A 288,358-nucleotide genomic window follows, 5' to 3' on the forward strand; every position below is an offset into this window, starting at 1 on the left:
CAACGCAGTCCTGCGCGACACCTATAAGAGGGAAATGGATGCCGCAAGAACCCCAGCCAATAGAGGTCCTGGAGATGAAGCATGAACAAATGATCTTCACAACCACCTGAAGAACGTTAACATTGATACGGCCACAAACATATTTGGCCCCAATCGCAAGAAAAGCCGCAACGGCTGGTTTGACGATGAATGTAAGCTAGCAACAGAGAGAATTGTATTCTCAAAGAACGCTGGCACGCGCAGATACTTATCACGAACTGCGGCGAGCGGAGAAGCGACTTCATAGACGGAAAAAGGAAGCCTGGGAGAACCAACAAGTCTGTGAACTAGAAAAGTACAGGGAGCAACCGCACCAGGCGCGCAAGTTTTACCAACAAGTCAGCAGGATGAAACCTTATTCACCTCGATGCTCATCCTGCCCAGACAAAGAGGGAAATCTGATTTCGGACTGAATGGGCACATTGGAGCGATGGGTTGAGTACTTTGATGCGCTACTGGACAACCAGAACATCGGCGGGTTGGAAGTCCCGCGAACTGAAGATGACGGACAAATACTGCCACCACCAAGTATAGGAGAAACAGTCCGTGCAATTCATCGGTTAAAAAATCATAAGTCGCCAGGAGCCGATGGGGGGAGGGGGGGCCGCGAATCAATGCCTGATGACTGGCAAAAAGGCATTATATGTCCCATACATAAAAAGGGAGATATCACACAGTGTAGCAATTATAGAGGTATCACATTGCTGCTCTAGAAAATATTTGCAAAAAGCTTCCTGTATAATGTTTACATAAGAGAACCACAAAATTTTTCACACCTAGGACGCGGTTTACAGGGTTTGAATATTTTAGGGCTCATGTCAATAAAAAAAAAACAGAAAGTACGGAGTCTCAATTCCAGATTTCTCAACCGGTATTTTCAACCTGGAAGAATTTTATTCCACACTTTAAGAAGTGCCCAAATTTCAGTTTAGATTTTTTGTTTGGGGTATGAAGGATCTAAATCCACATCCACTTGATGTTGGACCACAGCATATGGAGAACAACTTGGGCATAGTACCCAAACTTGAATTAGGCTTGGAGCACTGGCAGTTTTAAGTTGAATATAATTTGCACTCTTGTCATTTTTACGATTATATAAAAAGGAGCGATTTCCGTTTGTTACCACTCACGCTGCTCCCAGGGCGGAGATGAGGCAGTGTCTGATAAATTACCTCTACCGCGGGCAAAACCTTTAATCATTCTTTCTGCTTATACACATTTGATAACCCAACTGATGTTTATTGCAATTGATTATAATCTAGGGACACTGCAAAACAAAACTTACAAATAGAAACAATCTATTGCTATTATATAATTACACCTTTATTGGGCTTTTACGAGAAATTCACTGTTAGAAGAGTCAAATATTTATTTCTGGAAGTTGTAATCAAAAATTCATTTACATACATGAACAAGTTACATTAGCCAAGCAAATTTGCAAATAATTTACCATTCTGAAACGCATAGCATTAATATGTAGGTAGTCTCATATACGAAGTTTGCGACACGCTTTCCACCTTCTGCTTAGGAACTTCTATCTCAAATCGTTATCGCATTAAGCTAAAACTAAGTATTTTGTTAGGGAACCCTCACTACAGTGTTTGATGGTAGTTTTACTTGAACAAATTCTCGTACTCACCGAAGGGCTTAGTATAAGGTTCATTAGCAAGAATAATATTTCAGAAATCTTGTGCTGGTGCGTATAAAAGGAAGTAAGGGTAAAATGCAAATAATAGCTCCAGCCCCCCTACAAGCAATTTATTTACTGCTCATGAGTCCGAAGTCCTTCGTGATGACGGAATGATTACTGCTTCCTCAAGTATAAACCCAAATACTGAGGAAATGCTACATCCAAACTTTAGTTTCGCCTCGGTAGTAGCATGACCGGCCAAGAAGTGTTGGTGCCTCCCAAATATTGTATATCATTGGAACATGATGTGATGAGTGAATTATAATAGATTAAACTTATTAATATTCACTCATGCCGAGCGTAGCATTATGAAAAAGAGCAGCAACCTAGCGCAAAGTGATATATCGGTATTCATGGAAGTACCTCAAGACCCAGCAGAGAGAGAAACTTTGAGTGGATGACAATTCGGCGTGTACATGGGTAAAAATTCAAGTGCTCACTATTTTTTAAAGTTCAATATTATTAGCAGGTGCGAAGAAGTTTAGCAAAAACAGATATAAATAAGTCAGGAAACCGTAAGCTGAACGTTGCAGGTAAGAAAGGTTTTGTGTATTTTCCATGTAAGAACATTTGAGTGGACATTTTTCCCATAATATTTATGTATTGCACAGAAGCAACAACTCTGACCTATTCGAATTTTGTTAGAAATAGTGCGATTTTCGCCTATGTTGGCAGTGTCACGCTTTCTATTACAGTCTATATTACTGCTAGAAGATTTTATGAGCTTAGAACCGAGCGATTATCGGATTTAACCTGAAGTTCGAACCCCCAGGACATAGTTGCGAAGTAAGAAATGTCTTCATATAAAGTGATTTTTTTCACATTTGCGAGAATTCTAACTCGAAAAGTAATCATTACAAAATTTGGAGCTATGAACTTTCACAAAATTATGAAGAATTTGAATCAACATTTGATGATATCATATTTTTTTCTGCATAGTTAGTAAAAATTTAAACATTTTCTTGACACCTGCAAAACTTTCAATTTTGATTATTTTGACCTGCATTGAGGTCCATATTCTTAAAAAATAAGTAGCTAATGTAAAATTGAAACCCCGTTTTGTTTCTGAGAAATTTGAATTGGCTAGACGTTCCGTAGGGAAGTCTAGTTACAACCTTCACAGTAAGCACATCCCCGTGAATTTTTCAAACTTTTGGGAGGCGTCAGGGAAACTCTCAAAGCTGTCATGCTATTTTATCGTATTTGGCACCACACCATAGACCTTCCGAAGAGCCCTTAAAATATTAAGTGCAGCCGGCTCTCACTGTTTTTTAGAGAGACCAAAATTATTCCTTTTAAGTCAATGAGCAATTTATTGCTTCAAAGGTACATTTCGGTATCAGCTTACCACCTTCATCGGTGGGTTATGAAAAAAACGCCAATACCTTGTTGTAGTTATACCTATTCCTAATACTTAATCTTAAAAGGTAGGTAATTATAGTATCCTAATATATTAGTTTCCGGATAGCTGAGTAGTTAGAGCACAAGGCTGTCGTACGGAAAGTCGCGGTTCAAATCTCGCTGGCGGCAGTGGGATTTGTATCATGATTTGACGTCGGACACCAGTCGACTCAGCTGTGAATGAGTACCTGAGTCAAATCAGGGTAATAATCTCGGTCGAGCGCAATGCTGATCACATTGCCTCCTAGTGTACCGTTACGGTCTTGAATGAAGTGCTCTAACACACTTCAAGGCCCTGATCCAACATGGATTGTTGCGCCAACGATTATTATTATTATTATTAATATCTTTATCTGGGGATTACTTTGAAAAGTGGGAAATGTGCATTGCCTAAGCATCCTTCCTTCTCTTTCTATGAAGAAGAAACTTAGCCTGGGTGACCTCTCTTAGTATTTGGGACTCGTCCATTACATGTACTTCTTCAAACATATCTCTCCCCAGGGATGATTTTTTATGCTGCCTAATGAGCCTTTTAGCTAATTCTGCCTCCTAGCACCAGTAGCAAATTTTGTACTTCTAGGATAAATATGGAAATATACTAGTATTAACTTTATTTGTGCAGATATCGGGTCGGGATATATTTTGAGGCCAAGATTTTGTAGAGATGCATCACTGTGATTTTCAGATTTTTCGATTGCATAGGTTCTGAGAACGAGACCTGTTTACTTTTCGGGGCACACATTTTGAGCCCTCACTCCTCTATGTTTGACCCAATATTTGAAACAAGATCTTTTCCGAAAAGTACCTTTCATTTAATACCTCACACGACTATATTCACATGTGTGGGAGCCTCGTTCAAACTCAACACACAATAGCGCCACTGGCTTATGCAAAGACCACACCTTCTTACCAAATTTACTGACAAACGATTTAGCCGTTTTCGAGTAAATCGGGTATGACAGACGGACAGACATTGAATCGATTTAATAAGGTTTTGTGTTTACAGAAAACGTTAAAACGTGCAATAGATGAAAAAGAATTTACATCCCCCTTTCATGTAAGGGGTACCCCAATGCAAACTCCCTATAACTTTGTGTCACTCGCTGTATGCGTAAGATTTCATAGTTCCAAATCCCAAATTTTCTCAAAATTTCTTAACAATAGCTGCAGCCATTTCGGAGTAAATTTCGCTTGGCAGACGAACAGATAGACATTAAGCCTTAAAAATCCTTCTTAAGTGCAATATACGTTACGTAATAACCATCTGAATAAGTTGTTCCATATCCATGACGAAGAAACCAGGAACATTCGCACCCGTACTTAAAGGTAAAAGTTAAACCACTTAGTGACCACGTTCTCATCCAAACAATTCTTTCGATGAAAGGAGATTCTCTTGAATGCAAGAATCCATCAAAAAACCTACTATCTAAGATCTTCCTGCCTGGAGTGTTACCCTATAGACAGCGTTTCAAAACCTATTAACAAAGAATGATGAGAATGCAAATGAAATGTTGAAATCCACATACCCAGCCAAGCCATTTATTCCATCATCCTTCTTCTTTAGACTTTGGGCCGTTTGGTAGTGGGTGCAGCTTGTCTAAATCAAATTCACCATTTTTCTTGGCCATAGGCTTCATTCGGATAGAGTTGAGTTTTGACTGCCTTAGTCAAAATTATATTTCCCGGAAACTGTTCAGACCAGATTTGGTTAGTAAGTTCTCATCAACACGAATCACACGACGGCATTATCAAAGAAGCTTCCCTCGCCATTATTCCACGGTGAGTACAATCACATTTCGATCGCGAGTGTGCTCGTTTCGGGCGTGAACATAACGTGTTACGCCGCTAATCCAACGCAACATTTTTGCCTCTATTACTGCGAGAGGGCGTTCATTGCCTCTGGTGAGTGGCCAGCACTCGAAGCTGTAAAGAGTAGTAAGGTAAATGACACTGCGACAGACTTTAAATTTGGGATGTTGCTGACTGCTAGTTTTAGAACGCCAATTCATCGATGTTGCACTGATGGATGAGGCACTTTTATGACGCATTTCGCTGCTGGCTGGTAGCGTGCATCCAAGGTACTTACATCGCTTAGTTCTCGACTGGTAGCTACCACTAGGTATCGTTATATATGTTAATATGTATATTCCCTCCGTATTATTCCCTTATATTAATAAGGGATTGCTTATAAAATTATTGTTAACATTTATAAACTAATGGACTCATTTAGTTCCGCTCAGTTCCGCTTATGGAACATATTCATATTTTATGCGAAAATTGAGCATTGAATTCCACCCGTCAAAGAAATGCTTCACTGCACCTACACTGCCGATGGTGGTGCCGAACATGAAGTCGGTGAACGCATCGTAGGGCTAAATTCGCATTTACTCTTTTGTCTCTCTTTCTCTCCACACCAATGTCAATATTGTTCTCCACGAATGTCCTCCGGTGCTGCTATATGACATGTAAAGTGACCATCACTACCACCGAAAACCACTCGAGCTAGATATCCATGGATGTATCGATTAGAAGACGGCATTTCTAGCCACTACACTAGTATGGTCGCCGGTGGAATGGCTCTAAAGCTATAAGACTCAGAACGGGGGAAGGGTAGGGCAACCTTCCCCAGCAGTCCTTGAAACACCTGAAATACATTTCGGCGAACTGGTAACACTGGCGCGTAGGGATGATTGACGCATTATGCCCCATTAGGACGTCTACAAGTGTGCCGCTTCCGCAACTATGATTGCCTCGGATTGTGGCTGTACAAATTCCCCGTGTAGACTACCATTCCCGACTCCATGCTCTGAGTATACCTTACCTGCAATAACGCTAAATCTTCGTTGATAAGTAATCCCTTTTCAAACTCTACAATATCCTGGTGATCAGCTCTACCTCCTCGAATATTATCTTTCTCATTGCTTCCCGTACCACACGATGTTCCCATCACGAAGCTAATTTCACTCCCCGACCCCGAAATTACACCGAATCTAAAACAACCAGCCACGGACACTCTCGCTACCTCATGCGTACATATATATATTTCTGAATTTAACATCCGGCTTTTCGGCGCGCATATATACATTTGCGTATCTGAATATTGCTGTTTTACTTCATATTCAAACAGGTTCATATACATCCATGCAAATATATCTAAATTAAACACGATCACGTACGTCGAGTGCACATGTAAACATATGTATTTAAATTGAATATTACTGCACAATATAAATAGTATATCCAATGCATTACTGCTCACGTATTCTTCTTCTAACAATATATTAGACTGATTTACGAATATCTAAAATCTATATGGTTTCCATAAACCTCTATTTGGAGCAGAAAGCGTCAACCATCTTTCTGTTGCCTTTTGGCAATGTGCTGCATTCCCTCCATGACTCTTTGAGAAGCTTATACCAGTTTTCTCAGCTGTGTATCTGAATCACATAAAATTAATAATCACGGGCAAGGGCAAAACTGTTCACATCGCCTCCTATAGGGTACCGTAATCCTGTACGGTCCCCCATAGTCCCATGGTCTTGCATGCTCTATCAAACTTCAAAGCCTAGATCCAATTGAATTGTCACGCCAACGATTATTATTAGTATAGGTGACACACGGAATAAAGCAGGTCATTAGTCGGGCGGAGTAATTTCCACTTATCTGCACTGCAGGATCCCGCAGACACAAGACAGGGTGAATGCATTATTATTGTCACTTGGTAGTAGTAGGTTAGGCAGGTATCGATTATGCCAAGGCTTTTGACAGCGTCTCCCACACCTGGATAATCGATATCCTGCTGTCTGAATTCCTGCGACGTGTGAAGCTGTTACTGAAATCGCATCTCGCGGGAGAAGAATAAGATAAGCGCACTGAATGTATTCCCTATCTCTTCATGCATTCGGAATATTGCCGTGGACGAAAACCAATCTAGAGAACGGCCAGCGCCGTATGCAAACTACTATGTCCAAATTGATGATGATGAACTTGCCTCGTGACATCGGAGGTAGGGGCGAGGCTCATGTGGCGGCACTCACCGACTCGCTACACGCTTATTTGTACAGAAAGGAGCAGGTGAATCTCTTGCATGAGGCTTTTTATAATTGTGGGGTGACTCCACTTAGCTTGAAGGATTAATTTTTTAATGATCCTTTTCAGTGGGGTGAAGTCAGACCAAGAGTGATGAATGGGAATCGAAAGCAATACACGGTAAACACATAAATTTATCGATCTGCATTTGTCGAACGGATAGCTATGTTCTGGGGAGCTCTTTGCTGAGACAGAAGGATGTGTGCTATTAGTAATTCATCAAGCGTAAGCTGACCGGTTTAGCGATATCAGTCGCAGACAGTACTCGATAATTCTGCTTACAGCAGGTTTTGGAAACGGCAGGATGTAACTAATGGCCACGTATCACACAGCAAGCCTGACGTGCTTATTAGTTCACGAGGCTGGTCGCTTCGCGTAAATAATTGATGTGTCTATCCCCTTCAAAAGCATTATTGAACGGAAATACGCGGAAAAGAAGGCGAACTATGACTCTATTAGCCACTGGCTCAGGAAATCAAACACATTTGACTCTCGAGAGGGTGGTTGTAGTTCCCGCAATATCCTCAGCTACAGGTATTCTACCCAAATCCATTATGACTTCCCTTGATCCTCTGGGACTCTCACACAGTCTGGTTCAACCCATGGAGAAGTACACCATCCTGCATACGTTGTCGATGTTGTGGGAAGTTCTTGACGGCCATCACCACCGGAGCCCCTTTATCTTTTAAGTAGGTAGGATCATCCGAGCCTAAATGCTTGGCACTTAGTGCTAATATTAGGGCAAATCCGGCATCTGCCGAGATTGTGACAACTCGGAAATTTTGATTCTCCTAAAAGACTAGCATATTGCATCTTGCATTTTGTAACGGATATTTTACAGGGCCTGTAAAGATGTTAGACACACTATACGCTACAATGATATTGGCGGTTGCTAAATGCTGGGTTTGTTTAGATTTGTTTATTCAGTTTTGATACGTTTCAAAATCCTTCTCTAAACAATGACTATTCAAACGAGAAAAGTTTATCAAACCACCTCAATAATGCAGGGTAATCGGGCTTAGAAAGCGATATAATTCCATTTAATCGTCATATACTTTTATCGAGCCCAATACACCACCCATACACATTATCACTTTGCTCCCCTTCTAATTATTGTGTTTCAACAAGCCTCAGTTCCTAGAGAGTAGGTCATTATCTGGTTACCCAAACAAAATTAAAACGCTTTTAAGCATGTTAGTTTAATTTTGGTGCCCACATCCTGACCTACTTCAAGCGATAATTTAACTGAAAAGCAAACACTCATTCGCAGCCGTTAAAATCGATAAGTATTCATTTGGTCGATTAACCGAATACCACGGTTCCCATCGCACAACATGCCATTATCAAACATCAACATCACTTAATTATATGAGGCACCAAAAATAAATAGACAGAGCAGCATGTGGAACATGCAATTTTCAGATAATTTAGGGGATTCTGGAAAATTTTATGTAAATGTGCGATTAAAGGAACGTTTACTCAGTTATTATGAAACGCAGCCTCCGCACAGGAAGTGAAGGCGGAGATGTCACTAAAAATACATAATAGGGAATTTATCGGAGTACTAAGTGAAATTTTATTTGGCATAGTATTAGCTAGATGGTCCGGGATAACCGTTGATCAATGCAAATAATTAAAAAAATTAATGAAAAAGACATTCGAGAATAAATAAACCCTCATCCAGCCTGTTCTCATTATCTTAGTGAAACCTGGCCACAATCAACGAAACTAAGATATGGAGCACGAATCGGAGTATACTGACATATGGAAGAACGCATTCATAAAGTTTTGCAAATATTGTCGAAGAAAAAAATTATTGAAAAATTTTTATGACTTTTCAAAGTTTGTCTGCACACTTTTCCAGTCATTTTCCCATGCATAATACATGCCTTGCCGGGAACCTCCAAATGGTCGTCCTCACTGCTTCATCGCCTCCAATTTTTTTTTCACCTGCGATAAAAGAAAGGTGGACCTAGCTTTACATATGTTTATCATCTGGTCTGCCGAGATATCAATCGGGATCATTCCCGACATGATGAACGCCACATCATTGGGGCGATTTTTCTGTAGACCACACTTAGTTTATGTGGTTTGCTTAAAACATGCGGCGATATTCCAAAAACTGAGACTGCATACAGCAAGATGCAACTCACCACTCTGGCTATGAGCAGCCTGCAAGTATGCCGTGGCCCCCCCTACGTCCGGCATCATTCTTACTAGAACCACACTCGTGGTGGATGCTTTTTCGCAAGTATGCTCTACATGCTGCTTAAAATTAAGCGTTACATTTATTATCACTCCCAATATTTGATGGCAGGTTTGTAAATGATGATACGATTCTGCGCTGGTTGCTTCCCTTAAGTACAACCCAGCATTTTCGAGATGCTTTGCGACCCTCCTCCTCCTATTGTAAATTACCCGCTAAATACTTTTTCCGCAGTATCTAGAAGACATAGGAAGATTGTAGGCAATAGTACCAGCTTCCACAGCTTCTATAATCCAACAAATATTCGCTCGGACATGCACAATTCGAACAACTCAGCGAACATATCCGATCCACACTTCACGCAAACTTGAGATACTTATTCAGTCTGCCGTCCTAACCTGGCCCTTTACTGTCGCCTATTTTACCGCAGATCTCCAGCAGCAGCTCTCTAGTGACAGTCGGAATCGTCGTCACATTCAGGCGTCATTGAAAAGTGTCAACACCACCTGGTCTGTGATGATGGACGACCTCTGGATCGTCCCGTTACGATTTTATAGGTGTTACCCCACGGGGGGGATTCAGGGAAAAGCTCCTTAAAACATCCCCTCTGGCTCCGGTGGATGGCAAGCTTGAGGTCCTTGCCGGCTTCCTTATCGGCATGCTCCTTTTACCCTCTGAGCGATACCACCTACCGGCTGAGCCGCTTGTCTGGCTTGGTGACAAATCGACCAAAGGCTGCAGATTACCAATAATTGCGTCTTCCCGTGGGTAATGAGCATCTTCTAGACATGGATGCATCCATGTTTTAGCGATCCATAGTGTCGCATAAAGAGCTCTATTTGTGGAGGTGCCTGCCTTGCTAGGCTGATATAGCCATACCTCCATGAATGTGTGTTCATCCATTGCCATTGCATGCCATCCTGACATTCCTTTCGATTTTGACTTTTGGCGTGCGGTCCTCCTGCTCTGTGGCTCCGTCCCTAGTTCTGCAATTGCCGAAGGATCACTGTACGTGAAGTCCTCCATAACTTGCCAGGGCATATTACGTGCCAGCGTAGGGCTGACAAAAGTCAGATCCTCAATTGAACCAGATCCCCCTTTCCAATAGATGTGTACATCACCTTTGTTGTCCTCAACTATATCTAACTGGGCGAATGCCCGAGAACAGTAAACTGCATTTGTGTCTGGTAAAATATTGCAGCATAACCACATTTTGTGTATATATAAGATTAGCCTATGCCCATAATGTCACTTATCATCCATGCGCTGCGTTTAACGGGACATCGAGGACGATAGCATTGGCAGTATTGACCCCATAGGAATCGGCAGTAATTGCCTAATAAAAATCGGCAGAAGTGCATTTCAAAATATATAAGTGTATTACACACAAAATACGCCGTATTACCACTACGGGGCTGGTATAGGTACCAGAGCGAGACGTGGATGGGTTGCCACGATGGAGCATAAAACCTGGGAAACGCCTACTGAACCAACAGCTCTACCACCAAACCCTATCTCCACCACCACGTGGTGATCGCTGGGAGTTCTTTCTTCATGAATAAGTGCAGACGGATAAGGATGAAGGCGAGTCTCATCATCATCATCAACAGCACAACAGCCGGTATCCGGTCTAGGCCTGCTTTAACCCGTAACCTATTGAGCCGAATTTTATCCACAACCGGACGGTCATGGTATCGCTCATAGATTTCGTCATTATGTAGGCTACGGAATCGTCCATCCTCATGTACGGGACCACAAATTCTTCGAAGGATTCTTCTCTCGAACACGGCCAAGAGTTCGCAATTCTTCTTGCTAAGAACCCAAGTTTCCGAGGAATACATGAGGACTGGCAAGATCATTGTCTTGTACAGTAAGAGCTTTGAGCCTACGGTGAGACGTTTCGAGCAGAACAGTTTTTGTAAGGCGAGTCTTCCGCACTTAAAAACAGGACAAAATATACCGACTGGTCCTGCAGGTTGGGGGTTGGGTAGGACTGACAACCCTACACGGAAAACCAACGTTACGAAGCCACGGAAGAAGCCTCAGACTGGATGGATTTTACAACTACGCACCCGGCAACGACAACGGATTAACGATTTGCGCATTTTCCCATGGAACGTGTGCTCCCTGTACAGACCGAATGCTGCTCAGCAGCTAGCCGATACCTTGTTCCAATATAAGTCTGATGTAACAGAGTTGCAAGAGATGCGATGGACAGGGACCGGTTTCCTGGAGAAAAGCCGCTACACTATATATTCTAGCGGGCATCCAGTAAACCATGTGTTCGGAATAGGTATCTTAGTCAGCCAAAAAGTGAAACCTGAAGAACATTATCATAAATACGGCCACAAACATACTTGGCCCCAGCCGCAAAAAGAGTCGGAAGGGCTAGTTGGATAATGAATGTAAGCTAGCTACGGAACGGAAGAATGCCGCATACCGAGTAATGTTGTATTCTCAAAGAATGCGGGCACGCGCAGAGACTTATCACGAACTCCGCCGAGCGGAGAAGCGACTTTACAGACGGAAAATGGAAGCCTGGGAGAACCAACATGTCTCTGAACTAGAAAAGTACAGGGAGCAACCGTACCAGGCGCGAAAGTTTCACCAACATGTCAGCAGGATAAAGCCTTATATTCCTCGATGCTCATCCTGCCGAGACCAAGAGGAAAATCTGATTTCGGAATAAGCATATTGGAACGATGGATTGAGTATTTTGATGAACTGCTCAACAACCAAAATATCGGCGACTTGGAGGTCCCGCCAACTGAAGACGAAGGACAAATACCGCCACCACCAAGTATAGAAGAAAGAGTTCGTGCAATTCATGGGCTTAAAAATCAACCAATTACACCAAGTGGATCATCAACTAATGCTCAAAGTATGGGACAGAGAATCAATGCCTGACGACTGGCAACGAGGCATTATCTGCCTCATACATAAAAAGGGGGCTATCACGCAGTGCAGCATTTATAGAGGCATCACGTTAGTGAGTACCATCAATAAGGTATTCTCCGCTATCTAGCCCTGACTGACTATGCTGACCCTGACCAATGTGCGAGGCCAGATAAAAGCAGCAGGATCACTTTCAAGACCATTCAACATCAACAACGGTCTACGACAAGGGGATGCGCTATCATGCGTCCTCTTTAACCTGACCCTCGAGAAAATGATCCGTGATGCTGAGGTAAATGCAAGAGGTACGATCCTCTTCAAGTCCACCCAACTACTGGCCTATGCTGACGATATCGACATCATAGGAAGAACCACCCGAGACGTACAAACTGCCTTCATCCAGATCGAGCAGGCGGCGCGAGATCTTGGGCTGCACATCAATGAAAGCAAGACGAGGTACACGGTGGTAACATCTGCGCAAAATCCAAATGAACGAACAACATCGAATCGCGCTGGTCAAACGAAAGCAATGAAGATAGGAGATTACAACTTTGAGAACGTTGAAAATTTCTCGATCCTGGGGGATCCATGCAAAAGGGGGTGTAATTTTTTTCACCAAATATAGTTGTGTGGGTTATCAAATGAAAGGTCTCAATTAGAACTTTGCGAAGCAGAATTTTTGGTATTACGGACTACGTACAAATGGACTAGTTGCGCACTCAAATATATTTACAAAAGAAGTACACAAAACCTTTCATACTCGGTTTTCGGATTCGGACTTATTTATCGCCCCCTTTTTCTCGTTTTTCCTTCCCCGCGAAACCACCGTAGAGCATTACTTAGCGGAGGAGACTGCCCTTTATGCGTCCAAGCCTTCCACTATTCCCGGCCTCCTTGCTCGTTCTTGCAACGATTCAGATTGGATCATTCGCCTTCTGCCCTGCTAACGATACGCTGGCATTTGCCACTTTCTCACAGGCATAGTCCATGTGTCACTTGAAAATCATCTTCGCGTCAATCATCACGGGTAGATCAACCACAATGGTGTACTGCTTAGCTCCCTCATCCTTATCATACCAAAGGGTCCTTTCCGAGAGGTAATTTCGAGAAGCTTAGTCAAGTAACTAAAGACACCAGTTTTTTATACACTCCCCGCTAGGTGAATTGAATGGATTTTTGACATACAATGTTATCACAGTACAGCATTTGTTGGAGGAGATCACGTCTACCGCGGCGACTGTTGAATGAGCTTGACGAAAACCAAGGTGTCACTCCGATAAGCCATACTTATATTTTATGATGGAGAGTAATCTATTATAGACACCCCTTTCTAACATCTTTCATGCCATATCTATAAGGCAAATCGGGCGGTATGAGAATGAATGTGGTAGCAAAATAAAACTTTGCTTCTTCCATCGAATGGGGAAAACTCCCTTTACCACGCATCCACGCATCGCAAACACACTAATAAACCAGTCGAGTCCAGTCTCAACAGCAAATTTAAAGACTCTCTTAGGAATAGCACTCAAACCAGCAGCTTTATTATCGCCGATTTTTTGCAAACCTCGCCAAGTTCCTCCTCAGTTACTGGTATTGGCAATGAATAGGTCACACTTTAAGGAGGGGCGACAATTGCATTGCTGGCACACCATGGAGGGGAACCCACTCTACCAAAATGACCAACAAATGAATCGCACCAACAACACTTGCCGCAGAATAGTAGAGGAGAAGTGCGGGTGTCTCGGAAACTCCTATCCACCAAGGGATAAATGACAACCATATATATTTGGTTGAAAACAATTATCTCTGGATCCTTCTGTATCGACGCCGTTAACACGCTTCTGATCACTGTGTAGCATTGTACAGAGTTTAGATAACCGCTCCACCTGTTCTTCGTCGACTTCGAGCGTAAATAGGGGGTGCATACGAAATATTCTACGGAGGAGAGATTAATCGCTATTAGAAGGCGACGTACATATAATGGTGCAATGTGTCACGCGCTGCCTATAAAAACAAGTGAAGAAACCGGAAGCTTGTCGCTTCAGGTATAAAAGGTTTTGCGTTTCTCTATGCGAGGAGCATAACGCAGTTCTCCATTGAATGACAACATTGACTCGAGATATTATATTTAAATTGATCAGTACTGTCACCTTCAGTAACCAGGCCCACAACTGATCGAATTATAATAGATATCTCGGATCAATGCTATCAGCCAATGGAGAACTGCGTAATGAAATTACTTCACGCATTAATGCGACCTATATGAAGTGGCATTCTACAACTGGGATTCTTTGTGATCGACGTAACAACGAACGTCTCAAATCTAAAATTTACTGCAATGTCGTCCGTCCTGTCGCTCTCCATGCTTCTGAGTGCTGGCCGACTATAAAAGACAATGAACGGCGTCTTGCGGTAATCGAGGCGAAGATGTCGCAATGAACTAGTGGCGTGGCGTTTTGATCACATCCGAAATGAGGATATCTGCGATCGATATGGGGTTGCACCGATCGTGGAAAAACTGCGAGTGAGGGGTTTTCGGTTGTATGGTTACATGAAACCGATCGCGACAAACCGACCCCACTTGTGAACGGGACAAAGGCTGAAGAATAAGAAGAAAGTGTGAGGAGCTCCGTGTCAAATAGTTAAAAATTCCATTGGCCTCTAGTTTAATATTATTAATATTATTAGCAAATGCGAAGAATTTTACCTATAACAGGTACAAAGAAAAAGGGCTGGGAAGAAGTAGATTCTTCATGAATGGAATTTTTATATTTCATTCGAGTGTTAATGATTCTTGTTAACTATGACCTCAGCCTCTTATTTGTGTGGCCTAGGATGCGGTAAATTCGCACGAAATGGATAAGTTTGAACTACTGTAACTTTGATACAAATAGTCGGATTTTAGTGAAACTTAGCATGTGTATGCACGACACCGTCCTCTATAGCGATGCATAGAGGCCTAGGATGAACTTAAGGGGGGTTTTTCAGTCAATTTCTAAAAGTCGGTAATATACTATTAGTTAGTTTATTTATCGGGGGCATCTTTCGAGGCTTAGATTTCACATAAGTGTTTTACACAAAACCTAAAAAAAGGCTAGGTAGAAGTAGATTCTTCATAAATGCGACTTTAATATTTCACGCGAATGTCAATTTTTTGTCGTGAATTATGGCGTCAGCATCTTATTTGCATAGCTTTAGAAGCAGTAAATTCGCGCGAAATTACTAAGTTTGCTCTAACTTTGGCGTTAATGGCCAAATTTCCATGAAATTTGGAATGTGTATGCAAAATGTAGTCCTCTATGCTGGTGCGAATTTTGATAGGATGAATTTAAGGGGGGTTTTCCAGTAAATTTCTAAAAGTTGGTAATATATTATTAGTAAGTTTATTTGAACAGATGTGGGAATGGAACATATTTTGAGGCCTAGATTTCATCTAAGCGCACCACCCTGATTTTTTTCGGATTTTTGGGTTGGGTAGTTTCCGAAAATAAGTCATGTCTCACTGTAAGTGTGTATGTTTTGACTCCTTGCTCCCGCAATTTGCAATTCACGTCAAAACTAATGTCAGTCAGTCAGTCAGTACTAATAGAGACCTTTCATTGATATCCTACACGACTATATCCAGCGAAATAATTTTCTAAATCCCCCCCATTGCATGTGTGGGCAGCCCCCCTTCAAACTCCACCAACATTTATGTCACTCGCTGTATGCCTGGGATTTCATAGTTACCATCTATCCACCAAATGTCGTGCGTATGACAGACAGACAGACAGACAATGGATCGATTTTAATAAAGTTTTTTTTTACACAAAACCTTAAAAACAATCAAGTCAAACCCATCCTTCCGTCGAACCTGTATGTCTTAGAGTTTCGAAATAAATGAAGAAGTATTTGGAATGTTTAACTATGTACGAATGGGTAAATGTGCATCAAAAGTTCCTGCCCTAACAAAAACCAAAAAGGGGCCAGCTTCTGGTTTCCCGATTTGTTCAATTATTTCGCCAAATTCCTCATTACTGATTTGCTAGCAAATGTGCTTTTTGTGAATATTATAAATATAACACGGGTCAAATCAACAACAACTTTCACATAACTAAAGATTAACAGATTTTCCGGAAAACGCGACCCTTCCTTATACAATATTGAGCACCTAAGAATAGTGCAGAAAAAATTCACTGGTATCCCCTTGAAAGTGGTAGCATATTCAACTAATGCAGGAGCTTAATCTTATCAATCCTTTCAACCTACTCGTTCTGCAAAATATATATGTTTAGATGAAGCATCGTAGATCATTGTTAATGATAAAAGCCCGGACTGAAAGTCGGCATTTAGATAACTTTCCAGCGGAGCTCCATACAACTCGTCACAAACAGATTCAGAAAATGAAGCATCAGAGGCTCTACGGAAACACAAAGGTATTAATTTGTGCAGTAATTCAGAAATCGAACTTCGATTACACATGTTCATGTACGTGTTTCCCAAACAAAAGATCCACTTAGAGATGTAAAGAGGAATTGACAGCAGGAGGAAGAGACAATACACCCCCGGAATTGTTCTCAAACGTAACCAGAGCCAAATTGATTGAAATTCCTTAATTTCCTCTGATATTCATTAGCACATAACGAAAATTCAAATGTTGGATATTGAACTAACAATATTTAAACATATGTATGTGTACGTACATGTGTTCGGTTAAAATCTTATGCATACATACACATATTATTTTATTTGTATTAAGGTTCATTCATTCTTTAGACAAAAGATAAATAATCCACCTGCATTAATGAATGAATCCATTAAATTCTGGTAAGTAGAAAACATTGCATTTTACACCGAAACATTAAAAACTGTGCGTATTTTTCCAAAATTTTTCATGCTTTTGAACTCTGCTTGCATCTTCCCGATTACGATCTTAAATTTCAACAATTCTCCGATAATTAATAGGGTTTAAATGTAATATATGTTTCAGAACCGACTTATCCCCTTCATCAGTACAAAGCTACTTCTTACTCCTCAATTTTAAGTTTGGTCATAAATATCCAACATGGGATAGATAGGATGGCACGAAAAAATTTTTTTTCTTTTTTGAATATTTATTTTTTTTTTCCGAGTTATCACAATCTCGGCAGATGCCGGATTTTACCTAATACTAGCACTAAGTGCCAAGCACTTAAGCTCGGACGATCCTACCTACTTAAAAACTAAAGGGGCACTGGTGGTAGTGGCCGGCGGTAGGTCAGTGGGAGAATCCGTCGAGTACTCCCCGCAACATCGAGCACGTATGCAGAATGGTGTACTTCTGCATGGTTTGAACCAGACTGTGCGAAAGTCCCAGGACGTCAAGGGAAGCCGTCAGGGATTTAGATACAATACCTGTAGCTGACAATATTATGGGAACTACAACCACCCGCTCGAGACGCCAAATTTCTTTGATTTCACGAGCCAATGGCTCATAGTTCACCTTCTTCTCCACGTATTTCCGTTCAATGTTGCTATTATGGGGAATATCAACATCAATAATATACGCGGAGCGACCCGTCTTGTCAACTAACAGTACGTCAGGCTTGTTGTGTGCGGTTTGGCGATCAGTCAGAACTTGCCGGTCCCAATACATGCTGTAAGTAGAACTATCAAGTACTGCTTGCGGCTCATACCGGTAAAGTGGACATGTTCCCGTGATCAGCCCATGCTTATATGCAAGGTTTTGATGGATAACCTTACATACAGCATTATGCCTGGTGATGTATTGCACCGGTGCCATAACAGCACAGCCAGAAATGAGATGGTCCAACGTCTCTAACGCCGAACCACACATTCTGCACTGGTCGTTCTCCACCCATTCTTTCATGATGAGCTTTTTATAAGCTCAGGTGGCGACCACGCCATCCTGAATGGCACACATGAACCCCTCCGTCTCAGCAAAGAGCTCCCCAGCACACAGCCATCTGTTCGACAGATGCAAATCGACAAATGGCTGCCAAAGACAATTCACATGTTTACCGTGCATTGCCTTCGACTTCCATTCATCGATCCGCTCTTGGTCCGACTTCACCCCACTCAGAGGATTGAAAGATCGATCCTTCAAGTTAAGTGGAGTCAGTCCACAGTCTGCCTTACAGACAGCCGCATGCAAGGGACTCGCCTGCTCTTTGCTGTAAAAATAAGCGCGCAGCGAGTCGACTTGTCGATGATGTTGTGCCGCCACGTCAACCACGCCCCTACCTCCGATGTCACGAGGCAGGTTCATCCGCTCCACGGCAGACTTGGGGTGATGCATTCGGAATTTGGACATAGTTGTCCGTATCCGCCGCTGGACGTTTTCCAGGTCGGTCTTCGTCCACAGCAATTGAATATTTATTATTTTTTTATTTATTATTAACCAGTAAATTACAAATTATTTATTATTAACCAGTAAATTACACCGCTGAAAATTTTTTGCTAAAATTAAACTATACAGTGGGTCAAACGCATAATTGGACAAAGAGTGATTCAAATTTTAAATTCTTTTGTACTAATTTATTAATTTTTCTTTGAAAAAGATGTATATATATCTTTTAGATGATGAATAGACCTTATAGGAGAAGTATATAACATAATATATTTATATTAAACATCCTTATAAAAAACGTAACAAAAAACCATAAGCAAAAATTTAAGTCAACCAGATAATCTGACAAATGCTTCAAGGGGGTTATCCAGTGTGTCGAATTCGCGAAATCGAATTTTTTTTGGCATGAATTATATCTAGATATAGTGTAGAATATATGGGCAAAGCGATTTTTTGATATTCGGAGCCGTACGGAAATTATAGTGTCAAACACGTCGATCGCCGTAATAAAGCGCGTATTTATCGTTCCGAATGACGTTCGAATCACTTTGCTAAAACGACACAAATTGAAGCCAAGGCTGTACACGTGTTTCTTCATGAAACCTAAGGTTTATGGATTAGGTATAGAAGATTAAGGGTCAGTTAAGGTTTTAGGGCTCGCATTCTACTTTTTAAACGCGTTTTCTCGAAGCTGCATTTTGAAAATCGGCTGCCACCATAGCCCAAAATCTATCCAACAAAATTCTTTGAAATTTTCACGACTTATTCAGAACATATTTCTACGGTCCGCAAACTAGGATAATTTTTTATTCATTGAAGAAGCCGTGAAAAAATACCAAAATTCACAAAAAAAAAGTTTAACACGCCACCAAAAATTTACCTTTTAATATTTTTTAATAATCGTAGTTTGCGGACTGTAGTTAAGTCTGTACATTAAAATGATGTTTACTTTTTTTCTTTAAGATGATCACAGCGCCCTCTAGCGTGGCAGCAGAAAAAACCTTTTTTTCGGAGATGGGTGTATAAATTACCCTGTATTTCAATAACCAGCTATGTGATCGGAATGGAAAAATTACTATGCACACTCAAGATATAAATCTATGGTGAAAAATCCGTATTTGCATCTTTATCCAGTTCTTCACAAACAATTTCTAAAGAAAGCCAAAAAAACTACCGGGAAGTTATAGATGAACAACATTTCAGGAACATCATCATCATCAACGGCGCAACAACCAGTATCCCGTCTAGTCCTGCCTTAGTAAAGAATTCCGGACAACCCAGTTTTGTGCCGAGGTCCACCAATTCGATAATCCTTCATCTCAGGCAGGGTCTGCCTCATCCTCTTTTTTCTACCGTAGATATTGCCCTTGTAAGCTTTCCGGGCTGGATCGTCCTCATCCATACGGAATAAGTGACCCGGATTCTATCCACAACCAGACGGTCGTGGTATCGCTCATAGATTTCGTTGTTATGTCCATCCTCATGTAAGAGGTCAAAAATTCTTCAGAGGATTCTTCTCTCGAACGCGGCTAAGAGTTCGCAATTTTTTTTGCTAAAAACCAATGTCTCCGAAGAATACATAAGGACTGGCAAGATCATAGTCTTGTACAGTAAAAGCGTTGACCCTACGCTGAGACGTTTCGAGCGAAACAGTTTTTGTAAGCTGAAATAGGCTCTGTCGGCTGCCAGCAATCGTGCGCGGATTTCATCATCGTAGCTATTATCGGTTGTGATTTTCGACCCTAGATAGGAGAAATTATCAACGTCTCAAAGTTGTAGTCTTTATTCTATCTCTATTTTTCCCGTTTGACCAGTTCCACCATATTTTTTGTCTTGCCTTCATTGATGTGCGGCGCCTACTCGATCTGGATGAAGGCAGTTTGTACGTCTCGGGTCGTTCCCATGATGTCAATATCGTCAGCATAGGCCAATAGTTAGGTGGACTTGAAGAGGATGGTGTCCCTCACATTTACATCGGCATCGCGAATCACTTTCCACAGGACCAGATTGAAGAGGACGGATGATAGGACATCCCCTTTTCGAATACCGTTGTTGATGTTGAATGGTTTTGAGAGTGCTCAGCCTAGTCAGTCTTATCAATTTCGTCGGGATACCGAATTCTCTCATGGCCGTATACAGTTTTATCCTGACTATGCTGTCATAGACGACCTTAAAGTCGATAAAAAGTCAATGAAGCGCCCAGCTTCCTGTTTCCTTACTTGTTTATAATAATGTTGAATGAAAATTTATTATAATATATACATCTTTTGAAAGGTAAAGAGCTACATATAAATTTTGAGAAAAAAACTTATAATGTAATACTAATGAATGTTTTGAACATGGAGCACTCTTTGTCCGATTATGCCTTTGACCCACTGTATATATTTTTCTTATTTTTATATTTTTTTGTTTAATTTAAATTAAGTTAGAGAGCAATTTGTTTAGGGAGTTGTGTGCAATATTAGTTTATTTATTTAAAAACAAGTCGGAAACCGGAATCTCGGCGATTCAGGTATAAAAGGCTTTGTTTGTTTCCAATGTGAACATATTTGAGTGCGGAACTACCCCATACCATACCCCCCATACCATACCTAGCATGTCATACTACTCACTTTAGTGTGATATTGTATTATATTTTGGGTTGCAGCAAGTAACACAGAAGGAAAAAACAACTTTGTGCTGCTGTAACTTTATCAATGATAATACGATTTTGATCACACTTGGGGATATCATGCTTCATACTGTTGTCTACATTACTACAGAATTTTAAACTAAGTTCGCTGAAGCAGATTAATGTTTAATGGTTTGGCAGAGCCCCTTTCTTGAATCCCATAAGTCCATTCAGGGTTAAGCACCGATTTGTAAAAATTTTTGAACTTAAGTTTAAGTTGTTGATTTTACGCCTCTATGTGCCGTTTCCAGGTGAGTCTCCCATCGAGGTGTCATCCTAGGTATTTAACATCATCCCATTGGAATATAGCGATGTTATTGATCTTCACTTGAAGACAATTTCCTTTTCGCAAAGTGAAAGTTACTTGCACAGACACAGCTTGTTAACTTTCATCCTCCACATTTGAAACCAGTTTCCTACTTCCCTTACATGCCGTTCCAGTTGCAAAGAAGCTTATTTACGTTTAAGGTTTATTTTCTGATAGTGACTTACATTTAGACACGATATATCTTTAATTTATGATTAGCTAAAAAATTATCTTAACTTGTTTCAAATGGGTAACTATTACATTCGTTTTGCACATCCGACCTTCTCTGGAATTTACTTTATTTTTGTGTGTTTGTTATATCGATCTTAAATTTTTTTATTACTGAAACTTATTTACTTAGAAAAAACTGTGCCCCCACTAAAGGCGCGAGAACTTACTTACATTACCTTAATCGAACTTACCCTAATACTTATAAACTATTTTCTACAATTAACACATAACATTTCCTGTGCTTATCCTCTATGTATGTACTTCCACTTGCCAAGGAGTGTCAAAGAGGGAGAGAATTTGGGATTTAAGGGTGGAATTCACTATTTGGCAGGGCCGAAGAAATATGGTCAATCGGGTTGTTTTACCCTGCTGATGCTAATGTTAGGATTTAAGTGGTTTTCCGTTCTTTACAAACCTTTCGATGGGATTAAGAACAAATTCACTAAGTACTTTGCTCGCCTATATACTTCGGCGTTTCGACCGCACTTTTTGGTCTTCCAATTGTAAAACCAAATATCCGGCGTTCGAAGACCATACACTTTTCCATGGCTTCCGATGAGCATGTGATCCACGTTGGGGCTCCGTAACACATAATTGGTTAGATCAGGGTTTTATATAGAGTCAGTTTGGTTTTGGTGCTTGGACCTACCGTCTACCTTCTTCTCAATGCACCGCATGCCTTCCTAATAGCGAGCTTAAGGTTAAGATTGAAATTTAGGAATTCATTAAGTACTTAATCCATTTTAACCTGCTCATTGTGGTATTCTTGACTTTGAACTTTAAGCGTCGAGCATTTTTGTGGATGGATCTTGAACCAGGGTACCTAGATTTTCTCCAAAAGATGCAGACTTGCCTTTGTTTCGTTTATTTTTATTTCCGATAGCAAGTCTCTGATCTCTCTGATCTCTCTCTGATAGAGAACCGATTTTCAATTAATTTATAAATGAGTTCGTTAATCCACAGGAGGAGGAGGAGTCAAAAGCCTTTTCTAGGCCAAGAGCACAGGCTACTGTAAGTTTGTTATTGACGTCTAGTCGGATACCCGCGGAATCGTGGAGGTACCTTAGAGTGTGCTGAGTAGAGTGATTGAATCGGAATCCAAACTGATGGTTAGGAATTATGTTATTGAGATCACATGCTGGACTACCTCGATTAGCCATGTTCTTCCAAATAGTTTGCCCAAGTTAGATAGTAAGGAAATGGGCCTATAATTCTCGGTTTACAAGAGACACCCCTTTTCCTAGTGTTTTCTGTTCACTTCCTATGGGAGTATAGAGCATCCACACAGTCAGATTGTTCTTCAGTTTCAATATCATCACACTTAACGCTCTGCAAATGATAAGCTCACAGCTTCGAACCAAACACAAAACGAACACAGACACCCATGACGATTGGGATTTGAAACGAGAGCAGCGAGATTGGGAGGTTGACGCTCCAGGTGTAATAGAGTCCGAGACTTGTCAAGCTTTGTGACAGCTGTGCCTTGACACGAGGCACTTCGATTGTTTCCGCTTTTTAGCAACCTCCCTTCTGCTACCATCTCTTTATATGCTGGACCACAGTTAGATACTAGACAGCTACCTCACTCCCCCTTGCTCCTCAAGGGGGGAAATCAGTGCGAGTACACACGATTTCAAATTGTTTTGCCCTTGAGCATGAGCGAGATATACCGAAAACCTGATCAGCTGTGTTTGACATACCCCCTGCCCTCGCGTTTTTAAGGGTTACTTTCATTTCCTATTTCTTCAAAGCCCGCAAAAGTTGGGGTAGATGATGGGGGGGGGCTATCTTTCGAATTGGACTGGAAAGGGAATGCCCGTGGAGTACTTTCTTCCTTAGTAATTCTTCTTAATTCTCTTTCCTGCGAACTGCTACAAAATTGGTTGGGTACTCATTCGGTGTTTCATCTCCGTCTAGGACTAATTCCCGAAACATGTCTTCTGTTGTTGCTTTTTCAGTTTTTTACAGTAGCTCAATTTTTTTCTTGTAATTTTGAATAGGAGAAGAAAAAAGAATACTGGCATGTAGTGTAAATTGAACTCGATACTATCTGCCCATCAGATGGCAACGCTCCCACGAAACTAAAGAAGATTTTTCTTTATTGCTTTCAAGTGGTGTATATCACTCACCAGTCTACTTCCAGAAAGGAATAGTTTTTTTATATTGTTAATTTCCTTTTGCAAGTAATGCACTACTATAGGTTATGTTGTTAACAAAAATATTAACTTTTATTTCAAAATAGCAATCTTTACTATTACCGAAACGTCAACAACGCCTCAGATAAGGACTGAACTCATGACTTGGCTATCGCTTATGATTGGTTTCTGAAATATACTTCCGCTCTTCGACAACTTGTCGTCCCCAGAATGTTCGCTTTCTGCAACTTGAGCGAGAATTCCAACGATATACACTATTCTGGGATGAAAAAAGTAATGAGATAGTACTCCTCTCCCTCCCGCGTACTTTTGTACTCTCGAAAAACGAGTAGTAGCAGGCACTTCCTTGACTTAGGAGTTGGTTTTGGACAAAATCTTCACCGCAGAACTCCGGTGCAAGTTAAAGAGCATCACAGTTACACAGTGCAATGCACCAATGGAGACTTCCCATATAATGAAGAAGAATGTTTTCGACGAGCAATTACACGCAGATGAGGTTTCCTAAAGGTGACATTGTGATCGTAATGGATGATCTGAATGCCAAATTGGGCTCTGGCAACACCTTGCTTGGACATATGATGGGGGAAACAAGCTCTGTTGGGTTTCAACTGACCTAGAATACACAAACAATCAGATCGACCAGTTGGGAGGAACTCTTGACGACGGCTCTCAAGCGCATCACATTCGGTGAAGTTCCGCCTCCTGTCGATGAAAAGGCTTGCCACCGTAACATACGAACACGGACTATTCCTCTAAGCAAAAGAGAAATCATCTCGGCCTTCAGTGCACTTAAATGGGATAAAATCACTGGGCTTGGCAGTCTTCCCGCAGAGTTATTTGTTGCTGCACTGCATTTCTTGCAGGTCTCCTACTTTCACTCATACGGAAATATAGGCAATCCCAGACCTTTCCCAGAGATTGGAAGACGAGGATAATGGTTAATATTCTAAAACAGAGAACCCGTTCTGAGTTAGACACTTGGAGGGATATTTGCGTATTCCCGGCCACCACAAAGATAATGCAATAGCTAAAATAAACCTAGAACACAAAGAACATCTTCAAAGCTTGATCGACAGAGAACAGTCTGGTTTCCGCTTCCATCCTCCTACATTCACCACATCAACACCCTACAGATAATTTCGGGACGATGTACAAAGTTTAGATATTCGATTAATCGACTCTTCATCGACTTCAAAAAAACTTAGGACCACGTGTATGCGGAGGGTATCTGGGTGCTCTATGCAAGAGGGGAGGAATTTGAGGTCTGTCAGGGTCACTTCTTGTCACCGACATTTTCGGTGAGGTTTTCCATGCTACCTTGTCCAGCTGTCGTGGAGAATTTGAATGAACCATGACATAGATCCTCAAACACCTCAACTTTGCTGATGACATTTGTTTGGTCCTTCATCGGACAATGTGCCTTGGCCAAATAGATCTGGATTTGGAAAAGAGGTAAGCAGAGTTGGACTGCAGGTAAATACCAACAAAATCAAGGTTTTCAATCTGACGAGTCATCGAAGAGTGCGATATTATCTTATTATCTGCATTAATGGACAAAGTATCGAAGGCGACCTAGAAACTGTGATCTTCTATTGTGGAACCCACTGTCTCAAGTTGACCGGCAAATGGGTCGCCCCAAGAGCACTTGGCACAGAACAATGGGAGTAGAGTGCGAGAACTCCTAGAGGGAGTTGAAGCGTATTTCTGTTGATCGTGTACGTGGCGCGCAGGTGTCGTTGAGGCACTACACCCCTCCAAGGGGTGACAGCAACCATACGTGCCCAAAAAAATGTTTCGAGAATGGGATCATTCTTCCAACTCAATTCACAAACACTTGTTTGCTCATATTACTGAAAATTTATTTCATATTTAGATAGTACAATTTACCAAGTACTGAAATCAAACTCTTCATAACTGAACTACTGAATTTTGAGTTAACATACCAATATGCATATGAAAACTGCACATATTAAATAAGTCTTGAGTAAATATGAATACACATTACAATCCCTAAAAATCATCCACTTCCCATATGAAATTAAATTGAAATTCAACTCAGCAGCACATTCTCACTTGAATAATAATCCGTCTATGTATGTCCTGATTCTGCTTCATACGCAAATCAACTTTTTGGGAAGAAAGTTTTAGCTAAGTCAACTTCAGGCCTGCTATGCCGCCTCTATTTGACGGAAGTTTCCTGGATGGTTTTTGAAACATGACGAAAACATAGAATCATATCGAGTCATTGCCGAGCAAGGTAATTAACTGAAAACATTTGCCTCCCGCTTAATCACGATACTTTGGAGTAACGTTATCGTTACTAATGTCGTGGAGTACATTCCGCTAATGACGAGAACAACGTAAAACCTTGTCGTCGATGAAGGACGTACACTCATAAGTATGCTCCTTGAATTTGCTCTTACTCGTACGACTATAGTCCTTGCTACACATCCTATATATAAATCATTCGCCCACACTCAATGTGACACTTGGGGAAAATATTCTTGAAAATATCTTGTTAGTCATTAATTATGCGGTGCCTTGGAGAATGAATAGGTGGTAAATTTTGCAAGAAAGATGCAGATTTCCTATCAATTTCTTTAGTGTGTAGCCGCGTTCTTGTATTATAGAATTAATTCTTGTAGAATTAATAACTTTTGGAGGGAGGCTTAATTGATCTAGATTCATTCAAGCTTAAATCGGTGCAAAGTCTGTCTGTCTGTCAGTCTGTCCATCTGTCCGTCTGTCCGCCTGTCCGTCTGTTTGTCTATCTGTCACAGGCACTTTTCTCAGAAACGGCTATACCGATTGACACGAAATTTGTTGAGAAGGTGAGACCTGTGGACCCCCAGACATGCAGTAATTCATATCCTTCTACGTTGAGACTTAAGGGGGTCCCCATACATTTAAAAGGGGGGTGTACATTTTTTTTTCCCCAAATATAGTCATGTGGGATATCAAATGAAAGGTCTCAATTAGTACTTTTCGATTTGTTAAAAAGGCGGGGAGTGGGAGGGGCGGAAATTGATGATTTCTTTAACGGACCCATTCTCAGAAACTACCCAACTGAAAAATTTGAAAAAAATCATGAAGCTGCCTCTATATGGTGCCCAGGCCTCAAAATACTCTCCATATCGATATCTATTCAAATTATTATTAATAGCACATTACCATACTTTTGGGAAAATTGAGTAAAACCCCCCCTTAAGTTTATCTCAGAGTTATTAAAGTAAAGTAGCAGTATCAAAATCATACTATTACTAACGAAGTTACAGTAGCTCAAAGTTGTCTTTACCGTGTAAATTTACAACCCGAAGTACTAAATCTGACATGCTAAATGCATATTCTTAACGGACTACGTACAAATGGGATAGTTCTACACCCAAATATACTCAGACAAGAAGCAAACAAAACCTTTCAAACCTGAAGCGCCCGGCTTCCGGTAACAATAATGTTTACCTAAACAGTAAAGCCGTTGAAAAGGAACCGATTAATACCTTTTTATCTCATTTTGATCTATTAACCTTAACAATTCTTATTCATCGACTTAGATTCGCTCGAGATTTTTTGAAATCTTACTTTCCATCAGTTAAAAAACCTTTTTCAAAATAAACATTGAAATTGTTGTTTTCCTATTCATTATCCGTTTCTTAATAGTAATACATAACAAAATCCCCCTTGGTGTCAGTATTATAGGGTCACCTTTGGCATTTTCTTTCCGACAAACATCTCTCCTAAAGGGATAATACCGCCTTGTGATTTTTTGTCCCGCTGTTTGATTCGTTAAAATGCTTCCTTAACTGTTCAAAAATTATATCCAAGTGCTATTGTGAAAAAAATTTCTAAATGGCCGAAAAAATGGAATTTATGATTAAAGTCTTTGTGTCGATTTGTAGGTAATTTAGGAGCAAATTTCGCCATCTAATTACAGAGTTTATTTGATGGTTAATAGTGTGCTATGGATTATTGGTGTAGATTAAGATTTTGGGGCAGACGTTTTGGGTCCTCACTGTTCTTTGTTTCACCCACTATCAAAAGAAAGTCCACTTTCGAAAAGTACCAGCCCTTTCATTTGATATCCCACATGACTATATTCGGTGAAAAAAAATGTACAATCCCCTTTTGCATGTATGGGGAGCCCTCAACCCCTTTAAACTAAGTGCAAACTGATGCCACTCGTTGTATGTAAAGGGGTTCACAGATCACACGTTTTCACCAATTTCATAACAATAGATTCAGCGTTTCCGAGAAAATCGGCTATGACAGACATTGAATCGATTCTAATAAAGTTTTGTTATACATATTTGTTTGTGATCGATGGACTCCGAAACCGTTCAACGGATCGCCATGAAAATTGGTATATGTATGTATTTTTAAACGAGGCTTTTACGTTCGGCCTCAGACACCATCTTGTCGTGGTGTGGGAGCCTGTAGTAGTTTACTACTACACTAAGGGTGTCCAAAATATGAATATGGAAACGAACGATTTAAACTCTCCAAGTGGTAAGAAGTCACAGGCTTCAAATCCACCCGCGACCATGAGAAAATATGTCGTGGCCGAGGCGCGGATTTTGGAGGCCCATCCACGGTACTACAGCCTAAATCTATCTAAAGTTTATGAATGCCAGGAAGGACAAATCTACAAACGTGGAGGGTTTCACCTTGTCATTCAAACTGGAGTCTGGATATGCTCAGGGGAAGTCACTAATGGTGCTCGACTTCTTCCAAGGAACACTGAAATTCAGTCATATCAGGAAACTGTAGAACATTTTGAGAGCGTAGAACAATGGTGGTCTTCGACTCACACAATATAGAGCAAATTGCAGCATCTTCGGTACGCTCTCCCACAATGGAGCTGCGCGCAGAAGATAGTGCATACATTGGCGGAAGCCCCGTATATGGGTTCGCACTGGTGAAGGGACTACAGAGTGAATCCTACCTGCTAGTAACTTCTCCTACACCTTCCAAGGAACAGGCAGAAGAAAGGGAAGCCAGAGACGTGAACGGAACTGACTTGATGCAGTTCAAGTGATCGAATCTATGGAAACCGGACACCACAAACCAGTCGAGGTGCTAAGTGGAAAACAGATAAAAGCTCTGCGGGATGAGTTGCAATTTTTCATGGATGAGGACATGGGAACTGATATACCTGAAAAGCTCAAGGCTGGCTATTTGTAATTAGGGTTTCGGAGTGAAAAGTCAGGAAGGAACATGCTGATTCTTTTGTTTTAAGGTAGTCTGGAGACTCCTAAGCTTTCGATGACTTTCATATGCCTGGAACTGTGCACCATTTCCTAGTTCCGGCAAAGATAAACTCAACTCGTCTGAAAAAAAGATGAGTCAGTATATGTAGTCTGAATGGCCGTATAACACCTATACGCCGCCTAGAACAGATGAGAAATCTCATATCTTATTAATAGCATCCACTATTAGCTTAACGCCACATTCATACCCCGTATAGGTTGCGAAATGAGAATTCATTCCAAATATTCCCTGCGGTCGGAGACCTTGCACGTTGGCGACAAAAATGCATTGAATTTGGTGGACTAGTAACTTGCAAATGTTGATTCTTCTTCTTCTTATCGAAACGTTATCCCTGTCTCGGATAAAAGTGGACTTACCAGGCCATCATATAAGAACATGAATGATTTTTTTGATTGTGTGTGCACTTTTATATAACAGTATCAAGGGCCCGCAGAATGCTCTTCCTAGCACTAACGATAACTATGGTGGGTTTGTTAATTTTTGTACTTCATTTACTTCGACATTGGCAAGAGGGGCGCTGACTTTAGTTTCAAAAGGGACTATTACCTGCTGGTTACTTCTCTTCACTTGCGTGTTGCGTGTACGATGGTGAGCAGTATAAAAGCTGGGATACTTATTTATATAATATCTAATATGAGATGCTAAAATAACCCTACAACGCGCCAGAGCACATCTCGAAAGTTTGCAGACTGCATTCTTCTGTTTCCATCACATCAAAACCTTCCGCATCATTTTAGACCAGTGCGCGAGGTAGAGATCTCAGTCTCACTTGCTCCCACATACCCACACATATACTCGTATATGCATCTTTTTTTGTTCGTGTGAGATTCGCACTAGCTAAAACCACCTCGGTCTCTCCAGCGCGAGCGGAACAACATTTGGGTATTACTTTGCTTTCCTCCTTCAACCAATCCTTCTGTATTTTTAAGATTACGGAGGAAACCGTTAGCCAGTTCTTTTTCCGGCTTAGCAGTCTCATGCTCCTGCCTAGCGCGTGGTTCAGATTCCAGGCATTTAAGACAATTCGACAAATTATCCAACCTAAAACGATGCAGATGCTGCCTGTAGCAACCACCATGCACCGTGAGACACTGGAGATTGTTGTAGTTGGTCCGCCCGTGTTTTCATTAAAGCCATCCTCTAACGTTAGGAATGAGCCCCTGCGTCCAGCAACCCTTCGTAGACTAATCCCATCTGCGTTGCCAGAGATCATACAACGTAACCTTGCCATATGTCTGCCATAGTACAGGACACTCATTTGTTTCGCTAGAATGTCGACTGAGATTATACCACCATTACTGTCTCGTCCGACGAGTTCTAAGGGCACTGCAAACCATCAGCTGGTAAATCAAATTCACCTGCTTCCTCCCCTGAGAGGGTCTAAGTGCATGAGCCCACAGGGGACACGTTAAGCAAAAGGATCGCACCACACTGGCTAAAAGCAATCTAAAACAGTGTATTTGCCTGTCGACATTCGGCAATATTTTTGCAAGTACCACAGTAGCGCTCGCTGCGTTGTGGGATGCATACTCCAGGTGTTCCCCAAAGCTGAGTCTGGTATCAATCATCACCCCTCAGGTATTTGAAATCGGTTTGGAGATCGTATGCCTACCGACCTCCACTTTCACAGTATTCTTCTTTCTAATAATAATCGTTGGCGCAACAATCCATGTTGGATCAGGGCCTTGAAGTGTGTTAGAGCACTTCATTCAAGACCGTAACGGTACACTAGGAGGCAATGTGGTCAGCATTGCGCTCGCCCGAGATTATTACCCTGATTTGACTCAGGTACTCATTCACAGCTGAGTCGACTGGTGTCCGACGTCAAATCACGATACAAACTCCACTGCCACCAGTGAGATTTGAACCGCGACCTTCCGTACGACAGCCTCGCGCTCTAACCACTCAGCTATTCGGACACGGTTCGTTATTAAAACCGCTTGTGTTTTCTTATCCGCTAAAGGCAGACTGGCTCCTTCCAACCAAGACGCTCTTATTCTCTCCGTCGCGTAGATCTCCACATCCTCCGGGTGTTTTACTATAAGGTCAACCGCGATCGACGATCAGTTTCGTCTGGGACGAAAAGAACAAGCACCCCACTAGAGACGACATTCCACAGCAGGGGGGCCAGCACCAAGCGCTAAGGTAGCCCTGCTGTGACGATGTATTCTTCAGGTTTGACTAAAAATGATGACTTTCGACCGAAGTTAAAAGCTCACTTAGGGAAAATATCCCAGTACGGGTCTAAAAATATAGGGTCTATATATAATGCAAGAATCTCGATGGAGTAACATGCTTCAAGTGCCTCATGTTTGGTAATATCGCGAGGGCATACACCAGCGGCAGTAATCGATCTGATCAATTTAGAAGGTGTGGGGGGTGCCATATTGCCAAAGAGGCAATGGGAACCCCAAATGGCTCACTAATTAGAACGCTAGGCTCTCGTAGCAGAAGGTTCCGATTCACATCTCACTAGTGGCAGAGAGATTTGCACCGTGACTGAATGTCGAATACCAGTCGACTCAACTTGTGAAAGAGCACCCGAGTCACACTTGAAAGCCCTGATTCAATTGGATTGCCGCACCAACGATTATTATTATACAGGAGGAACGGGATTTAGGTCGCTGAGGATTGACTCGAGCAGAACACCTACGAATCTGAATTAGAAAGTCTACTGCGCTCCACCAAGTCTGACAATGTCTGAATTCGAGGAAATGCTTGACAATCTTGTTCTTGACGCAAGGGGACGTAGTCGAAAGGTGGTTACCGGTGATTTCAATGCTTGGACCCTTGAGTGGGGAGACAGAGAAGCAAATACAAGGGGGTGCAGCGTGTTAGATGCTTTTTGTGCAGTTGAATATATTTGTGGCCAACAAAGATTATGTAAACACGGTTCGGAAAAGGGGGTATGCTGCAATCGCAGGTCTAACCAAATAAGATATGAGACTGTTCTGCATAGGCTTTAGTTGAGCAGACTTTCACAGAGTGGTTAGTTCAAACTAATAAAGCAGTCGCCTCTACACAAAGAGCTGTTCATGTGGCCTAATTCACGCGTTGATTCCTAAGAGATGCTCATATCCCAGATAGAAAACCAAACTAGTGGAAAAAAAGCGCACTGGCCCGCCTTCGATCAGCCTGTCGCCAATCCAGAAGAGCATCTCAGAGAGCGATAGGTAGAATCGATCAGGGACAAAAAGAACACGCCTATAGGGAAGACCGCAAAACCCTCAAGCTTGCCGTCCAACGGAGCAAAAGGGGATGCTTTAAGATCCTTTTTTTTTGAAAGCGGACGTAAACTCTTGGGGGAACGCCTGTAGAGCCGTGATGGGGCGGTCCAAAGGCCGTTCATCTCCGCAGATAACGTGCCCTACCCTCTTATTAAAAACCATCTAGGGATTATCCCCCCAGAAAGAAGAGGGCACTGAGAGTTTCAAGCGACTTCTGAATGTGACAGCGAATCCGCCAGTCGCCAGAGACGAGCTGCTGGAGATCTTCGGTAGAATAGGAGACAGCGAAGCTGCGGGTCTGGATGCCATGCCGAAAGGACCTTTGGCTTACCGTGAAATCCACACCAGATTTGTTCGCTAATTTGTTCGAAGCGTGCATGTTCGAGGGGATATATCCCGCGATATTGATGCGGCAAAATTTAGTACTACTGCCTAACGCTTGTAAATCTCCAGGTGAGCTAGCCCCCTACAGACTTATGTCCTTTGGATACTGCGGGGAAGATGCTAGAGCGAGTTATCTACAATAGATTACTTCTGGTTGTTGAGAGCCAAGAAGGCAGTATGGATTCCGTAAAGTCAGATTAACTATTGATGCCATGCCATACTTGGACGAAAATACAGTTCACGAAAAGGGAGTGCCAACAAATATTGTGTGATGGTATCCCTTGCCGTGAGAAAGGCATTAAATTTGGCCAATTAAAAGTTAATACGATAATCTCCGGCGAAGATTAGTATTCCCGCCTATCTCTATCTATAAGAATGGAGGCTCTGGTATGACACCGATGACGAAGCCCAGGAATACGTTGTCCCCGCAAGCTTCCCACAGAGCTCTTCACTGGGCCCACTGCTGTGGAACGTCATGTACAACGATTTTCTTAATCTTTTTGTTCCATAGGAAACCACGGTGGTGGATTACGCCGACGATATGGCGCTGGTTGTAGTTGCAAAGCATTTCGAAGATGTTGAGTTATACTCATGCGAAGCGATCATCACCAAGCGACGTGAAAGGAATTATGCCCTTATTCAAATTGGGAATCATATTATCACTTCCAAGCCGACCATTATATGCTCGGGGGTGATGATAGACGCGAAGCTAAGTTATAAGCAACACCTGCAGTTGGCTTGCGACAAAGCATCCACTGCAAATATGATCCTGGCAAGAACGTGAGAGGGCCACGGTATGCCTCTAGATTTCTTATAGCTGGGGTGGTGAGCTCGTTCTGGCTCGATGTGGTTTTAGTTTGGGGAAAGGCATTGCAGGTCTTATTTAACGGTAACAAACTGAGTGCAATCTACAGAAGAACAGCCCTAAGGGTGTGCTCTGCCTTCAAGACTGTCTCAGATACGATTATGCCAAATGATATCCTGGCAGATGAAATGATAATATATAACGTCAGATCCATCTCCTCTTTATTGCAGACGAAGAACGTCGAAAGAGAGAAATCTGTAAATAGATGGCAAGAGCGAGAACGGTCAGAAAAGGTCGATAAACTTATCCTTGCCACCCAGGCTTGTTTAGAGTGACGGTACGGTGAGATCAATTATAATCTTACACAGTATCTGTACAAACTTCGGCGTAGTCCCAGAAGACCCAATGCACGTATTTCTCCACTGTCCAAGCTTCGCGGAGGAAATTAGAAAGTTAAAGGAAACTATAGAAGCGCTACTGTCGGCAAATCTGGTGCGGATCATGCTACCTCGTAAGGAGGGTTGGGATGCGATCAACTCCAGGATCAGATTCATCCAGAGTAAACTGCGAAAGGCAGAGGAGACGAGAAAAGGGCAGTTACGTAGGCCGAGAATAGAAGAAAGCAGACTAAGCTAGAATGACCTAATCCTGCCGCGTGATGTAGTGATTCCACGTGGCAGAGCCGGTGGTTTCAATGGGTAAAATGCCACACATTGGCGTGTCCAGATCAGTGTCTTTTGAAGATTTCCAAGTCCTTAACAAAAAAAAAGGAAAAACAGACAGACATTGATTCGACTTTAGTAAGGTTTTGTTTTACACAAAACCTTAAAAATGATGGTATAGATTCAGAACCCGCTCGTCTATTTCAATGCAGCATGGTGAAGACCATAGATAAAGGCGGGTTTTAATAGTTTCCGTCTATATCAACTGCGAGTCACGAACAATTTAACTCGAAGTACTCATCCTGAAGTGATTCGCCAGAAATCAAAATGAGGTAGATCGCTTCAATCGATAATCTGGGAGGCTCGCCAAATTCACTGAAGTCATAACCCGCAAACTAATCCATCAATGACTATTTGCTGGTATTGGCGGAAAACAGGAAAGTTGTTTCGGTAGAACTCAACCAGACCAGACATTCCTGGGATTTTGTAGTTGAACTTAAAGTATTTTCTTCCCAATTGCGAACTGAGTTATGGCCATTTTCCTCGCTCACTCTAACTGGATTGCATTCAAGGTGAACTTGAAGAACCTCGCAACCAGCGGTAGTTTATGGAAGAAAGCAATATGCAAAACTAATACTTTAGATACCATTAGACGACATTACTCCAATCCTCCAATGAATTGAAATCCAACTCAGTCCAACGTCACAATCAGATAGATTTGGCGACGAAATCTGAAGGGAATTTCCATAAATTTGAAAATAGAGCTAACTGCGAATGGATGCTTCTCCGGACCACTTACTGAAAAGGAGGCTCCAATCAAATTTGTTTATATATATATATATATAGGCTAGCAAGAACAGAGAACTCTCACCAAAAACCTCAACAATTGAAATGTTTAGTTGTAATATTCGGGCCAAATTTGGTTTACACACTGACGAAGATAACCAACAACCTTCCTACAAGCGAAGAAAAACAATAAGACAAATGCAAAAAACCCGAATTTCAAAAACAAGAAATGCAATTTAATCGCTACTACTGTCATCACTATCATCAAAGATATTTGACGGTTTTGATTTATTATAACGTTCTTTCGTTTTGCGTAATGATTCCGATTTTATGCGATCTTTTTTCGTCAATGGCACTGAAATGGTGGGCACTTCGCATCCAAGGCCAGTCTTGCCTTCATTGTTTACTAGTTTGATCTGATAAAAAAAGGGGGCATCCTTTTAGTTGAGAAGAAAGCATTTTGTCTGGTAACTCTTACCGGTTCCAGCAGCCCTTGACCTTTTCCGAGAGATTCGCCTTTATTCCATCCTAGCTTGGATAGCATTTTAAAGCCTTTGTTATTACTCGATATTGCTCTGAAACGATTTGAAGTATGCATTTAAAACATGCTAATTAGAAATATACTTCAAATTGCTTACATTTCTGTTGACGCAGTGTCCGTCTTTTCATATTCATTTGTACTTCCAACTTTATCTCGCCGCACTGCCGCTCGGTCCGAATATTGTGCATCAGTGGCTTTATTGCTTTCGGCGGCTTTCACATATTCTGAAGTTTTATGAAATTACATTTTCCACTTTACATTAGAGAAATTTGAAATCAATCATACTTTCATTTTCTAATCCATAACGTTTTTGCAGGACTTTCAGCTGAGCTTTGTGAGAGAGGGCGACAACTTTGTCCGTACTTTGTTGATCGATGATAAGGCCCGGTTCGCAGTGCCCACAAGTACTATTCCCACTGTGGATATGGCACAGAAGTTTTGTTTGTGAGAGCTGCAAAACACTGCCGTGAACAACACTCAGAGGCTCACTTTCCTGCTTCGCATTCGACATACGTTTGCCGTTCAAAATCGTGCCGTTACGTGATCCTAAATCGATGCACTTGTACACAGACTCCGTTTCATCATATGTGAATTTCAAATGGAACTAAAAATTAGTCAGAATGTCAAATGATCATTTTTATTTATTTTAAAAGTAGTCAACAAAATGTGATCAATACATTTATTGCAGAAATAAGTTAAGAATAAGTCAAAGTTAAGAAATGGGATCACATAAGATTAATTATTGTGTATAGACGATTGAACAAATATCTAAGTACCAAACAAGTCCCAATACCGGAAGCTCGTGCTTCGGGTATAAAGGTTTTGTGTTCATCTTATCTAAGAAATTTCAACGCATATTTTTCTACCCGTATACAGCTACAAAATTACGAGACATACGTACATATTACAGCCGTAGATGTTACGCTTACCCTAAACAAACAAACTGCCTATTTTCGAATACTGTACACATATAGGCACGTATATAAATTGATCGTACCCATATTTCCGATTTACTTCTTATATCTATCTGAATTAGGCTCTACCCGCAAAGTTCATTAGCACGCATATACTATATACCTACATACACACATGTCTCGTTGGAATAATTGATATTCATATACAAATGATTAAAGAACTAAACAAAATAATTCTTTTCCACCCAATTCATACGAACCTACTTCGTTGTGGTATTGACAAATTGATATGTGATGATGACGTCATGCAGGTTGTAGAGTGCACGAAATTCACAAAAAATTGTAAAGTTTTACCCCCTATAACTTTGTTAATAATAGTTGGATTTTCTTCAAACTTGACCAAATTGTGCATTATGTTCTTCATTATACGTATGCCAAATTTTGTACTTCTGGGATGAACATAAGGGGGGTGCCGGGTAAATCTCTAAAATGTGGAAATATACTATTATTAACTTTATTTGTGCAGATATCGGAACCGGATATATTTTGAGGCCCAGATTTTGTAGAGATGCACTACTGAGATTTTTTGCAGATTTTTCGGTTGGATAGGTTCTGAGAACGAGACCTGTTACACTTTTTGGTGGTCATATTTTGAGCCCTCACTCCCCTATGTTTCACCCGATATCAAATATTGAACCAGTTTCGAAAAGTACTAATTGAGACCTTTCATTTGATACCCCACATGGCTACATTTTATGAAAAAAAATTTTGCACCCTCCTTTCAGCCCCCTTAAACTTAACATAAAATGGCGTCAGTTGCTGCATGTAAAGGGAACGGTAGATCACATACTCCTACCAATTTTCGTGACAATCGGTTCAGCCGTTTCCGAATAAATCGGCTGTGACAGACAGACAGACAGACAGACAGACGGACAGACGGACAGACAGACATCGAATCGATTCTAATAAGGTTTTGTTTCACACAAAACCTTAAAAAGGATAAAGGTGTTTATCGTTGGTAACAAAGCAAGGCACGAACATACTTGCGAGAAATAATACAACTTTTTTCCAATTCAATGACCACAAATATCCTTTCTACTCCTGATAACAACAACTGAGCTCATCTGACTTTCACCTTTCTACACTGAAAACTCTCAAGCTGTGGATGCAGCCTACAATGGAGTTGTCACCATTCCTTAATCCGTGATTTACCCGCTGCCACTTCTTTCTCGTCAACAGGTGCGTGAATATCTGCCCCGTATTCCGACGAAGTTCTTTGTTCGAAATTATGTTCGACCAGACCCCGATGCCACGACGCAGATAAGTGTTGAGGAAGTCTCTGAACTTTCAAGTAGCAACCACTTTACATGTACGACTCCCAAAATATCAGTTTGTTGCACATGAAATGGCCGATTTGGTACTAAAATTTGAAACGACTGTAAAGCTTACAAAAGCTTATTTAATTAATCAAAATAGGTGCCAGTCGATTCAAAAAACTTCTTCCAGCGAGATACAAGAGCATGTATGCCAGTTTCGTAGAAGTCCAATTTTCAGGGGTTGATGAACTCGTTGAAGGCAATTTTGATGACCTCTTCATTCCTCAACTGTTATTCCGCCAAGAAATGATCCAAATGCTTAAAAAAGTGGTAGTCGGTTGGCGAAAGGTCCGGTGAATATGGTGGATGAGGTAGAGTATCATACTGCAATTCGTTCAACTTTTAAACCGTTGTTCTGGATCCATGAGGTAGTGCATTGTGGTGAAGGAGTATAACATCATCTCTGTTGACTAATCTCGGCCGTTGAATATCCAATTTTTGATGCATTTCCTCGTCTTTGGCACAGTTTTTTCTGTGTATTTATCGTTTCTCCAGGTGCCAAGAAAGAATAGTGGATAACTCCAGCTGTAGACCATCAAACAGTCACCATTACCTTCTTCGGATGGAGGTTCGGTTTCGGCATATACTTCGGTAATTCATCAGCATCTAGTCATTGTGCTGATCGGCGACGATTGTCACATAATATGCACTTTTCCTCACATGTCACTATTCTGTGCAAAAAGGGATGGCTTCTGTTGCGGGAGAGTAAAGAATTGCAAATTTCCATTTGAAGCGCCATGTTTTGCTCCGTAAGGGCTTGCGGAACCGATTTGTCGAGCTTTTTCGCCTTTCTAAGTTGTTGCAATTGCCGGGAACCTGTCGAATAGTGTACGCCCAGTTTGTCTGCAACGTCTCTCACAAACTGACGTCTAACGGATTCGACTAGCAAACGTAGCTCGTCGTTGTCAATCGATGGTCCTGGATGTCCACGTGGCTCACTTTGAAGGTTTACGTCGCCTAACCCGCATTTTTCGAACCACCGCCGTGCGATTCGTTCGCTTACCGTATCAGCTCCAAATGCGTTGTTAATGTTCCTGGTCACCTCCGCAGCTTTATGACCGAATTTGAACTCATACAGAAAAAGTATACGTTCTTGGCTCTTTTCCATCCTTTTTCATTTTTATTCACTGTTATCACAACGATGGCCAAAACTGATATGGCTCCTTGATTAAATGTGGGAGTATTTATACTTCATTATCCGATACCAACAGCGCCAACTGGTGGTGGTTTGATACAGCAAAATCGCAGCTAACTTCACTTGATTGCCAAATCGGCCATTTTATATGCAACAACCTAATACTTCAAGAGTACCTGTTTAAAATTTTAAATCGGTGTTTACTTTCGTTTTCATTTTACAGCGCTTAGAAGCGAGCGCGGTTTTCCTCTCTCTGCACCATTGCAAATTTTAATCGTTGATTTTTAGCAAAACATATTTTTTGAACATTTAGGCGCGCTTTTTCCCATAAAAAAAATGGTCGGTGTGACCTACAAGCACCTGCTCGCCAAATTCTCTTCATCACCGAAGAGCTAGCAACCATCTTGCCTGTATTTAAGCGCGTTTTCCAACTTCCGGTACATTTGTTAGCCATATCGTTCCCCCGGGGATACTGGTTGAACTTGTTGAGTAATAAGTTCCAACTTAAACCGTTTTACCTGGTCGGCGGTGATCTGGAGCGGAGGGCCGAAGTTTGAGGAACAGTAGTCAAAAACTGCTCTGGTGAATAGGGCCCTTGTGTGCCACAACCGGGGACCGACGCGTGTTGCGGTCGATGATGACGAGTAAGGCAGTTTTCATGCCCTTGTACAGCGGCGGTTTGATTAGGTCAATGTGGATGTGATCGAAGAGGCTATGCGGTGTTTTGAAGTTTCCCAGCTTGGACAGTTGAGCTGGTCGTCGAAAACTACATCTCGTAGGCCAACTTGACATTTACCTGGAGTTTTTGTAGATGATGCTTGTAGTTGTTGTCCTGTCATGTCTGCATATACATTCTGAGGCGATCGGTACTTGATAAAATGCTCATTGGCGGTCAAGTTCCTTAACCATAGCAAAGAGGAAGTTCGCCATTTTTTAACAGCATCACGTCATCCGACCATTGGCTAGTAGTCTTCATATGGTTTCCAAGGACCGCAGTGATAGGAAGCCACTGGGGCTATAGTCAGCTCATAGCATGCACTCACCCCGACCCGTTCCCAATGATTGAAAACTTACTCCAAGACGGTACCAGCTCTCAATTATCGACATCCAGTGAGCATTTTATCAAGTACCTGCCGCCTCAGAAGATATAAGCAGGACTACTCAGGAAACTGCTAATCGTCGGCATCTAACAGGACAACAACTACAAGCATCATCTACAACAACTCCAGATAAATGTCAAGTTAGGCTACGAGATGTAGTTTTCGACCACCAACTCTAAAAACGCAAGCTGGAAGTGTCCGAAGCTCTTTCGCAAGGATTCGTTCAACATCATCATTGGCGCGGCACATAACAAACAGCGTCACGACGGAACCTGGATTCATGGTGAGAGACGTGTAAAATGCCGCAGATCGCAATGATTTCAGAACTGTATGCCGCATCACGAAAGACCTTACATGTGGTCGCAAGTCGTTCGATAACTCTGTGAAAGACGCTAACAGTCGACTTCTCATCAACGATGATGAACAACTAAAGGGATGGAAGGAAAACCTCACTATGGTTCTTAACCGTATTACACCTTCTTGTGAATGAAATGGGTAGCCATCATAACATCCGGATACGGATTGCTCATCCAAGCAGAAGAGAAATCATTTCGACCATCAATGCACTCAAACGGACTCGAGCTCCTGGACTTGACGGTCTCCCCGCAGAGTCATTTATCGCTCCACCTGCAGTTACTGGAGATCTGCTGCTTCCACCCGTACAGAAATCTTGTGAATCCGAAAACTTTCCCAGAGAGTGGAAAAAGGGGATGATCGATTCTAAAAAAGAAGACACGTTTTGAGTGTGATAATTGGAGGACAATCTGCGTGCTCCCTGGCGTCGCAAAAATAACAGTTAAAATAATCCTGGAATGCATCAAAGAACATCTCCAAAGCTTGATCTACAGGGAGTAGGCTGGTTTCCGCTCCGGATCCTCCTGCCCCCTGAGCACATCACGGATCATCTTGGAACAGTGCGCATAATTTAGACCTTCGCTGCAGCTGCTCTTCATCGATTTCGAAAAAGCGTTCGATGGGGTGTACAGGGAATGTATCTAGAGTGCTCTACGTAGGAGGGGCATTCCGGAGAAACTAATAGCTATTATCAGAGCGACATGTGATTGTGCAAGTTTTCTCTGTCGCCGAGTCATAGACCTTGGCCAAACGACTCTAGATTTGGAAAGAGAGGCAAGTGGAGTTGGACTGAAGATAAACACCTACAAAACCAAGCTTCTCAATTGTATGGATCATTGCACTCTTTCTGTATGCAATTTGTATATCTAAGAAGCGTAGTTTCTGCCGACGGTGGCACCGAACTAGATGTTGCTCGGTGCATAGATTCGCTTTCGCTGCCCTGTCTAAAATCTGGAAATGCATTATCTCAACATTAAGATCAAGTTGAGATTGTTCTCTACCAGTGTTCTTTCTGTGCTGTTATATGGGAGTAGCACATGGAATGTGTACTCTACTATTACTCAACAGCTCCAAACTTTCATGAAGATCTATCTCCGTCGTATCATCGGAGTACGCTGGCCTAACACTATCTCAAACTCTAATAGGAAGACGGAAATGGCAGTGGATAGGTCACACATTAAGGAGAGGTGACAATTGTATTGGAAGAGACTGACGAATGGGGCACTTGGAACAGTAAAAGACGAGTACGAGCACCTCGACAAGGAGACAGCTAAAATGCATTTCAAATAATCGCGAGCGATGGCGCGTGAGTGTGGTTGACGCGCTATATCTCACCAAAGGGTGAAGGGCAAACATATATATACGTTTTTACAACATTTTGATTTGTCAACCATTATTGGTTAAAATAAAAATAAATTGATTATTAGCCATCGGCGACCCCAATTGAATCAGAAAAGCTGTCCAGAGTATTTCGCGTTCGCTCCGCCGTCGATGTTAGACATTTCAAAATGAGTCCAAGATTATAAACTACCGCGAAGATGTTTTAAACTTCCGGATACTTTGTGAAAGAAGCCACGAATCGAGTTTGTTGGCTAGTGGCAAGGAGGCGAGTTTAAAAGGCGATATTTAGCATTTTCTTCCAGGTTTCTCAATGTTACACACTGTACGCGAAAAATGGTTAAGTTATTCACTAGAGAGGAACAAAAACCTCGAGTTGTGAAATACGGAATATGAAGAAAGGCAACACAGTGGAAAACAAGCTTGAGAAATACATAATCTCCATGCAAATTTGCATGTGCGGTAGCCGCTGTCTGCGATGGTGCCAATGTGAGCAGCAGCAACCATCAGTGACGTCGACATTTTCGTGGGCCAACCAGCATTCCATGGGAAAATCGTTCCGATCAAGGATATCTAGTTAAACAATTGATTTATTTAATTAATTAATGCCCCAGGAGACGGCATTCTGCTTCCAGTCTTCGTTCCACTTTAGTGTTAGTTAGCGCTGCGGGTTGCGTCGCTTCGGCAACCACGAAATAGAATGTCCACAGACAAAGCCCCTTAATAAATGCCGTAGAAGTATGGGTACCACCGTTTTGCCAAAGGAACCCGGTAGCATGTCTCCGCCAGCTTGAGACTTAATTAACGTTGGTCGGAGTCACCATGAACACCACGCGGAACATGCCTACTTCTTCCCCCACATGCAAAATATTTCTGGTTGTCTATGAACAATGACATTAATTCTTGGGCTAGATAGCGTCTGGTCCGTAAACACTGTGAAGGGCCTGCCTTCAAAGGAAGCATTTATTTGCAAGGTGCGCGGCAAATAACTCACGATCGCAAGTGCTGTAGTTCCGCTAAGCGGTTCTCTGCTGGTTGGAAAGGAAGCTCAAAGACTCCCATGTTTGATTCACCTTTTGGTGAAAAACAGTACATACGACGATGTCTAGGGCTAGGGGTGCATATGACTGAGGAAAGTATAGCTTCCACCAGTTGTTGCTTAGTCATCTCAAACACCTGGACAGCCTCTGAGCACCACGCAATCAAATGGAAGTCCTTAGTCTTCGACCCCGACTAGTAACCATTAAAGCTTGAGTGATGATGGGCGGCCTTGGGCAAAGAGTGACGGATAAAATTTAACAGTCTAAGCACCTTCTCGGACCCTTAACCGTTTTTGGAAGCGGGCAGCTCGAAATCGCTTGCACTTTAACTGAGTCCGATTGGATGGCTTCTGAGGAATCTCACCTGTAAGAAGAATATAAGAATTTCCATTTTTCAACATTGAATACTAGCCCGAACTCAAGGAGATGTTGACAAATTGCTTGTGCTCTAAATGCTCAGACTCAGAAGAGGACGCGGACCATAGCACAGGTTTGCGTCGTGTTGCACAGTCCAAAAGTGATTCGAGTGAACTCGAAGATTCCGCGAAGGCTGCATATTGCTGTTTTCGGAATGTCTTCGACCCAGCTGTAAAGTACCTGAGTCAAATTAGGATAATAATCACGCGCAAACGCAATGTTGACCATATTGCCTCCTACGGGGGACTGTAATTCTGCACTGTACCGCTACGGTCTTGCACCAACGATTATTATTATTAATCGGCACAAGGTCTTCATTCGCCATTGATTTTAGGGACCCTGTGAAGTAGCGAAGACCAACTAGGTGAAGGTTTCCAAATACCCTGCCTAAGAAATTCTTTGAACTCTTCTGCGATGGTAATAAATATACAGAAGAAAAGATAAGGGAGCTTGTAGTGTTGATGTGGAGCTGAACATCATGCCTAACTGGCTCAGAGAGACCAACCTCGGTAGTGATGTTGCTGTATTTGCGCGAATACGTGGGTCGGCAACGTCTTCGATGGAAGGAGGAATGGAATTCTTTCTGATGAAATAAGGGAGATTGTGGGGTGAATGAGCCTGTTGTACACTAGCAATCCAATGACACAGGAAGACTGCGCTTATGACAGCGCGATGGTTGAGGGGGTAGAGCGTCAGCCTTTCAATCTCGCTGCTCCAGGTTCGAATCCCAATTGTCATGGGTGTCTGTATTCGTCTTGTGTTTGCCTCGCTGCCATGTACTTATCATTTGTACACCGTTAAGTGCAACGAAAATGAAACAGTCTAACGGTGTGGTGCCCACTAAGGAATGAACAGGAAACACTAAGAAAACTTTCGCCGATGTCCTGGACCCATATATATTTGCCTGTGTCCATAAAGGCGGATCGACGAGAAATCTGAAGTCGCGAGTTTTAAGGCTTGTGTATTGGTTGATTATTCCGACATCCGGCGGGAATCGAAGCTCCACCGCCTCTATCTATTTTTTGGGAGAAAAGTGCAGGGGCTGGTACATTTCTTAGCCTTTTCAGCAAACCTTCGATGGTATCAGCATGCCCGGCACTTGCTAAGAATCCTAATTACCTACTACAAGATCTTCCAGAGGCGGATCTAAACTGTAATCTAGTTCTACTTGCCGAACACAAAGCACAAACAGTCTCCACTAAATTAGAAACGACGGCTGCGCAGTCGCCAACCACAAATCGCACATGCACCTCATGAATTTCATCGGCGCTGGTGACGAAAATGACCGCAGACCCCGAATCCGCACATACCAGGATGCCCTATGTGCTCCCCGCAATTCCATAGACCCCGAAAGACTATAGCAGTTTGGTGCGACTTAACGATCACCAAACATTAGCTCTGTCGGTACGTGCTTCATATCAGTCGTTTCACTCACTGGCAACTGCTCCTTCAATGCAATCCAGAAAAAGTACAGCAGAATATTATTATTAGTAAATACAATTTGGAAAATTTCGACAACTTTACACACCAGGGATGAAATGGATGAAATAAGGGCAAGAATCCAACTGGTGAATAAAACTTACTTGTGGGTTCTCCCCAATCTGAAGTCAAAATACACACACAGGAAAACGAAGCTGCGCATCTACAATAATCATCAGACTTATGGTATATTACGGCAGCGAGGCGTAGATATTAACTTAGGTCATAATAAAGATACTGCCCGCCGGAAATTTAGTTCCGCAACAACGAGATGTATGAAATCTCTGGTGAGGTGGAAATCTCAACTATGATAACGCTTCGAAAACCCCATTGGGGTAGTTATCTCCGCGTAAGGATGATGGGAAAATTCCCAAAGGTTACACAAGAAAAAGATATAAAGACGCAGTCGACTCTGATGATGGAAATTTGTTACGTCTAAGAAATAGGAAGGCGCAGTCACTAGACCGTGAAAGTTAAACAAAATGTTTAAGGAAGCGAAGACTGGAAATGGACTGTAAAGGTGCGAAGGAGGACCCGACCCAACCGTCAATTAAATTCAGCTTTTTTTTGCCTTAAGGCATTGCACTCGTGCTTCTTTTTTATTAAGGCAAAAGGGCAAGGCATATCATGGGCAATTATTTGTCGAGCACTATCGTGAGCCGAATCAGAGTCGACACTATTGGTTTGCGGGAAAATCGAGAAACAAAACATCAACACCAAAAACAACATCATTTGATATTCTACAGGAAAATATCTTACAAAGAGAAAAATGATCTCTTCATTTGTATGAGAGCTCACCTCGAAAATTAGGTAAAAATAAAAACTGAAGTTTCATAATTGTTATAATTGCAAAATATAAGTAATTCAGGTACCATACCCTACATACCTTCGATATGTTGACATCAGGTACAATGACATCATGATTTCCTTCCCGGCCCAGGCTCCCGCCTTTGAATGTGATTAGAAATAACGTCCCTACTTTGAGCTTTGGCAGGTTAGTCTCTTGAACGATAATCCTCAAGCACGGCGGATACTTCTTTGCTATATCTGAAAGATGATTGATTGATTGAGATTTGTGGTTTCTTCAAAATAAATAGGTAATTCAGAACAAGCATTTTCTTTCATAAACGACGGCCTTCCCCTCCCCCTTGAACCAAACACTCCTTAACTGGTCAGATCATACACGCTTGCGTACCTTCATACTTGCTTTGCGTTTGGTAGCTAGGCAGATCGCTTATCACAGCCTCATCGTCATATTCGCTCCCCGATTCGGAACTAGACGTGATTTCCCCATCTTCAATATCTTTTTCAGAGATTTTTGCATTGTCCGAAAGCCTGTCTTCAGTTTTGTCTGATACTTTTGCTTTCTTCTTGCGCCTCTTTCTCTTCGTGCCACCGTTTTCAATTGACTCAGTGGTTTCGTGTGTGATACGCGCCTGAAAGATGAAAGGATGCGTGTTTTCATTGCGAGCAGGAAACGTGAACTTACCTATCGCGTTTGCACGCATTTGACTAATGTTTAAAGTAGAAAATTGTTCAAACAAATTATTTAGGTAATGGCTAGCAGAAACCTGAAACGAAAAGAGCAAATGGAGCGAATGAGAAAGAAGGACGAACGTTTCGAGAAGGTAGCTGCCTTCAAACTAAAAACAGACAAGTACCTGGTCATTGTTCGCCGGTTGCGCTTGGACTTGGGAATGAAACTCAAATTCGTTCTTTTCTTGGTTATAGCGGTAGTAGCACCCGGTTGAACCGTCGTAGTATAAACCGTATTCCTACAAGGGATCAAGCGTGAAAATCTGGACGAGTAACTTCCAACCGTTATCGGGACTCACCGCATTATAATAATATCCAGTTTTTTGGTCGTAATACAGCCCTGAGGTAGGTTCATAAATAAAATCTGTTTCATTCTGCGCGGACTCTGCAGCTTCTTTGATTTCCTCGAGAAAGGTTTTTGCTAGAAGAAGATGGGACACGGTCATAAGCCAAATTGGCTACGAAACATGAATTGATATCAATGCATTGGAAGTGTTATAGAAGCGCAAGCAACATTTTGGGAGAACAGTTACTTCCAGCTGTTTGGGTGTGCTCACATTATCCGAACCATTGCAGGAAGTACAACGCTGGCTAGTTGTCCCGCACCTAAGTCATCCAAACCTCACCTTTTGCTTCCTTTGCTGCCCCTTCCTCCTCGGTTTTACCCTCTTTGTCTTCGTCTTCTGGTGGTTTTATAGTACCCTAGTTTCATAATAATAACATGAAAAGTACGTTAATCACGAATATAATTCATGAATTACCAGAAATTTCAATTTAGTTTTATAACGACGCAATCGTCTGTCCTGCCTTCGAACGATCTTGTGGAGTTTGCGAATGTATTTGAAAACTTCCACTCTCGTGCAAGATCGCAGGTAATTTATGCCTAATAAAATGTCACTGGTTTTTCCTTTCATTTTATTAATATTTGCTGTGCAGATTAGAAAAACTAACTTGCAGCCTCTAACACATGAATTTTTTCCAGTTTTGACATATCTATTCACAACAAACAGATGATATTGCCGGAGCAGAGGCAGTGGGAGAGACATTCACTTCACCACGAATAGTGATGCCAATTGTGGGTTTTTTCATTGATTTTCGGGAAATTTAGATTTTAGGTGAACATTTTTTAAAAGCAAAATTTGAATCATAATTTGTGGTTGTTGTTGTCGATTTTGTTTGTTCTGGTTGGTCCCGGCCAACTAAGGAAGCAATGCTGTGTCGCACCGATTCGGCTTACATTCCCTACAGGAACAGAATGGTAGGCTATTTCCTATGATGCCAACGTTTCCGATAAGTTTGTGAAGTACTTCGTAGAAATGTCTATCTTAGAAAAAGAAGGCCAGCGAAGAATGGAGATTATTCGAATCTATAAAATACAAAAAAAAGCCACGAGGTTTTGGGACTCTGATGTGTGGTTTTATTAGTAAACAAAAATGAGATAGCACGCAAGAGCTAGTGTAAACAGAAAAACAAACAACGAAAACCGAGGTGTTAGGTTAGATATAGAAGATGAAGGGAGGAGAAAAAATGTGAGCAGGATTAAGAAGACCGAAGCTAGAGCCTAGCCTCTTTTATAAAACTGGGCAGGTCTATCCAAAGCGATCTATTATCCGCCATGAGGAGATCAAGTAGCGAGTTGTAACACTTGGTCCTATGCCGAGAGAACTTTTTGCATTGAAAGATAATGTGATTATTCATCTCGTCCGCACCGCAGCTATCACAGACTGATGAGGTAGGCACGCCGATCTTGGCCAGAAGGGCTTTACAAGAGGGAAAGTTTGAGACGATTCTACTCAGGGTCTTGACGTCACCCGTGCTGAGTGGTACGTCCTGGGTTTGATGGGAATGTTAGGGCAAACACGAGAGAAAGACTTACCTTTATCTAAGGAAGTGAGTTTGAAAGCCTCGTTCCATTTAGAACGAATGGTGTTACATGCTAGTTGCCAGATATCAGAAAATGCGTAAGAAGGAGGAGTCAAGGTGCCGGCCGTCCTCGTTAGTTTGGCTCATCATCCGCCATTTCGTTGTAAAAATTTCCGCTATGTCCAGGATCGTAGAGCCAAGAGTTTCCCATGTTTGAGCTTCGAATTCACCACATTTGGCAAGATCCGCTCTGGAGGGGAAGTCGTCATCCCCATGGGGTTTAATATGGAGAAGCGCTTGAACGGGACGGGGGTTACGTCTACAAATGAGTTTTCTAGGATAGAGTAAAATTTGTTGAAAACAGCCGTTAATGCGTTTGAGGTGATGTAATTGTCCCTGAAGAGTGCATAAAAGGAGGGGTTGAACATTCTAGCATTGAGATCCTCTTTGACTGCTAGTAAAGATCTCGAGGGAGGGAAAAGGTTCGCCGGCTAGAGCAAAGATGAATTGCATTGGAGAAGAACCCCTGAGGTCAAGAGAACACCTCAAGGAAGGCACCGTAATAGAATCGATTTTCTTCTCAAGGTATTTGGGAGTGAATACTGAAGAGAAGGCAGTCAAGGATTGGTCCAACAATCCCTCTAAACAGCTTGAGAGCTTCTCTAGGGTGAAGGCCCCAGCTGGCCCCGGTGGCAAAATTTATGACCCTGATCGCTTTCATGGCTTTATCCGAGATCTATTTTGTGTTTTCTTTGCCTGTGAGAGAGACAGAGATGATTCTTCCCAGGATGCTGAGCCTGAAAACATCAAGCTGAGAACGACCAAAAGCAATCGCGCATCATTTCTTCAGATTGACGGGAAGTTACACTGATTTATGAGGACATCTGTCTGTAGAAGAAGAAGAACATTTTCTGCATCATCCCGGGAACCCCCTAAGGCTATAATTAGGAATTCACAATCATATTGGAAAATGTCTACTCGGTTGGAACATTCCTTCTCAAGAGAGATCGTATAAACCTTGAGGATTACTGCTGGCTAGGGACACACCCTTGGGGAATGCCACTGTTTATCAGGATATATTGGCCCTGCATGGTTAATTTCCTATTGGACATGCTGTTCCATATCCATAGGACGATGTCAGAAGGAAGATGTATATCAGCCATGAGGAACGACAGGTCCACCCTCAAGAACATGTTTTTTGTGTTTGTCGAGAACCTCTTGGGACTCTCGTCTCCTCGCCAACTTCGGCAACTGAGCTTTATCAGCAAGTTGACTTCCAACAGCCAACTAGTGTCTGAAAAAACAATGTCGCTGTCGTTTATCACGAATCTGGGAGGTTATAGTCCCCGCCACAGTTCGTAATCGCCAAGGCACAGAAGAACGATGTAGAGCTTCCGAACCTGAGGACAAACTCCAAATGTAAGTTCAAGGAGTCTCCTATCTCCGGCTGAAATTCTTACTTATTCTGCGAGACCTCGGACAAGGGGCCCAGGCCATTTATTCCGGCTGATTCTCGCAAGGAAGTATTCCATGCAGTATACGATCTTGTGTGTCCGAATAGCTCAGTGGTTAGAGCACTGGGTTGTCATACGGAAGGCCGCGGTTCAAATCTCGCTGGTGGCAGTGGGATTTGTATCGTGACTTGACGTCGGATACCAATCGACTCAGCTGTGAATGAGTACCTGAGTCAAATCAGGGTAATAATCTCGGGCGAGCGCAATGCTGACCACATTGCCTCCTACAGTTCACTGTAGTGTACCGTTACGGTCTTGAATGAAGTGCTCTAACACACTTCAAAGCCCTGATCCAATATGGATTGTTGCGCTGACGATTATTATTATATACGATCTTGTGCACCCAAGCATCAGAACCACGAACCGATTAGTCACCGGAAAATATTTCTGGCAAATGAACAAGGACGTAAACTCTTGGGCCACATATTACATCGCGTGCCAGAAGTGTAAGATCAACAAGCACACAAAAAAGGAAGTAAGTGTATTCCTTCGTCGACCAAGCACTTTCACATCACCCACCTCGACATCATATGAGGGTCCCTTTAAGGTGCTGGAGTGGCTGGGTCTCCTTGTTGATACTGAAAGCTTGGCTTGTTGATACTCGAATGCACTCGAATCGACGATATGGTGGCGTTAACGACACCAGAAGAACATCACCAGCATTTACCGATCATTTATGAGCGACTTCGCAAGTTTGGTCTGTACACATCGCCAAATCCGTTTTTGGAGCTTTCGCGGTGACTTATCTAGGATATCAGAACGACGAGCACGGATCGAGGCCGCTGCCGGAAAAGGTGACACCAATTCATGACCCGATCGATAGAAAGGACGACATGGCGGTAAATTTTAGATTTGAGACGTTCGTTGATACATCAATCGCAAAGAATACCAATTGTGGAACACCATTTCATTCAGGATGCGTTAATGCGTGAAGTAATTCCATAACGCAGTTCTCCATTGGCTGATAGCGTTGATCTCAGATATTTAAATCGCTCAGTTCTGAACAGGTCACTGCCGTTGACAGTGATTGTGCCTATTTCATGGGGATCGATCGTCAAAAACTTGTTTTATTCAGATTCAATCTACCACCGTGTTGCATGGGGCGATCATTCCATTTTTGGACAAATTACTCCAGATCATTTCTGCTATTAAATGCTAGGAAAACATCATCTGCATAAAGCAGTGTATAGGGCGCAGAACGACGTTGGATGTCCCTTGTGAAGGTGTCCATAACAAGAATAAAGAGGAGTGGGGAGAGGGCGATTCCCTGATGATCACCAGTGAGAAATTGAACCCAGCGCACGAGTTCCTCTGGTAACAAGTGTTGTCGTACCATACCAGATGAATTCATGTAGCACACGTATTATTCAGTAGTTCTGTAGTTCTTGACAAATTCGGCTTGATTCACGATTATTTCAAAGATTTCGCGAATACAGTTGTTAAGAATGCGTTTAAAAATATTCATAGTATGGGAAAGTAATCGGATCGGACGTTAATTTGAACATTTTGCTGGACTACCTTTCTTTTTCCCTATTGGAGTAATGGTACTTTCTTGTCAGTCAGATGGTGTTCTTCCTTCCTGAATAACCCAATTAAAGAATTCACTGGATCACATTGTTGGGTCCCAGCCCTTCGCTTTCCAGAGCTCAGATGCGATATCGTCAGGTCCTGTTGCTTTCCCCGATTTCATTTGTTTTATTGCCTCCTCGACTTCAGTTGCGCTGACTGGTGGAACTGCTCCAAATGTCGGCAATGATTGTGGAAGTGGAGGATGAGCAAATTCTTCAGTTGAAATCTGCTCGAAGTATTCTCGCCATCTATCTGTTGCGGCTCGACGGTCAGTAAGCAAAGTCCTGTTCTTGTCATTAATGTAACAGAAGTGTTCGATATCCTGTGTGCGTTCATCACGGCTTTTAGCAAGTCGATACAGATCTCTCTCGCCATCCCGAGTGTCCAGTTTATAGTAAAGATTTTTGAAATGGTTCGCTCGGGTGACAGCGATCGATTTCCTTGATTTCCGTTTGGCATTCTTAAAAATTTGCCAATTGGCCAGCGTTTTATCGTCGAGAAATTAGTGGTAGAGACGCTTCTTTTCAGGGACCTTCATTTGAACATCATCACTCCAAAAACAACTATCTCGGTTGATGTACCGCTTACCTGGCTTGCTGACCCCAAGGGTTGCAGAGATCGTTTTGTGGATCGTGTCTTTAATGTGGTTCTACCATTCTTCAACATTCGTAATGTTCTCTTCTTTCTTCTCACGAAATCGCCACCATTTAATGCGCGGCGGGCCAGTTTGTTCCTCACGTTGTTTTACCAGTGGTTTGATTCGCAGGACGGCAATCAACGGTCGATGTTGCCGTGCGATGGTCTTATAGGGAACGGCTTTGCAGTCAATGACGGTAGTAAAATGTCGGCGTCTTATGAGAATTTAGTCGATTTGCCCTTTACTGTTCCGACTATAAAATGTAGGCAGATGAGACGATCATTTGACGAACCGTGCATTCATAAGTGCAAGGTTATGGATCGCCTCCCTTATTGCGCGCTCCAAACCCCTTTTCCCCATGGCACATGTTACCATCTGCCTTTTCACTCACATGACCTTTAAGGTCGCCGGCAACGATGATATGGTCATCAGCAGGCATGTTGCAGGTCTTTGCATAGAGAAGTTGCCAAAAGGCATCTTTCGCAGCATCAGGTCCAACCTGTCTGTGCGTACGCAGTGAAGAAGTGAATAGTGCGATCAACTGACATAATGGTGAGCTTCATCAGCCGGTCATTAAATCGTTCGACTTCATTAATGGCATCACGGAAACTCTCTCAGATCTCAATGCGAACACCGTATTGAGTGTCTGGGCTATCAAAATAGAGAAGTTTACAGCCATTTTTACCACGTTCGCGTTCAATGTCATAGTTTTGGCACTAGACCATCGGGTTTCTTGTAGAGCGCAGATATCAATGCCGCCCGTGAAAGGTTCTTACGAGCTCCTCGGTTTTTCCAGTTAGGGTGAATATATTTAGCCTGTTAGAGCATATTTGTTTGTTCGGGCTAACTTACCTCTTGACGCCGTCCATGCATCAAGAACGCTTGCGCATTTCTCGACAGGACCGGGGCTCATCATACCGCATCGACTGAGGTGGACGCCCTAGCATTTTTCCGAGCCTTGCTAATCGATCCAATTAGTTGTTTCTAATGACCTTGCATGCATTTTCTGTCACCAAGTAAGGGAGGATCAGGTAGGCTCTGGTATAATAGAATAACTCCGACTATGCTTTATTTATCTCTTTCCTCGATCTCAGCATCTTATTTATGTTTGACTGAGTACGAAGTACGTTGCCTTAAACACTCTTCCTTTGCCACACTAGGCTATGTAAATTGCATGGTGAAGCTTCCAAAGTCGCTTATAATTGTCAAAATCTTTCATCCTTTTGAAGGAACCCTGAATGAAACCCCCGAAAATTAATGCACGTGCTCCCTCTACTAGCTTTCGTGTCTTCACCATCATAGCTCTCTAAAGACTCACCACGTCTGGTCTTCCTTATTATACAACTAAATTCAACTTTCTTTAGATTTCTTAATATTGTTACTTCATTCTTACCCATCACCCTCTGATTAATCGTTGGGTTGCATGGCAATCTGAGTGAATTCTAGGCAGATTACTGTTTCACCAGTAATTAGGCTTTCTGCTGGGGAATGCGTCTCATCTCAAGAGTGAATTATATTTTGTTCTGAGGAAGCTCCATTTTGTCATTCTTGGCCTCCCAAACTTCTTACTACTCTCCCTACGAAGCTGCCTGGTGGTCGTTTAGGCGATAATCCTCTTTGAAGTGCTTTGTACAACAGTGCAGAAGCTAAAAATTAACTAAACTTCTATGAGTTTTTGCAGGTCATCAACAATCTCGTTCGTCGAAAAATAGGCCGCCGATGTATATTCTCGAACTCTGTCAAAGTAAATCCTGGTGGAGCATAATAGCATACCTCGCCTGACATAATACCGTATTATTTAGCTTCCAAACATTCATATTGATAATCCCACTAGTCTAATCTATGGATTTTACTTCGAAAGTGTTAAGGAAATGCAAATCCTCAAAGACACTTTAATATTATCATTTAGTTCCAATTAGCACCCACTTTTTTTAAACCCTGCTTTCCATAATATAAATTTGAGGTCCTCTCGCACTCGTTGACAATATGCCATTTCTAATCAACCCTTCGGTATCGAACGGCCTGATTGATACGGTTCTGCTTGTTTTACGGGCCTCATTATGTCATTAAAATCTCTATCTTATTCCCTTCCCTTCCCTTCCCTTCCCATCTTTTCCAGGCTCGCAAGAAAACTTCGGCTCCGGGGGAGTCACCCTTTTTCTGAGACTTGCCTTATTGATATTTTTTTAAGGTTTTGTGTAAAGCAAAACCTTATTCAAATCGATTCACTGTCTGTTTGTCTGTCTGTCACGCGCACTTTTCTCCAAAACGGCTAAACCAATTAGAACGAAATTTGATGAATAGATGGAAACTATGAAATCCCACGCATACAGCGAGTGACATACATGGGAAGAGGGGATTTAAAAAAAAAATTTTACCGGATATAGTCGCGTAGGATATCAAATAAAAGGTCTAGATTAGTACTTTCCAAAACTGACATTAGTTTTGGCGTGAATTACAAATTGCGTGAGTAAGATGTCAAAATGTACGCATTTAAGGTGAGACAGGTCTCATTTTCGAAGACTACCTAACACAAAAATCCGAAAAAATTCAGGATGGTGCGCTTAGATGAAATCTAGACCTCAAAATATGTCGCATTCCGATATCTGCTCAAATAAACTTACTAATAATCTATTACCAACTTTTAGAAATTGAATAAAAAAACCCCTTTAAGTTCGTCCTCGGAGTACTAAATTTCGTGTCGACATAAAGGACTGTCTCGTGCATTCACATGCCACATCTCATGGAAATCCAACTATTAGCGTCAAAATTATAACAGTTCAAACTTATCAATTCCCTGCGAATTTAACGCATCCTAAGCCATACAAATAAGATGCTGACGTCATAATTAACGAGAATAATTGACATTCGAATGAAATACTAAAATTCCATACTTCTCCCTAGTCCTATTTGTACCTGTTGTAGGTTAAATTCTTTGTATTTGCAAATAATGTTAAACTCAGAGTCTGAAGCTTATGCACATCCGCACATCTTCTTATTTTTCTTCCGCCTTTGTCCCGTTCACAAGCGGGGTCTTGATAGGTTTCGCCATTTTATTTTATCAAATGCCTGATCTGAATACAATTTCGAGGCTTTTAAATGCCAATCCAGCGTATCAAGCTACGGTTGTTTCGACCGGCCTTTTGATCGCTTACCATTGACTTCGATGTTCAGAGCAATTTCGATAAGTGAATTCTCGTTAGCGCGAATTACGTGACCATACCATCGAAGACGGCTTCCTCGGAGTTTCTCCACGATCGGTGCAACCCCATATTGATCGCGGATATCCTCATTTCGGATGTAATCAAAACGTGTCACACCACCAGTGCAATGCAAACATCTTCGTCCCCATTAGCGCAAGACGGCTTTCATTGACTTTTATAGTCAGCCAACACTCAGAACCATAGAGAGCGACACCAGTTGTAGAGTGCCATTTCATCCAGGTTGCGTTAATGCGTGAAGCAATTTCATACCGCAGTTCTCCATTGGCTGATAGCGTTGACCCGAGATATCTAATTCACTCAGTTCTGGGCAGGTTACTGCAGCTGACCGCATTGAGCAATTTAAATATCTCGAGTCAATGCTATCAGCCATTCGGAAACTGCGGTATGTTCCTCACAAAGGGAAACACAAATCCTTTTATACCTGAAGCGTCAAAACTTCCGGTTTCCCGACTTGTTTGGAAGTTACCAGCGAATTAATTACCATAATTTCAAAGCTATATGAAAACACGGTAAACACGTTTTTTTATTTTAATTAATGGAAGTGTAGGTTGCTTCTGCTTTTGCACCAGCATCTATTGGATAATGGCTGCATACAGAAGGCAGTGTCTGATCAGCTGCCTCTGCCCTGGTCAACTGTCAGTCGTTTTTTTTCCTCCTTTTTCATTCTTTACAATATTAATGATGGGACCTTACCGAAATGCGGCCAACAAAAACTCCATATTGACAATGTTAAAAAGTTTATATACTTCTCTGCACAAAGCATTGGTGTTCGAATCGTCTAATGTCAGATGGAAGGTCGCGTTTCAAATCTCACTGGTGACAAAGGATTTAGTATCGTAACTGGGAACTTTGAATACCAGTCGACTTTGCTATGAGCTATGAGTTAAATCAAGGTAACTTCGGGGGAATCGTAATGCAAACCACATTGCCTCTTACAGTGTGCTGTGCTACGGTCTTAAATGAAATGCTCTAACACACTTCACCGTCTAGATTCAGTTGAGTGTCGTATCTACTATTATTATTAATTGTCGTTCCCATTATAATCTTACTTTATATTTTTTTGCCTTTTGGACTCATTTCAGTGTTCCCAAAAATCTTCATCATCATCATCATCAACGGCGCAACAACCGGTATCCGGTCTAGGCCTGCCTTAATAAGGAACTCCAGACATCCCGGTTTTGCGCCGAGGTCCACCAATCCGATATCCCGAAAAGCAGTCTGGCGTCCTGACCTACGCCATCGCTCCATTTTAGGTAGGGTCTGCCTCGTCTTCTTTTTCTACCATAGATATTGCTCTTATAGACTTTCCGGGTGGGATCATCCTCATCCATACTGATTAAGTGACCCGCCCACCGTAACCTATTGAGCCGGATTTTATCCACAACCGGACGGACGGAGATAGGAGAAATCGTCAACGGTCTCAAAGTTGTATTCTCCTATCCTTATTCTTCCCGTTTGACCAGTGCGGTTTGATGTTGTTGATTGGTTCGTCTTCGGTGCTGACGTTGCCACCATATATTTTGTCTTGCCTTCATTGATGTGCAGCCCAAGATCTCGCCCCAATGGCCGCCTGCTCGATCTGAATGAAGGCAATTTGTACGTCTCGGTGGTTCTTCCCATGATGCCGATATGGTCAGCATAGGCCAGTAGTTGGGTGGACTTAAAGAGGATCGTACCTCTTGCATTTACCTCAGCATCACGGATCACTTTCTCGAGGGCCAGCTTAAAGAGGACGCATGATAGGGTATCCCCTTGTCATAGACGGTTGTTGATGTCGAATGGTCTTGAGAGTGATCCTGCTGCTTTTATCTGGCCTCGCACATCGGTCAGGGTCAGCCTAGTCAGTCTCATTAGTTTCTTCGGGATACCGAATTCCCTCATGGCCGTGTATAGTTTTACCCTGGCCACGCTATCATAGGCGGCTTTAAAGTCGATGAGTAGATGGTGCAACTGTTGTCCATATTCCAACAGTTTTTCCATCGCTTGCCGCAGAGAGAAAATCTAATCTGTTGTTCATTTGCCTGGAGAGAAGCTTCTTTGGTATGGGCCAATGATGTTCTGGGCGAATGGGGCTATCCGACCTAGCAAGATAGCGAAGAATATCTTATAGATGGTACTCAGCAACGTGATACTTCTATAATTGCTGCACTGTGTGATATCTCCCTTTTTATGTATGAGACAGATAATGCTTCGTTGCCAATCATCAGGCATTGATTCGCTGTCCCATACCTTGAGCACAAATCCATCAAATGACTTATTTAAATGGTTTTCTAAAAACTAGAGGGCAATGGAATTTTTAACTATGTGACACGGAGCTGTCATGCGTTCGTCGCTCCGCACATCTTCTTGTTTTTCTTCAGCCGTTGTCCCGTTCACAAGCGGGGTCGGCTCGTCTTGATCGGTTTCGCCATTTTATTTTATCAAATGCCTGATCTGAATGCAATTTCGAGGCTTTTAAATCCCCATCCAGCGCATCACGGTTGTTTCGACCGGCCTTTTGATCGCTTACCATTGACTTCGATATTCAGAACAATCTCGATAAGTGAATTCTCGTTAACGCGAATCATGTGACCATACCATTGAAGACGACTTCCTCGGAGTTTCTCCACGATCGATGCAACCCCATATTGATCGCGGATATCCTCATTTTGGATGTATTCAAAACATGTCTCGCCATCAGTGCAATGCATTGTCTCCATCACCGCAAGATGGTGTTCATTGACTTGTATAGTCAGCCAACACTCAAAACCATAGAGAGCGACATCAGTTGTGGAATGCCATTTCATCCAGGTTGCGTTAATGCGTGAAGCAATTTCATACCGCAGTTCTCCATTGGCTGATAGCGTTGACCCGAAATACTTAATTCGCTCAGTTCTGGGCAGCTATATGAAAACACGGTAAACATGTTTTTTTTATTTTAATTTTGCTTTTTCACCAGCATCTACCGGTTAATGTCTGCATACAGAAGGCAGTGTCTGATCAGCCGCCTCTGGCCTGGTCAACTGTCAGTCGTTTTTTTTCCTCCTTTTTCATTCTATGCCAATTTTAATGATGGGATTGCACCGAAATGCGGCCAACAAAAACTCCATATTGACAATGTAAAAAAGTTTATATACTTCTCTGCACAAAGCATTGGTGTCCGAATCGTTTAATGGTTAGAGCGCTAGACTGTCAGATGGAAGGTCGCGGTTCAAATCTCACTGGCAACAAAGGAGTTAGTATCGTAACTGGGAACTTTGAATACCAGTCGACTTAGCTGTGAATGACTTCCTGAGTTAAATCAAGGTAACTCCGGGGGAAACGTAATGCAAACCACATTGCTTCTTAGAGTGTGCTGTGCTACGGTCTTAAATGAAATACACTAACACTCTTCACCGTCTAGATTCAGTTGAATGTCGTGTCTACTATTATTATTAATTGTCGTTCCCATTATAATTCCACTTTATCATTTTTTGCTTTTGGACTCATTTCAGTGTTCCCAAAAAACTTCCCCACCTAATATCTTCGCCCTCCTTCTGTAGCTACGGTATGCAGTCTTTCCTCATTTCCAAACATTTACTTTCAACTTGCAAATCGACATTTAGTAGATGGCAACCTTATTTCCTAGGGAACAGGTTGACTTGATTCGACTAATAGCAGAACATGCAGTGAGCGTTGCTCACTGTCTAGTTGTTAAACAAGAGTTGAATGTACTCTGCATTTTACGAAGAGTAATAAAAGAAGTGAAATTTCAATTATAATTATCGCTTGTATTTCGCGAGATTAATAATAAATAGATCTCAATCTAAAAATTGGTTTCTATTAATTTACTTTCAATTAAAGTAAACCTGAATCCAAAATCAACAGATTTAATTACTTCCCGTCCGAATAAATTTCCCACTTTTCGTTGCAGTGTAGAGCTCTTCCCCAATTATTAAATTCACCATACCCTGAAACGTCATTTATATAGAATCCGCCAAACCAACGGACAGCTGCCACAGGTAGTTTGTTTACATCATTTTCACAATTGGAAAAAGTGTGCGCGCAAACGGACGTTTTGTGTGTGATAAGTGAACTTAAGTGTCAGCGAATATGCAGAAATTACTATTGTTCTGCGCGTTTTTAATGTTGGGTGGCGGAACAGCCACCAAGCTGAATTATCCGCGTGTTCTGCTGCCGATTTTCGATAAGATTTCAATAAATTTCACATTGGAAGTGATCGAGCAAGGCTGCTTCAAATGGTAACCTAACCTAATTGGACGAAGTTTATTGCCGGCTTTCTGCCATTCCTCCCTTAATTACTTGTTGTTGCGAAATGTTAGTGACTGAAAATCAACCTTTTCTTCTAGGGATACGTCGCGACATGACTTGATTCAAATTACTCCCGTCTACGACACGTTCGACGGCGAATGCTCATCGAAGGCCGTAGTGACTGTGCTCACGCGGGAAAAGCGACGAAATACGGCAATCGTACTCGCGGAGGAGCTAAGGACTGGCGATACTTTGCGCTGTGATGTCATTTTAGATGTAATTGACAAGCTTGGAGTTCTGACGACCACCAGAGAGTTGTTCCTTGAGGAGGCGCCTGAGACATTTGAGCTCTGGGCCCAGGATTCGCAAGGAAATGCGTTCACGACGTTGGAAGGCGTCGAATTCACTTGGGCGATATCGTCCGTGAATGGTTACAATTCGGATCAGAGTTGGCAACAGGTTCTGCGTTTCCTGACTTTCACGGAGAGCAATTACCATGAGGTTCCCAAGTCGTTGGAGAAGTTCGAAGCGCAAGGGATCAAAGGATATATGGTGTTGCTGGAAGGCTCAAATACTGGTACTGCGAGGGTAAGTTGATAGAATTTAGTAAAGTGGGGAAATCTAAGTGATCTCGGTCGTAAATATGGACTCATCGGTTCCCAATTGTATTTTGAAGTTATGCTATTCGTTCCATGCAGCAGCAGTTCCTATTTTTGTTTGTTCTCAAACTACATATTTGGGGAAATAAACGGGTTCCAGCGTTGGCAAATTTGTCGCTTGTGCTTTCTGCGATTTTATTTCTGGGATCCGCTAATGGTAAAAATTTATGGTTGCCATCATCTTCTAAATTGGACACAGCACGTCAATCACGTATACACGTCGGTGATTCCAGAACTTTCCGAGAAGCCTACACTTGTCCTCTTCTCCTATTCGTCATGTGTTTCTAGGGGGACTCACTTCTCGCTATGACATGGTGAAGGCAGGTGTTAATAAAAGCTTGGGGTTTTCGAGAAACAGTAGTGGTCACTTTTATTGCGCTGCTACCATGTCACAGCACAGAAAGGACATTCGTGCGGAACAATCTTAAAGTGATGTTACCGTTGAGGTCTGCATTTTTAGATTTAAGATAAAACAGCGAAGTTGGATTTAACGCTGAAATGCCGCGAGTAACGTCAAGTTCGGTGCCACGTCAGCAGGAACAACGCTACCATCATAGACAAATTCATTGTCATTGGTGCTCTACCGATTAATTGCGGCTGAGAATCTTGGTTTAATGTTTTCAGCCAACTTTGCTTGTTTACTTTTCGATGCAGCATGTACATTTTTGTGCCATCTTATGTTACTGTGATATCAGCTTTTAGTTTCTCTCAAATGCGCCTGCTGGGTAGATCATTACAAATACACTCCCTATAGAAACTCAACATCCGGGGTAGTCTGTTCAGTGAGCGAAGTTACAACTTTTGCGGGATAGGAGCAGGAAGGTTTGTGCTAAGAAAATTTCACGTACTTTTATCATCACCAACGACGCAAAAACCGGTATCCGGTCTAGACTCGCCTTAATAAGGAACTTCAGACATCCTGGTTTTGCGTCGTGGTCCACCAATTCGATATCCCTAAAAGCTGTCTGCCTCGACTTCTTTTTCTACCATAGATATTGTCCTTATAGACTTTCCGGGCTGGTGACCCGCCCACCGCAACTTGTTTAGCCGGATTTTATGCACAACCAGACGGTCGTGGTATCGCTCATAGATTTCGCCGTTATGTAGGCTACGGGATCGCCCATCCTCATGTAGGGGGCCAAACATTTTTCGGAGGATTCTTCTCTTGAACGCGGGCCAGAGTTCGCAATTTTTCTTGCTAAGAACCCAAGTTTCCGAGGAATGCATGATGACTGGCAAGATCATAGTCTTGTACAGTAAGAGCTTTGAGCCTATGGTGCGACGTTTCGAGCGAAAGAGTTTTTGTAAGCTGAAATAGGCTCTGTTGGCAGCTAACAATTATGCGCAAATTTTATCGTCACAGCTGTTATCGGTTGTGATTTTCGACCTCAAATAGGAGAAATTTTTAACGACCTCAAAGTTGTAGTCTCCTATGTTCTTCCCATAATATTAATTTCGTCAGCGTAGGCCAGTAATTCGGTAGACTTGAAGAGGATGGTGCTTCTCGCATTCATATCTGCATCACGAATCACTTTCACCAGGGCCAGGCTAAAGAGGGCGCATGATAGGACATCTCCTTTCTTTAGTCCGTTGTTGATGTCGAATGGTCTCGAAAGTGATGCTTCTGCTTTTATGTGGCCTCGCACATAGGTCGGGCCAGCCTAGTCAGTCTTATCAATGTCGCCGGGATACCGAATTCTCTCATCGATTCCTGGTGACTTTTTATTTTTAAGTCGATGAATTGCACGGATTGTTTCTCCTATACTTGTTGGTGTGGCAGTAATTAGCCCACGCTTATTTGTGGTTCGCTTTCCGCGCAAATCGTGTAGAACCATTTCGTGTGACACTGCTAATTGAATAGCCCGCAACCTGTTATCATTTGTATTTTGATGTAAGCTATGGGAGCCAACGTATCGCCTGAATACGGGCTTGGTCCCTGTTTGGGTCTTAAAATCTCCAAGTATGATTTTGATTTACCTGGGACAGACTTCGTTCTACTGCCTCGTATTCAGATACGCGGTTAGTAATCCACTGTAAGTAGTTCGCTGTAATTGTGTTGGGCGGGATGAATGGCTTCTGGAGACTATACAACTTCCCGCGATTCTTTGATTTTTGGACCTTACAGGAAGCCGTTAAGCAAAGGCTGGTGTTAAGTGGCTTTGGGCAGGAATCGACGGTAGAAGTTTACTATATCCAATAACCTTCCTAAAGTCTTTGACTGTCTTTGGTAGCGGTACGCTCGCGATCAGGGGTGATAGAACGGGGTAGAAATTTCACCTGCTGCTGGAGAAATCCGCACATTTCAACCTTAAGAATTGAATTGAATGCACACGGGATGTGCCAAATACTTGAACTCGGTTGAAGATGGGACCAGAATATCATCTAGGTAGACAAAATAGAAGTCCGAATTTCATAGGATATAGTGGATGCACCCCTGGAAGTTTGCGCCGCATTGCACAGGGCAAAAATCACCCATGTAAACTCGAAGAGCCCGAAAGGTAATCAAATTGGTGTGTTTGGAATGTCTTCGGGGGCTACATGGATTTGCTGGTAGGCTTTGTCGAGATCGAAGGTCGAGAAAACATGACAGTTTGCTAAATAATGCGCCAAGTCTTGGATGAGGGGAATGAAGTACCGGTCCGGAATTGTCTGAGCATTGAGACGCCTATAATCTCCAGAAGGTTGCCATTTGCCGCTGGGTTTTAGGACCAGATGTAGTGGAGATAACTAACTGTTGTTGAAAGGTCTGAATATACACTTGCTAAAGTACCTGTTCAAACTGTTTCCGGCCAAGAGCGAGCTTCTGGAGTGGTGAAGTACGCACCTTGGGGAAGATGGGAGAGACAGTAGTGTTGATGTGGTGCTGAACATCACACTTAACTGACTCAGAGAGACTTCGCTCGGTAGTGATGTTGCGATATTTTTGAATAACTGCACGAATACGTGGTTCGGCAACGTCTTCAAAACGCAGTTGCGGCCAACACCTTTAGATAACCGTCGTTGGCACACACTAGCATGGACTGCGGGCCCTCCGACAGTCGCTGAAGCTACAAAGAGTTCAGAAGCTCAGATCCTACCTTGTCCCTCCCCAGTTGCTTCATTTTCCGTAGTGGCCGACCGAGGGTTCGGTGGCTAAGCTTCAACTCCGTCACAAGTGATTCAACTTAACTGTTCCACTGTTTCACGCTTACTGACATGCGCCTGATGAGCTGATCTTTCAGTCGGCCGTAAGAGTACTCACTCAGCACGTCGCCGACGAGCGCGACTGACTGACGTCTAGGCCGAACAAAGCGTCATTAAATTTAGTGGCGTCCGTCGTAACCACCGCGAGCGCAAACTACGCCTCCGATTGGAAGCACCACGCTTCCGGGTTTCGCCGTCAAAACGGTGGCACCTTAACCGAAACGGCGGTTACGTTGACAGAAGTTCCCGCGACAACTTTATTTTCACCAGACATATTTTATACAAAATGATTTGAGTGGAGCGCCGCAGTGGAACAAAACCAACAATAAGGTTAACTTAATCGTAAGGAGAAAACGAATTCAAAAGGAACACATACATTATTTACAAAAACAAAATGAGGATTATATAAAAGAGAACACTTCAACGTCTGAACTAACAACTTAACAAAAATAGTTAGAATAACACACCATCATCTGTTGAATGTTGGCTTGGTCACGAATGTCGATGTCCTTCTCTAGCTGTTCTTTGAGTAGCTTTTTCTTTATCGGTTGCTCATTCTTTGCTCTTAGTGGCCCTTGTGTATGACGATAACTTGCTTGATTAAAAACTTCTCCCGGAGTTCTTGAAGTACCGGCTTCGCTAACGATCCTCTTCACTAGACATCTTTTTCCTGCGATTCAATGCGCTTCATATTTTTTTCTACATCAATTTAACTTAGAGATTAGATTTTTATCTGCTATTTGTAGTCTAGCCTAAAATTGATAGACAAGGGGTAGTAGCTTCCTTCAAACTACAATTTTTAGTTTTAAATGTAAATATATATTTCGGGAACGACTTATCCCCTTCATCCCTTTCCTTTGATGTAATTTCTGTTATTTCCGATTCAGTTGCAATCTCTATTAAAAAACTTTTCGTGCTGCCGTTGGGGTCACCAATGTTTTATTTTACTTTAATAATTTAGTAATAATGGCTTATAACTCATTTTTACTTAAATAACAGTTCACTTGATAATTAAGTAAAAATTCATATATTAATTTATTAATTAAGTAATGATTATATAAGACTCTCAGTGTGGATTGATTTTATTTTCTTTCCGACAATGAAAAAGCAATTTCCGATGTCGTGGCCAACTAGGTCCGTAATCGTTGAAACAGTAGCTCTCCTTTAATCGTTTCTGTAAGTTCAATCTGTTCTGGGCTTTGGGATGATCGGGACCACCCAGTAAGAATTTGGCAGCGATAAATTACTAACAGTGTTATCACATCACATGATCATGATAACAGACTAGCAACTCAGGCCTGTAGCGAAAAGATGTCGATGCATAATAGGGTCCTGTTACTTGAAGCAGCACACGACGGCATGACGGCTTGACGGCTCGAATGCGAGTTTGAATATGACGTCAATTGTGCAGTTAGGCATCTTAATAATTTTTTTAATGACTTTGGGTGAGCACAAAAAGGCTTCGTTGGGACGGTTACAGGATGCGAGCTCGTCTTCGCTAAGCTCGAAATAACTTTCGTAGTCATAGTCAATGGTCATTGTGGGCACCTCGATGAGAGGTATCAAATACCATCTTTTCCCGGTTGGAGAACTGCCGTGACGTGAAACAATCGATATCATACGCCGATATGCAATCCAACAATACAGAGGAAGCCGACGATCATCTAATCGAATAATCTATGGAACAATATGCTTTCCAGTAGAATCTACAGAATTTCAAACGAAGGACCTGTTTTGTTACGGACGTTATCCACGACTTAGGCAAGTGTGTCCTTAATTACCAATCTCAGAAGATCTCCGCTATCATAGATGACTAGAATTCCATTGCACTTCGTATCCAGCTCGTCATAATAATCCATTGCTGTTAAGTATGAGGACACCACCTGGGCATTTATACTCACCAAATTGATTCGTCGAAACTAGCTACTTATTTCGTTGATTGTTCTGAACATGGAATTTAGTTTTCCGGAAAATTCTTCCATTCGATCGGATTCCGCTGAATAGACCAAGTGTTCAGTATGATATTCTGCTGCCCCACAGTTGGTCGCACCACCTATGATTTTCCCAACTACTCCACATAGAGTCTGACTTTTGGTGCCCATAGTTTGTAGTCAGTCGTCATCAGGTTGAACAGTGCACACGTGCAGGAAACAGGGGGTTGCTCCTTGGCTTTTTTGGGTGCTTCGCTGTACCACAATTGACGGTCCATAGATTTTTCCGGAGTTCAAGATTGGCTGCTGCCAAATTGTTGTGAAAGTCCCGTTTCACGTGGCTGAAACTGCCGAAATTCTTCTTGAAATCGATGATCATGTTCCAACATGATATGAAGGGAGTTGATATGCAGGAGGATTCAGAGCCTGCTCTCTTTCGATTAAAATTTCCAGGTGTTCTTGCGTTCCAGGATGCTTAGATATTATCATTACGACGACACGGAGTGCTTGAGTGAATGGACGCCAGCATTCTTGGCTGCTTGAGTGTATAGGCGGTCGGAATGATTTCACTTTTCTTTTGAGGAACATTCCGTATCTTTATTTTTTTGCTGGCTAATTTATCCACCAAAGGTGGGACTTCAGCAGATGCTATACGTCTATACGTTTTAGAGCCATGGTGAAATGTTCTCTCCACCCCCTAAGTGCCTTATCATTCTAGATGATAATGTTTGTCACAGGATTATCAAAATATTTGCGACTATCTATAATTTATTTCGTGGTGTATTGTTTGTGTCCTGTTATCTCTTTTATGGTGCATCGGGCACAGTCACCAAGATCGAGAGGCTAGCGCTCTACCCCCTCAACCGTGATGTGGTATGCGGCGGTGAAATTAAATAATGTCATTCGCTGTAACTTTTGCCTCCCTGACCAGCGCATTAAGGAACTCCTTTTTTCATATCGTATGGCTCGCTGTACTTCCCGAAATTTACATCGGTACCGAAGCTCAAGTGTATCGTGCCCGCCCTCATTCGCAACGACAATAATTTTTTCCAATTACCTACGGTACTCAATCCAGTTTTAAGTTTTTGGCAGTCAGCCAGATCTTATGGCGTCATTTCGGGACGTAGCCAACGAACTGCGCTAGAGTAAAAGAGCACTTTTGATGGCAGCCCAAAGTTTATCAATATTCAGTCATCAACATTCCCTGGGAAGCTTATTTTAGGCCGTAATTAAAGTCTCTTCTATTTCGTCAATCCAGAAATCAATTCCTAAATCCCTTAATGATCGCGAAGGTTGATCTGATTAGATGTCCGTTGCTGGTTGCTGACATTTCAGCTGACCTTACGCTAGATTCTATACTTGATGATGCAGCAAGCCGCGAACTTCTTATCTGCGTTAACACAAAGTGTTATCAGAGCCCACGTCGCCATCTAGGTCACCCATCACGAATGCAATGTCATCTATAGAAAGTCTCTCTGGGACCCCATTGAGTTGTTCATAGAAAGTCTCTTCCTTGTCTGCATCGGAAGACTCCGTTGGTGCATAACATTACATTTTTGAGATGTTTCTCATTTTGAACCGGGATCTCACAGTTAATACTCTGTCGGATACGGGTTTCCAGGATGTGGTAACCATTAATCCGTCAACGGATTCACATTTACATTCGGTAGGCTTGCCAAAGTGCAATAGCACAATGTCATATGAAACAGAGTAGTGCTTCGCAAAGTCGCATTAGCTTACTATGTCTCGTCTGTATTTGCGAGCCCGGATGCCGTCGTTGAGAAGCGGTCGTACATTTTCAAAATCCAATCATAAACCGCTAACGAAAGCAAGACGTCGTCGCTGAAAGATGAGGCCAATTTTGAGGCATGGCAGCCGAGGCGTTAAAAAATTCGAGATTTGATGGCTGTTAGCAAATTTGTATCCCTTTTCACCATCATCATCAACGGCGTAACAACCGGTATCCGGTATGTAGACTTTTCGGGTGGGATCATCCTCATACATACGGATTAAGTGACCTCTCCCACCGTAACCTATTAAGCCGAATTTTATCTCCAACCTGACGGTCATGGTATCGCTCATAGATTCCGTCGTTATGAAGGCTACGGAATCATCTATTCTCATGCAGTATCCCGTTTAGTCGCCTTTTATGACAGGCAGGGATTACTTTGAGTCAATTCTGAGTTTATCTACTGACTGTTTGGCCATCAAGTAATTGCTGCAATTCATGGTCGTACGCTCTAGCTCTCCCCCAAAACAGTCTCTTTGTTTTCATTTTTACTTCATTGGGAAGCCCTGTATCAGTTATTCTTGGACCTTCATCAAATGTGCGCTGATGCGTGAAGCGATTTCATAACGGATAGGTCCGAGAAATTTAATTCGCTCACTTCTCGGTGGGTCGCTGCCATTGTTAGTAATAATGCTTCTTTCATTGGATTCAGTCTGAGACCGTGTTGCATGACACGATCATTCCACTCTTGGAGAAGTTGTTTGAGATGCATATTTCGTTGGACGTTGGATGTTCCGTGTGACAGTGTTCATGACAAGAGTAGACAGGAGTGGCGAGATGGCGTTTTCATGGTGGATGCCAGAGATACGGGGCTGTTTTTCGTGCATATCGTCATTCCTAAGCCAAGTATCTAAGTTGATGAACCGCTTACCAGGAAGGGTGACCCCGAATTTTGCATAGGCCGCTTTGTGGATTGTATTTTTAGCTCTAGTTCATAATCGGGTGAGATCATTTCTTGAGGTGCAATGGTCTCATAGGGAACGGTTTTGCTGATGCAACGTTTGGGATGGATATGCTTCTTTCGAAGGGCTTCTGCAAGTTCCTTCGTCTTACCAGTGAGGGTGTCAATATTATCGACATAACGCTATTTAGATGTACAAATTGTTCGATGTCTTCAATATTGTGCTCATCATTGCAGATTGGAAGAATAGCATGACCAGCGAAGCTGGGAGCCTTGGTTTGGTTCATGCTTACCTTCAGTTGAGTTGCTTGTCTCCTTCTCCATAGGGAGTCGAAGTATGTAAGGAGAGATGCTAAATTGAACCTCTTCAAATCCTCCGAAAAAGGCAAAACGAAGAACGTCACCAAAAAATAAGAGAATGTATCAGTGACAAAATGCGACTGCGACGGACTTCAAATGCCTCTGAGACTTTACTCGATGCAGCCTGGTATTTTGCGCGGTGGTATGTCGCTTTGATAATAGTTATGTATTATGAAATGCCCATCATGCGTAGAGCATTCCAGATGCATTCTGGGACGAACCAAAAATTTCCGACACCGAAAGCTCAAAAACAAAACACGGTTCTTTTCGAATAAAAACGAATGCAATTACTTGAAGCAATTGCAATGGTCTTTCAGGTTGAACTATATGCTATTCTAAGAGCGGCGACCTTGGTGATTCAAAAGCGATTGTATGAGCATCACCCACATCTGCAGTCCTAAAGGCGTTGAGCAGTCCTTTGATGACCCTAAAAATCAACAAATGGAATGACAATAGCATTTACTAATTTTAATTTTTCAGAGTAGGAATCCTAAAAGATGATATGTATCATCCGTCCTGTAATCAGCGAGTGGAACCTTCGTCTAGATAGGGTAGATCAAACATCAGCTATTTTGTGCTGATATACTCCAGTTGCAGTGGGTAGTATCACATCTATAATAGAAAACCTGCGATACGTAAAGGAATCTGGGGTATTTCATTAGATGGGGGCGGGACTACGGTCTGAGTGCTCGGAGGCAGGGTAAGCGAAGGTAACTATCAGAGAGTCCTTTTCGAAGCCAATGCCAGCACAGCTTTTCCTACATATATTCCGACAACTCCTGAATTACTGTTAGTTTAAACTAGACTGACCTTGTGACAGGCCCTTTGTTCAGTGATTTCCAGCATACTGTACACATTCCATTCCATTCAGTGCTGTTCTATACTGCTCTGCGCCAAGTGCTTTAAGGGCTACTCTCGATTCTACTGCAAGGCGTAGCCAGCAATGCAATTATCGCCCCTCCTTAATGCGTGACCTATCCACTGCCACCTCCGTCCTACGATCACATCGCGTAGGGGTATCCTGCGCACCGAACAAGTTGTATACTAGTAACAGTATCAGGCCAGCGTACTCCGAAGATACGACGCAGACTGGAGCATTCGAGTGGCAGTGGTGGTCACTCCATGTGCTACTCTCATATAGTAACACAGACAAAACACTAGTACAGAACAGTCTCAACTTGATTTTGGAGTTGAAATAACTGCATTTCCAGACTTTGGACGAGGAAACGAAACAGATCTAGCACTGTTAATTTGTCGGGCAACATCCAGTTCGGTGCCACCGTGTGCAGAAACCACGGATCCTAGATATACAAATTGATCGACGCTCTCGATGCTTTGTTCATTAATTTAGATAGCTTCAAGATGATTTGTAGGGTGTTGATGTGGTCAATGGAGGAGGATGGAGAGCGGAAACCAAACTGCTGTCGATCAAACTTTCGAAGTAGCCAATCCGAAAAAACCGCAGGTGCAACGATAAATAACTCTGCGAGCCCAGCGCCTTTACTCTGTTTGATGGCATTGATGTTAAGTGAGTAACTGCATTTGTGTGCAGGCCATTTTTTAGGAAGTGCTAGCCTTATACAAAGACGCGACAGCGATATCGAGTTTGATATCCTTCGATACATAAAATCCGCTAATTCCATTTCCGCTACTTCGGAAATGCGGTGACTTTAACAACATCAACATTGTCGATATACTGTTAGGTGGATGTAGATCGCGGAAGGTGGAAGGTTTTGTCTAGGACCAGTGATCAGTGGACTATCTCGCTATATGAGTTATCCGTTCGCGCCTTAATCAGGAAGTGCAAATAAGAATAAGCCACGTAGTAAAAAAGGATGGCATTTTTTCGCTGGCGGCGTAGTTAAGTGGAATGCGATGACAGTCTCTAAGCGTAGAGCCACAAGTGCAGAATAATTTAGGATTAGTGACCTTTGACGGGGAAATATTTCCAGAAACGGTCAATGACGGCACGTTGGTATGTCTCATTTATAGGTTTGCAACGGTCGTCTATGATTTTTACTTAATGTACCTATAAAAATATCTGCTGTTCGTTCTTCTTCCCTTCCACTCTTCCCTTTCACTTTTTCGCTGCTTTTATTATTCTCTTAGGATGGTGTTTGATCATAATTAAGCATTAACGTTCTTTTCAAGGTGACAGTTCGTATGCCTTATCCAGAATACTCTCATGTCCCCACAATTGAAGTCAACATAATGGTTTTAGCCAACATCATTCTGGACCCAACAGATGCGCATATCCTTATGGGTGACACTATAAACTTTAGGATATTACAGGTAAGTCAATATTTTCTTTTAGTTGTCCATTTATCCCTGAGAATTTTATATTTTTAGTTAAAACAAGGAAAACTTCATGAAATAACCCTCAATAGTCAGTACTATCTAGAGATTGAGGACGAGCGCATTGCCGAAATCACAGGAAACAAGGCTACCGGCTTACGTCTGGGTCGTAGTGTGGTGAGATTGCGTGACAGAAATGTACCTTCGGATGGTGGGTTTAATCAGGATGGAGAGTCCCTCAAATCCTCTGCCCCGAGAGCGACCATAACTGTTTCAACTGCTAGTAAAATCACAATTAATCTATTACCGCATTATAACTGGGTTACTATCGAAGGGGAGAAACATGAAATTGCTATCGACTTGTACACGCAGTAAGTTTCACCGTTACGATATCCGCTGGAAAATGGAGACTTTATTTTGAATTTGTTTGCAGTGACGATCAGAAAATTTATCTTGGACCGCGATACAATGTTGAGTCCACGTTCCAAGAATCTTTGTTTTACGTTCTTCAGAAAAGTCAAAATGGAAGTCGAATCTATGGTGAGGCAGTACGCCATGGCTCTACGCCGGTGTTAGGAAGCTTTGAGAAAGTAATTTATCCTCCGCAATTATACTGTATTATTATTAACGCTTTTGTTTAAACAGTTAACTGCAAAGGCAGAACTCCAAATCTATAAAGAACTGACTCTTACTCCTAGACGAGTTGTTTTACCGTTCGATCCTAGCAACTCAAGGCGTCAACGAATTCGATTTATAGCTACAGGAGGCGATGAGTCCTACGTTTGGTCATCGCAAAACTCAAAACTTATTTCAATATCACAAAGTGGTATTGCTGAGACACGTATTGATCCCAACACGGAAATTCCCACCGAGTATTTATTGGATGAAGATAAAAATATCGTTACAAAACATACAACGGTTCGGGTGGCATTAGCTCGTAACACAAAAATCGTACGAACTGCAGAAGTATTTTTCCTTCCGCCGGTGAAACTCAGTATCAAAAAATATAACTTTGAGACAGCTCTTCGAGATTATGTGAAAATACATTTGTCCTTGTACTCGTTTGTGAATTCTTCATATGTCCCGTTCACGAACTGCGATAATTTGCAATTTGATTTGGAATTTTCGAGCCAAATATTCCAGTTGGATACAAAGAAAGAACCGATCGAAGGGGAACTAGCGAAAGATGCTTGTACGATATTATATCTGAAAGGTACGAGCTTGGGTACAACTCAATTGAAAATTTCATATAAGTTCATGGACAAGGTATTGAGAGATGAAGCGACTCTGGTCGTGTTTGAAAAGCTCACAATCTTGGATCCTGTACTCAACGAAGTGATTCTTCCCATCGGATCATCGCGAAATGTAATTTACAATAATGGTCCCCAGAAATTATTCAATATTGAGGCGGAGCTACAGAATCGAGTTGATTTTGATAAACAAATCGTGGATATAACAAAAATCGAAAGTGATACATCAAAATCGCTTCTTGCATATAACATTCTGTGCCGAAAAGTTGGAGAAACAGTCTTGGACTTAGAGATGTTCAATTCCATTCCAAAACAGAGCTTTGAACCATTCTATTCGAAGTACGTAACAAAAATCTACTGCGTCAAACCAAGATTTATTAATCTTTATACAACGGAGATTCTGCGACAAAGCTGTCCGATTGAGATGAAAAATTCGTTGATGCACGTTAAGAATCGGGCTGAAAATCTGGATATTGAAATTGAAGTTTTAGATTCGAAAAATCGCAAGCTTATGAACATTTCTTCTTTGGTTATTGAGTGGGAATTCGCCCAAGGCAATGAGGCTTATCATACGAATGCCATACATTATCGACAAACGGAGGAGGAGTTTATTGAAGGTATCCGTGTTCCAGCTAGAGACTTTTTGGTCACAGCGATTGGGGATGTGACAGCCAGTTTTAAAGTGAAAGCATCGGTCACGAAGTATGATTTGCCTTTATTGAAGAGCTTTAGCATCACGCCGGAAAAGCCGTTCTTTGGAATCGAGAAGGTAAGCAGATAGTTGACGTTTTCGATCAGAAGTCTGATCGAGGAAGCCAGAACCTAATAATTGATTCAGTTCTTGTGTATGAACACTCAATATTTCATATCCTTTTGAGGGCAGAATGCTTCATTATCGACTCAAAAACTCGATAAATAGTTTTGTCTCGTTGTCGCATAATGTTTTTTTTAATTTAATTCCAGCTCAAGGATGGTAGCATTGTTCAGCCTGTTATTGAAAATGAAATCAAGTTTATGGCTGTCAATAGCACTTTATTGGATCGTGATTCAATTTCGATATTTTTGGGAAGAAACAAGCCAGAAAGGGTCTCAATTGCACAAGGTAAATGGTGAACTACTGCTTTCTATATTCATCAGTTCCGTCTATTATTTTTTTTAAAAATTCACGTTACATTTTTTTAATTAGTGTTCCTTAGTAGAGTATAGGCCGTCCACACAGATTGAGTTTCAGTTTAATTGACTGAATCTCAATTTATTCAGAAAAACTTATTTCTCAATATGTAATATAGGTATTGGTGGTATTTCTACTTGTACGGCATCCATGAAATTATTAAATCGTGCCCAAGTTGCTATCAATTTTCAGCAGCAAAGGTAAACAATTTATTCTCAAGGTCTGGGACAAGTGAACAATATCTGATGATTAAGAAGGTGGTATTATCTTCCCCATACTTATAAAAAGGGATATCACGCAGTGCAGGCGAATTGTTCTGTACGCACATATTGCCCAAACCAAATCAGCCACGTATCCGATTTTCTCTCGGCGAAAATCGATGGATAAACTGTAGGAATGTGGTTATTAGCTGCACCAATGTCGTCATCTATTTCAAGGCTGCCAATAATAGCAAAGCCAAGGTAAACTTGTACACGGCAGTGGAAGATCATTGTGCATTTCGCCAGGCCAGATAAAAGTATCCACCCTTTTTAATCTGCTTTTGAAAAAAAAGATCAGCGATGCTGATATAAGACACTATCCACTTCAAGTCCACTCAACTGCTAGTCTATATTGACGATATTGATAATGGGAAGAAGAGTCTGAGCTGTACAAACTGCCTTCATCCAGATTTTGGAACCGTTAAACATTTCTCCTATCTATAGACGAAAGGCACAACCGATAACAAATAGCTATTATGACGAGATCCGAGCATGGTTGTCATAAACTAACAGAGTCTATTTCTATTGGGTGATGATGATCGAGCTGATGGTAGAAAAAGGAAACCCGGCCGGCCCGGTTTGAGATGATCTGATGTCGTAGGTCGGGCCCCAGACCAGGAAGTCATGAGTTCCTTAGTAAGAACTAGATCGGATTTTTTTTGTGGTGGAAGATTGATCTTCTTGAACTGTTTGGGAAATCTCATTATATTCATGCATCCCAAATGAGTAAGCAATAACCGCTTTAGTCAAGATTGTAAAGGGTGAGGTTTTTGGAGGCGAAGAACTTTAAATTGAAATAAAACAATGAAAAATGCAGTGGCAAGACATTGACATCTTGGTTGAATGAAGATTGGTCCAATCTCAGGAGACTGACCAGGGAGGTCTTAATATCTGTTACAAGTTCAAATATTGGTAAGGACTGCCCTAGTGAGTCTGCAAGAGTCAATAAGATTTTGGTCAAAGAACATAGGAGAGAACATAGGAGGTGAAACGCTGGATTGCTAGTCCCCATGTACATCCCAACAGCGAGGGGTACTGTGAATCAGAACTTTGCTTGGAGTCCCAGTCGTGTGGAATTATCAAAACGGTGAATGCTGAGGATAAAATCATCTGGGTCATAAACAGTTTCACCGCCTATAAATCTCCGGACGTAGACTGCACAATGCTCCAGAAACAACAAGAGAGGATTATGCCGTGGTTTGTATAGATTTACCCAAGCTGTATTTCTTTCGGATACGTACGCAAGGAAGCATTGAACTGAAGGTTAAAAAGGCCTCTGTGCGTAGTCTTCTACGCCTGCAAGAGAACCTTTTAAGGAAATGAGGTTTTCGGACGAGGATATTTCTCTGAATGTACACTGTCGTGGTTCCTCCCATCATAACGTATGGTTTTATTGTGTAGTGGCAGGCGTTGAGCAAGAAATACAATAGAATTAAACTTAATAGGATTCAGAGAACCGCATGTGGACGTCTGCGAATAGCTCGTGCATGATCCGAGCCCTAAGCGTAATATCATTCTGACTTACAGTGTTGTATCCAGTGGCAACATTCACCAGGATAGTTGAACAAAGCAGGAACGCGCTAAATAGTCTGGGCGGCAAGCTTGAAGTGACTTTCTCTGGGTTCTCGGTCATAGGAGCATAGAGGGAGATGAGAACGACGGACTCAATAGTCTCTGCTCTTGATAGTTCCTCGGGTGGCACAGTTGCCGTGCCGCCGTTCGAATTTATTCGCATTGCTTAACAACCGCTGACTTCAGATGGTAAAGCATCACCACCTGCGCCTAAAGTAATCTTAGCCAAAGTACGCCGCACAACCCAATCGCGAGCTTTTGGACCAATCGTGTGAGAATGGTACATGATTGCGGCGATTTGCACAGGCGCTTCCTTTGCGATTACTCAGCTCTAACTAGAGCCATGCTACGGACACTAGGTAAACAATTTTTTGGTGACCTCAAAAAATCTCTAGTTGCGTGCAGGGTTGTATATTTCGCCGCCACGACTGGCGCGTACATGGCGTAATCTGGAGGTCTAGTTTTCACACACTTTTTTGCAGTAAATCAGGCTGAATTACGGCGATAACGTGTCATGTCGTGCTGTAAGTATTCAATTGTTTATCTATGTAGGCGTGCCATTTTACATATCCTCAGAGAAAATAATCTAATGGAGGTAAATCATACAAAACGAAGTCTTCACGGTTGCTGAGTGAACCTTCCCTTACCATTTGAGTTATCGAAATGGGATCGTCGCTGCTTCGGTTTACTCTTGGCTGCAGATTGTCACCTATTGGTTTTGGAAGAATCCTAGCGATGCGGTTTGCCCGAGCGCAGTATTGTCGTTAACATCTGGGTAAAATCACGCCCATTGTAAGTAGCACCGGCATAGATTTCCACATTCTTTTACCGTGACAAGACTAGTTGTGGACAGTCCTTGGCACGCTAATCATGTTTTGACTTAGGGTTTAGTTACCGCTTAGTTTCAGGCTTCAAGATAGAAGATATAATCTTAGATTATTGGAAAGACGATACACTTTGAACAGCAATAAAGTAGAGTAGGATTGTTGAAGTGTACAGAATATTTACCAAATTCCACGTTATTGAACCTAATGAAAATAAAAGCAGCCCAATTATTTGGTGGGAAACGGTTCTCCCATGAAAATATCTCCATCATGCATGCATTAGCAAGAAATTATTTTTGGTTGCAATCTATTACTTTGCGTTTGTGTTTAAGGCTGAACGTTTTGAATAAAAATATGCCCTGTATGATCTGAAATGAAACATCTTAAAGTTGAATGTTGAATATATGAAAAAGAATGAGTTGCTGGTCGCATATATTATAGTAAGCTTGCGACACGGTCGCGAATAACCATTAATTAATACAGGTGAAACGGAGAAAATATCAGTGCGTGCTGCGTTCCTACATAGTGATGGAGAGTGCCACAACAACTGCGGTAAATGGGTAAAGAGCAATTTTGGTCTCCATGGGGAAAGCTATCAAAAAATGCGAAAAAATACTGAATTTTGATCATTTTGTCTGCCAGCATCCAAGGATCACTCTCCCTAGACACCCGTCAACATATGCTTGCTCGCCAGCTCTTGGCCCGCTCACCTAAATAAGAAAAATACCGTTAAATTTGCCACATTTGGCAATTTTACACGTATATGCGTGAGAATCCGAATCTCATCGTAGATCAAATAACTGACGTTAGGTACAATCAGTTTAGAAATCACAAAAAACTATCCTCGAAAATCCCCACCTAAATCTAATGTAAAACAGAAGAATTTTTAATGGTGTATAATTATAATATTTCTTCGGTTTTGTGCTTCGTTTTTAAGGTTCTGTTTGCAAGACGATGGATGGATTCCCGCCATGCTAGTTGCCGTCGAAGAGTAGACTCACCGATTGCATACATTTTGTCGTAGAGACGCCGACCTTCATCCGCCAAGATGTCTATGGGGATTGTCCCTGCCAGTACATATGCTGCTTCCCCTGATGTCGTTCGATGAGCACTGCATACTCGGAGTGCACTTAGTCGATACGCCGTTCCTAGTTTTCCGCAGTTTGATTTGCTTTCCAGAACGGTTGCCCAAACTGGAGCTGCGTAGAGTAGCACGGAACTAACTACCATTGAAATAAGCCGACGTCGACTTTGTCTTGGTCCACCAATGTTCGGTAGTATCCTCGAGATCGTTACAGCAATGGAAGATGCTTTAGTTGCAGGGCACTCCATGTGTTTTTTAAAGTGGAGTCTTTTGTCGATCATTACTCCCAAATATTTAAGCGACTCTTGGGAGTAAATTGTTTTTTCACCAACTTTAATTTTCACGATCCTGTCTTTCCTTCTTTTGCTGATTAGCACTAGTTCCGTTTTATGTTCAGCAAGTGATAGACCGGACTTTTTCAACCTGGAATTGATCTCCCATATCGCTTCATTTGCATAGATTTCGATCTCGTCTAAGCGTTTTGCCACTATTGTTACCCCGATATCATCCGCAAAGCCAATAGTTGCCACGCTGTTAGGAAGGGTAGTGTCAGCACTCCATTGTACATAATTAACCACAGTAAGGGACCTAAGACAGACTCCTGTGGTACGCCGCACGTCATTGGGAATAATTTCTCTCCATCGTCCGAGTCGCAATATAATCTTTTTCCAAGAAGAAATGCAACAACGATGCGTACAATGTACTTTGGAGTCTGTAGTTTGGTTAGAGCTTCTACGATTTTCGTCCACTTTGCAGTGTTGAACACATTTTTTACATCGAGTGTCACCACTGCGTAGCATTTGTCATCTTGTATTGCAGCGCGAGCCAGGCCAGTCACCATGTTGATTGCATCGATGGTTGATCTCCCCTTACGAAACCCGAATTGCTTGTCGGATAGGCCTCCTTCCTTTTCCGCAACAGCGAGCAGCCTGTTGTATAATACTCGTTCAAATAGTTTACCAATGATATTGACTAAACATATCGGTCGATATGTGGAGGGGTCTCCCAATGGTTTACCTGTCTTCGGAATAAGTATTAACTTTTGCAGCTTTCGTTGCTCGGGGAATTTTCCTTCTCTAAGGCATGCCGTAAAAAATTTGGCAAACATACCTGGTGCTGACCTGGCTGCCACTTTCAGTTCGATATTCGGGATTCCATCTGACCCTGGCGTCTTATTTTCAGCGAATTTCCTTGCTGCATCAAAAATTTCCTCTTCTACCACTTTAGGAGTTTCGTCGGGGTTTACATGAACTTTAGCAGATTTGTGTAGTTCACATCCTTTGGGAAGAGAGTGTCCACTATGTTTTGTAGTAATTTTGGACAGGTAATCGGTGGGGAGCGCTTGCCTTTCAGTGATGACATTACAGATCTGTAGGCGCCACCCCATGGATCAGAATCAACTTCGGTACACATCCGCTTGAAATGTTCGGATTTGCTCTTCGTGATAGCTACTTGCAATTTTTTCCTCGCGTTCTTGTATTGCATGTGCAGCTCAACGAATTCAGGTTGATTTCTTCTGCGCTGGGAGCATCTCCTAGCTCTGAGGCAGTTTTTCCGACATTCCTCAATTTCTGAATTCCACCAGAAATTGGGATTTCGACTTCGGAAAGTGCTACGCGCTAGAGGCATCGCATGCCCGCTGCAATTTTTCCGCGACCTGTCTGTCTGTCTGACTGTCTGTCACAGGCACTTTTCTCAGAAACGGCTATACCGATTGACACGAAATTTGGTGAGAAGGTGGGACCTGTGTACCCCCAGACATGCAGTGAGTGATATCCTTCTACGTTAGATTTAGGTGGGGTCCCCATACATGTAAAAGGGGGGTGTACAATTTTTTGTGATTTGTTATAAAGGGGGGAGTGGGAGGGGTGGAAAGTGATGATTTCTTTAACGGACCCATTCTCAGAAACTACCCGACCGAAAAATCTGAAAAAAAATCATGAAGCTGCCTCTATATGGTGCCCAGGCCTCAAAATACTCTCCATATCGGTATCTGTTCAAATTAAGTTAATAATAGTATATTACCATATTTTTGAGAAAATTGAGTAAAACCCCCTTAAGTTTACCTCAGAGTTATAAAAGTTGGTAGTAGTATAAAATATAATATGAAGCATATTATCCCCAAATCCAAATCATGCTATTAGTAACAAAGTTGCAGGAGTTCAAAGTTGACTTCACCGTGTAAATTTACTGCAACTGAATATCATTGTCACACTAAAGTGGGTAGTCGGACATGCTAAATGCATATACATAACGGGCTACGTACAAATGGGATAGTTCTTCACCCAAATATACTCACAGAAGAAGAAAACAAAATCTTTCATACCTGAAGCGCCCAGCTTCCGGTTTCCCGACTTGTTTATTTCTCATATACCGGTATTTCGTGGACCAGTTGTCCTCTTCCTCAGTGAGTTACCACAAGCAGTTCAGACAAAAACTCACTGACGAAGAGGACGACTGGTCTTCGAAATACCGGTATATGAGGAATAAAAAGCTCACTAGTCGGCATATAATAATGAGTGTATTCTTATACCCCAACTCAGAGGGCAGATTCATATATTGGAACAATTTACCGTTACAAAAGAACTAACCTGCAGAATTTGCACCTAAATCCAACCTAAATTAGAAGAATTATTAATTGCCCATAATTACAAAATCTCAAATTCTGCAATTTATATATTAACGACTAAGACTTTGGCGCCGAAGAAGGAGTACACCTATTCATGGATTGGGAAAACGCTTTTTGAATTTCATAACAAGTGAAGTATCTGGACAAACCTCAACTATGAAATCTGACATATTTTGGGACTCGTCAGCTAGGTCTCTAGTAATAATATGGTGATTTGTTCAAGGATAATTTCCAATTCACAGCTTCTAAATATAGTGTTAATCTGATAACATTTAGCGCGCCTCGTTTGCTGTTACTTGTCGCTTGTTACTCGTACGGGAATCCGAAACCTTTCCCAGAGAGTTGAAGGAGGGGATGATCGTTAAAATTCTAAAGAGCGCACCCGTTTTGAGTGGCACAATTGGAGGGGAATCTGTGTGCGCCTTGCCGTTGCAAAGATAATGGCTAAAATTATTCTACGGATCTTTTTGGAATAGTGCGCAGAGTTTAGATCTTCGTTGCACCTGCTCCTCATCGATTTCGAGAAAAACTTTCAATATCGTGAACAGGGAGTGTATCTGGAGTGCTCTACGCAAGAGGGATGTTCTGGAGAAATTAACTAGCTGTTATCAAAGTGATATATGATGGTGCAAGATGTCACGTGTTGCATCGAGGTAAAATCTCGGAGGAATTTGAGGTTCAGAGTGGAGTCGCGTTGCATACTGTTCCCAATATTATATCTCCTTGTTATCGGTAACGTTCTTCATCCTACCTTGCCTTGGATGAATTCAATGGACTATGACATTTTCCTCAAATAACTTGACTACGCTCATGACATCTGTTTGCGCTCTCACCGGGTCATTGACCTTGGCCAAATGGTTCTGGATTTGGAAAGAGCGGTAAGTAGAGTTGGACTGAAGATAAACACTAATAAAACCAAAGTTCTCAGTCTGCATTAATGGGTAAATCATCGAAAGCGACGATCAGCTTGAAAATATAGGAAGCGTGGTTTCTGCCGACGGTGGCACCGAACTGGATGTTGCCCGATGCATTAGCAGCGTTAAATTCACGTTTTCTGCCCTGTCTAAAATTTGGAAATGCAATTATCTCAACACAAAGATCAAGTTTAGATCGTGTGTGCTAATGGTCTTTCTGTGTTGCTATATGGGAGTTGCACAAGAAGAGTGAACCCAACTGTAACTCAAAAGCTTCAAGCCTTCGTGAATACCTGTCTGCGTCATATCAGCGGAGCACGCTAGCCTGGCACTATCTCAAATGAAGAGCTTAGTTGGTGCAGAGGCCTGCCACTTGTGTGCATTGTGATTGGAAGGTGGAGATGGCAGTGGGTAAATCACACATTAAGGAGAGGCGACAATTGTATTGCGGGCATATGGAGTGGAGTATACTCTCCCAATCCAAGGGTACTTGGTGCAGAACAGTAGATGAGAAGTGCTGGCGTCTCGGGAAGTCGTGGGTGGCTCCAGCGCAATTCAGGTACCCGCACGTTGGCGCACCTATACCCCACCAAGGGATAAAAGGCAACCATATATAGGAATGAGGACAACTGGATTTCAGACGAAGGCGACGGAGGGAAGATCAGGATTTTCTGTCTGCCGTGGAACAATATCTCATATACCTGTAACAAATTTGAAGCTGTCTATGGTCAATCGCAATGAGACAATATTTTAAAGCGAAAAGTCAGGGGGAAGGACAACTAGGCCTGGTGTTATGTCCGATAAACACGTTGGACCTGGATTTAGACGTCAATTAATTTAAATACAAAATAGATCTTACCCCCCAGCCTATAGAGCTAGAAAAATTTATACGATATATATAAAATATATCTGAAGGTAAAACACGATAGAGCGGAGACAAGGCTGGAAGAATTCGGTTTCGAAATAGAAATTCTCAAATCTAATAAATTTAATTTAAAAATTAAGAGAACAGTATAAAGTTTAGAAAACCAATCTCACGAGCCGGCAAGCATCTTCATTAAACTAATATATTAGGCGTAGGTGAAAATATGTCGAGTAATTACCGTGTGGCAACTAAGGAATTCATATTATTCGTAATGCTCGACCGACCCTGTGACTCAAATTGTCATATTGCATCCCATTCCTTGATATACAAGTATTCTGGCTAAATAAAAAATAAAGAAGAATGGAGGAGGCCTACAGGTTGAGTCAATTTTAATGTTTTCATATCCGAATTTCGTATGCTTTCAATCCCTTCTAATCCATTTTCATTCATCGTTACCAAAAAATCTAAAATCTAAAAAGATTTAAAGTAACCTCTTATTACAATTTACCTACTCTCACATTCAGGCAGTGGATTCTATGAAATTAAATTGTCGGAGCCAGGTATTATCAGCGTAGAATTTGACCCGAAATCACGAGAAATTATCATTTTCCCGCATCAAATTGGAAACGTGAGTGTACTTTTATAGAAAAGTTTTTTCCCATTTCCTTCATCCTCACTAAGGATTTTTTTTTATTTCAGGTTCAACTAGAATTGATTGATCGTTGCTTGATGACAGAAGCAGCTCATTTGACCGTCTCTGTTGTTTCGATTGGTTCAATTCAGTGTGTGATGCCTGATCGCGTTGAAAAGGGAAAATCAATTGAAGCAATCATTCGACTCTATGATTCTAATGATAATTTAATGAAAATTGACAATGCCAATTTGCAAATCTATGAATTGTATGAAAATATTTTCAACTCAGCTATTGTTAGTGTTCGACTGGGTGAGCAGAGCAATTTGGACCTAGGTGAAATCAGGTGAGCAAATTCTTTACAAATGGTTTATTTCGTCGGAATTAAACAGTTTACCATTCAGAAGTGAACTCCTTATGATTTTATTTTATTGTCTAGACTTCATTATGATGGTTGTAATTCAACATCTAATTTGCAACTATTCATCTACTTAGTCCTTTGTTGTACCCTCTCACAACTATTCACTTATTCCTATAAATCGGCCAATTAATGGGATTGCTATACAATTGATTTCTTATGTCTGCTGTTTCCATTATTGCTCCAACGTTACAGAAGAACATGCATTTAATGTAGTTGTTTGGATATAATGAGCTTGCAATTATCGGACTTTCTGATTATGTAATGTGAAAGTAATTGAATTCGATAATTGCACCTAAGAGGGATTGTGTATTTGTGAATTGACATATTGTATTTTCTCAGAAGCTGCTATCCTAGGAAATAGCATTGTTCCTTTTTGAAAAATTCTGTTGTATTCCTACCTTCTTGTTGTTTTGCAATCGCTGGTTAGTTCGTTAATTAGGCGTCTTCCATGTGCCTTCTTCGTAGTTTTTAGAATTGGTTTGTCATATGGCATAACATGATATCCTGATATTTCGATGAAAATGACGCACTTACAAGCGTTTTGATTTCGAAGCTAACAATGATGGGAAAGTTGATAGTGTTACGTGAATTAATTCTGTTGTTATGTCTTGCGAATTACAGCTTATCGGAATCGTATATTTTGATTAGGCCATATATATTCGTCAAAGTGGAGTTGCAAAATTATCCCTCAAAAGACAGGACACTGCTTATATAATATTAAGTAGCAAAAGCGATAGCGTTTATCTCATTCCATTGCTTGTGACTGTTGTCGTTTTCGTGATGCTAATTTATTCGCCAACATACGTTGTTCTAGTGTTTCCACATATTTGGAAGCTATAATATTTCTTCATTAAGTTTTCATTTGATATGAACCTCATTCATCATTTCGATATGAAACCTGATAGTTGGGACAAGAATGACGACAAATTCTCGCGTTCCAACCGATTATATGATAAATTAGAAGTCGGCGTTCAACGTGTTAATATTTGTTAATGTCATTTATATAATTATATTCCTTTTTCGGTTTTCCAGGGAGTGTTTTTATAATTCTTTTTGCATTTCGCTTGATTTCCGTATTTAGCAAATCAACCATGAAGTTAAGTTTTAACGGACTGTTGCGACGCAGTTTTTTCCCCTAGTGTTGGCATTAATTTATCGCCATAGGCAGAAACCCTATCCTACAGAACTTTTCTTTCGCTGACTTTTATGTATTCAATCCTTTTGAATTAATGGATTGCAAACATGCATTTGCCGATGTGACGCGGGCCGTAATTCTTGTAAAAATTTCTTGGGATTGCAAACATTTTGTGGATCATATTCTACCATGTTTTTGACTTTATTAGTTGGAAAGATTTGTTACATAAAGGCATCCTTAATTTTTTTGGTCTGAGGATGTAAAGGAAGGGTGGGAAAGATGAGTTGAGGATGTGCTCCGTTGTGGATCTTTTTTATTTTCTAATTTTAGCTCCTCGTGGGTTTCCCACTAGGTGCCCGAGATATCCCTCGTATTTGGTTGGGTGGTATCCCAACGACAAAAAAGTTTCCACTCGATAATTTTGCCAAATTGCTTTGCGAAGTATCTTATTGGTGAAAAAATATATTAAATCATTGCTCAATCAAGTACGTTAACTTTTGTTAGCCTAGTATATATTTAGTTATGTTTGGGAATATTTTCGGTTTAAAATTATAAATTTTCTGTGCGAAATATAAATAAGCCGGGAAATCGGAAGCTTGACGCTTTAGGTATAAAAGGTTTTGTGTTTCTCTATGTGAAGAGCATAACGCAGTTCTCCATTGGTTGATAGCATTGACCCGAGATATTCAAATCGCCCAGTTCTGTCAGCGGCAGTGACTTCCCCAGAACTGAGCAATTTAATTATCTCGAGTCAATATTATCAGCCAATGGAGAATTGCATAATAAAATTGCTTCACCCATTAACGCAACCTGGATGAAGTGGCGTTCTTTGAGATCGACGTATCAACAAACGTCTCAAATCTAAAATTTATCGTCTTGTCGCTCTTTATAGTTCTGAGTGTTAGCCGACTATAAAATACAATGAACAGCGTCTTGTGGCAATGGAGACAAAGATGCTGCGTTTTGATCACATCTGAAATGAGGATATCCGCGATCGATATGGAATTACATCGATCGTGGAAAAACTGCGAGAGAGGCGTCTTCAATGGTATGGTCACGTAATTCGCGCTAACGAGAATTCACTTGCAAAGATTGGTCTGGTCGAAATCGATGGTAAACGACGAAAAGGCCGGCCGAAACATCGGTGAGTTGATATGCTGGTTGGGAATTTAAAAGCTCCGCGATTACATCCAGATCGGGCATTTCATAAAATAAAATGGCGAAACCGATCACGATGAGCTGACCTCGTTTGTAAACGGGTCAAAGGCTGAAGAAAAAGGAGAAGATGTGATGAGCGATGAGTGCATGACAGTTCCTTGTGCACATAGTTGAAAATTCCATTGCCCTCTATTTTTTAGAAAGCTATTTAAATAAATAATTTGATGAAAAGCACTGTATTGATAATAGTCAACCTCACACGCTTCACACTCCGCGCTTAATATTATTAGCAAATGTGAACTTAACCTACAATAGATACAAACAAGTCGGAATACCGGAAGCTCGCGCTTCGGGTATAAAGGTTTTGTGTTCATCTTATGTAAGAAATTTCAACGCACATTTTTCTATCCGTATATAGCTACAAATCCAACATATTCCTTCATATTTTTCCAAACTACGAGACATACGTACATATTACAGCTATAGATATTACGCTCACCCTAAACAAACAAACTGCCTATTTCCGAATACTGTACACATATATGCACGTATATAAATTGATAGTACCCATATTTCCAATTTACTTCTTATATCTGAATAGAATTAGGTACTACCCGCAAAGTTCATTAGCACGCATATACTATGTCTGGTTGGAGTAATTGATATTCATATACAAATGACTAAAAAACTAAAACAAAATAATTCTCTGCGACCCAATTCATAAGAACTCATTTCATTCTGTTATTGACGAATTGATATGTGATGATGACGTCATGCAGGTTGTAGAGTGCACGAAATTCACAAAAAATGGTAAAGTTTTACCCCTTATAACTTTGTTAATAATAGTTGGATTTTCTTCAAACTTGACCAAACTGTGCATTATGTTCTTCATTACACGCATGCCACTGTACTTCTGGGATGAATATAAGGGGGGTGTCGGATAAATTTCTAAAATGTAGAAATATACTATTTTTACCTTTATTTGTGGAGATATCGGAACCGGATATATTTTTAGGCCTAGATTTCGTAGAGATGCACCACTGTGATTTTTTTCAGATTTTTCGGTTGAATAGGTTTTGAGAACGAGACTTGTTACACATTTTGGGGGTCATATTTTGAGCCCTCACTCCCCTATGTTTCACCCAATATCAAATATTGAACCAGTTTCGGAAAGTACTAATTGAGACCTTTCATTTGATACCCCATATGGCTACAGTCTGTGAAAAAAAAATTTGCACCCTCCATTCACATGGAAGAATGCTAACATGCCAGGAAGACTGGGATGCGATCAACTACATGGTTGTAACTATCCATAGCAAACTGCGAAAGGCAGAGGAGACCAGAAAAGCGCGGTTACGTACGCCGCGTAGAGACGAAAGGGGACCAAGCTAGAATCAGCTGACTCCGCCCCGTGATGTAATACCGTACGGTGGTTCCACGGGGCTTGGGGGGAGTCGGGGGTGGTTTTAGTGGGTAAAAATCCCACACGCTGGCGTGTCCAGGCCAGTGTCTTTTGAAGATTTATACCTCCTCAAAAAAAAAAAAAGACAGACGGACAGACAGACACCGTCTCGATTCTAATAAGGTTTTGTTTTACACAAAAACTTAAAAAGCGCTGGGGAGAAGTAGATTCTTCAGGAATGGTATTTAAATTTTTAACTCGAATGTCAATTATTCTCATTAATTATGACGTCAGCATCTTATTTGTATGGCTTAGGGGGCGGTAAATTCGCATAAAATTGATAAGTTTAAACTGCTATAACTTTGACACTAATAGCCGGATTCTCATGAAACTTAGCAAGTGTATGTCGTCTATGCCAGTGCAAAATTTAGTACTCCTAGGATGAACTTAAGGGTTTTTTTCAGTCAATTTCTAAAAATTGGTAATATACTATTAATAAACTTATTTGAGCAGATATCAAAGTGGGACATATTGAGGCTTACATCTCTTGGGTAGTTTCCGAAAATCAGTTCCGTCTCCCTTTAAGTGTGCACATTTTGACTACTTATTCGCACACTTTACAATCCACGTGAAAACGAATACCAATTTCGGAAAATACTAATCGAGACCTTTCATTTAATACCATACATGACTATATTCGGTGAAAAAAATTGTACACCCCCCCTTTACATGTATCGTCACTGTATGCGTGGGATTTCATAGTTCCCATATGTCCACCGAAATTCGTTTGGATCGGTTTAGCCGTTTTGGACAAAAGTGCGTGTTGTTTTACACAAAACCTTAAAAATGGCAGGTTCGTTCCAAAGTGTGCCTCTTGAGAAAATTAATTACACTTTTCAAAAAAAAATACGAGCAAAAAAGAAATATCTCGTATTATGGGAACTAGCCATACCCGCTGTAAATAACTTCGAAAAAAAGTGGAAAAAGCGGCAGCCATGAGTGGAAAAAAAAATAATCTGGGAGGAAGAAAGCTCTATCGCAACGGGATGGGAACAATTGAAGGTGGTTATGTGCGGCGGAGTTAGTAAAATCTCTACCGAAAACGTGCAGCGTTTTTATGACACAAACGGATTTCAATGAAATGGGCCTAAAGTCATGCCAGAAAGCTAATGCTCACGCAAAAAAGTGGTCTAGCTGACTGTTAAGGTGTCAGCAGGACGCCAATTGGACAGTCGATAATTGAAAAACTCATCTTCTCGGATAAAAGCTAGGTTTAAGGAGTCATCCCGTGTGAAGGCCGTTTTTTCGCTTTAGAATGTTTTGGTGAAGAACTGGATAAAGATACAAATACGAATTTTTCACCATATATTTATTAATATCTAGCATAGTTTCTATTGAAATACAGAGCAATTTATACACCCATCTCCAAAAAAAGGTGTCTTTCTGTTGGCACGCTAGAAGGCGCTGCGAGCATCTTAAAGAAAAAAAAAAATAAACGACATTTTAACGTGCAGACTTAACTACAGTCGGCAAACTAGGATTATTAAAAAATATTAAAAGCTAGATTTTTGGTGCCTTGTTAAACTTTTTTTTGTGAATTTTGGTGTTTGAATCGCAATTATCCTAGTTTGCGGACATCATAAATCTGGCATGAGACTTATTACATGTTTTACACTATAATTTCCGAACGACTCCGAATATCAAAAAATCACTTTGCTCATATATTCTACACTATATCTAGATACTATTGATGCCAAAAAAATCGATTCCACGGATCCGATACACGGGTTAAATTGTTTGACTTGGATGGCACATTGTTATTGAGATGGAAAGACGGCGGGCAATACAGAGCTGCAAAGGCTCTCAGCATTATTAAACATTTGCCGTATGTGATCATATCATATCGGCGGGAGTTGGTTCGAAAGTTTTCTTGAGGTCACTCATGATTGCCATAATATGAATTGAGATTATTAATGCAGGTCTGCTACCTACAACAGAGGAGGTTCTAGGGGACTATCATCATGTCATATTTCAAAATGATCCTCCTTGTCATCGAGCCAGGGTTGTAAGCATTTTTCCCGAAGTTTACAAATTCAATTTTTTAATGGAAATGTGTTTATTTCCTATCTTCTAGGTACAAAATACAAAGAAAATTTGGGTATGAAGTCTCTTGCTTGGCCCGGGAATATCTCAGATCCCAATCCAATAAAAATGAATCTCTCATTATTTGCAAAAAAGTTTGAGAAAACAGTCTGCGATTTTAAAAAATCTGGACGAAACAATTTTGAAGATATGGTGTAATGAAATAAGATAAGAAAGCATAACAAAATTAAATGGGCTAATGCCCTGACGTATTGGAGCTGCCACAAGAGCCAAAGAAGGTGCTACGCTCTATTGACTTTTGTTTTATTGTTAATCGAATTTGAATTGTATAATAGCAAAAAAAAATTGTTGAAATACCATATGATTTTGCTATAAAGCTGCTATGGTGAAATTTTTTGCTTATAATTTCATATTTTCTTTCTAAAACTTGATATATTCCAACAACCCAAGTGGAAACTTCTTTTGTCATACATAATATCAGATTCCATGCATTGGTTCAAGGACACGTGAAATTTTTTCAATCACGTGAGGGGGATTGTAGTGTTCAAAACGATTCTCTACTTTCCAGAGCCTGACTCGCATAGAGGCTTGTAAGCGTGTGTCGATGGAGCACTTCAGTTGAGCTGTAATATTTGCGGGTGCCGTTTCTTTAGGTTTTTAGAATAGTTTTGCCCTTTTGGTCGACTTTGGACAACACGGATGATTTGAAATAATTAAGACTTACCTTCTCTATTCGCTAGTAATATTTATTAATCTTGCAAATATCGATATTTCGAGAACCATTTGTTTCCTTCATCAGTGCTATAAGTCAGACTATAAGGCATATCTCATAAAAAAAATTATTTTCGATAGGCATTGTAGGAAGCTAGGAAGGAAATTCCGCCCGGTGGATTCAGTGCCAATGTAACTAATCGGTGTTAAAGTCGAATTCATTGATTTTGAAGGTTTTGTTTGTAAAACAAAACCTTATTAAAATCGGTTCAATATCTGTCTGTCTGTCTGTCCGTCTGTCTGTCTGTCTGTCTGTCACAGGCACTTTTCTCAAACACGGCTATATCGATTGACACGGAATTTGGTGAGAAGGTGGGAACTGTGGACCCCCAGACATGCAGTGAGTAATATCCTCCTACGTTGAGATTTATGGGGGGTCCCCATACATGTAAAAGGGGGGTCTAAAAATTTTCCACCAAATATAGTCATGTGGGGTATCAAATGAAAGGTCTCGATTAGTAATTTTCGAAGCCGGTATTAGTTTTGAGATTTGTTAAAAAGACGGGAAGTGGGAGGGGTGCAAAGTGATGATTTCTTTAACGGAGCCATTCTCAGAAACTACTCAACCGAAAAATCTGAAAAAAAATCGTGAAGCTGCTTCTATACGGTACCCAGGCCTCAAAATACTCTCCATATCGATATCTGTTCAAATTAAGTTAATAATAGTTTATTACCGTATTTTTTGGAAAATTGAGTAAAACCCCCCTTAAGTTTATGTCAGAGTTATAAAAGTTGGTAGTAGTATAAAATATAATATGAAGCATATTATCTCCAAGTTTGATCAAAGTCATACTATTAGTAACAAAATTACAGTAGCTCAAAGTTGCCTTACCGTGTAAATTTACAACCCGAAGTACTAAATCTGACATGCCAAATGCATATACATAATGGGCTATATTCAAATGGGATAGTTCTACACTCAAATATACTCACACAAGAAACAAACAAACCTTTCATACCTGAAGCGCCCAGCTTCCGGTTTCCCGACTTGTTCTTGCTGTGCTTGCTTATATTTTTATTGCACCCGGTTATGTTGATTTTCTATGCTTTCTTTGCGTGAGAACAAACGTTTTGGTCTTTTTCTGTATCGTTTCATACGTGTTTAGATGTGTGCTCTTGAACCTCATCTCTCCTGAACTAATTTTTCGCAATGTACCAATAATATTGGTATTCACGTTTCACTATATATGATAAACAGGTATGACACAAAATACAACAACAACAGAGGTGAAGACCTTGTCTTTTCGCTTGAACTACCTACCTACCTTTTTGCCACATTTTTTAATATCATAATTTTTCCGCTTCCGATAACACTGATTAGGTTTCCAGAATCGATTTTTTGTTATTACATAGGTTGTTAACTTAGTTATCCCAGAATTGTTTGCAAAAATTTCAAATCGAAATCCATGTTCCTTTAAATTTAATGAGCATGGTAACGGGCGATTATATTTGGTACAGGCTCAGGCTCGAGCGCTCAACAGGTAGTCGCGAGAGAGGCGCACTTACAGCCTCAAGAAACCGCTATATGCGACAGCAATTTCCGCAACCACCAGAGATGAACTATGGGAAATCTATAGAATAGGGGATAGCAAAGCTCCAGGCTTGGACGGCATACCGAAACAGGTTTTTAAGCTTAGGATTAAGTTTGGGTCAGGCATGTCCACTGAGATGGGATATTTCTTGAATTATGGAGGAAGCGACCGAAGCTGGCACTCCTGTCTAAGTCTTTTTTTTTTTTTCTGTGCTTACACGGAGGTGGAAAATCTTAGAAAGACACGTCCGCCGCAGCTCCGCCGCCCGAACGGCGGAACTACAGCGGGCACCACAGCCCAGCATCTGGTTTAAGCTCCTTCTCTCCATCGCAAATCGTGGGCAGTGAAACATCACATGCTCTGGATCCTCCGGTATGCCATCGCATCTGGGACAGTTCGGAGAATCATCCAACCCAAAGCGGTGCAGATACTGCCTGTAGCAACCACCGTGTCCCGTGAAGAATTGGGTAATGTGGTAGTTGGTCTCCCCATGTTTTCGCTCAAGCCACACCCTAATGTTGGGAATGAGCCTGTGCGTCCACCGACCTTTCGTAGGCTCGTCCCATCTGCGTTGCCAGAGATCAAGCGACTCTGACCTTGCCGCATTTCTACGCTGTGCATGCCCCTCCATATGTCTTGCATTGTACAGGACACTCATTTCTTTGGCCAAAATGTCAACCGGGATCATGCCTGCCACCACCAATACTGCCTCATCTGATGTGGTTCTAAAAGCACTGCAAACCCTCAAAGCCATCCGCCGGTAAACCGAGTTCACCTGCTTCCGTCTCTGAGAGCTTGCAAGCGCCTCTGCCCACGCAGGCGACGAGTAGAGCAGGATGGAGCGCACCACTCCGGCTAGCACCAACCTCCGGCAATGTTTCGGTCCACCAATATTTGGCAACATTTTTGCAAGTGCCGTGGTGGCACTGGCTGCCTTTTGGCAAGAATACTCTAGGTGTTCCCTAAAACTCAATTTGGTGTCAATTATTACCCCCAGGTATTTGATAGCCGGCTTTGATACGACCGTATGTCCACCGACCTCCACTTTTACAGTGTTATTTTTCCTGCGTTTCGTTATCAAGACCGCTTCCGCTTTCGCGTCCACCAAGGTCAGCCCAGCCTTTTCTAGCCAGGTCTTTACCGCTCTCACTGTTTCCGTTGCGTAAACCTCCACATCTTCTGGGTGTTCTGCTGCAACAACCACAGCTAGATCATCAGCAAAGCCGACAATCGTAGTCCCCTCTGGGACGGGAAGAGCAAGCACCCCATTATACATGATATTCCACAACAGGGGACCAAGTACCGATCTCTGTGGTACCCCGGCTGTGACAATGTACTCTTTGGGGCCCTTATCCGTCCCGTACCAGAGAGTCCTCTCTGAGAGGTAATTTTCCACCAAATTCGCTAAATATCCAGGGACACCTATGTCAGCCAACGCCCCTTTAATTCTATTCCAGTTGGCCGAGTTGAATGCGTTTTTGACATCCAACGCCACCACGGCACAGCGGGCGCCAGAGATCAGTGCACCTTTTGCCAGGTTTACCACCATGCCAATTGCGTCCACCGTAGAGTGGGCGCGTCGGAAACCAAACTGGCGTTCCGACAAACCATTGCTGGCTTCGACGATGGGCAGGAGTCTGTTGTAGATGACTCTCTCCATCATCTTCCCCATTGCATCCAACAGGCAGGTGGCTTGCCAGGCTTCGGAAGCAACACCAACTTTTGCTTTTTCCACTGGTCAGGGAATATTCCTTCTTTTAGGCACGCCTCGAAGAACCTACCACATATTTCCCGCAGCTCCTCCACAGTTACACGTGGTATTATGCCGTCATTTAGCTGGACAAAAATTTGCCTTCCCCTATTTTCGTGGTGAGGGAACAGAGTGGTAACAATCTGTTTCAGGAGGCGCGGACAGGTCACCTGGGGTGATTTCCGCAGCCTTTTCATCACCACTTTGTAAGCCTCGCTCCAAGGGTTTATGTCGGCATGGTCGCACAGCTGTTTGAAGCAGTTCTTTTTGTTCCTCCGAATTGCTTCCTTTAAGCGGCCACGCAATTGCTTGTGTGCCCCCTCTCAACCGTCGCCACCGGGTTTTCCCCTGAGCCTCTGGCAAAGCCTCCTTGCCCGAAAACATGCGGCTCGCAAACTTGCGATTTCATTGTTCCACCAGTAGTTGGGTAGCCTACTGGGGAGCAATCGCCTTCTGGGCATAGTAGCATCGCATGCTTCCGTCACCCATCGAGTGATCTGGGTGGCTTTCTCTCCAGCCGTACCATTCAGGGATATGTCGGATTTGAGCACCGGGGAAAACGTGTCTCCCTCGAAAGCTTTCACTGATCAGCCAAGTAAACCACCCGGCATTCTGCGAAAACTCTTTTTCGAGCTCGATCCGCCCTTGATCTCTATGCAGATTGCCTGGTGGTCGCTGTGAGTATAGTCCTCACTGACATGCCAAGCGATTCTACTGGCTAAAGTGGCACTCACGTATGTCAGGTCCACTATAGACCCCAGGCCTCGTCCCCGGAAAGTGTACGAAGACCCAAGATTCGCCAGTACCACGTTCAGCTCCGCGAATGCTTCGAGGAGAACACGTCCCCTGACATTAGTTATCCGGCTGCTCCATTCAAGAGCCCACGCATTGAAATCGCCTCCTATTATGATCGGCCAACGTCCTCTTGCATCCAAAACAAGAGCAGCAAGCATCCGCTCATACTCGACGAGTGCAGCGCTGGGTGGAGCATAGCAGCTGTAGATGTAGATACCCTTCACCTTTGCTCTGATGAAACCCTCCTCCGGGTGCTTCATTATTTCCTGGAAGGCTTGTTCTCCACAAGTCCACAGCGCTGCTTGGCCCGTTTGGTCTTTGATCCAAACGCTTCCACCTCGGTTTCGATATGGTTCACTTAGTATGGCTACATCCATGTTTTTCTCGCTTTCCTTTGCACAGTAGACAATTTGGGTCAGCTCCGCAGTCCTTAGTGATATAGCCTTCCACTCCGCATCTCCTGCATTGCTTTGACCTGTCATTTGCGTTAGTGCATGCCTTTGCAATGTGATCAAAGCCAAGGCATCTAAAGCACCGTTTTAACGCCACCTGTTCCCTAAGGCGACACATAACCCAGCCTATTCTCACTCTCCCTGCTGCTAACAGTTTGAGTGCGTTCTCCACTGGTAGGCTGAAGATGGCGGTTTGTTGTTCCCCCATAGGCTTTCCTTAGCGTTTTCACCTGTCTAAGTCTGGTAAACCCCCAGGTAAGCCATCTTTAAGATCTTAGAGGTAAGCTATCTCATACGTGAACGGGGATACCCCCAGGTAAGCCATCTTTAAGATCTTAGAGGTAAGCTGCCTCATACGTCAATGGGGATAGTTTCGGAGCGGATAATCTATAATAGGTTGTTTCAAGTTGTTAATAGCGAAGACAGCCTTTCAGATCTGCCGATCTGATTCCGAAAGGCTACATCAACCGTTTATACTATCAAATGAGTTACTGGTTTGGCCGCAATGCCAGCAAATATTGTGTGGTAACCTTGAACATGATAAATGCATTCAATTTGATAAACTGATATTATACATAATACGGAAGCTCCTTTCCTGTTCAATTCTGGCAAGGACAGTCGACTGCGTTCTTACTTGGCCTATGTCCATATCCATCCGCTCAATTTCAAGCACCACCTCTGGGCTTTTTTCCAGAAAACGACTAATATAGACTATTGGAGTCTTCTGTATTTGGTCGTGCGCACCTCAGGGTTTTGCCGGGTGTTCAGTCCTTGATATTTCGTTGGGTGCTGCGGTGGAGAGAAACATTTTCATACTACAATCAAACGCAGTCAGCTCTTCCTCCTCTCCTATTATCGCCCCTACTTCAATGCTTTTGTTTTCCATGGAAATCGTATCAGTGCATCGTTGTGCAAGGGAATGGGTGTGCTGTGGGGTTCAAAAGTCCCCCTGTTCCCTGAAGCGTCCCCTACCCGTAGCTGATCTCGGAACTAACGAACAGATTAGTGCCGCTTGAGGCGACGCGGCCTACTAATACCGATTCAATACACACTACCTGACCAGGATCGACAGGAAGATCAGCTGCAAATTTACTGTTAAATGTACCTAGCGCCCATGCTACTGTAATCTTACTGTTCACGATAGGTCTCAGGATCATGGAGCCCGCGATAGTAGTGCGCATTGAGTTCCGTGTCTTTAACTAATTCTGAAGTGATGGTCAGGGATAATATTGTTACTTTCACAGTGGTGAAGAATTGTGCACATTTTCCCTAGTTGGATAGAAGGGAAACAAGCATGCTGTTGCACAGCTTCAGGTGGCTTGTTATGCTTTGGTATTGCGGACATTTTTGTCATTTATGCACTTATTCAAAATTACGTGAACGCCCTTTAAAAAACTATTATGTATATTTGTTACTACCTATCAACCTCATTAGAACTTGAAGAATTTTCAATAATGTAGAAAAAGAAGAAAATGCAATAAATTGACCAACATTTAAAAAAGTTTTCGTGGTTCAATGGTTTGATAGGTTAGAGATCGAGAAATTATTGATTTTCGTTGATTTTGAGGCATGTTGCCTGTTTGATTTTGTTTTATTCCGGGGTAACGATGGAATTGTTTTAACACGGTGCACTCGCCAAATAAGGCTAGAAAATTGCTGTAAGCCTTTTGACTTTACTTGCTTTATCATAGATAGATTATTTGTTCTTGGTTGGAGCACACTATGAAATCTTCTTTTATTTGAAACTCATAAGCCTATTAAAACCCCTCTTGAGATTGTCTATAACTTTAAAGTCTTTGTTCTGCTTTTTTAATTAGTTGCACCATACGTAAAACAATATTAATATAACCTTTTTGCTGGTAGTTTTAGCCATATTGGTTTGGTCTAGGGATTGAACTCGCCTGACCATATTTTGTATATTGGGGATTCTCGATAGTTAGCCAGGTGATAAATTTCCCAGTAATGGGGCATCGTTGCTATTGAGGTGGGCCTTTCCCTACGAGGATAGCTTTTCTTGCACTTGACGCAAACAACAAAACCTTATTAAAATCGGTTTACCGTATGTCTAGCTGTCTGTCCGTCACACGCATTTTTCTTAGAGACGTTTGTAGCGATTAATACCAAATTTGGTGGAAACTGTGGATGCTTACGCATACATTGAGTTGCATAATTTTACATCGAATTTAAGGGGGATTTCCATACATGCAAAAAGGGAGTGTACATGTGGGGTATCAAATGAAAGATATTGGTTAGTACTTTTTGAAGCCGGTCCTAGTTTTGATATTTGTTGGCAAGGTGGTTAGTGCGGGGGGTCGAAATTGATCATGTCTTTAGCGGATCCATTCTTAGAAACTACAACCGAAAAATCTGGAAAAATGAAGAGGCCACTATATGGTGCCTAGGCTCCGAAATACCCTCAATACCAATCGCTGTTCGAATAAAGCTAATAATCGTATAATACTATAACTTTTGATAATTGGTTGGTTGCAAAACCCCCCTTAAGTTTATTCTGGCACCACAAGCATGATCCTATTAAGTTTTGCACTATTACTGAGTCAAAGTCGTCGCTTCAAACTGAATGCGGATATTCTCACATAATATATGCATATATTACGTGCTAGGTACTAATGGAACAAATTCACACTGAAATGTCAATCTTTCATATCTGAAGCGTCCAGCTTCCGGTTTCCCGACTTATTGTATTGTAGTTCCAGATTTAGCTCGCGTGTTGTTCACCATAGTTGCATGTAAGTAATTTTCAGGATCCGGTGCGGACCCACGCATCGAAAAGGGCACGTGAATTTTATTAAAGTGACACGTGAGGGATCGAAGTGCTGACAGGAAGTCGACGAGTTGAAGCACGTCTAAGAGAACTCTTTTCAAATAAAATGCAATCCCTTAAAGTTAGGAACTCAAATTTCACTAGGGACACTAAAAAACTTCATATTCATGTCGGTCTTCGATCTTAGCAGCTGACTGAAATTAACCATGAGAATAGAGCAGAGCACCTGGTTCTCCTTTGATTTCATCATTATTGGACACTTCACTGTCCAATCTTCCCCTGTGTCCCAGCTGTTGAAAACCATTCTCCCTAAAATCCTTCGTTCACAGATCCATACAAATTTTCCCGTTTTCAAGGTTTGTATAAAATAAAACCTAGTTATTGACACCAAATTTTGGTGGAAAGGTTGGAATTGTGAACGATCACCCATACAGTAAATGGCATCATTTTACATTGAATTTAAGGGGGCCCCCATACATGCATGTACATTTTTTATTAACCAAAGATAGTCATGTAGGGTATCAAATGAAAGATTATTACTTTCCGAATCCGGTCTTAGTTTTGAAAAACAACGACCGAATGTCGCAGTTTCGACATTTGCTGGAAAGTTGGGGAGTGCGGCGTCGAAATTGATCATTTCTTTCAGAGATCCATTCTCAGAAACTACCTAATCGAATAATCTGAAAAAAATCAGAAGGCTGTCACTATATGATGTCTAGGCTCTGAAATACTTTCCATGCCGATATCTGAGCAAATAAAGGTAATAATAGTATATTACTACAATTTTTGGCAAAAAATAGCCGCATAGAATTACACCTGGGCCACCTAGCATAAGAGACATTATAACTAATTAATTGCAATACATTTCAATGATTTGAATATGATTTTATGCATTTTAACCCGCCATTGGCTCAATATAAACGAATGTTATAGAATCGTGAGTTCAAAACTAGTATTATAGTAAACGAGGAAATTTGTATTTCGAATCAATGCTAGAATGCCCGACGAGTTAGTTGCCCTAGAACCGTCTGGTAAATAACCATAGAGTAACACAGGATTCTGGGGATATTCTGAATGGAAGTGAAGCATTGAAAGTGATAAGGATAATGCGTAGGTGTGGTTGACGCATGATGCCCGCAGGGGACAATGGCAGTCATCTATACATTCCGAAAATAAAGTTCTGTTTTTAATCGACATTCGTATAAAAGTATAGCAACGTACATCACTACATACACTTTATATTATTTGAATAAATGTCACAGGTTTTTATTAATTATTTTGCGCCGTGCTGGTCTGAGACTTTGTCTATAATCCGGGCCTGACTGTCCAATTGATAGCCTTACATTGAAAAAGCAAAAGAAGAAAGAAAAAGAATTTAAAATAAATCTGGTTTAAGTTGGCAGAGAGGTGAGGTTGTGGTAGACGAAATTCAAGTACAATAACGTGAATTCATAGAGGTGTAGAGTAAGGCGAATTCCATAAATGGCAGCTCATAATAACAAACCTTGATGGTTCTTTCTTTTTATTTCTTTAAAATCCTGTTTTCGATTTATATTATCAGAAAAGCAGAGTGTGAGTCATGATTCAAGTAGGTCTACTTTTATCTTGGTCTTTTCAAAGTTCTCCCATTGATTTCAGGAAAGTATAGAAAGAAGTTTCCTGGGTATTAAGCTCTTCGAAATTTGGCTCGCTTCTTGTGAGAGTTTTAAACTTATTGGAATTATTCAAATCATACAGGGAAAATTAGGAATATAGCAATGATGTCCCTATACAAAGCTTATATTCCGAAATATAATCCCTTCTTATATATATTCAATTGAAGCTAACAATAAAATTTTCTCATATTCTCAAAATCTGCTAAGAAACTCTTGTATGTTTGTTAGAGGAAATATGGAGAGCACTTTTCTTCGAAACAGTAATGCCAGTTGACATAAATTTTGACGGGAAGTTTGGAATTGTGAACCCCTACACAAGTAGTGAGTAATATTGTTCTACATTAAACTTAGTTTTTTTTGTGTGAAACAATAGCTTATTAAAAGCGATTCAGTATCTGTCTGTCCGTCTGTTAACGAGATTTACTCTGAAATGGCTGGAGCATTCACCATGAAATTTTTCCGAAAGTTCGTTTTACATGTAATGATATCTACATGAATAGCTGTAGATATTAAATATGGACTTCTTAACGAGAAAGTAATCACGTTTTTGGTGAAAAAAATCTTTGAGTTTAGAAAATTGAACTTTGAAATCTTTTTTTTTGTAGAATTTTTACTTTTTATTGTGCAAACATTGAAAAAATTATTGGAAAAATGATTCCTCATCTAAATCGCAATGAGTACAAGTGAGGTAGTCGCGACCATGTATTTTAGATGATATGTCGCAAGTGTTGCAGTAAATTGAATTGTTGCGACTCATTTTTTTTGGCAAAAGTCGTTCACATGCCAGACAAAAGTCTCCAATTTCTTAATCTGTGGAGAGGAATTGTGATTACGTTTTTTCGGTGGCTAAGCGTTATCTTTGACCTGCTTCCGCGGTGATTGTGTCAACTTTTTCTTGGCCTGTTCACTGGCTTTCTTTTGCAGTTCAGAGCGGTTTTATGACAATGTCATAATGTTGTTTTACAACGATTTTCTGCCAGGATTGACTTTTGAACTGGGCCAACAACAACTAATGCTGCCCGAATTGATTGGGATGCGGACGCTGCAGTGAACAAAAAAGATGCAGATGCTGTTGCAGTTGATGTGATAAAGTGGATAAACTGGAGGGAACCAACTCAAATCTTTCACTAGTCGAAAGGAGTGGAATCGGATGATCGCCTTTCACCAATTTAATTGCTGTCCAAATTGCTTCAAAGTTAACCGGAACAGCAATAGTTTTATTTTGATATTTTCGTGGCATAGTTCCTAGAAACATTCGAAACACTTAATATAGACATATTGTTTCATAAAATAATGATAAAATATCGAAGAATGATTGTTACACATCACCCCACAAAAAGTATTGCACATCAGCCCAATGGTACTATTTTGCGCGGATTCGCGTCACGCTAACACCGTGTGGGATAATTACAAACCCTCTTTGGATTTTCAGAAATATTCGATAAATAAATAATGTAAACATACTGTCTGTTAAATTTCGATGTATATACCAGATACCAACAGTGTTGCACGTCGCCTCACTTTATGATGTTTCTACATATATGTTCATATGTATGCTTTGCCGCATGCAGTAAAGTGGAAATACATATATCTGAAACTTTGGAAATACATATAAGAAGGGATATTTGGAATTTGTAGCTATCTGGGAAAGGGGAAAAGTGCATAGGAAGCTCCTCACATAAAATGATCACAAAACCTGAAGGGCTCAGTTTCCGGTATTCCGACTTGTTTAAATTTTTTGTCATCAAATGTAGTCAAGGTGTCAGAAGAATGGTTTCGATTAGTAAAGAGGGAGTGCGCAAGCTAGGAAGTGATCACTTATTCCACGGGGCCATTGTTAGAAACCACTCAAATCACTATTTGCATCCAATTCTCAGCTCAGGGTCGGCAGCCGCATGCAGTATAGATACGGGAGACTCGACTTTTACTTAAAATAGGTATTTAATTCGTTCCATAAATATAAATCTGCGGCCCCAGATAGTATTATTCTTGCTCTAGTAATAGATGGAATGGTTGCCCTGTACTTGCATATTTGGAATATCTGCTTATATTACAATTACCTGGCGTGATGTCAGGGCGTTATTTAGGCATTCTCAAACCAGGGAAATCACCTACACGAAAGGAAAAATTTCGATCGATCAGCCTCACTTCCTTTTTACTAAAAGGACTGGAAAGACTAGTAGATCGTTTCAAGAGGAATATATACATTCCTTGGATTCCACTTCAATGTAAACGACATGTCTTAAAGAGTGAGATGAGTAGTTAGATGGTTTTGTTAGTGTTTATTTTCAGTACGTAGTTCATGACCCAGTGAAAAAGCGAATATTTGTCAATCACAGTCGAGGTGTTTCAGGAAAGATAACATCGTGGATTGAACCTCTACGTCCCACAGCTAAGGCAGCATGAAAATTGTCACCCAAGCGAGAATAAAATCGATACTGACCCTGCCGGGCTTCGATTCGGAATCTGATTTTTTACTTCAATGCAGCATGCAACAATTTGCTCTAGCCTTTTTGGAATACAAAATCTCTATGTTACAAGAGGGGGAGTGGTACACTTCAGAGTCTCACTATCTCACTTCCCTTACACCTTGAAATTTTTCAACCTAATATCCCCGGCATCCCTTTAAGTTAGAAAAAGCCATCAGCATCAGTCTCTGCTCTTGCGTTGTTGATGCTTGAGTAGCAAGGTATTTTCAAATTTTGCAGGCCGGTAGTCCACAAATTTCTATCTCTTTTAGTCGCCTTTTATGAGAGGCAGGGAATGTTTTGAGTGTATTTTTTTATTCAAACTTTTCTTAAAGGACAATAAAAGCATCGCTCTAGGGGCCTGGAGCTCTTTCACTTGCCGAGAAGAGAGGATTCATGTTTTTCTATTCGGCTGAGTGAAACTTTGCAATTTTACCTTTCCAAGCGGATTTAACAGTAGATAATCTAATGCTTTGGTCCTATCATTATGCAAATTTGGCGAGCCAGCCTATCAGCTTTCTCATTACCAAGGAATTTGTATGCAATGTTACCCACATCACGAATGTTTCATTCGATTGGCTGAATTCCAGCAGTAACTCGTGGCAGCGATGTTTATAGTGGTATTACTTAATGCTAATAACTTAACTATCTGGGTAGATATGTTGTTGCTATTCAGTGTTGATAACGCTACTTGTCTCCAGCTGGAATATTGTCCCCATTTTTTTGGGGGTTCGGGCCAGTTCCATAATCGGGTTTTCCGAAAACCTTCGTTTAAGATTATTATATATGTAACCCCAAAAGACCCGTGGCCATTTCTCGGCCAATTTTTTTATGGCTATGACAGAGTACGTTCTCTAAAAGATAAATCTGGAAACCATATAGTCAGCAGACATAAGGATCATCTAATGTTTGCCCAGGGACTTCTAGACGATTGATTGTTTACTATAGTATCAAATCGATATAAATTATAAGTTATTTTTCGTTTCATCTTTAAATTAATGGTCGGTATATTAGGATAGCTGCAAGTGCCATGGACAACGTAGTCGCATGATTCCGGCAATACTTAGGCAATCGAGTTTTCGGAACGGTGCCAGCATCTTTCTGCTGTCAGTAAAGTTTCGGCTCACTAGACGATGCATGTACGCATCAGAATGGGCTTTATTATGATTGTGTACATTTAGCGAATCCGCTGTGGTGAAAATCCCCAGGTCTTACCTATTACAATCCTAGAGCACCAAACCAATTTCTAGAGCTTTTGTTGTCGTCCCTGGATATGGTGCTTCCACTTTAAGGCGACCACCCACGAAGCGAGACGGTACTATCAATTCAACTTGGGTCGCGAAATGGGCTGAGATGCAAATTTCAGATATATTTGTGTGTTTGAGGATTCATTAAAAATGTTTACCAGCGATGAGATGCCTATGAAATTCTCGCTCACTGCCCAAACAGCCTGTGCGGCGACTATCAGAAGAGCGCGCACACGTACCGATTTGCCTTATCTCTTTTTTCCGGTCGGCAGGATGGCTGGATCGAAACGATCACCGTCCTTTGGTTTGGAGTCAGATGCATTCCTAAATACTAGACTCTATCAGTCGAGTTTTTATCCTTGGTAACGTGGGTAAACTGCTTCGACTAATGTTCTTAGCGAGTAAGGCTAGTCCAATCTCCTTAGCGTTCATCGTGAATGCATTACGGAAGCATTGAACTATTTTCAGAGTTGGGATCAAGCGGACACACACTGTGTACGCGAATTAGTCAATAATTATTATATCTAGATCGTTTACATTTGCTTGCATAAAGCTCTATATTTCCTCCAGAGTCTATAGCAAGGTATGCATTACTAGGTGCAAGAGAAAGAATACCCTTTCCTATGGGTTTATTCTATTAAAGAAAGCAATGGAAACCGTTAGCGAGAACATTCGATTCTTCAAATAACAACAACACCCAAGAGCCACGTAAACAAAGTACCTAGATCGCTGCCTTATGCGGAGTTGCAATAGAAAATGGGAAGAATGACCACAATAAAAATCATCAAGTTTTTATATTCGAGACTAGATCAGAACACACTCAAGGCAATCTGTACCTGTATGAATCCCAGCAAACTAACCTACCGGAGAAAGGATGCCATTAACCATATTTGGAAAAACTATAGGGTATACATCTTTGAAAGAATACAAAAACCGCAGCTTAAACAAGAAACTCAAGGCTCTCACAATAACAAATAAAAACCATAAAGCAGCCAAGGAACGTAAATTAGAATTTATAGAGAACTACGTAGTCAACAAATCAAATGAGCAGTTCTCCCAAAACAACTATCGCTACTTAAAAAAACGGCTGAGCTACGCCGTGAAAGAAGAAACCATCGTGGACATCGAAGCGGGCGTTAAATACGCAAAACAGGAAGAAGGAAAGGGTATCCGAGAAGAATTGGGTCAACTGTTGAGCAACCAAAAGATTTACTACAGAATTGACCGAAAAACCAGTTTACTATCTACAAGCGGGCAAAGACAGCATACTATTACCAACGAATCAAAGCACGTCTTAAGGGTCGTGCCCACTGGGAACGATATGACACCACTGATTATTGCCTAGTGTATTTGCAAGGTATACATATTGAAAATACTATTATTAACTTATGTCTGTCGTAGGCAAATGTCTCCGGCTTCCTCAGACAACAGAAGGAAAATGTCTGTGTATGTTTCAGACATCAGACAGACAAATGTCTGTCTTCGCCAGACATCAGACTGACATATGGCTGTGTCTGACTAATGTCTGTCTGATGTCTAAAACAGACATAAACATTTGTTTGACGCAGAAAAAGATTTTGTTTGAAGCAGACATTTGTCTGACATTTGTTCGTCACAAGCATAAATATTTGTCTGACACTTACGCCTCCGCCAGACATAAGTTAAAAATAGTGTTTCTTATATATATACCTTGAGTAGGTAATATTCTGTCGTGTTGTCTCGTTCCCACTGGGTGTAAGCATAACTGTCGTGTCGTCTCGTTTCGTTGAGGGAGCGCCCCTCCGTGGATCGTATATATCATCGATGGCCACTTTCAATTTGTCGATCTCTGCCTGGTGAAAAGCCAGAGAATTAACCAATACTTTCTTCATTTTAACGTTGTACCATTCATTTTTGTCTTTTTCCTGTGCAACATGCAATGAGTGCACTGTATGGTCACTCATCGGGTCTCCTTATTTCTGACACAGGAACAATTTAAATGTTTATCGTTTCCGCTTTGCGGAATCGGTAGAAGCGGTTCTTTTTCCTTAGCGTATTACGTGTGTGAGACGTTTAGAGTAGCTATCTGCTGGTTGGGAATTGTAGATTTTACCTTTCATTCTGAAACTACGTAATTTCCAGTTTCTGTCTTGTTTAATTATGGGAATACTGTTTAATAGGCAACGTGTAATGCCAAGGAACATATTTTCATTTATTATGCCTTACGTAACATCCTTATTCGAAAAGATCTGAAAATTATATCATATATTGATACATATTGAGTTACTTATCTATTCTTTTACACGTGCCTAGTTATTACTAATTTTGGCCGTGAAGTTGCCTTTCTATTCCCTTGGCTACGGAAAAACAATGGATGACTGCAAATCTAGGAAAAAATAATGTACAAATACAAATCCCCCGCAATTATCATGCATTGCGTCTTCTAGATTGTTTACGATGAGCGAAGAACGTACCTTTTCTATTCGTAGCTCCTAATCGTGAGTCGTACGGTGTAGGTTTGGAACTTCTCTATACCCACGAAATTATCCTGAGGAAATAGAGCTGATCGACTTTTATGTTTTTCCATTAGCACCGAACTACTAAGAAGTTCAAAAATGATTTCCTTTCCGTTTTACGGTAATTGCAAACTTGTTCTCATCAGTTATCTTCACTTCAAGGCTATACCGATGAAAATATAAATAAAGGGACCGAAGTTGATAAAATACATTTTCTGATAATTTTGATAGATTCGTTCAAGTTGAAAATTGTGTAGGTTTTGAAAGGTACTGGATACTGATAAAAACTGATGATCCTAAATTCATGGGGTACAATAAATTTGTTTTTAGAAATTGGTGAGCTGAAAAAGTTAATGTTTTTGAAACTCTCTTTGCTGTGTAATAGGCAAAAATAGAAAAAATTGAAAAGATTTGAGAAATTGGAAAATCAGTAAAGGAAACAAAAATGACCTCGCTATTGATCCCTTATTTTAAATTTAAATTTTGGATGATACGCAAATAAAATAGGAACAACCATTGAATGGTGTTTCATCCTCCTTTTCGCTGAGAGAAGCTATTTCGGGATATTTCACTTAAGAACAATCTGACGTACTACATTTTTTATTTTTTGTTGGTTACACCCTGCTTCGACAAGGTTGAATATTTTTTTTGAGGTGAGAGTTTTTCCATATCATTGACGATATTGAGAATTGTCAGGATTGGACTGGGCTTAACATTACTTTAGGCAGGATTTTGATTGCGAAGTTCCGGTCCCGATTGAGAAGCCTTACAAGATACTGTTCTACGCATTAACGTAGCTTACATAGGCTGAGAAGAATAATGCTTTCTGCGAGTTGGCTTTTGGAGAATGTTTTTGTTTTTCATGCTGTTTCGCTGCGTTTGAGAACTGAATTTCTCATAATGTCAATTGGGTTTCAATTGTTCAGGATTCTGCTAAACAAATTAATATCTCAGAGTAGCATGGTTTTACGTTCAAATAGACTAGAGGCCTCCATCAAGGTATACATAACGGTAATGTACTCTGGCTCCTCTAGTCCAATAAGCACTGAACTAACATCGTGTGTAGGTTTCTTGCCCTCACTTTGATCGCTGCCTTGGGCAGTATTGTACTCGAATGAGAAAGCTTTGTTCTTTTTCATACGTATGAAACCTAATGTTTTTTTTCTGTTTCCTACCCTTTTCTGCATTGAGGGTGTAAACACAAAACCTTATTAAAATCGGTTTACTGTCTGTCTGTCCGTCACACGCATTTTAATCGGAGACGGTTATAGCGATTGACATCAAATTTGGTTGAAAGGTGGGAACTGTGAACGCTCACGCATATAGTGAGTTACATCCTTTTATGTCGAATTTAAGGGGGGGGGGGGGTGGGAGTCCCCATACATGCAAAAGGGGAGTGTACATTTTTTTTCATCAAATATACTCATGTGGGGTATCAAATGAAAGGTCTCGGCTAGTACTTCTCGAAGTCGATCTTAGTTTGGACATTTGTTGGAAAGGTGGTTAGGGTTGAAAGTGATCGTTTCATTAACGAACCCATTCTCAGAAAATTTGTGGATAAAATCCGGCTCAATAGGTTACGATGGGCGGGTCATTTAACCCGTGGTCAAAGGGTAGTATAGGTCCCAGGGCGAAACATGGATTGGTACCCACGATGGAGCGCAAAACCTGGGAAATGCCTGCTGAACCAACACCAACAGCTCTACTACCAAACCCTATCTCCACCTCCACGTGGTGACCGCTGGGAGCTCTTTCTTAACGAAAAGCTGCAGACGGAGAAGATTGAAAGCGAGTCTCCCGCGCCTAAAAACGGGACAAATTGTACCAACTGGTCCTCCAGGTTGGGGGTTGGGTAGGGCTGACAACCCTACACGAAAAACAACTCGTTACGAAGCCACAACAGGAGCCTCGGACAGGACGAACTTTAAAACGACGGACCCGGCAACGACAACGGATTAACGATTTGCGCATTTTCTCATGGAACGTGCGCTCCCTGTACAGAGATGAAGCTGATGAGCAGCTAGCCGATACCCTGTACCAATATAGGGCTTATATAACAGCGTTGCAAGAGATGCGATGGACAAGGACCGGTTTCCTGGAGAAGAGCCACTACACCATATATTATAGCGGTCATCCAGTAAACCATGTGCTCGGAGTAGGTTTCTTAGTCAGCCAAAAAATGAAACCTGCTGTTATTGGCTTTGAAAACATAAGCGAACGGCTATGAACTCTGCGCTTGCGAGGCAAGTTTAGAAATATAAGCCTCATAAACGTTCACGCCCCTACAGAGGAGACAGCAGAGTCGGAGAAGGATACCTTCTACGAGGCAGTAGAACGAACCCCCGAAGCCTGTCCTAGATATGATATCAAAATCATACTTGGGGATTTTAACAGCCAAGTAGGGAAGGAGCCCGTATTCAGGCGGTACGTTGGCTCCCATAGCATACACGAAAAAACAAATGATAACGGACTGCGGATTATTCAATTAGTAGGGTCACACGAAATGGTTGTTGGAAGTACCTGGTTTGCGCGGAAAGCGGTCCACAAACATACGTGGGCCTCTCCAGACTCCACTTTCAACCAAATTGACCACGTGTTGATCGATCGCCGCCACCTCTCAGCCTTGATGAATGTCAGCACATATAGGGGGGCCAATATAGACTCGGATCACTATCTCGTTGGCATGGTGCTCCGAGCTCGAATAACAATACCACCTAGAATCCTCTCTGACAATCAGGTGAGAGTGAACACTGAAGCCATACACAACACAACCCTCCGCGACACCTATAAGAGGGAAATGGATGCCGCAATAACTGCAGTCAACAGAGGAACTGGAGATGAAGCATCAACAAATGATCTTCACAATCACCTGAAGAACGTTATCATGGATACGGCCACAAACATACTTGGCCCCAGCCGCAAAAGGAGTCGGAACGGCTTGTTTGACGATGAATGCAAGCTAGCAACGGAACGGAAGAATGCCGCATACCGAGTAATGTTGCATTCAAAGAACGCGGGCACGCGCAGAGACTTATCACGAACTCCGTCGAGCGAAGAAGCGACTTCACAGACGGAAATAGGAAGCCTGGGAGAACCAACAGTGTGAACTAGAAAAAAGGGAGCAACCGCACCAGGCGCGGAAGTTTTACCAACAAGTCAGCAGGATGAAGCCTTATACACCCCGATGCTTATCCTGCCGAGACAAAGAGGGAAATCTGATTTCCGAGAGAATGGGCATATTGGAGGGATGGGTTGAGTACTTTGATGAGCTACTGAACAACCAGAACATGGGCGAGTTGAAGGTCCCGCCAACTGAAGACGACGGACAAATACTGCCACCACCAAGTTTAGGAGAAACAGTCCGTGCAATTCATCGGCTAAAAAATCATAAGTCGCCAGGAGCCGATGGAATTACAGCCGAATTAGTTAAATATGGAGGCGACCAGTTACACCAAGTGATTCATCAACTTGTGCTCAAGGTATGGGACAGCGAATCAATGCCTTACGATTGGCAACGAGACATTATCTGTCTCATACATAAAAAGGGAGATATCACACAGTGCAGAAATTATAGAGGTATCATGTTGCTGAGTACCATCTATAAGATATTCTCCTCTATCTTGCTAGGCCGGATAGCCCAGAACGTCATTGGCCCATACCAAAGAGGCTTCACTCCAGGCAAATCAGCAACAGATCAGATTTTCTCTGTGCGGCAAGCGATGGAAAAACTTTTGGAATATGGACAACAGTTGCACCATCTGTTCATCGAATGATAGCATAGCCAGGGTAAATGAGAGAATTCGGTATCCGGACAAAATTAATAAGACTGACTAGGCTGACCCTGACCAATGTGCGAGGCCAGATAAAATCAGCAGGATCACTCTCAAGACCATTCAACATCAACAACGGTCTACGACAAGGGGATGCGCTATCATGCGTCCTCTTTAACCTGGCCCTCGAGAAAGTGATCCGTGATGCTGAGGTAAATGCAAGAGGTACGATCCTCTTCAAGTCCACCCAACTACTGGCCTATGCTGACGATATCGACATCATGGGAAGATCCATCCGAGACGTACAAACAGCCTTCATCCAGATCGAGCAGGCGCTGATTGGCGCAAGATCTTGGGCTGCACATCAATGAAGGCAATGAAGACAAAATATAGGGTGGCAACGTTAGCACCGAAGACGAATCAACCAATAACATCAAAGCGCACTGGTCAAACACAAACACGAAGAAGAATAAGGATAGGAGAATACAACTTTGAGATCGTTGAAAATTTCTCCTATCTAGGATCGAAAATCACAACCGATAACAGCTACGATGATGAAATCCGCGCACGATTGTTGTCATCCAACAGAGCCTATTTCAGCTTACAAAGACTGTTCCGCTCGAAACGTCTCACCATAGGGTCAAAGCTCTTACTGTACAAGACTATGATCTTGCCAGTCCTCATGTATGCCTCGGAAACTTGCGTTCTTAGCAAGAAAAATTGCGAACTCTTGGCCGCGTTCGAGAGACGAATCCTCCGAAGAATTTTTGGCCCCCTACATGAGGATGGATGATTCCGTAGCCTACACAATGACGAAATCTATGAGCGATACCATGACCATGAGGTTACGGTAGGCGGGTCACTTAATCCGTATGCATGAGGATGATCCCACCCGGAAAGTCTATACGGGCAATATCTATGGTAGAAAAAGAAGACGAGGCAGACCCTGTCTAAGATGGAGTGATGGCGTAGGTCAGGACGCCAGACAGCTTTTAGGGATATCGAATTGGTGGACCTCGGCGCAAAACCGGGATGTTTGGAGTTCCTTATTAAGGCAGGCCTAGACCGGATACCGGTTGTTGCGCCGTTGATGATGATGATGATGCGGATGATCCAGCTTGGAAAGTCTATAAGGGGGGGGGGGGGGGTGGTTTCCGAAATACCCTTCATACCGATACCTGTTTAAATAAAGTTAATAATAATACATTACTATAATTTTTAGCAATTGGCAGGAAAACCCCCCTTAGCCGTGTCTTGGCTAAGGTAACGATGTTCCGCGTCCTAGATTTTGGATCGCATGTCTTAATTTGGTTATCGTCTCATAATACATTTCTGCTGTAATTGTGGATGCGTTACATTAAACCCAACAAAATGACACCCTTTTCATTTCAAAAAATGGTAGCCATTATTTTTTGATTAGGATATTGTTTACATTATATTCGCTTGGGTAAACCAGAATGGCGCCACTGATTTGATTGTTGTTTTGATTCTGCGGTGTTGTTGTGTTGTGGTCCGTGAGCATTTTCGAAATTCACGTTGCATACAATTTTTGATATCTAAGCTGTTCTGTGACAACAGCTTTGATACATTTACTCAACAATGACGTCGGCCTGAATACTGGGTCTGTCGTTCCGCTCTTAATCGTGCAACTTTGTGCGGCCAGTTTTGTCTTATCGAACCTTTATTTTCCATTCCTTCACTCATTATTGCAGCTCCATACATTAGGCACATCCCACTGTGGATTTCACCAGTTGAAGATCCTTTTGCATGCAAAAGTCAGATTACATCGCACACTTCACAACTGGCGGGAGAAACGATTGTCGCGGCAATTGCGATTTTTTTTCACCGCCTGGCTACGCCTACAACACCTAACAAAAACCGCAGTGGCGTCGTAAATAATGAGTAGATGGCGTGTGTGAAACTTGATTCCTAAATAGGGCATAGTGTGATTCATGGAGATATCCTTTGCCTACACTAAATTGCTTTCCACGATTTCTTGTAATTCAATTTTAACAACAAAAATCAAAAAAAGACTGTAGTTCTCCTACTACAATTAATTTTATTATTTCGGGGCCCCTTCCAGCAGTACAACTGCTGCTAACCTCGTTGGGCATACTGCTGTTTTAAGGTTATAACCGTTTTAATACTACATGTTGTTATAAATACGGCGAAATTTATTTTGCAAGAAACCAAAAATTCATTCCGTCTCCATTAACGCGAGACGCCGTTCATTGTCTTTTATAGTCGGCCAACACTCAGAATCATAGAGAACGACTGGACGGACGACATTGCGGTAGATTTTAGATTTGAGACGTTTATTGATACGTCCATCACAAAGAAGACCAGTTGTGGAACGCCACTTCATCCAGGTTGCGTTAATGCGTGAAGCAATTTTATAACGCAGTTCTCCATTGGCTGATATCGTTGACCCGAGGTATTAAAATCGCTCAGTTCTGGGCAGATCACTGCCGCTGACAGTGATTGTGCCCGTTTCATGGGTATCGGTCGTCAAAAATTCAGTTTTGTTTAAATTCAATCTGAGACCGTGTTGCATGAGGCGATCATTCCATTTTTGAACAAGTTACTCGAGATCATTTTTACTATCAGATGCTAGGAAAACATCATCTGCATAAAACAGTGCGTAGGGCGCTGGACTTTGGATATCCCGTGTGACGGTGTCCATAACAAGAACAAAGAGGAGTGGTAAGAGGGCGCTTCCTTGATGGACACCAACAGAGACACGAAGCGGTTTTGATATACTCGCCATACTTCGAACTTTACTTTTCGGATCATGATAGAGCAATTGACCCAGCGCACGAGTTCTTCTGGTACTAAGTGTTGTCGTAAAGCATACCAGATGAGTTCGTGTGGCACACGGTCAAACGCTTTCTCTAGATCCAGAAATGCAATGTGAAGAGGGTTATGCTTCTCACGGTGTTTCTTCATGTGTAACCGCGCAGCGTGCATTGCGTCAGTAGTTCCGCAGTTTTTGACAAACCCGGCTTATTTCAAAGATTTCGCAAATACGATTGCAAAGAATTCGTACAAAAAATCTTCATGGTATGGGAAAATAACCGAATCGGACGGTAAATTGAACATTCTGCTGGACTACCTTTCTTTTTCCACCACATTGTTGGGTCCCAGCTCTTCGCTTTCCAGAGATAAAAGGCGATGTCGTCAGGTCCTGTTGCTTTCCCCGACTTCATTTGTTTTATTGCCCCCTCGACTTAAGTTGCGCTGATTGGTGGAACTGGTCCAAATGTCGGCAATGATTGTGGAAGTGGAGGATGTGCAAATTCTTCAGTTGAAATCTGCTCGAAGTATTCTCGCCATCTATCCGTTGCGGCTCGACCGTTGGTAAGCAAAGTACCGTTCTTGTCATTAACGCAACAGAAGTGTTCGATATCCTGTATGCGTTCATTACGGCTTTTAGCGAGTCCATACAGATCTCTCTCGCCATCCCGAGTGTCCAGTTTATCGTAACGATTTTTGAAATAGTTCGCTCGGGTGACAGCGACCACTTTCTTTGCTTCACGGTTGGCATTCTTATAAATTTGCCAATTAGCAGGCGTTTTATCGTCAAGAAATTTGTGGTAGAGGCGTTTCTTTTCACGGACCTTCATTTCAACATCATCATTCCAAAGCCAAATATCTCGATTGATGTGCCGCTTACCCGGCTTGGTGACCCCGAGGGTTGCAGAGGGGTGTGGATGGTGTCTTTCATTTGGTTCCATGATTCTTCCACATTCATAATGGTCGGCAATCGTATGAGTGAGATCGTTTCTTCTTTCTTCTCACCAAATCGCCACCATTTAATGCGCGGCGGGCCAGTGCGTTCTTCACGCTGTTTTATCGGTGGCTTAATTCGCAGGACAGCAATCAACGGCCGATGTTGAGGTGCGAAGGGAAGGACTTTGTAATCAGTGACAGTGGTAAAATGTTGGCGTTCTATGAGAATATAGTCGAGTTGCGTTTTACTGTTCCCACTATAAAATGTAGGAAGATGGGACAATCGTTTGATGAATCATGTATTCATACAAGGTCATGGGTGTCCGCAAAATCGATTATACGCTCGCCACCCTCATTGCGCGCTCCGAACCCCTTTCCCCCATGCCACCTGTTACCGTCTGCCTTTTCACCCACATGACCATTAATGTCGTGGGCAATGATTATATAATCGTCACCAGGCACGTGACAAGTCTTCTCATCGAGAAGTTGCCAGAAGGCATCTTTCTCGGCATCAGGTCGACCTGTCTGCGGTGCGTACGCGATGAAGAAGTGAATAGTGCGATCAGATGATATAATGGTGAGCTTCATCAGCCGATCATCAAATCGTTCGACTTCTTTAATGGCATCACGGAAACCCTCTGAGATGGCAATGCCAACACCATATTGAGTGTGTGGGTTACCAAAATAGAGAATTTTGTAGCCATTTTTAGCGCGTTCGCGTTCAATGTCGTAGCTTTTGGCACCAGACCATCGGGTAGCTTGCAGAGCGCAGATATCAATGCGTCTTTTCCGAAGGGCTCTTGCGAGTTCCTCGGTCTTTCCAGTTAGGGTACCAACATTTAGCATGCAGACACGTATTTATTTTGTTCGTTGTGTTCGGACTAACTTGTTTACGTCCTGACGCCGTCCATGCGTCAAGAACCCTTGTCCATTTCTCGACTGGACCGGGGCCCGTCCTGCCGCGTCGACTGAGGTGGACGCCTTAGCATTTCTCCGAGGCTTGTGACTCAATCAAGGATTTAGCATAGTACAATAACACCAGCTATACTCTATCACTTTCCCTGTTTTTTTTTATTTTACTGAGGATAGTACAGAGTACGTTGCCTCAAACCCTCCTCCTTTACCTGGGCTTGGGACCAGCATACTATGTTAATAGCATGGCGGAGTTTATGATAGGCATTATATATTGCTAAATTAATTACTCCTAATTACTACATCTTTTTTTAAGATTTATTGTGCAATTTCCTTGATCGAGCTGGGTCTTTCTGTCCTTTTCAATCGTTCTAGGACAGTGAATTTCATTGCATGGCGTAGCCGACAATAGAGTTCCCATTTTTTAAGGTGTTGTGTAAATCAAAACCGTATTAAAATCGGTTTACTGTCTGTCTGTTTGTCTGCTTGCTACACTCAATTTGGTGAAAATTCTAAATCGGCCTTAAAGGGGGGGTCCTCATACATGCTAAAGGGGGTGTACTTTTTTTTCTTCAAATATAGTCATGGGAGGTATCAGATGAAAGGTCTCGGTTAATATAATACTTTCCGAAGCCGGTTTTGACATTTGTTGCAAAGGTGGAGAGTGTGGGGATTGAAAGTGATCATTTCTTTAACGGACCCTTTCTCAGAAACTACCGAAAAATTGGAAAAAAATCAAGAAGCTCCGAAATACTCTACATACCAATATCTGTTCAAATAAAGTAAATAGTAGCATAGTATATAGTAGTAGTATCCTACTATAATTTTTAGTAATTGACTGGAAAATCCTCCTTAACTTCATCTTAGAATCACGAAATGCCGGCTACAACATAGAGCATGATCCTAACAAAGTTATAATAGGTAAAACTATTTTTTTTTTTGTTAATTCAAGACTGAATGTCAATATCACTTGAAAGTGGATATTTTCACATAACATATGCATATATTATGTGCCACGTACTAATGGGACAAAGGCACACTCAAATGTCTTTATAAAAGAAATACACAAAACCATACCTGAAGCGCCCATCTTCTAGTTTTCCGACTTTTTCTCAATGTGAAAACTATCCATTACCGTTTTCTGATCAACACGCGGGGATCTGACCCGTAGACTACTCCGATGGCACGATGGAGACAATTTTTGATGATTGCTGGGACGTTTCGGATTACAGTGGCGATCACTTTTCCTGTACAGTTCCTATAAAGTTCTCCACGCTATTGCATGAGAATTAAGGTGACTTCATTTCCAGCTTTTGGACAAAATTGCGGAAGCGGTATAACACTTAATGCGGCATCGTCAAGGGTGGTAAAGCTATTTGGATATACAAACTTATTGACCATTTTAATGCTTTGTCTATTGATGCAGATGTTCTGTCACAACTGACGACCTTAGTTTGGTTAGTCTTTATTTTCAGTGTGACTCTTTTTTTCCCATCTATAGAGCTTTTTGGCTAAGACCCACGGCTCAGGACAGGAGCCATCATAGTGGAGGTGTTTGAGGAAAGATATTATAGTCCATTGAGGCTCTCCATGTCCTTCTCTTAAATCTCAATATTGTTATCTTCTTTAAAAAAATTGAATATTTTCAAAAACGTTCCTAGTAAAGTAATAACATTTACAATTGCCAAGCAGATTGGAGGACCTTAAAATAATTTCCAGCCTTGATTAAGCCGTGTTGATGCCCAATAAGGAAATTTAAATTCCCTGCCTTAATAAGCGTCTTTATTTATTAATGACTAAAAAAAAATTCATTGCAAGTCCATATGCTTGGCCGCGTAATTTTCAACTTTCGGATGCTTGCATACTCAGTAATTATAAGATACCAGTCTACTATCTCCTCTGTCTCTTCCTGATTTGTAAAAAGCATATCCTAACGAATGGTCTTACTTCACATTCATTGTTCCTTGCAAGTACACAATCATTAGGCGAATTTCAAGACAGTCCAAGACTTTTAATTCAAGTAAAATCTCTTCCCTTTTTATTTCAATTCAATCTTTTCTTTTATATTCAATCATCGTTATCTTCCAGATATTACGTAAATGGCTTAGAATTGGGCGAAACAAAAATTATATTCAATTCGGGGTATGGTGACCGGGCTATGGCAATTGCCAGCGATCCGGTGACTGTACAGGTAAGAGCAAATTTATAATCTAGTAATAGGAAAAACAATAAAATTGAAAAGTGAATAGAAAAGAAAGAAAATTTCAATTGGCCTAATTTGATATAATGTAATGTAAAGTAAATTTTGCCGTATTTATTCATAAAGGAGACAACTTGCACCATAATGAAAAGCGAACTAGAGAGAAAGACTTGAAGGAGCCCAGGTTCTCTGGTATTTTCATAGATTCCTTTTCCTTCGGGGCAATGTTTATCGAAATTATTATTGTATGTTGACAAGACAAGATAAATTTAATTTTCTTTCAGGTCCTTTTATTTTATTGTTTGCTATTTTTCGCTATCTTACTTTATTCTCGTGCTACTATGTTTATTTAGGTCTTTCCACCTTTACGTTTGTACCCAAGAAACTCAACACTCATTGTCAGTTCGAGTTTGCAAATTTATTCACATGGCGGCCCACATCCGGACATCAGCATTGTCTACTCTGTGGAAAATTCAAATATTGTGTGTAGGTATATTTTTGTTTTCACATTAAGAATACATTTTTAAATAGACGGATATATGTAATTGCAATTCTTATCCCCACTATTCTTACGGAAGTAATACTGTAATTTTAATTTAGGAACCGCGACAAATAACATAAGTGAGAACCTTATATGCGGACTTAACTAAAGACGAGGGTTTTTTAATTCATCTAAATTTTTCGAGAATTGTATATGTTCCCTGTCATAATTTTATAGCGACCCATTCATTAGCTTTGTTCGAGGACTTATCTATTGCCAGCTTATCCTTTTTAACAATAGGTTCATTGGTATCTGATTGGTCTGTTGGTCGTTTTAGAGAAATTTGCTATGCTGTTTTGTAGGCAAAAATTGTCGAACGCCAGGGTCTCTGATTTGAAAAATCCCAAGGGTATAATTGGAGTATTGTTGAAAATTTGTTAGCCCCCATTAAACTACAGTGCGTGAAATAATTATACCGGACCGTGATACTTTTTAATATTTGATCGATTAATTCGTAATCGGTGAAAAAATTGATATCACTGAAAAATGAACTCTTCCAGCTTATCGATGAATAACGGTATTTGGAAACATGTGATTGCAGCGTGTCGTGTTGTAGTACGAGTTAATCGTTTGCATGGCGTTTGTGTAGTGCGAAATTAATTATAGCGGACAAAGGGTAAACAAATTTCATTGGTGCAACAATCCAATTGGATCGGCCTTGAAGTGTGTTAGAGCAGAGCATTCAAGAGCGTAACGGTACCCTACAGGATTACAGTACCCTGTAGGAGGCAATGTCGTCAGCATTGAGCTCGCCTGAGATTATTAGCCAAATTTGACTCAGGTACTCATTCACAGCTGAGTCGACTGGAATCCGACGTCAAATCACGATACAAATCCCACCACTACCATGTGACCTTCCCTACGACAGTCTTGTGCTCTAACCACTTAGCTATCCGGACACAAAGGGTAAATATTTGATAAAATAATATTAGGTTGTTGTAAATGAAATGGCCGTTTTGGTATTAAAATTTCAAACGACTGTAAAGCTTACAAAAATTTATATATTTAATCAAAATAGGTGCCAGTCGATTCAAAGCACTTCTCCCAGCGAGATTCAAGAACATCTATGCCAGTTTCGTAGAAGTCCAACTGTCGGGGGTTGATAAATTCGTCGAAGACAATTTTGACAGCCTCTTCATTCCTAAATTGTTTTTTCGCCAAAAAATGATCCAAATGTTTAAAAAAGGTTGTAGTCGATTGGCCAAATGTGCGCTGAATATGGTGGATGAGACAGAGTGTCATACTGCAATTAGTTCAACTTTTGAACCGCTGTTCTGGAAACGTGAGGTCGTCTATTGTCGTGAAGGAGTATCACACCATCTCTGTTGACTAATCTCGGCCGTTAAATTCTGAATTTTTGGTGCATTTCCTCCAGTTGGGCACAGTATTTCTGTGCATTTATCGTTTCTCCAGGTGCCAAAAAAGAATAGTGGATAACTCCAGCTGTTGACCATCAAACAGTCACCATTACTTTCTTCGAATGCAGGCTCGGTTTCGGCATATGCCTCGGTGGTTCATCAGCATCTAGCCATTGTGCTGATCGGCGACGATTGTCGTATAATATCCCCTTTTCATCACATGTCACTATTCTGTGCAAAAAAGGATCGCTTCTGTTGCAGGAGAGTAAAGAACTGCAAATTTCCTTTCGAAGGGCCATGTTTTGCTCCATAAGGGCATGCGGAACCCATTTATCGAGCTTTTTGACCTTTCCAAGTTGCTGCAAGTGCCGGGAAACTGTCGAATAGTGTACGTCTAGTTTCTCTGCAATGTTCCACACAGACTGACGTGTGTCGGATCCGACTAGAAAACGCAGCTCGTCGTTATCAATCGATGAGCCTGGATGTCTACGTGGCTCACTTTGAAGGTTTACGTCACCTGACCGGAATTTTTCGAACCAGAGCCGTGTGGTTAGTTCGCTTACCGTATCAGCTCCAAATGCGCTGTTAATGTTCCTGGTCACCTCAGCTGCTTTATGACCGAATTTGAACTCATACAGAAAAAGTATAAGTTCTTGGCTCTTTTCCATCCTTTTTTTCATTTTTAAGGTTTTGTTTGGGGGAATGAAGCATATCACTGGCCACTAAAAGTAATAACATCATTGACAATAAAATTTCAAATCGCTCGGAAAGTTTACTTCGATTTAGAACTCTATGTCCATCATTTATATATACTCCTTCAAGACAGCCATGAGCTTACACAAATTGTCTCCCCCAAAAACTTGTGTAATCCTTTCTTGCTCAAGTAATCTTTTTTTTGTCATTTGTATTGATGACGAATTTTTACCAATAATTGATTTTTACGGAATTCATTCAAAGTTCATTCTTATTTTACTTCCTTAGCCATGGACTCTGCGGTTATATTGGCAAAGAAATTGGGGACAACAAGAATCACAGGAAGATGTGTTGGCGTAAATCCTATCGATGGAAGACAAATTATATTCTCGGAAGATTCTATAGAGGTTACTGTGATACCATTGGAAAAGGTTCAAGTGCGTACGCCGTTGGTGCGTATAAAAACGGGCGCTGTAATGCCAGCATTTATTTGGGGTGAGTATAAGTGAGAACAGTTTATGGGGAGTATAGGGTGCTTTGCAAATGAATAAATTCGCGTTTTCGTTTGTTTTGATTGGAGTAAGTGGTCTTCATCGCTCAAAGAGAAACTTAGCCAGCAAGCACTCTATTATATTTGAGGTTTTTTTCAAGCAAATCTTTTAGTATTGCTGATTTGTTGTTTTCATTGTGAAAATTATATATTCTCTTTATTTTATCAATAATCCATTTAAAATCCGTCTATTCAATATGCAATTTTTTTGCCTACCGAAGAAGAAAATTAAATATTGTTTTTGTTGATTGTTAATTTGTGTCGAGCCTCATCTCGACGATTATTGATGACTTGTTTTATTTCAATTCGTACTTTGCTATCAATGGTGGCTTTTTCATTTTTTGTAGCTCCTTTTTTGTACCATGTACCCGAAAGCCGATATGAAAACTCTCTTTTGTTGTAGGCGTACCGGATATTTCGCCTGTGATATTGGGAACAATGGAATCGATACGCATTATTTGGTCGACTAATCAACCAGATGTTGTGGATATTTTTGGGATATTCTCTGATGCTGGTATGTACATTTCTGTATATATTTGTGATGGTTTGCAAGCTAAGCCATTCAAGGCCATCATCATCTCTCTTTATATCGTTTGTTTTAATGAAATTGTTGCGGATTATTTTATACGTATAAGCCTATCAGTATACATTTGGTATTTTTATTCATTTTATATTGGTAGGTATTGAATATACGGAACATGATTTAATCTCGGTTCGTGTAAAAGCACTTAATCCGGGCAAGGCGAGAATACAGGCATCTATTATTTTACCCGGCGGTCAACGGTTATCCTCGTCAGTGGAAGTTGTTGGTAATTCATACTTTACATTTCATTTGGGTGCTTGAGTGATGGTTGTTCGTAACAAAGGAAAAAATGGAATGAAACAAAGTTTAAATTTTGCAGTTGAATTTACATTGAAATTTATCAGTTGAATTTTTGAAAATTTTATCAAAGGATATCTTAGAGGCAGAATAGAGTCAGCATTTGTCTTCGTAGTGGTTACCGATAATTCATAATTCTGCAAAGATTATATTATTTCAAGCCGGAGTTAGAAAATTCATTTGCTCCATAGTAGCTTTATGTTTCGCGCTTGAATAAAAAACGCCATCTGGCATTAAAGCTTGATTAGAAATATTGTTAGCATATACTATATCTCAGTGACTTATTGTCATGCAATGTCAAAACTTAACACATTGATCGCGCGCTCATTTCGTTACACTTACAAATTTAGATTGTCTATGTGATTTTAGATAAATACTTCAACATGGATTTGGCTTCTTTTTTGGAATTTATCATCTTCGTGAAACAGTAGTAGTTTGTAACTACGCTACTTTTGGTAATGATGCATGTCAGCGTCGACTATGTCATTGATTATTTTCTTAATTTTCGACCGATTCATGACCATTGATGTCTTCTTGAGTAACTTTTCAGTATTGTGGAATCGCCTTTTCTTGTTATTATGGACTGTTGCAAGCATATTCTTTTCGGTGAAACTTAATTGTTTTTCACATCCCTAATTTGATATTAAAGTTTTGTAGTCGTTATTCCTGTGGAGGGCTAAAAAGTCCCCGTGGATTCTCCTTTCGAACACAGTTTTTCTTACTAGCAAGCTTCCCAGGAATGGATGACGACTGGAAGATCATTTTCTTTTACGGTTAGAGCTTTGACGCTACTGTGAGACGTTTGTTGTGGATGGTTTCAGAGTTTACTGTGCTGAGAGTTCTTAAGCACGAGATGAATTATTGATGCTGTTCTGGAAAGTGATCGCTTTTGTAACTTTAAAGCTCCAAATTTTCATCAATAATATCAAACAAAGCACTTCATTGAAGTATGAGCTACACACTCATGTACTGTTTAGAAGGCGAAAGTGGCCGTGGGTGGATGATGAATTGACAAGGGGCAATAAGTCCACTACTTCGAGATGGTGGATAAATGGATCGCCCCAGAACTATTTGGGGCCCAATAGTGGGGAAGGAATTTAGTTTCTCAGAACTTGCAGAGAATTCGAACAGATTGCCAGGAAGTGAAAACGATGACGGGTAAGTGTGCTTGATGGGTTATAATCCACATAGAAATTTACGGCAACTAAATACGACTTCTATGGTGCAATTGTAATTGATATTATTTCCCGTTTGTTTAAAACAGTTGAAGTCGGGAGAGTATAATGACAGATATTGTACTAGATATCTTCATGAATGTTTGTCTGCGTTTTTTTGATGCCCCGCTTCTGTAAGTTTGTCCTTTGCACAGCATTAAGTGTGATGATAATGAAACTGACACATCTTCCAACGACTCTTGGGTAATTTTCCATTGATTTAAATGTGTAGGCAAGTCTTGACATCTGCCTACAGTCGTGGCTAAGATGCTGAATGTGGGATGATCCACGTGCCAATATCCATGACAAGGACGAAGAATAGTAGTGAAAGGGTCCTTCTTTGATGAACATTGTCGGAGACGTCGACCGGCTTTGATCATCATTTGATTTAACTGGTACCTTCGAATACTGCTCTTTAGATTAGAGAGAGAGTAGAGTAATTTACCACAGTGGACTAGCTCTTTGTATCACGTGGTTAAATGCCCTTTTTAAGGATTTATGTGAAACAAAACCTGATTAGAATCTATTTGATATCTGTCCGTCCGTCTATCTGTCTGCCTGTCACATCCGGTTTATTCGGTAACGGCTAGACAGATTGTCATGAAATTTGCTATAGTAGTCTATGAACTCCTTAACATATAGGCAGTGGCGTCTTTTTGTGTTGAGTTTAAGGGGGGACTCTTCATACATACATGCGAAAGGTGGGTGCAAAAGTTTTTTACATAGAATATGGCCATATGGGATATTAAATGAAATGGTGATGCGGCCGATTTACCAATATATCCAAAGTAATTTTTTGGTAGATTATTGTAATTACATTAGTATTAATATTGAAGTGTATTCTAAGACTACGCTTCGAATATCCATTGATAGAATGAAGAACGAAAAATTACACCTAAGGAAGACAGACTTATTTGTCGGCAGAGTATAGCCAATCCGTTTGTAACAACTAGGGATATTATACTAGAAGGATCTCCGCAACTGAGCAATAATATTACTGGAGGACTATGGGAAATCGTCTGCAAGAAGTTGGATTGCGTGGACGCTCGCCTCGTCATATACCATACATCTCGAAACGAAATCTTCAAAGGCGATTATAATTAGCAAAAGAACACTTACAGAAGCTATTGTTTGTCGGAAAATGAGTATTCTGTAACGATGAATCGAAGATTAACATGTTTAGGTTCCAAGGCAGACGCTGATGTGAAGCGTAGCTGGCAATCGAAAAAGTAAAAAAAATCTGACTGAACTTTTCTTTTCGCACATATTGAAGAAATTTAGAAAGACACTACCCTTAAGAGAAGTCGAGGTTTGGTGGCCAGTTCGTTGAGACGTTGTTCGGCTATTAGAATAAGGGCTATCCAATAAAATACTAATAGGAATCAAGCACGAATTTCCCAACAAACCCTTTTTGGCTACAAAATAAGACAGCGTTTCTAATTATTTTTCCATGAATAATAAATGTTTTTTTTGTGTTGCATGAAGTTTTTCTTGCTAAAAATTATCCTTTGCTTATCAGATTCTTATGAAAATTGGTATTTTTGCAGAATACTGTGTAATAGATTATTCTCCCTTTGAAGAAATCATTTTTGTCCAATAATAACGAAATTACATATAAAAATTCCATGACGCTTATGTCGTTTCTAATTGTATTTCGTCAATCTTGTAGAATTTCTACTCTGAACATTGTCCAGCTAGTGAAATCTGGCCAAACAGATAGCCCACAATTCTTCTTGCTTTTCGACAAGATAAACTTTGCAGTATGTGTGTTAGGTTCTGGCAGCGAAAGTTCCTTATGGGAAGCTCGTTCCCAACAATAAAACACTTAAGAGATGTGAGGAATTTAGATGGAGCTAAAATTGGGAATAAAACATAAGGCAACAGATATTTGTGGTTATTTAAATTTATCAGGCGAGATACAGAAACAGAAGGCTGGTGTTTATCAAGATTTGCTTTCACTGGAGAAGTAGGCAAGTAGTCATCCAAGCATGCATATATGCGGAAAACGGCAAAAACAAATAGTGTCGGTGATAAAATGTTAGCGTTTTATGAGGATATAGTCGATTTGCTTTTTACTGTTACAAATATAAAATACAGGAAGATGAGACACTCGTTTAATAAACCATGTATTGGCAAGTACAAGGTGAAGCCCATAGTGTTTTACGTAGGCACCTGTCGTGAGACTTAATCCTACGGTCCTCTTCAGACACGGATTGATTTTGTGACCACAATCAGAGCCCTGCTGAGACAAGCAACAACGGTACCAGTCTATATCAAGTGCATGGCTTAGCATTCATACTGGTGGATGCAAGAATTACCTAAATCTCTACCGAACTATGGAGTACGGCACCTGTGTTGATACGCAACGAGGCCCGAAGGTCTGTTCTCGCTTGAGCACAACCACAACCACCTTGAAAGTCCCACTAGGGGGGCCAACCGCAAATAACCGAACTGTTCTCACATACTACAGGAGTTCACCCGAAGTATGTGAGTCCAGGGGCTTTCCCGATTCCCATGGTTCCAGTATACCCCTGGTAAGGTTTCGTGACCAATTTGCCACTTCAGATGAGTCTCCGTGCAGACGCGGGTCTGATCGCCCTAATTAGGTCTTTGGAGCATTCGCCTACTGAATCACGGCCGGCAAACCAAAGTAATTACAGCTTTTCCCGGTGCCACCACTATGGAGGTTCTCCTCGACCACTTGGTTTTGGTTTGGTCTATAGGGTTGCCGCCCCATCTTCCTCATCGCCACCTCTGAGCATCCAGGGCAAGTACAAGGTGGTGAGTTTCCGCAAAATCGACTATACACTCGCCACCCGCATTGCATGCTCCAAACCCTTTTTCTCTCATGGCATCTGTTAATTTGCCTTTTCACCTATATGGCAGGAACGTTACAGGTTTTTGTGTTAACTCATTGTCAGGAGCCATCTTTCTCCGCATTCGGTCGATCTGGCTGGGATGCGTATGCGCTGGAGAAATGAACCGTACGCTCAGGGGATACAATACTGAGCTTCATTAGCTCATCAGAGTGTCCAGACGGCTCAAGTGGTTAGAGCGCTGGGCTGTCATACCGGAAAGTTGCGGTTCAAGGCTCACTGGTGGGGTGGATTTGTTATCGTGACTGGACTTCAAGGCCCTGATCCAATTGGATGGTTGTGCGAACGATTATTATTTTTTTTCCAAGTTTTCACAATTTCGGCTCTAAATGCCAAATAATATTTAGCATGTAGACACAGATTTGATTCGCTTCGGTTTAATTTGGTTACAATATGACTCCGTCCACGCGTCAACAACTCTTACTTATTTCTCGGCAGGACTGGGGCCCGTCGCCAAGTCGACTGGGATGAATTTTTTTATTTCTTTTCCGGATCTCAGCATTCTGTTTTACTGAGGATAATATAAAGAAGAATATGGACATCCATGATAACTAGGAATTAAACCCGAGGGAAATTTATCAGTTCAATTATTTCGTTGTGACACAAAAATTGGTTCGGGCACGCTTTCCTGGGGAACTACAGTTCCGATGCTGTGGTAGTCCGAATAATTCTATGATACTTAAGGAGGTCATCCTGTGTGAAGGCCGTTTTTTCTCTTTTTAAGGTTTTGTGTGAAACAAAACCTTATTAGAATGGTGACGGTGTCTGTCTGTCCGTCTGTCCGTCTGTCTGTCTGTCTGTCTGTCTGTCTGTCTGTCTGTCTGTCTGTCTGTCTGTCTGTCACACCCGATTTATTCGGAAACGGCTGGACCGATTGTCACGAAAATTGGTGAGAGTATGTAATCTGGTGATCCCTTTACATGCAGTAAGTGGCGCCATCTTGTGTTAAGCTTAAGAGGGGGCTCCCCATACATGTGAATGGAGGGTGCAAATTTTTTTTTCACAGAATGTAGCCATGTGGGGTATCAAATGAAAGGTCTCAATTAGTACTTTTCGAAACTGGTTCAATATTTGATATTGGGTGAAACATGGAGGAGTGAGCGCTCAAAATATGACCCCCAAAAAGTGTAACAGGTCTCGTTCTCAGAACCTCTCCAACCAAAAAATCTGGAAAAAATCACAGTGGTGCATCTCTACGAAATCTAGGCCTCAAAATATATTCGGTTCCGATATCTGCACAAATAAAGTTAATAATAGTATATTTCCACATTTTAGAAATTTACCCGGCACCCCCCCTTATGTTCATCCCAGAAATACAAAATTTGGCATGAGTGTAATGAAGAATATAATGCACAGTTTGGTCAAGTTTGAAGAAAATCCAACTATTATTAACAAAGTTATTGCGGGTGAAACTTTACAATTTTTTGTGAATTTCGTGCACTCTACAACCCGCATGACGTCATCATCACATATCAATTCGTCAATACCACAACGAAATGAATTCTTATGAATTGGGTCGCAGACAATTATTTTGTTTTAGTTTTTTAGTTATTTGTCAACCAGACATGTGTGTATGTAGGTATATATGATAATATATGCGTGCTAATGAACTTTGCGGGTAGTGCCTAATTCAGATAGATATAAGACGTAAATCGGAATTATGGGTACGATAAATTTAGATACGTGCATATATGTGTACAGCAGGTAATAGGCAGTTTGTTTGTTTAGGGTGAGCGTGATATCTATGGCTCTAATATGTACGTATGTCTCGTAGTTTGGAAAAATATGAAGGATTATGTTGGATTTGTAGCTATATACGGACAGAGAAATGTGCGTCTCTTACATAAGATGAACACAAAACCTTTATACCCGAAGCGCGAGCTTCCGGTATTCCGACTTGTTTTTCTACTGCCATACTAGAGGGCGCTATGATCATCTTAAAGAAAGAATGTAAACGGAATTTTGACGTGCGGCCTTAACCACAGTCCGCATTATTAAATAACATTGAATAAAAACTACCGAATGAATCATAATCGTGGCATGTGACATTTTATCTGTTTAACACTGTAATTTCCAAACGACTCTGATGACCTCCTTAATCTTGAATTCTCGAACAGAAAGTAAGTCGATAGAAATTGTGTTAACACTTACACTATGTTCAGGAAAATCATATTTTTAGCAAAAGCATTTGATATTGTACCCGCTATCGCCAATCTTCATTTAGCGATCCATCAGGAGATTGGAAACATTTCAATTTTTTAATGTCCTTTCACAGTTACTATTCAGATGTTTTCTTGCATTCAGTTTTGCAAGATGATTGACTATTCATAACATTATCAATTATGGGTTGTAGAGCTTCTCTAGGTCTAGTCGCAGATAATTTCTACTGCTCGGAGGGAGTTAGGAGTTTCTCTCATTTCCATCGGAATCAAGAGTTCACAAATCATCGCAGCATGTTTGTTATTTTTTATCTATAGTAACCAACAAAGGAGAAAAAAGCTATTCTACGTGAATCCATATGGCATCCAATTTCCTTGTTTTTGAATCATTTGCATGACTCTTGATTGTCTACCTGGGGCGGCGCTTATCCCCAATGTTGAAATTTCTATCCCTAAAGAGCCGAAACCATTCTCTGCATGATTTATCAGTTGGAATCCTGTCACATAAATTATTCTTCAAAGTCAGTATCTTTTCTTACATTAATTTTAAGGCGGGCTAGAAAGTAATAATTTGTTCCACGAACCCGTTCTCAGAAACTATTCAACCGAAAAATCTGTGAAAAAATCACAAAGCTGGCACTATAGAGTGTCTAGACCTCAAAATACCCTCCATACCGATATCTGCTTAAATAAGCTTAATAATATTTATTATTACTATATTTTTTAGAAATTGTCTGGAAACTCCCTTTACGTTTATCCGAGAATAGGTTATAATAGAACATGTTACTGTTTGGTGGGAATCGTATTATTACTAACAAAGTTATAATAGGTCAAAGTTGTCATCCAGTTTGACCAAATACGCTTAAAGTCGTTGCTTTTTACAAAAATTTAAGAATCATTTTCTTCCTCTTCTGATCGGTGTCGATTTTCCAATTACTTTCTCATTAGTAGAGGCTAACGCGCTAAGAGATGCGTGAGATAAGTTTAGGAGGAGGTCAGTAAACACAATGATTTTGATTTTATTATTTATTTATCTGTAGGTTTAGTTCGTAAAATCAGGATGCGGTAACCACCAGAATGTAGTGAATTCCACCGAATCCAATGCGATTTATCACAGGAGTTCACTTTTGGATTTTTAGTTTATATCAACCAGCATTTTGAACTCGTTATAAATTGTCTTGTAAAACAGTAGAAGAATCGTCATGATTCACTCCGCATCAGCTACTGTTACAGTTTTAATATACAGTGCGTAGATATCCACATGATTACATAACTGGTAAATTACTGTTAAATTAAAACTACTATTTGGAAAATAACTTTTCCTACGAACCACCAGCACACTGGGCAATATACTTTTGTATTTATATGAATCTCAAATTGATTTCATCACTTTTTTTTGCTTCATTCCAACAGTCTTCAAAATGCTCGAGATAGAAGCTCCGAAACATATAAATCAGGACACAATTCTTATTCCGCCCAGATCTACAATTCAACTAAAAGCTAATCTTGATGATGTCGTCTATAAATTAAGTAGTGAATCAAATGGAATTGTACGAGTATCATCTGATGGGAATGTAAAGTCCGGCGACACTCTTGGTCGTGATCTGATAATTGTAAGGATTGAAATTAATTTCCGATAAATTCTGATTGAGTAGAAAAAAATTGTACAGCTAAGAAAAACGATTAATTTTCATTCGGCTTGACTATTTCCTTTCCTGTTAGGCAAAAACTTTCGATCAAACGCTACCAATCGATGTGGAAGTGAAGAATATTCAATACATCCTTGCCACCCTGCTTTATCCATCCGTAAAGTTGCGGCAAATTGAACAAAAAATCCCTAGTGGCATGAATATGATTCTGAAGATTTCGTTACATGATAATTTAGGCAATGAATTTTCGCATAATATTGAAGATGTCAATGGAATCAAATACGAGCTATCTCATAAAGATGTAGTTGACGTGCAGATTGGTAACAATTTAACGGTGTCGGTAAGTACGTTATATTTTCCTAATATGTACATAGAAATGTTTCTAATATTATACAGTAGTGTGTCGTCGTTTCCGGAAAATTGTTTTCCACTTTATTTTCGGCATCACTTTTCTCTAGTAGTAATGAGAATAGGGAACAACCTAAAGTTGTGTGTGGTGTGTACAATCTGTTTTTCGTAACGGTAAAGCTACACCGCTAGAGTAGAGAGTATGAATACGATGCAGTTAGAGCTTCTTTATATTTCTTAAAGGGTCTCCATATCTTTGGGATAAAATCAAAGTAAGCGGTAAAATTAAAAATATAAGAGTAATCAGAAGCTAAAATATTAAAGCTTTCCGACTCGGACCAATAAATATACAAATTTTATAACAATATTTTTCACTTATTTAGTGGTAGCAAATAAGTTTTTAGATATGCAATTAAATCTTCAGGGTTACTAAAGCGGGGTTTGAAGCTCTTCTGGATCTTCGGCATGTGTATATGTCGCTTTTTCGTGAACTTCCGGCTTCGTATACTCGATTGGTTTTACACAGAAGAAATTGATATTCTCTTTATAGATTGGAATTTTCATGGTTTGGTTTTATATATTGAAGATAATATAATTGAAAAATTTTGTAACTTAATAATATTGGAAAGTATTAAATGTAAACACACGTGAAATTCAAGAACGGGATATATCTTCTCAGCATTTTTGAAAAATGGCATCGTCCTGTTGTATTCATCAAGTCTTACCTATACAATTTGTAAAATCAATCATAATGTACCACACTACTGTATACAGCATAACTTTGAAACATAAATAAAAGCTAAGTGCTTTCATCCCTGTAAACGTAGCAAAATCAATAGATGTTTACATTTTCCAGATAAATTTGCCACGTGAAACAATCACCATGATTGCAATCAGCTTAAAAGATAGCGCTGGCGTAAAACATGCCGAAGATTTCATAAAAGTGTCAGTTGCGGAATCGAAAAACATTTTCCCAACCAAGGTGAGTTTGTTGCTGTAAGGTTATATGATTTTTATCACGTGTCGTGTTAAAGGTGTCTGGATTCATGGTAGAGAAGAAAGATTACCTTTGGCTTTTTGCATCATCATGCTTTTTTTCTTGCTGTATTGTAGCTTAGATTGGTGGTTCGTCTCAATTGTTTTTTCTCACTCTTCCTTAAATTGATGTTTATAGACAATTTTCTCTGTCGGGGACATCATTTGTTTCGATTCACCTCTAACGTCGGCAACATTTTGGAGTAGTTCAGATGAACGTATTGTATCGATTGATAGACATACAGGTGAGTAATTTTCGCTTTATTTATTAAAACTTGGAATTGATGTTTGTTGTTAATGGTGAGGAGCAGGTGGTTGTGAGAGGTTGGTAAATGTTTTTGATTTTTCGTGAGGGAAATTATGAACCGCTATGAGTTTTTCAATATCAAAATACAAACCATTTTTAAAGGCATTGATTAAAGCAACTTAAAGGGAAAGGATTCTTTGATATTGATTTGGCAATGATAATAGTAACATTGTAATGGTAGATGACATCACTGTAACTGATTTCTTGATAAGGAAACATAATTGGGTTTTGGCTGAATGAAAATGGAGTGTTATGTTAGCTGATTGGAATAGTTGCGATACTGATGAAGGAAGACTTCTTTACCTTTGAAAATGTTCTCATTGAGGTTAAGTTTTCAAACATATACATCTGCAAGTTGTCTTTTCGGACAAAATTGAAATTAGCATGGACCAGGTGGACCTGGATATCGTTTCAAAATCTAATTATTAAACTGTTGACAAAAGCAAATGTCGTAGCCGAAAAATCAACCGGCGTACGATCCATTATAACTGTTACTGGAGCATAGATAAGATTCAAGTTTTGCAGGTTGTTAGCCTATAAACTAACATCCTCCTTAGTCGCATTTTGCACCTACATCCTACAGCCATTCGGATTACATATGGTGACTCTTTCCTCCTCGTTTCTCAACCCGTCTTGGAACCGTTACTGGCGGAGTTCGTACGGTTGCGAAAGGAGAAGAGATGAGTTGTCAACATTCCGTGCGTTTCTACTTCTCGTGGATGAGGCTGGTTCCCCAAATAGAAGTAACATTCTCTGTCATCAATGCGCTCAAGGGGGTTGTCGTGGTCTCCTGAGAGTCTGGTATCTTTGCCAGGGAGTGAAAGAAGGCAATGATTTTTGAGATCTAAAGCGCAACGATTGGAGCCGTATTTGTATTCTTCCTGACATCGTAAATGCAGCAGCTAAAATCACCTTGAAACGCATTAACGAATACCTCGAAATCTTGATTGTCTGGGAGTAGGCCGGTTTTCTGTTTGGATGCTACTGCATTTGCCACATCATCACTTTTCTGATCATTTTGAGATGGTGTTCAGAGTTTAGATCTCTGGTCCGTCTGCTTTTCATGTTTTCGAGGTCTGCTAAGGTTACATCCTGTCACCAATATTAATTCTTCTTATTATGGGTGGCCTTCTCTAAAGGCCATAGAGAACTTCAACGGATCATAACATTTTTTTTTTGAATATTTTTATTACGTTGAGAATATCTGTTTGCTCTTCCTTCGAGTCATGGACATTGGCTAAATGGTGCTAGATTTGGAGGAGGTGGCAAGCAAAATCCATCTAAAGACACACCAGCAAAGCCAAGATGATAAGTTTGACGGGTCATTGCACTCTTCTTTAACATTTATATACGTCGTGTTGTCGGAAGACTCTGTTCTAATACAATTTCAAAGAAGGAACTTTGTCGTCGTACGGATACCAGTGAACGTGTTGAATAAAAGACGGAAGTGGCAATTTGAGAATGGACGGTAACTGCATTGTTGGTTATGCCACGCAATGAAATTCCTTATCTCAGGATGGCGACGAACAGTGGAACGAATGGTCAATCTAGGTGCAAAAAATATTTTATTACCCCTTTTCAATACTAAATTTTGTGCCGTGAAGGACCGAAAAGTACAGATTTAAAGTGAGTGTCTCATACCCAAGCAAAAAATCTGAAAAAATATGAAGATTCCTCTATTGTTAAGATCTAGACCTTCAAATATTATATATCTCATACTGATCCTTGTTCAAAGAAAGCTAGTAAGAATATATTAATATAGTATTCTTCCAGTAAGAGATTCGTCCGAGAATGAATGAATTTCGATTTGAAACTTTTGCACGATATTCTGAGATAGCTAAAACCCCCTAATGTGGTTTTGCAGGTCAAACAATTCGGATAAATGCACCAGAATTGAGGCCATATTTTTACATTTGTGACAGAGTTCGAAGAATTTTTTACGGGATATACCGGCCTCAGTTGCTGAAATGAACCGTACATCCGCATTAGTGAATATTCAAGGCTCTTGTGTGAAACAAAATCTTATTAGAATCGATTCGATGTTTGTTTGTCCGTCATACGCGTTTTATTCGGAAGCGGCTATATCGATTGTCATGAAATTTGGTGAGAACGTGTGGCCTGTGAATCCCTTTACATATAGCAAGTGGTGCCATGATGTCTTAAGTTTACGGGGGGCTCCAATAGATGCGAAAAGGAGATGCAATTTTTTCTTTGCAGAATATGGCCATGTGGGGTATCAAATAAATGGGCTCAATTAGTACTTTTCTAAACTGAATTATTATTTCTGAAATCGGGTGCAAAATAAGGAAGTGAAGGTTCAAATTATGACCCTTAAAAGTGTATCAGGTCTCATTCTCAGAACCTATCCAACCGAAACATCTGAAAAAAATCGCAGTTATGTATTTAAACGAAATGAAGGCCTCAAAATCATTCTCGTTCTGAAATCTGCACAAATAAAGTAATAATAGTATATTAGCATATTTTAGAAATTTAGCCAGAAACCCCCTTAAATCCAGAGGATAGCATAAGGCATAACTTTGGGAAGTTTGAAGAAAATCCAACTATTATTAAGAAAGTGATAGGAGGTGAAACTTTTACATTCTATGTGGATTTCATTCATTCTAAAACGTGTATGAAGTCATCATAATATATCATTCGTCAATACCATATGAAAGTGGGGTCATATGAATGGGGGTTCGTAGGGAAACATTTTGTTTTAGTTTTTTATACGTGCATGTATAAGTATAGTATTCGATAATAGGCAATGTTTGTTTATTTAGGGTGAGTATATCTACTTCTGTAATATGTACGTATATCTTGTAGTTTGAAAAAAAAATATATGGCTGAAATGTAACAACCGGAAACCGGCTACGATGGCGTGTAGGCAAGGAGCAAATGGCAATCATGTAAAAGCCGGAAGACTCATTAGGGTCCCATGGTTTTGCCTGGCTTAGACTCCGAATGCTTAGCATATTGCAAACTGATTTTACCTCCTACGCAGTCAATGGTCGTAAAACGAAAAGGTCGTGTTGCAGCGACGTGTGCATATATTTCCCTTGGCAAGAATGTTTCGTAATCAGTGTTGCCGGAAGCGAAAAATTATGGTATTGGAAAATATGTCAAAAAGATACTAAATGTTATCTTTATATGACGGTACTTAGGTTCAAGCAGAAAGAGCAGAATGATCCTGCTTTGAATGAACTTTTCTGTGAATTGTGAATGATCTCGCATTCGCAGAGGGGGATTTACGTCCATCGTTGTGGGTTATTTTATCATCATGATCAACGGCGAAACAACCGGTATCCCGTTTAGACCTGCTTTAGTAAGGAACTCCAGATATCCCGGCCTTACGTTGAGGTCTATTAATTGGATATCTCTGAAAGCTGTTTGGCATTCTGGTCTACGCAATTACTCTGTCTGAGGCATTGTCTGCCACGTCTTCTTTTTCTACTATAGATACCCTTATAGACTTTCCGGGCTAGATCATCCTCATTCATAAGGATTGAGTGACTTGCCTACCGCAAACTTGTGGGGCTGTGGTAATCGATGAAAAGATGATGCAATAATTTCCTTGCTTCCCGCAGGGAGAAAATCTTATATGTCGCTGATTTGCCAGGACTGAAGCCTCTTTGGTATGGGCTAATGATGTTCTGGGCCAATAGGGTTATCCGGCCTAGCAAATTAGTGGCGAATATCCGCCTTTTTATTTATGGGACAGATAATGCCTCGTTGCCAGTCACCAGGCATTGATTCACTGTTCCACACCTTGAGCATTAGTTTATGAACCGCTTGGTGTAGTCTGTTGTCTCCATATTTAACCAGTTCGACTGCAACTCCATCGGCTCCTAGTGACTTAAGATTTTTAAGTCAATGAATTACACCGATGGTTTCTCAACAGCATGATCATCAAGCATATATAAGGCTTTTTGGTAAACCTTGGGCGCCTTGTGGGGTTGTTCCCTGTCCTTCGCAGACTTGTTGCTTCCTTCAGGCTTCCTTTTTTGTCTATGAAATCGCTACTCCACTCGATGGAGTTCGTGATAGGCCTCTGCGCGTGCCCGTGCTCTCTAAACTTGCCTCATTGTCCGGTATGCAGCATTTTTCCGTTCCTATGCTAACTTTCATTCATCGTCGATTCAGTCGTTTCTACCTTTTTGGCATTACCAATGAAAACGTTCTTCAGGTGATTGCGAAGATCATTAGTTGATACTTCATCTTCAAGGCCTCTATTATTGCGCTTCCATTTCCTTTTCATAGGTGTTACGAAGGACTTTGTTATGGATGGCTCACTCTCACTTGATTGTCAGTGGGGATTCAAGGTGATGTTGTTATTCGAGTCGGGAGCGCCATGCAAACGAGACGTGATCTGAGTCTATCTTGATCTCCGTATATTGATAGACCAGTAGCTTCCTCTAAACTACAATTTTTAATTTTCAATGTAGATATATATTTCGGGAGCAACTTACCTCCTTCATCAGTACAAAGCTACTCCTACTCCTAGCTAGCTTTATACTGATGAAGGGGGTAAGTTGCTTCCGAAATATATATCTACATTGAAAAATAAAAATTGTAGTTTGGAGGAAGCTACTGGTGTATCCATTTTAAGCTAGACTACAAATAGCTGACAATATCTAGTCTCTCCGTATATGTTTTCTCATTTATAAGCTCAGAGGTGTCGGCGTCCGATAAGCAAGTGGTCAAAAGTTGTAAGTTGTTCCGCTTGGACAGTCCGGGGCTCCTTTTGTGATTGCGTAACTTGTACTTTTCTGTGTAGAATTGTCAATCGCATGCAATCCCAACTGGAGAACTAGTTCGTACCATTTGTCTCGTTTTTAGGCTCGGGAGACTCGCTTCCTTCTGCCTCGTCTGCAGTTTTTCGTTAATAAAGAACTCTCAGCGATAACTACATGGAGGTGGGTTAGGGAGTAGATGTAGGGTTTGGCAGTAGAGCTGTTGGTGCAACATCGTAAGTACCAATCCATGTTTTCGCTCTAGCACCTATACTATCCTTTGACAGCCCTTATTATATTGGATAGCCCTCATGAATATTTTACTAGGAACTTTGTTCACGTCGTAGGAAAGGAAACAAGAATACCACAAAGAATCTCTTCACTTGCCTTCTGACTTTCTGAGGTTCATTTTGTCGTTACGGTTCGGCCATCATATAGGCTTTTAAATAGTTTTGCTTATTAAATTTCCTTTCATTTTGGATAGTTACTTTGGTTTTCGACTTGGCTGCTAGGATAGCATATTTCGCTGATACGCTGCTAAATCCAGTGAACTCATTGACAGTGCAAAACCTGGCGACAATTAATAAAATTGCTCAACGCCCTCCATTCCGATCAGGAACCGACTATTAGATGAAATCCTTCAATTCAATTTTTCTGAGTTACATTTGAAAGAGAATACATAGAACGTCCATAAATCGGAAGATGAGTATCAGATTATTATCTCATATATGGGCATATGTATAGTAAGCCTATTATATGCTTTTAGCATATTGCTTTGCTAGCAAGGAGTTCTTTTTGTTTTGTACTGAATGCCTTTTTTGGACTTCCCACACTATTTTTAAAACCTAGACTGAGATTTAATATTGAAATTGTTCTCTTTCTAAACTTTGTTCATCATTGCATCTAAAATTATACATGCCTCGCTACAAAATTATTAACGTGGTAGACATAATATTGTACATTATGTTTAGCATTCAAAATCAGTGACGTTAGTACGATAAAAAAAATATACTTAAGTAAGCTACTTTTACGTAAATTCTAAATTGCGTGTGATGTAGACATAGGAATTTTATAAGAAGAAATGAGAGACGCAAATAATCGCTCCATGATATCCTTCTAGGGTAGTTTGACTGATCTCCCTTAATTCGTTTATATTGGGTGGCTGATGAGTGTAACTTATCCCTTTAAGGATCATTGTTTTTTAGTTACCGAATGTCTGGAATATTTCGGAATCATCACCAATTGTTCTTCTCAATCTGCACATTAGGGCAATGTTTCAACTTCTGTATTTTTTGTAACCTTTTGCCTTCTGAATTCCAACTTCTGTTTTCAGTCGGCCATCCTTTCCAGCCAAATAATCACAAAGTTTTTTTTCTTGTTGGAATTAACTCAATTAACCCCTTTTTATTATTCGAGTATTAAAAGTTCCCTAATTACATTCTGATAACAGAAAAATTGCTAACAAAAGGTCAGAAAGTGCAAAATAGTCGACTTTCATTTTATCATTAAATTAAATGAGCGGATGCGGAGAGCTTGGAATTCGGATGGATGGGTTTCGGAAGAATAGTGTAGGCTCTGTGCTGTGAATGAACAAGGGAACATTCTTTTGGACTAATTTCCGCTCGGCATTTTTGTCGTTCCTTTGAACATCATTTCTAATTGTTTTTCGATGAAATGTTTCAGGAGGTAATTAAATCTGTCCTTTTTTTCTGAAATATGTTTTTGAAACTTGGAAGATTTTAGATTAAAAATATGCTTTGCAACATGGTGAGTGATTACTGTTTGGAAGTAATTAAGTGCAGGAAAGCAGATTCCGGGCCATTTCAAAGCTCCTTTTTGAAATTTTGTTCCATGTGGTAGCACATGATGAGTTGCCTATGTCGGTGTCATCCTGTTCTCTACGTTAATATCTTCACTATATCTCAGACTCAAGGATAATAAGCCCCAAGTCAAATTTTCTATGCAATCGTTTTATATTCATGTGGCTCTACGTATGATATTTCTAAGACATCTTAGAAGCTTTGTAAATGACAATTACAATATACCTGAATTCAAGTCCTTAGAAAATACAATGAAACGAACTGTTTCTGAGGATGTTTCGATTCTATTTTCCCATTGAGGGAATGAAAACTACCTGAAGTCATCTTCATATCAGCCACGTGCAATTTTTCGTTTTGATGCTCGACTTTGTTTGTCCTATTGATTCTCCTATTATTTTAGCCATAGGAAATTTGTCCACGTGTGAATAGGTGTTAACTGAATTGGCATGTGGCATTTTCCCCTCATATTACTCACTTAATGCAATTACTGTGTGATTAACATAGGAACAGCAATTTAAAGGAATATTTTTTTCATCAAACGTTATAAAAATCGACTAAGAACACTTTCTTTTCACCTCCACAATTTACGTGGTAATATAATATAATGTATATATCACATTCATAAAACTATTTCCAGAATAGACCTATAAATAACACCCTGACAATTGGTTTTACAAACTGTTCCGAATTCGTTATCATAAATATTCATTGAGAAATGCTTACAATGACTAGTTCGCCCAACGGGGAATACAGAAGGGAGAACGGAAAAAATTCTTTTAGTTAAAAATGTAACCAAACACGATACGTACATATTTTATTTGCTATATCAAGAGGCCGACACACAAAATGAATATTTGAATAGTGGCGAACTGGCAATAAATCACAATTAAATCTGCAATTCATTTGGAAAGTGTGTTACACGTTTAGGTAGTAAATGAAAGGTGGTGAACGGGTATTTTTATGTGGGCATCGACATATTGCAGATTTTCAGTAAATTTGGGGTTATATACTTCTATCGTTGACAATATACGGTTATTTTTATTTTCTCCGGGACATACGAAACTAGTGAAAAGGACTTATGTATGCCGTAGTATCATTCTGTATAATATGGTAGAGAATATCAGAATTTGGGAATACGTTTACTGAAATTTGTTTTCATGAGGATGGTTTTGTATTTTGAGGTTGGCGATCCTATTGGAGTGTGGATTATTTGGGTTCTCTTAACATATAAATTGATATGTGAATATGTTGATTAATATTTCATTCTCTTCAGATATAGTCTCATGTGCTTAACATATTTCAATTGGGGAAAAGCTATCCTTTTCCTATTTCCTATTTCATTGTTCTAAATATGCTTGATTTTGTTCGACTCCCCTTTTCTATTTTTTCGGTCTTTTATTGAAAAACTGAGTTATCTGATTTTCATATGCCTTTTGCTAGCCAACTTTATGTTAGAAAGAGAGTGATGGTTCTCTATTTTTGCTGTGTCAGCTACGCCAACTTCCAGAGAAATAGATCCTCGACTCTGATGATCGTTAAGATTCTGGAGAAAGGCCTCCCTTTTAAGTGAACCACCAGCAGATATATTCTAGAGATACTAGCTGAAATCAGGGAGAGCATATTATTCCGCTCTAAATCCTCCTGTATCCACCTAATTAACACCCTTCAGATCATTGTGGAGCAGTTGGATGGAATTTAGCAAGGGCAAGGCTAGAAACGAAGAGCCAAAGAACAATTACAAAGTCTTATAGAGAATAAAAAGTTAATTTTCAAGGTTAATTTATATTTTTGGGATTATAATTCAATTTCTTGACTAGATAATCCTTAGTCAATGTATGTTTACGGTGTCTCTAGCGAAAAAGTTGCGGGATTGAAACGCAACACGGTCTCCGTCGCTAGTAGTGGTTTTTTAATTGACAACTACGGATATTTCGGGAACAATTTCCCTTCTTCAGTGCCGGGTGTCTTCTTTTATTAGGCTTACTCTGGCCAAACACTGAAATTCTCGCTGACTGAAATTGCTTCAAAAATTTAAATGCCCATTTTACTCGCGCAAATGATGCATGCCAGAATCCAGCCCCTCCGTTGAGGGTTGTACGCCCCTATTGGCCCTGAGCTGAGATTTTGGCTACTGTCTGGAAAGCGCATTTCAAACAAATATTCTGTCGTTTCTTCACCATTTTCTGGGTACCTCCACGTCTGTAAACGTAGGTAATCAACTGCTAGTGACGTTCTTTGACAAGGATCTGCTTTGAGATCACCTTAAGCGAGTTAGTTTCTTCATAAAAGTGTCTCATTTAGCCGCCCTCATGTTATTCTTTAAAGCTTTCTGACTATCTTTGTGCCGATTTCACCCAACAGCTGAATCAGACAGTTTGTCCGCCTGTCTGTCTGTCTGTTTGTCTGTCTGTTTTTCACATCTAATTTATTGGGAAACGGCTGAATCGATGGTCGTGAAATTTGGTGAGAATGTGCGGTCTGTAAATCCCTTTACAACAACGGGTTACATCATTTTGCACTGGATTTAAGGCGGGCCTCCCCATACATGTGAAAGGGGGATGTACATTTTTTCAGAGAATACGGTCGTGTGGTATATCAAATGAAAGGGCTCAATTAGTACTTGGTAAAACTTAGGGGAGTGTGGACTCAAAATGTGTGCCCCGAAAAGAGTAACGGGTTTCGTTCTCAGAACTTATCCAATCGAAAAATCTGAATAATATCACAATGGTGTATCCTTACGAAATCTAGGCTTCAAAATACATCTCACTCTAATATCTGATTAAATAAAGTTAACAAGTTCATGCTAGCAGTACAAAATCTGGTGTGGTTATAAGTAATAATATAATGCATCATTTTGGAAAGTTCGATAAAAATCCAGCTATTATCAACAAAGTTATAAAAGGACAAAATTGTGTATTTCACGTGAATTTTTCGCACTTTGAGCCGTTTATGACGTCATCATCATATAAGGTAAACTCATATGAACGGGGGAGGTGGAATTCGGAAATACATATGTATTTCAAGGAATATTTTGAATTGAAGGTGAACGTGAGCGGGAAAACGTGAATAGAGTATTTCTCATACAAGTTGAACACAAAATCTTTATACCTGAACCGTCCAAATTCCGGTATTCCGACTTGTTTCAACTCTAGAAATATATCTGATGCGTCTCCCAGGGATCGAAACTCGTGCGCTCAGTTCTATTTCGCGATCCGCTGCTTTGTACTCTTGGCTTATTGGAGAGCTATAATAAATGTTCCATTAGGAAATTCGTCCTCGTCATAAGGGAAGTAAGTAGAGCCCCAAAGAATCTCCTGACCTCCTTGTTGACTTTTTATAGTTAATTTGACCGTTTGATTTTCAAACCAACAGTCCATGGTTTCTGTTTGAGGTGTATAAATGCCTTAGAACCAGTGATCGGACGGCTGGTTAGTGCAGTGGACGCTTTTCAATGCTGAAAATTTATTTGGGACATATAGTACCTTGTCTACGCTTTAGATGAAGATGGGTTGGACTGTACGGCACTAGCCTTAGGAGCAGACATTTGCATTTTTTGAACAATGGCAGCTTAGAGATTCTCTACAGGGTCAGTCGTGCATCTTCCTACTCATCGCGCTTTGCCGCAAATGTTTCGGGCGATTCTTTCCCTTCACCCTGGCGCAACCCAGGTTCGGGAGTGTTGGCAGAAGGCCCCTGTTGTGGTTCGTCCGTTCAGGACAGGTTTCCAATGGGATTGACCACCAATAGAATTAGTGGAGAATCTGACTCAGATTCTCCATCGACGAGCTTAGAGTCTGAAATAATAAAAAACTTGTTGTTTTCTTTTTCGTTGGTGTGTATATTTATTCTTGCAAATACCGTTCTCCGGGATTATTAAAAAATATATATTATATATAGTCATGTGTAACTCGCAGAGGCTTATCATGAACTCCGTCGAGCGGAGAAGCGACTTCACAGACGGAAAGAGGAAGCCTGAGAGACCAAACAAGTCTGTGAACTAGAAAAGTACAGGGAGTAGCCGCACGGCGCGGAAGTTTTACAAGTCAGCAGGATGAAGCCTTATTCACCTCGATGCTCATCCTGCCAAGACAAAGAGGGATATCTGATTTCCGACATAATGGGCATATTGGAGCGATGGGTTGAGTACTTTGATGAGCTACTGAACAACCAGAACCTCGGCAAGTTGGAGGTCCCGCCAACTGAAGACGGACAAATACTGCCACCACTAAGTTTAGGAGAAACAGTCCGTACAATTCATCGGCTAAAAAATCATAAGTCGCCAGGAGCCGATGGAATTACATTACATGGAATTGGTTAAATATGGAGGCGACCAGTTACACCAAGTGGTTCATCAACTTGTGCTCAAGTTATGGGACAGCGAATCAATGCCTGACGATTGGCAACGAGTCTCATACATAAAAAGGGAGATATCACACAGTACAGAAATTATAGAAGTATCATGTGGCTGAGTACCATCTATAAGATATTCTCCTCTATCTTGCTAGGCGGGATAGCCCCATACGCCCAGAACATCATTGGCCCATACCAAAGAGGCTTCACTCCAGGCAAATCAGCAACAGATCAGATTCTCTGCAGGAAGCGATGGAAAAACTGCTGGAATATGGACAACAGTTGCACCATCTGTTCATCGACTTTAAAGCCGCCTATGATAGCATAAAACTGTACGCTGCTATGAGAGAATTCGGTATCCCGACGAAATTAATAAGACTGACTAGGCTGACCCTGACCAATGTGCGAGGCCAGATAAAATCAGCAGGATCACTCTCAAGACCTTTCGACATCAACAACGGTCTACGACAAGGGGATGCGCTATCATGCGTCCTCTTTAACCTGGCCCTCGAGAAAGTGATCCGTGATGCTGAGGTAAATGCAAGAGGTACGATCCTCTTCAAGTCCACCCAACTACTGGTCTATGCTGACGATATCGACATCATGGGGAGAACCACCCGAGACGTACAAACTGCCTTCATCCAGATCGAGCAGGCGTTGATAAGCGCGAGATCTTGGGCTGCACATCAATGAAGGCAAGACAAAATATAGGGTGGCAACGTCAGCACCGAAGACGAATCAACCAGCAACATCAAACCGCACTGGTCAAACACAAACACGAAGAAGAATAAGGATAGGAGAATACAACTTTGAGACCGTTGACAATTTCTCCTATCTAGGGTCGAAAATCACAACCGATAACAGCTACGGTGATGAAATCCGCGCACGGTTGTTGTCAGCCAACAGAGCCTATTTCGGCTTACAAAGACTGTTCTGCTCGAAACGTCTCTTTACTGTATAAGACTATGCTCTTGCCAGTCCTCATGTATTCCTCGGAAACTTGGATTCTTAGCAAGAAAAATTGTGAACTCTTGGCCGCGTTCGACAGAAGAATCCTCTGAAGAATTTTTGGCCCCCTACATGAGGATGGACGATTCCGTAGCCTACACAATGACGAAATCTATGAGCGATACCATGACCGTCCGGTTGTGGATAAAATCCGGCTCAATAGGTTACGGTGGGCGGGTCACTTAATCCGTATGGATGAGGATGATCCCATCCGGAAAGTCTATAAGGGCAATATCTATGGTAGAAAAAGAAGACGAGGCATGCCCTGCTTGAGATGGAGCGATGGCGTAGTTCAGGACGCCAGACAGCTTTTAGGTATATCGAATTGGTGGACCTCGGCGCAAAACCGGGATGTCTGCAGTTCCTTATTAAGGCAGGCCTAGACCGGATACCGGTTGTTGCGCCGTTGATGATGATGGTTACATGAGTATAGAAATGCAAATGAATGAAAGGGTTGCCTTCAACTACTCATTTCAGTGCAACTGCATAAAACCATTAGAATGCAATTTGCCAGGTAACTTTTTCTAGTCAGAATGTAGTTTTGGTTGCCAGGTTTGATTAAATCTCGATGTTGCAAAAGGAATCCATGTTTATGAAACCATTTCAAATCAAACACAGCAAGATATTTTATTCCAGGAATTTCCGAATTGGCCGTAAATTTTGGGGATTTCTCTAAATTGATATATTATTTTATATTTTAACCACAAACATTTGCCCTAATTTAAATTTTCATGGAGGAAAATAATTTGGAAAATTCATAGACTTCAATGAAATGAAATTATTATTATTATCTCTATAAAAGGTAGACGGTTCCTTGAAAGCATTATCGCATAATCTATTTTAGTCCCACACTAAATTATTTTGAATAATTCAGGTATTAACATCTCTAACCATAAATTACTCCAATATACATGATGGTTGCCTATTGTAAGTATATTCATGCTACCGTAGAGATGGTGGTGAAGATACGTAGTATGTGCCCCAGAAGGCCTAACCCATAAAAAAATAATGCTACATCCCAGAACAGTGAATCCTACTTCAGAATGTAGCAGGGCAAGCGAACCTTGAACGTTTGTGTTTCTCTGGAGAGCAACGAAAAGTTTCCAAGGTTTCGTGTTAAATTTGCTGAAACTTGAGCTATAACGGAGAACGCTTTATATGTGGGCCTTAAGTTCAGTTCATTCAGTTCATTTGAACAATGGTCGCGAAATGCAGGATAAGATGCCAATTTTTAGTGATTCCCGTTTCGTGTTGAATTGTATCCTCAATGATTTTAGATTTTTAGTATTATTGAGTGATGAGCACATTTCACATATTTTCAGAATTTTTGTTATAAAGTTTGCCTAAACTGGTAGATGTTTACTGTATTTTCCACAGCTTCCCACCCCACGATATAATGCATGAATGATTGACAAGGCTTGAGGAGAGAAATTAACATTGTGTTGATGTTTTTTTCGCTCTTTTATGCATGTATATTGTAATGATAGGCCATCAAAATTTATAAGGGCAGTTCAGGAGCAGTGGGAAAGTTAAAGCATTTTATCGGAACCATTTCCACCATCCTGCCATTTTCATCTCTGCCCTTTCGCTCTATTTTTCACTTACTGTTGTATTCATGGCTTATTTGTGGCCTCCATGGAATTTGGTTTTCAAAATCCTAGTTTGTTGAATGTTTATGTTCAAGTCACGTAATCCTGGAGGTGTGTTTAGTGGCTACCAAAAGATAATGATTATGGAGGAGAAAATGAATGTAGGGGAAGGGTGTTGGGGCGACTGTGCTAGAAAGTCCAATTCGATAAATTAATGTCAGCATTTAATGGGAAAAAAGAACATATATATGTGGGAAATTCACAAAAGATGCTAAAAGATCAGACTAATCATTGAAAAGAGGGATAGTAGGAAAGTAGCCGACAAGATTGAATAATGGTTTAAAAAATTGTGTTAGTCATGCAATGCCTATGATGCACGTCGAATCCTAAGTGTTTGAATATTATTTCCTCGCTGCGGGTGGATTTTTTCTTTTCTTAGGTATTACTCAAATTCTGTGTTTGATGATTAAAATTTGTAGAAGATAAAGACAATTGTTTCCTAAATCAAATTGACAGTCTTATATCGAAGTCGCAATAGCATAGCGGTGATGATTTAATGGAACTCCGATATCGGGGTAGAGTTAATATGTATAGAGAGCAACGTGACAAAAAGGTCAAGAGAGTAGAAGTCGGTGTAAAAGTAGAGATTTTGGATCCGTATAAGGTCAGTTCTAAGAATATTTAGGTAATCCATCGATGTTGAGATTGAGGTTATTAGCGAAAAGCTACTGGTCTATTTAACGAATAATATCTAGAAATTATGCACTTATTTCACCTGCCTTTTTAAGGTTTTTTTTATGATGATGCACAGCCTTGGCGAAGAGGAAAGAAGTTACCGTTTGGAATTGGGAAGGGGTTGATCGTGAAGGAAGTGGCGATGCACTCTTTGCTTAAACATCTGTATGTGGTAGTCAGACGGGAATACAGAAGATGGTAGCCTGTTCCACATTCGTATAGTTCGAGATAAAAAAGGATTCGTGGTATTTCACGGTGCGACTAGCACTGATTCTTAGAGTATGCAGATGGGAGCGGCTACTTAGCCGGGTGTTGCGTTTGGGAGAGGCCCTACAAGGAATATAAGACCTGATATTTGCTGGGAGCGGTGACCGATATAATAACGATAGAGGAGAGAAAGACATCCAACATTTCGTCTGTGCTCAACGGGCTCATTTTGAGATGTAATGCTCATATCACATGATGAGCTCTTCGTTGAACTTTATCATGAGCAGACAGTGCAGTTATACCTGCACCCGCCCAAATGTGAGAGTTGTATTTTAGTCTAAGTCTAATGTGAGTCTTGTGGATCTGCGCTCTAGAACGAAACCTTATTAAAATCGGTTCACTGTCTGTTTGTCTGTGACATGCACATTTCTCCAAAACGGCTACACCGATCCCAACGAAATTTCGTGGATATACGCGAACCATGAAATCCCACGCACATAGTGAGTGCCATAAATTTACGTGTAGTTTACATGCAAAGCGGGGATGTAAATTTTTTTTTCATCGAATATAGTCGTGTGGAGTATCAAATGAAAGGTATCGATTATTACTTTCCGAAAGTGATATTAGTTTTGATGTAAATTGCAAAATGTGCAAGTAAGAAGTCAAAATGAGCACATTTAAAGTAAGATAGGATTCATTTTCGGAAACTACCCATCCTAAAAATCTGTAAAAAATCAGAGTGATGCGTTTATGTGAAATCTAGGCCTCAAAATATGTCCCATTTCGATATCTGCTCAAATACTATATTACCAAGTTTTTAAAATTTATTGAAGCATCCTAGGAGCACTAAATTTTCGTGGAATTTCAGCTATTAGTGTCAAAGTTATAGCAGTTCAACCTCATCAATTTCGTACTGACGTAAGATACTGACGTCACAGTTAATGAGAATAATTGACATTCGAGTGAAATATTAAACTTTATGAACTTTATGAAGAAACTCCTTTTCCTTTTATACTTATATATTAGATTAGAATTAGAATCGATTCAATGTCTGTCTGCCATCTGTCACATCCGATTTATTCGGAAACGGCTGAAGCTATCGTCTCGCAATTTTATGAGAACGTGTGGTCTCTGAATCTCTTTTCATACAACGTGACATCATTTTGAACTGGATTTAAGAGGGGCTCCCGTTACATGTAAAAGAGGGTTGTCAAATTTTTTTTTCACAGAATGTGGTCATGTGTGGATTAAAGAGCTCGATTAGTACTTTTCGAAATTAGTTTTATTTCCGAGCTAGGTGAAACATGGGGGAGTGAGGGCTCAAAATGTGTGCCCCGAAAAGTGTAATAGGTCTCGTTCTCAGAACTTATCCAACCGAAAAATCTGAAAAAGAATCATGATAGTTCAGCTATACGAAATCTAGGCCTGAAATTACGTACCATCCCGATATTTGCCAAAATAAAGTTAATAATAGGATTTTTCCTTATTTTAGAAATTTTCCCAAAAGCCCCCTTAAGTTCTTCTTAGAAGTACAAAATTGGATATCCTTGTAAGTAATAATACAATGCACATATTGGGTTGGGGAAAAAGAAATGTCGTCTGTTGTCAATAGATGGCGACACTTTAACATATCTTGTGGTCTACTTATCGCATCGGGTCATACTATACGGTGATTTGAAGACGACAATCTGTTCTACAAGTGTTTTTTTGACTGTGTTGTGATCGTACGTTTCAGTCTCAAGTTATAGCGCGTCAAAGATAGAGTCCACCAAGCAAGAAATTCGTCATATTTTACGTTTTTACTACCTAAGAGATAAAAATGCAATGAAGGCGGCCGAAAAGAATTGTGAAGTGTATGGGTCCGATACTGTAACGATTCTCACACCACAACATTGGTTCGTTCGATTTCGTTCTGGTGTAGTGGATGTCGAAGATACACCCCGTACTGGTAAACCAATCGTCGTAGAAACCGTTAAATCGTCGAAATCATTCAAGCCGACCAGCATGTGAGCATTCGCTTAATTGGCGAATGCGAATGGGTATAGACCATAAAACCGTTTGGAACCATTTGCAGAAGATTGGATTCCAAAAAAGCTGGATGTTTGGCTGCCACACGAGTTGACGCAAAAAAATCTCTTGGACCGAATGAACGCCTGCGATGCACTGCTGAAACGGAACGAATTCGACCCATTTTTGAAGCGGATGGTGACCGGTGATGAAAAGTGGATCACGTAGGACAAACTCACGCGACAAAGATCAAAGTCGAGCCGGCCCAAACCATCGCTAAATCCGAATTGACGGCCTGGAAGGTTTTGCTGTGTGTTTGGTGGGATTGGAAGGGAATCATCCGCTACGAGCTGCTCAACTGTGGTTAGATCCTCAATTTGGTCTTCTACTGTGAGCAACTCGACCGTTTGAAGCAGGCGATTGACTAGACGCTGCCAGAATTGGTCAATAGGAATAGTGTTGTGTTCCACCAGGAACTCACACATCTTTGGTGACCCGCCAGAAGCTATAGGAACTCGGCTGGGATGTAATTTACTGTATGCGTGAGCGTTCACAGTTTCCACCTTTCCACCAAATTTGGTGCTGTATATCGCTGCTACAGTCTCCGAGAAAAATGCGTGTGATGAGCAGACAGAAATACAGACAGTAAACCGATTTTAATAAGGTTTTGTTTTACACAAAACCTTAAAAAGCAAGCTGTAATTCATTCCAAAGGGCTCATTAGTTTTTTTTTCAATTACGCCTGCCAATTTAGAGAAATCATAAAGATGGAAAGTCTAAAAAACGAGCGTTTACAGTTTTCGGTAAGGAAAAGCACCATTTTTCGAATAATTTTAGTAGTTATCCGCCAACCAGCTATTCCAGAACTTTACCTGCTTTGGTGACCATCCGTTTCCTTTCCACTCCACACTGAAAGCGTGCTGTAGTCTTGCCGTTCGGTGGCACCGTAACTACCTGACAGTCGTTTGCCTTTGGCTTTGTATTTTAGGAAATATTGAGTATTAGACTCTGTAACTTTGCATGTAGATTCTTAGATATTCGTAAATTAGAGATCAATTTACGCGCAAAAAACAATGATGATGTTTTTTTCGACCTGTTAATGCAGGCTTCTCTTTGATGTTCCAGGTTGTATTTCGTCATGGATGTTTGTGTTTGCTTTACGATTGCTCCGCTTCTGCAGGCTTCTTGCTTGCTCCGCTTCTACAAGCTTCTCGCTTCGTACTAAGCGTGACGATGGACCTGGAACATAGTCTCCTTAAAAATGAAATAGGGGAAAAAATAGGAATAGAGAATAAGGGGAATGAACAATATATATATGTATAGAAAGCATTTCTGGGTCTAAATGTAGTGAATTGGTGGCGTTATGGGAAGAACTTTTCTATTTGGGTGGCACGGTGCTTTTGTTCTCTGGAAGCGTACTCTCTTGACCCGGGGGTCGTTTTTTGACTGTTTCTTAACTGCGAGATCCTGGTTCAGGTTAAGCAATGTCAAAATTGTACAGTGTTACGCACTAATGGAGATTTCCGATGTAGTGGAGAAAGATGTTTTTTCATGAGCAATTACGGGTAGTTTAGGGGAGATATCGTATAAGCCAATTACGAGGTACATCCAGAAAGTAAATGTACTCAGTTTGTGCAGGCCATAAAAAGATTTATTTAAAAAATACATATTTACATTTTTTTCCACTCATGTGCACCCTCAGAGAGGTGAATAGAGGATCATCTGAAAAGGCCTGGTCAGGGAATGCGGGAGTGGTTCAAAACGTCCCATCCAGAAGGGACCAGCCGTGGCATGGGTCGTGTGAGATCTGATATTGCCTCTTTTTTTCAGAATTTCATAATATCTGGCAGAGTTGGGCAAAATTATAATCATCATTACGTGATTATGATTACGAATTTTATGATCATCCTCCATGATTATGATTGTAATCATATAGTTATAATCATGTAATCATAATCGTGTAATCATAATTCTGTATTTTTAGCCGCCATTGTTTAATCTCGCTGTTTGATGAGAAATTTATTTTGGTGACTTCAATCTGAGATGTGTTTGGAGAACTAATATCAATGATAATGGTTTTCGATGCTTGGTAATGATAATGGTGATGATTCTTTTCATAGTTTAATTTTTTTAGGATGGGCTGTGCTGTGTAAAATATTTTGGTAGCATATAATTATGATTGCAACTTCAGTGGGGCAATTTTGTAAGATATCAGTCAGACAAATATAGATATGTATACATATGTCTCCGAATTGAAAGCAAACGACTTCGTATCTAATTTGGGATCATCTATGTGCGCACTACGAAGGTTTGTTTGTAATTTGTAGGTACAGACATCCATATATACGAGCGTGAATTGGGATGCATAGAAATATATATACATATGCGTATTGTGAGCTGCAATTACCAATTTCGAAACATACATATACATACGTATTTGTGTATTTCGTAAGTGGCAATTGTTCATATGTATTTGCAGTGTGAGACACGAAGTTCAGTTCAGATGGAAACATTTGTCTGATTCAGACACAGCCATCTGTATCTGTCCACTGCCTGAGGTAGATACAAATATTAGTCTGTTTGATGTCTGAAGTAGACAAAAATATTTATCTGGCAGAGGCATAGACTTTGCCTGAAGTAGACATTTAGTTTTGACAAACATTTGTCTATTTGCTATCCGATACAGACATTTGTTGTCTAATATCTGAGATAGATACAGACATTTTTTCAAATTCAAATCCAAAAAATTTGTTCAGTTAAAAGGTTAAATAACCAACAAGTAAGCTGGCTCGTAAAGCACAAACGGAAAAGCTCATGATTTCATGATGATTTCAAATGATTTCATGATTATGATTACGGTGATTACGATTGATCATGGCCAGTGATTATGATTTCAATCGCGTAATCAAGTAATCATTTCTAAGAGGTTAGATATTGTCTTCTATTTATAGTTAAGTCTAAAATTGATAGACCAGTAGCTTACTCCATACTACAATTTTATTTTATAATATATATATTTCGGGAGCAACTTCATCAGTACAACGCTACTGAAAACAATTGCGATTCTACGGTTCCATTTATACTAAAACACTAATTACCTAAATTATTAGGTTGTTGCAAATGAAATGTCGGATTTTTCAATGAAGTGAAGTTAGTTATGATTTTAATGTTTAAAACTGCCGCAAGGTGACTCTGGTGGTATGGGATAATTGAGTATAAATAGTCGTTTGTTCGATCAAGGAGTCATTTCAGTTTCAATCGTCATTGAAGTTCCAAGTAAAACTCAGAGAAAAAAGCATGGAAGGGAGTCAAAAACGTCTACTTTTTCTATATAAATTTAAACTTGGTCACAACGCAGCGGAGGCAATCAGAAACATTTGCAGAGCATTTGGAGCTGACGCAGCAAACGAACGAACGACACAGCGGTGGTTCGAAAAATTCCGATCAGGCGACATGACCCTCCAAAGTGAACCTCGTGGACACCCAGGACCATCGATCGACAACGACGAGTTGCGTTTGATAGTGGAATCTGATCCCCGATCATCGATTCGTGACATTGCAGGGAAAATAGGCGTACACTATTCGACAGTATCTCGGCACTTACAACAGCTTGGAAAGGTGAAGAAGCTTGATAAGTGGGTTCCGCATGAACTCAACGAGCAAAACATGGCGCTGCGAATGGAAATATCCAGTTCTCTACTCAACCGCAACAGGAACAATCCCTTTTTGCGCAGAATAGTGACATGCGATGAAAAGTGGATATTGTACGACAACCGTCGCAGATCAGCGCAATGGCTAGATGCCGATCAGCCTCCACAATACATGCCAAAACCGAGCCTTCACCCGAAGAAGGTAATGGTAACTGTTTGGTGGTCTGCATCTGGAATTATTCATTATTCGTTTTTGGAGCGTGGTGAAACAATTAATGCAGAGAAATATTGTGCCCAACTTGATGAAATGCACGAGAAATTACGTGTTCAGCGGCCTAGATTGGTCAACAGAGATGGAGTGATACTGCTCCATGATAACGCCCGACCTCATGTTTCCAGAATGACGGTCCAAAAATTAAATGAATTACGATATGAAACTCTTCCTCATCCACCATATTCACCCGACCTCTCGCCAACCGACTACCACTTTTTTAAGCATTTGGATTACTCTTTGGCGGGGATACAATTCAGCAATGAACTAGCTGTCAAAAGTGCCTTTGAAGAATTTCTTAGCTCTAGAAACCCAGACTTTTACGAAACTGGAATAAATGCCCTTGTATCTCGTTGGGAGAAGTGCATTGAAGCTGCTGGTTCTTATTTTGACTAATAAAATTAATTTTCATAAAAGTTATAGTTTTTTGAAATTTTACTCAAATATCCGACATTTCATTTGCAACAACCTAATACTTTTTAACAAAAAAAAAAAAAAAATAAATTATTAATCTAATTATCTATTAATTACCGCGGCAAGTCTTATTAATTTTGAGGGGCAATTACCGGAATCTGTGTTTAATAACCGCGTCGCGTCTTCTCTCAGAATTTCTAGAGTTTCACAAGGGTCCAAGGTTGTCGTTCCGTTTGTATGCCGCAAGAGTTAAAGATTTTCGCGTTGAATGGTATGTGCTTCCTCGACTATGTGCACTGCCACTGATGATCTTATGCACGACTTTTGTTTCCGAGCACTACTAACGGCTTCCTTGATGTGTTCATTGAATCTAGTCGTTATCAGGCGTTTCGTCTGTCCTATGTATATTTTATTATAGTCGCTGCTCGTTATTCGATAAATCCCGCTTTTTTCCTCCGCTGCCAAAGGATCCTTGACGCTTACCAGTAAGCTCCGCAAGGTGGATCATCGACTCGAACCTACGACTTCCAGTTGGTACTTTTTTACCCAATTCCTGATGTTGTTAAATAGGTAGGAATATGGGATACTTATTCGTTTGCGAAAATAGCGTTGTTAGGCATGCCTATTGTGTTGCTTGACTTTCCTTCCAATCAATTTCTCAATAGTCTGAGGATAATACCCATTCTTAATAGCGGTGTCAATAATATACTGTCGTTCCTTATTGAAACCGTATTCTGAAAGAGGGTATGTGATCAGTCGGTGAATTATGTAATTATAGGCAGCCATTTTTTGGGAAAATGTGTGATGTGAAGTTACTGGCATCGTTCTCTGCGTTGCTGTAGGCCTACGGTTTATCTCAAACTTAAGCTTCCCGTTAGAGTTGACGATATTTAGATCCAGGAAGGGTAGAACCCATCCTTTTCTACCTCTAGTGTAAACTCGATTTTATGATGAATCTTGTTTATAGAGGAGATGACCATGTCTATATGGTCTCTTCTAACAATCGCAAACACGTCGTCTCTACATACCTAAATCATACTTTAGGCATTATTCTCCTTGATTCAATTTCTTCTTTGATTGATGACATGAACCTTTCAGTGTGTAGCGGCGAGAGGGGGTTCCCATCGATACTCCCGAAGTAGTTTTGTAGAATTTATCCCGAAATTTAAACTAGTTTTCGTTCATGCAAAGCCTGGCAAGGTTAGCATAGATATGAATTTTTCTTCTCCATTCCGGGCTAGATCCAAACTGATTCAGCCATCTCTCGAGTTCGAAAATTGACTCTTTCACTGGTGTGTTGGGAAACAATGCCTTCACATCGAAAGACACCATTACCTTGTCATCACTCATCCTCTTAATGCGTTGCAGCTTCTGTATTAATTCATGGGAGTTGGCAACTGAGTACTTACTATTCGTCGTTCCAAGGGTCTGGCACTCATTAATCAACCACTTGGCTATGTTGTACGTCGGTGAGTTCGAGTCCGCAATGATTTCTCGCATCTCATCCCTTTCCTTGTGGATCTTCGGTTGACATTTGATTCTTGGAAGCGTAGGATTAGGCATTCGGAGTGGCCCAATATTCGGGAATACCACACTAGCGTCCTTCATCGCTCGATCGTAATCATGCCCACTTGCTGATTACAACCGTAATCATAATCGTAATCGTGTTTCTTAATTTCAGGCACATTTTCGGTTTTCCTCCACAAATTCGTTATAAAAATTCAATTCTATATTCGATCTCGGCATGTGAAATTCAATTAAACCAATTTTTATTTAATGTAAAACAATTTTTACTAAAATGGCGCCAATATTATTGTGCTGCCATTTGATGTCTTCTGAATACACCGAAAATGCTAACTTGCATTTTGAACATGTCTATAGGTAATTACAAAGCCATAAATGGGTTTCAATAACATACTAAATGGATTAGAAGAATTATCTTTTCTTATAGGGTGAGTTGAAAGTGTTCACTCCTGTAAATTTACTTACCTATATCGGCCTCAATTCTGGTAGGGGGATTTGTATATTAGGATCGACTTCGCACATCAGTTGATTTAGTTACGATGGCCACATTAGTTATTGGTCAGTCATTTCGATCTCCAAATGAAATACTACAATTCCTTTCATGGGATGCTTAGTTAGATATGGAGAACGCTTACAAGATCTTTGCTATAATTGACGTTTCAACTAACAAATTTTTTTCATTTCATTGTTGTTTGGCCTAAACTCCTAAGTCAATTATGGGGTATCGTTTTTAGTTTCAAACTTCCTCTACTCAATATGTGTCTATTCATCAATGGAATTGACTTTCCTGAATTGGCTGGCCACAATTTAAAAAGAAATCCACTGACTATGAAACTTGATAATTGCCACAGTTGCACCGCAGTACACAACTGATTGCATCTTTGATAACACTGTCAAACAGGATCATTTACATGGATGAATTATTTCTTGCCCTCTTCTTAATGACTTATCAAAAACTCTCAAAATTTTCAGTGAAAACAATCAAGGCGAGAGAAGGAGCATATAAGAAGTAATTGGTTTCCTCTTGCTTCATATTTCACATACAATGCATAGGAAATGTTTTTTGGAGCAGAATGTATTTCATTTCCTCGTCATTTTTTAATTAAAAACAGAAAACCCAATCTATTACTCATATATGCTTGTTACACTTCTTTTATAGCTTTCATATTAAATCAGTCTTTGCTTCCAGGTGTGGCACGAGTGCTTGGAAATCGATTTAAATCGGGCGAAAAAATTGCGATTAGTAATGGCGATAAGAGTGGAAGCTTTTTGAAATATGACATAGAAGTCCGTGAAGCTGACAAGGTATATAATTTATTATGTATGCTTCTCTTACAACACAGATAAGTTTTAGACACAAAACTAAAGGAAATAAATTAGAGAAATTCTGTGGGAAATTTCAATTGAAAAAGTTCAAATTACACTTAATTTGCTCATTTATTACTTCTACCTAATTTACCTTTTTTCTACTTTCTTTTCCAGATCGAATTCTTTAAGTCTTACGATATATTCAGCGGAAATAGTTATCGAGGCCATTTGGTTTTACGGAATCATCTACAAGTGGATAAGTTTTCGAACTTGGTAAATATCCTTTCTTTTCAGAATTTTATTCTTTTCCATTTTTCACAAAACAAAACCCGTGGTTTACATGATAAGATACTTTACTGAGAGCACGTTATTTTTGAATGATAAATAAGTACATATGGACAGATTTAAAAGAAATTTCATAAATTATGTATGTTTAATTCGCTTTGATTTCCTATCAGCTAATTGACCTATTTTTTGCATTGATTAGGCACCAAAGTTAGATTCAATTTTGGATATATTCAAATGAAAATCCTTAACAAATGATTCATGAAGTGCATTGCGCTCCTATTTCTTAATTTTGAAATAAAATATTTCTATTTTCAAAGTTGCATTGAATCTGTGCTCGTGATCGATTACTGTGTGCTGTGCATCTTCTCCTGGACGTCCAAATTCTCCATTCCAACCGCTTTGTTCAACACTTTCTCATTTGCATAATGCAAGTGGAAAAGTTTCTTCACCATTCCGGTTCATTATCATTTTACATCATTCCCATTTCCGTTTCTTTTATTTTTGCAACTACATCAAAAACAATTTCCTTCTCATTTTTTCTAAATTTTCTTTTTTCTCTGTTATTTTCGTAGATTGCCCGAAACGTTTCAAAGTGTTCAAATTTCATTGATAAAGTGCCAGTGAAATTTTTCACATGTAAAATTTCCTCAAAGGAACCTTTGGGCGTTCAAGTCATCGATAATTTCAAAGTGACATCGTTATTCGACAAAAATGTTGGAACGTATGCTTGTGAAATTGTCCTGATTACAAGTCAATTAGATATTCTCAGTGTCGTGAAATCGAATGAGGTTAATATTGAATTGGAGGTATGTATCTTACTTTTTATGATTGATTGAAATGCGTTGGAATGGATATGTAGAAATTATAACCTGTCAATAGGAATTTAATTAGTTTGATGGAGACATTTTAGTAGAAACCGGATTTTAATTTTTCATCAAATAAGTTTTTTTTTCGTAAATATTCACGAATCGAACTGGCTTTCAAGCCCATTAGAAAAATGGATGCTTCCGTTTTCCTATTGAAAAATGTTCATTATCCTCTAGATTTTTTACCAATTTTCAGATAGTATTGTTGGAAATTATGCATTATGTTTTTCATACAGAGAATTTTATTCTGAATTGGCTCTTTTTAGATGTAAAAAAAATTCATTTTAATTACTGAAATTAATTGACATTTCTAATTCCCCCTGTGGTTGCCGATGTACTCTTATCTTTTTTAAATCAAATTCATATTATTTTCGCTTGTTTAGTGCTATTTTTCTTGTCGTGGAGTCGGTAATGATATACATTTAGGCCTCGCAATATCCTCCAACGGTCTTGAATGAAGTGCTGCACATTACAAGGCCTTGATACAATATGGATTGCTGCGCTAACGATTATTAATATCCTCCATATCGATATCTGCTCAAGTAAAGTCGATAATAGTATATTAATATATTTTGTATATGTACCTCGGGTCAACGCTATCAGCAAATGGAGAACTGAGCTATGAAATTGCTTCATGCATTAACGCAACCTGGATGAAGTGGCGTTCCATAACTGGTCTTCTTTGTGATGGACGTATCAATAAACGTCTCAAATCTAAAATCTACCGCAATGTCGTCCGTCCTGTTCCTCTCTATGGTTCTGAGTATTGGCCGACTATAAAAATCAGTGAACGGCGTGTTGCGGTAATGGAGACGAAGATGTTGTGTTGGACTAGTGGCGTGACACGTTTTGATCTCATCCGAGGATATCCGCAATCGATACGGGATTGCACCGATCGTGGAAAAACTACGAGAGAGGCGTCTTTGCTGGTATGGTCACATAATTCACGCCAACGAGAATTCACTGAACATCGAAGTCGATAGTAAACGACCAAACGGCCGGCGGAAATAACGGTGGCTTCATACGCTGGATGAGGATTTAAAAGCATCGAGGTTGCATCCAGGTCAGGCATTTGACAGCCGACTCCACTTGTCAACGGGACACCACACTGATAAATTTGGTGGGAATCGCGCTGTTATTAATAGAGTTACAGAGTTAATTCGTGAAATTACAGCACTTTAAGAGGCAAAATGTCAGTATCACCTTGAAGTGAATGATCAGGCATACTCAATGCAAATAGACTATGAATTATGTGCAAATGGAACCATCGCAAATTATCAATTTCATATTTAAAGCGCCGAGCTTCCGGTTGTTTTTTCGATTTATGTCTTTTATTGAAGATGCAATTTTCTACTTCGATAGTTTTAGTACTTTAATGAGATTATTTGGAAGTAAAAATCAGTCGTTTATCGCTGCATTATTTTATAGGAATCATTTCGTTGTTCTATCGGAGAATTAGTTAATAAATTTCCGTTAATTGGATTGATTGCAGTGACAATAAAGCATTAATTTTTTACCTGCAGTTAGTGTCGCATCATTCGCAGATGCTGTCTGTTGGGTTTCTGTGAGACGTAGTCCAGGTTTTTGTGTGAAACAAAACCTTATGAACATTCTGTTAGATATTTGTTTTTTTAAGGGATGTGAAAATGTTCAACGCTTGCTAGTCCAGATATGTCAGCTTGGGATTTTTCAATTCTCTGTTCTTCTGTATTTACTAATGAACTAGCACCGCCTATTGTAAGATTCTCTCTCTTCCTACCCTCGGCATTATCCTTGCCAGATTCGCATTTACGTTGGATGCTCTGCCGCGAGTATATTAAAGGGTTGTTTAAAATTGAGCTCTGTGCCATCATTTTTTACAGATATCTTATGTTCACGTTTGAAATTCTTTTTATTTCACACCACTTTGTTAGTACTAATTATGCATGATGCTCCAGAATAGTGGGCGTAGTACAAAGCTTTGTGTGACATTCGCGGTGAAAATGTACTTTTTGATTTTGTTATTAGCGTCGCCCCAAAAGCGTATATGAGCCAATAGGATAATAATAATAATAATAATCTTTGGCGCAACAATCCATGTTGGATCAGGGCCTTGAAGTGTGTTAGAGCACTTCATTCAAGACCGTAACGGTACACTACAGTAGACTGTAGGAGGCAATGTGGTCAGCATTGCGCTCGCCCGAGATTATTACCCTGATTTGACTCAGGTACTTATTCACAGCTGAGTCGACTGGTGTCCGACGTCAAATCACGATACAAATTCCACTGCCATCAGTGAGATTTGAACCGCGACCTTCCGTACGACAGCCTTGCAATAGGATAATGCCTTGCGTAAAAGCCGACTAACTTTCGTTAACGGCATCATTTTCTGTGGCTGCAGCAACGCAAAAAAGATCCTGTTTGGTATGCACGTCCCAAACAACTAACTGGACATGCGAGTTTTATGCTCTCTAGGCTCGGAGTTCTGCTGTTTGTGTTATTTTACTATGTATTCCAATGTTAAAATTTCAAGAGCACTTAATTTCATTTTTAAGGTTTTGTGTAAGTCGAATTTAAAATATAAAATATATAGTCATGTGGGGTATTAAATGAAAGGTGTCGGTTAGTGCTTTCTGAAGCCACTCTTAGTTTGACATTTGTTGGAAAGGTGGAGAGTTCGGGGGGTCGAAAGTGATCATTTCTTTAACGGGTCCATTCTCAGAAACTACCTGAAAAATCTGAAAAAAAAAACAGTAGACTTTGACGATATAGTACCTAGGCTCCGGAATACTTTCCATATCGATATCCTTTCAAATAAAGTTAATAATAGCACATTATTTATGGTCTTATGTCCAATTACCATATCCGCTCAATTATTAATTATAATGGTTTAAAAATGGAATTTTCATAAAGCGGGAAGAATGTGAAAGCGTACGGTTTAGTGTTTGTTACTTTTTACCTTTAAAGTAATCAATTAGTTTTTACCAGAAAAGTGGTAAATTGTTGCGTGAAAGGACAATTTTTCAATTTACCTTACGTTTAGTAGTAATGGTTAGAAGCTGTATAGAAAGAAGCTGTATAGAAAGATAGAGATTCTGGGAAATTCAACGTCCCATTAAGAGGTTGTCAAAACAGAAAGCTCCATATGTTGTTTACCACATATTAATTATATTAAGTAGAATAATATTACTGTAGTGTAGATTAATATTTGGGGGGGGGGGGGCACTCACAGACCGCAAAAGAATGGGTTTATACTAACCGGTATTCGAACCCTCCTTAAAATTCAAACTTGACTCCAAAGAAATTGAATTTAGCCGAGTGGTGGCGCTCCAAAAAGCGTTAAGTGGGGTTTTTATGGAATTACTAGATGACCCGGCAAACGTTGTTTTGCCATATAAATTATTTTTGGGTAAATTCTAGTGTAGACAAAAAATAACTAACTTAATAGGTATGGAGCGCTGTGAACGATGAGGGAATATAAAAATAACAAACGCCAAACATTATTATTTTTAAGTTATTATAATTTGTATTCCTTAAAATTATATATCATTAATTAATTACGACAGTAACACTAACAAACAATATCAATCTCTTAATGCTATAGCGTGAACAGTATTTTTTGTTAGCCCACAAACAAACTGGATGGTTTACCCACTCGAGAGCGTGGCACGTATAACTGTTCGTGTGAAAAACATGGTGTGTTCAAATCTAAGCCACAAACAGACATCGTTTGGCCTTGGGATTTGTTGATAGTCATTGCAAATGCCAATCTAATCAGAAACTGAATGCGTTTGAAATGAATTGGCACATCTGTAGGTATAATAGGAATCCATGGTATTACTATATTTTCACTTTGAAACTTGCCATTTAAAATGCTGGCTTTGATAACGTTTTTCATTAATTTTTGAATGACTAATCACGTACCGTTGCACAGCCGTGGTGGGTTCAAATTACGAAGCAAGATAATCGGAGACCAACCTTCAATTGTAAATGATGCGGTGGCATGCCTGGCAAATCCATTGAGTTCAAAAACTCTGTGGGAAAATTTACAGCTTCGCTGGCATCGCAAACTGTATCTTGTAGATTTGTATGATACCAAGTTCCCTGGCAACAATTGTTGTATCTTCAGATTTAAATTGTCAACGTCTACACTTTTTGCCGCTAAAATTGCTCTTTCTGCAAGCCACTCGTGATTTATGTACTGTTTGTGTACATCGGGAAATATTTGTTCAATGAGAGTATCTTGCGAATCAATGATTGTGCAAAAATCGGTCGGTAATTTTACGCGTCCAGTTTCATCTGCAACTTTTCCATGACCGATATCTAAGAGTTGTTTTGAGAATGTTTGAGCGGATGGATCTTGAAGCATTTGAACGCGCATATTTACTTTCAGCTGTAAAGTACAACATTACGCCACTTGCTTGCTTAAAAAAGCAAGCGTTGATCTCATCAGCGTATGCTGAACGTGGAATGACGGGAAGTGCTTGTACGTGTTGAGTGCTTTTGAGGTTATGTAAATCGTGTAATCGTGCAAAATACACTCAAAATTAATAATTTTATTGTTATTAATAAAATAGGAATAATTAATAGTTAATATGAGAGTTACACTGAGATAGCAAAATGGTAATTGTAAACGTTTCTACTACACTTGATGCATAAACAATTATGATGGACGAAAACTGAGAGATTGGTGGTAGAAGGGTAAAAATTTAGGGTTATATGTATTTTTTAATGCCACATTATAAAAAAATAAAAATAAAAAATTTTGTCCAAAAATTAAAAAAAAAATGTTAAGTGTGGACAAAAATAGATAGTAGCCGATTCTTAGACCTACTGAATATGCAGATAAAATTTCAAAAGAATCGGTCAAGCAGTTTCGGAGGAGTATGGTAACTAACATTGTGACATGAGAATTTTATATATAAGATTTGTGCAATATTTCAGCGGGATTTTTGACATTTCACGAAATTAACTTTGCGAGTTTGAGGTGTTAATGAACAACTGCCGGTTGCCGGTCTGCTGAAGTTTCTCGACGCGACTTATGACGTTAGAGACAATGGCGCGGGCTTTTGAGTGCGTTTGAATTTAGTTGAAATTTAAAATGACGATAATTTATAAAATACAGTTTTTTCCAGAACGGTCTTTGACATTTTTGGCGTCTTGGAACCAATATTATTATAAAGAGCAACTTTGTCCATGCGCGCGGATGCGTCACAAGGTTGTGAATATGTTAAAGCATTTTCTCTTATTTCGCTAGGGTTGAGTTTCTGTGTTCATACACTCGCCCTTTTCCCCACTGATTGGTCCTATTTATCCTCTGGGTCGCTCGTCTGGCTTCGCGTCAAGCTGATTGAAGATTAAATAGTCATTATTATAATAGTGGCAGGGTTTTCTCCTTGGCATTGACGCATGGCGTACTTTTCGAATACATTATGCTGTGTACAAAGATAGCTCTCTTCGTGAGGTGATTTGTATTATATATTAAGCTAGTCTAGCCTTCACACTGTGAAATCTGGGAATCACTGTGGGCGTAGTCCTCACTAATGTGTTAAGATATGTTACGTGCTAGTGCAACGCTAATAACGACAAGACCCCAAATTGAACTAGGCGTTTTTTCCGGTGATTATTTACGCTACCTTCGTTGACGAGTCTTATGTGCAACTGCGGAATATGTTTAATAAAGTGTTTCCCTTTATGTTTTTTTGTCAACTTTCCCACTCGAGGTGTTACTGCTAAGCTTGGTTCTCTTGCGTTGAAGACAATTCTGTTAAGGATGTTCCCAAATCCCGACAATGTTAAAATTGGTGGGATGTGACCAATATTTGTTCGTCCTTCTGCTTGTTTGCCATTCCCAGCTTGTTCGAAAAATGCCGCAGCTATTTGCTCGAAATTTTATGGCTATGTAAACTATGGAAACCATGAAAACCGACACATCCAGTTTTCCGTTTAAAGAGGAAGGGCTCTACATGCATGCATGGATATCATGTGGGGTAACGAATGAAATATTCTGATAAGTAACCCTAGTTTCAACGTTGCAACACATGGGTGACAAATGAGTAGGTGTGTGAAAATTTTTTTATGATATGGATTATTTAATTGTGGACCATGATATCCGAGATGGTATTTAGAAGCTTGATGGCAACTCTATAATTGTTAACAAAGTTATAGTAGACCAACGTTGATTCTCTCGCGTAAATTAGCTGCATCATACGCACATAAGTAGAAGTGAATAGCCGGATATACTAATCGAACACAAAAAATATTCTTGAATAAGGAGTATGTACAAAAAATCCTTCATATTTGAACTGTTGAGCTTCCGGTTTTTGACATATAATAGTACTTTATGAATTTTATATTAGTGGATAATAATTGTTTATATGAATGTTTGAGATGTTTAATTTTAATTAATTTTAGTTTATATGATCTTTTGCAAGAACCTAATTTCCGTTTGTTTCTATTAGTGTCAATAAGAAAGTCACAGCCACTTTGTGGTCAAAGTGGACTGGAGTGTACAACAAATGAATAATTTTTGTTAACATGCCTGGGTGAGTATTCTGGAAATATATTCCAGAACCGAACGGAGCTATATCGCTATAGAAGCTGAGAGGCAATAGCCTTATTTTAGTTAATAAATATTAATGTCCCGGAATTACCATTTTTAAGGTTTTGTGTAAAACAAAACCTTATTAAAATCGATTCAATGTCTGTCTGTCTGTCACATGCATTTTTCTCCAAAACGGCTAAACCGATCCGAACGAAATTTGGTGGACAGATGAGAGCTATGAAATCCCACGCATACAGCGAGTGGCATAAATTTAGGTGGAGTTTAAACGGGGGCTCCCCATACATGCAAAGGAGGGATTCAAAATTTTTTTCACCCGATATAGTTGTGTAGGGTATCAAATGAAAGGTCTCGATTTGTACTTTCCGAAACTGACATTAGTTTTAACATAAATTGCAAAGCGCGTGAGTAAGGAGTCAAAATGTACGCACTTGAAGTGAGACAGGACTCATTTTCGGAAATTGTCCAACCTTAAAATCCGAAAAAAATCTAGGTGGTGCGCCTAGATGAAATCTAGGCCTCAAAATATGTCCCATCCCGATATGTGCTCAAATAAACTTACTAATAGTATATTACTACTTTTTAGAAATTTACTGAAACAGCCCCCTTAAATTCATTCTGGGACTTCCGAATTGTACCAGCATAGAGGACAATATTTCGTATATACCTGCTAAATTTCGTGGAAATCTGGCAATTAACGCCAAAGTTATAGCAGTTTAAACTTAGCAATTTCGCGCGAATTTACCGCTTCCAAAGCCATGCAAATCAGATGCTGACGTCATAATTAACGGGAATAATTGACATTCGCGTGAAATATTAAAGTCCCATTTATGAAGAATCTATTTATCTGCAGCCCTTTTTAAGGTTTTGTGTAAAACACTTTTGTGAAATCTGATCTTCGAGAGATGTCCCAGTCCGGTATCTGCTCAAATAAATTTACTAATAGTATATTATAAACTTTTATAAATTGACTAAAAAACTCCCCTTAAGTTCATCCTAGGTGTACTAAATTGCACCGATATACAGTCTCGTGCATGTACACGCCAAGTTTCATGGAAATCCAACTATTAGTGTCAAAGTTATAGAAGTTCAAACTTATCATATATTTATTTAAATCGTTTTCTAGAAAATAGAGGGGAATGGAATTTTTAGCTATATTACACGGAGCTGTCGTGCACTCGTCGCTCCTCACAACTTGTTCTTTTTCTTCAGCCTTCAGTTCACAAGCGGGGTCGGCTCGTGGTGATCGGTTTCGTCATTTTATTTTATCAAATGCCTGATCAGGATGTAATCGCGAGACCTTTAAATCCCCATCCAGCGTATCAAGCCACCATGGTTTTGCCCGGCTTTTTGGTTGCTTACCATTGCTTTCGATGTTCTGACCAATACTGGTTGTTGAATTCTCGTTAGCGTGAATTACGTGACCACACCAGCGAAAACGCCTCTCTTGCAGTTTTTCCACAATCGATGCAAACCCATATCGATCGCGGATATTCTCATTTCAGACGTAATCAAAACGTGTCACGCCACCAGTGCAATGCAACATCTTCGTCCCCATTATCGCAAGATGCCGTTCATTGTCCTTTATAGTCGGCCAACACTCAGAATTATAGAGAGCGGCAGACGGACGACATTGCGGTAAATTTTAGATTTGGGACGTGCGCTGATACGTCGATCACAAAGAACACAAGTTGTCGAATGCCACTTCATCCAGGTTGCATTAATGCGTGAAACAATTTCATTACGCAGTTCTCCATTGGCTGATAGAATTGACTCGAGATATTTAAGTCGCTGAGTTCTGGCAAAGGCAGTAGCCTGCCCTTCGAGATATTTAAATCGCTCAGTTCTGGCAATGGCAGTAACCTGCCCAGAACTGAGCGACTTCAATATCTCGGGTCAATGCTATAAGCCAATGGAGAACTACGTTATGCTCCTCACATAGGGAAACACAAAACCTTTTATACCTGAAGCGTCAAGCTTCCGATTTCCTGACTTGTTTCATATAGGTTTGCTTGCGGATATACTATTTAAGGCATGTAGGGTCGATATTAATACTAATAAAAGTGAGCAATAATTTAGGAGTTTCTATTCTTCTCCTTTTGACAAATTTAAGAGCTTCTATTCTTCGAAATAGGTTTCTGATATGTTTTTCGTATTTTACAAAGTTCAATACACAATTTCAAGAAAGTACTGAGTACTAATCTGATCAAAAATTCAAAATATTTGAAAAGCAAACTATCAAACCACATTTCTATGACCCTTCATATGATTTGAATATGAACAACAAATTTGTATGCCATTCAAAACGTTTCAATTGACGGTATTTCATATTTCAAACTCGTTGCATTATTTTTTTCCATTCTAACATATGTTTTCGTTTATTCCTCCCTCTAGGCCCAACTTCCTAATGGCTTATCCGACATTGTTACACTGAAAATTGTTCCGGCTATTAAAGTTACCCCCGATGCCATTTCGGTCGATCAAATAACACAACAGGGAATTGTTGTTACGGGACTCGATAAAGTTTTGCAGAAAGTTGAGGTAAGTTTATTTTGAAACTACCACATCAAATAATAGGTATTTGGCTAAGGGAATATGACGAATAGTGAGCAGGTAGTGGATCAGACGAAGGGTGCTGAGAGGTGAATATGGAAATAAGGATGAATTTAAATGAGAATGTATTTATGCTAAATATGTATGAGGGCAGGATCAAAATGTGTATACTCGACGGCATAAAAATATTCTGGTTTCTGCTCCGTTTTGTTATATTGAAAATGTGGATAAAGCTCCTGAATTGTATAGTTTACTTACAATGGAGACTCTTCGCATATTCTTATGAATCGCATGTTTATGGATTCTTACAAACGATGTAGAAAATACATTCTACCGAAAATAAACATTTTTTAGTTTTTTTTACTGGGCACTGGTATACATATGAGCGAAACAAAAATTTGTTAACTTTTAACAATCTATACTAACAAATGAAAAACGAAACGAAAAACTTCGCCTTGTATGTATGGTAAATTAGTATTGTGACATTTTTTATGAAATGGAATGCTCAGAATCTGTAAACTATTGGTTTACTTCTAATTTCAATTTAATGTTATGAATGGAACAATTTTTGCAATATTTGCTTCAGTATTGAATATGTCAGGGCTTCAATAAAACAAATGAAAAACGAATAATACTCAATTTATATTATAATAATATTGTATAATACGCTCAAAAGTTTTACAATATTATTAAAACTAAACCTTGAACGGAAGATGCTAATGATAAATTGTATTCTTCTCTATTATTATTGGACAATAATTATTCTTGTCGGATTCATTTTGATGAATCCCACAATTAATTAATTTTGTATTACTTTTGAATAGGGAGTATAAGATATTAGTATTTGGAATGAAGTTCTAAAATTTTACTGGGATTTTGATTATTGAATTTGGATTTGTGCTTGCTTTTTCTTTTATTTTATTTGGGTGGCATTTTCTGCAGACAATTATAGGATTTTGCTCTCCATATTATGAAGATTATTCATTTATTGAAAAACTATTAAATTGACCATATGACTGAATTTTAACCAACAATTATTTCTTGAAATTTCTCGTATTTCCATTTTTTGTCATTTTGAGATTCATGCTTTTATGGAGTATACCAAATAGATTTATATTTGTTTTTAGAAATTACTAGCTTTGATTTTAGGGAGGAGTTAGGCGAATTTTCTATTCGGTATCATATAATGCATCTGCATCGTTGAGGATGTTAGATGTCTATTTTGTCTGGAATATATGTAGCTGAATATTCTTAAAAGATAATGGACAAGTGCGGGCGCATGTTTTATTGAAGAATAGGATTTCATTGAATATTGAAAATCAACAAATGTATATGTGTGTATTAACATTACCAAATGTACCTACATGCAGTGTGGCCTCGCGAATCTGGATCCAGTAAAATCGATCCAATCCGGATTATGCGATAATCAAGATTATCAAAGCGTATAAAAATTACATATTAAAAAAATCATGTACAAATGCTTATTCATTTTTATTACAGATGAAACATTTGCATTCCTAAAGAAAATAAATAATCCATTCAAGGTAAAAATTAGAAATAAGCAGAAAGTACAGAAATACAAAAACTCAAAATTTATGAAAGGAAATCGGTAACTTTTACTTGGTAAATATATCCTTGCTTAAGTAAAGTGGACGCTGCCGTAGCGTTCTAAAAATTGTCAAAATTTCCAATTCAACATTTTTCTCTGCCCAGTATATGCAGGTGCGGAAGTTTTAATAGCATTTTTATGATAAGTTTTTTGCTTACCGTTGTTAACTTCTTCAACGTAGGAATTGTCGTCAATAAGGAGGGATAAATTATATTAATCTCAAATGAGCCATTCATAAATTTCTGATGGACCATTAAGCCCAGCGGCTCTACTTTGTGAGTGCATTGATGGCCCAGATGATTTCTTTTCTGCCTGGAGGAACAGTCCGTATCCGCATGTTATATTGACTAGCCATTTCATCCACAAGCGGAGGAACCTCGCTGGATATGATACGGTTAAGAACCATTGTGAAGGGTTCTTTTCGACCATTGATCAGCACCATCGAGATATAATGTACGTTTCAGAAATCATTTCGTTCGGCGACATCTTTCGCTTCGCCAGCGCAATAACAAATTCCATTCCCCCACACTATATTGAACTTCCCGGGATTTCGCTCGGTATCGGAGTTCAAGTGCGAACACCTTCCACTTGCTAATTAACATATCTGCCGGTTCCTGGCGTGTATAGCAACTCAGTTCTTTGTTTGAGATTTTCCTAGGCCAGAGTCTTCATTTCTTCAGCCTTTGTCCCGCTCACAAGCGGGGTCGACTTGTTGTGATCGGTTTCGCCATTTGGTTTTATTGATTTGGATGTAGTCGCCAGGCTTTTAAATCCCCATCCTGCATATCAAGCCACCGTTGTTTCCGCCGGCCTTTTGGTCGTTTACCATCCACTTCGATGTTTAGATCAATCTTGACGAGTGAATTCTCGTTAGCGCGAATTACGTGACCATACAATTGAAGACGCCTGCCTCGCAATTTTTCTACGATCGGTAAACTCCATATCCATTGCGGATATCCTCAATTCGGATGTGATCAAACCGTGCCACGCCACTAGTCAACATAACATCTCCGTATCCATTATCACAACACACCGTTCATTACCTTTTATAGTCGACCAACGCTCCGAACCGTAGAGAGCGACAGGACAGACGACATTACGGTAAATTTTTGGTTCGTTAATATGTCGATAAAAAAGAATACCAGTTATGGAACACCACTTCATCCAGGTTGCGTTAATGCGTGAAGAAATTTTGTAAAGCAGTTCTCTACTGCTCGAAATCATTTTTGCTATTAGAAGCTAGGGAAACATCATCTGCATAAATCAATGTATAGGCGCTGGACTTTGGATATCCTGTGTGACGGTGTCCATAACAAGAACAAAGAGGAGTGGTGGGAAGCCGCTTTCTTGATGAACACCAACAGAGACACGAAGCGGTTTTGATACACCCGCCACACTTCGAATTTTATTTTTCGGATCGTGATGAAGCAATTGCAGCACCAAGTGCTGTCGTAGAACATACCAGATGAGTTCGTGTGGCACACGGCCAACGCTTTTTCTAGATCCAGAAATGCAATGTAAAGAGGGCGATGCTTCTCACTGTGTTTCCCCATGAGTAATCGCGCAGCGTATACGCGTGTAGCGAATACCATTGTCAAAAATGTCTTCAAAAATCTTCATAGCATGGGAAAGAAACTGGATCGGACGGTAATTTGGACATTCTGTTGGATTACCTTTCTTTTTCCATATTAGAACTGTGGAACTTTCTTGCCATTCAGATTGTGTTCTACCTTCCTGAATAACCCGATTAAAGAATTCAGTGAACCACAATGTTGTGTCCCAGTTCTTCGCTTTCCAGAGCTCATCATTAAGGTCACCAGCAATGATGATATAGTCATCAGCAGGCACGTTGCAGGTCCTTGCATCGAGGAGTTGCCAGAAGGCATTTTTCTCGGCATCAGGTCGACCTGTCTATGGTGTATACGCGGTTAAGAAGTGAATTGTGCAATCAGCTGATATAATGGAGAGCTTCATCAGCTGGTCATTAAATCGTTCGACTTCTTTAATGGCATCACAGAAACCTACTGAGGTGGCAATGTCAATGCCGTATTGAGTGTGTGAGCTACCAAAATAGTTATAGCCATTTTTACCGGGTTCGTATTCAATGTTGTAGCTTTTGGCACCAGGCCATTGGGTATCAATGCGCTTTTTCTGAAGGGTTCTTGCGAGTTTCTCGGTCTTTCCAGTTAGGGTGCCAATATTGAGCGTGCAGACACGTATTTGTTTTGCTTGGACTAACTTACTTCCTGACGCCGTCCATGCGTCAAGGATCCTTGCCCATTTCTGAGCGCCCTAGCATTTGTGCGAGGCCTGTTACTCGATCCTACCATGTTGTTTCTGACAACATTGAGTGCACTTTCTTTGTCGGCCTCTCGCGTGACCTGTCGCCAAGAGAGATCAGGATTCAGCATAGTGGAATAACTCTCTTCCCTGATCTCAGCATTTTATTTTTGTTTTACTGAGGATAGTACAAAGTATCTTGCCTCAAATTCTCCTCCATTACCTGGGCTTGGGACCAGCATGCTATGTTAATAGAATGGTGGAGTTTTTTCAGGTCAGAGTACACTGTTGATACGGCGGAGACTTTCCATGTGCTGCTAATAATGGGCAATTCCTGGTTTTAGACGAAATTTAAAAAAATAATTAATTAATGGGTTAGGTGATATCAAGCTCGATGCCATCTTCGGGAGAAACAACGATACGAAGGCTAACGCCTCCGATATTCTGCCCATCAATGCTATAGGAATAGTGCGATGAGCAGTTAGAGAACTTGGGTTTTGGCTAGATTAGTATCGGCGAAAGAATGACTTCGCCGAAATTTGAAATTGAAGCAGCACGTGACATTTTGCGCTATCATATGCTGCGGGGAATAGTTCCGCGGTGGGACAGCCAAGGCCTTTTTGAACGCATTGATGGCTGAGATCATTTCACCTTTGTTTGAAGGAGTAGTTTGTATTCGCAGATTAGGTTACTAGTCAACCTTTTCTATTCTATATTTCTTGTGGCATTTCATCAACCATCCAACTTTACTAGATGCCATACGGATGAGAACCGTAGCGAAATCTTCTCTCCATCTCTTAAACTGGTCGCCGTAATGGATGGGGAATTGACCGTTTCCGTCTTCCACAGAGAGAAAGATTTACGGGATTAGTATTTATTTCAGCTTCTCCTTCCTTTATTAGTACAATACCAAATTCCATTTTTGTCTCGCCGTGCACTAAGCTGAACTTCACGAGATTTGCTGCTGTACTGCAACTCAAGCACATCACGTTTTTCCCCACTCACAACGGCAATAAGAGCTTACTACAGCCAGGCCTGCTAGAATACAACAGCACATTACTATAAGTGGATAAGGAGTGCTCCCACGGCCCCACCATGTAACCTTAATTGATCCCAGGTTATCCAGCGTGTATCTTTCAAATTCTCATTGAAGTTGGAGTAAGTGGGGCGTAGATATCATCGTCCAGAAGAGTTTGCACATTCCAGAATCCAACCACAAACCGCTGACGAAAGCAATAGGTCGTAGTTGAAAGATAAGTGCCATTCCTAGACGGTGTAGCATATGGAATTTCGGAAATTTCAGGTTGCTAGTTCACAAATATGCATCTAAAGTAATTTCTACAACCCCCAGTTACCATCTCAGCCGGGCACATTAAATGCGGTTCATGAGACAATACTTTGAAGGAAGAAATGTTGATATATGCCTCTAAAGAAACTATCTTGGCATTTATAGTTTTATTCCCTAGTCAAATTTCGAATGCATGGAGGGACATTGACAGCTTCATTAACAAAGAGGAACCCAATTTGATTTATTAAAACATTATATGCAATGCTTTGAATGGAAATCCATTTTAGCGCCTGTCGAAATTTTTTTCCATCACCAACGTTATATAAACTGCATACTCGTATGCTATATGTTTCACGTATTGAAAAACTAAACATTATGTGGAGGTTGAAATTAGATGAATTATCCCTGCTGGATCAACCATAGTGAAGTGCTAAATCACAAAAAAATCTAACTCCTCATCAAATATTCTTTCTTTGCCTATCTTCCTATAAGCAAACCAAAACTTTTTCACCCGATGTAGGTGGCAAAGAACTTTCACTAAATACATTTACGCAATTGATGGGACTTTAAGCAAATATGGGTATCCTTCCCTCATCGTATTCCTGATTCTGATAATCTCTTTGAGGAATATCGTTGAAATATGGCGCAAAGTTGCATCGCGGTTTTTTGCACTGGGCTGATAAAAAATTCCAGTGAATCAAGGTACATATGTACATATCTGTGCAGGATGGCGTAGATGTAGATATATTATATATATATTGTACATTTCATAATTCAGATTTTTTTCCGGTGAGATTGTTGTGCTGTCCAAACTGAGCCCGAATGACGAGCAACAAGGGATTTCTAGCATTTTCAGCGGATATATTCTTTCCGTTGTGCCCCTGCGGATGGCATTTCCTCCTTGTTTTTAATATTTTTGAAAAGTTAAAAAGTTTCATCTTTCTTTTTCTTTGTAGGGGTATCAGCATTTTTCGAGATTTAAGTTTCCCAAATATGTTGTCTTTAATTTCTATTTTATTTGCATTATTTTATTGAAAGGCATAGCATAATTCTAGACAAGACGTTCGGATGGAATTATCCTTCAAGAATGAAGAACACAGTTGTAATTGAATTTGAGTAGAAAATTGTTTCGCTTTTTATAAGTAAAAAAACCAAACCATGTCAAATTACTTATTCCATTTGAACATGTCAAAATGCACAATTAAAACTCTACGGTTTCCCCAATGTAACAATCAGCAATTTTCAAAGTCAGTTCCCTGAACATTATTTACACTTTAGTTAGAAGTCTATATATGTACATACATATGTGCATGAACTTTCTTTCCCCGATGCAAACGGCTAAAAGCGAAGATGCATCCATGCTCCTGTACTATGTTTCGTGGGATGTGGCGGGAATTTTTCGTTTAAATACGTCATTCCACTCTAATAGCTTTTTGCTGATGATGGAAACTTTCACTCTAGAAAACTTTTTCACATCATAATTTTAATTCTAGCATTGGCGTGGGAGATAGAAACGATGACGCACATGTGTCTATAAATTTGGAATATTCAGTTGGACGTGGGTGCTACGTTTTGCTTTCAGTAGATCCTGTTAGGGCGAAACAAGGTAATAATATTACGAGATTTATGAGAAGCCAGTTTCTGAATTGTAGGTTGGGGAAAGTAGGATTATTTTTAAATAAAAATATATCTATTGAATACTCAAAGTGGACAAAGTTTTAGGCTTTAAATGTATTTAGTAAAAGTTGTAAATCATACAGCAGTAGTTTATACTACTGCTTTACCATGAAATCCTGTAATTTGAGAAAAATAATTTGAGTTTTTGCAATTTCCTTCTGTTCATTGGAGTGCAAACAGCACTGTGGATAGAGCGTCTCAGAAGCCGAGAGGAGGGAATGGAAAATTGAAGCTGCGTTTTTAAGGGTTTGTGTAAAACGAAATCGGTTTACTGTCTGCCTGTCTGTCCGTCACATGCATTTTTCTCGGAGACGGTTACAGCGATGGACACCAAATTTGGTGGAAAGCTGGGAATTGTGAACGCTCACGCATACAGTGAGTTTCATCCTTCTACAACGAATTTGAGGGGGGTCCCCATACATGCAAAAGAGGGGTGTATCAAATGAAAGGTCTCGGTTAGTACTTTGCGAAGCCGGTCTTAGTTTTGACATTTGTTGAAAAGGTGGGATGTGGAGGGGGTTGAAAGTGATCATTCCTTTAAGGCGGCCATTCTCAGAAACTACCCAATCGAAAAATCTGAAAAAAATCAAGACGCTGCCACTATATGGTGCCTGGGCTCCTTCCATACTGGTATCTACAAATAAAGTTAATAATAGTATATTACTATAATTTTTAGTAATTGGCTGCAAAACCCCCCTTAAGTTCATGCTAGCACCACGAAAGTTCGCAACAATATAGGGTATAACATTGAGCATGATCTTACCGAGCTTGGTGGAAATTGCACTATTACTAACAAACTTATAATACGTCAAAATTGTCGCTTCTTTGCAAATTCAAGACTATGAATATCAATATCATTCGAAAGTGGGTATTCTCACATAATATTGTATATGCATATATTACGTACTAAGAAATACACAAAACCTTTCGTACTTAAAGCGTCCAGCTTCCGGTTTACCGACTTGTTTTTCTTTTTTTTTGGGTATGGAGGTGGAATGCATTAACGCATGAAGTGCCGAATTCCATTTTTAGACAGACTACCGCCTAAAAAAACCTGCATTGTGCGTCTAGGAATTTAACCCGGAACTGTTTGCCACATTACCTCAGGCTAGGCCTAGTCAGTGTTGGAGCAAAACCCCTTGATTTAGGGAGCCTCAGCTACCCTCTCCTCTTGTGGGTGGGTGTTTGTATTGGTCGTCGGGGACCAGGCGACTCAGCTCTGATTGAGTACATGCGTCAAATCGGGGTAATAATCACGGGCAAGCGCAATACTGACCACTTTGCCTCCTACAGGGTACTGTAATCCTGCAGTGTGCCATTACGGTCTCGAATTAAGTGTTCTAACACACTTCATTACTCGCGCTAGGTGCTTGCGGTACATCCCCTTACTGAGGGAGTCAGCCCATTGTTCGGAATCATGAAGAAGTACGGACTAAATCGCAATCGTCTGTAAACGACGCCAATTGGTTGAGGAATCTCCGGCATTGAATATCAGTCGAAAAATTGCAAATATTCTTGTCAAAGCTTTCTGTGCGGTGTTAGCAAATTGCTCGCAGAAGCTCATCTTCATGATGTCCAAGTATTTCATCGCAGGCTTCGACAAGAAAATATTTTCACCAACCTAAATACGGAGAGCTGTGGCAATCCTCTTCTTGGTTAGGACAACGACTTTGGTTTTTTTCAAAACTAGAATAATCCTCTGTTAGTTTGCCGCATTACCGTTCCCAGTTCGCGCTGAGCTTATTTAAATATGCGTGCGGTAATCAGTGTCGTCACATCATCCACCTATCCATCCAAATGCGATTCATCAGGGATCTCGAGTCGCAGAAGGCTATCATAACTTGTGGTACGGACTTCTCTGTGTACCTCTTTGTTGTTATTGTTCGACCAATTTTCAAACCGAAATTAGCTACAATTTTGACCCTGCCGATAGAAATTAACATTATCACTATTATCACTGACTTTTGTTACCTTGCCTTGCCTTAGCGAGCGGATTGACTCTGGCTGTTTGGTTTCCCAATCGCACTTGTAGAATCAAGATAATATTCAGCAACATGAATGTGTACTTTTTTGAGCGTCATTTCAAATGCGTAGAATACATTTATCATATAATAAAAAAAAATTTATGAATCTCATCTCTCTCTCCGAGTTGATGATTTTCGGTGACCTTTATGCGGTTTGTCCTCTAAGTAAAAATGGCCACCTTCCAAACCACATTGACACATTCATTAAAAATTGACATAAGTTTCAACTGACGCCGAAAATCGTAAAGAATAATTCGTCGAATAGCCTGTTGTATCGCAACAGAATTTGTACGAGCATAGGATCACCAAATGTACCCTTTCTGGTCTTCCTGAAATTCTACACAAAATGTCGTTAAACTATGACAAACAACTTACCGCTTTGTCCTAATTAAAAATGGAAATGTTAGTTTATCGAACCTTTTGTTAATCCCCCTGTATGAAGATTGTAAAATGCCATGCAGGGGGCGGGTCCCAATATATGCGAAAGGGGGGTGTACAAATTTTTTCTCACAGAATATGTTCATGAAGGGTTTTAAATGAAAGGGCTCGATTAGTATTTTTCGAAACTAATCTTATTTCTTATATTGGGTGAGACGTAAGGTAGTGAGAACTCAAAATGTGTGCCCCAAAAAGTGAAACAGGTCTCCTTCTCAGAACCTACTCAACCTAAAAATCTGAAAAAAATCACAGGGATGCAACTATACAAAATCTAGGCCTCAAAATATGCCGCGTTCCAATATCTCCGCAAATAAAGTTAATAAAAGTGCATTACTATATTTTGTAAATTTACCCGCGTGTCGGATCCGCGGAATCGAATTTTTTTTGCATCAATTGTATCTGGATATAGTGTAGAATATCTGGGCAAAGTGATTTTTTGATATTCGGAGTCATTCGGTAATTATAGTGTTAAACATGTGATAAGTCACATCCCAGATTTATGTCGATCGCCGTAATAAAACTCGCTAAAAGGGCAAGAATTGAAGCCAAGGCCATACATGTGTTTCTTTAAGAAGCCTAAGGTTTATGGACTAGGTATAGCAGATTAATGGCCAATTAAGGTTTTATGGCTAAAAATCGCATTCTACTTTTTAAATGCGTTTGTCTCGAAACCGCATGTTGAAAATCGGCTGCCACCATAGCGCAAAAGCTATCAAACCAAATTCTTTGAAATTTTCACCACTTATTCAGAACATATTTCTACGGTCCTCAAACTAGCATAATTGCGATTCATTCAGTAGTTTTTTTTTAATCATTGAAGAAGCCGTAGAAAAACACCAAAATTAAAAAAAAAAGTTTAACAAGGCTCCAAAAATTTAGTTTTTAATATTTTTTAATAATCCTAGTTTGCGGACTGTAGTTAAGTCTGTACGTCAAAATGCCGTTTACTTTTTTTCTCTAAGATGATCACAGCGCCGTCTAGCGTGGCAGGAGAGAAGCACCTTTTTTTGGAGATGGGTGTATAAATTGCTCTGTATTTCAATAACGAACTATGTGATCGGGCTTGAAAAATTACTATGCACGCTCAAGATATTAATAAATCTAAGGTGAAAAATTCGTATTTGTATCTTTATCCAGTTCTTCACAAAAAAATTCTAAAAAAAGCGAAAAAAACGGTCTTCACACGGGATGACCCCCTTAAGTTTATCCTAGAAGTACAAAATTTGGCATCAGCTTAGGCGATAATATAGGACAACTCCGGAAAGAACGCAATCTAAAAATTATTAACAAAGTTATTGAAAGTGGAAGTATTGCATTTCACCATTTATTGCATTCTAGGATGTGTATGATGTCATCATCATATGTGTAACGTGAACTTATATGAACGGCGGGGTCTTTGGAGACACTTTCGTATCTTCTTCTTCTTTTTCTTCAGCCTTTGCCCCGTTCACAAGCGGGGTCGGCTCGTCGTCATCGGTTTCGCCATTTGGCTCTATCGAATGCCTGATCTGGGTGCAATCTCGAGGCTTTCAAATCCCCGTCCAGCGTATCAAGCCACCGTTGCTTAGGTCTGCCTTTTGGTCGTTTACCATCGACTTCGATGTTCAGACCAATCTTTGCAAGTGAATTCTCGTTTGCACGAATTGCGTGACCATACCATCGAAGACGCCTCTCTCGCAACTTTTCCACGGTCGGTGCAACCCCATAACGATCGCGGATATCCTCATTTCGGATGTGATCTAAACGTGTGACGCCACTAGTCCAACGTAGGATCTTCGTCTCCATTACCGCAAGACGCCGTTCATTGTCTTTTATGGTCGGCCAACACTCAGGTCCATAGAGAGCAACTGGACGGACGACATTGCGGTAAATTTTAGATTTGAGACGTTCGTTGATACGTCGATCACAAAGGACACCAGTTGTGGAACGCCACTTCATCCAGGTTGCCTTAATGCGTGAAGCAATTTCATAACGCAGCTCTCCATTGGCTGATAGCGTTGACCCGAGGTATTTAAATCGCTCAGATCTGGGCAGATCACTGCCGCTGACAGTGATTGTGCCTGTTTCATGGGGGTCGGTCGTCAAAAATTCAGTTTTGTTTAAATTCAATCTGAGACCGTGTTGCATGAGGCGATCATTCCATTTTTGAACAAGTTGCTCGAGATCATTTTTGCTATCAGATGCTAGGAAAACATCATCTGCATAAAGCAGTGTGTAGGGCGCTGGACGTTGGATATCCCGTGTGACGGTGTCCATAACAAGGACAAAGAGAAGTGGTGAGAGGGCACTTCCTTGATGAACTCCAACAGAGACACGAAGCGGTTTTGATACACCCGCCATACTTCGAACTTTACTTTTCGGATCGTGGTAGAGCAATTGAACCCAGCGCACGAGTTCTTCTGGCACGAAGTGTTGTCGTAAAGCATACCAGATGAGTTCGTGTGGTACACGGTCAAACGCTTTCTCAAGATCCAGAATGGCAATGTAAAGAGGGCGATGCTTCTCACGGTGTTTCTCCATGAGTAACCGCGCAGCGTGTATTGCGTCAGTAGTTCCGCAGTTCTTGACAAATCCGGCTTGATTGACGGTTATTTCAACGATTTCGCGAATACGGTTGTCAAGAATGCGTTCAAAAATCTTCATGGTATGGGAAAGTAACCGGATCGGACGGTAATTTGAACATTCTGCTGGGCTACCTTTCTTTTTCCATATTGGAACAGTGGTACTTTCTTGCCAGTCAGATGGTGTTCTTCCTTCCTGAATAACCCGGTTAAAGAATTCACTGAGCCACAGTGTTGGGTCCCAGCTCTTCGCTTTCCAGAGCTCAGATGCGATGTCGTCAGGTCCTGTTGCTTTCCCCGATTTCATTTGTTTTATTGCCTCCTCGACTTCAGTTGCGCTGACTGGTGGAACTGCTCCAAATGTCGGCAATGATTGTGGAAGTGGAGGATGAGCAAATTCTTCAGTTGAAATCTGCTCGAAGTATTCTCGCCATCTATCCGTTGCGGCTCGACGGTCGGTAAGCAAAGTACCGTTCTTGTCATTAACACAACAGAAGTGTTCGATATCCTGTGTGCGTTCATCACGGCTTTTAGCAAGTCGATACAGATCTCTCTCGCCATCCCGAGTGTCCAGTTTATCGTAAAGATTTTTGAAATGGTTCGCTCGGGTGACAGCGACCGCTTTCTTTGCATCCCGGTTGGCATTCTTCTAAATTTGCCAATTAGCAGGCGTTTTATCGTCGAGAAATTTGTGGTAGAGGCGTTTCTTTTCACGGACCTTCATTTCAACATCATCATTCCAAAGCCAAATATCTCGGTTGATGTACCGCTTACCCGGCTTGGTGACCCCGAGGGTTGCAGAGGCCGCTTTGTGGATCGTGTCTTTCATTTGGTTCCATGATTCTTCCACATTCGTAATGGTTGGCAATCGTATGAGTGAGGCCGTTTCTTCTTTCTTCTCACCAAATCGCCACCATTTAATGCGCGGCGGGCCAGTGCGTTCCTCACGCCGTTTTATCGGTGGCTTAATTCGCAGGACAGCAATCAACGGCCGATGTTGAGGTGCGATGGTCTCATAGGGAACGACTTTGCAATCAGTGACAGTGGTAAAATGTTGACGTCTTATGAGAATATAGTCGATTTGCGTTTTATTGTTCCCACTATAAAATGTAGGAAGATGAGACAATCGTTTGATGAACCATGTATTCATAAGTACAAGGTCATGGGTGTCCGCAAAATCGATTATACGCTCGCCACCTTCATTGCGCGCTCCGAACCCCTTTCCCCCATGGCACCTGTTACCGTCTGCCTTTTCACCCACATGACCATTAAGGTCGCCGGCAATGATTATGTAATCATCAGCAGGCACGTGACAAGTCTTTTCATCGAGAAGTTGCCAGAAGGCATCTTTCTCGGCATCAGGTCGACCTGTCTGTGGTGCATACGCGGTGAAGAAGTGAATAGTGCGATCAGCTGATATAATGGTGAGCTTCATCAGCCGATCATCAAATCGTTCGACTTCTTTAATGGCATCACGGAAACCCTCTGAGATGGAAATGCCAACACCATATTGAGTGTGTGGGTTACCAAAATAGAGAAGTTTGTAGCCATTTTTACCGCGTTCGCGTTCAATGTCGTAGCTTTTGGCACCAGACCATCGGGTTTCTTGCAGAGCGCAGATGTCAATGCACCTTTTCCGAAGGGCTCTTGCGAGTTCCTCGGTCTTTCCAGTTAGGGTACCAACATTTAGCGTGCAGACACGTATTTGTTTTGTTTGTTGTGTGCGGACTAACTTGCTTACGTCCTGACGCCGTCCATGCGTCAAGAACCCTTGTCCATTTCTCGACAGGACCGGGGCCCGTCCTGCCGCGTCGACTGAGGTGGACGCCCTAGCATTTCTCCGAGGCCTGTGACTTAATCCGATCATCATGTTTGTAACGACATTCTATGCATTTTCTTGGTCGACCTGTCGCGGGGCCTGTCACCAAGAGAGATCAGGTAGGATTTAGCATAGTAGAATAACTTCAACTATACTCTATTTATCTCGTATATGCTAATGAAATTTCCGGGTAGTGTTCAATAAAATGGGCGTGTATATATGCATCCTTCCACAGAGTAGAGTGGAAATTGATGGTTTCTTTAACGAACCCATTTTCAGAAACTACCCAACGAAAAAATCTGACAAAAAATCATGAAGTTGCCTCTATACGGTGTCCAGGCCACACTCTCTATATCGATATCTGCAACCCCCCTTAAGTTTATCATATAGTTATCAGAATTTACAGTAATATAGATTATAGTATGAAGCATGTTATACCATTTTTCCCGGCTAGTGGGAAGACGCTGCCATCATCTCCATTCACAAAAGTGGCGATCGTACGCTTGCCGAGAATTACCGTCCCCATTTTCCTCCTCTCCTTCTGTTCCAAAATCTTGGCAAGATATATCACTGAATGGTTGTTCACCCACTTTGGCCACCACATAGTGAAAGAGCAACACGGTTTTGTTAAGGATACGTCCACTGCCGTGAACTTGCTCGACTTTACCAGCTTTGTCGTCAAATGTCTAAATTCACGGAAGGAATTGCATACAATTTACACTGACTTCGCTAAAACCTTCGACACTGTAAATCACATCATAATTTTATCCAAACTCTCGTCTCTAAGCGTGCCCATACTACTTGTTTTATGGCTTGCCTCTTACCTTTCCAACCGATCCTGCTGCGTCTCTTTTGAGGGCTGCACATCTCGCTCCTTCTCGCCCTCCTCTGGCGTCTGGCGTCTATGCAGGGTCCTTCGTTATTTTTCGCTATCTTTTTATTAACTACCTTCCCCCTCCTTCTTTCTCTCTGTTTGCTCTATACCGATGACCTTAAGCTGTTTTCCGCTATATCGTTGCCTATGGACTATGTTTAGCTTCAATCTAACCTAGACATTCTGGTTCGTTGGTGCTCTACTAATGGTTTTGGACTAAACGTCAGAACGTGTCACTCTATGTGCTACTCGCTCCTTTTACTCTCTTAACGGCCATTCCTTATCATACCTAAATTCTACTGAAGAGTTCAGTAATAATTTCGGCGAGAACGCCGCGAAAAATCAAAATAGATTTTTCCCCTCCATGTTTAGGAAATTTACTTTCGATATTATTTTTTGCGAATTTCTAAACAATAGGTTGTCTTTAAAATTAAACCTTTGATCCTTTGAGTCAAACTGAATAATCCAGTGAACCTGTATGTGTAATCGACTGAATTGACGTATTTTAATTCAAGGCAGAATGACATTCATCATTGATAATCAGCGGCAAGATAAAGTTTTAAAATATACCAGTTTGAGGATTTCATCTTTTCTCTTATATGTATGTTGAGATAGAGATGCAATGAGTTGATATTGTTTTTAAAGAAAGTCAGTGCCAGAAATTTATCCTTGACAATTTTCTCCTCCTACAAGTTATGGAAAATGGATTCAACTTTTTGTGCAGATATACCTCATTTCCTTTTCCCATGAAAACTCTAACCGCCAACTACGAAAAAAAAATAAATAGTTCAGAAGTTTTTCCTTAACTTTTACAAAATGACATACATGTTCATGCACCCATGCAGCGCAACTTTCACCACATTTTTAACCAACTATAACTTCATGTCGTCATTCTTGAAATGAACTAATCTAAACGAAGTAAAATTTTCCCATTTTCCAAGACATACTTACTACATTCAAACGTACACGTTGCACATTTTTCCGTTCCATTTTCTACACACATCCAACCGAAGCACAACAATTTAACATTATCATCATAATGCCATGTTTTAAAATTGTACCATTTCACGCTAGAAATCGTAATAGCGAAGAAGGAAGGCACAATTGTTAGAAAATTCTAGAGAAAATTAAACATTATATCACATACTGTTTCCGTCATTTTCCAACCAACCCTTGGTTGCATATGTATAGATGCAGCACGTAACACGGATACTTTTTCCAACTGCTATTCATGGTTTTGAGGTTTCCACCCGAACTAAATTGAAAATATAATAGAAATGAGTTTTCTAATGATGTTAATGTGGAACGAATTTGAAAATTATATTCTGATATAAAGGCACGCTGGCGGCGATTGCAGAGGGCAAATGAAGGAGTTAATTAGGTCAAAATTGTTGAACATGATAAAAGTGTAAGGTTACGATTCAAGAGTGAATAGATCATTGTAGCAAGGGTGCTTGCGAAGGGTACTATCGAATACAATTTATTAGCGTCACCAATTCAACGAGGGCAACTTATTTTAATTGATGGAGAGATGGTTCTTTTCGAGGTCCTACTGTAACTCACACATCTATCAATGCGTTTGCAACCTAAAGTGGAAGAGTCAGCTATGTCAAGTGTACGTTCAATACTCGTACTTGAGTGACAAAATTTCACTTCAGGTAACCTTGACATTTAGTTGGTAATATTCTCATTTACTCGAAATGATTTCCTGTGTAGAGAGTTGTCCTGATTACCACTTGACTTCCTTTTTGAGTAAATTATCTTTTATGGGACTGTGGCGAATGCTTGTTAGAAGTTAAGAAAATTGTGTACTATTAATGTAGTCGAGTTGCACTCGTTTAAAGTCTACTGTTTTGCGGCAGCTTAGCTGATGGTCGCGTTGAATAACAAAATGGGTTAGAGGTGACGAGAAAGATACGCTAATCATGGACATTGCTGATTTATCGATCTTCGGAATTGATACCCCCTTAGAGTTTTTGATCTTTTTTTTTGGCTCCACATACCTACTAAAAATCCTTCTGGTATAAGGAAGGTTTCAGATGATTCAATCAAAGTCAGAGGTAATAGTTGCTTCAGTAACTTGATGAAAGTGCTATTAACAAGTTAAAGTTCACAGAGAATCAAATGAATGAAATCGGGGAAAACAGCAGGACCTGAGAATATATAATACATAGCAGTTGAGTTCTGGAAAGCGAATAGCTGCGACCCAAAACTCTGTCTCAGTGATTTCTTTAATGGCGTTGTTGAGAAGAGTAAAGTATCATCTGACTAGCACGAAGCCACGACCTTTACAATAGCAGTTTAGCAGAATGTTTAAATTACCGATCGGTTTGGTTGTGGTCCCATACCATGATGGTTTTTTTAAAGCATTTTTGACATTCATATTCGTGGCATCGTTCAAATTACCATGAGTTAGCTGAATTTGTCAAGAACTGTGGAACTGTTAACACAGTGCACTCTGTGCGATTATTCAAGGAAAAACATCGTGTGAAGTATCGTCTCCTTTTGTGTTTGTCGTGGACACTGTCACGTGGAACATCTAGCATCTTGTACCCTATATGCTGCTCTAAGTAGACGATGTTTTTCTGTCATCTCACAAAGAAGCTTATCTCAAGTATTTTGTCCAAAAGTGCCAAAAGCCTCATGTGAGATTCTCTCTGAAAATGTTTAACGACCAACCCTATAATAAAATCGGCACTTGCACTCTCAGTGGCCACGCCGATACGCTAGATGGCATTTGAGAGCCATTGGACTCAACCCAGATCAAGCCTATGATGACTTACCGATCCCGCTTCTGAAAAACCCGGCGAATCATGGAAAGAAAAATGCGGGTAAGCTAAGTGAACGCTAACTAAAGCTAACTGACTGCGTTGGCGAAGCTTTAGCGATGTTAATGTTCCATGATGCATTTAATGTTGTTCATTCATTCAGACAGGAAGGACCCATATGTATTGACATATCGGATTAAGAAGCTTGTTTTAGCTAATTTTAATTTTAGTTTGATTGTCTTTCGTCGTTGTTTCGATCTAGAGCCATTTCATCAAGACCATGACAGACCAAGGGGCGATCAGATTTCCATCAGTAATGTTCTCCAAAAAGGGAGTATTAACTACTTGACTGATGACTGTTGGTGTGCGCTTCGTATTCCAGATTTCAAATTCTCGCTTTGAAGAAGGGTAGTTGGTTCCCAACTTACAATATTCATATACAATAAACATTTTTTTAGTTGAAAACGCAAAAAAGAAGATTCTTTTTCTCAAAGTTTTCAAATTAATTTTCTGAAATTTTACTGAAGTGTAGAACAAAATCGAACAGAAGTAGTTGAAGCGGGAACTCAGACTTGTATACTATCCCAACGAAGCATGCACAAAAACTGGAAAGGAAATTCTTTTGACGCTTTGAAGAATAAATGGTAAGATACTGGAAATTTGCGAATTTGACATTGAATATGGCAAAATGGGCGATAAACTCACTTTGATTGAATGATTTGCAGTAGGCGATTACTTTCCTAGATTAGCATCTTTGGAGCACAGTACAGTAGTCTTCCTAGGAAATCTAGGCCCCAGGCTAAAGTGTATAAACCAATAAGTTTCACCTCCGTCTTTGTCGAAACACACAAAATATGGTTGAGAAGTACCTGAGGTAAAGACTGATATCTTACTCGCAACAGGCATGCTTACCGAGTAAAATTTTACGAGATCACAAAAAACAACAAAGAAGTGGTCATCAGGATGCGGATGGTTTTAGAAGACGACTTCGATACCATTCACTTTGGATCAATTCTGTCAGCTGCCAGGAAGCACGGTAGAGAGGAGACTATTTGTTGATTTCTACAATCGTGATTGGAGCTGTTAGTTTTATTGAGCGGAATGCGGAGCGCCCAAAGGTACGTTGATATTATCAGGAAAATCCTCTAAACGATATCAGAGTCAGTTTATAAAACTTTCGGTCAAGTAGAATAAGACTAATCTGTCGACCTTCTCCAAAAAGAAAAATCTGGATAAACTCAAACTCCTATCGCTGAACGGTTTCAAATATGAAGTGAGGCCAAATTTCTCAAAGTGATCCTGGACATGTAGTTCAGTCCACAAAATGGCTGTAGGCATGGAATGGGGATTGAAAGCACATATGGTACACTAGATATACTTTGTGAAGTCTGTGCTGTACATTACGGGTGCCATGAAGAGCATGCCTTGGAGACGCTACTGTAATTGCCACCCTGAGAAGCGATATAGTGGAATACAGATGGATTTATGGTAAAAGGCGGGACTGGAGCTGGAATACATGGAGCGAGACCGACGTACGACATGCCAGCACTCCTGAGTCAACAGAACTTTTTCGTTTGCGAACAACATATCATTGTTTTTCAGACGACATAATGTGTAAGGGAAAATTTTTGAAGAAAGTTCGAAAGTGGTAAAATATTAATCTATATTCTCTCTGAAAGTCAAGCGGAATGAAACCAAATCTGAACTGGTATGGGAGCGCCAGCAAAAATTCAACGTTGAAATGAATAGCAGAGCGCAAAGATATTGATGACAATCACAAGGTGGATAAAGGTGGATGTGACTCTTGGAGCTCAAGCAGTTAACTCATCGGTGGGGACACTAGTGAGTTATAAGTACAGGGAATTAATACTATAGGGTGGCCGAAATCCTCAAACTAAGTGTACTGAGAATAAGCACAATGAAATAAGCCGACACTGTTTTCTAAAAAGATATTTTCACATTATGGCGATCTACGCATAATGAAGGCTCAATCTATCAGGGGCGCTTACTGGATTATCTCTTTTGCCTGGCGATTACGACGTAAGTGGTATGGTGACGTACCGCAGTCCTACAGGCTGCATTATGGGCAAAATGATCCAGTCTACATAAAGCTCTACAGCGTTGATGCTGTCTATTTCTTGTCAATCGAGTTTTAAAATGCCCTTAAGGTAGTCCAGGACGATTTTAGTTGATATTTTTATAACCCCTGAATTTATTATACTGAAAGTGATTGCCTTTTTTCTGTAGAAATTATGCATGGGCCACAAAGAATAGTTTCGCGGAGAGGTCATCAAGCCCGGCAATCAATGCACTAAGATTGCCGAAATTTTCTTTTTATTCAGTGAGGGAAATTTCAAAAAACTAAACCTAGAGTTATAATGCCCTAAATGCGACCGACTGAGAATCTCTTATTTAGTAGCTTTGTTTACATATCTTATACATTTGTAAGGGGAAGACCTGGTGGTCAACTATAGCATCTTGGTTAGCTTTACTGCGGATCTGGTGGCCTTGATAAGGTGTAGCCCTTAAATAGTTGGTCATTTGACTTGACTAACTCGATTTTCCAAATGATTTCAAAATCCTACCCTCTTACTTCGATTTTCTTGAGAATGACCTGGCAGTATTGTTTGAATTCACACAATTTTCGTCTGAAGGTGATAGCCAAAGGTTGGTGTTGAACCATTGATATCGTTTTATTCGCAACAAATGGAAATTTGGAAATTTGTTACCCCAAAAAATTCGATTACTTCTTGCTTCGATATGTGATTTATCATTGTCATTTGATATTGTCTTAGGTCAGAGTAGATCGATAAATGACCCAGACATGAGTTGATGAAAGCTTGAACCTTTCGAGTAACAGTGGCGAATTTAGTGCTGTTGATGCGTTTGGTACTGTCGTCGGTAGAAACAACATTTCCTAAATACAATTTGTATATTTGTGTACGAGTATGTTGTATATTTGTATTTTATCAACGCTTTCGATATTCTTTCTACCTACTAATGTAAAAAGGAAGAGTGCGATAACCTGTCAAAGTGAGAACCTCGGTTTTTTTATATTTATCTTTGGCTTTGCTTGCATCCTTATTCAAATTCAGAGCCATTTGGCCGATTTATCAGTATAGTCGAGATGTTTGATGAAAGATGGCAAAAACCTATTCATGTTGTTCAGCCCGGATAACGAAAAAAAAACCAACAGTGTCAAAACACAACCCGGTGGACATCGTTTCGACTTCAAATTCCTGCTTTTACATCGATGCATCACAAAACATTTTGCTTTCATTCATATATCGCTCTGTTAATAGCTATCAGTTTCTCTGTCCCCCCTGCGTAGAATATTCCAGATACATTCCCTGCCAAAATTTCTCGAAACCGACAAGGAGCAGGTGGGGGATGCGAAGGGATGTACGATACCAGAAGATCGCCTGCTTTCTACCGACTAAGTTTACGAGGGGTTCTTTGATACGCTTTTTAAGGTTTTGTTTGCAAACAAAACACTAAAGTGAGTAGTCTGACATGGTAAATGCATACACATAACGGGCTACGTACAAATGGGATAGTTCTGCATTCAAATACAATGTATAAATGTATAACCACAATAGAAACAAACAGCACCTGGAACGCCTAGCTTCCGGTTTCCCGACTCGTTTACTTATTACTTTGAGTGAAGTTTAAAAACTGCTAAGGTCGAATCATTCGAATCTGTTCCCATAGTCACTTGACCTCATCAACGATAAATTGTGCCGCCGCATTAAGCTAATAGATGTGGAATAATTTCTCTTATATAGGATCAAAAATCACAAGCGATAACAGCTACATTTTTCGCCTCCTACATGAGAATGAAGGACTCCGTAGCCTACATAACGAGGATATCTATAAGCGATATCATGACCGTCAGGTTGTGAATAAAATCCGGCTCAATAGGTTGCGGTGGGCGGGTCTTTTAATTCGTATGGATGAGGATGATCCAGCCCAGAAAGTCTATAAGGGCAATATCTATGGTAGAAAAAGAAGATGAGGCAGACCCTGCCTGAGATGGAGCGATGGCATAAGTTAGAACGCCAGACAACTTTAGGTATATCACACTGGTGGACCTCGGCGAAAAACCGGTATGTCTAGCGTTCCTTATTAAGGAAGTCTAGATCGGATACCGGTTGTTGATGATGATGAGTAACCACCACATGCTTCTTATCTTGCTCATTCATTTGAACGAAACTGTTGTATGTGCTAGGGATTTCGATTGTTATTGGTAGATGGTGGCATATTGATTTTCCGTTGATCTGACTCCCGGTTGGTAGAATCTGAGCTAACTTTTGGCGATCATCCCTATTGTTAATTCTATTCCAAACGTTTATGTTGCAAGAATACTGGCAGCTGAATGAAGAAATTTGGACACAACATCTGAATAGGGCTTTTAATAGCTGTGATCCCTACACCACCACTTGAAGAAAATCGGTGTGATGGGCTCTGCTGTTTGCGGTCAGTATGAGTAAGAGGATGAGACAGCAGCTGTCCGGCTTCTTCATAGTTATGGCGAAGGCATCTCAGAAATTCCACATAAGAATAACGAAGTCCAAAAATTAACAGGTATTATAAGTATGATGAGACGACTGAAAAGGATAAAACCGAATGTCATATTATCATATAGGGTAAGCTACTTAATTACTAAAGCTTTAGCCAGCGCCAAAGTAAAACCAACAACTGGAGTTGACCACAGCTTTTTCCCACTACAAGTACGACGGTGAATTTTTACATGTAAAGAAGATGCGCCCCTATTAGTGGCATGAGGTCCAACGCTTGGTCTAGTGACATCTTTGTAACCGTACATGCATAGTTTTGACTTATAACGAGTTGCATGTTTGGCTTGGTGTGAAGTTTGTATGGCTTGTATGGCTTGTTATGAAGTTTGTTTTTGGCCGTTCATCGGCCAGATTTGCGCCGATATCAACCTCACAGGGTGCATCCCCATGGGGAACCATGGATGTCGAAATACACCTTAACTATCCGGTGGTTACTGTACATATTGATGATGTGTTCTCTTCTCGTACAAAACTGTCAGCTTCGTGTTCAAGTTCCTTGGATCATCGAATCACGTTCGTGATTGTCCTTTCGAGAACATAGAGCTAATGGAAGTTGTTTATGGCGAAACAGCTCCAAAATTGCAGTACGGTTTATAATAATAAATATTGTCAATGCGAGGCGCGCGGCGTCGTAGCAGAGGTATTGTGTTCCTTTATTGGTTATAGAATACCTATTATATAAGCGACGGGAATTTGATTATTTCCATTTCTTTCAAGTATTTGAATCTGGCATTTCCTTTTGGTGCCTACTTTGTACAAGTGCTGCATTGTCTCAGAGCAAGTGTGGGGTTTTGTCATTGTCCCAAAGAATCTGCAGACAGTGTGTACTGGTATTCCTAGCTTCCACCGGTAATAATTTAACGATTCGGAGGCTCTTCTTGGCAAGGTTTAAAAAATCTTTCGAGCCCTTGGGTTTGCATGTTCCCATGAGCACCTTCGACTGTTCCATTCCTGTTAGGTTCGCCAAGTACAGTTCCCTCAGCCGTTCCTTTTCGTTTTTCAGCATCATAGCCAGAATCCATTTCCGATTCCACATGTGGGCTCTAATCCGTATATCGACGTCCCTGTTCCTTTCCTGGCCAACTCGTCCGCTGCCTCATTGCTTTCTAACCTAATATGACAGGGAACACAGAGTATGCAGACCTTATTGAGCGAGCCGAACATCTTCAGTCTGTCAAGTCATCTCCACATCAGTTTAAAACTCAACTAATTGCACATAACTGCTTTAATAGACGCTTGGCTCTCGGTTGGAATAGCACTGATCTGCCCCCTATAGTTCCTTTCGAGGTTGCTAGTGTGCTTCCTCATTGCTTTAAATTACATTTTTTCGTATTTCAAACTGCTTACTGAAATGAAATGTTGCCATGCTATTCCTTGGTATCACTATCACAATCACAATCACTATCAATATCACTATCACAATAAAGTCCGGTACCCCTCTTTCTTGCAAAAGGGTTCGTGTTACGGAATCGAACTGGGAGATGCTGAATTTTTTAGCAACTACTCTCTGACTAGAGCCTTTTTGTATCACTTTAACGATAAAGGGCTTCAGCTTCTCAGGCAATCGTTTTTTAGCACAGAATAAATCAACAATGAAATAAGAAAATTACTTTGGGTACGCCCAAAAAATTGACGAAAATGCTGGTCGTAATTGAATCCTTATTGCTAAATAATTTTATCCAAATTCTATTATTGTAACTCCAACTTTGTATCCTACATCCTTCTTCTTCGTTTTCCGTTAACCTTTTATCTTTAAATCAGTAAAAAATGAGCTAGAAATTCAATCAGCATCTTTTGTTTGCACCTGTTTCCTTTGCTTGTGCTCATATACATATGTTACAAACCTATACATGTCTTGCATTTTTCATTTCAGCTAACGTTCTTTTCAACTCGATTTCAGATGTAATATCCCTTCCCTTGCTAGTTCATTGTAGTATTTCCAAGTCATATTCGAGGTATTGCACGAACGGGTATTCGGTACATAAACCCTAAAATAAATTACTTATTCCGTTGCTTTGTATTATTAAGTAAACATTTACTGACATTTCAAATGCATAATTCGCGGAAAGCAATAGATACACAGAAAGTTCTAAAACTGAAACGCTCTATTTTGTGTAATAAGTGCCTTGTCGAAATTGTAGAGCAGTCACGACATTAAATTCCCGAAAGGATTTCCCATTTTCTATCACCCGATAGTCAGTCGCAGCCATCGTTAGTTGGAAAATAAACTATTTAGAATGTCTCTACTAAAATATAATACCCCACTTGCATTCGTATAGATGTGCATATGCTGGCCGTGAAGTGCTAGGATATGGAAAATCTACTAGTCGAATGAATTCCCGCCCGATTTGGATCCACTTCCTTTGCGCTACATTATGGAAAATAAGCGAGGAAGTTTGTACAAAAAACTAGGTTTCTCTCTCCTAAATTTTTCGTCGCCACAATGTTGTTTGTATACTGCATTCACTTGCAACATTCAATTTATTCGCTGAGGTCATAAATTTCAACTTATTTGAATTAAATTCATGAATTGTTTATAGAAGGGGCGTTTGCTGCCCTTTTTGTCTTTTCTGGGTTTTTAAGGAGAGGGAGGGGATGTGGCAGGAATGGAGTTAAAGTAGATTTAGCTAAAGCCGATGGATTTTATGTTAGCATGGAATTGGTTTGGGACAGTCACTACGGCAGTAGTGGTAAATGGAATTTCCGATAGGTGAAATCTCCTTTACTTATAGATTTATCTATGTACGTTTCCTTCATCAAAGCACAAGTAAGTTTAGACCATGCCTCTGTGATCCCTAAGCCAGATTACTAAAATCGGTCATCCGTTCAAAGCACTCCACTCAAAAATGCACATGCATCATGAGTGCGAACCAATGACCTGATACTGATGAAGCAACGCCAACAAAGCCACCGGCAGACCTATTTCCACATGCTATCCAACAAACCCGAAAAAATCCACAGGATCATTGAATACCTTCAACTCGATGAAAGGAATAAAATATGAACTCTGGGGAAAAAGTGTTTTCCATATTACTATCAGCCATGACTTATTCATATGAGTACTTGAATTTCAGGATAAATAAAACATACCACCTCTAGTGGTGGATACTTACTTCAGTAGGTACATATATGGCGGTTGCCATTATTACCTTACATTTGCCTACGTGCTACTTGCCACACGCTCAATGAGCTTTAGATCCACGGCATCCTCCAACTGACCTAAAACTTCTTTTTTTCACCGAATCCATTTTATTATATTTTTCCCAGCTAATCCAAACGGAAAAACGATGATAGAAATTTTTAAATGAAAATTCTCTTACTTGTGGGTGCTTATATCCATGTATATGTGTACCTCCTCATCTACAGGCAACAATTTTTTAATATGTTGGATGTTGCATGTAAGGGGCGGACGAAAAAATATATTTTGTGTGCATTCAGAGGAGCAAGCGAGAATATTTTGAGAAAGTGCATATTTTCCAGTTGAAGCACTTTGAAGGGTTCGGGAGTAGATTGAATGGGTGTTTTAACGGTTATTGAATTCATACCGATAAAAGAGAAAGTTGAAATAGTTTTGTTGTTGAGAATTTGAGCGTTTTCGATCGCAAATATTTCGGTAATATCGAACGTCGAAAAACTACTTTTTCTCGATCAAATCCAACATCTGGAATTTGATCGTTTAAACTACATATTTTCACCGAGTAGTTTTGTTGAGGTTGGTAGGAATAGACGAAATTATTCTGACAATGATTTAGAAGGAAGATTAAGGGGCTCATTGCGTGTGTCGGATCCGAGGAATCAATTTTTTTGGCATCAATTGTATCCAGACATAGTGTAGAATATTTGGGCAAAGTGAATTATTGATATTGGGAGTCGTTCAGAAATTACATTGGTAAACAGGCAAAATATCATACGCCAGGTTTATGTCGAATGCCGTAATATTGTATAACGCAAATTTACCGGTCCGAACGACGTTTGAATGGCCGCCAAAAGTGCAAGAATTGAAGTTAATTACTTGCTTACATGTGTTTTGGAAGAAACCGAAGGTTTATGGACTAGATATAGCAGATTAATGGTCAGTTAAGATTGTATGGTTAATAATCACATTCTAATTTTTAAACGCGTTTTTCTCGAAACTGCATGTTAGAAATCGGGTGCCACCATAGCCTAAAATCTATTCAACGAAATTTTTTGAAATTTGTATGACATATTCAGAACATATTTCTACGGTTCGCGAACTAGGCTAATTGTGATTCATCGGGCTGTTTTCTTCAAATATAGTCATGTGGGGTATCAAATGAAAGGTCTCGATTAGTACTTTCCAGAGCCGGTTTTAGTTTTAACGTTTTTTGGAAAGATGGGGAGTACGGGGGGGTTGAAAGTGACCATTTCTTTACATTTCTTTAACTAATCCATTCTCAGGAACTACCCAACCGAAAAATCTGAAAAATATCAAGGAGACGCCACTATATGGTGCCTAGGCTCCGAAATACTTTTCATACCGATATCTGTTGAAATAAAGTTAATAATAGTATATTACTATATTTATTAATAATTGGCTGCAAAACCCCCCTTAAGTTCATCCAAGTACGACGGAATTTGCAGCATCTTCGGCTATAATATGGAGCATGATCCTACCAAGTTTGGAGGAGGCCTTCACACTGGATGATCCCTTTAAAGATAAAATTTACCATAAAAAACATACAATTGTCTAAAATTTGGCATAGCAGATGTGCGAGGTTAACTAGATTTGCCAAGTATTTCTTAGTTTTCCAGATAATTTTGAATTTATTAACTTTATGCAACAAATTACTCAAAGATTCCTTTTTCTCATTCAATCTAACTAAAGACAATAAGCCCATCTATTGCTGGTGTTACTGAAACTGTCAGTAATAATCAACGCTCGATATCAAAGAGATATGTGCCGATATGAAAGCTGCCTTTTTGTAAATAGTGCTTACACTTTCACTATAACGTTTAACTCTTCCAGTGATTTTTGTATTCGCCATGCCACGCTAATCATCTTCGTTCTTCGATTATCGGTTTGTGTCGGGCTGGAGTTTAATTGTTTCCACATGTTGCTTTCCCGCATTCCAATTTGTTGTATTCCCCGCGACTCCTGACTCTCAATATGACCATTAAAATTTTCAGATATGTTTTATGTATCCACACTCCATGTTTGATCTGTCGGTAAAAATAGAAAAAAAAGTCTTCCATTAGGTGAAGTCCTTTGGTGATGCCTAAAGTGACCTGATTCCCATGCGGCTTAGGGTTGGCTAGCAGGTTACCTGAATGAAGTACTGTCTATATTCCCTATACGCTGGCTGCACTTGCTGGTGTCTCCGTAGTGAAGGTCAAAGTGCGTGAGCATCCGGTTATAATAGCTGAAACAGGTCACAGAGAACATGTATTACATCAGTTTGAAATGGTCTGGTTATTTACCTAATCACTTTGGTAGAAGAAGAAAAACATTAAAATGAAATACAAAACCACCAAAATTGAAAATCAAGTAAAAAAAATTAAAATCCACAATATGGGAAAAAACGCAGAATAAAAAGTCAATAATTGAAAATTTCTTTAAAAATATAATTATAATTCAACCAGAGGGGTTGCTCGGCAATTTCTTAAATTTTCGACTCCTAGCATCTCCTAGTACTAATTAAATATAAATTCTGATAAATCATCATAAGTGCATAAAAAAAGAGAGTTTCAAAGCGAGTCGAAATATAAAAAAGTCAAAAGTCCAATCGTGAAACAAAATGGAATGAACTGCTGTGCAGGAAGGGGTACCGTGTTATTCAAATACTTCCGTGTTGCTACTAATATACATCACTAATTGGTTTCTTCAGCGGAATTCGCTGAAGATGGCAGCAAATGGCTGCTAAGAAAGCAATATATTCGTCAATTCCAAGGAACCAGTGAAATTTTATTTTTGTATAACTATTGCAGGCGAACTCAGTGCGTTTTTCAGCCTCTAATGGGTCAAACAAGTCAGATGAACGAGGTCTTACCTCAAGTAGCTTGTGAAACTTCTACATTTACGCGGTCAAGGACGTTTCAAAGTAGCCGGAGAGCGATCAAAACTATTTTTTTAAAAATATATTCGTAAAGATGAAGCATGTTTCAAAATAAACATAAAAAATCCAATTAGCTCCGATAGTTCTTTGCCAGGGGAAACCATATTTCAAGGCCTACTTTCACGTATGTTTTTTGGAACTTATTCCAAATAACTTTTGAGAATTTGTTTGAAAAATTTTAACTAAAAATAAAAACGTTACGCCACATCATTCCACTGAAGATCGTAACTAGAATTCTCCAACTGCGTTGTGTGTAGTGATCCCAATTTTCATCTCAAGGTAAACAGTTTTTAGTCTTACATTATTAACTTATTTTCAAAGAACATGAACCATAAAATTAATAATTTTCGGGTACTCAGAAAAATATTTCAATTTCACCACTTTTTATCACAAATATTGCAAAAAAATATTGTCTTAAATGTTGGTACATATTCTTGGCAATTTTATAAAGAATTACACCTCCAAATTTTATAATGATCGGTCCGTCCATTTTTTTTTGAGTTGATATTCCTGCAAATGTGAAATAAGTCGTTTTGAGAATAAGGGCGTTTGAAAAGAAATTTGAAAAGTCGTCTTTCCGACATGAAGATGTTTCTTAGCCTTAATTACAAACAAAATACAGTTGCAACAAATTCAAACCCACTCGCAGAAGGGACTGACCATTATCATCATCAACGGCGTAACAACCGGCATCGGGTCTAGGCCTGCCTTAATAAGGAACTCCAGACATCCCGGTTTTGCGCCGAGATCCACCAATTCGATATCCTTAAAAGCTGCCCGACGTCCTGACTTACGCCATTGTTCCATCTCAGGCTTTGTCTGCTTCGTCCTCTTTTCCTACCATAGATATTGCTCTTATGATAGACTTTTGGGGCTGGATCATACTCATTCAAACGGATTAAGTGACCCGCCCACCACAACCTATTGAGCATAACCTACGCCACAACTTACACCATCACTCCATCTTAGGCCGGGTCTACTTCGTCTTCTTTTTCTACCATAGATATTGCCCCTATAGACTTTCCGGGCTCGATCATCCTCATCCATACGGATTAAGTGACCCGCTCATCGTAACCTATTGAGTCGGATTTTATCCACAACCTGACGGTCATGGTATCGCTCATAGATTCCGTCGTTATGTAGGCTACGGAATCGTCCATTCTCATAAAAGTTCTTCGGAGGATTCTTCTCTCGAACGCGGCCAAGAGTTTGCAATTCTTCTTGCTAAGAACCCAAGTCTCCGAGGAATACATGAGGACTGGCAAGATCATAGTCTGGTACAGTAAGAGCTTCGGCCCTATGGTGAGACGTTTTGAGCGGAACAGTTTTTGTAAGCGGAAAAAGGCTACCAACAACCGTGCGCAGATTTCATTCATCGTGTTATCGGTTGTGATTTTCGACCCTAGATAGGAGAAATTATCAACGCACTAAGTTGTAGTCTCCTATCTTTATTCTTCCCGTTTGACCAGTGCGATTTGATGTTGTTGGTTGGTTGGATTTCGGTGCTGACGTTGCCACCATATACTTCGTCTTGTCGTCATTAATGTGCAGCCCAAGATCTCGCGCCGAATGCTCGACCTTGATGAGGGCAGTTTGTACGCCTCGGGTCGTTCTTGCTGCAGAGAAAAAATCTGATCTGTTGCTGATTTGCCTAGAGTGAAGCCTCTTTGGTATGGGCCAATGATGTTCTGGGCGTATGGGGCTATCCGGCCTAGCAAGATAGAGGAAAATCTCTTATAGATGGTACTCAGCAACATGATACCTCTATAATTGCTGCACTGTGTGATATCTCCCTTTTTATGTATGAGACAGATAATGTCTCGTTGCCAATCGTCAGGCATTGATTCGCTGTCCCATACCTTGAGCACAAGTTGATGAACCACTTCTTGTAATTGGTCGCCTCCATATTTAACCAATTCGGCTGTAATTCCATCGGTTCCAGGCGACTTATGATTTTTAAGCCGATGAATTGCACGGACTGTTTCTCCTAAACTTGGTGGTGGCAGTATTTGTCAATCGTCTTCAGTTGGCGGGACCTCCAACTCGCCGATGTTCTGGTTGTTCAGTAGCTCATCAAGGTACTCAACTCATCGCCCCAATATGCCCATTCTGTCGGAAATCAGATTTCCCTCTTTGTCTCGGTAGGATGAGCATCGAGGTGTATAAGGCTTCATCCTGCTGACTTGTTGGTAAAACTTGCGCACCTGGTGCGGTTGCTCCCTGTACTTTTCGAGTTCACAGACTTGCTGATTCTCCCAGGCTTCCTTTTTCCGTCTGTGAAGTAGCTTCTCCGCTCGACGGAGTTTGTGATAAGTCTCTGCGCGTGCCCGCGTTCCGTTCCGTTCCGTAGCTAGCTTACATTTATTGTCAAACCAGCCGTTCCGACTTATTTTGCGGCTGGGGCCAAGTATCTCCAGGATCTCTGTTGACTGCGGTTATTGCGGCATCTATTTCTCCTTCATTGGTGTTGCGGAGGGCTGTGTTGTAGATAGCTTCAGTATTCACTCTCACTTGATTGTCAGAGGGGATTGTAGGTGGTGTCGTAATTTGAGCTCGGAGCACCATGCCAACGAGATGGTGGTCCGAGTCTATATTGGCCCCCCCATATGTTCTGACATTCATCAAGGCTGAGAGGTGGCGGCGTTCAATCAGCACGTGGTCAATTTGGCGAAAGTCGTCTCGTCTGGAGAGACCCATGTATGTTTGTGGACCGCTTCCGACGCAAACCAGGTACTTTCAACAACCATTTCGTCCGATACTGCTAACTGAATAATCCTCAGTCCGTTATCGTCGGCGTCCCTATGTAAACTATGGAAGCCGACGTATCGCCTGAATACGGGCTTCGTCCCTACTTGACTGTTGAAATCTCCAAGTATGATTTTGATATCATACTTGGGACAGGCTTCGAGGGTCCGCTCAACTGCCTCATAGAAGGTATCCTTCTCCGACTCTGCAGTCTCCTCTGTACGGGCGTGACCGTTTATGAGGCTTATATTTCTAAATTTGCCTCATAAACGCAGAGTGCATAGCCTTTCGCTTTTATTTTCAAAGCCGATAACAACAGGTTTCATTTTTGGCTGACCAAGAAGCCTACTCCGAGCACATGGTTTGTTTTGCATTGAAATTTTTGCAGTATATTCTGGGATAGCTAAATTAACGATCGTTGTAATAAAAATATCGATTCTGGAGATCTCCTAATGTGGTTTCCCCCCTTAATTACTAAAAATTGGCTGGGAACTTCGGCTCTGAGGTAGACGATCCGTGAGGTATAGCTTGACATATCGAGAAATTATACGGAATGGTACCTTTGTGTCTATCTAAATTCAACCAGAGTTCAACTTCTGGTTTTCGATTTGCTATGAAATTATTAGGTGCTTCTTAATTGAAGAGTGTTGTCAAGACACCATTTTCCGTTCCTGAAGGAACCGTCTACATAAAAACAATTTCATCTTCAAAAATATGGTCATAGGTTTAGTGATAAAATCACTTTAGATGGACGTTACCTTCCTATAGTATATATATGTATATAATTAAACCTTGAGTACTACTGATCTATTTCACTCAATTCAATCACTCAGTGGAACATCAGATTACGTTCAATCATTGGAGGATATACAAAAAAATGGATAGAAAAACTCATCGATGGAATCCGCTTGTCGTCAGGATATTTCAGGTCATACATATTTAACAAAAGACAGATTTTTTTGTCTCTTTATTCCATCTTCTAATCAATTTATCTTCCACATGAAAAGTTTATTTTCCGGTAATCAGGAAATTTATGTTTCATTTCATTCAGTTCATTTATCTACTTGTCTGTAGGTATACGATTTTATCCATACGCATTCGATCTGTGCGTCAAAATGAATTTCCGAGTACCGATGACATGAAAAAAGTAATTCATTATATTTCCTTCTCCGGAAACTTATTTTACGCATTTCTCATACTTGATTAATACTGTTTTTCTTGTATGTATTATGTATGTATGCGGGTATTGTTTGTTGTTCCGTTTCAACGATTGAGGATTAAGGATATGCTGTTATAATCGATGAACTCAAGGATTCTATGGCTCAATGCTGATTTTTAATTTCCTGCCTTTGTAAATGTTTTTTTTTTCTAAAGAGGTTGTTTGTAATTGTATTCTTCAAATAAAAAGAGAGGATTATTAATATTAGGTGTACTTCACTTGAATCATAAATTGGATACTTGACGATTATTTGTAAGGGTTTTTTCTAGAGCTACGCTTTTGGAACTCTTTAAATATTGCCGTTTCTTAAATTCATATTAATGAAAAGAAATTGTATTTCATAGACATAATTTTAAAGGATATCAAACTTCTAAACGCGTAGATCTGTCGAAACTGTATCCATTGTAGTATCCAACAGAATATGGAGTGCACTCAGAACATGTATCTGCTCACTATTGCAGCATCTCAACTACTTTATTTTGATGTCAACCTTCAATAACACGAAAAATTTCAGGTTAAACCATCGGATGCATCCGTTCTGGAAGTGATACCTCAGGCGAAAGCACATGGATCTCTGCAGTATAAAGTGAAACTAATAAATGAACTTCCAACAGACGAGCAGTTGTTTGTTCAAGTACATTCGCCGCTAACCCTACAGGATATTCAGGTATGTAGTTGGATCGCTCATTTCATTCACTTTATTGGATATTGTATTGTGCTGGACGGAAAATCATATTCTCCTTGTCTTTAAAATTTCTGCTTCTGCTTTCGGGACAGAGATTCATTTCTCTGTACCGGGTAGCTGTAAAGCAGGAGTAGGAGCTATTGCCAAACCTTTCAAGGATAGCATTCTCCTACGGTAAATTAAATTTTTAAGTTCCTTTCCATCGCATTATAAAAATTTAATTTCCGAAAAGCATCCTGTAACTCATGACTGGAAATCCTATAAAGCACAATGTATTTGTTCGGAACAAATATTCTCTGATAGTCCTCAGTTAACTGGATCTCAATATATTTTAATTGTATTGTTTTGACCTGATCTCTTGAGTTGTTACATCATTTTCTCACGCTTCTCTAATCGTCCATTTTTGAAGTTATATCACAAAAAATTCGTTTTTCTAGATTAAATTATTTATTTCGACCATAAATCTTTGATTAATGTTTGTCCCCCCAATCAAATTGTGTTTTTCCCAACTTTTATTTTCGAAAGTAAAATTTTTTCATTTTTTTATAAACCTTCAATTTGTCACAAAACTGACCAAATTTATCCTCAATGGGAGATTGCAATGTGTCTCTAAAAATGATATCAAAAACAATTATAAAATTTGTTCTGCAATTTATTTCCAGGTGCCAATCGAGGAGACAAATTCAGTTATGAAATGTTCCACTAGGCCATTCAATAATGCATCGACGTTCCTAATCAACATTGTATCACATATTGGCGTCATTATTTCAGTGATAGTCTTGATTCTGACAATATATGGTGAGTATATTTTGGTTTGACCTTAACCTTTCATCCTTTATTGATTATTTGTTCCTATTGACTAATTATATGCAATCTATTCCAGTGTGGTTTTTCTGTTCGTCTCAACGGAAAGCCGAAGTGAACGATAGTGGTAAGTTAAGATTCATTCTCTATTTTAATCAACGATTGGAGACAAAAAATCTATTGAATTCGCTCTTATTTTGTAAAAAATGAGAAATGAAGTAGCATCGAAGTTACTTTTCTGTTGTCTGAACAAATATTGGTTTCCATTTTATCGCAAATCCTTTTTTGTTTGGCTTTGGTGGATACTTCCTGTCATGAAACGATTCACAAATTGTATTCGTGAATGGGCTATGAATTATTTATTTAGAAAGATTGATGGACGGTTGTCATTCTATTACAGTGGGAATCTTCTTCATGGTACAATCTAAAAAATAGACTATTGCCTTGATAGATTGACGAACTGTTGAGCTGTGCAATGAATATCCGATTGATAGCTATTGATTTTTGCTAGTATAAAGACAAATTTCCTTAATGCTCCTTTAAAAGTATAGGAATGTAAGACTATTCCATGAAATTCGGCAACTTTAAATGTAATAAGGAGCTATATTTCATGGCGATTTAAAATACTTGACATCGTTCGGTTTAACATAGTTAGAACGACAAAAAATCATCATGATTAGTAGATATCCCCCCTTTTCGAAATAATGCGAAATATCTATCATCTGTTATGTCCTGTTAATGGAATCATACGTGTAACCAATCCCAATCTTACCAAAACATACTAGAATCTAAAATAATTTGTTGTCATTTGTTAATATCATGTTGCTGACTGGTATCACGCAGCAGAAATGTTTTGCTTTATCCATTTTTCCTCAAATGCATCAAATATAGTCACTGGTGAACTCTTGTAATGGCTTCGTTAGGTTTGATAAGCAGCTTATAAAAAATTGCCCCCAACTGATCCTACTAAATATATAGCAAACGTTCTGAAACGTGAATATTAGGCTTTGGTTACGAGTTCGATGTGTGAACCGTGCTTACTCCATGATTACCTATGCTAAGTGAAACCTTAGTGTAGTTATGTTGCCAGCAACGATGCGATGAAAGAGAAAACCTTTTCTTCCGCGTCTTGGAAACAATTGTTTACATTTTAAAAGACGTCACTCGGTATCTTTCGGCTTCAAATCATGTGCTGTTCTTACTTTTGAATTACTCCTCTTTCAAACATTTCTAAATTGTTTTATGATCACCTCTATGATTCTGTCAGCCCGTGTGAAGGCCTTTTTTTCGAAATTTTTTGTGAAGAACTGGTAAAAGTTGTAAATACGAATTTTTCAACATATATTTATTAATATCTTCAGCATATATAGTAATTTTTCCAGGTCAATAGTCATCATCATCTTCAACGGCGCAACAACCGGTATCCGGTCTAGGCCTACCTTAATAAGGAACTCCCAGATATCCCGGCTTTGCGCCGAGGTGCACCAATTCGATATCCCTAAAAGCTGTCTGGCGTTCTGATCTACGCCATCGCTCCATCTTAGGCAGGGTCTGCCTCGTCTTCTTTTCCTACCATAGATATTGCCCTTATAGACTTTCCGAGCTGGATTATCCTCATCCATGCGGATTAAGTGACCCGCCCACCGTAACCTATTGAGCCGATTTCGTCGTTATGTAGGCTACAGAATCGTCCATCCTCATGTAGGGGGCCAAAAATTCTTCGGAAGATTTTTCTCTCGAACGCGGCCAAGAGCTCGCAATTCTTCTTGTTAAGAACCCAAGTCTTCGAGGAATACATGAGGATTGGCAAGATCGTTGTCTTGTACAGTAAGAGCTTTGACCCTATGGTGAGACGTTTTGAGCGGAACAGTTTGAGAGAACAATCCTCCGAAGAATTTTTGGCCCCCTACATGAGGATGGACGATTCCGTAACCCACACAATGACGAAATCTATGAGCGATACCATGACCATCCGGTTGTGGACAAAATCCGGCTCAATAGGTTACGGTGGGCGGATCACTTAATCCGTATGGATGAGAATGATCCCACCCGGAAAGTCTATAAGGGCAATATCTATGATAGAAAAAGAAGACGAGGCAGACCCTGCCTGAGATGGAGCGATGGCGTAGGCCAGCACGCCAGACAGCTTTTAGGGATATCGAATTGGTGGACCTCGGTGCAAAAACGGGATGTCTGGAGTTCCTTATTAAGGCAGGCCTAGACCGGATACCGGTTGTTGCGTTGTTGATGATGATTGAAAACTAAATTTTTGGTGCCTTGTTAAACTTTTATTTTTGCAAATTTTGGCGTTTTTTCCAGGCTTTTGTAATGAATAAAAAAAACTATCGAATGAAAATTTCAAAGAATTTCGTTGGGTAGATTTTGGGCTATGGGCTCAGCCGATTTTCAACATGCAGTTTCGAGAAAAACGCATTTAAAAAGTAGATTGCGGTTTTTAACCATAAAATCTTAACTGACCATTAAGTTGCTATACCTAGTCCATAAATCTTAGGTTTCTTGAAAAAAAAAAACACATGTAAAACCTAGGCTTCAATTCTTGTCCTTTTAGAGAAGTTATTCAAACGTCATTCGGATTGATAAATCTTTATTACGGCGATCGATATAAATCTCACATGTGACGTATCACGTGTTTAACACTATAATTTCCGAACGACTCCGAATATCACAAAATCACTTTGCCCATATACTCTACACTATATCTAGATACAATTGATGTCAAAAAAAAAATTCGATTCCGCGAATCCGACACAAGGGATAACCTCTTAAAGCAAACACAGAAGAACAAAAACATTACTTGGAAGCAACAAAAAGAAATACAAAATCACCAAAATTAAAAAGTCATTCGAACGTCATTCGGACCGATAAATTCGCGTTTTATTACGACGATCAACATAAACGTGGCCTGTAACATTTTACCTATTTAACACTGTAATTTCCAAACGACTTCGAAAATCAAAAAATCCCTTTGCCTATATATTTACACTATATCTAGATACAATTGATGCCTCGATTCCGCGTGATGACCCCCTTAACGTTTTTGTCGCGGGGTTGGATCAGTTCTTAACTGTGACTCATTGTGGTTCTCTCGCTTTCTTCGCAATTCTTTTTGTGTAACCGAGTGGTGAATAGTTTTCAACTCCTTTTCAACTTGATTCCGAGTGTCTGTCGGTGCCTGTTTGTGATAACCTCAAATCTTGTTCGGTGCGCGGTAAACCTGGCGCAGTACAACATGCTGCACATTCTCGGCCATGTTACCTTGGACAGTATGTTGGCTCGTTGTGACCATATGAATGTAGATACGCAAGGCAACCTTCATGCCCACTAGTTTAATTCCCTCTGGCTACATTCGGCATGTCCAACGATTTTGGCCATTCTGCAATAGATTCTCGCCGTGCCAGCCGCCACCAAAATACGCTCGACTCCCTGATTGCATACCTTTTGTCGTTGACATGCCGGCTGACTATGCTGATTCTCCTGATGTTGTCCGATAAGCACTGCATGTCCGAAGTGTACCTCGCCAATCCTAGCTTTTTGCAGTTTCATTTAAGCTCAAACTGGAACAGCGTGGAGTAAAACGGAGTTAATTACCTTTGAAATAAGAAAACTTTGTCTTCGTTCACCAATTTTCGGTAGTATTTTCGAGATTGTAACAGTGAAAAAAAAACGCTTTAGTTGCTGCACACTCAATGTGTCTTCTGAAGTTAAACCTTTTGTCAATCAGTACTCCCAAGTATATAACCACTGGTAACCTCGCCAACTTTAATTTTTATGGTTGTCCCCTTTCTTCTCTTGCTGATTAGATACTTCTGTTTTATGCAGAAATGCAAGTGATAAATTTTCAGTCAAGAATTGACTCTCCCATATTGTATCATTTGCGTAGATCTCGATCTCGTCTAGGCGTTTTGCAACTATTGTTTTCCTGCTATCATCCATGAAGCTAATGGTTGTCCCACTGTTATGGCAACGTAGCGTCTACACTCCCTCATACATAATTTGTCACAGTAAGAGATCTAGGACAGAGTCCTGTGGTACACCGCATGTTGCGGAAAATATTTTCAGTCCATCGTCCGCATTCTTCACATTTAGTATTACCACTGCTTAGCGTTTGGCTTCTTCTGTTGCAGCCTGTGCCGGACCAGTCACCATATTGATTGCATCAACGGTTGAGATCCGAATTGTTTGACAGGCCCTTGATTTCTGCATTTGGGAGCAGCCTATTGTATATCATTCGTTCAAATCATTTGCCAGTGGTATTGACCAGACATATCAGTCTGTATGAGGAAGATCCACTAATGGTTTACCTTACTTGGGAGTGAGTATCATACTTCCGGCTAATTCGTAGAATTAAGTTAATTTTCTCTACTTTGTACTGCCGATTATTGGCAATCTCGATGATTCGTACCAAACCGTCAATCGCTTGACGATACCAACTATTGGGATTCTATTGCATTATAAAATTTTTCGAAATTGATTGGAATCATAAAATATTGCGGCAATATAAGCTATAATATAGTGCATGATGCTCTCAACTTTGGTAGAAATCGCACTATTACTAACAAAGTTATTGTAATCAAAGACTTCGCATGTCAATATCATACTAAAGTGAATAGTATGGTATAATATATGCACATCAATTACGATCCCAATACAAATAGGCCAAATATTTACTTAAATATTCTTATATAAGAAATACACAAAACTCTTATATCTGAAGAGCGGAGCTTATGGTTACTTTTTTAGCTTGTTTTTAGCTGAAGATGGAAGTCTCAGCAAAATATTTATTTCGCGCTCTTTGCATTTTGTGTGCTGCACGTTTCCAAGTTCATTGCGCTTTAGACTATCTCTGTCTTTTGTTCGACTAGATCACATTTCAACTTAGTAATTTGATTTATTGAAGGACATCGCCTCATGAGCTCAACCACGTCTATAGCGTCGCTCGTTGAATGAGCTTGACTACCGCTCCGGTAAACAATCTCTATAAATGGCCTTTCCAAGCATTTTTTTTATTGTGTCTGAGCCGTCTTACCAAGAGGCTTCCTCTGATTCAGAATTGAATTTGTTTTTAAGGAACTTCTGATTCAGCTGACGTTTTCTCTTAAGTCTATCAGTTTCAAATTTGTTTTCACCTCACTGAGAATATTGGTGTATGTTCTATCACCTTTTTTAAAGATGATATTCAATGCAGGTTTTAAACTCCTGTTGCCGATTGCTTTGGTTTATGCTTCCGCAGTTCCCTTCCGTTGTTTTACCTCCCTTGTATTTATTGAAACATTTCCGCAGTTATTAATTTGATTTCCTTAATTTAATTTGATTGTCCTTTTTTCGATGAGAGGGTTTTTTGCTTTTAAGTCCTAAAAATCACACGGCTTCTCTATTCTTATTTTTTCTGTTTACTACTGTTTAGATTTTAAGAAGATGCCACTTGATTTTTTAGTACAATTTTTTTCCATTCGTTACACTGCTATACAGAACTATAATGGCTCTGGCGTTTTTCCGTTTCGGATTCTACTCCTCTTCTTATTTTTCTTTCTGTGAATCTTCGTTTTTTTTTTTTTGGGACCTCCCCTGACATCCACCTTTCATCCACTTTGGCCTCTGGGAGGCGCGTCTGATCGTAAATGCTGTGAGCCATCTTTTCACGTCCATGTAACGAGCGTTCTTGGGAATGAGACACCTATTTCTCCACCCTACTTGTAGTATTAGATGCAGGCCACGTAATCCATCGTCGAGGAACTGCAGTTAAAAGATATCGACTAGAATGCCTGCCCACTCAAAATAGCCGCCTATACTTGGTTACGTGAGCAAAAATATCCTTTTTTCCTCCATATTGATTTCATGTTCTGAGTGACCTTCCAATAGCGGTTTTTATCCACGGGTTTTCCTTCTACCTTCCCGATCTACGCACAAACATACCCATGCACTCTAAATATGTACGCATTTGCATTGCATATTTACACGCCGAGCATTCTGTATTTCGTATGAAGGGATGCGTTTAATGGGAAATCTAGCAACTCATCTGTCTGCCTATTTTCTTGTCTGTCACATGCGATTTATACAGCAATGCTTATATTTATTGAAACGAAGTATTGTGAACCTCCATGCAGAAGAGGCTGAAACATTTTGTTCGCCAAAGGCCTCCAAAATCTACTCAAAATAACATTGCTTAGCAAGGCTATGTGATTTACGAGCCTCTTCGATAAAGAAAAGATCCGTTTTCACGCGCCGCTCTGAAGGTCTTCGTTATACTCGTGCGCGACTGTCATTCTCGATCGTCGATGTCCATCGCTCTTTCGTTCAATTTACATGTTTCTAAACGAACTGAAGGCGAGTATGGCGATGGACTCCTGTCAATTTTGGGCCAGTTGCAGACATGTGGGTTGTCAAGTCTCCTTCTGCTAGACATCTGTTTACTGTCCATCGCCTGACATTGACCTCCTCAAATTGTAAGTGTTGTGCCAGTTGAATTGCATTCAGATACGCGACTTCTTAACGAACTTGTGACAATATAACGACCATCTCGTTGAGATGTATCGCGTTCAGGTCCACGTTGAATTTTGTAGCCTCCACGCTGTTGATATCTCTGTTATACACGCTGACTTAAATTCAGATGCCGAGCAGCTTCATTTTGATTTTCATCAGATTGAATAAGTGCAACAATTTGAGCACCTTGATGGATTGTTGAATTTATTCTTCTGTTTCTACTGACGATGGAATCGATACACTATTGTTCACGCTAAGTGCTAAAATAATAATCGTTGGCGCAACAATCCATGTTGGATCAGGGCCTTGAAGTGTGTTAGAGCACTTCATTCAAGACCGTAACAGTACACTAGGAGGCAATGTGGTCAGCATTGCGCTCGCCCGAGATTATTACCCTGATTTGACTCAGGTACTCATTCACAGATGAGTCGACTGGTATCCGACGTCAAATCACGATACAAATTCCACTGCCACCAGTGAGATTTGAACCGCGACCTTCCTTACGACAGCCTTGCGCTCTAACCACTCAGCTATCCGAAGTGCTAAAATGCAAATTATAATTCTAATGGTGACAATGCTAGTATTCTGAATTAGCATTTGATGGGATGAGTGTATGTTGAGATGCAAAAAGGAGGTGAACATTTTTCCTAAAAATAGCTTTGTGGGGTATGAAATGAAAGGTCTCGGTTAGTACTTTAGGCCTTCATTTTGATAATATTTGTAAAAGGGTACAAAGAGAGGAACAATGTTTATGTTTGGCAATATAGGGAGCCGTCATTCCCGTGAGATACCTCCCATGCCTGCTTAGGAATTGGATTAGCTCGTACTTAATTTCTCCATGTCGACGCTTATGCCACTTGGATATATCTAGTATAATTCTATAGGTGCAGATGAATCGTCTCATTTCTTTCGCCAGGAGGAGGCGTCGATCCGCGATCGGTTCTCGCAATGTACTTAGTTGACTTGGAAATTCATGTTATTCAAGTTGTTTGCACTGATGAAGGGAACAAGTGGTTCCCGAAATATCGGTATTTGCAAGAAGAAATACCCACACCAACGAAAAAGAAACAACAAGTTTTTATTATTTCAATTAATTAATCGTTGGAAACACCGCATAATTTCACTCTGACACTATAACATTATTTTTTCTAAAGCCAAAGACCAAACCGGAACTGCATAGATAAAAATTCAAGTGATACTTGTCCGGATAAGGAGCCGAAAGCTTTGCCCTGAGTCACCATAATTTGGCCACACTCTCTATAGTAAGCTACTCGCTTCAGATGCTTTTATTGCTATATTTTCAAGATGTGAAATTTATTTTGTGGTAATTCAGGACACCTAAATATTTGAGCGATGGTTTCTGATATTTGGTTTGCACGCTAATTCTGATGTTTATAGATGTTATCTTTCTCCATTTCATGATTGAGACCACTTTAGTTTTATGCTCTCCTACCACGAAGCCAGCGTTTTCAAGCTAGGATCTAATCTCTTTAATTACCTCGTGTGTAACGTTAATAGTGACTTCTATGCCATTTGTAAAGCCAATAACGATCACCAATTTTTGGGAATCCGCGCCATCTATCTGAAAGACAACCCCCTTCATAAGCCCATTGTAAATGCCTCATTCGGATAGTTTACCGATGTCGTTTAATAGCATCAGCATTGTTGTTGCTCACACTTTGCGGTGAAAATCCCTTCTTTCAAGCACTCCTTAGATGTTTGAGCAAATCGATTTGAACTGTCTTGACGGTTACTAAGAGAGTTTAATTCGGGATAGCGATAATAAAACAACGCAAGAAAACTGTTCCGTTCGAAACGTCTCACTATAGGGTCAAAGCTTTTATTGTACAAGACAATTGTGTTGTCAGTCCGTATGTATTTCTCGGTTCTTAGCAAGGAAAATTGCGTTCTCTGGCCCACGAATCCTCCGAAGAATTTTTGGCCCCTTACATGAGGATGGACGATTTCGTAGTCTAAATAACGACGAAATCTGTGCGTGATACCATGGTTCTGGATAAAATCAGGCCGAATGGGTTGCGGTGGCGGGTCATTTAATGCGTATGGATGAGGATTATTCAGCCCAGAAAGTCTTTAAGGGTAATAACTACTTAGAAAAAGAAGACGAGGTGGATTTTGCCTGAGATGTAGCGGTTGCGTAGGCCAGGATGCCAGACAACTTTTAGGGATATCGAATTGGTGGATCTCGGCGCAAAACAGGGATGTTTGGAGTTCCTTATTAAGGCAGGTCTGGAACGGATACAGGTTGTTGCTCCGTTGGTGATGTGTGTGGTATGGTGGTGAGGCGGGGTATGAAAAAATTCCCCTGATTCAAAACGTCTTATACAAACGAGTTGCTTTGAAATTGTGGCGCAGCAGGCAGGCTCCCCTTGTTAGCATGGGTCTCTTTTTTAAGGTTTTGTGTAAACACATACACACATACAGTGAGTTACATCGTTTTAGGATGAATTTAAGGGGGGTATACTTGCAAAACCACCTGAAGAACGTTATCATGGATACGGCCACAAATATACTTGGCCCCAGCCGCAAAAGGAGTCGGAACGGCTGGTTTGACGATGAATGTAAGCTAGCAACGGAACGGAAGAATGCCGCATACCGAGTAATGTTGCATTCTCAAAGAACGCGGGCACGCGCAGAGACTTATCACGAACTCCGTCGAGCGGAGAAGCGACTTCACAGACGAAAAAAGGAAGCCTGGGGGAACCAACAAGTCTGTGAACTAGAAAAGTACAGGGAGCAACCGCACCAGGCGCGGAAGTTTTACCAACAAGTCAGCAGGATGAAGCCTTATACACCTCGATGCTCATCCTGCCGAGACAAAGAGGGAAATCTGATTTCCGCCAGAATGGGCATATTGAAGCGATGGGTTGAGTACTTTGATGAGCTACTGAACAACTAGAACATCGGCGAGTTGGAGGTCACGCCAACTGAAGACGACGGACAAATACTGCCACCACCAAGTTTAGGAGAAACAGTCCGTGCAATTCATCGGCTAAAAAATCATAAGTCGCCTGGAGCCGATGGAATTACAGCCGAATTGGTTAAATATGGAGGCGACCAGTTACACCAAGTGATTCATCAACTTGTGCTCAAGGTATGGGACAGCGAATCAATGCCTGACGATTGGCAACGAGGCATTATCTGTCTCATATATAAGATCAGATTTTCTCTGTGCGGCAAGCGATGGAAAAACTGTTGGAATATGGACAACAGTTGCACCATCTGTTCATCGAATTTAAAGCCGCCTATGATAGCATAGCCAGGGTAAAACTTTACACGGCCATGAGAGAATTCGGTATCCCGACGAAATTAATAAGGCTGACTAGGCTGACCCTGACCAATGTGCGAGGCCAGATAAAAGCAGCAGGATCACTCTCAAGACCATTCGACATCAACAACGGTCTACGACAAGGGGATGCGCTATCATGCGTCCTCTTTAACCTGGCCCTCGAGAAAGTGATCCGTGATGCTGAGGTGAATGCAAGAGGTACGTTCCTCTTCAAGTCCACCCAACTACTGTCCTATGCTGACGATATCGACATCATGGGAAGAACCACCCGAGACGAACACACTGCCTTCATGCAGATTGAGCAGGCGGCGCGAGATCTTGGGCTGCACATGAATGAAGGCAAGACAAAATATATAGTGGCAACGTCAGCACCGAAGACGAATCAACCAACAACATCAAACCGCACTGGTCAAACACAAACACGAAGAAGAATAAGGATAGGAGAATACAACTTTGAGACCGTTGACAATTTCTCCTATCTAGGGTCGAAAATCACAACCGATAACAACTACGATGATGAAATCCGCGCACGGTTGTTGTCAGCCAACAGAGCCTATTTCAGCTTACAAAGACTGTTCCGCTCGAAACGTCTCATCATAGGGTCAAAGCTCTTACTGTGCAAGACTATGATCTTGCCAGTCCTCATGTATTCCTCGGAAACTTGGGTTCTTAGCAAGAAGAATTGCGAACTCTTGGCCGCGTTCGAGAAAAGAGTCATCGGAAGAATTTTTGGTCCCCTACATGAGGATGGACGATTCCGTAGCCTACACAATGACGAAATCTATGAGCGATACCATGACCGTCCGGTTGTGGATAAAATCCGGCTCAATAGGTTACGGTGGGCGGGTCACTTAATCCGTATGGATGAAGATTATCCCACCCGGAAAGTCTATAATCTATCTATGGTAGGAAAAGAAGACGAGGCAGACCCTGCCTAAGATGGAGCGCTGGCGTGGGCCAGGACGCCAGACAGCTTTTAGGTATATCGAATTGGTGGACCTCGGCGCAAAACCGGGATGTTTGGAGTTCCTTATTAAGGCAGGCCTAGACCGGATACCGGTTGTTGCGCCGTTGATGATGATGATACTTGCAAAAGGGGGGTGTAAATTTTTTTTCATCAAATATAGTCATCGGCCTTGGTTAGTACTTCTCGAAGCCGTTCTTAGCTTTGACATTTGTTGGAAAGGTGGGAAGTGCGGGGGGTTGAAAGAGATCATTTCTTTAACGGACCAATTTTCTCAGAAACTACTTAACCGAAAAATCTGAAAAAAGTCAAGAGGCTGCCACTGTATGGTGCCTAGGCCCCAAAATACCCTTCATACCGATATCCATTCAAATAAAGTTAATAATAGCACATTACTATAGTTTTTAGTAATTGGCAGGAAAACCCCCTTAAGTTCATCTTAGAATCACGAAATTTTGGAGCAATGTTGGCTATAGCATAGACCATCCTACCAAATTTGATGAAAATCGCACTATTACTAACAAAGCTATAATAGGTCAAAGCTTTCGCTTCTGCGCCAATTCAAGACTTTGAATGTCAATATCACTTGAAAGTGGATATTCTCACATAGTATAAATTAAAATAAAATTCACTTTGAGTCCGTTTGGAAAGGATCGTGTGACCATTTTATATAAATTCCAAATTTAGACTAAAGACTACTTACAATATTTCTTACAAAGTAACCTATCTTGTAAACATTATCCTATCTTTATCATGTGTCGCGCACATGTCCATATTGCATTTTACAATGCGCAGGTCAAAGTGTCTTCATTAATGAACACACATTTCTTACGAAATAGGGTACAAGCAATATAAATAACATTATGCTTGTACCATTTTTATTATCAGGCCCGTTCACACATGTTACAAAACAAGATACGTTCTTCGAACAAGGTCCTGTTATTATCTTAAGATAAGAATATGTCTACAACTATGGTACAGGCAATATAAAATACATTATGCCTGCACCCAATAATATTTATTCTATATGTATACCCTAAATATTCATATTGTGCTATTACTTATATGCATATATTGCGTGCTACATACTAATGGGACAACACTTCAACACACAAATCTTTTTATAAAAGAAATACACAAAACCTTTCATACCTGAAGCATTTAGCTTCCGGTTTCCCGACTTGTTTTTAATTGCCTTCTTCAATTTTTGTAAGATCTTACAGTATTTTGCCGCGTTGGTGGTCTCTCACTTAGCCAGATATTCAATGAAAATTATGCTTTTATATACTAAAACGAGGGTGCCATCATTTTTCTGCTGAAATTGAGGTTTTAAACTTTTTTACGGGGGATCAAAAGGTGTGATGCTACTGTTGGGCTTCTCTTTTGATTTCAGACGTTTCAGGTGTATAGTGAGCAACGGCAGCAAGGCATTTTAGCTTCATTCAAAATCTCAACGGGGATTTTCACCTTGACAGCGAGGTATCGGATGACGACGCAGATTTCGCACTTGGCTGGAAACTGAATGGACATTTTTCTCAAAGTGTGATCCTGAGTTTTCAACTAATTAACGTTGAGTCGGTCTCATTTTGAAGGGGGAAAATCAGACTATACGACAGCGTTGCCAACATGTCGCCCAACAAAAAGTTATGATATCTAGTGTATGTATTTTATAGTTTCTGTATGGCCATTGAATTACACGGAAAAATGTATACCCGTTTCCGATAAAATGCATGTGGCAGACACAGTAAACCGATTTTGATAACGTTTTTGTTATGTAAAAAGGCAATCTCCGCGAATTCAAACAAATTAGTTCTAGGACTATGGAGCTGAGTTTTAAAGCAAGTGTATAGTGATAAGTTCTACGGAATCGGCACATTTGGGAGTGAGAAATTGGAGACAATGGCTGATTATGTTGGGCCAATCATTCCCAGAGAGTCGTTGATCATACATATCATACTCAGAAAATTCGTTGTATGTGAACTATGTGAATCACAGTGTGTTAGCGAACCCAGCAAATATGTATATATTAAATGAACATGGGTGCCCTGCGAACTATTATGCCGTCGTGTCACATGGCTTGGGGTCGTGTTTGAAATTCCTTGTGAACAATATCACTCCTTTCTGGAGAGACTATAAATATATAATTTTGCAATTTACAACTAAAGCGATAAATTCTAATTAGTCTCGCATTTCCGGAAGACATCAATTGTTTGACACGCGTTTTACATTGTGAGCTTGAAATTGAGTTAATTATAAATGGCATTCTAGGTGGTACTGGTTTATTGTTACGTTTACCCTGATCGTATGGTTTCTTCAATGATGTGAAAGGTATAAAGAGCAAGAAATCTATCCTTTTTCTTGAGCTGTATGTTAAATGATATGCAATCACTCTATTAACGAGAAGATATATTGACCTACTTGAATAACATTTATGAGTCTCGGAATCTGTATGCTGCGTTTCAAACTCACATTAGCGAACGCATGCCTTGACACTTTCCTGCATTGCAAGACAAATTAGAATTTATGCTTTGATAGCTAATTTCAGTATTACACATCTTTATTGATGCGGAAGGAACAGATAAAGTAGCTCGATAGTTATAATTCAAATTAGAGCAAACATTGGTTCTAATTTTTCAAGCTTAGAAATTCTTTTTCTGTTTATAATGCAAGTCAGGGGATTCCTTCCACTTAAGGGAAGCGAGAGGAGGAAAGAAATTGTTAGTTCATTGTTGATAATTCTTGATAATAAGAACCCGAATGTAACGCGTAAAACGGCTCAATATGTCAGCGCGGAGAGAAATCCCCTATATCTACATAAAGCTGCTGGTGATTTTCATTGCACCTTCCACAAGAAAAAAATATGCAGGTAACACTGAAAACCTCAGTGTCTGCTTACAAAGTGAGTAAGGAAACAATCTTACTCTACTTTCGGATCTGCGACAGACCTTAGTCGCCGCTATGTTGGTCAGTTCATGTACGTCTCATTTTTCCAAGAGATTTGCTGCTCATTTGGTGTACGTTCTTCACCAGCAACTACCTCTCTTGAGCCTGTGGATGGTCTTGTATTCCTTAGCAAGGAGCACAACGGGGATCACTCTTGCGATCACCATCACAGACAATTCTGAGATAGTGCGATAGGCAGCCGGCATACGCAAAGCTCACTGTCAATTCAAGGTACATAACCGTTGGGTTTGACTTTACAACCCACTCGCCGATCGAAAGGGAACGCAGGGTTGGGATTGCGTTTTTACGCGAAAGATGACTACTTCGGTTTTTTCCTATGCAAGGCTAAAACATATCAATTTACTAAGTCCGCTTTGCGCTTGCTCAACAGTGCGTCCGGCAACAAATGCAGCATAACCGACCAGGCGCGATTTTTCTGGTCCAGTCTTAGCAAACTATCGTAAGACCCATTCCAAATTCCCGGCGCTAGAATGGGTCCCTGTGATGACACGTTGTTGATCTTATGGAATAGCAGGCATTACTGCATCGGGATCAACACTGGGTGTCTCAGTTTGATGAATATCATCTTCAACTGCCATGATAACGTCCACTGTGGATTTCTCTGTTGTAAAACCGAACTGTCTCGGAGCTAAGCTTTCATGTATTTACACCTTCAAATGACAAACAAAAATGCACCTCTTCAGGTAAGCGCAGAATGTACCGAGCAGTGAGTCCGGTCGATGGTGAAACACGGGTTTGTATGTATATTTCTGCCGGGATACCGTCGGATTATGGTGCCTCCTTCTTATTTTTTATAGAGAAGACTACCTTTTCTAGCTTTTTCATAGTGAAAAGTGGACAATCCCCGGGGCTTTGCACCCTTTTGTCATTAACCTGAACAGGATCAATAGGGAATAATGTCCACATAATTCAGCCTATTTGTTTGGCATTAAGGGAACAGGGTTTCCGCATAGCTTCGACTTTTCGGGTTTATAACCAGTTAAAATAAATAGACAAGAGGTAGCTTCCTCCAAACTACAATTTTTGGTTTTAAAAGTAAATTTATATTTCGGGATCGGCTTACCCTATTCATCAGTACGAAGCTACGTTTGCTTTATACTGATGAAGGGGTAAGTCGCTCGCGAAATATATATTTACATTTAAAACCAAAAATTGTAAGCAAAATTCTTAAAAGGAAAAGTTTTCACTTTAACTATAGATTTTATTTAATTGTAATTACAAAACCAGCACTGAAGAAGGACACATGGTGTGTCCGAAACACGTGTCTGCAATCCTTAAATAAAATACATAGTTAAACTGGAAACTTTTCCTTTTAAGAAGGAAACAAAGAAACTACTTTTATAAAACTTACAAAAATTGTAGTTTTGAGGAAGCTACCCCCTGTCTATTAGCGGAGTTTCCTTTTAGCTGATCTATACCCTGCACGGTGCGCTAAACGGTGGGAGTTATGACATCCTCTCCGCAGGTCGGCAATTTCGTCCATCAATACATAGCACATAACATGGTCAGGTGTTATCCGGGGCCACTGTCGTTATCAGCCTCATAACTGAACTCTTTGATAATCTCCTCCAGTACGTCTCAGCCTGATCCAGGAACTTCGACGAATTTCCCGATCTTCACTTTCGTGACATTCTAGGCACAGGGAGAGCGCCAGGCTGCTGCCCACCGTGAGATAAAGTTGACCATTTCGAACGTTACATCATATATTATAGCGACCATTCAGTAAACCATGTGCTTGAAGTAGGTTTCTTAGTCAGTAAAAAAATGAAACTTGCTGTTATCGGCTTGAAAATATAATCGAAAGGCTATGCGTTTGCGAAGCAAGTTTAGAAATATAAGCCTCATAAACGTTCACGACCCTACAGAGGAGACTGCAGAGTCGGAGAAGGATACCTTCTACGAGACAGTTGAGCGGAATGTCGAAATCTGTCCCAAGTATGACATTAAAATCATACTTGGAGATTTCAACAGTCAAGTAGGGACGGAGCCCGTATTCAGGCGATACGTCGACTCCTATAGTTTACACAGGGATACCAACGATAACGGACTGTGGATTATTCAGTTAGCAGTATGGCACGAAATGGTTGTTGGAAGTACCTGGTTTGCGCGGAAAGCGGTCCATAAACATACGTGGGCCTCTCCAGACGGAACCCCTTTCAACCAAATTGATCATGTGATGATTGAATGGCGCCACCTCTCAGCCTCGATGAATGTCAGAACATATAGGGAACCAATATAGACTCGGACCACTATCTCGTTGGCATAGTGCTCCGAGCTCAAATTACGGCACCATTTACATTCTCCTCTGACAATCAGGTGAGAGTGAATACCGAAGCCATTCACAACTCAACCCTCCGCAACCCCTATAAGCACGAAATGGATGCCGTAACAACCGCAGTCAACAGAGAGCCTGGATATGAAGCATCAACAAATGATCTTCACAATCACCTGAAGAACGTTATCATGGATACGGCCACAAACATACTTGGCCCCAGCCGCAAAAGGAGTCGGAACGGCTGGTTTGACGATGAATGTGAGCTAGCAACGGAACGGAAGAATGCCGCATACCGAGTAATGTTGCATTCTCAAAGAACGCGACCACGCGCAGAGACTTATCACGAACTCCGTCGAGCGGAGAAGCGACTTCACAGACGGAAAAAGGAAGCCTGGGAGAACCAACAAGTCTGTGAACTTCAAAAGTACAGGGAGCAACCGCACCTTATACACCTCGATGCTCATCCTGCCGAGACACAGAGGGAAATCTGATTTCCGGCAGAATGGGTATATTAGAGCGATGGGTTGAGTACTTTGATGAGCTACTGAACAACCAGAGCATCGGCGGGTTGGAGGTCCCGCCAACTGAAGACGACGAACAAATACTGCCACCACCAAGTTTAGGAGAAACAGTCCGTGCAATTCATCGGCTAAAAAATCATAAGTCGCCAGGAGCCGATGGAATTACAGCCGAATTGGTTAAGTATGGAGGCGACCAATTACACCAAGTGGTTCATCAATTGATGCTCAAAGTATGGGACAGAGAATAAATGTCTGACGACTGGCAACAAGGTATTATCTGTCTCATACATAAAAAGGGAGATATTACACAGTGCAGCAATCAGATGTATCACGTTGCTGAGAAACATCTATAAGATATTCTCCTTTATCTTGCTAGGCCGGATAGCACACTATGTTCAGAACAACACTTTCCCATACCAAAGAGGCTTCACTTCAAGCAAATCAACAACAGATCAGATTTTTTCTCTGTGGCAAACGATGGAAAAACTGTTGGAATATGGACATCAGTTGCACCATCTTTTCATCGACTTTCAAGTCGCCTATGACAGCATAGTCAGGGTAAAACTATATGGCTACGAGTGAATTCGGTATGATAAGACAGACTATGCTGAACCTGACCAATGTGCGAGGTCAGATAAAAGCAGCAGGATCACACAGTCGAGTCCATTCAACATCAACAACGGTCTAAGACAAGGGGATGCTCTATCATAAGTCCTCTTCAACTTGGCCCTTAAGAAAGTGATTCGCGGTGCAGATGTAAATGCGAGAGCATCATCCTCTTCAGGTCCACCCAACTACTGGCCTACGCTGACGATATCGACATCATGGGAAGAACAACTACAGATGCGCGAGGTCTTGGGCTGCACATTAATGAAGGCAAGACGAAGTACATGGTGGCAACGTCAGCGCCAAAACCAAAATAACGAAAAACATCGAATCGCACTGGTCAAACGAAAACAATGAAGATAGGAGACTACAACTTTGAAACCGTTGAAAATTTCTCCTATCTAGGGTCGAAAATCACAACCGATAACAGCTATGACGATGAAATCCGCGCACAGTTGTTGGCTGCCAACACAACTTACAAAAACTTACAAGAACTTACAAAAGCTTACAAAAACTGTTTCGCTCCAAACGTCTCACCATAGGGTCAGAGCTCTTACTGTACAAGACTATGATCTTGCCAGTCCTTATGTATTCTTCGGAGACTTGAGTTTTTAGCAAAACAAACAGCGAACTCTTGGCCGCGTTCGAAGGAAGAATCCTCCGAAGAATTTTTGCCCTCTAACCGTCTGATTGTAGATAAAATCCGGCTCAACAAGTTGCGGTTGGCGGGTCACTTAATCCGTATGGATGAGAATGATCCAGCCCGGAAAGCATATATCTATGGTAGAAAAAGAAGAGGAGGCAGACCGTGCCTGAGATGGAGCGATGGCGTAGGTGAGGACACCAGACATGTTTGAAGGATATCGAATTGGTGGACCTCGGGGCAAAACCGGGGTGTTTGGAGTTCCTTATTAAGGCAGGCCTAGACCGGATACTGGTTGTTGCGCCGTTGATGATGATTTCGATCGTAATCACCACCGGTTACCTACGACATTACTGATTCCAACACGAAAGTTTCATCGGGAATACTTCCTTCGCAGCTTGGTCGCCGAAACGTTGATGTGGATCTGATTTTTAAAACTTCGACATCCGTTTCCGTTGGTATTGTCAGGCATTACCCTTATATTGAAGTTAGAGTTGCAATTTGTAAAGCTATTTTGCTTTTCAAGTCCGCTTATAATTCAGCTTCTCGTGCCTAAAGCACTGTCATGGGGATAATATTCCATTTGCTATTTTAAGGTTATACAGGAAGCATAGAAAATTACTATATTGAAGATTATGATTTTTTCACTTCTTAATTTTTTTGATGTACTTTCCTCATTATTTTATACATTGAAAATCATTCGAATCTTTCTTTTTCTTCAGCTTTTGTCCCGTTCACAAGCGGGGTCGGCTCGTCGTGATCGGCTTCGCCATTGGGCTCTATCGAATGCCTGATCTGGGTGTAATCTCGAGGCTTTCAAATCCCCATCCAGCGTATCAAGCCACCGTTGCTTAGGTCTGCCTTTTGGTCGTTTAGACCTTGATGTTCAGACCAATCTTTGCAAGTGAATTCTCGTTTGCACGAATTGCGTGACCATACCATCGAAGACGCCTCTCTCGCAACTTTTCCGCGATCGGTGCAACCCAATAACGATCGCGGATATCCTCATTTCGGATGTGATCTAAACGTGTGACGCCACTAGTCCAACGTAGCATCTTCGTCTCCATTACCGCAAGACGCCGTTCATTGTCTTTTATGGTCGGCCAACACTCAGAACCATAGAGAGCGACTGGACGGACGACATTGCGGTAAATTTTAGATTTGAGACGTTCATTGATACGTCGATCACAAAGGACACCAGTTGTGGAACGCCACTTCATCCAGGTTGCGTTAATGCGTGAAGCAATTTCATAACGCAGCTCTCCATTGGCTGATAGCGTTGACCCGAGGTATTTAAATCGCTCAGTTCTGGGCAGATCACTGCCACTGACAGTGATTGTGCCTGTTTCATGGGGATCGATCGTCAAAAATTCAGTTTTGTTTAAATTCAATCTGAGACCGTGTTGCATGAGGCGATCATTCCATTTTTGAACAAGTTGCTCGAGATCATTTTTGCTATGAGATGCTAGGAAAACATCATCTGCATAAAGCAGTGTGTAGGGCGCTGGACGTTGGATATCCCGTGTGACGGTGTCCATAACAAGGACAAAGAGGAGTGGTGAGAGGGCACTTCCTTGATGAACTCCAACAGAGACACGAAGCGGTTTTGATACACCCGCCATACTTCGAACTTTACTTTTCGGATCGTGGTAGAGCAATTGAACCCAGCGCACGAGTTCTTCTGGCACGAAGTGTTGTCGTAAAGCATACCAGATGAGTTCGTGTGGTACACGGTCAAACGCTTTCTCTAGATCCAGAAAGGCAATGTAAAGAGGGCGATGCTTCTCACGGTGTTTCTCCATGAGTAACCGCGCAGCGTGTATTGCGTCAGTAGTTCCACAGTTCTTGACAAATCCGGCTTGATTCACGGTTATTTCAATGATTTCGCGAATACGGTTGTCAAGAATGCGTTCAAAAATCTTCATTGTATGGGAAAGTAACCGGATCGGACGGTAATTTGAACATTCTGCTGGGTTACCTTTCTTTTTCCATATTGGAACAGTGGTACTTTCTTGCCAGTCAGATGGTGTTCTTCCTTCCTGAATAACCCGGTTAAAGAATTCACTGAGCCACAGTGTTGGGTCCCAGCTCTTCGCTTTCCAGAGCTCAGATGCGATGTCGTCAGGTCCTGTTGCTTTCCCCGATTCCATTTGTTTTATTGCCTCCTCAACTTCAGTTGCGCTAACTGGTGGAATTGCTCCAAATGTCGGCAATGATTGTGGAAGTGGAGGATGAGCAAATTCTTCAGTTGAAATCTGCTCGAAGTATTCTCGCCATCTATCCGTTGTGGCTCGACGGTTGGTAAGTAAAGTACCGTTCTTGTCATTAACACAACAGAAGTGTTCGATATCCTGTGTGCGTTCATCACGGCTTTTAGCAAGTCGATACAGATCTCTCTCGCCATCCCGAGTGTCTAGTTTATCGTAAAGATTTTTTAAATGGTTCGCTCGGTTGACAGCGGCCGCTTTCTTTGCTTCCCGGTTGGCATTCTTATAAATTTGCCAATTAGCAGGCGTTTTATCGTCGAGAAATTTGTGGTAGAGGCGTTTCTTTTCACGGACCTTCATTTTAACATCATCATTCCAAAGCCAAGTATCTCGGTTGATGTACCGCTTACCCGGCTTGGTGACCCCGAGGGTTGCAGAGGCCGCTTTGTGGATCGTATCTTTCATTTGGTTCCATGATTCTTCCACATTCGTAATGGTTGGCAATCGTATGAGTGAGACCGTTTCTTCGTTCTTCTCACCAAATCGCCACCATTTAATGCGAGGCGGGCCAGTGCGTTCCTCACGCCGTTTTATCGGTGGCTTAATTCGCAGGACAGCAATCAACGGCCGATGTTGAGGTGCGATGGTCTCATAGGGAACGACTTTGCAATCAGTGACGGTGGTAAAATGTTGGCGTCTTATGAGAATATAGTCGATTTGCGTTTTATTGTTCCCACTATAAAATGTGGGAAGATGAGACAATCGTTTGATGAACCATGTATTCATGAGTACAAGGTCATGGGTGTCCGCAAAATTGATTATACGCTCGCCACCTTCATTGCGCGCTCCGAACCCCTTTCCCCCATGGCACCTGTTACCGTCTGTCTTTTCACCCACATGACCATTAATGTCGCGGGCAACGATTATATAATCGTCAGCAGGCACGTGACAAGTCTTTTCATCGAGAAGTTGCCAGAAGGCATCTTTCTCGGCATCAGGTCGGCCTGTCTGTGGTGCATACGCGGTGAAGAAGTGAATAGTTCGATCAGCTGATATAATGGTGAGCTTCATCAGCCGATCATCAAATCGTTCGACTTCTTTAATGGCATCACGGAAACCCTCTGAGATGGCAATGCCAACACTATATTGAGTGTGTGGGTTACCAAAATAGAGAAGTTTGTAGCCATTTTTACCGCGTTCGCGTTCAATGTCGCAGCTTTTGGAACCAGACCATCGGGTTTCTTGCAGAGCGCAGATGTCAATGCACCTTTTCCGAAGGGCTCTTGCGAGTTCCTCGGTCTTTCCAGTTAGGGTACCAACATTTAGCGTGCAGACACGTATTTGTTTTGTTCGTTGTGTGCGAACTAACTTGCTTACGTCCTGACGCCGTCCATGCGTCAAGAACCCTTGCCCATTTCTCGACAGGACCGGGGCCGTCCTGCCGCGTCGACTGAGGTGGACGCCCTAGCATTTCTCCGAGGCCTCTGACTTAATCCGATCATCATGTTTGTAACGACATTCTATGCATTTTCTTGGTCGACCTGTCGCGGGGCCTGTCACCAAGAGAGATCAGGTAGGATTTAGCATAGTAGAATAACTCCAACTATACTCTATTTATCTCTTTCCCTGATCTCAGCATTTTATTTTTGTTTTACTGAGGATAGTACAGAGTACGTTGCCTCAAACCCTCCTCCTTTACCTGGGCTTGGGACCAGCATACTAGTTTACTAGAGTTTGAAAATCATTCGAATAATAGATATATATAATTGATCTTATGTGAAATTCATTTGGAATATTATCGCCGTCCTTATGTGTCATTATTAAAAATGCTTGGAAATTAGAAATTATAAAAAATTAAAATTGGACAAAACTTTTTGTTTCTACTTTTTGAGCAGGTACTGTATTTCGTTTAGTAAAAACAAATTAATATTTGCCTCACCGCTGTACACTGGCGTTTTGCAGAAAACCTCCGCCACTTCTGGTTTGAACTATTGTGTTGTTCTCGGCAGGAGGTTTGCTTGTCATCTCTAGTCAATGCCCACAAACAAACACTAAATGTACGCCTTAAAGTACCAATTAATCGAACACAAATGGCATAAACATTTTCGTTGCTTCCCTTTTGACTCCTTACGTTTAATTTATGACTTTCTTGAGCTTGTCTCAATTGTCCTTGACTGGAACTCTCTAGTGATGCTGTTAATTTTCTTTTGAAATCCAGTAATATCTTGACTTCATTCCTTCGATTCTCCCTATTGCGTTTTTGTTGAGCTTATTCTCTGCCATCTTCTTTGCTGCTTTTCTCTTTCTCAACAACTTCTGACTTGAATGCGATAATCTTACTTTTGCGCGGTATTAAAAATTTCATGTAGATTTCGTTGAAGTGTAGTAAAATAATGCGTTCCTTGCAACATAAGATACTCCTGATCGTTGACTTTTTGTCAGCCATTTGACTTACTCACTATCTATTATTAAATTAAGTTTTTCAATGTTTTCATTTTTCCCTTGAAGAACGATAGACGTATTTTGTCGATACTTTTTTCAAAGGAAATTATACTTTCGCTTCCCCAAATCCCAATGACTCAAAAGCAAAAACCATGAATGCAATGAGTCGGCGAAAGTTCATAATTTCTAGCTTTTTCACTATCATATTCCAGCTAGCGACATTACACTGTTTCCATGTGTGCTTTCCCTTTATCAACATATTTATTTCCGCCAGTCAAAATAGAGTAATGACTTCCATTCCCGTATAATCATAATATGATATAGGTCTGACTCTGTCACCTAATTACACTTATTGATTTTTTGTAGTTGCTGTATCATTCGAAATGAGCCCGTATTAAATCACAACTAATTGTGTTCTTCATTTCCGTCTTTTTTGCAGCATTTGCCAAGTCATTCAAGTCAACATCGAAATCACCGATTACCAGTGTGAGTGGTTCGCCGCAATTAACACCACGCGGGCCAAGTTATCCAAATTCACCCTATTATGGTAAGTATATCAACGAAGCACACAAACATGTGTACTATGCTCGGAAATCCCTACCATTCACGTAAATAGAAAAAGAACAAATGTTTGCTTATCAATTATCAAAATATTCGTATATTGGCTTTGTGCTTTTCCGAAATAAAGCTATATATACATACGCCCCTAGATCCTTAACTTCTCTCCATAATACAAGTGCCTTACGATGTCCTTGTTGAAATGGAAATGCTAATACAATGCGGAGTGAATAGGAATTAAGTAGAAAAATTGGGGCGATTATAATGAGCTTTAAATAGGAATTCTCTTTGGCTAAAAATGCTTTAATCCGATTTTATAAGGCTACTTCAAGAAGAAATGTTCCGAAATTAAGGTTTCGATTCTATGCAGTAGATTCATTCCATTAGATTTTCTCGTATTCTTGAATTTATTAAATTTTCAGTAGGAAATCGGAAAATATCGATCAAGGCCTCGTCTCACCTCGAAACTATTTATTTACAAAATATTCTGAGCAGCCCATTTCAATATAACACTTTTGCATTTGAAATCGAGCAGATATGTCGAATTAATATAGTTTGAGTAACATATCCTCGTTTTACTGTAGTAGATTCTTTATCTAAATTGGTGGCAACGCTCTGTTAATTTGGTATACATTCATTTTTGTGGTACCCGGTTCACGGTATGGGAAACACTTACTGAGAAGAAAGTCAATCGTCTTAAACCATAATATTGTTTGGGGGTTTTGTTGTCTTAATCGTGAAGTAAGTGTATTGAGCATAATGAAAAAATATCGTTCGAAGAAGCCAAGTAATGAAAGTGATCACCATCCTGGTGCGTTTATAAAAAATCACTGGAAATTTGTTTAGATTGTCAAATGAGCATGAGTGATGTTTTGATCAACGGAAATGCAATCAATCCCAACTTAAGCTAATACATCGACCGGCTCCAATCTGGGTTAATTGCGCAGGTATACGTATTTACCCTTACAAGAAAGTTATTTTCCCAAATTTCAGAAGAGAAATCACAGACGACTCATTGATTAAAATTCCGCATTCAAAAAAATTTAAATTCCAAAATGGAAGCGGAAAAAAATTATGTCGGAGAGCGTACCATTACTTGGCATCCAGCATTAGCGGATTGGGTTGGTGAACAAAATAACAAAATTTAGGCTGTTAGTACATGTGACATAACACCAAAAAATTTTAAAATCAATTTAATGTCTTCCTGTTTGTCAGATCTAATTTTTGTAGTGGTCTGTAAAACTGGCAAAGATGTAATTTTTTTCAGAGTATATCAGGTGTTCCACTGTGAAATGCGGATTTGAGAAAACAAGTGGCTAATGCAGTCATACGAAAATTTGACATTCATGCCATTTAGTTAGGCCATCTGCAAGTATCAAATGCACATACGTGATAAACTGAAAAAGTCTTTTTATCGAGCATTCGTGGACATTACTGGTTTTTTGTTTTCATTTGCAGAAAACGGTTGCTGAACCATACCAATTACTTTAAAAGGCCTATGGTATGGCAAGATACTTGTAACAGGTTTCGGCGTTTATAAAGTGATGATTTCGACAAAGATCACAGAAAATAGTTTTTCACAAGAGGAATCCCAAATTACCTACATTCTTCCTCCTTGCAGGCCATGAACTCCTCCCCGTACATCCAGGGTTCTTGAACATCACTCCAATGTTATTCTTGGAACTTGCTCTTGGAATTGCTGCAGATGCAGGTTTTGCATAGTAGAGGTTTACCTGGGCCATTTTAGTGCTGGCCATTAGCTCTTCTCCAATGTCGGAATATTATCCTCCTCTCACGACAAGGCAACTCCGTTTCACTGCCCCACTTGAGCCCCAGAAGGTTTACATTTAGGCACGATTTCTTTGGGGAACTCGAAGTATCTTTTGCTGCCAAATCTGTAGTTGATGAGGTAATTATAGCGTTTGATTGTCTCCAAGGATCGGTCGTCTACCCCGATCATTAGGACTTTATCTTTGCTCTTCTTCTTGCTTCTAAAAACTCTCCATGTCTTGAGGCGGAAAAACTCCCCCGTCTCAATCGTTGCAGCTTTGGGAAGTTAGAATGTCAACATGTGTGTTCCTGGTATATCATCCCCATCATCTGTCGACAGTTCCGTTTCCTTCCATCCTTGCGATTTGGAGACTATAGTCTCAAGCCAGCCCGTCGTGTCCTCCGTCACACAGCCTACCAATATAAAAACTGGTTGAAAGCGTATGTTATTTATTATTTCCTGCTCACGAGTGAGTATTTGCTCCGGAAATACTTTCACCAGTATGGTCAGTCGCTTTTTACCGAAATTATCATAGCTAACGGCGGGTTTTCTGGCTTTTACCTTAACCTCTGACCTCCACGGTGAATTTTCCTCTTGGGCTCGGGTTTGGTTTTGTTAGGACCTTTCCCTTCTTGTGAGCTGATCTCCGCTGCTCCCCGGTTTCTTCGCTCCGATCCTGAAAGCTTAGGTTTGTCCTGATCCCTCTTAAGGGCCTCTTCTGGTTTCCGGCCTTCTTTCAGATAGTGCAGGGAACTCGTTTTAAATCTATCATCTCCTTTTCTTCTGCACTTAATATCCCTGTCCGGTTTATTACATTGCGTTTAATTTTTCGAAAAACTCGCTCAGCACTTCCTCGAAAGCAATCCAATTATTTAAATGCTCCACATTTAACAAAGGAAACATCAAACATCCTTTAAATAAAAGTTTGGCTAGTTAGATTTACCTGAAGTGGGAAAACGAGACAGAAGAAATCGGCAAAAGCGGTCTATACCCACGTAGATGCACACACATGCATATATATGTTGTACCCTTTTACGCCCAAAATAGGAAAACAATATTTAGAACACATATCGTAAATATATACGTACAAAAAAAGCGGCGAATTCCAATTGAAATCCAATCTATGCATGCCCGTAGTAAAGGACAATTTCCGATATTTGCTTCTTTAAGTTCATCATCAACGGCGCAACAACCGGTATCCGGTCTAGGCCTGCCTTAATAAGGAACTTCAGACATCCCGGTTTTGCGCCTAGGTCCACCAATTCGATATACCTAAAAGCTGTCTGGCGTCCTGACCTACGCCATCGCTCCATCTTAGGCAGGGTCTGCTTCGTCTTCTTTTTCTACCATAGATATTGCCCTTATAGACTTTCTGGGGGGATCATCCTCATCCATACGGATTATGTGACCCGCCCACCGTAACCTATTGAGCCGGATTTTATCCACAACCGGACGGTCATGGTATCGCTCATAGATTTCGTCATTGTGTAGGCTATGGAATCGTCCATCCTCATGTAGGGGGTCAAAAATTCTTCAGAGGATTCTTCTGTCGAACGCGGCCAAGAGTTCGCAATTTTTGATCCTATGGTGAGACGTTTTATGGTGTATTTGCTAAATATTATATTTATAACTGCTTTAGTTATGCGTCTCGTATAAATATTTTCCTAGGGGTGTTTTCCTATTGGATACAAATGCCAGACATTTTCCGCAGGTGTTGGTTTAGCCTGCAGTGACCTGTAAGTATTCCCACCATGACCCCTCCTTGGTGAAATCCTGTGAGTGTTTTGGTTCATATCTCCGTCTTATCCCTGGTAACTCCGCTCAGTATAGCTTTTTTCAGTGATACTTCTTCTTATATGATTATGCTGGCTCCTTTCTCGATTCCCTAGAGCGGTTCAATTTCATGGAGTAAACCTCCGCTCATTTCTTGTCCAGCGCATTCTCCTCCTCATTACTTTCTAACCCAAAACCCCGGTACTGTACACACAAGCTAGTCTTTGAAGTTTGTGTAAATCCTTAACTGTTCTGTCATAGTACTAGGCAATTGGCAATCATTAGCCGCACTATTGCACTATACCTTTTCCTACCTATATTTCCAAACTTCTCTTGCAGACTAGCTTTTCGTTTAATTCAATTCCTAGCCCTGCTTTCTGTTCAACTTCTATGTGACGCAATCTAATGGCTTTTAAGTGATCAAGCCTGCGGTCGATATCGATACTTTAATAATAAACGTTGGCGCAACAATCCATTTTTGGATCAGGGCCTTGAAATGTGTTAGAGCAGTTCATTCAAGACCGTAACGGTACACTACACTACACTGTAGGAGGCAGTGTGGTCAGCATTGCGCTTGACCGAGATTATTACCCTGATTTGACTCAGGTACTTATTCACATCTGAGTCGACTGGTATCCGACATCCAGTCACGATACCAAATCCCTTTGCCCTTAGTGAGATTTGAACCCCAACCTTCCGCGCGCTTTAACCACTTGAGCCATTCGGACATCCTTACTTTAGTATTTGCTAATTAACCAACATTAATGTTTAATTGGTATCTGGTGGTACTTCAGTTTATCTGTATTATAAACTCTTTGCTCATTGAGAAGGAAAAGATGCCCCTGATCCCCTTAGGTATAAGGACGTTCTGTATTTTCGTATGCGACATATTGTTGAAAGCACTTTCGATGTCCAACACGCACAGAGTTGTTTTTGTATCCATTGCGTCGGGTTGTACATCCTTCAACTGATACATGGCAGTCTTGGTCGATCGTCCTGTTCGGTAAACATGTTGGCTTTATGAAAGTAATTGAGCATTAGAACGTCACTTCTAGTACTAAGGATGTAAAGTAAATTGCTCTAAAAGATCAGGGGTCAGACCGAACATGTATCTCCAGCTTCCGTACATAAGACCCCGATAAACGAGTTTTGAGAAGTAAGTGTATCCGTCCTCCTAATTATGAGTAAACGTCTTAGCTTCCTTTTTCAGACAAATAAAGGACATTACTTTATCTTTGGCTAATATTTTGCCTGGATGCTGCTATGGTTTGTTTAATTTTTTTACGAAATTTCTTGAAGTTATTTCCATGTGCGTCATTGATTCTGTTCTGGGATTCCCTAATATTCTATCTGTTTTAGAGTTACCCTCAAAGTCAAGTCGGATAATTCTCTTTTCAACATAAACGATTCCTATCTAAATCTTCAGCTCATAACTAGTCGTAGTCTCTAGGAATATGTCCAGAACTTCAACTTATTCATTTAGGAATGTTGGCGTATTTTCTAGATTATGTATTAAGGATAACCTCAAGAAGGTACTCATTTGTTCGGTTGGTGTCTCCGCTTCCCCAAATCCCGTTTTACGCATTGGCATCGCAGCCGAGAAGAACAGAGCCATTTTTATACTTGGGACAGAAGCTTGGTTAATCAGCGTAATTAGAGCCGCAGTTCATGAATAGTCAATATTTTAAGGAAGGTCCTTCAAAAAACGTTTTCTTAAAATATTTTCTTTCTTTCTACGGGTCTTATGATTGGATCGCCTTTTTATAATAGAAGCAAATTCCCCTCAGGTTATTCATATGAAAAAGGATTGTGGATCGATATGGGAAACATCACATGTGTTCAAATTATTGTAGACATATACTAGCGCGAATATACTTCTTCTATTTTATGCCAAATGAATGAAAAGCTGGAATTCTTCGTACAACTCGTGACTCCTTCGCGATATAACGTAGCTTTCTCTCTCCTTTCATCTGTAATGTATTCACTTCAACATTCACGGTTCCTTCTAGAAGCAAGATTTAAGCTCATTATTTTTTCGTCTGTTCTACTTCTAATTCTGAATTCGTGCTCCAAAGAATTTAAAAGCCCTTCCAAGTCCCTCATATATTTTTCCCTCTATTCTTTTTCCCAATTTATCCTTCTACCCTCTTCTTTTCGATGGAGCCATATATTGCGAATGTGTAGGCGTGTAGTCATAATATTTATATGCAATCGTATGGGAAGAAGCTAATCCATAAAATTTATGCAGGAAACCAGAGCTCGGGAAGTCAAAATATATCAAGTGGAAATGAATCGCCAGTTTATGGTGACACGATGCTGATATCACCGCAGAAGAGGCTAAATAGACGATATTTATGAAGGCATATCACACTCCCTTGGTATTTAACATAACATATATAATAAAAAATGATATTTCATATTTTTTCGTAGTCAGATGTGACCTTTTCTACTTTTCTATTTGCCGTATCAGATTATAACATAATTTTTCAAGTTTCTCATGGCACATTTTTCCTTTTTGCTTTTCTTTGCTTGTTTTTCACTGTCCTATTTAGATATGACCAGGAACTAGTCCGAGATGAGACCATATAAAATGTGGAGAAAGACGTTTTTTTGTATTTGTACGTAAGATTCGATGTAATTTTGCTAGAAGTCTGTTTTAAGGTGTCATTTTCATTTATTTACATTTAAATGAACTACGATATTTTTGTACTTTTTATAACTGAAAGTGATTTTGGATAATAGATAAGGCGGTTGAATTTGAATTGGTTTTTGTACATAATACAACTTTAAAATAATTCAAATAAAGTTAAATATTATTAGTTTATAAGGTACGATTGTATTTATTTGTGTTCCTTATTTGATGTTGGAGAAATTTTTTGACTTTATTGGATTGAAATTGAATTTGGATCAGAAAGAAATTTGTTCATTTTAATTTTTTCAAACCAGGCCAATGTTTTGTTATAGTAGTGTATATATACTTGCATTAGAAAGGATTTCGTTTTGTTCACTTCACTGTTCATGTGCAGATTATTCACTTTTCCCTTTCCATCGCAATATGACCAGAAAGCAGTATTCAATTTCAATCTTGGATTAATAGTCACTATAGATATAGATTTTTTTGTTTACTAGCGTTAAATAATTTTTGTAAAACATATATTGTAATCTTGATTTGCATAATAAAATAGTTTGAAATCGGTTATCATATTTTTTTGGGATCCTCAATATGTGATCTATCCATCTCACTTCCGTCTTTCGATCACATCGCATACTAGAGACCTGTGCGCCGACTAAGTTATTTGCTTGGAATAGTATCAGGCGAACGTACTCCGGCCATAAGACGCAGGCAGGTGTTGACAAAGGCTTGGATGCTCCGAGTGACGGTGATGGTTACTTTCCATGTGCTACTTCCATATAGCAACAACACTAGCAGAGAACTTTCTCACCTTGATTTTTGTTGAGATAAGGACCATTTGTAGATTTTAGACTATGCAGCGGAGGCGGATCTAGCGCTGCTAATGCTCCGAGCGAAATTCAGTGCGGTGCCACCGTCGACTTCCTGGATATACAAATTGATCGACGCCTTCGATGTTCTGCCTATTCATGCAGAATACGATGACTCGTCAGACTGAGAACCTTGGAATCTTAACGATCATCCTCTTCTTGCACTCTCTGGCAAAGGTCTCACATTCCTAGGAGGTCTACAGGGGTGACGGTAGTATATCTGCAGAACCTGCAGGTCCGGCAATAAATAACTCTGTGGGGAAACCGCCGAGCCCAGCGGCTTTATTCCATTGGAGTGCACTGAATGATGATTTCTGGTCTGCTTGGAGGAACAGTCGGTATGGGCATGTTACGGTCACAAGCCATTTCGTCAACAAGAGGCGGAACTTCAACAGATCTGATACGACTAAGAACCGTGGTGAAGTGTTCTTTCCACTTCTTCAGTTGTTCGTCGTCGTGAATGAGGAGTCGACTGTTAATGTCCTTCACATGACAATCGACCGCATGCAAATTCTTTCGTGACGCAGTATACACTTCTGAAACCATTGTTTTCTGCGGCATCTTCCTCTTCCCTGGCCAGCGCAACAGCAAATTATCTTTTGTCGGGGCGCAGGTTATATTGAACTTTCCAAGCTTGGAATGGTATCGGAGTTCGAGCGTGTCACTTTCACTATCATTCGCGCAACGTCAGTAGAGCCTTCAATCCCTTGGGTTCATCGACCGGCTTCTGCGATTTCGCAGTCTTATGACGTCCTTTTGAGATGTGGTTGACCACCTGCTAGCACCCGAGAAATAAGCATTTTAGATGGCCAATGTTCATCAATGTTCTCAGACGGGTTACTCCGGGTATTTGTCGTCTAAACAGTAACAATCGAGCGACAGCTGGATCATACAAGCGGTCGATGTTGAACTTGGGCGGTTAAAGCTGTCCAATCCTGCGAGATTAATGGTGGATGCAATATGCAACCGACTATCAGATTGTGATCCCTTTTGACAGCTATGTTAGCGCCTCCTTTGTTACGAGCTTCCACAAATCAACTCCTAAATCTACTGCTGATTGCAAAGTGGTCAATCTGATTACTCGTATAGTGTCAGTCAGCTGAAACTCAACTGAACTTGTGGTAAGCACTGTGCTCAAACATTGTGCCACCAACGGCAAGTTGGCGAGATCGTATTTCCCCATCACATGTCGCCCCTTTGGCATTGATATCACCCATCACGGTCATACAACATATCCATACCATCAAAAACGCTACTTTCGCGCAATTACCGCGAGATGCTCTTTAGTGTCCTTTAGTGTCTAGCCAGCACTCAGAACTATCGGTGACGGCACTCAGAACTATCGGTGACGGCACTGCATAAATTTTAGATTTGAGACGTTCCCTGACTTTTCGATCGGAAACAATGCCAGTTGTGAAACGCCAAGATACTTAAATCGATCAGTTCTCACTGAACTGGACACCATGAATCTGTAAACGTTTCCAGCGGACGACAGCGGAAGGTACTACAAAAGAAAGCTTTCTAGGAATGAGGACATGGGTTTTATTACACCACCAAGTGTCAATATCTAAAGAAATCGAGAGGAAGGAACTTTCGGCGGAAGGCGGGGACAAGTTGGTAACCCTGATAAGACTAATGCTGACAGCAGACTCCGCAATTAGCGGCGGGTTTTACATTATATTACACTTATATCTAAAAACATAAACGTCTCACAGACAGATTACTGTTATTTACACTTTAAGTTCACTATTGCAGGCGAAACGTATGAATGAAAAGGTATTGGACCAAGTTCAGTCAACTTCCTAGCTCCTGGAAACTCTAAACCATAGACTTTTAGAGTGCTTTGAGGAGCCTTGCCCAATTATCCTAGGCAAACACAGTAAAACGGTTTTATTGTGGAACAGAAAACTGCAAAAACTCAGAAAATCAACCAGACGATTTTTGGATTGCACTTGTAAAGGCAATAACTGATTAGATTTCAATAATTCACAGCGAAAACATAAGAGGCTCGAAACAAATCTCCCTTAGAACATGCTATGAGGGACTGGAAGGCGAAAGGGAGACTTCAATGCTGTGCAGAATCCTTAAAACGGATTAGCTGCTCAAGTTGAATTCTCTTAGAAAACCGGACGAAACTTGAAACTTGAGTCAGAAAGTAGGCCATCCGGGAGAACAGGTGACAGAAACGGAAGAGTGGAAGTTGGCTGCTTCTGTAAACCTTTCAATATGCAAGGGGAATTGGAATACTGCAAGAGCGGTGGTGATATACTCGCCTCTGAACACTTCAAAGACCTGGTATGGATGGCGTCTGTCCAGTGATATCAAAGCGAAATATGCAGCACCTACAGCGAATTCGACGAAACATCTTACTAACATGTCTTGCCTTTGGCTATGTGAGTACCGCTCGGCAGAAGGATAAAGTACTTTTCTTACCGAATTCTGAGAAAGATGACTATGCAAATCCAAAGAACTTTAGACAGATGAGCTTAACATCATTCTGGCCGAAATATCTGGAAAGTCTGGTTCAGTGTCACATTCACGAGAAGGCTCAAGGCAATTAACATTCGTGAATCTGCTTTTCATTCCTTGCTTTTAAAGATAGAATGTGGGTGTTTGCGGATATTGAAGTGGCTCTTGACTGTACGCCCTTATAAAAACTTTGTGATGCCCGACAGAGAGCATGGTGTCAATGAAACTTGAATTAAGTAGATCTATGCTATGTTAACGCAGAGGTTGTTGTATACTGAAGTGAGTGCTGATCGCACCTAACAAGCAACGAAAGGCTGCCCTTAAGTGAGGAAGTATTTACAAAAAGGAAGAAAATGACTGATCTTTGTCTTCCAGAGATGAAACCTATCTGAAGAAGTGAAAAATCTGGGAGTTAGTTTAGATAAGAAACTTTTTTGGAAGATACATGTATGTAGATGTAAAGATGAAACGAACTCTCACAGGTTATGAAATGTGCAGGCGGACATATTCCCCGACGTGGGGACTTTGGCATTATGCGGTAATATGGATATATGTTGCTATCAGTGGCGTGGCGTCATTGGAAGCAAAGGAAGCATTGCTTGCCCTACTTAATTAAAGAAAGTACAGTGACAAAAAAATTGCAGAGGAAACTACTGTATAAATCATAACGCGGCTCAAAATGTTGCATCTTAACAGTTGTTAGACAGAACAGCAACGGAAAATGCCCTCTCCGAAATACGTATTCCTTGAGAGGCATTTTGCCGGTATGACGGTCCATTGAAAAATTCATTTTGTTCATCATCAATTCATAAATTGTACAGAGCCAATGGGATGAATTGCATTTTTGTGGAGGTGCTTTCAAGTTTGTCTCGGGATCGGCATAATTGGTTCTTGATGAATCGTGTGTGTCTTGGTCCGATCGAATGAACTTTCTCCGATCGAAATAAACAATGAATTAAGTTTCCAATTTGATTTGGAGCAAGAGTTTTTACATGTTGCAAATTTGCAAGCGTTGAATAGAAGGAGTGAGATTCGATCTGCCCCCGTCCGAGCTCCGCACTAATGTAAACTAACTTACAATGCATTCCATTCCGCGTTTATTATCACCTAGAGACAAAAAATTAAATTAAAAATTAAAAGTTTTGTGGTTTTAACCACCAGCCATTGAACCCTTCTGTATTCACTTTTGCGTTCAGTGCAACCTTCATTCTTGCTAGCATACTATCAAGAAGATGCCTACACACATTTGTGGGAATGTCCTGTCATGCAGGAAGCAATTTTGCCCACAGATATTCCTTATTTGCCGCCTCTTCAGAAACCGAGCTCTATGGGATGGAAGTCTGGAGACTGTTGGGGCTACTTACGAAATGAAATATCATTATTTTTAAACCATGATTTTATGATGGTGATGATTTTATTGATTTAGGAGTTTGTTTAGGATCTTTGTTTTGCTGGAAGATAATGGCTGATGCACTCACATCGAACTTTTCTGTATATTCGGAAGTTTGGCACTCAAAATATCAACATTTGATGTTGCAGCCCTCTTTTCGGAGATTCTGTGAAGTGTGGCAATGCCTCTGGCCATTATAGATCTCCACATTATCATCAAACTCTCACGTAATTTAAGGGTTGGTTTTACATGCCATGGCTGTAATTTCCCAATGGGGGTTTTCTACACCCACTCATTCGTTCCCAAACGGTTAACTTTGGATTCGTCCTTCCACCTTACATCAATCCTCGTCAGTCCACTTTGAATACTTTCTTGCGAAGTGCAAAGGTTGTTTCATGTGCCTTGTTAATAATAAGCGTTCTTTGCCTTTGGCTCTTCCTCGTAAGCAAACGCCTCGTAGAGTTCGGTGAATTTTTTTCAACTGATATTGTCATATTTAAGTCTGATTGGTTAATTTAAACTACATTTTTAACCACTATGTTTCGCAGTTTTTAGCTGACCTCCTTTATTCGCGGTTGGATGATAATCCATATTTTTCCGGATTCTCTGTACTTATTATATCCATGGCCATGGTTACGCTTGTCAAAGATGAGATTCGTCAATAAGGCGCTAGATTTGATAAAAAGTATTTATAACATATTTGCGCAAATTTTGGTGATCTAATGGCTTGATTGTTCACGCCCATTTCATCTTTAAAGAAACATTATTTAATTTATTCATCCCCATTCTGATATCTATTTCTGCTAACAACCTTGCACGGATTTCATGGTGATAGCTGTTATCGGTTGTGATTTTCGATTCTAGATAGGAGTAATTATCGACGTTGAAATGTCCTGTCTTTATTGTTCTTATTTGACCAGTGCGATTGATTTTTGGTGCTGATGTTGCCATCATGTACTTCACCTTATCGTCATTAACGTCCCGCCCAAGATTTTGCATCGCCTGCTTGAAATGATTGGGTGGACTTTAAGAGGATGGTGCATCTTGCTTTAACGTCTGCTTCGCGGATCTCATGCAAGGCATGGGACAAATAATGCCCAATTAACAGTCGTCAGGCATTGATTCCCTGTCCTACACCTTGACCTTCAGTTGATGAACCGCTTGTTGTAGTTAGCCGCCTCCATATTTAACCAATTCGGCTGTAATTCCATCGGCCTCTGGCGACTTATCTATACTTTCTATACTTGGTGGCAGTATTTGTCCGCGGTCTTCAGTTGGCGGGTCCTCCAACTTGCCGATATTTTGTTTGCTCAGCAGTTCATCAAAATACTCATCATAATCAAATTTCCCCATTTTGTTTTTGCAGGATGACCATCGGGGTTTCACCCTGCTGACTTGTTGGTAAAACTTGCATGTCTGGTGCGGTTGGTGCGGTTGCTCCCTGTATTTTTCGAGTTCATAGACTTGGTTTTCCCAGGCTTCCTTTTTCTTTCTGTGAAGTTGCTTCTCTACTCGACGGAGTTCGTCATAGGGGTCTGCGCGTGCCGCGTTCCTTGAGAGTGTAGCATTGCCCGGTATGCAGTATTATTCCATTCCGTTGCTAGCTTACATTCATCGTGAAACGAGCCGTTTCGACTTTTCTTGTCGTTGGGACCAAGTATGCTTGTGGTTGCATCAATGACAAAGCTCTTCAAGTAGTTGTAAAATTATTTACTGATACTTTATCTGAAGGACATCTGCTGCTGCTGCTGTTATTGCGGCATCCATTTCCCCCTTATAGGTGTTATAGAGGGCTGTGTTGTGGATGGGTTCCGTATTCACTCTCACCCGATTGTTAGAGGGGATCTTTGGCGGTGTTGTAATTCGAGCCTGGAGGACCACGCCAAGGAGAAAGTGATCCGAGTTTATATTGGTCGCCCCATATGTTCTGATATTCATCAAGGCTGAGAGGTGGCGGCGTTCAATCAACACGGGGTGAATGTTCTTGAAAATGGTCCCGTCACGAGCGGTCCATGTATTTTTGCGGAGTATGAACATTAGGGAGGCTTATAATTATAAATTTGCCTCGCAAACACAGAGTGCATAGCCGTCCGCTTTTGTTTTCAAAGCCGAAAACAGCAGCTTTTATTTTTTGGCTGTCTAGGAAAGCAACTCCGAGCAAATGGTTTATAGCGTGGCCACTCTAATATATTGTATTCAGACTCTTTTCCAGGAAACCGGTCCCTATCTAGCGCATCTTTTGCAACGATGTTACATCAGCCTTATATTGGGACATCGGATAGCTGCTGGGCAACATTAATGTGCTAGTTCGATACCGTTAAAACCCGATACCATACATTTTGAGTTATTTCAACCAATTACATACAATGCAGATAGAATTTATATATTGGGCAACATCATGATCAGTATTTAGAATTACTGTATATACGAAAGGCTGCGAAATTGGACTAACCCCATTTGTTCCAAAAAACATAATCATTTTTTACTGAATCTAATACTTCTATAGCTATAAACGTAATCGTAAATTAAATTCTAGGTGCAATTGAATGATAGGCCTTCAAAAATTATAGGTTCGTCCAGAAAAGTTGCACAGCTGCCATTTTCTCATACATTACTTTGAAAAAAATAATGTATACAGTCCAATTAAGGACCTTTTCCAGAATTTTGATTAATTGAAAAAACCTAAAATATGCTTTTTTTCCCGACTTTATTTATTTGGAGTTTATGTGGGTGTTCTTGGGTGGAGAGTATTATGATATCGTAACAGAATCCAATTAAGATAAAAGGCAATTTAAAGACAATCTTGGACCACATAAATAATTTTATTTATTAATCTATGTAGAAGATGATCCAATTTATAATGTCAATCTAACTGTATATTACCTTTGGTAGTAGGAGAGTGAATAAATTTACCTTAGTTCGAACGGTTAAGGGGGTTATCGCATGTGTCGGGTTCAAGAAATTGTCTTTTTTGCCATTTACACATCCAAACGACCCTCGCGTGACTTCGCTAAAAGACCGAGAATTGAAGCCAATAAGCAACACGTTGAAAACGGGTACACCACTTTTTTGGAGATGGGTGGACAAGTAGGTGACTACTTCAAAAGTGAGCGATGATATTGAGCTGCTCAAGATATTAAGGGGGTCATCCCGTGTGAAGGCAGTTTTTTTTTGGTTTTTCGAGAAATTTTTTATGAAGAACTGGAGCAAGATACAAATATGTATTTCACTATAGATTTATTAATATCTTGAGCGTGCATAGTAATTTTTCAAGCCCGATCACATAGTTCGTTATTGAAATACAGAGCAATTTATACACCCATCTACAGAAAAGGTGTTTCTCTGTTGCCACGCTAGAGGGCGCTGCGATCATTTTAATGAAGAAAAGTAAATGGCATTTTAACGTGCAGAATTAACCACAGTCCGCAAACTAGGATTATTAGAAAATATTAAAAATTAAATTTTTGGCTCCGTGTTAAACTTTTTTTTTAGTTTTCCTGTTTTTTACGGCTTCTTCAATGAATAAAATAAAAACTACTGAATGAATCGCACTTATCCTATTTTGCGGACCGTAGAAATATGGTCTGAGTAAGTCGTGAAAATTTCAAAGAATTTCGTTGGATAGATTTTGGGCTATGGTGGCAGCCGATTTTCAACATGCAGTTTCGAGAAAAACGCGTTTAAAAAGTAGAATGTGATTTTTAGCCATAAAACCTTAACTGACCAGTAATCTGCTATGCCTAGTCCATAAACCTTAGGTTTCTTGAAGAAACACATTTACGGCCTTGACTTCAATTCTTGTCCATTTAACGAAGTCATTCGAACGTCATTCGGATCGATAAATACGCGCTTTATTACGGGGATCGACATAAAGCTAGCATGTGACTTATCACGTGTTTAACACTATCATTTCCGAACGACTTCGAATATCAAAAAATCACTTTGCCCATATATTCTACACTCTATCTAGATACAATTGATGCCAAAAAAATTGGATTCTGCGTCTCCGACGCACGGGATGACCCCCTTAATAAATATATGACAAAAAATTCGGAATTGAATCTTTATTCAGTTCTTCAAACAAGTTGGGAAACCGAAAGCTGGACGCTTCAGGTATGAAAGGTTTTGTGTATTTCTTTGGTAAAGAGGTTTGAGTGTGCATTTGCCCCGTTAGTACGTAGCACGTAATATATGCGTATATTATGTGAAAATATCCACTTTCAAGTGATGTTGACATTCAAAGTTTTGAATTTGCACAGAAGCGACAACTTTGACCTACTATAGTTTTTTTAGTAATAGTGCGATTGTCATCAAATTTGGTAGGATGGTCTATGCTATAGCCAACATTGCTCCAAAATTTCGTGATTCTAAAATGAACTTAAGGGGGTTTTCCTGCCAATTACTAAAAACTATAGTGATGTACTATTATTAACTTTATTTGAATATATATCGGTATGGAGGGTATTTTGGAGCCTAGGCACCATGCAGTAGCAGCATCTTGATTTTTTTTTCGGATTTTTGGGCTAGGTAGTTTCTCAGAATGGGTCCGTTAAAGATCATCTATTTGGGCCCCCCGCACTCTCCACCTTTCTAACAAATGTCAAAACTAAGATCGACTTCGAAAAGTACTAATCGAGATCATTGATACCCTACATGATTATATAATATTTGATGAAAAAAAATCACACCTCCCTTTTGCATGTATGGGGACCCACCCCACATTAATTTCGACGTAAAAGGATGTAACATACTGTATGCGTGCGTGTTCACAAAGGAGGGAAGATCCACGACAAATCTCAATCACGATCTGAGGCAGAAGAAACCATGATCGAGATTGCGATCTGTCCTGGATCTTTCTTCTCGATCGCGGCACTCAGGTCCGTAGACTTACGGCTCCACGCGCGCGGTCGAGCCGTTTTTTTTTTTTAATTTTAGCTCGCGTTTTGGTGTTTTTTCGTTATGCTGTCGTGAATTCCTTCGTTGTCTATTTTGAAATCCGGTGCGGACCCACGCATCGATATAGACACGTTGATTTTGTATTAATGACACGTGAGGGATCAAAGCGCTCAAAGGACCCCCCCACATTCTCGAGCCTGACTACCACAGGGGCGTGCAAGAACGTGTCGGCCGAGCACTTTGATGGAGCTTCAGTCTTTGTAGGCAGACCTTCACGGTCAATTTGGCTAACTTTTTAGGTTTTTGGGTTCTCGGTCACTTAGGATGATCATTTGGTCCTTCTATTCCTCTAAGTTCATTACAGTTGGTAATATAATATTAGTAAGTTAGTTTGGGTAGATATCGAAATCTTTCAAGGTTTAGATTTCATATACGTGTTTTACATAAAACCTTAAAACGGGCTGGAAGAAGTAGATTCCTCATAAATGCCACTTTAATATTTCATGCGAATGTCAATTATTCTCGTTAATTATGACGTCAGCATCTTATTTGCATGGCTTAAGAAGCAGTAAATTCGCGCGAAATTGCAATTCCAAAAATGAGTTCTGTCTCATTTTAGGTGTGTATATTTTGACTCCTTCCTGACGTACTTTACAATTCATGTCAAAACTAATACCAGTTTCCGAAAGTACTAACCGATACCTTTCATTTGATATCCCACGCGACTATATCCGGTGAAAAAATGTTTAAATCCCCCCTTTGCATGTATGGGGAGCCTTCCTTTAAACTCCACCTAACTCCTTATACAAAACCTTAAAAATGGGCCTTCACACGGGATGACCCCCTTAAGTATAGGATGTGTTTGTTCGCACACCATGGCTTATCATTTTTAAATACTTATTCTATGTTGAGTAGAAAGGAAACCTCATCTTGCTCTAAACTTCGTATAAGTCTGAAGGATAGTAGCTTCAGATCAGGGAATTCAGATACATTTGTGGAACTGGGAAATGGAAATAGAATTCAAGCTAAAAAGTTCGCGCGTATAGAAAGTAGATACATTTGCACATTATGAGCAAAGTGCAAACGAGGAGAATTTTACTACGGTAAATAAAAGGAAGATTGACAGTATGTCGGAAAACTTTATTCTGAGAGAAAAAGTAAATTTATGTCTCAAAAGTTTAAGTTTAAGCCAACCACAATTATGAAAGGAATGCTCTTTCACAGGTCAATAATCTCAACAAATGAGTTAAAAAAGTTGTCGGAAAATTAAACGCGATTTTCTTCACGTACAGACAGAGAGCAAACCCAGACATTTCGTCAACGCGGCTGATGTTATCAATGTAATATTTTTCAAATTCAGTATATCATCAAAGATTGTGTTGAGTTTGTGAAAAAAAATTGGATTGGGCAAAACATGATTATCGCATAACCTTTCTATAATTGGGGGTGAAAAGAAGGACCCCATTGAAGTGTAGTAGTTTTGGTTGCACTACTACGCTTGTTATATTTATAAAATGTTACGGAAGGGTTGTGCTCAGGGAGTTTCACAGCGGAGTAATCACTATTTGAGGATAAGAAAGAAAATGAGATGGTCGGGTTAAATTGGTTACTGGAGCTTCAGAAACCTATAAATAAAATAAAATTTTGTTAAGGAATTATTTTAGTCTTGGCCGGCTTAGGCTTAAAAAATTTTACAAGGCCGATTTAAGTTCGTTATAATTCATGCACATGATGTGTTTTTGTGTTAATAAAAGGCAGCAAACCACTTCCCAGGCAGAGGTGAGCCAGCGTCTGATGGGTTGCCTCTGCCCTGGATGAAACGGCAAGTCTTAAATTTTGCATCTTGGATGCTTGCCCAACAACGAGGTTCCGTGGACCATAACAGCGAAAGCATGTTGCTTTCCAACTGGTCCGGTCCGCCATTAAGTGGATGGCGGACTTAGGAATCCTTCAATTCCTAAACAAAATTTTAACGTTTTAAGATGTAACAGGCATTGCTCAAAAAGTTTCACTGCGTGTCTGTCACTGTCGCTTTTGAACATGTTAGTACCGTGAGAGAGAATGTGCCCATCCTTGAGGCACAAGGAGAGGTGTCGGTCAAAAAGATGATATAGAAGGAAATTTTGAATTTTAGTGGTCCTAGTAAAGTGAACTTTGGGGTACTGATCCTTTTCGGGTTTCGGCTGGATTGGTGTAAGGAGTTGTTGTTGAATTTTTACTTAGAAAGCTAATTATTAGCTTGCATAGGTGCGGGTAGTATCCGGATGGCTCAAGAGCGCTGGGCTGCCGTAGTGGACGGTGGTGGTTCAACTCTTACTGGTGGCAGATGGATTTGTTATCGTGACTGGATGTCGGATACCAGTCGACTCAGTTGAATCAGGGTGATAATCATGGAGGAGCACCGTGCTGACTACATTGTCTCCTACAGTGTACTGTAGTGTACCGCTACGGTCTTGAATGAAGTGCTCTAACACACTTCAAGGTCTGGATCCAATTGGATTGTTGCAAAAACGATTATTATTATTATAGGTGCGGATGGAAGTGAAGGATGCAGTTTAGATTATAAATGAGTTCGTATTGCCAAACCGAGCGAAAAACTTTGCTTATGCAAGGAGGCAGGCTATTGTAAGTTATTTGCAATTAATTCCGAGCAGTAGGTCAGTTTTAAGGACTAGGAAGGCATGCTCAACCGAATGGCCAGTTCCGTCGGCCGAATGATGTTCGGGTTAGAATTGCTTGAATTGCCGCGCTCAGCTATCATTGACTCAATGGTCCGCTTGAAAATTTTGGTGTAGGTTGCAAGGATTGAGGTAGGTCTGTAGTTTTCCGAAATGTGGCGACAAATTGATAACCACAATAGATGCTGGGTGGGTAATGCTTTGTTGTACTTCGCCCTGATGTGGGAGTTTCTTTTAAGGATGGCAAAATTTGAGAGGGATAATTTACATTTACAAGAGAAGCTAGAGACGTCAACGTAACTGGATTGATTCCAGCAAATACGGCAATTCCCAGAGAAATCGAGTCTTTGATGGTAGAATGTGAGGCAAATCTTGTTACACACCGACCATGACTATTTTCTACTATATCTACAATAAGACTTAACTTATATCGAAAAACATAACGGGTGGTCAAATCGACATGCGTCACTCTTTTTCCTTTCTGCTGGTAGCAATGCTGATAGAGCTAACTACTATCATATTGTTCTCATGCAGTCATAAGTTTGGTTTAATTAAATCTGTGGTATTGCATAAGTTAAGGGAGGAAACCACATTAGCGGGTTTTCAGAATCGACTTTTTTATTGCATAGATCGTTAGCTTAGCTATCTCAGAATACGTTCCAGAACGCAGCGTTATGTAAATAGTGCATTTATAAATACTTAGCGTACTGTATTTTGTTCGTAATTATGTGTGATAAATGTCTTCATATCCGAAAGGCGATTTTCCAAAAATAATTTTTTCATATCCTTTTTTCTCAAAACGATGTTTTTCACATTTGCGATAATTCTAGCTCAAAAACTAATAAATCGGGATGAATATGAACCAACATTCGAGGTGATCATATTTCTAAGGGTGCTTTTTTTACGTAATTCGTGAAATAAAAAAATTGAAATATTTTTTTTGAACACCTGCGAAATATTTGATTTTGATTACTTTCAACTACACTCAGCTTCATGTTCGTTGTAGAATTAAACAATTTTTGGTTTCAGATAAAAATTGGAGTCGTTACACAACCAGCTGGAGGACTCCAGTTACGACTTTCAGAGGAATATTGTCGGGGAGCTCTTTTATTTTTAACTTAACGGGGTCATCTCGTGTGAATACTGTTTTTTCGCTTTTTTTTAGAAATTTTTTGTGAAGGACTGGTTAAAGATACAAATACGAATTTTTTAGTAATATCTTGAGCGTGCATAGTAATTTTTCCAGCCCGATCGCATAGTTCTTTGTTGAAATATTTACTTATTTACTTTCAATATGCCGAAACACGCATTTAAAAAGTAGAATGCGATTTTTAGCCATAAAACCTTAACTGGCTATTATTCTGCTATAACTAGTCTATAAACCTTAGGTTTCTTCAAGAAACACATGTACAGCCTTAGCTTGTCCTTTTAGTGAAATCATTCGAACGTCATTCGGACCGATAAATACGAGCTTTATTACGGCGATCGACATAAATCTGGCATGTGACTTGTCACGTGTTTAACACTATAATTTCCGAACGACTTCGAATATCAAAAAATTTCTTTGTCCATATATTCTACACTATATTTAGATACAATTGATGCCAAAAAGAACTTCGATTCTGCGGATGCGACACACGGGATGACCCCCTTAAATTTTGCAAAAAAAATTCTCAAAAGTTGTTCCGAATATTACTAATATACTGTTCAAATTTGATCGTATTCCAAGTAATTCTTGCCACTAGAAAGAAATCTCAAAAAAGTACGTGAAGGAAAATTCTTCTAATGTGGTTTCCTCCTTAGGCGCCTAGGATTTTGAACGATTAAAGATTCATTACTGCGAGAGCTGTCAAAATGTTAGAGGCAACAATGCTGTGACAGTTCTGATCCCAAGAAATAGTTGCGGTCATTGATGGGAAGAAGAGAAATGGCACAGTTGTCTCAGCTTGCTCGCCATATGAACTGTGTCCTCCACCGACGCAAAAAATAGGATATCTGGCAGTGTATGCAGTATCAATTGCCATTAAACTCTAATAGGTTGTGAGGTGAACGCTCAACACATTTGTTGGGGGAGTAGGAAATGCAACCCCAGATGAGAGAAGCTATTTGACTTCATCACTTCAACTGGTCTTATGACTGTGAAAGTAGGGTGTGTCTCTACCTTCATGGAGCCCATAAGGAGTGAAGTAATTGACCTTACAATCTGTCACAGTTCAGTTCAGTTTCGTTCACAGTTCAGTTCAAGACGGTCACTGGAGCTAGTCGGTCACGACAAAACTTCAGTCCTCTAGAACAGCGTTAAAGGAAATCCCGCACTAAAAGCGCGCTAAGAGTTCCACGATTGGCGACGGTAAGCAATTAATTTATCTTTTTATATCTTTTCAGATCTCAGCTTTTAGCTGAAGTGCTAAAAGTTTTTCAGGATGAATGAGTTACCCACCGGCTCCAAACGCCGGAAAACCAGCGGAGGCGCCACCGATGACGCCCCGAACAGCGAAGTCCCGAAGGGTGACGTGGAGTTGGAGTCCTCCGTGCCATCCGAAGACGATTCTGAATACGCGACGAACTCCGATAGCTCTACCTCGTCACGCGCCAGAGCCCCGGCCGTCGAAATCCAGGATTTCGTACGGGTGAAGAAAGAGAAGCGCGCCCTAGCTACCAAGCTACGCGCCAAAGAAATGGAGGTGGAATCACTCCACGCCATCATCCGCGACCTGCAGCAGCAAGTTAACGCGCTGAAATTAGCGATTCCCGCCAACCGGACCGCAGCGACAAACCCGGCACCAAGGACGACGACCATTCCGAGGCCCAGCATCCCGGCACCTCAAGCAGCCCACCCGAGGCCATCGAGCAACAACACCGTCCCATCAGGAAGCCAAACCAGACAGCCGACATCAATTAGTCGTAACACCACCTCAACCAGCAACAATACTTCCAGAGTAAGTAAAATCCCCCCCCTAGTGGTAGTAGGCCCCCCCCAGTGACTTCTCATCCACAAAGAGAACGCTCCAAAAATCCTTGCCCCACGAGTTCCTTATAAAAAAATCCGGTCCCGAGTCACATCAAATCCTCGTTAAAACCAAAGAGGAATTTGATAGTACTAAAAAACTTCTGGTCGACAGCAAGACCAAGTTGTATACCTACACACTCCCTAGCGAAAAAACAACCAGCCTCATCATCAGAGGCCTGGATCGCACCTTTCCCCCCCAAGAAATTATGGACGACCTGCGCGACCAAGGCGTCCATAACATCCTCTCGGTAAAACCTTACAAGACAACACGTGCCAAAACCGAAAACCGCACACTCGATCTTTGGCTCATCACCTTTGACGCTACCTTCGCCGAAGAGCAGCTCAAAAAGGTCAGAGCCATCCAACGAACCATTGTCCGCTTCGAAGAAATTCGAAACAGACAATTACTGCAGTGCAAGAACTGCCAGAGGATTGGCCATGCCGCGCCAAACTGTAACCTCGACTACCGCTGCGTGAAATGCGACCAAGTCCATCCACCAGTGGCCTGTCCCAAAACGGCTGAAGAAAAGCCGAAACGCGTCAACTGCGGCTCAAACGAGCACCTGGCAAATTATAGAAATTGCCCCACTTTCACGCTGGTCACGTCTAGGCGCAACGCACAGAGACGTACTCGCACTCCTCAACCACCACCCAGACAGACACCTCGTCCAATCAATACTCCCTCCTTCGTGCGTCCATCTGTGTCGTATGCAGACGCCGCACGCGCCCAGTCGACCTCCTCGACACACACCAGATCCTCTAACGCGATACCTGCCAATGTTAACATGAAGCAGTTGTTCGACATGTTTACAATGATGGTCAGCTCTCTAGCCTCCAACAATGGACGTTAGATTCATAGAGCTGAACATCAACTCAATCGTCGGCAGAGCACGCCGACACGAATTTGAGCTATTTCTCAATGAGCACAAACCACAGGTTGTACTACTCTGCGAAACTAAGCTCAATTACCGCCACAAACCATCTTTCCCCAATTTCAATCTGTTCAGAACAGATCGCTTCCAGCAGCTCCAGCCCGGCAACTCGATCGCAGGCGGAACCGCTATACTCATCTCGAATAAATTTCGAGCTACGCAGCACTTCCCCCCGGTGGACTACTTCAAATCAATTGAAGTCACCTTGATCTCGATCAATACCGAATCTACCACGGTATATATCGCAGCAATCTACTGCCCACACCAATTCCTTGATTCAGCAGATCTATCCAATCTGCTATCTTATTGCTCCAGCCAACCACGCGAAGTCGCCAAAGCCTGGGCGCTTGTCATAGGCGGAGACTTCAACGCGAAACACCCATCATGGCTAGACCAAAACCCTAATTTCAATGGTCACGAACTCCACAGGTGGCTCACTACGCCATCATCCTCACGTAATATCTCACATCTTAGTCCCGCACTACCAACCTTCTTCCGTTCCAATTACCAATCCTACCTTGACCACTTCCTTACTACATCCAACATCACCATCGTCCCAAATCCAAACACCTTTCCTTTCATAGAGACCGCGTCTGGACTCAGTGACCATGACGCAATCATCCTTGACTGCAAACTGCCAGGAAGGGTCAAAAACCCCCCTCCTCGCTCAGTACCTGACTTCAGTAGAGCGAACTGGAGCCATATTAACCAACACATTTGGAGAGAACTCAGCAACATTGAGCTCCCAACCTCCCACCAAATCTCTAACTCCGCAATCGACCAAGCTGTCGATCATCTCACCCAGCTCATGCAAAATTCATGCGATGAGCTTATCCCAAAACGCTCCCTGGGTTATAAAAACCTAATTTCTCTTCCCAATGATATACTGGCAGATATCAAATATAAGAGAACCCTTCGGCGCAGACTCTTCAGAAACAGATTCTCGCCAAACTTTGACACCATGAAGGCCGAGTTATACAACCTCGACCTATCAATTCGAAACAGAATTCGCTCTCTGTACCTCGAAAACGCCAATTCTCGCCTTGCGAACACTATCCTAAATTCGGAAACTTTCCACGAATTAAGGAAATCCTGCCCTGGGCTCGGAAAGTCTTCCGCCCCAGCCCAAATTCTCCCCCAAAACATCTCCCTCCCTGAAAAAGCCGAGGTCTTGGCTAAACACTTCCACGAGGCGCATCAAATCACCTCTGGTGTACAAAATACCCAAACCGAGTCTGAAGTCGCGGACACTATCGCCCGGCTCAACTCCTCACCCACCTTCGTACAGTCTCGGCACTTCGCCAATATCTTCACTAACCCGCTATGCAACCCATGCAAGCACGACCTCATTCCAAACTTAACGTTTGCGAAGCCACATATGATCAGAAGCATCATAGAGAAGAGCAAAAATAAACGCTCAACCGGCTTCGACCGTATCCCGGCAATTCTTTTAAAGAAATGCTCAAAGTCCATCAGCCCTTTCCTTTCCAGCATTATAAACCACTGCATCCTGAATGCACACTTCCCAACTAGCTGGAAATGCGCCCGCATAGTCCTTATCTTAAAGAAGCAGGAGAATCCGCTACAACCGAATAGCTACCGGCCAATTTCGGTCCTTCCGGCCCTAGCAAAAGTCTTTGAACGGACCATCAAATCGTTCATCGACATACAAATTGACACTTCTGATGCGATACCTGACTTTCAGTTCGCTAATCGCACTGCTCATTCAACTGAGCACTCCCTCCTTATCCTGAAAACGGATATCCTAACGGGACTTAATAACAAGACTCCCACAATTGCTTGCCTTCTCGATCAAAAGAAGGCTTTCGACTCCGTCTGGCAGCACGGACTAGTCCATAAGCTTTACCAGTCTCTGTCTTTTCACCCTCATCTTTGCAAGCTCATACTGAGCTTCTTAGAAAATCGCTCGGCAAAAGTAGCAATACCTGAAGCCACATCTTCGGCATTCTCATGCCCAGCTGGCATCCCACAAGGGTCGGTCCTATCAGCCACCCTTTTCTCACTCTTCACTGCGGATCTCCCAAAACCACCAGCACACCCACAACCAATCCGTATCCTACAGTACGCAGTCGACCTCATCATTTATTCCTCAACCAAAAACATCCCCCTGGGAGAATCACGCCTCAACTCATACTTAGACGAGTTGTTCCACTATTTTAATAGATGGAAACTCATGCTGAATCCCCAAAAGTGTCAGGCAATTGTATTTCGAGGCCACCTCCGACTGACCAAACCCATCCTCCATAGGCTTAAAAACCTATCACTCCGGGTTAACGGCTCCACAATTCCAAACACTGATAACGTGACATACCTCGGTGTCGTCATAAACTCAAGGTTATCAAACGTTCCCCACATCTCAAAGGTCCTGGCCAAAGTAAATTCGGCGTTCTACGCTCTGCGCCCAATTTTATTGTACAGGAGCCCAACCCCAACCAAAATAAAACTTATGTGCTACAAACAGCTCATAAGGTCTATCATCTCATACGGCTTCATTTTCTGGTGTGACTCTTCCCCAGCGCAGATGGAGCGACTGCGCCTCAAGGAAAGACGATTTCTCCGGCATGCCAGCCAAATCTACCGTAATGATGATCGATCTAAATACATTTCGAATTCCACTCTATATAACGAGTGCGAAATTCCCCGCATTGACGCTTTTCTCGTCAACCATACGATCAATTTCCTCCGCAAGTGCAGAGATCACACAAACCCCTTAGTCAAATCTTCGATGGGCATTATTTGCCCCGAGGACAATTTCTTAAACCACAGTAAGTTCCCTCAACTCATCCTTGAACTTCTGGAGCGCGGCGACGTGTTCGACGAAGAAGGAAGAGTCACCCTGTATACAGGCTCCTATTCCCCTTCACAATACGTGAAGCCCTAACCAACCATGAACCACGTATAACAATCCCCTCCCCCTCCCCCTTTTCTCACCTTCACCCTCTTTCTATCACCTTTTCTTACTATCTCCCCTTTACCTTTCTCTTCTTTCTCTCGCCTTTTCCTGTCCCCATCTACTACTACTACAGTTTGGAGGTTTTCTTTCCAGGTTTTCCTCCAGTTTCTTTCACAGTCGGCTAAACATCATAAATCAACATAATTACATCATTTCAACATTTAGTATAGACCTTAGATTAAGTAGCTAACTGTTAAGGTTCACATGTTTAGGATAAAGAATGCGTTGAACAAGTTTTTGATATTTAATAAAAAAATGTGTTTCTCAAAAAAAAAATGTGTTTCTCACCTTACAATCTGTACTTCAAAGTGGTTAGAGTTGATTAGATTGGCTGGCGGGTGCCCGTCTTCGGATCACTGTTTCTTAGAATCCAGTATGAAAATTGCAGGCGAACAGACTGTAACACAAATCTTTGTGTATGGAAATAAAATATGCAAAGTATTATAAATTTCTTGAGACTAAAATGCGACTCCTTAGGCCCTTAGTCGCCGCTCATTGGTGATAGAAGGGCAGTTGGAAAACGGTTCCTTGGTGGAACCGAGTACTGCAAAAACTCAGGAAATCAACTAGACTTTTGCACTTGTAAAAGCAGTACGAATTAAGACTGATTAAAATTGAGGAATTTGTAGGGTGGATGTAAGAGGCCCGCAAGACGTTTGAAGCGAAATTCCTTAGAGCATGCTGTGGGGAATTTGTTGGATTTTCTTACAAAACCGGGTGAAACTTTCTCGAACTTGAGAGTTGAGTTTGTACAGATTTTTTTGGAAATATACTATTAGAGTGTCAGATTTCTGCAAACCTTTCAACATGAAAGTGTTGTAATTTGAATACAATAAGGGCGATGTCTTGGCTCTGGGCTACGTTTTCACCCCTTGGCAGAAGATTAAGGTAGTCTTCATACTTAAGCCTGAGGAAAATGACTATTCAAATTCAAAGAACTTCAGACAACGTTGAGCGTCACATTCGCTAGAAGGCTCTAAGGTCGTACCCATTAAATGAGAACCAACATGCTCACTAGCATAGTGTCTGGTGAATTTACTTTTCAGTCTATGGCTTTCCACTTCGAAAGGCGGGTATGCAACTAGGATGTTCGTGGCCATTGAATGAATCCTTGACTGTCTTTTTCTAAAAATCTATGATGGCGCCAGAGAGCATGACATCGATGAGATTTTAAAGATGCTCACGCAGAGATCGCAGTGTGCGGAATTAGGTGTTGATTGCTACTCGACGTGGAAGCAACAAAATATGCGCCACGAAAGGTGTGCTATCGCTTCTTCTGTGTTGATCGGATATCTGCTATGTGAACTTTATAATCTGTTATACATGACCAAGCTTATATGAATAGTGTGATTGTGCTATCGGTTGATGGAGGTGCCGACACGGTGATTAGAAACATACAACCCGCCGTTGGTTTGATTGACGGTTGGTGCCTCAGACATATCATTTCATTGAATCCAAAAAAAACCACAATGTATTATTTATATACAAGCCGGAATACCGGAAGCTGGCCCTTCGGGTATAAAGGTTTTGTGTTCATCTTATGTTAGAAACCTCAACGCACATTTTTCTACCCGTATATAGCTACAAATCCAACATATTCCTTCATATTTTTCTTTCATATGTACATATTACAGCCATAGATATTATCTTAACCCAAACAACAAACTGCCTATTTCCGAATACTGTACATATATATGCATGTATGGCTGGATTAATGTACAAATTGATTTTTCTCAGATTTTCCGGTTGGGTAGATTCTGAGAACGAGACCTGTTACACTTTTTAGGGGTCACATTTTGAGCCCTTACTTCCCGGTCCAGCCGATTCCGTATAAATCGGCTGTGACAGACAGGCAGACAGACGGACAGGCAGACAGACAGACGGACAGTACCTAGGAGTCATGATTGACCAAAGACTGAAATTCAAGTCTCATCTTGAAAATTTAGCAACCAAGGTTTCCGGAGTGGCTACATGTTGCCAAGAATGTTGCCAAATATAGGTGGTCCTAGGCAAAGCCGTCGACTCCTGATCTCGAGTGTTGTTAGCTCCATCTTGCTTTATGCAGCTCCAGTCTGGGCATCGTCTTTGAAGATGGAAGCAAACAGAAGAAAAATCGCAGCCTCATACCGATTGAGCGCATTACGTACGTCATGCGCTTACCGTACAACTTCAGATGAAGCAGCTTGTGTGATAGCCGGCATGATCCCCATCGACATCTTGGGGAACGAGGGCCGATGCCTCTATGACCCATCATATGCAATCGGTGAGTTGTATACCAATCGTCGGCAATTGGCACGAAGTGATTCTATTTTGAAGTGGCAAAAAAGGTGGGATGATTCAGCTAAAGGACGCTGGACACACAGGGTTATTCCAGATGTCTCTAAATGGATCAAGCGAAGGCACGGTGAGGTTAGTTACTACCTAACTCAATTCCCAAGCGGACACGCGCATACCTTTATCGCTTCGGGCGTGACGACTCCCCGTATTGCCAGACATGCGTGATGATTCCGGAAGATGCGGAGCATGTTGTTTTTAACTGCCCGCGGTTCGCTGCACACAGAGCGAAGGCGGAAATTGACGCCGAGGCACGGTTGACACCCGAAAATATCGTGGACCACATCCTGGCCTTTGAAACATCTTGTAGGGCGGTGGAAAAATTTATTAAGGGCGATCCACAATCTGCTGAGGAGGGAGGAGCTTCGGAGGAGAGTTACAAATAACGACAGAAGCCGCAGTTCATAACTGATCCTGCCCTGCGATGTAATACCGAAATGGCAGTCCCGCGGAGTAAGCGAAGGAGAAGGAGGTGGTTTTAGTGAGTAAAAGTCTCACATAACCGTATGGCAGGAGCCAGCGGTAGGTTTTGAATCTTTCCACCTTCCAATGTATAAAAACAAACAAAAAAAAGACAGACGGACAGACAGACATCGAATCGATTCTCATAAGGTTTTGTTTCACACAAAACCTTGAAAAGAACACTGAATAGTCTTTGCCTTCCAGAGATGAGGGGTACAGCCTGTCAATTCTACGAAAAAGTGAAATATCCGAGAGTCAGTTTAGATAAGAAGCTTCTTTCGAACAGACATGTGGTGGTAAAGACAAAACGAACTCGAATGACTTTTGAGCTGTGCAGGCGGGCCTTTGCTTCGGCACTCGTGGTGCAGTGGGTTACAGCAAAACAAAAGGGGTTTCACTGTAAACTAGCCTCACTGTATAGAACTGTATGTCTGGGTGCCACGACCACGATATCCGAGGCAGCTCTAAATGCATTACTCCATTTGTAGCCCCTTTATATATATAAATGTGTATTCAAAGTACTATAATGCAACTCATATTTAATGATGGAATTATCATAATAGCCGAGAATTAAATACTCCAACCTTGAAATGATCGATCTAGTTTCCTTCCCCTATTTTGCAAAGTTTCCCTAAAGGACGAGATATGAGAAACTGATCTGACACTCGATAGTGCTGGGTCTCCGTCTCTTGAATCACAGTCGACTTCTTAACTATGGCTTGTAGAAGCTTGCAGCCAAGATGAGTTTACGGTGTGCTCCTTTGAACAATTGAATGAAGAACCCTTCACAGTTAGTGATGATGTATTTAGAGTAGTGCTCAATGATGATATGAATAAGGCAACACCGGAAAATTTAAATTTATTTAATTTTTTTATTAATAACTACTTCTTTTCCTCTAGAGTTGATGAACTTCTTTTAGGGGTTTTAAGGACCGACTTGATTGAAAGGAACTTATCCAACTTGGCCATCGTGCATGTGTCCCAGAAACTCATCTAGTTCTATAAACTGCCTAGGTAACAAAACGAGAGCCAATCACAGCAGTGAAGGCCTCTGAGAGCAACAGTAAATTTACAAAACATTTCAACGTGACAATGCCAAAAGGACCTTCCTAATTGATTTCCCTTTAAAAAATCAATTTTAGAATTTTTCCTAGAACTTCCCTTTTTTGTTCCTTAATACAATTCCACTATTGCAACCATCAAAAAAAGTTCATCATTCCAGTTTTCTTATTGTTTGACTTGGTGCTACTGATGAATAATAGAACCGGAACGGAAAAAACTTTCTCCTTTCTACTCCTCATCAACCACGTGCACGTTATTCAGATGGATAGTAATTTGTATTCACTGTGACTTTAAGCGTCTGAGCGGAATTTTGAATAAAGTTGTTGACTGATAAGACCCGTTTTCTTCGAAAAGGCAGACAAATAAACCATCAAAGTCCGAGAAGATGTATATAAAGTTAATATCTAGTTTACAAGGCCAAGATATTTTTGAAAGCTGTTCCAAATATCGGTTAGAAATGAAAAGAAAGAAAAAAATTTGAAGTTTTTCATTTGATCGCTGATGCGGTAAGAATATTGATTATAGCCATCAAATGCGTGAACGAATATTTCATCTGACTTGAAGGTGAAATTGATTTTAGAACAGAAGTTATACATGAATGTATTCAGAGCTTATTTCTCATTCGAAGAAATTAAGCTTCAACTTTTTGGAAAATATCAATTCAACATATTCTATAACTAAACGATTTATGTATAAGGCCACTTTGGGCGCTCAATTCATTTTTTTTAATTATATGCGTTGATCATAAATATATTTTCTACCTTGAATATTTTTATTATTTATTACGCATCAAGATGAATATGGATAAGGGTAATTCTAGAATTAGATAGGATATTGAATTGTGGTAGTCGAAATACCGTCAGCACAACGATAAAACCCTTAACCTAAATATCCTGTCATTTACGCTTCTACCCATTAAGTACTTCACTATTGCTTGGAAGGTTGAAGGTTGAGCCTATATAATATCTATTCTGGAAACCACTTCTCGACTGAGATTCGAAATCATACATATATTGAAATGTCAAGCGATGATGGCTTTACAGTTTCTTACCAGGGCAGGGGCAGGTAGGAAACATCATCACTTGACATTTCTGTGAAGTTTGGGTGCAAGCCCTAAGCGAGGGATCCGTGGACCAGAAAAGAGGGAGTAAGCTGCTTCCCATTTGATCTGGTCCAGCATTAAGTTGATGCGGCGGACTTAGGACCCCATCATTCTCAAAATACATACATATATTCTTTTTCTACCTCACAGTATTTTTGGCTAATATGTTTGGATGAGTTTCTAATTTCATCAAATATATTTTCCTGATCTCGAGGTTTAAGTATAATCTCAGCTGGCTGGCGCATGGATGGTGTCAGGACGTAAGTAGATTAGTCCGAGCCTAACAAACACGTGTCAATACATTACATATTGGTTCCCTTATTGGAAAGACGGAGCAACTCGCAAGACCGCTACGAAAGAGGCCCATTGATATTTGCACTCTTGAAGAAACTCGATGATGTGGTGCTATAGAAACTGAACACGGGGTAAAAGGGTTTGAAACACGAGATAATATCTTCATAAGATGCTGGCATTTTATCATCCACGCTGACTGCAAGGTCGTTCCTGTGAGACCATCGCACCTCAATATCGGCTGTTGATTACCGTCTTGCGAATCAACCTACCGGTAAAACAGTGTGAAGAATGCACTGAGCCGTCGTGAATTAAATGGTGGCGATTTCATGAGAAAAAGAAATGATTTTACTTACGCGATTGCCAGCCATTAAAAATGTCGAAGAATCGTGGAATTAAACTATGGTAGAAAGATGATCCATAAAGCGGCTTCGCGGTAACGCAGCCTGGTAAGGGGTTCGTCAACCCAGATACTTGGCTTTGAAATGACGAACTCCAAATGTCAAATGAAACGTTTCATTTGTACGTTTCTCTCGCCGATAAAGCAATGGCCAAATGGTAAATTTACAAGAATGACAATTGGGAAGCAGAAACAAATCTTTACCACAAACTGTCTTTCGATTTCGGGACGGGGAGATCGATTTATGTCGACTTGTTAAAAACGGACACCAACGCACACAAGATACCGAACACTTCTGTTGGGTCCATGACAAAAACGGTATTTTGCTTACGGACCGACGAGCCATGCTGGATAGATGGCAAGAATATTTTGAGTAGATTTTAATGGAAGGATTCGTCCATCCTCCACTTCCAAAAGCACTGCCGTAATTTGGACCAATTACACCTGTCAGCGTCACTAAAGTGGAGGGAAGAATTTTCTTTTTCAGCCTTTTTCTGCCGGCCAGGGAGGAGCGACACTTTTATTAACTCTAAACTTAACTCAACGCCAAATATAATAAAAATAAAGCTTGTAGTGAATATTGTGCAATATGGCATATGTTAAGAGGATTCAAATACACGTGAAAGAAAACGGATATTTTATTATCATTGCGGAAAACGGTTCTCCGCGGTAATCGGAGTACGCTGGTCTGATACTATTTGGAACAAAGAACTTGATTGGCACAGAGACCAGTTACCCAAGGTCGATGTCATCGGAAAGTAAAAGTGGCAGTGGATAGATTACGCATGAGAGTGCTAATTCCATTGCTGACTACACGATGCAGTGGAATCGCATTTTCCAAGGTGGCCGGAAAGAGCTTCGCCTCAAAACCACTTGGTTCAGAACAGCAGAGGACGAGGGCGGCCTGCACAGGAATTCGCGCTAAGTCTCACCAAGGGCTGAATGCCAACCATATTTAAATATATGCTGAATATTGAGAGATTTGTTAAAAAAATTATACAATTTGTACAATTTTTATCAAATTAATTACCATAATAATTGTCAAAGTTCTAGTCAATTTACACTGCGATATGACGACACATATTTAGATAGATTTATTTGGATCTACAAATTATGTGCAAATTACCGAACAGTCTGGTCTATGATCTTTGCCTTTTATACCTATTCGGGAGCAAGTCGGAGATGCTGAAAGCTGAGTGTTGCCAGTGTGAAGGGTTTTTGCGATTTCCTATATAATAATAGTGGATACACTTGTACAAAGTGTGCAGCATAAGTTAGACTATTTACTGATTTGTGATATTGATATGCTACGAAAATATGATGTCTTAGCGTATTGTAAATTTATTTGAAAGAGCCAATTTTTTCCTACGATAACTTTGTAAATAATCGCAGGATTTCCACCATAATATTCGATTTCCAGTATGATACTCCATAGTGTGGTGTATGCTAATACAAAATTTTGTACTTTTAGCATAAACTTAAGAAAGAATAATACAAATTATTTTCAACTTTATGTGAATACATATCGCTATGGCGATGTTTTGAAATCTACATGTCATGTAAGGGCACTAACGCGATTTTTTCAAATTTTTTTCGGGTGGCAAGTTTCAGAAAATGACTCCTTAATTTAAATGACCAGTTTCCAAACGCTTCTTCACTTTACAGCTGGTCGCAAAACTAAAATCTGTTTCGAAAAATACTTATTAAAGGCTAAATATACTCTCTCCTTTTTCATGTATGTGAACCCCCTTAAACTCAACGTTATTTGTTACATGCATGTTCACAGTTCAAACCTTTTAACCGAATCTAGTGCCACTAGGTATCACCGTTTCCGAAAAAAATTCGTGTAACGGACGAACAGACAGCCTCGAACTTAAGGGTTGGTTTTTCACAAAACCTTAGGAAGGAGCTCCCTCCCCTAACCAAACTTTTAAATGATAAAGCATAACTGTCTCCATTCCATTTATATCTGCACCTATATGAACATACCCACAAAATTCACTATATGCCATCGCTTGACCTCCTAAAGTGCACCATTCTGTGCCATAAAGCACATTCAGTGTAACCTCAGCGAAAAATGAAAAAAAAAAATCAGGACAAAAAATAATAGAAAATATTCCCCTGGCTTGACGCCTATTACGGAAAATTACTTTGGCATTGTAATGGCACTTCTCCCTGAGTGAATTGTGCAATATGGAACGGGAGCCGAGGTGAATTATTTCTTCCTCTATTATCACACAATATGAACGGATGAAATGGTCGAGAAATATTACAGAGAACAGAAAGGCACGAAAAGGAAGATATGGAAAAATCTGGAGAAAGATTGTAAAAAGGATGGATGCATACTGTGAAGATAAAATTTTGTAATGGAGAGTTCACTTCGTCCTGTTTTTGTTTTACAGCCGTCGCTCGCTACAAAAAACCATCAGAAGGAAATGCCAAGCCAAGTGCTCGTGCAGAATTCTTGTTTTAATTGGAGCTTTTAAAAGTCTAGACTTCTGTAATGATATCACATATTTAGGTTTGACGTGATGGCATTTGTGGGGGCAACGTTCAAGTAATTATTATGTGGTTTGCGGCTCATTCTTGCGAATAGGATGGAGTCCATATTATACCTGATGAAACTTTTGATGTGGATGGAAGGTATAAAAACCTTTCCAATTATTATGGTTTAATCCAATGAATTCTATTTGCATAACTTAATATTCATGGGTTAATATTTGCAATACACCCCTTTAATTTACATAATACCTTTAGAAAAGTCAAAAGTCAAATGCAGAATCAATTGAAAGAATGCATCTTAGATGTGGTTTTTCTGAAAGAAGAGGAAAAAATCGAGGTGTGCCGCATATAGCGCTATTTTTAAGGTTTTGTGTGAAACAAAACCTTATTAGAATGGTGACGGTGTCTGTCTGTCCGTCTGTCCGTCTGTCTGTCTGTCTGTCTGTCTGTCTGTCTGTCTGTCTGTCACACCCGATTTATTCGGAAACGGCTAAACCGATTGTCACGAAAATTGGTGAGAGTATGTAATCTGGTGATCCCTTTACATGCAGTAAGTGGCGCCATCTTACGTTAAGTTTAAGGGGGGCTCTCCGTACATGTGAATGGAGGGTGCAAATTTTTTTTTCACAGAATGTAGCCAAGTAGGGTATCAAATGAAAGGTCTCAACTAGTACTTTTCGAATCTGGTTCAATATTTGATATTAGATGAAACATAGGGGAGTAAGGGTTGAAAATATGACCCACAAAAAGTGTAACAGGTCTCGTTCTCAGAACCTATCCAACCGAAAAATCTGGAAAAAATCACAGTGGTGCATCTCTACGAAATCTAGGCCTCAAAATATATCCGGTTCCGATATCTACACAAATAAAGTTAATAATAGTATATTTCCATATTTTAGAAATTTACCCGGCACCCCCCCTTATGTTCATCCCAGAAATACAAAATTTGGCATGAGTGTAACGAAGAATATAATGCACAGTTTGGTCAAGTTTGAAGAAAATCCAACTATTATTAACAAAGTTATTGGGGGTGAAACTTTACAATTTTTTGTGAATTTCGTGCACTTTACAACCCGCATGACGTCATCATCACATATCAATTCGTCAATTCCACAACGAAATGAATTCTTATGAATTGGGTCGCAGACAATTATTTTGTTTTAGTTTTTTAGTTATTTGTCAACCAGACATGTGTATATGTAGGTATATAATATATGCGTGCTAATGAACTTTGCGGCTAGTGCCTAATTCAGATAGATATAAGACGTAAATCGGAAATATGGGTACGATAAATTTAGATACGTGCATATATGTGTACAGCAGGTAATAGGCAGTTTGTTTGTTTAGGGTGAGCGTGATATCTATGGCTCTAATATGTACGTATGTCTCGTAGTTTGGAAAAATATGAAGGATTCTGTTGGATTTGTAGCTATATACGGACAGAGAAATGTGCGTCTCTTACATAAGATGAACACAAAACCTTTATACCCGAAGCGCGAGCTTCCGGTATTCCGACTTGTTTTTTTGTTGAAATATTACAATGGAAATATCTATTATTGTTATCTGGTCACCCTACACAACAAGTTCAATCGGAAATATTACGAGCAATAACTCGAATTTCAGCCATCTCAGATAAATTGCTAATTTAATAAATAGTTACGAAATAGCTGCAAGTGAACGGGCCTATCACAAAACTGATTTTTCGACTATGAACTTTCGATTTCGTCAACTGCTTATGAATAGATTCTGCAAACCGCGGAGCTTCTCGACGACGATAACGAGGCTCCTTAGAATGCTTACTCAATTTTCAGCAAGAATTTTAACGATATAAGCTGTATATCTGTGGTTAATTGAGGTAAGCTTGTGGAACTGTAGAGTGGAGCAATCCGCTCTTCTCTTGTAGCACTGTACTAATGTACTCTGGCAAACATGATGGAAGTGAGCGCAAACCCTGGGCAGAATTTATCCTTACTATATCCGTTACGTTTATCGGGAATCGCTAACAGACGAAATATTAGCTGGGAGATTTTGGTTCAGAATGAGGAATACCTCAATAGTGCATTGCGACGCATCAACGGGAACTTTCGGTGCAGAGGAGCAACTCAATGGGGTCCAAGTGATATTTCCTATAGGTGACGTTGCAAATCTAATGTTCTTTGACATGTCATAGTGCTTCATGCCACTTGCACCACCTAGTTTTCGGTGAAACGTTTTTCGAGCATAGAGTCTGTCAAAATGTCAGTTAGGTTTCAACGCGACATGCATCTAATTAATAGATTATTTGAGATGAAATGTCAGAGTTCACAATGAAGCGATGTTGATTTTCTGGCGTTCCATAATGCAAACGAGGCAGTCAACCAATTGCCGGAATACGTAAATGAATTTCGTTTGGTATCTATATACATTACTTCAACCACATTTCTACAAAAAAACCCGATCTGACATTCTTCTCCGGCTTTAGTTCGAAATTATTTAAATAAAAATCTGTTAACACTTATTATTTGTAGAATCTTCGTAAGTAGGTACATTCGGGCGCCACTTCTTATATCTATCAGAGTTAGGCACTACCCGCAAAGTTGATTAGCACGCATATACTATATACCTACGTATACAGATGTCTGGTTGGGGTAATTGATATTCATATACAAATGACTAAAAAACTAAAACAAAATAATTCTCTGCGACTTAATTCATAAGAACTCATTTCGTTCTGTTATTGACGAATTGATATGTGATGATAACGTCATGCAGGTTGTAGAGTGCACGAAATTCACAAAAAATGGTAAAGTTTTACCCTCTATAACTTTGTTAATAATAGTTGAATTTTCTTCAAACTTGACCATATTGTGCACTATGTTCTTCTTTACTTCTGGAATAAGGGGGGGGGGGGTGCAGGTAAATTTCTAAAATGTGGAGATATACTATTATTAATTCGTTTTGAGAATGAAGGGGGTCCTAAGTCCGCATCAACTTAATGCAGGACCGGACCAAATGGGGAGCAACTTACTCCCTCTTTCCTGGTCCACGGACCCCGAGCTTAGGGCTTGCACCCAAACTTTTTTGGCCAAGCTCTGGTCAATAAGGTGGATTTGCGCTCAATATAATTCGTAGGCATGTCGTGTTCTACGAATTATATAAAGGAGCATTCAACATCTGCGAGCCGCTACGGTCACGCTGCTTCCAGGGCAGAGGTGAGGCAGCGTCTGACGATTTGCCTCTGTCCTGGTAAGAAACCGTAAAGCCGTCGTCGCTTGACTTTTTTTACTATTATTAACTTTATTTGTACAGATATCGGAGCCGGATGTATTTTGACGCCTAGATTTCGTAGAGATGCACCACTGTGATTTTATTCAGATTTTTCGGTTGAATAGGTTCTGAGAACGAGACCTGTTACACTTTTTGATGGTCATATTTTGCGCCCTCACTCCCTTATGTTTCACCCAATATCAAATATTGAACCAGTTTCGGAAAGTACTAATTGAGACCTTTCATTGTAGCCATGTGGTGCTACATTCTGTAAAAAAATTGTTGCCTCCTTTCACATGCATGAGGAGTTAAGGAAATGGACCTGCAGTTTATAGCTTTTCTGCCATCATTGGATTTAAAAATTGGAATTACTTCAGCTTTTTTCAAAACATCTGGCCACAAAGAAACTTCTAGACATAAATTAAAAATGTTTACTAAAGGTTCCGCTCTATATGCAAAGATTGTTTTCAATACTATTGAATGTATATCATCAACCCCACCAGCTTTATCTTTTAGAATATCAGTTATATCTTTCATTTCATTCGATTCCGCATCTCCATACTAAGTCACATGCAAGATTTATGTCGATCGCCGTAATGAAGCATGTACTTATCGGTCCGAATAACGTTCGAATGACTTCGCTAAAAATACAAGAATTGAAGCCAAGGCTGTGTTTTTTGCCGAAACTTAAGGTTTATGGACTAGGTATAGCAGATTAATGGTCAGTTAAGATTTTATGACTAAAAATCACATCCTACTTTTTAAATGCGTTTTTCCGGAAACCACATATTAAAAATGTGCTGCCACCATAGCTCAAAATCTATCTAACAAAATTCTTGGAAATTTTCACCACTAATTCAGAACATATTTCTACGGTCCTTAAACTAGGATAATTGCGATTCATTTAGTAGTTTTTTTTTATTGATTAAAAAAGGCTCAAAAAAACACCAAAATTCACAAAAAAAAGTTTAACAACATTAACACATTTTTTAATAATCGTAGTTTGCGGACTGTAGTTAAGTCTACACGTTAAAATGCCGTGTACTCTTTCTTCTTTAAGATGATCGCAGCAACCTCTAGCGTGGCAGCAAAAAAGCACCTTTTTTGGAAATGGCGGTATAAATTGCTCCGTATTTCAATAATGAACTATGCTATCTGGCTGGAAAAATTATTACGCATGCTCAAGGTATTAATAAATGTATGGTATTTGTATCTTTATCCAGTTCTTTCCAAAAAATTTCTAAAGAAAGCTGCCTTCACACGGGATGACCCTCTCAAATGTTTTTGCACCATTCTTATCTGGAGGCACTCGATTCCGGCGAAATTTTTTGCGGCCCTCCGTAGTAGGCCGGAGGCATTTCGAATTCTTCATACTTAAAATTAAATAATACTTTTTGCAACACTAGAATTTTGTTATGTTTTCTCATAAATTGTCGTGTAACTTTTTGTGTAAACACAAAACCTTATTAAAATCGGTTTACTGTCTGTCTGTCTGTCTGTCTGTCTGTCTGTCCGTCCGTCACACGCATCTTTCTCGGAGACGGTTATAGCGATTGACACCAAATTTGGTAGAAAGGTGGGAACTGTGAACGCTCACGCATACAGTGAATTACATCCTTTTACGTCGAATTTAAGCAAAAGGGGGGTGTAACATTTTTTTTTATCAAATATAGTCATGTGGGGTATCAAATTAAAGGTCTCGATTAGTACTTTTCAAAGCCGGTCTTAGTTTTGACATTCGTTGGAAGGGTGGGGAGCGCGGGGGGTTGAAAGTGATCACTTCTTCAAGGGGGCCATTCTCAGAAACTACCAAACCGAAAAATCTGAAAAAAATTAGGAGGCTGCCACTATATGGTGCCTGGGCTCCGAAATACCTTCCATGCCGATATCTGTTTAAATAAAGTTAAAAATAGTATATTACTACAATTTTTTGTAATTGGTTAGACACCCCCAGTGATATAGGCTATAATATAGAGCATAATCTTCCCGAGTTTGGTGGAAATCGCACTATTACTAACAAAGTTATAATACCTCAAATTTGTTGCTTCTTTGAAAATTGAAGACTATGAATGTCAGTATCACCCGAAAGTGGATACACTCACATAATATATGGATATATTACATGCTACGTACTAAGAAATACACAAAACCTTTCGTACCTGAAGCGTCCAGCTTCCGGTTTCCCGACTTGTTTCATTTCTATATAACTGCATATTGTAGATATAATGTACATTCCACATTTTTAGTACTCATCACGATCTTCAGATTGCACTGAAATTCGGTAAATTCACTTAGGATGCATTGCGAACTGGCTTATAAAGTGGACCTGCCATGTGAAAGAAACGAAATGTTGTGAGGTCACTTTCACCGTAGAGCGACAAATATATACTGATATAAAATATAATGAAATAAAAGTAATAAGTAAAACCTAAATTTATTGCGGTTAACCTGGGTATATACAATTTCTTATACTTTTGTGCTATATATACTTTAATAAAATATTTTGAGTTTATACCAATGAAGTTTAAGCGTTTAATAAGTTCGGTGTATAGTTTTGATAACACATTCAGGTGAATATTATTCATACTCCAGTTCGATAATGTTTATTATTGAAATAGTACATACACACTTTGAACAAAAGAGTAAGGGCAATATATATGGTAGAACAACTCGGGAAACCGGAAACTGGACGCTTCAGGTACGAAAGGTTTTGTGTATTTCTTAGTACGTAGCACGTAATATGTCCACATATTATGTGAGAGTATCCACTTTCGGGTGATATTGACATTCATAGTCTGCAATTTCCAAAGAAGCAACAATTTTGACGTATTATAACTTTGTTAGTAATAGTGCGATTTCCACCAAACTTGGTAAGATAATCCTCTATGTTACAGCCTACATCACTACAGAGATATCGGTATAGAAGGTATTTCGGAGCCCAGGCACTATATAGTGGCAGCCTCTTCATTTTTCCAGACTTTGGTTGGGTAGTTTCTGAGAATGGCCCCCTTAAAGAAACGATCACTTTCAACCCCCGCACTCCCCACCTTTCCAAAAAATGTCAAAACTAAGACCGGCTTGTTGTTTTTGAATACGCTTTGGGAAAGTAAATCTTGGGCCGCTCGACAGTGATTCAGATTGAGTTGCATAAACTTCATTTGACCTTATTTATGAACGCCTTTCTGAAGACTGGGCATTTACTGTTTCCTGCAATGTGGGCGCTGTCACTATTCTTTGCTTCCACACAGAATACGCACTTGGGCATTCCGTTGCAATCTTTTGCAAAATGGCCTTGTACTCCACATTTGCGGCACAGATTTGATTTGTCTTGCAAGCTAGTGCAAACTTTCGCTATGCGACCAACCTGCCAGCACTTATAGCATTTATGCACTGGACTCTGTTCCCGTAACCGACAGACCACCAATCCAATACGTACTTTGCCCACTGCAATCGCCTTTTTTGACCGCGGCAGCCTCACCTAGTGATACTTCAATTTTCTTCCGTAGGTTTGCGCCTCCGTCGTCGTCACCAGTTTTAACTTCGAACAGCAGGTCGACTTTCTGTGTTCGTCTTATCAGTGTGACATTTGCACTCAGATCAGTCAAGGAGATGCCTCCTTTAACCTTCCGTAAGATTTCCGTGTACGTCAACTCGCTGGTTTTTGTTATTATCAGCGGGTCCGGCCTGGCTCTTTTTTGCAGCTTCTTCTTAGGTCCTACCTTAGTTCAAGTGTCTTTGGTGCTGTTAGTGGCCTTTTCCGCATGCCTGAGCATTATCTGAATAAGCTTACGTCGTTCCTGGGTTGCGCCGGCATCTATTGCTTCTTTTTGCTGTTCGTTGGGGAGATTGCACTTCTTCATTTGGGTCTCTTAGTCGTTTGTTCCGAATTTCCGAGATATCCTTTTCATTTTGGAAGAGTTTTTGCCAAAGAGGTTTTTGGGAAGAGATGTCTTTTGCGTGTTTTGGGTTGCTACGGCAACCATCGCTTTTTGTTGGTTTCTCGGCACTGTTCCTTCTGCCCGTACTTTCACGTCCTCTTTGACTTTGAAGTATGTTGCCCTGATAGAACGCACCTGATCTTTAATCGCGTGGTGTACATTATTACGTTGGTTAACGTTACTCCATTAGATTATTGATCGTCGATCCCAGCCATTACTTGTCCAGAGTTGTTGCAGAATATAGTGAACACTCTATTCCCAGTAGATGTGAATTGTACAAGTCTGCCTGCAGTACATTTAAATCCCGACGAAGTTCCGGTAGTGATAAATGAGGTTCGAGACGCAGCAAAAAAATTGACTGAAAAAAAGACTCCAGGACCGGATGGAATCAATAATATTTCCCTGAAAGTAGCCGCCAGGACAGTGCCAGGTATGTTTGCCCAAGTTTTCGCGGCATGCCTTAGGGAAGGAGAATTCCCCGAGCAATGGACGCTACAAAAGTTAATACTCATTCCGAAGGTAGGTAAACCATTGGGTGACCCCTCCTCATATAGACCGATATGTCTGACCATTGGTAAACTATTTGAACGAGTAATATATAACAGATTGCTCGCTGTTGCGGAAAAGGAAGGAGGCCTTTCCGACAAACAATTCGGATTTCGTAAGGCGAAATCAACTGTCGACGCAATCAGCATGCTGACTGGCTTGGCTCAGACTGCAATAGAAGAAGGAAAATGCTGCGTAGTAATAACCCTCATCGAGGCACTGGACAAGATGCATGCCCCGAAATACATTGTATGCATTGTGGTTGAGTTTCCCCCTGGGAGAAGTCTTTACTGCGACTCGGAAGATGGGCTGAAAACATTCGCGACAACTTGCGGGGTGCCACAGGGTTCTGTCCTGGGTCCCTTGCTGTGGTTAGTTATGTATGATGCTATGTACTGGGCAACGTGACAACTATTGGCTTCGCCGATGATATCGGAATAACAGTGGTTGCAAAGAACCAAGACGAGATCGACATCAATTTCAGGTTGAGAAATTCTGGCCTTTCACTTGCTGAACATAAAACAGAAGTAGTTATCATCAGCAAGAGAAGAAAGAACACAATTGTGAAAAGCAAATTTGGCGAAAAAACAATTTACTCCCAGCTATCGCTCAAATACTTGGGAGTAAATATTGACAGAAGACTCAATTTCAAAATACACATTGAGTACGCCGCAACTACAGCGTCTTCCATCGCTGCAACGATCTTGAGGATACTACCGAACATTGGTGGGCCAAGACAAAGTCAACGTCTTCTGGTCTCTAGGGTAGTCAGCTCCGTGCTACTCTACGAAGGTCCAGTTTGGGCAACTTTTCTGAGTAACAAAGTGAACTGCCGACAATTAGGAATGGCGTATTGGCTAAGTGCACTCCGGCTATGCAGTGCGTATCGGACAACATCAGGAGAAGCACCATGTGTTCTAGCAGGGATGCTCCCCATAGACATCTTGGCGAATGAAGGCCGGCGACTCTACGACAAAACATATGCAGCTGGAGAATCTAGTGCATTTCGACCGCAGCTGACACGGTGGGAATCTATCGAAGGGTGGAAGCGATGGGACGAGTCGCAAACTGGTCGTTGGACATACCGCATCATTCCGGATATTCGGAGATGGTTTGAGCGAAACCATGGGGAATTAGCTATGAGTTAACACAATTCTTGAGTGGACATGGAGTTTATCGTGCTTATTTACATCGATTTGGTCACGATGAATCACCATGCTGCCCAAGATTTGGTAGCGTGGCTGAGAATGCGGAGCATGTCATGTTTGATTGCCCCAGGTTCACCGCGCATCGAACAAGAATGGAAGCGGTCGCAGACAGGTGTTTAACACCCGAAAACATTGTGGAGTTCATGCTGGAGTCAACGGATGCCTGGAACCAGGTTGTAAGGAAACTGCAAGCTATTCACCAACAGCTTAGCCAGTAAGAATTACGACGAAAACAAGGAAGGAAGAGAACCATAATGACCCGCAGTTAAAAGCTGATCCAGCCCCGCGACGTAATACTTTATAGGAGTTCTGTGGGGAGAGTGGAATGAGAAGGAGGTGGTTTTAGTGAGTAGAAGTCTCACATAACTGCGTGGCAGGAGTCAGCACCAGGTTTTGAACCTTCCCACCTTCCAATGCCGAAAAAAAAACACAGACAGTGAACCGATTTTAATAAGGTTTTGCATTTACACAAAACCTTAAAAAGGAGACGTGGCAGACCCCACCTTAGCCAGGGCGATGGCGTAGAATAGCATGCCACATAGGTGTTAGGGCTGTTGAAGTGATGGAGCTAAAACCAAGATGTATGCAGTAAAACCAAGATGTATGGAGCTCCTTACTAAGGCAGGCCCTGACGGGACACCGGTTGTTGCGACCTCAATTATAATGATGGAATCATTTAGTTTAAACAAACATATTTGTCAGCTTGTAAGATAAGTTTCATTGGTTTATTTGTCTAAAAAAATGCAAATGATATAAATTTAAGGTCGTAAGTAAGGCAAGTTTAAAATCAGACCAAAACCAAACTTGGAATGGGCGAAAGTTCATTAGAGATATAAATTCTGAAAATTTGTAGATTTTGCAAAGCGAATAGTTAGTTTCAAGTTGAAGTTGCTTTCTTGTAGATATATTTATGTGGACTACCCTGCCCTGCATGCTTTCCATCGCCTTGTTAAGTTTTAATCAATGTAATGGGCGTCTAACCAGGGAAACGCCAAAAGTTTAAAGATTTAAAGAAGACTACATTTGTGCTATGTGATATCCTCGATGTATGCTGTTACATAAACAGTATTTACGATACAAGTTTACGAATAAAATACCTATTTTGGAGCCGAGTTGCTATTGCATTTATTGACGTTTGCACATAGAGTATACATACATACACCCTCATATATGAATTTATTGTTTTGAACGCGGTTAAAACTTCCCACTTGCCATGTCTAAGATGTTCTGTTCTATAAATCTTGTTTCACGACAGCAACAATACAACTTGCAAAAACTACGTGATTTCAAGTTGATAAGTTCCTTCAAACTTCCAAACACCAATTCCAATCACTATTAAACTTTAGATTTATTAACCATTTTCTCCTCAATTGCAATTACCGTGAACTTTTCCGAAGGTACTCGTATACGTACGTATTTATACATTATACTCTCGTGGAAATCGCATTATCAGTTCCTAATCGTCTTCCCAGGATTTACTGCAGTCGAATTGGAACCTTTATAAACTTTATTTTCCTTTTCTAGCGTGCCGTATTGGGGTCAAACCTTGACTTACTTTCCCAGATTTTTTATATTCTACTAAAGGAATGTTTGTATGTACGTAGGACGTAGTTCAACTAACAGTGAACTGCCATTAGCGGGAAAAAGCAATTTTTATGGTTTGCAATAGCAAACTTTTTCCTCTACATCATCTACTTACATTGCGAACATTTCGATTCCATCGGCTGCGGAGTATGGACTACGTAGTCCTCGCACAACCACATGGAGCAGGCGAACTCCATTCACATTGTCCTTCCGAATATAATATCCAATTTTGCCAACAGCTATTTATTCTACGCCCGAACTAATAAATTTGCATGCTTCCGACGAATTACATGAGGAAGCTAAAGGCTTTGGGCTTACTGCAATATTTATTTTGGCTGTTGCGACTCCGAGTTTTCTTCTGTTTTTGTCCTAATTCCCATGAACATCATTTGTATGTAATGTGTGTATGTGGCTAAGGAATATGAGGTTGTTCAGACAAAAGTTTCAGGCCTTCATATTAGCAAGCTGACTTCTGCAGGCGGCCTTAAAGAATCGTAAAGTGAAAAGAAAGTGGAGAATATGGGTAAGGAGTGGAAAGGGGGTAGTTACAAAAAATTTCATTGTAATAATGTCGTTATGCTTTGATGTCTTCACATTACAAGCTTCCTATACCGTCCTGATGGGTATGTTGGCTACGATGCAGGAGTCATGTGTGTATTCACTAGTTTTGGCTTGTATATTGGATTTTTTTTCTTTTTTGGCTCCTGACTGAAACTTGGTATTATATGTAGGAAGCACTGCTAAGTTTGTGCTGAAGATTAGGAATATTGCATATGCATATGCATCAAAACCGAAAGCTTGGCGCTTTAGGTGTGAAAGGTTTTGTGTATTTTTATTCAACAATATATGAGTGTATGATGGTTCCATTCCAAGTGCATGACGGTTCAAAACTTGGAAGGAAGTACCTTGGACAATGTACCCTTAGACAGAGATTCGACATTCGTCGCGGGGCTCGGAAAGGGACATAACACCCGGATCGACATGATTACTGATGTTTTAAAAGACGAGTGTAGATGGCAGCAAACTGCAGCAGCATTCCTTTTACTGGAACAACGCATAAATAAACTCTGTGAGTTCATCAAGCAGAGACGGAATATCCACTAAAATACAGGGTGCGGCAGCATAACTTCCTTTTTTCAAAACTCAACAAAAACTATTGTATCCATCGGAAAATATTTATTTATTTTTTATAATGTAGGTACATGTCTAAAGTTTTTATTTACATTGTTTTGAAGATCAAATCTGTTAGGTGACTCCCCCATTCTTCATACATTGCGTAAACCGATTTCTGGGGTTTGTCATGACTCTTGTTAGCATAGCAGGTGTTATGTTGGCAATTTCTTCTTGGATGTTGGTCTTCAAATCTTGTAGGCTTCTTGGACGGTTCACATAAACACGGGATTTCAAAAAACCGCATAGAAAAAAATCACGAGGGGACAGATCGGGAGAGCGTGCCGGCCATTCCAAATCGCCTCTAATTGAAATAAGGCGCTCTGGAAAGTGTTCCCTCAAAACAGCCATCGATGCTCTTGAAGTGTGTGCTGTTGCACCGTCTTGTTGGAACCAAGTGTCCCCCAAATCCAAATTTTCTAGTCGTGGGAAAAAAAAATTCTGTAGCATGTTTACATACCGGTCCGAATTCACTGTCGCTGTAACCTCATCTTCCTCAAAAAACCAGGGACCAATAATTCCAGCTGAGGAAATTGCACACCATACTGTGACTTTGGGTGAATGCAAAGCCTTTTGATGCAATTCTCGAGGGTTGGTGTCAGCCCAGTAGCGCATGTTTTGTATGTTAACCGACCCACACAAATGAAAATGGGCTTCATCGCTAAAAAACAATAGCACCCTCGAGAACGACATCAAGAAGAAGCTCACACGCGTTCATCCGAGAATTGAAGTCACGTTCTGAAAGTTTCTGCACTATCGCCATCTTATAGGGATGAAAATGAAGATCATCACGAAGAATTCTTCTCACAGAACGATCGGATAGTCCAAGGGAAGATGCGTGTTTGCGCGCAGAACGCCGTGGCGATCGCAACATTGACGCTCTCACTGCTTCAGTGTTCTCAGGTGATCTAACGGGTCGAGGGACTCCACTTCTTCCTTTTGTCGCACTTACAGTTTGTCTGAATGTAGTGACCCATGTAACAATTGATTTGCGGTGTGGGACGGGAGCCAACGGGGCTAAATTAAAGCGATTCCAAAATGCACGCTGTGTTGCAATAACCGAACATCCGCTTGAAAAGTAAACCTCAACGGCAAAGGCACGCTCCTCACTATTCCAACGCATGATGGCGACTGAACCGTATTGGGACAAAACTTTACAGTATCCCCTCTTGAACGAGACCACTAGCGATCCGCTATGACATCAGCTAACTGAGTGGCGCGCATTTTAAAAAAGGATATTATGCTGCCACACCCTGTACATACCGCTGCCAATGCAAAAAGTTGATGTTATTTTGGGTCGAAGAATTGATCAGCTTTGACAAGTAAAGGAGTTGCTTCAAGGTGGCTAGGAAGTGAGTGTGAATATCTGGATAGAAAAAGGTAAAGTAGCAAAAAGGAAGTTATGCTGCCGCACCCTATATCAGGGCTCTGATGCAAGGTATTAAGTTGTCCTATAGTAGAGCGGTGGAGAAGAAAAACGCTCAAGAGACATGTGTCAAAGTCAGGCAGGCATGTGAGAACGCGGGCAAATGGAGTAGGGATGGAATAAGTCAACCCCTTGGTAGCCAGAAAGGGGCCAAGAAGAAAAAGCCACTTCTCCGAAGAAAGCTGAACCGGCGAAAGTTCCGGGTAGTTCTTCGATTAGTCTAGCCAACAGCGGCAAAGGGAGAGAAAAAAGGTTAAAGTCAACGCTGACTTGGAATTAATATACTTAGCCGAGTTATATCAAGCGTACGCAGAAGGTGGATCTGATGCTAGAGCTAAACAAATCCAGCGAGAAGACAGGGAATAGTTTTTGCGGCTAGGCGGAAGAAGTGCTAGGTGAGCAAGCAGAAGCGAAAGCTCGAAAGCAACAGATAGTAATCGAGTGCTACGACCTAGACGAGGATATCTGTGGTACACTAAGGGAGCAATTCAACTTTAGCGGAATAGAAGAGAGCGCATCCAGAGGATGAAAAAGGTTTATGGACGTACATAGACCGCTATTATTAGCTTTCCGATTGAATCAGGGATTAAACTGATTACCGCAGGCAAGGTAAAATATGTTGGGTCGAGTGCCGACTTAGGGAGCAAGTATCTCTCAAGAGATGCTTCAAATGCCTCGATTTCGGTCACCTTGTACACTAGTGACTACGATAGGTGGAGAAGATGCAGGAAATGGGGAGAAGAGAGCCATCTTAGCAAAGACTGCGCTGGTGATCTATGACGTTTCCCCGCGGACACCACCTTGGCGTGGTGGGGAAGCTTGTGGTGGTTTACTACTACACTAATGGTGTCCAAAAACAAATGAGGATAACTTTGAGAACTTTGAGAAATCAGGTCGTGGCCGAGGCACGGATTTTGGAAGCCTCACCTAATTCATGTTCCCCTCCGGAGAAATCTGTGGAAGACAGGCTCTCCACTTCAGTGGAAAACCAACACCTGGTGTCTATGGCGTGGGCAGTCAAAAAGGATAGTAGAACAACTTCCTGAATGAGAGGAACTGGAAACCTGTCCTGGTGACAGGAAATCGGATGCAAGAATGCGGAACTTTTGGCGGAGGACAAGCTGGAAATCCCGGTGAGATCCTCCCTGAACGCAGCAGACTTTTCAGTTAGCGGCGGTTTTCATATTAGACCTCACTTACGGTTACAAACATAAGAGTTAGTCAAATTAACTTGCAGCATGCCAAACCTTACAGGACTGTCCTTATATGTTTCTAGTACAAGGGGTATGGGTTTGTTTTAGCAGAATCTATGGTATTGGATTAGTCAATGGGACTAGGATCTTCTTCGATGTAAAATCCCCGAGACCGAGGGCCTGCGTTTTGATGTCAAGATTGTTCGACCCAACCATGCTGGGACAATTCTGTTCCCAGGACTTTGTTGCGATCATCTTACAATACCAGGTTAATGGTAAGTGGGCCCACGTCATAATTGCCTCTACTTACTTACCCTATAATTCTTTGTGTCCTACGCCAACGCAAGAACTAAGGGATCTGGTAATGTATGCAAAATCAAGTGGCCTTGAACTTTTAATAGATTGTGATGTGAACGCTCAGCATATTTGTTGGGGCAGTAGCAAACGTAATCCTAGGAGAGATAAGCTGTTTGATTTTACCATTTCAGCTTGTCCGATGTCCGTGAACGTAGGGTGCGCCCCTACTTTCGTGAGTCCAAGAACAAGTGAAGTAATTGACCTAGCAATCTGCACTTGAAAGTTGCTTAAGTTGATTAGAAACTGGTGATTGCTAGATGAAGTCTCACTCTCACATCACCGTTCCTTAGAATTTAGTGTGACTATTGCAGGTGAACAGCCTGTAATACAAACACGGAATTCTAGGAAAATGCTTTGGACAAAGTTCAAGGAACTTCTTAGCGCTTAAGGGCTCCTTAGGCGATAGAAGATCAATTGGAAACTCTGAATCGCACACTTTTTGAGTGCTTTGAAGAGGCTTGCCCTATTTCCCGCGGCCAAAGCGGTAAAGCGGTTCCATGGTGGAACCGAGAACTGCAAACACTCCGGAATTCAACCAGACGACTTCTAAATTGTGCTTGAAAAAGCAATCAAGATGAAGACTGGTTAAACTTCCGGAACTCACTGCATGAATATAAGAGGCTCGTAAAACGTTCGAAACTTGAATCTTTTAGAGCATACTGTGAGGAACTGGAAGGTAAAGGGAGACTTCCAGACTGTGCAGAGTCTTCATTAAGGATGAGTCGGCCAAGTTAGATTCTCTTAGGAAACCGGATGGTATTTTCGGGATCTCCTGAATTGAGTAAATATATGAGGCTCGTAAAACGTTCAAAACGAGACTCTTTTAGCGCATACTGTGAGGAATGGAAGGTGAAACGGAGACTTCCAGACTGTGCAGAGTCCTTATTAAGGATGAGTTGGCCAAGTTGGATTCTCTTAGGAAACCGGATGGTACTTTCGCGATCTCCTGAATTGAGTCTATACAGACCCTCTTGGAAGTACACCACCCGGAAGAACAGGCCCCAGAAGTGGGAAGAAGTTGGCGATTTCTGCAAAAACTTCAAGACGAAGGTGTTGCAAGGGAATTGGGACACTGCGAGAATGGCGGTTAACAATGAAAAGGCGAGAGCATGGTGTTGAAGAAACTCTAATAAGATATTGCTGTGGTGAAGTGGGTGTTGATCACTACCTAACAACGGAAGCGGCGAAAGGCTGCCTTGAAGGAGGGTTGCTATCGCCAATTCAGCGGAGTATGCTGATTAACCCACTACTATGCGAACTGCAAAATTTACCAATACATGTTCAAGCTTATGCGGATGACGTGGCTGTGCTAGCTGTTTGTCGAGATCTCTGAATGGTGTGTAGAAATACACAACGGGCAGTTGATTTGATTGACAGTTGGGGTCTCAGGTACGGGCTTTCAGTAAATCAAAATAAATATGTGCGTTTACAAAAAGGAGGAAACTGAATGGTCTTTGCCTTCCAGAGATGAGGGGTACAACCCTTCAACTCTCCGAAAAAGTGGAATATCTAGGAGTTATTCTAGACAAGTAGTGTGTAGGCGGACCTTTGCCTCGACATTGGGATTTAGGCCTCTGGTAGTAATGTGGATATATGTTGCCATCATTAGGTTGATGTTCACTTATGCATCCGTAGTGGGATGGGTTAAGTTTGCTCCGAATCTTATATACTGACGTGGTCTACACCGAGGGCTCAAAAACAGAAAAGGGTTCTGCAGTAGGAGTCTAATTCTCGAATAAAAGCGAAAAGTGGGATTTTCCCTTGGGACAATACACAACTACTTTTCAGGTTGAAATGTATGCGATTTTAAGGGCGGCAACCTGGGTGGTTGACGACCGGTTGAAGGACAGGCGCATCGCAATCTGTAGCGATAGTCAGGCTACAGTTAGTTGAGTAGTACTTTGATCACTTCAAAAGCGTTCAAGAATGTAGAAACCAATTAAACTCTGTTTCGAGATTCCTGGATAGATATAGAAATACCTGGTCATTGTGGTGTAGAGGGAAATAAAATCTCAGATTTCTTAGCAAAAGAGGCTTCAACTTTCGAATGTTCGGACCGGGACCAGCAATTGAGATGTCAATAGCATTGGCTAATGCTGCTATCAAAACTGAGAACAAGCTTTCCATAATGACAGGTGACGAAGCCTTACCAAACTTTTCCGGTCAGAACCAAACTGCAAAGTTTATCCTATCGAAAAACAGGAAAACTTGTAGAAGTATTGTGTGGCATTCTGACTGACAATAATTCACTAGCTCGGCATATGTTCAGAATAAGAATTATCCAATGATAGTAATCCACCCTGTAATGAGGAAGCGTGATTGCCACGCCTATGGACGCATCAGACATTAGATTTTTGGTACTGATATGCTTCAACTGCTGCGGGTAGCATCACATCCACTAACGGAAATGCTGCTATACATAAACGAATTCGGGATATTCTGTTAGACGGGGGAATCGCGTATAATGGACCACTGAGGTCTGAGTGGTCAGGGGTTTTGCCTCTCTCCCAGCTCAAAGACACACGCATACACAAAGGGGAAAAGGGAGTGGACGACCGGCACGTTGGAAGTGTCAGGTGTCAGACATAAAGGAAGAAGCGCGTTAATGATAAGAAGGGTGTTTAGCTTATCGATCGGCGCGTAACAACGAAGTGGTGGAGCATGCTTCGAGCAGATTTCAACGGAAGAATTTGTTAATCCTCCGCTTCCACAAGTACCGCCGACATTTGGAGCAATAAAAATGAAAACAACGGGAACTGACAACATAACGTCTGGGTTTTGGAAAGTGAGGGGCTGAGAGCCAACACTGTGGTTTAGTGAGTCTTTTAATCGGATTATTGAGCTAGGTGGAACACAGCTTAAAATATGGAATGGAAAGTTAGTCCAGCAGAATGTTCAAATTACCGTTCGATACGGTTGATGTCCCATGCCGTCGCATTCTTGATAATCGTATTCTTGAAATTTCTCAAATAACCGTGAATCGAGCCGGGTTTGTTAAGAATTGCGGAACTTCTGATGCAATACACGCTGCGTTACATAGCATGCAGCTGAGATGAGAAACGGAGGTTAAATATTTGGGAACTACGCTTTGACCAAAAATTACTCTGGAAGGCGCATGTTGGAAACTCTTGTCGGAAAGCTACCAGAGATCTGATGACTTGCAGGTCCATAGCAGGAAAAAATGGGGTTACATCCCGAAGATACCCGAACATATGATTACCTATGGGACGGTAATCTGGGCAGAAAGAATTGAACTCAGCACACAAGCCAGGGATTACACAAATTCATTCATTCATTCATTCAGGACATGCCTAACGACATCCCTAGAGGTCTTTCTAGCTTTAAACTCTGCACATACAGATGCAGGCAAGGAGGGCGATTTTCAGGATGACCGGGAGTATCAGTGAAGTGGGGAGCTGAAAAGCGTGACTGTGACATACGGCTTAAACCAGCAACTGATCCTTGTCACACTCTCTGGACAGTGTGACTCAATGCTCAATTCACTACCCCAATACCCAAACTATCACTGGAAAAGGGTGTTTAACATTTCCTTGAACGCAGGGAGGTACTTTTCTCCTCATTATTGTCTTAAGGAAACAAACTGGTTTGTCAACACTTTTGAAGTGGATTCATCGCTAAGCAGGAGCTAAAAAATTAAAATTTGCCGCAGCTACTTTTTGCTATAGCAAATACTTTGAAATTAATTTTCAAGTTCTATCTTTTCCTAGTCAGCTGAAGTGAATGTTTTTTATTGCTTTTCGAAATTTAAACAGATCTTTTTCATTATATCCTATGGATTTTGGCCGATATGATGTTGGACAAAAAGACCCCACTAGTCTCCGAATTCATTTTGACTTTCTTAAAAGTGGCCTTATGGTTCTCCAGCAATTTTCGAACTGCAATCCGCCCTATTCCCACCGAGATTTTGCGTTTGCCCTTACAGTTCGATCGTAGATTTGGTTGCTCACTCTTTTCTCCATGGATATTTTTGCACTCAGTCCTTCTATTTGGACAGTTTCTCGGTTATTATGCGGTTTACCACGTGAGAGCAATAATGGCTCTTTTCTTTGGCTGCTGAAATATCAGTTTCTCTGCCCATACGATCAAATACACGATTTTACGTCAAATTGAAGACCGGATGGCTCAAGTGGTTAAAGCACTGGGCGTCGTAGCGGAAGGTCGCGGTTCAAATCTGACTGGTGGCAGAGAGATTTGCTATCGTGACTGGATGTCGGATATCAGTCGACTCAGCTGTGAATGAGTACCTAAATTAAATTAGGGTAATAATCTCGGCCGAGCGCAATGGTGACAACATTGCTTCCTATAGGGTACTGTAATCCTGTAGAGTACCGTTGCGGTCTTGAATGAAGGGCTCTAACACACTTCGAGGCCTTGATCCAATATGGATTGTTGCGCCAACGATAATTATTATTATTGAAGAAAATGCACGTTTTCTAAGCCGCTTACCCTTAAAACTGTTGAAACCTATTGGTTTACATAATAATTAATCTTAATGAAGTCAGACATTTGGCAATGACGTCAAACGTTTTCATAATAATAATCGTCTGTTTAACCAACGCTCCATTACGTTTCTGATCAGTAGCATTTTTGAGGGTAAATCAAAATATAATGGTACTTTTCCAAGTGTCTACACGGTGTACACAAGTGGACTAATAATAAGAAGCTAATGTGTATCAAAAATTATACCCATCATAAAACTATATACATTAAATATCGAAGTTGCATTGAAATTAGCGGTGTTCATAATTCGCTGGCACTCCCCTTTATTACTGCGTATGAACCGCAGCCTTCATCCAACCATCGCGATCGCGCAATCTACCTATTCAGGTAGCATAAATACAATATTACGTAACTTTTTGTATTAAATTCGTGATTCAACCCCTGTGGAGAACTATTCCATTTGTATGCAGTCAGTAACGTGTATGCTCTAGCATGTCAAACTGTTCTCTTTACTGTGATATTGATATTTACTATCTTAGGTTGGAGTTAATTTATACGGAAGAGATAACTTTGAGCTATTATCACTTTGTCAGTAATAGCACGATTTTGACCAAACTATAGTCTATATGACTTTTTATAGTATAGGGACAAGTTGGGTAGTTTCTGAGGATGGATCCGCTAAGAAGGATTTTCCATTCTCCGCACTCCCCGTGATTCTAACAACGGTGTCAAAACTAAAAACGGGAAGTACTAATCCAGACCACATTGAGTGAAAAATGTATGGGGCCCCCATTTAAACTCAACGTAGAACTATGTGTGGACGTTTACAATTTACACCTTCCCAACAAATATCATGCCATTCGGTATAGTCTTTCCTTAGGAAAGTGTCAGTGACAGACGTACAGACAGACAGGCAGACAGACAGAGAGGCAAACAGACAGACGATTTTAATAAGGTTCAGTTTGGCGCAAAATTTTAAAAATGATTCCTCCCAGGGAAAATATAACAATGGGCGTGTACAATTTGGAGAAAATCGACAACTTCCAAAGTGTACTTAGATGTAAAAATGACGAAAGATTCAGCTCGGAAGCATACCTGTCTAATCGGTCTTGCTGATTTTGAAAGGTAGCTGCATACACATAAAAACCAAGCTATGATTATCATCATCATCAACGGCGGAACAATCGGTATCCAGTCTAGGCCTGCCTCAGTAAAGAACTTCAGACCCCCCGGTTTTGCGCCGATATCCCTAAAAGCTGCTTGGCGGGTCTGCCTTGTCTTCTTTTCCTACCATAGATATTATCCTTATAGATTTCCCGGGCTGGATCATCCTCATCCATACGGATTAAGTGGCCCACCCATCGTAATCTATTGAGCCGGATTTTATCCAGAAACGGACGGTCATGGTATCGCTCATAGATTTCGCCGTTATGTAGGCTACGGAATCGTCCATTCTCATGTAGGGGGGCCAACAATTCTTTGGGGGATTCTTGTCTCAAGCGCGGTGAAGAGTTCGCAATTTTTCTTGCTAAGAACCCAAGTCTCTGAGGAATACATGAGGACTGGCAAGATCATTGTCTTGTACAGTAAGAGCTTTGATCCTATGATGAGACTTTTCGAGCGAAACAGTTTTTGTAAGCTGAAAGCTGTTATCGGTTGCGCTTTTCGATCCTAGATAGGAGAAATTTTCAATGGTCTCAAAGTTGTAGTCTCCTATCTTCATTGTTTTCGTTTGACCAGCGCGATTCGATGTTGTTCGTTGTTTCGGCTTTGGTTTTGACGCTGACGTTGCCACCATGTACTTCGTCTTGCCTTCATTGATTGCCTGCTCGATCTGGATTAAGGTAGACTGTATATCCCGGATTGTTCTTCCCATGATGTCGATATCGTCAGCATAGGCCAATAGTTGGGTGGACTTGAAGAGGATTTTTGCCTCTCGCATTTACGTTGGCATCGCAAATTACTTCTCCAGGGCCAGGTTGAAGAGGACGCATGATAAAGTATCCTCTTGTCTTAGACCGTTGTTGATGTCGAATGCCTCGAGAGTTTTCCTTCTGGTTTATTTGGCCTAGCACATTGGTCAGGGTCAGTCTGGTCAGCCTTATCAAATTCGTCGGGATACCGAATTCTCTCATGGCCGTGTACATTTTTACCCTGACTATGCTGTCATAGACGGCCTTAAAGTCGATGAAAAGATGGTGCAACTGATGTCCATATTCCAACAGTTTTTCCATCGCTTGACGCATAGAGAAATTCTGATCTGCTGCTGATTTGCCTGGAGTGGAGTCTTTTTGGAATGGGCCAATGACGTTCTGGGCATATGGGATTATCTAGCTTAGCAAGATAGAGGAAAAGCTACGAGTATTCACAATGATAATAAGACCTGTGCTATGACACAGATGTGAAACGTGGATGTTAGCACAAACGCCCGAAAAACTGGTTAACACTTTCGAGTGAAGGGTGGTGGGGAGAATAATAGAATTATTTGAAATAATTAAAAACTTGTTTTTTTTGCTATCCGCTAGTGTTATTTATTGGTCTTGCAAGTCTTGTTGGCACTGATGAAGGGAACAAGTGGTTCCGGAAATATCGGTATTTGCAACAAGCTTTTAATTATTTCAAATAATTTAATCACTAGGAATACCTCTTAATTACACTCACAGAATAATAGGAACTTAAACGAGAGGACGAGCAATGGCGACTCATATACAATGATGAATTGTGGTGGGAAAACCTGGAAAGCACTGCGCAGATTCTGTTGACGAAGACAACGTACCACTGCTCGGATTTCGAAATTGCAGAACGCGATCGATAGATCGAGAAGGTTGGACGAAGGACATCCAAGGTCAAGGTCTGAAATGGGCTGTAGAGACTGTATGACGACGACGTCTTTGAAATTTTGCTCGGATGCGACTAAAATTTTTGAGCTAAGGCCCGGGTTTCCTCTCCGAACAGAAGTACATTATTTCTTTTTGCGTTGTTGCGATCGGTCTGAATATTGTAATTTTGCAAAGTAAAATTTCGCTTGATGGTTGTTTGCTCATGACGGCTAATTAGATTCAATTGATTAGTACGATATCCATTGTGGCGGACAGGATTTTTTAACTACGGGTTCCACAGATCACAGACTAAATAGAATAAAAAACTGCTCATTGCCTAGTCTTAAGCTTGAGTCATTTCGGAAGCTGCTGTTTGACCTTCTTTCATTTTAACTGGAAATTTTTAATTTTTTGTTTTGCGATTGAGCCTGCTGTCTATCAGTAATTTGATTCCGGGCCGGATCATTTGGGGAGGCACTTTTACCACGATTGGGCTTGTGTTTTGTTCAGCGCAGAGGCAAGTTATCAGGTTTGAACTGTCTGGGAGCAGCGTGACCGAAGTGGTTACTAGGTGTTATTTGCTCAATCCTGAAACAAAAGATCTAGTTCTGCTTCGATCCGCTCAGGGTCTAAATTTACAGGGCGGTGTTTCTTTTCAATATAATTCACATTCATGTTGCGTTTGCGAATAACACTGGGTAGTGGGCAGCGTCTGGTGAATTGCACCTGACTTGGCCGAAACCACAAGTCCTCTCTTTTTCAAAATTCTATTCCCATCAGTTCACGATTTTTTTGAAAATTCGTAAAGTTTCCGTTTAAGTATTACCTTTTCCAGCAGAGATACACAAAGCGGTTGCAAGTCGTTATTATAGTTCAAAGATCTCATATGCACCTGCTTCACTGGGAATATTTGATGTGTGCTATTTACTATATGTACATCGTAGTGATTTGTTATAAAAGCACTTTTATACTCCTCTATGATAAAAGGACTTCAACATCAATGTCGGCAGGAAGTGTTTTAACGTTCTCTTTATAATATTTGACTTTGCATTAAATCATTCAGAGCAGAATGATAAAAAAGTTCATTAGGAAAATCGATATGAAAATGTTATCCAAACAAGATAAAGTGCTATACACGGCATGGAAACCTTCTACAATACTATCCAAAAAAGGATGAATATTCCAAAGTAAGTCTTGAAAATATATGGTATATAGGACGAAACTAAAAGCTTACTTTTGTTAAATAATAAAATCTAATTAAAATTGAAATGCAATCTATGATACCTCGTTTCCACTATACTTATTGCAATATTCTCAAGTTTGCTTCAAAGTCCACTCTGTTGGTATAATTTGGATTGAAAGCAACAACGCCGATACTATTTTGCTTTTAAATGGAGGAGTAATTATTCTGCATATATGGTTTCAAAAGAATAGTATGTGCATCATAAAAGTAGTGCAATACTCATCCCACATCGTTCTCTAGAACAAATGAGGATGGTGCGGATTACATCGTTAGTTGAACAGTGATATGACGCACGATTTTGAAGCTATTACAATGCTTGATGTACTGTACCTTCTCGGCATAAGGGGAGGGTTTTCGCGATATCTATTTTTTTATTATATTCATTCCATACTAAAGTTCTCAGTCTATTGATTCTTCTACTCGATCCACAGTTATTGAGATTTTATGATGAATTTCTACAAGCAATTGATTACGAAACTCACAAAGTTAAAGAGAAAACCATTCGGCTTGCCCCTCCTGGACAGACCCAAGATATCTGCGAGTTAGATGATAAACCCTGCTTATAATTAAGTGCATGTTCTTCAAAAGCCTAATCAAAAATTTGTATTCGCATGTCTCTATATCGATTTACATTTGGAATCTACCAGGGAGTTTCTCAGATGCTTCTTAATGTATTTAAATCTACCACATACAGGGTTAGTGTTCTGGGAATTCTTTCCTAACAGTCGGTACATGTGTCTGTTTTCGGAATTTAACACCACCTTCTTTTGAAGAAGCGAGCTCTCTATGTGGGGTACATCGCCACAACCACAACTAACGAGCCACCACTGTCAATTTCTGGCAAAGTGCATCGATTCCCTTCCCCAAGTTTTTCTGAGAAGCTTGCACTCTTCCGGCATTGCTATAAGCTAGGTAGTTCTAAGGCGGGCTGTTCGTCGGCCATCGTAGGAATGTTTTGCTACGGATGAGTTAAGACTGAGCGAAATCTCGTAGTTTCCAGTCGAAACAGAAGGCGGTACTCACAGTTTTCTTCAATTGCAATGGTAGTGAGCATCATAAACTTATATTGGAAGGTCAGACAGTGAGAAAGGAGTATTATTTGTGAGAGGCAATTCATGAAGCAATTCATGAAAATTTATGATTTTTTTTATTGAGAAGAATTTCTGGACTTTGCGTCACGATAATCTGTCGTCGCTGTGTCACAATATGATCACTATCTACGGTCCGCCAACTTTCGACCAAACCCGCAGCGAATACCATGTTGTAATAACCAGCAGCCACTGAATTTACCGCCTTGAGATATTTTGCTATTCAATCTAGCCAGAAAAATAGGTCGGTTTGAAGAACTTGGAACGTGCTTTCACAGCGTGGCCAGCGAGTGGATCGCCTAAGAACTTCCTCACATAGAATAGTGGAGGAGCAAGTTTCTCGTAAAATCCAGGGAGTGGGGCTGAAGCACATTACCCGGAGTTGGCAGCGATCCTACGTAGGAGGGATTGACGAGCTTCACCCCATATAGGGGTTTATGGCAACTATATTCTGATGGACTCACCAAAAGTCGAGTATAAAAAGTGTCATTTGTCACTTCACTTCTTTATCATACTTTTGTTTGTATATGAACTGAGGTTTAACAATACACTCAACGTCTTCCTTGCTTGCCATAAGAGGCGAATAATGGAAATAGAAATTTTTGGGCTAGTAACCTGCAAATTCTGAAACTTTATTACTACTGAAACATCAACAACCTCTCGGATATTGACTGACCACGCCGCTTGGGTTATAGAAAACGGGCTATGATTGGTTTTTGTAATGTACCCACGCTCTTCGATAACAGTAAGGTGCTAAGAATGCTGCCTTTCTCCAATTCGAGTGAGAATTCCAACGATATAAGGTGGACATTCTGGACCTGAGCGAAGTACGTTGGTGGGACTCCGGAGGACTTTGCCTCTTCTTAAAATAATGGCAATGCGCTTTTGTACTCTGAAAAGCTGGGTGGTAGCAGACACGAATCCGATGCAGGGATCTTTTTGACGGCTACCGGAAGGTGCGCTCTCTTAAGCTGGGAGCAGCTTTTAGATAGGATTCTGATTACAAGATTCGGATTCAGATTAAGGTGCATCACATTGGGCAGTGCTATGCACGATCGGAGATTTTCGACATAGTGAAAGAGGATACTTTTTACCAGAAATTTTACGCAGTTCAGGGAAGGCTTCCTAAACGTGTCAGTGTGATCGTGATGGGTAATCTAAATACCAACACCGTGTGATAGGAAAACACTGTCTTGGTGACCGCTACAATGATGGCGGGAGGTTTATAGATTTTTGCAGCTTGCACCGCCTCGTCATTGGTGGAACACTGTTCGAGTGCAGAGCCTGCCATAAGGTCAATTGAGTTTCAACTGTAGGCGCATTGAGTAACCCGTCTGAGAATATCGATGAGAACTGGACGGCTTCCAAAAATTCTCTTTTCTCGGGTGTGAGACAATTTGTCGGGCACGTCCTGAAGGGGCGTCATAAGATCTGGCTTCCTGTCAAATCGTGCAACAGGATCGATGAACGGAAGGGTTTGAAGGCTCCATTGACCGTTGCCATTGATGGCGGGCAAGATGCTCTTAAACTCCAAGACTGAACGAAATCTCGGGAAGTTCAGCGTAGTGTGCACCGTAACAAAAGGGAATTTACAAATGCCCTGATAGGGAAGCAGAAGATGACGCAGAACGCAATGATTTCAGAAGTGTGTACCGTATCAGTAAGAAGCGTTCATGTGGTCACAAATTTTTAGATAGTCCTATGAAGGACGCGCAGGATCCCACCAAGGGGTTAATGAAAACAGCAAAGTTAAAAGGACTGGCAACCTTTTTTGCGTCCAACCAGGCCGAGGGGCGATCAACTTAAGGATGGGCTGAAGGAAACATTCAAAGGCCGTATCCATGCCTTAAATTAGGATCTAATTATGACTGCATCCTTTATTGTAATTGGCCGACATTTTCAGGGGCAAGAGGCACCCTGTTCCTTGGGGATGAAATAAGTTATACGCTTGCTGGGAAATTGAACTAATTTCGGATTGGCAATGATCTGATTAAAATGATTTGCCAATGCCTTTGAGTGCTCTACCGCTTTAGCCTGTAAAATCGCTTTACGAATCTCATCAACTTCTGGCACCTTCCAATAACCCGATTTTCCAATGGCTGTTTCAATGTCAATCTCAATGATATCAGGCATGGTTATTTTGCCACGCTGCTTCTAAATTGCAATGGCTGGGTTGGCTGCAAAAACTTTTCCAGAAGTTTTTACCTGATCCGAGGTTACTTTCCCGATCTAAGTTACTGAGATTTTTAAAAAATTCTCTTTGGTTTTGGAAGAACAAGATTTTGTCTGTCTTTCGCTGAAAGTTCTGTTGATACCTGCGGATGTGATTGGATTATATCATAAGTTTCTATTTCAACATCTCCAGGATCTCTGCGATTGGCATATTATTGGAGAAACGGGAGCTTCGAATGATGCCCGCAATACATCTGTGCACTCTTGGTGATGGATTTACAAGATGTGCTATTTTGTTGGGTCGAAATATCCAGAACGGTAAAGTATTCCTACGTACACCTTTGTGATTCGTTTCAGGATGTTGATTGTGGAGGCAAATAACTGTGATAACTATAACGTAGATTAGGTTATAAACCTCTGTCGCGGTAATTTTGCTAGCTAAACGATCTGTAAACGGTAGCAATGATGTTTGTAGTTGTCGAAGTAATGTGGGAGAATCTTAGCATATTCTGCGAATGCGACCTGGAATGCGGTCAAGGTTTCACTATAAAATAGGTCAACGTCCCTAGTTACTAAGCTTCTCCTGACTATTTTACAAGTGGAGTATTCGAGTTGTTCCTTTGGTTAGTTCGATTTGTTGAAGACTCCACACCGAACTAAAGTGAAACTTCGTGGAAAGTTTGTTGTCTAATGGGAGAGCAGTTCGATTACTTTACACTTTCTCCCGGTATTGATTGACAACGTTCTGTTCGCGAATATGACTTAGTTCCGGAAATCAGGTTATGAACCTGTCATGGAATCGATGCTTGTACCCTGCACGATTTTGTTCCAAATCCGTAACACAGTAATAGGTGTGGAAGATAAATGCCTTTAGTTGGGTCGCCCAAATCATATGACGCCTAGTTTTTCTACCCGTGGTGGTTAGCGGCATAATCGCCAAAACTTCCACTGGCGATAAGCCACTCAAATGATGTTGAACGTGTTGGATTTTCCACGAGTAGTGAGGAAGCAATCAGCTTTGCAACAGAGTAATGTTGCAATGTCCCATGGTTACCTTCAAAGTCCCCGAAAGTAGGCGCTCATACTACTAGTGGAACGCAGAAATCGCGGAGTTGCGGGCGGGATGTTTTCGCGTATAGTGGTTATGAAGAAGATTAGAGGGCGAACATCACAACTGGCCTGCCCTCAGCTTTTGCTCCATATAGCGGTAGCACTCTTCCCCGACATAATGGGAAACAAAAATAATAAATTATAATAAAGCTCCCGTTTTGGATGAGCCATTAAACTTGCTGTTTCGACCAGTCCCGACTGGTTTTTCTGCATATTTGAAGAATGCATACTAGAAAGCGTTTTTCCAAGAGGCTTGTCCGTATCAAAGAATATGGGGATGGTCTATCGAAGATTGCGCCAAGCAGATTCAACGATCAACGTCGTAGGCGTGGACTCTGGACGCGATGTCTTTTAATAAATGCTGTGCCGTGACAACATTGTAAGTGTCAAAAATGCGTTTCATTTAGCAAGCTGGGAGTGGATAAAAAGCTCATTGGCTAAAATAGAGCATTTGACTAAACTTTCCGAAAGTTACCTTTTTCTGGTGCAATGGTCTGGAATTGCCGCTTACTTGCACTGAGGATGTGTAACGCCTTTAGAACCATCTCAGGCGAGACAGCGTGTGTCATTGCGGAAATGGTCCCCATGGACGTTCCGGCGAGTGAAGTACGCCGTCAGCAGAGGAAAAGGCGAATAAATCTATCTGAAAAGAATGAAGAATAAAGAAAGACGGCAAGGTGACGTTGGTTTCAACGAACCCTTAAAAAACGGCTTCCTACTTTTTGGAACAGAGGCCCATAAAAGCTTCCTATCTGACCGCTCCAGTTAGAGAGGATTTTTGAGATATGTATGAAAGCTACTTGAGACAATATATATATAATTAATGTCAAAATCCGCCAGGAAAATATTTCGCAATGATATTCTTAATGCTACGTGCGATATTTATATTAAATTAATAATTACAAGCCAGCAAATTTACAGTCAATATAATATAATTTTTTATAGCAAGCACTATGAGTACTTCTATCTAAAATTGTGCATTCAGGTAATATTTATAAGTAAAATATTTCCGATCGGCGCGTCCCAAATTTTGCAAAATTAGTTGCCGGGGAAATGAGATATGCGATAAAAGAAATCTATGTATCTATTGATCTGCGTCATGTTTATGTATCTCTATATATTAAATAAGTTTAAGTATCTCTGTTATTAAATTTAACAGCCTGCGCGGCGTTATATGTGAACCATGTGAACCAGCTTTTTGGCGCGATCAACTCCTTCCATGCGGTCACGCTTAACTTCACCTTGTCCGGGCGACATTGTGGCTTGTTCGGATATTAGAGAGTCATATCTCCCGGTCCATAATATTCCCATGTTCACATAACGCAGCGATCAGCTTGTCATACTTAGTATCCAGTTTGTTCTCCCCCTCGGACACCACCTTGTCGTGGTGGGGGAGCTTGCTCTACACTGACACTCTTGCCTAACTCTTCCAAAATACGGGGAGGAAGACTTGGCAGAAGCAAACTTTAGCCGCAAAGGAGGAGGCACTACAGACTTGCCTGTCAGAACCTCCTTCTCCGCTTGGACCTGGAAAAACCGAAAAAAGGAAAGGTAATGTGGACGCAAGTGGTCTAACTTCGGTATGGGAAAACAGATCCATGCAGCCCGGACACTGTGAACCTGGGAGGGCTCCCAGCCGACGACAATGGAAGGCGCTGTGAAAGAAGGCGAAGTTTTCCGGTGAGATTCACAATGAACGCAACACACTTTTCAGCAAGTGGCAGTTTTCGTATTATACTGCATCTATGGCTACAAACATAACAGTTAGTCAAATTAACCTGCAGCATTGCAAAGCTTCTTTCTATCTACTCGCATCAATGCTGGCAAAGTTGCAGGATTGTTCTTATATATTTCTGGTTTAAGAGCCATGAGTTTGTTTTAATAGAATCTGTGGTATTAGATCAGTCAAGGGGACTACGATCTTCTTCGATGGAAGATCCTCGAGACCAAGGGCCTGGGTTCTTTTGCAAAAATTGTTAGAGGCAACCATGCTGAGACAATTCTGTTCTCAGGACCTAGTTGCGGTCAACTAACAATACCAGGTTAATGGTAAGAGACGAAACGTCATAGTCGCCTTTGCTTACTTACCCTATGAGTCCTTATATCCTCCGCCGACGGAGGAACTTAGGGATCTGGTAGTGTATGCTGAATCAAGAGGTCTTGAACTTTTAATAGATTGTGATGCGAATGCTCAGCATATTTGTTGGGAAGTAGCAAATGCCATCCTAGAGGGGAGAAGCGGTTTGATATTATCATTTCAGCTGGTTTGATGACCGCGAATGTAGGGTGCGCCTCTACTTTCGTGGGGCCAAGAAGAAGTGTAGTAAGATTGACCTAACAATCTGCACTTCAAAGTTGTTAGAGGTGATTAAAAACTGGCAAGTGCTAGATGAAGTCTCATTCTCAGATCAACGTTATATAGAATTTAGTTTGAATATTGCAGGCGAACAGCCTGTAATACAAACATGGAATTCTAGGAAAATGGATTGGACAAAGTTCAAGGAACTTCTTGGCGACAATGTTGAGCTTCCTAGGCGACGAAGGACTCCTTTGGCGATAGAAGATCAATTGGAAACTCTGGGTCGCACACTTTTACGCGGTAAGCGGTTCCATTGTCGAACCGTGAGCTGCAGAGACTCAGGAAATCAACCAGACGACTTCTAAATCGGGCTTGCAAAAGAAGGTGAAGACTGACTAAACTTCCGGAACTCAGAGTGGGAACATAAGAGGTAGTAGTAAAGCGCTCGAAACGAAACCCTTTCAGAGCATATTGTTAGGAACTGGACGATGAAAGGGAGAATTCCAGGCAGTGTAGAGCCCTTAATAAGGATGAGTCGGCCAAGTCTCTTAGAAAACTGGATGATACCTTCACGACGTTCGGGGTTTAGTATACAGACTCTCTTAGAAATACACCACCCGCGAGAAGTGGGAAGGAAACAATTAGCGATTTCTGCAAACCCTTCAACACGAAGGTGTTGTATGGGGAATTGAGACACTGCGAGAGGTGTTGTAACTAATGAAAAGGCGAGAGCTGCTATACTTTCATTAGAACACTTCACCTGGAATGGATGGCATCTATGCAGCGATGCTAAAGGAGGGTATAGAGCACTTGGAGCAACTTCTAAGAGATATTTTTTGAGGATGCCTTTTTCTTCACACCAAAGCCTGGGAGAGATAAACTTCAGGCAAATCAGCTTAAAATCATTTTCGCTTAAATGTCTGGAGAGACTGGTGGAGCACCACATTCGCAAGAAGGCGCTAAGATCGCACCCACTAAATGAAAACCAACATGCTTACCAACGTTGGAAGCCCTGTGAGTCTGCTTTTCGTTCTTCTTCAAAGATAGAGGATGCTGCTCTGAAGGGTGGGTACGCAATAGGAGTGTTCGTGGATATTGAAGGGACTTTTGACTGTGCGCACTGTATAGAAATACACAACGGGCAGTTGATTAGATTGACAGTTGGTGTTTCAAGCATGGACTTTCAGTGAATCCAAATAAAATGGTATTGTTTACAAAAAGGAGGAAACTGAATGGTCTTTGCCTTCTAGAGTCTCCGAAAAAGTAAAATATTTGGGAGCTATTCTAGACAAGAAGCTTCTTTGGAACAAACATGTTAGAATAAAGATGAAACGAGTTGTCACAGTTTATGGGCTGTGCAATGGGATCTTTGCCTCGACATGGGTCTTAGGCCTTTGGTAGTAATGTGGACATATGTTCCTATCATTAGGCTGATGTTCACTTATGCATCCGTAGTGTGGTGGTTTAAGGTGAAACAAAAGAGTTTTCGCTGAAAACTAGCGACATTGCAAAGAACAGTGTGTCTGGGTATCGGCGATGTCATGCGCGCGACATACGGCGCAGCTCGAATGCATTACTCAATTTCCAGCGCTTGGCTTTGTTTATTCAGAGCACTGCAATGAGAGAAGTTCATAGATTTACGCGGTTAGATCTATGGGAAAACAGGGGACGTGGGGGCACAGAGCGTTGGAAAAGTCATGGGAGAAGTGAGTCCCGTTTTTTCAATGGCTTCCGATTTTTAGATCCCATACATCTGTTTAGGGGAGGATATGATGTTATTTTGAAACGAAGAGAAAACTGGGACGAACCAGAGGAATGCGTGTTAGGATATATTGAGCTCTTCTACACCGATAGCTAAAAAACAGAAAATAGTTCTGGAGCAGGAGAATTAGGCTTTTCCTTTGGCACAATACACAACGGTCTTTTAGATTGAAGTGTATGCGATCCTAGGGATGGCAACCTGGATGATTGACGAGCGGTTGAAGGGCAGGCGCATCGCAATCTATAGCGATAGTCAAGCTGCAGTTATGACGTTGAGTAGTACTTTGATCACTTCAAAAGCGTTCAGGAATATAGAAACTGATTAAACCCAGTTTCGAGATTCTTGGATAGATATAGAGATAGTTGGTCATTGTGGTGTAGAGGGAAATTAAATCTCGGATGCCTTACCAAAAGAGGCTTCAACTTCCCCCGTGCCTGCACCGGAACCAGCAATTGAGGTGTCAGTAGCTGCTATCAAAAACTGGGAACAAGTTTCTCATAATGACAAGTGCCGAAGCCTTAAAGCTGCTAGACACACCAGTTGGTATGCCCAGTAGTTCGTTAATCTTGCGGGAAAAATTCTTCTGTTTGAAGGCAAGACGCTTAATCAAGCTATGGTAACGAGTTGTTCGATTTAACGCTTCAATGTCCGAACACATTTTTCTCGTCATGTCGAGAACTGCTCTATATCCTGATGTTCTTTCAGCGTAGCCTCAATTGTGAAGCTAACCTCCAATCTCGGATTAACTCGAGTAACTTTGGCTTGATGAAGCTTTTTGACGTGGTACGAGGTCTTCATATTTCATATTTGCTCGTAGAAATGTTCTGCGCGAACATTATTTCGAACGACAGGAACAAAATAGTCACATTTAGCAGTGCTCGAACACAGGTGCATGGCATTCTTACCACTTGTACCAGACTTAGATCGCTGTCTCGAAACCGCAACGCTTGCGATGATTTTTGGGGTATATCAGCTGGGCGTGCTGCACACGATGGTACCGGCATCCGCCTTTTCCATTTCAAATTATCCGTTCCCTCCGACGGCGGAATTATTTCCTGGTCATTAGCAAGCTCGATAGGCAAAGGTCAGAGATTTACAATGCCAACCTGTTTCTTCTGGCAGCTATGGTGACGGGCGATAACGGTTGGAACTCTCCCGTCATCTTCTGGATGGATCTTCAAGATTCGTGCCAACGGCCACTTTGCCGGGGGATGTTGTATTCCCGGAGAAGAATCAGGTGTCCTTGCATTCGGATACTGGTCAATGCACTTTGTTTTCACCTGCAAGTGATTTACATAGGTATTTACGAGGCCACTGTGAAAAGCATCGCCCTCGTTACATTGCATTTCTGGATCTAGAGAAAGCGTTTGACTGTGGGCCACACGAACTCATTTCGAATGCTCTACGACAAAACTTAGTGCCAGAAAAATTCGTGCACTGGGTTCAATTGCTCTACAACGTGCCGAAAAGTAAGTTCTAAGTGAGGCGGGTGTATCACAACCGCTTCGTTTCTCTGTTGGTGTTCATCAAGGAAGCGCCCTCTCACCATTCCTCTTTGTTCTTGTTATGGACACTGTTACACGGGACATCGAACGTCTAGCGCTCTATACACTGCTTTATGCAGATGATGTTTTCCTACCGTCGAATAGCAACTTGTCCAAATCAGTACAAAATCAGCGGCAGTGACCTGCCCAGAACTGGTCGGGTCAATGCTATCAGCCAATAATAATAATAATCGTTGGCACAACAATCCATATTGGATCAGGGCCTTGAAGTGTGTTGTAGCACTTGATTCAAGACCGTAACGGTACACTACAGATGGGGGTGGTGGTGGTCAGCATTACGCTCGCCCGAGATTATTACCCTGATTTGACTCAGGTACTCATTCACAGCTGAGTCGACTGGTATCCGACGTCAAATCACGATACAAATCCCACTGCCGACAGCGAGATTTGAACCGCGACCTTCCGTACGACAGCCTTGTGCTCTAACCACTCAGCTATCCCGGATTCCCGGCTATCAGCCAATGGAGACTGAAATTGAATGCTTCATGTATTAACGTAACCTGGATGAAGTGGCATTCCACAACTGGTGTTCTTTGTGATCGACGTATCAACGAACGTCTCAAATCTAAAATTCACCGCAATGTCGCCCGTTCTGTCGCTCTCTATGGTTCTGAGTGTTGGCCGATTTTAGAAGACGATGAAAGGTGTCTTGCGGTAATGGAGATGAAGAGGTTGCGTTGAACTAGTGGCGTGATATGTTTTGATCACATCCGAAATGAGGATATCCGCGATCGATATGGAGTTGCGAGAGAGGCGTCTTCAATGGATGGTCATGTAATACGTGCTAACAAGAATTCACTTGCCAAAATTGGTCTGAACATCGAAGTCGATGGAAAACGACCAAAAGGCTGGCCGAAAGAACGGTGGCTTGATACGCTGGATATGGATTGAAAAGCCTTATGATTGCATCCAGATTAGGCATTTGATAGACCCGAACGGCAAAATCGATCACGACGAGCCGACAAAGGCTAAAGAACAAGAAGAAGAACTCTACAAAACCTGTGATGTATCGCTTTCAATTGCCGCCACCGGTCGTACATATTCGGTTGTGTTCTGTCAACCTCAGGAACTGTTATTAATAGACGTTGCGCCAAAAAAATCACCAAGCGTTAAAGCTTCGAGATCGTCAGGGTTGTTCGACATTGGAACCACAGTCTCGAGTTCAGGTAAGTCTTCAATTGGCACAGCACAGTTGTAAATTCGCCGAAAGTCGGAATAATTTCCGTTTTTTCAAGTGTGCATTTCAGATCTTGCTTAACTGACTTCACTGCGGCCTCCCAGACACCGCCGAAGTGCGACATAGCCATCAAAATTAATTTCCAACTGATACCTCCTTCCGCGGATATGGCTGTGATCTTCTTGATGCCACTTCTATCGCTTGTATTATCTTGTTTAACCGGTTGCTTGTTCCCACGAAATAAGTACCGTGATCATAATCGATCTCGGAGCAAAGGCCTCCTTTTGCAGTGTATCTTTTGAAAGCTACCAGGAATGCTTCGGTCGGCAGGTAGCTTACTTGTTTTAAATGCACAGCCTTGGTCACCATTCGTGTGCATAGACAAACATATCCGCTAAGGACAGCAGTAGATCACCCCTTGAACCTCGTGTCCTGAATGACCCTGCCTAGTCTACTCCGCAATGCGAAAGCGGTGGGTTGGGGATGATGAGAATCTCATTAATATTCCCCTTCTCCTTTGAGCTCGTCGGTTTGCATATCCAACACAATCAAACAACAATAGAGATGGGCAACTCATGAGGGAGCCGACGTAATTGTTCTACTCAATCCATCGATTTAAGTGGGTCGATTATGTAGTTCGCTTAGAATCACTTTTGATCGTCCAAGATCCAATAATAGATTTTCGAATAATTCCGGACAGTCGTTACGACCCCATGCAAAGTATTCGTATCCCCTCTCGTATTATGAGGGATGTGATGTGATTATTTCGAGGCAACAGGATCGGTGCTTGTGGTCATTTGTGACATTAGCATTTCGCAGTCTACTTCCTACTCTTAACAACCCTTGGTCATTTATGAACGGTTGCAAGTTTCGTAGCCTCTTTTGTATGGAATATTCATTCTATTCTTAGGGGGAAATTCGACCTCTCAATTGCGTTTTGAACCGAAGGACATAAGCTACAAACCTTATCAAAATCGAAAAACTTTAAAACCGTTCTAACAAATCAAAGTTAGCATCAACACTTTTGAAAGAGACGACCTCCTGAGTGTTTTCCTTATCCGATAGCCATTGTGGGTCCTTCCACCATAATGGATGATTCACCAAACTGCGAGGACTCAAGCCTCTGCATTATATGCTGGGTTGTCCTTTGACCTGTAGTGGACCCAAGTGCAGGAATATCCGCCAAGAGCTTTTCAGTGGTTCACCACCTTGCTGACTAGAATATTTCATTTTTCTGGGTCCTTTTTTATCCAATCCAAGACTATCGTTGAATTAAACCAAAATTCACTGCTTCCTCTTTCAGGCCCATTATGAAAACTACCCTTTTCATTAGTTCCCCTAGAAGTACCGCACCTTTCAACTCCAACTTTTATTATGATGATTAAATAAGATATGAGATATGACGAAATCTATGTATTTATGGATGTATGTTAAATAAATCGACGTATCTCCGTTAATGAATTTAACACTCAGGTTTTGAAATTGTTTCTTCAAATTTTCACATCTGAAGAGTTTGTGAGGTTTGGTTGCCTGACTTGTTGCACGTAGATAATGGTTTACAGGGTTTACCTTGTGGGATAAGATTGTAGATTCATCCCATTCATTTTGCTGCGCTGCATTTAGTTGGGTTTCGACGAGGCTAAAGGGGTCTCCGTAAGTTATATAATCAGCCGAAGGAATTGTGATGTGGTTTTTAATAGATTTTCCAGGATTTCAAGCAATGAAGTGATATGACGGCTTTTTGTATTGGCATAAATTTCAATCAATCTCTTGTTCAATGTTGCCTTCTCTTGTGTGCCTTGAACAATATTGAAAAGGTTTTGTAGAATTATGAGCGATGGAAAAGATTTTATCTTCGAAGTTGCTCTGAAAAACAAAAGTTTAAATGAATTGAGCATTTTGTAGCACTTGGAGGACTTTTGCCATTTTTAGGAGAGATTTTTGAAAGATGAAACTGTTGAGAGTGCTTTAAAATATTATTTTTTATAAATACAGTAAACAGTAGAATATTGTGTAAACTTCAGTTTCACTGCTGCGAATTT

The 288,358-nt window shown here is 40.7% G+C and overlaps 2 protein-coding genes across 5 annotated transcripts; one reads left to right on the plus strand and one right to left on the minus strand.

The window, feature by feature from the left end:
• Nucleotides 1-35,372: 35,372 nt before the first annotated feature.
• LOC119646863 (angiogenic factor with G patch and FHA domains 1) lies at nt 35,373-47,555 on the minus strand. 3 transcript variants are annotated; one of them, XM_038047487.1, is made up of 10 exons: nt 47,134-47,555; nt 46,999-47,074; nt 46,672-46,793; nt 46,498-46,611; nt 46,032-46,272; nt 45,723-45,883; nt 35,969-36,287; nt 35,781-35,907; nt 35,621-35,717; nt 35,373-35,558 (listed from the first exon to the last, which is right to left on the minus strand). In XM_038047487.1, exons 1-10 carry the CDS (start codon nt 47,416-47,418, stop codon nt 35,379-35,381), a joined length of 1,722 nt encoding a protein of 573 aa, XP_037903415.1. In that variant the 5' UTR covers nt 47,419-47,555; the 3' UTR covers nt 35,373-35,378. The 3 variants fall into 3 exon arrangements, with proteins under 3 accessions (XP_037903415.1, XP_037903416.1, XP_037903414.1); XM_038047488.1 differs by lacking the exon at nt 46,032-46,272 and adding an exon at nt 46,326-46,407; XM_038047486.1 differs by having other exon boundaries at nt 46,032-46,407.
• An 11,614-nt stretch (nt 47,556-59,169) lies between these two features.
• On the plus strand, nt 59,170-225,146 carry LOC119661259 (nuclear pore membrane glycoprotein 210). Of its 2 annotated transcripts, none has more exons than XM_038070512.1 (28): nt 59,170-59,399; nt 59,508-59,997; nt 70,384-70,524; nt 70,582-70,898; nt 70,961-71,117; nt 71,173-72,546; nt 72,741-72,879; nt 81,621-81,724; nt 81,796-82,073; nt 114,393-114,495; nt 114,858-114,990; nt 117,385-117,591; nt 118,050-118,160; nt 118,327-118,455; nt 126,189-126,388; nt 126,498-126,764; nt 127,629-127,754; nt 127,947-128,052; nt 151,609-151,724; nt 151,902-152,000; nt 152,588-152,821; nt 161,817-161,963; nt 194,443-194,595; nt 195,276-195,411; nt 195,497-195,544; nt 218,287-218,394; nt 224,198-224,327; nt 224,380-225,146. In XM_038070512.1, the coding sequence occupies exons 1-27, from the start codon at nt 59,251-59,253 to the stop codon at nt 224,305-224,307; spliced, it is 5,682 nt and encodes a 1,893-aa protein (XP_037926440.1). In that variant the 5' UTR covers nt 59,170-59,250; the 3' UTR covers nt 224,308-224,327; nt 224,380-225,146. The 2 variants fall into 2 exon arrangements, with proteins under 2 accessions (XP_037926440.1, XP_037926439.1); XM_038070511.1 differs by having other exon boundaries at nt 224,502-225,146.
• Nucleotides 225,147-288,358: the final 63,212 nt, after the last annotated feature.

Source organism: Hermetia illucens, chromosome 1, assembly GCF_905115235.1.
Source record: "Hermetia illucens chromosome 1, iHerIll2.2.curated.20191125, whole genome shotgun sequence".
In the NCBI taxonomy this organism is placed as follows: Eukaryota; Metazoa; Arthropoda; class Insecta; order Diptera; family Stratiomyidae; genus Hermetia; species Hermetia illucens.

Coding starts and splice junctions, on each gene's coding strand:
- LOC119646863 (XM_038047486.1), bottom strand. CDS start 47,418: ATGTCTCTCCCACTGCCTCTGCTCCGGCAATATCATCTGTTTGTTGTG. Junction 36,288..45,722: donor CTGATGTCAACATATCGAAG/GTATGTAGGGTA, acceptor ACTAATTTTTAG/TTCCATTTGAAATTCACATA. Junction 35,718..35,780: donor GACACTGCGTCAACAGAAAT/GTAAGCAATTTG, acceptor AAATCGTTTCAG/AGCAATATCGAGTAATAACA.
- LOC119661259 (XM_038070512.1), top strand. CDS start 59,251: ATGCAGAAATTACTATTGTTCTGCGCGTTTTTAATGTTGGGTGGCGGA. Junction 127,755..127,946: donor AAAACATTTTCCCAACCAAG/GTGAGTTTGTTG, acceptor TGATGTTTATAG/ACAATTTTCTCTGTCGGGGA. Junction 128,053..151,608: donor ATCGATTGATAGACATACAG/GTGAGTAATTTT, acceptor CTTTGCTTCCAG/GTGTGGCACGAGTGCTTGGA.